Source organism: Colius striatus, chromosome 2 (genome assembly GCF_028858725.1).
Source record: "Colius striatus isolate bColStr4 chromosome 2, bColStr4.1.hap1, whole genome shotgun sequence".
NCBI classification, from domain to species: Eukaryota; Metazoa; Chordata; class Aves; order Coliiformes; family Coliidae; genus Colius; species Colius striatus.
In genome coordinates this window covers 113,807,154-114,095,511 of record NC_084760.1, presented here as the reverse complement: position 1 = coordinate 114,095,511, position 288,358 = coordinate 113,807,154, and the positions used below count along the sequence as shown (strand labels likewise).

The 288,358-nt window shown below is 41.2% G+C and overlaps 9 protein-coding genes across 16 annotated transcripts; 6 read left to right on the top strand and 3 right to left on the bottom strand.

Annotated features, from left to right (window-relative positions):
* Nucleotides 1-56,327: 56,327 nt before the first annotated feature.
* On the top strand, nucleotides 56,328-61,430 carry PROKR1 (prokineticin receptor 1). The gene is made up of 2 exons (XM_010202001.2): nucleotides 56,328-56,827; nucleotides 60,734-61,430. The coding sequence occupies exons 1-2, from the start codon at nucleotides 56,331-56,333 to the stop codon at nucleotides 61,428-61,430; spliced, it is 1,194 nt and encodes a 397-aa protein (XP_010200303.1). The 5' UTR covers nucleotides 56,328-56,330.
* An 18,364-nt stretch (nucleotides 61,431-79,794) lies between these two features.
* APLF (aprataxin and PNKP like factor) lies at nucleotides 79,795-93,697 on the bottom strand (the record flags this gene model as incomplete). Its single annotated transcript, XM_061989653.1, has 9 exons — nucleotides 79,795-80,272; nucleotides 81,475-81,513; nucleotides 82,628-82,674; nucleotides 84,688-84,813; nucleotides 87,655-88,043; nucleotides 89,821-89,993; nucleotides 91,127-91,253; nucleotides 92,580-92,728; nucleotides 93,616-93,697. Coding segments are annotated over 9 exons (1,338 nt in total), but the record flags the coding sequence as incomplete, so codon positions are not given.
* Nucleotides 93,698-93,761: 64 nt separating this feature from the next.
* Nucleotides 93,762-95,658, top strand: FBXO48 (F-box protein 48). The gene is made up of 2 exons (XM_010200571.2): nucleotides 93,762-94,155; nucleotides 95,227-95,658. Exons 1-2 carry the CDS (start codon nucleotides 93,895-93,897, stop codon nucleotides 95,386-95,388), a joined length of 423 nt encoding a protein of 140 aa, XP_010198873.2. The 5' UTR covers nucleotides 93,762-93,894; the 3' UTR covers nucleotides 95,389-95,658.
* A 7,758-nt stretch (nucleotides 95,659-103,416) lies between these two features.
* PLEK (pleckstrin) lies at nucleotides 103,417-156,055 on the bottom strand. 7 transcript variants are annotated; one of them, XM_061989211.1, is made up of 16 exons: nucleotides 155,920-156,055; nucleotides 154,818-155,167; nucleotides 151,486-151,555; nucleotides 151,100-151,227; nucleotides 123,510-123,666; nucleotides 121,483-121,617; nucleotides 120,068-120,290; nucleotides 117,241-117,409; nucleotides 113,585-113,740; nucleotides 111,640-111,821; nucleotides 110,360-110,451; nucleotides 109,452-109,636; nucleotides 108,307-108,411; nucleotides 106,598-106,681; nucleotides 105,362-105,431; nucleotides 103,417-104,523 (listed from the first exon to the last, which is right to left on the bottom strand). In XM_061989211.1, exons 8-16 carry the CDS (start codon nucleotides 117,286-117,288, stop codon nucleotides 104,384-104,386), a joined length of 1,062 nt encoding a protein of 353 aa, XP_061845195.1. In that variant the 5' UTR covers nucleotides 117,289-117,409; nucleotides 120,068-120,290; nucleotides 121,483-121,617; nucleotides 123,510-123,666; nucleotides 151,100-151,227; nucleotides 151,486-151,555; nucleotides 154,818-155,167; nucleotides 155,920-156,055; the 3' UTR covers nucleotides 103,417-104,383. The 7 variants fall into 7 exon arrangements, with proteins under 7 accessions (XP_061845195.1, XP_061845194.1, XP_061845196.1 ...); XM_061989210.1 differs by lacking the exon at nucleotides 155,920-156,055 and having other exon boundaries at nucleotides 154,818-155,183; XM_061989212.1 differs by lacking the exon at nucleotides 155,920-156,055 and having other exon boundaries at nucleotides 155,093-155,181.
* CNRIP1 (cannabinoid receptor interacting protein 1) lies at nucleotides 124,961-131,157 on the top strand. Its single transcript, XM_010204425.2, has 3 exons — nucleotides 124,961-125,147; nucleotides 125,823-125,967; nucleotides 130,577-131,157. Exons 1-3 carry the CDS (start codon nucleotides 124,969-124,971, stop codon nucleotides 130,739-130,741), a joined length of 489 nt encoding a protein of 162 aa, XP_010202727.1. The 5' UTR covers nucleotides 124,961-124,968; the 3' UTR covers nucleotides 130,742-131,157.
* A 535-nt stretch (nucleotides 156,056-156,590) lies between the features above and the next one.
* On the top strand, nucleotides 156,591-195,117 carry PPP3R1 (protein phosphatase 3 regulatory subunit B, alpha). Its single transcript, XM_061989209.1, has 6 exons — nucleotides 156,591-156,825; nucleotides 178,314-178,353; nucleotides 187,278-187,454; nucleotides 189,664-189,723; nucleotides 190,654-190,838; nucleotides 192,916-195,117. The coding sequence occupies exons 1-6, from the start codon at nucleotides 156,823-156,825 to the stop codon at nucleotides 192,961-192,963; spliced, it is 513 nt and encodes a 170-aa protein (XP_061845193.1). The 5' UTR covers nucleotides 156,591-156,822; the 3' UTR covers nucleotides 192,964-195,117.
* Nucleotides 194,911-201,492, bottom strand: PNO1 (partner of NOB1 homolog). Its single transcript, XM_061989207.1, has 7 exons — nucleotides 200,978-201,492; nucleotides 200,721-200,870; nucleotides 199,372-199,455; nucleotides 198,700-198,760; nucleotides 197,845-197,962; nucleotides 197,271-197,341; nucleotides 194,911-196,807 (listed from the first exon to the last, which is right to left on the bottom strand). Exons 1-7 carry the CDS (start codon nucleotides 201,221-201,223, stop codon nucleotides 196,740-196,742), a joined length of 798 nt encoding a protein of 265 aa, XP_061845191.1. The 5' UTR covers nucleotides 201,224-201,492; the 3' UTR covers nucleotides 194,911-196,739.
* On the top strand, nucleotides 201,366-208,786 carry DNAAF10 (dynein axonemal assembly factor 10). The gene is made up of 8 exons (XM_061989206.1): nucleotides 201,366-201,578; nucleotides 201,987-202,087; nucleotides 203,114-203,244; nucleotides 203,666-203,767; nucleotides 205,115-205,230; nucleotides 205,577-205,711; nucleotides 206,960-207,057; nucleotides 207,797-208,786. Exons 1-8 carry the CDS (start codon nucleotides 201,393-201,395, stop codon nucleotides 208,002-208,004), a joined length of 1,077 nt encoding a protein of 358 aa, XP_061845190.1. The 5' UTR covers nucleotides 201,366-201,392; the 3' UTR covers nucleotides 208,005-208,786.
* A 10,779-nt stretch (nucleotides 208,787-219,565) lies between these two features.
* C1D (C1D nuclear receptor corepressor) lies at nucleotides 219,566-232,407 on the top strand. Of its 2 annotated transcripts, none has more exons than XM_061990469.1 (5): nucleotides 219,566-219,636; nucleotides 227,047-227,193; nucleotides 228,522-228,588; nucleotides 229,028-229,083; nucleotides 231,861-232,407. In XM_061990469.1, the coding sequence occupies exons 2-5, from the start codon at nucleotides 227,047-227,049 to the stop codon at nucleotides 232,035-232,037; spliced, it is 447 nt and encodes a 148-aa protein (XP_061846453.1). In that variant the 5' UTR covers nucleotides 219,566-219,636; the 3' UTR covers nucleotides 232,038-232,407. The 2 variants fall into 2 exon arrangements, with proteins under 2 accessions (XP_061846453.1, XP_061846454.1); XM_061990470.1 differs by having other exon boundaries at nucleotides 219,579-219,636; nucleotides 227,028-227,193.
* The last annotated feature ends 55,951 nt before the right edge of the window (nucleotides 232,408-288,358 follow it).

The following is a 288,358-nucleotide window of genomic DNA, read 5'->3' as shown; positions in this document are numbered from 1 at the left end:
TAGATCCTTGGTTACTGACACTACTCACCACCAAATTATCCTTGTTCTCTGAGGATGGTAGCACAGACTTGTTTTTTTATGGTCACAGGCTAAAGCCATGACAATTAACCTTTCTGGTGTCTGATGCAAAAGAATCTTTTGTAGTTTTTGGTCATTAAGGGCAACCTTAATCCCCTTCAGTGCCTGATCAGACACATCATTGCTGATAACTACAGAGGAGGTAGCACCATCAACACCCTGGAGGGTGACAGGCAGCCTCCCAAAGCTGCAGGGTTTCCCAGAGCTGCACCTGCAATCATTCTGCTCCCTTAGGATGAATTTAATACAGACCTGAGGCTGAGAGATGGCCAGGGTTGGCATCAGGAGTTCTCAGTGCCCTCTGAGGCCTGCTGTGGCTGTTTCTGTGACACTCATTCCACAGAAAGACCTTTTCAGACACCAAAGTAAGCTGCAACAAAAGATCATTTTTTTTATACCTGGTATGGGAAGTGTACTGGAGAGTTTCCAGTTACTGAGAGGACAGTTTTGCAAGCCCCATTGCCTGTCTGCTGTATTTATCCTTTCCTTTGCTTACCTTCCCATACAAGCAGGTATTTTCGATTGGTGACAAGCACTAAGTCACTGCCCACGGGAGGGAAAAATATCACTTCATTTGTGACATGTAGAATCTGCCTGAGAACAGAACAGTAAAGTGTTAGAAAGATTCAGGAGATGACACAGAGATTAAATGCCAATGCAATTACCTTCTGAAAAATAAACTGAAGTATCATTTCCAGATACTGTCAAATTACCACCTATAAACAGATCACCCACAGAGAAGACCTTTTATTTAAAAAAAGAAGAAAAAGGTTTGCCTCCAGGGAGGACCAGCCAGCTGGTGTCTTGTATTTCCAGCACATTTGTCACTGATGTTTTCCTTTGAAGCTTTCACCTCTCTATTGTAGATAAAATTAACGTCACTGCTCAGTGCTTAGAACATACCTCACATAGATCCATCCTGCACAGACAAAACAGACTGTCATGCTTGAAAGTGCTGCCCTTGCAAAAGGGATCCCATAGGAAATTTTTATATGATTGGAAAGCAACACATCCAATAGTCAGGCTGCAGTGCAGTCACCCATAATGAGGGAAACTGCTAGTTCTTCCAAGTGCTTACATGAACCAGCCTTTTGTATTTTAATAAGCAGGTGGAAAAAGAAATAATTAAAACTTCCCATTTCACTGGGATACATTAAAATGTGCATGGTAGAGGACATGTGAAGCAGTCATACAGTTTGAAATTATAGCTTTGAGAAATTCACTTCCAAGGCAGCCGAAAAGGAGCTCCACATGCCTGGCTTCGGCTGCCTGAAAGTCTGTTATATGCCTTTTCTTCCCCATGCTTCCTAGAGATCTGTACCTGCTGGCCTTTTCCATATCCTGTAAACCTCTTGGAAGAAGGATTGTCCTCTTATTTGGTGTCACAGATGTTCTGTGTCTTCCACAGACAGAGAAATTAAGCATTTTGCTAATGTAAGTGCTAAAGACTGATGTTTCTTTGATGTAAAGTATGCCTGGGAATCTGGAAGACGGAGGATAACATAACACTCTTGCCTTCTCTTTCCTTGTGAATTGAACAAGTCTTAGTGAACAATGGATCAACTCTCAGCCACTTCAAATGAACAGGATCAGAATTTGTGGCCTGTTGTTTCTAGAAGACAGTAGCTGTTAGGAGAATCTTCACATCCACTCTTGGCTAAATGTGATAACTTATGCTGGAATGGCTTCTGCAAAGATGCCCAGCATGAACAGATTGCATTTGTTGTTTTAAAAAGACAACGCAAAAAACAGATGTCAGTTCATTTACTAGCTAATGAGAAATACATAGGAGTAATTTTCTCTTCTGTTTTGCTTTTAAAGAGAGCATAAAAGTACAGAGAGGAATTTGAGAGAAGACACCAAGACAGGCTTTGTTAGTGCCTTTTGAAACAAAACGCTGATTGATTTCAACAAAGATTTCATCGTGTTTAGAAAGAATTCTGTGCTAAATCAACATGTCTAAAGTGGTAACTACATTTCCAAAGCTGACAGATGCCTGGAGGTACATAAAACGGACTTGTATAATTGACAGCAACTTCTCATAGCTTTTAAAGTTGATCTCTAAGGCTGTGGAGGAGGATAAAGCAATAAATAAAGTGCAAAATCGCTGTCCTCACCCCATCATACATCATCTCCCATAAACTGTTTAGGAACCTCCTTACTGCAAAAAGGGAAAAAAAAACCCTCCTTATTACAGAACTGGACCTCAAATACTGACTACTTTTGAGCCTCAAAGATTAACTTGTCTTGTTTCAGTGTGTCAAAGCAACCTGCTCAAAGAAAGGGCCAAGAAAATGCAACTTCTCCTTTGCAACTTCCAATTTGGCCATCAGCAATTTTCCATCTCATAGGTCTCATTTTTGTGCTCTTAATTTTCACCAGAAGGCAAGGGACTATTCAGTAAATGTGTTAGCAACACAAGAACCAATTGTCACATCTCCTAGGTGACAAAATTCTTGGAAATTAGTAGAACATCAGTAGCTAATAATTGCTGAGAAGCACGTGGATCCATCTGAGGGACAACCACTTTTCTCAGGTAGCACAGCCTGCTCAAACCAGCTTTGATGGTAGGATTTAGCATAAAGGATCACTCCTTTTGTTTTCTCTCCCTTAAGAAACTTCTTACATAAAAGTCACTATGAACGGGACAGAAAGCAAGAATGGAACAAGTATTAGGTCTCCTGGAGTGTCTGCTCCTAAGAACTGAGCATGAAAGGTGAGAAACAGAGAAGTATGTCACCAGATCCTGTATTCCTCTGGGAAGCCTGGAATTTTTTTAGCATCTTCTGAAGCTCTTGGCAATGGATGCTGCAACTGTACAGCACAGATAAGACACATAGCAGCTGACTGCCTTCACACAAACAGAACTGGTGCACTGCTCTCTGCTCATCAAACCTTTGTGATATGACCTGAGTAGTCTTCTATAAAAGCATAACCTAGAATTAGTCACAGGGTTCTGTTTCTAGCTGTTCTTATTAAAAGTTTAGCACTCAGTCTGTCTTCAACACATTTCAGGTACGTCTAGTTACTCACACGGCTTTATAATGTCAAAATTCTATCAGTTGTGACTGGACAAGAGTTTGAAAGGCAGAGATGCTCTGACAAATCTTAACCAGACAAACAACTGTGTGAGAACTTCAAACTGAAGTAGCCATAGGTTGGAAGAGAATTAGGAGACAGTCTCATTTACATGAGTCTTTTACTTATTCTTTTCTATGTACCTGCTTAATGGCCACTGGTGGTGACAACGCTGACCTTGAACCACAGATTTGCACCAGCACAGCTGCTCTGAGGTTGTTTCAGAGGGAACCACATTTCAGAAGGTGTCTTACTCTGAAGCAGGGTGCCTCAGGTCCTGTAAAATCAGGATGATTATTATGATTATTTAATCCCCTCAAAAATATGCTCATCATAGTTGAGAGTGACCTTAAAACTTGTTGAGAGCTAATTAGATGTGAAGCAGCAATCATAAGGAAACAGCTGCTGTTTGACCACTCATTTTCATTTGTGTTTCAGCCCTGGCACATGTGAGAGCTTGTCTGCCATGTTCCAGAGTATTAAATACACTGTGAAATATTGGAGGAAAATAGAACTGTGCTGGAAAAAAAAGAAAAGCAACCTTATTTTGTCTCTTTGGACATAAATCTGAAGGTTTCAAAACCCCCTTACCTCCTCTCTTTCTCTCATCCTCACTTTCTCCTCAGCAGTATGCTTCTCCCTGAGTTTTTGTCTCAGCTGAGTTTTCCCAGTCTCTCCCTGAACTGAAGATCATTTCTATGCCCCTTCTTTGGTGTGTCAGCCCTCCTTTTCTCAGCAATCCTACGCATTCATTTCCTTTTCCGTAAACCGAACAGTCTCAGATCAGCCTGCTGGTGCCAGATGCACTGGGTGATGTTTCAGCTATAAATTCATAGCTGTGTTGGCTAAGCCATGATCAAAAGATGTGGCAAGAGGTACTAAAGGCAGACCAGCAGGCGCAGGAGTTTGCCTTGGTAGTGGTGCAGTTAAGCTCTCTAATGTATGCCAAGGGCTCTGGTTTTGGTAATTGCTTGGCAGTACTGTCTGAGCTTGTCTGATCTGCTGGAAGGTGTCATTTCAGTCACTGCAGCTGAGGTGAGAGTGAGCTGAGAGAGAGAGGAACACCAATTGAAATTCGTAATGAGGAAGGAAATGAACTTGCAATTTCTTATTTCCAAGTGAATTCCTAACCATGAATTGTGAGGCTGCAGGCTCAATGCCATTAGGACCTGGCAGACCAACTGGAGGTCACCTACACACCCTGTTGGAGAACAATCACTGAGCTGAGGGCAGCTGGGTCATCCAGTGGGACAGATCAGATTTGGGGGAATTTTCTCCCAATTTCACAAACCAACTAAGTTACTTATTTAACCATCAGTCTGTGTCCTGTGCTTTAAGGAACATGCTCCATATTTTGTTCTGCTCCTGTCCTCAGCTGCTGTCAACAGGCAAAACATTATTCATGTCCCTGACAGAGCCAGGCTGTGAGTGCTTTGGCCATGAGAGCAAACAAGGTTAAAAAAGGGCTCACTGGGCAATGAACTATTATTCTGTCTACCACAAAGACCAAGAGCTAGCAGAAAACAGTGAGAACAAGTATTTTGTGATACTTCCCCCATCCTCCAGTAAATTTTCATCTGAGTCACACCTCGATTGTATCATGTCACCTATTAAAGGTGTTGAAAATGTTAAAGCAATAATAAGCAATTCTTGAGGGCCTGCAGACTTTTCCAGGCAATTTGAATCGATATATTCAGACTTCTCTGGAAAGAGAAATATGGCCTCTCTTCTCCCTTGGAGGACAGCACTAACCATTCAGTTATTTAATTTTGAAGCAATGAACTTCCATGTTTTGTGGCTGAGCTTTTGGTTCTGGTTTATTTGTTTTCACACAGTAAAGCTGAAAAGTACAGGATGCCTTGTTTTCCTGAGAAACTCATAATGTGTTTGAGTGTTTTCTCTTATAGTCATCTTCATTACATATGTACATGTGTACTCACATACCTCTGTGGTTTTAAACTCAAGCTTCTGGAGAAATACATTCAGTTGCACATCCACCCTCAAAGCTCTCGATATTGTTAGATGCAGAAAGTTTTCCCTGGAAAAAGGGTTAAACACACTGCTGAGCTTAAAATGACCAAGCCTTCCTTCTCAGGGCTGCTTTTGCAACCCACTTCAGGACAAGTTCCTTTGACCCAGGAAAAGCACTTTGAGTATATCAAGATAACATGCAAATGTTGGCAATAGCCACTTTTCAAATAAATTTTGATCCTAATGTTGCAGGCAAAGATGAGCCAAAAGAGAATTGCCCTGCCAACAGCCCAGCTTTGAAAGCAGGGAGATCACCTTCCTGGGAGGCTATGTGACACGGACTTAGTTAGAAACAACTCACGTTCTCTCTACAGAATGAGAAGGGTGACTGCATGATGTGGGCTTATTTTAGGAGTGAGAGCTCTGGAGATGGGAGCTGGCATGGTCTATATGGTGGCAAGTCTTTTGCTTTTCACATGAAAAAAATCCAGTATTCTTTGGTCTAAAAAGCTCTTCCATCAGTGTCATTCATTTTCCTGTAGAATATCTGAATGCCTGCCAATCCTTAGAGAAAATGAGATTTTATCACTTATTGCTGAAAACACTCTTACCTTGCAGGAACATTGCTCCTTGCAAAGCTGAGGCAACAGAAATGGTTAGAGCTGACTTCTTTTCCCTTGCTTTCACAACAGTTGGAGATCATTTACAGGTAATTTCCTGCCTCCAAATTTTGGGAACAAAGCACGCCCTAAGGCTATCATTTGCATCTTAGAATCACAGAATCATAGAATGGTAGGGGTTGGAAGGGACCTTTAGAGATCACCTAGTCCAACCTCCCTGCAGGAGCAGGGTCACCTAGATCAGGTCGCACAGGAATGTGTCTAGTTGGGTCTTGAAGACCTCCAAGGAAGGAGACTCCACAACCCCTCTGGGCAGCCTGTGCCAGGGCTCCCTCACCCTCACTTTGAGAGACTAGTCCTTAAATTTATAAGAAGGTGTCAAATCTCCATTTGAAAGGCAAAGGAGGAAGTCTTAAGACCCAGGAGTTAATATCTGTCCGTGCTATTTTAGTGTAGACATAGGTACACGATCACACTGACTTCAGATTGTAATAGAAGTGGGGACTTGGCATAGCAAAGCTCCATAACACTCAGCCAAAGTGGAAAATAAACTGTTTTCTACCAGGCCAGCACTTGAATCAGCTCCAGTCCTCTCTTGTAATGTTTGTGATCACTCTAAATAGCAAAGTATCTTGTGTGTTATGTGTACCTGGCATCTTTAAACTGCACATTTGCATCTTGGCAAAATGACATATGGCTGTTGGTGGTTACAAGATAGCAAGACCTCAGGTGAATTGGACTGTTTGTTTCAATGCTGCACCTGAGCCAGAGCTCAAAAGATGCTGAACGCCTGCAGCTCTTACTGACCTTCCCTTTGCTAATGCAACTGTGCTGCTGATAGTGCAATGTTCCAGTGTTACCCACAGCCTCACTAAAAGCCCTTGTTGCAGCCTACCTGAAATCTGATCACGGGACACATCGGAACAAGAGTGTTCACTGTGTATTGCTGAGTCCGCCTCCTTCACTCATTAGTCCCCCAGGCATCCATTTCTCCAAAATGAAGCAGGAATGCCTTTGAATTACACATATGAGCCACTTCAGTGCACTCACAATGCTCCAGTGCACCATTTATTGAATGTGTCCCATTTCTTTCAGTTAATTCATACCCTACTCTAAATTTAACCAAATGAGTACTGATATAGAGATCAAGAGCATACATGGCCTTTAGGTGGCTACAAGAGAGATGTTCAGAAGCACTTACCCATGAATTGCTGTTGTTTGGAACAGATACTCTGTCTCCAGTACTACTTCTTTGATGAGACTCCCTTAATAAGGTGTGACCGATGCCAGCATCTGCTATGGTGACGTGCAGCAAGATTTTAACACTCCGAGGATGGGGTAGCTGGTGTCCCCCTCTGTGACTCCTCAGGCAGTCTGCAAATGAGAGTATGAACCATGACAAGCAATTAGGCACCAGCATGAGGCCGTTAACGATGCCTGTCTTACTGTGTCACTGACTGCTATGATTTCAGAGGATTTGCTCTGCAGGCAGGAGAGGAGAGGTTGTATGTGTGTTAATAGAAGCCAATACATTTTAACAACCAACCAAAAGAAAGAAAGATGATATTGTCCTGCTCTGCAAATATTTAATTCCATTCTGGAAAATGGACCAGCTTTAACATGAGAGTATGAGGTGGCCAAGCTCCCAGAGCAGCCTGTGGCCCTAGTGTGTTACAGCAATTTTCTGAATTCGCATGTCCTCCCCTAGAAGGGCAGCTGGCACTCACCAGCAGCTGAATTTGCTTTTTATTTCCTTCATAAGAAAAAGACTTTACTTTGTGCATGCTTCCCTCCTTTATACTTACTTTGTATGGCTCTCCCTTGCCATCCAATCAAAGGGATTGAAACCTTTGCCTTAAAGGTACCTGTTAGCTTTGCAACAGTTCTGCTTTACTACAGCACTCCTCATTTTTCTCTTAGAAGCTTGAACTTTTCACCCTTTATTTTCCCTCATTCTCTGTTTCACTACTTCAACTTCCTTTTCAAAATGTCACTCAGTCTTTTCCCTTATCCATCTGCCCTGCCAAATAAAAGACCTTTGATTTGCAGAGAAACTCTGCAGGTTTTATCTGGCAGTTCCATGGGAAGAGCTGCTTTCATAAACCTCTCACATTCACATTTTTCTGGTTTCCTCGTGTTTTTTCTTTGATGACCAGCATAAATTCAGCCAGGGTACAAGTGGAGTCAATCAGTACAGCAATCTTATCAGAAGTACAACAAAAAAATATTGATAGGTAGAAGCTGTTTTAAAGATGTTTTTGCCTTAGAAATTTTAGATTTTCAGCAAAAGCAGAACATATTTTTTAATGTTCTTGTCTTTGAGCTAGTGAATTCCAGCACTTCCAAACAGGTTTATAATGGAAAGCTCTAACTCCTCTGGTGCTGAAAACAGTTATCAGAATGGCTTGTGTGCATAAACTACCAGATGAAAGACTCAAGAGGCCTTCTAATTCTTCAAGTCACAATTTGAATCAAAAGAAGCTGCAGTAACACTTCCCAGAAACAGAATCCCAATCCTATGCTTTAACCATCAAACCACACTTTTCTGCTCCTCAACTGCTTATACCTAGTCTGTGTGCACGGATAGCCTTCATCTTTGTGGTTGGAGCCAATACATAATGAACACTTGACCAAGCAATCAATTGCTGAACAATCAATAAACACTTAATCGCAAAGAGAAGTCCTTTAAAACTAGGATGTTATTTTTCATCTCATGAAGAACAACTCTGTGGAACCCTAAACAGAGTACAGAGACAGGAAAAAGAATAAAAACATTACACATGGAATAATGAGTAATTTATATATAATAATGAGTAAATTATAAGCACCACTTATAATTTGAACTTCCCGTGGTATTCAGATTTGGGGTGTATATTTTAATTGTTGTTTTGCTTCATGTCAGAAACCCTGATAAATACTTTATGTAGTTTTTTAAAAGGCAAATGGGTTATCTTGCAGGTGTCAGAACACAATAGCTGATATTTCTTAAGTCATTTTGGCCCCATTATGTAGTCTGTACAAATCCTGCTGATGCAAAGTGGGCAGATCATGTAAACCTGGCACTGAGCTGCAAGTGAGCACATGAGCCAAATCATTCTCTTAAGTAATGGGCTTGAGCCATTACAAACAAATAATTACACTCAGGCCTTCTTGCATTTCTCTCCTCAGCACTTACTGCCAATTGGTTGTCCTGCAGAGATGGATTTAGGATGTGTTCAGTAATTACACTGAAAGTGAACATTAACAATTAATGCAATTTATTATCACACATCTTGAAAATGAAGGCAAATTGTTTTTTGAAAGCTAATCTGATTTAGAGTAACTGCTAAGGGCATCTTTCGTCTTTGTGGTGCTTAGCATTTACTGAAATAAAAATGTACTACTTGAAAATTGATGAGAATCGATTTCAGTGTTTTAATGAACTGTCAGAAAGTGCAAATGTTTTGGGAAAGCTCAATAGGCTGGGATACTGACACTCTAACTGATATTCAAGAGATGTTTTATTTCAAGATAGTTACTAAGGTCCAGCAAAGCCATTTCAAGTACCTGAACAGAAGTGTGTCATTCAATGTGAGTAAACATACAAAACCATTGGTATCATGCTGTATTTCGCAGTTCCTACTCCTCCTCAGCCTTGCTGTTCTCCTATGATGAGTCAAAAACACTCACCACTTCTGACAAGCGATTTACAACCTCGAATCAATTAGTGCATCATTACTGGTTAATGTAAGAGTTACAGGAAAGTAACAATAAGGAAAAATAAATGCAAGCAGGAAATACACAATTATTGAGAGACCTAAACTTGCTAATGGCCATTTCTAATTAAATATAAATGGATTAGAAATGTCTGGCTCTAATCCTCTTGTCAGATCACCACAGGGTAACAAAATGACAGATCATTTCACACCAGCAAGCAGTTCTTCACTTAAGAAACAAGGCAGATGATAATTAAATTATTTTGATTATGTTGCAGGAAAGGAATCAAAGTGAATTTGAGAGACAAACTCGAGAGATGTGAATCTAAACCCTGGTGACAGTTTATACCTTTACAGATCCAGCAGTGTTCTGTGGAACTATGTGAAGAGCCACGTCAGAAAATCATCATGCTACCATCCTGCTAAGAAGCTGAGCACTTTCTTTCCACCAAGTCATTAATATAATGGATTATTACTGGCTGCATCTAGACATTTTGCTAGTCAAGGATTGATGCACAAGGGTTCAGAAGTTTGCCATGTGTAGTCAGAACCTTTTTAACAGGATGTGTTTGGTCAGCAGGGACTGAGTTCTCCCCAGAACAGTGTGCAGCAAAAGACAGTTCAGTAATATTTATCAACTAAATATTACAAGGAGACTACAAATATTTCTCCACACTATGTTTCAAATTTGAAACTAAGAAAACTTGTGATCTCATGGGAACAAACTTTGGTTAAATGTCTTGTATTTCACTGTCTTTGATAACAAAAAGCAAAGCAACAATAGCAAAAAAAAGAATCAGAAGTTTGAAGGTTTGAAACCTTTGTAAAATCTAGTAAAAGACAGTCTTTTAAAATCTGGACAGTGATTCACATTAATTCTTACTCAGTACAAAACTTTGGCCACTTCTATTGTTTCTTCTCTATTTTTCACATATTTCTTTTGAGAAAAAAAATATTCTCATACATATTTTATATTTATGCCTTTCAGTCCAGCTTTACTGTTTTCTCATCTAGTCCCAGCTACCTTGCAGCTCCATGGTGATTTTGCCATCCAGCAGTAGGTGAATAAAGCAGTTTACATTGGTGATTACCATTTGAAAAGTAACCTTCACACTAGAAAAGAAAAATATCTTCTTCAGGTTTTGCTAAAATCCACAATACTGCCTTTCCAAGAAACTGCAAACACTGAGACCAAGCCAAATCAGATTTTCCCAGTAAAGGCTTATGCTTTCATAAAGCCCCTAGCTTCCAGCAGGATACTGCTGACCACCAACCTGCAATGGTTTCAAACCATCAGCTTGTGTAATGCCTCCCGTACCTGGCAACTCAACACACCAACACAGGATAATAAGTCATGCTTGGGGACCAGGACTGGAAAAAAACAGTGTTCCTAGCCAGCTTGACCGGACTCAGCACTTGTTCCAGCAGGAGTACCACATGCTCTGACTCCCCACCTTTCCCAAACGTCTTTTTAGAGCTCTGTAATGCTACAGGCACATCTGGACAGGCTAGCATGGGACTTAAGGCAGAGTAAGCCTTTCTATACAATCAGATCTTGGTGCAGATAAGAACCTCTTGAGCTGCAGTAAATGACAGTATGAGGGCTTATAACCCTCTTTGGGGCTAAGTAGTGATAAACACCACTATTCTGTCGTGGACTGCATTGAAATGGGCTACAACTGCTTAGGATGGTCAGGGACTTTGGACTAGACAATCTCTAAAAGTCCCTTCCAACCCCTACCAGTCTGTGATACTGTGGATGAAGGAGGTGCAATAACTGTGCAAGTCTGTACATCTGTCCCTCCAGCTATATAGTGTAAGCAGCTACTCTCACCTCCAAACTAGCTGCAGCACAGGTACTTTCAAGGCACATCTACAGTTGTACTCACAGTATTAGAAATTCTGTTGAGAAGACCCCCATACCCTCCAAACTCCACCTTTTGTGAAATGTCATCTTTTAGTTTCTTCACTTATATTTTAAGTCCATCTCCTTTCTCCCAGCTTTCTGTCATGCATTCCCAGAATAAGAAGAATATAAGTTTTCTTGCTTGAGCTATAACCTTTTGCAGACATTAAGTGGCCCACAAGCACAAGGTAAAAGCAAATGAGCATCTATAGCCTGCAAATGAGATGCAAATGCTGGACCTTTCTCAGTCACTAATCACTTCTCATGCTTTTGTCACTCACAGTTAGATAAATCTTGGATTTTTCTGATATGAGAAGAATAAAAAAGATTCTCTCCCATTCTTCAACTGTACCATGTTCCCAGCAGCTGTGTGACAGAGTACCTAACTGATATCCCACACGAATCTGAAAAACATTACAGTCATCTTTTAAGTGTTAGCACTTAAGCTAATTAGAGTCTCTTGAGCAGAAATCCACTTTCAATAGGTTTTAAATCAGTGGGACTAGAAGAAAAAAAAAAACTATAAGGTGATAGCATCAGGCTGCAGCTTTTGCCTTTAGAGAAGGAAGATATTTACAGTCACCACTCAGAATCCTGCCTTCTGCAGAATATCAGGGCTACATGGCTCCTTAGCAGCACCATGACGATGATATCTCTTGACTCTTGCTGGAAATCAAAGTGACTAAAGCACTTCCCAAGGAGCACTGAACTCTACAGAGGGTCACATTTCTACATGTGAAGTATTTCCCTGTCCCCCACAGGCTCCTTGCACAATTGCTGTATTACTTACCCACTTCTGTTTAAATAATAAATCTCTCGAGGCACGAGCTGCCTCTCACAGTGTATTAGCCTGGAACTTCACTGTTAATCTCAGCTAAGGCCTCTAGCTGCTATTGTAAGATAAATGATAACAGATAGCTACAATATAGATGCTTTGCAGTCTCAGACATGAGCACCTGTCCACAAGATTAGTGTTTCGGATGTCTCAGCTAAAGCTTTTTTGTCTCAGCTAAAGCTTATTTGTTTCTTGAGTTGAAAATACCTATTCCCAAAGAGAACCAATCAAGAATAAATAGTTTTCCTTCAGCGAAATAGATGTCCACAATCCCTGTTAACTCAAGCTTTTGTTGTTGTTGGCTACGGTTTGCTGAACCTTACAAAGAGGCTCAGTTTGTTTGTTCAAGTAACAGACAATTAAATATAGTACCAGGCAAAGCTGGGGAATTGTGAAAATTTATAGAGAAAGTCACCTTTCACTTGGTCTCTCCAAGCTCTCAGTGTACTCAATGAATACAGCGAGCAATTTAAAAGGTATCTGCTGCCTGCATTTGTAGGTACTGGCAGGTAGTATACTTGAAGCTATAAAGAGCAAAGGTGGTAAATTCAATGCAGCATCACAAAAAAGCATCCTTCATTTCTCTTTAATAATTTCTACTCAATAAGCCTCTTGCAAATTGCAGTTTAAAAGGTCCTTCTGTGAATTCAGGGCTCACAAACAGTATAGGATTGTCAGCCCTGAGACAGGAGATGCACAAAACACATACAGGAAAAGCAGAAACTTGAGAAAACCTTATGCTACCTATTTCCCAGCAGCTCCTCCTCCCCCATCACCTTCAGAAAACATTAACCTCAAGGCTAACTCAGCCTTTCATTTAGCAAACTGTAAGCAAAGGAGAAGCTCCAGACTTTAAGGAGAACCAACGAGCAGAATCTGAAATCAGCAGTGCTCCAAAACAAAGCCATCCTTGGGGATACTCCTTAGTTCTTAAGGTGCTCCTTTTCAAGGTTTGAATGATATAAAGCAAAACTAGACAATAATTTGCAAACCATGCATATTGTTTCTAAAACTTAAAACAGGTGCAATATTCATCTCCTATGTAGTGTCACTGGTAGAGGTTTTTGCCAGTCTTTTTGTGACTTATTGAAAGATTACTCAATTATGTTACTGAAAAATACAGGTAACAAAACTTACACTGAGTTTTCAGCACTTCACCATGAAGTAGTGTTGCAGAATGTGAATCCTTTATTTGCATTCAAGAAATACTATATATGCTGCTTCAGATATGCCAGTGAAAAGACTGTGTTATAACTAAGTATCTTATGATCAAAAGAAGTTACTAAATGCAGCCTCTTAAACCAAAAATATAAGGAATAAGGCATGTCCACACAGAAGAATCTCTTAAAAATAGCTGGGATGAAGGTCTGACTTTCACACATTCCCTTTCATAGAATCATGTCTCTTCCTGGATTTGAGCTGATCTCTGTTTTTTATGTTGCTAATGTATCATAGAATCATAGAATGGTAGGGGTTGGAAGGGACCTTTAGAGACCATCTAGTCCAACCCCCCTGCAGAAGCAGGGTCACCTAGATCAGGTCGCATAGGAACATGTCCAGGCGGGTCTTGAAGACCTCCAAGGAAGGAGACTCCACACCCCCTCTGGGCAGCCTGTGTCAGGGCTCCCTCATCTCAACAGTGAAAGAGTTTGTTCTTATATTTAAGTGGAACTTTTTGTGTTCCAGCTTCATCCCATTACCCCTTGTCCTGTTGCTGGCTACTATAGAAAAAAGGGATGTCCCAACCTCCTGATACCCACCCTTTAGATATTTGTAAATGTTAGTGAGATTCCCCTCAGTCTCCTCTTCTCCAGACTAAACAGCCCCAGTTCCCACAGCCTTTCATAGAAAATATTTTTATATGGCATTTGAGCCTCAGGAACAATCTTCCAGTTTATATACTCCACATGTAATTTCTGTTGGCTTTCATTTGTCTTGTCAATATTTGCATGGTCTCCCTTACTGAGTTACACAAATACACATCTAGATTAACTTCACTGAAGGTAAGAGGATGATTCCAATTAAGATCTAGTTATGGCAGTATGTTCCTCTTAATTCACCCAGAGCAGTCAGGAAGCATAAGTAAGAAACAAATCTGACCTTTCTAATTGAAATCCTACTCAGAGATTCCTGCTAGGAAACCGGCACCTCCAGCATTACACTGAGCTGCTTTGAGCAAAGAAGACAGCAGTTGCAGGAAAATCTCCTCTCCTGCAACAGCTGGTCAGCACAGATGTACAAACAGACATGGGCCTGCCAAAAGATATGTTGTTGGTGTCTTTCACCAAGAATATAGGGAAGGTCCCAGCAGCAGTTGTGACTGAGTCCCCATTTTGCTCCAGAGTACATGAAAGTTCACGCAGCTACATTAGTCTTTGTCAAGAAGCATCAATCAAGAAGTAACTAGGCATCAGGTATGCTTAAATTCAAATGATATCTGTTTGGCATCTGCCTTCTAGGAGCCAGATGCCTGCCTCCCTAGTGGCACCTTTGAAAATCTCCCCAAAGCAATTTCTCAGAAGTCTGCAGTTACTCAGCGCCAGTACCTCCCTTTACAACGTTAAGGCAGTGAAGTGCATTATTTATGGATTCAAATTGCACATTCTTCTTCCAAAATAATCATTGTATCATTGGGACAGTGCCCTTGACTGTGTGCTATGGTTTAAGTAACACTTGGGTAGTAAATAACTCTTGGCTTCCAACCATCTGATCGACAGTCAGAGCTGACCAAAGACTTCCCATCAAGGTATTCAAGAATTATTACACTTTTCAAACAAATGAAAAATTTCACAGTAATACTCATCTTCCTTAAAATGCAGCTTTTTAAGGTCAAACTTAACACTCTCTTTTCCCCCTTTTTTTAACTTTTGCCACAATGTACAAAGCAGTTATGAATTCTAGAGAATATGCTTTTCAATGTGAAACAGAGGAAACTGCATCAATTTAGCACCTATTATGCTAAGCTTAACTGTGGGATGTGCCCACAGTTCCATCATTGAAGTAAACACACTCAAGTTATCCTGGCACCCCTGTATATATGTAGCCACACTAATACGTTGCTGGGCATGACAATTAACTCTTGAATTAAATCACTCAGAGTTTAGAGAGCTTTTACAACAAATTTTGCAGGCAGTATTAAGCCCTGGTTTTGCAAAGCTGAAAGTCCTGAGAATCCTTCCTGTGAACTTCAAAGCCATTTCCTAGGCTGAAAGCATTTCTTCTCTTTACTTTCATGTCCTTCCACCCTGCACTGAAAAATTTCAAATCCAATCCTAAGAAGGAGTCACAGGAGCAGACTTAGGGGCAGGAATTGCTGTTTTGAAATAGTACATTTGTGAAACAACAGATCAATACTCACACTTCTGTAAAATCCAGTATGAAAGACTGAAGAAAATGTCTCAAGACACCCATGACTACATCCACATATCCCTTTCAGGCTTACCAGCTCTGGCACATGTGAATGTAATAAACCACTGCCTCTCAGTACAGAGTTTGTCACTGCTTAATAGTCAATTCTTTTCTCCTAGTAAACCCCTCACAGTTTCTCATTAGTGGAATTGTAAAGATCTTTTCTGCCATTTGAATTGTGAGTGCTGAGCCTCCCAACAAAAGCAGATACATGTCCTATGAAGTTTGCAATACCTCAATACATTTAACAGCTTCTGGTTCATTACTGCTGAGCACAGCCTGGTTGCATCTACTGCCATTTGCTTGCATGAACAGGTGCTTTATTTCCTCATTTACAAAATGTGATTAGAGCAGTTCCTTACATCACAAAGATGATACTTGGCTAGGTGGCTTCCTAAGAATGAGCAGCCTACAATTCAACAACACTGTAGGAGAGATGCCCTAGACAAAACCATGATTTAAGTACGAAAACATCCAAAGACCAAAAGAACTCCCAAAATATTGCTCCATATGTGACACTGGTGGGACCTGATGCTCCTTTTCTCTTCAACATCTGAAGATGTTAAATAATGAATAAATAACAAAGACTGAGAAGGGAGCAACTAGTGAAAGTGAAACAGAATTATAGAACAAAGATGGATGGTAATTTCCTGATGTTAGAAACCTACACTTAGAAATGGAAACAGTTTCTTGGGAACCAAAGCACAAACTAATTTGGTAAAGTAACTAGTAGCAGACATCTGTCCGAGTTAGGAACCTGGCTGTAGCATTACATATCAAGTGACAGCTATTTTTCATCTCAATTTTCTGATCAAATTAGGAAGCTCAAGGAAACAAGTCACAGTAAATACAACCATCTGTAGCAAAGTGTTTCGGTAGGTTTTTAATCTAGGAAGAAAGCAGAGACAAGGAGAAAAACTATTAATCAATGAAGTGTTGCCTTTAGCTTTATTGATTGACCAAGCAAAAAAAAGCTACCTCAAATATCAAAAATAATTATTTGTACATGTTGATAGAAATGATATTGAAAACTACCATAAATCTTCCTGGCTGATTAATGTGAACTTTTAAAATATCATGATAAATGTTAATTACATGCAAGCTACAACAGTACAGTTATTATGGCAGGACTGGGAGCTTGGTGATTAGCAAGTTACTTCTGGTTCCCTTGACCTCATGTAGTACACCTGAAAATATGCACACTGAATCCTTCTTGAGCTGGATAACAACAGTGAAAACAGTGTACATCCTTGTACTGCATGAGATTCAGTATAGAAAGCTGAAAGCCAGCTCATCAGAAGGCTATGCTGCAAGACATCACAACAAAAATGGACAGCAGCTCATCTTTCTTTTCCTCCACGTAATAAAGCTTCTTCTATCCTTCAAGCTTCCTCTGAAGCAATAGAATGAGCTCACCTAGTTTCAGATAAGCATAACCATGAGAGGTGTTTGCCCTTTCCTTTCCTCCTTCCTCCTGAAGGTAAATACAGAGCAATGGACAGCTCAGACTGCTGCAGCGCCTCTCTGAAATGCATTTGTTCAGTACTTCATTGCAGAGAGGTCAGGCATTCTATAGTGGTTTTTTTTGGAGCAATTTCGTATTTGTTCTGGTTTCCAGAATGCACCAAGGATACTTCTTTCAAAATACCACAAACCATACTGAGATTTGCTTTAAGCTACAGCAAAGTATAGTCTAGGTGCCAACTTTAATCCTGTTTTCAAGGCAGTTGGACTTCATAAAACTCCCGACACTGCTGTTGTCTAGAAATCTGAACACTTGTGAAGACAGCCATTAAATTCCAACTGTTTTAAATAGATACAGGATATCACCTTGGACTTCATGAGTACAAGGATATATAGGACTTACTGTAGCAAATACAGTCAATATCTAGATGGTAAACAGACGTTGGCATTGTTAGCAGAAGTCTCTCATTTGTCTTTGAGTGGTCAAAGCAGGGATGCTGGACACATACCCATGTGGTGAAAAAGCAATGTCAGAAAGCTGTATACTCCAAGTAAACATGTGGAACCAGACTGCTTATTACTTCCAAGGTCTTGTTTCACTGCCACAAAGTCTTTACTGTTTGCCTGTTCCTATGGCTAAGCCTCAAGTATCTATTAGAATAACTTATTGATAACAATGAGAAGCCAAACATGAAATCAATGTAGACTCACTTATACAAAAAAATACGCTTTTCCTCACTTCTGATAAACAGCCAGGCAGGCAAAGGTGAAGGATCTCCATGTCAAATTAACATCTGAGGCACAGAAAAGTACATTTTGGTAAATTTCAGCAGGTTCACCTACAATTACACTAAATACAGCTTCATTTTTCATTCCTATCAGGTAAGAAAGAAGTCTATATACAATGAAACCACCAGATGAAACTACCTCATGTATGTATGCAACTTAAGCTTATTAACTTGAATTTCTATCAGCTTGCTCAATTCAGATAAAACAGATTCATCACTGCACACTTCCTCCTTATTTAGAATAAAAGGGCTCATTTTTCTATTCATTTTTATTTCTTAATTTCTCATATTTTTCTTCTTAAAAGACCTCACCCTACTGATGTCATGGCAAACAGCTATCCCTTTTCCTCAGCACTGCCTAGGCAGCAAGATTAATAAAAGCAGACTACATGGTACTCTCCCACTCAGTTCACAACATTCAAAAACTTCTCCTACCACAAAGCACTCTCCAATTATTTTGTTTTTTTCACCCTTGCTGTTATGTTTTCCTCATTTCTTGACATCCTCTTTCATTGTCTAAACAGAACTCCCAGTTCAGCTCACATATGTTGATTTTTTTACTCTGACTTTATATGGTGGGGTCATTCTCCCCGTTTTATAGGTGAGGCCACTGCAGTAGGATATGGCATTTTATGTGAAGATGAGCAAAGGTGTAGGCAGCTGTGAGTCTCTTCCAGAGCACAGAAGGAAGAGGATGACAAATATTAACATACAACTGAAAACTAAGATTAAAAATAACAAATCTAAACTTGGTTTGGGTATTTGAGGAAACTAATGGTTTGGGAACCTTCAAGATTAAGTTGCATAACCACTATTAATAGCTTTTCTAACATTATTGTGTGTTATTCGTGTTCCTACTGTGGTTTTCTTCACTAGATGGTAACCACAGAAACCAGAAATCAAACAAAAAGAGCTCTCGGCAATCAAAGTACGGTGATATGGTGCAGAATGATACTCCATGGATATGTTATCTGTGACTGCCAGAAAGAAACAGAAAGGAGAAAAAAAGGTTGCTTTAAGATGTGTATTAACTCTCAGGATGTCAAAAAATCAGAAATACAGCATCTCTGACAAACTTCTGAGGAGGGGTGAGCAAGAGTTACCCGATGAAATAGCTTCAGAAGACGAAGCTGCGCTTTTAGTCATAAATATGGGTCCATGATTTGGTCTCTCTTTAAATGTTGAATATAAGCTGTCAGCAGAGATGGCTCTAGAGAACACTTAGCTCTCTGTGGTTAGTGCTCTGTAAGCTGCCCTCACCAGTCAGCATTCATTACTTGTGGCAGACTGTCTGGTGCATACGCTTTAACGGGAATGAGATTTATCCCCCTGTTACCCAAACAAACCAAGCCCTCCTGGTTCCACAGACAACTGCAACATATAGAACAGCCATCTATTTGGCCTGTTCTTGAACAAACTTCCACTTGCACAAACAAAAAGGGAAAAAGTGAAGTTTGTGAGCCTTTCATAGGTTTTTAAGAGACAATGCTCTGACAAATATACTAAAGATTTCTGCTGAAGTCATTTGCACTGGCAGCACAGCTCATTGCTTCTTGCTTTCTCTTCTCATTTCATACTCAGCCAAGATGCCCAAAGTATAAAACACTCAAGTTAATTTTCTGAAGCACACAGCATTGGCAAAACTTCAACAGAAGTAGTTTAGACAGACACTGAATGTTTTTGAGAAGTTCCATTTTTTCTGATGGAAGATGAAGTCTCACATCAAAGGGGGATGGCTGCAGCTCAACAGGCATAAGTCTTGCATCTGAAAGAGACAGCAGCACTATTAACTGTATCATGGCTCTTACCCCTTATCAGCTTTGCGATAGTAATAGATTTTATAGATAAAATCTATTATCAATAGATGAGTGATCTTTTCCATCCAGTTAAATTCAACACTGGCCTTTCCAGAATGAGGCACATGCTGCTATAAAGATAAGATACCATAGCTCACAAAAATTCCCACCTGTACAGCAGGGTTGAATAGCCTTGTAAAATCAAAAGGCAATGAACAGATCCTGTGTTTTGTATTTAGAGAGTGTCTCAGCTTTTCCTAAACATGGACAACTGCATCTGAAACATGCATAAGATGAATTCTCTCAGAAAACAAAGCAGAAAGTCTTATGGAGGCCACTTGGAAACCAAGGACCATGCACAGGTACAAGTTGCTGGTTAGAATCTTTTTAAGAGGTAGTTTTTACTAGAAGATGCTGACTTATTTGAAACAAAACTAGTCACAACCAAAGCCAGTTTTGAGAAATTTCTCATTTCAGCTTTAAGCTGTGAAGGTGCAGGAACAGTTTCTCTTCATATTTCTGATAAACTCTGTTTTCTTTCTGCTTTCAAATCACTTCTTTTTTAAAAGGAAAGTAAATGTTAGAAATGACAGAGCAGAATTAAAGCAATGTGTTCAAATCTAGTCAGATTTCGTAAAAGTTGTATTTTATGAAAATGCTCAACATCAACTTTTCACCCCAATTAAAACACCATAAAAAACAAGGAAAATGTTTCTGCCTACTCTATTAAAAATGTGCAAAAGTACTTTGTTGAATATGGATTCAAGAATATGTGGTCTCCAAGGAAACAGATATCTGTCTTTTGATTTCTGTAAAAAAAAAAGTGATTAAAGCATTTAATGAAAAACATCCATCTGAAATGGAGAAGAATGGACTTTTTAAAAAGACTGGCTAAAAACCCCAGACATCAGCTATGAAGTGACAGTTTTCAAATCACATATTATGTTAGCCAGAAATAATTCCTACTTTTCAAAAAGCTGGTTTTATAGAGATTAGCTCAGATACTCCTCTCTGTACCAGAGAGATGGTGTGCCACAGGCAGCTGCTCTATTAAGTCTGTGAGTGATTTATTACCTTTCAGTGAAACTTAGAGAAATACAATTTGCAAGTGTAATGCAGACTTCTTCCACTACTCTGGATGCAAAGGCTCCTCTCTTCCCCCTTCCCCACCCAGGTCAGGATGGGATAAAGACTCGTCACCTTCCTCACACAAGCACTCCCTGTACAGGAGCTGAATACAGAGAAATTCTCCTCTGCAGAGGGAAGCCCAGGCTCAGGAATAAATCCCAATGCTACTTGGTTCAAGACTTGTCTAAGGTGCCCTTGATCCTGGGAAACTTTGGTTCCTGACACAAGCCTGTCTGTTTTTCTGGGGCTGCAAGTCATGACTTAATACTGCACACATCAGTGCAAGAGGAGATCTCACTATCTGTGCACTTTATACAATGACTCTAAGGCAACTCAGGCCTAACCACAAGCCAGCAACAACCATTGTCCCTTGCCCACTTACTTAGCACAGTGCTGTGAACCAAAGCAGCTCAGCTAAAGAGAAAAGGGAAAAAAAAGTAAAACAACATTTAAAACTGGAGGGAAAAAAAAGTACAGCTGTTTAAAACTGAAATAACCTGGCTCTGGTTAACTCCTCTATGCAGCATCTCACACCGAGGACGTTCCCAGGCTGGTGTATCCATGCGGGCTCTGAGACTTGGCTACTTGTATATTGCATGGGTATGACCATGTAACCACACTGCAACATTGACATTCCCTCTGGTCTCAAAACACTGATGTCTGCTGAAGACAGTGCCAGCTCTAAGTGCTTGGGGCACAAAATTTTCAGTCAGTTCTGACAGATTCTTTGCAGACTGACTCCTTTAGTGGTTAATGATGGATTCATCTGGCGCTTCACACGACAGGGCATATACTGTTGAGCCAAGGGGGTCAAGGTACAACACTCCCTGATTTTTGTGGCTGGTTTAACACTGGGCTTACTTATGTTCTTGATTTTCCATTACAAACCTAGGCATGTTTCATATTGTGCAGAGCATGCTGTTCAGAGAGTCTCAATCCAGCTCCACCAGGATATTCAGGGCACCCCTTTCTGTGGGAATCTTTTTGGACATACCCTTGATAATTAAGGAGTTCAGATGTCCTTGTCAAAAGCAGCAGCACACCCCAAATCCCACTGATTGTCAGCATGTTCTGGGGCTTTTGAATGGCTTTGTTATTTCTTTAACTCAATGGCATTACATGTCTAATGTATCCACATGCTTTGGAAAAAAAACAAATAAATATGAAAGACTTTCATTACAGCCACACACAGATGCCCAGGCATTGGCAAAAGCATTTCACAGATGACTGGAAATGAAACCGAGCAACTCTGAAGGACTGTCTTGTAGTCTCTGTTGTTTCAATGCCCTAAGGGATGGACATGCAAGTGCATTTCCCTACTCCTTGTTTCGAAGCCTGCCTGTGACCATGCACCCCTGTTAACAGAAAGGAGGGCAGAGAGCTGCTTTGCTCTGGTCATGATTCTAAAACAGGTAGGCATGAGTAGCCCTGACTGGTGAGCTGTTAGACTGCAGTAACACTGTGCTGCTCTGAGACAAAACACATTTGTTCGGGCACATCACCATAACCACTCAATTATTTAGCTTCTGGACTAAATTGGTTCATATTGATGCAAAATCAGAGCCTAGAATGAGCAAATGTTTGACTGCCCACATGCTCCTGCTGAGGCACAGCCTGCTCATTACCTGCTCCCTGATGGGCATGATCAGGAAGGAAGAACTACTTAGTTCAATGGATACATTACCTTTTTTTTTTCCTTTGCCAGCACTCAGCCCCTAAAACACTGTCTAAATCCACACCATCACAAAGCAGGGTAGGGAAGCTAAGAGAAACATTCCTAGGCCACGTAGCTCTGATGTAGCTCCAGGAATTTGAAGTCTCTGTCTGTAATTCACAAAAAGTGTGAGGAGCTATAGGGCTATCAGGGGTTTGCAAAAAAAAGCTAAATGTAGGGATGCAACAGAAAACATCTCTCCTTCTGCAGAGCTTTGACACCTGACTCCAATACCTTGGTCCCCACAGGATGGAGAACCCTCAAACCCTGCCCTGAGGGAGACACAACACTGGAGCACAGCCCTGGCATCTTCCATTCTGACCAAGGGCTTCCCTTTCTCTTGGTGGGAAAAGAATATGTTTCACCTGGGCAGAGGCTGAAATTTAAAAGGTATTTTAGCAGTCATGAGTGCAAGACATTTTCTGACCTTTGCATTCCTGAGTACTTGTTTATTATAATGTGACACATTCTGTTCTCTGACTAATATCACGGTGCTCCTGCCTCCTGCAACATTAGGGCTTGATCCATCCACACAGTGTTTAATGCATAATCAGAGAATTAAAGGACATAAGTGGCTTCTTTTTAGAGTCCATTTACTATTGCATTCATGTAAGAAGAGTTGTGAACTGTTCATTGATGGAAACCAGGAGCACCACTCCCCCAGTTACTACCAGTACAAAGAACTACTCAACACCGATATCAACAGATAAATATGTCTCAAAAACATTTTCAGAAATCAAGGTCAGCTTGTGCTGAGCAGAGGATACTACATCTATTCAACAGGGAAATACTAAACTTATTCTTCTCCTGATCTTCTGCCACGAGGTAACAAGCAGGACTTTGTGTCTTCTGCTGGGGTGGAAAAGCAGGAAACAACAATTTTAAATACACCTAATATTTTGGAATGTACCATAAGGAAAACTATGAAAGGGCTTTATGCATTTGGTAGGTAAATGCCCATCCTGTGCTTATAACTCAGGAAAATATTTTTTAAATGACAGGATTTTACATGTATTTTTTCCAAATGTTAGGAATTTTCTAAAAGGAGATGAAATGCAAGACCACAGAATGCACTATATTATTTACACACTGACAAACAGACTGCTTCCCTTAGCAGTGCTCAAAGCTTTCTGTTTCATGAGAAGATCAGTGGAAAGAATTCAGCAATGGCATTTCTTTGGTGAAGAGAGATTTGAGGACATTATGAGGGAAACTGAGACACATGGTCCATATTTCAAGAGCTCTGTGCCAACATGCCCTCAGGCCTGTGTGATCTGCCAGACTAGACTGAAGTTAAATTGTATCCCATTAACACTTGCTGGCCCTGCCAGGCATCTGTCACAGAAACACAGAGATGTTCAGTCGTCTTTGCTGAAGCAAAGCAGTTCTCTTTGTTCTAGGCCATCTTAACAGGGTTGACAGAAGCACTGCAGAGTCCAAGGAAGCCCTTGAGTAACCAAGGAAGGCAGTAGTGAGCCTTTTGGCCTATTCAGGCTAAAATGCATTCAATATTCATTACCAATACTATAAATTCATTTGATATTATTTTCTTATGTTATTATTAGTCACACTTCTGTGGTTGTATTATAATTAATCTTTCTCTTTGATACTCAGCATAAGAAATTCCAGCAAACAATCCACACGTTCCAGTCTCAAAAATAATCTATTTTATCCTCCCTTTTATTCATTGGAATCCAGGTCCCAGACATCTATCTACAAACATTTCTACACTGAAATCCCTTTTGATCAAGTCTATTAGATCTAACATTTCCCTCTTTGCATTTTTGCAAAGCTGTAATACTACAAAGAGGGTTGACAGAGAAATAGCAAAGGAAACAAATATGAGGGTAGGTGTCCAGACAGACAGCATCACCTTTACCCAGGGTTTTTTACTACTTTAATACCCAGTGCATTCAGGCAGAAAACGCTCTCACTCCAGTCTAACACACCTGCAAGGACAAAATCCCGTAGCAGGACTGAGCCAGACCAGTAACCCTCATTATTTTGTACCATTCTGCAGTAAAATTGCTATATTTTCTTGCACAGGAAAGAAAATGTCAAGACTTGGAATTGGCACAGAGAAACTGGTGCAAGTTTCTGATTTACTAGAAACCAAAGTTAGAGAAGGTACACGTTGCCAGAAAGTCGTAGTTACTGACTTTGCATCCAGCATCAGCAGCAGTGGTTAGAAGCTTCCCTGGTCTATTGAGGAAGAGGCAGTAATTTAAAAATGCTACAGGTAAATGACAGAAGAGCCTGCAGGTATTAAACAGATCAAGACATTTTTAATGCATCATTTTTGACAGCCTGCATGTCACGTTATGCCCTCTGTATCTGACTGGCACCTAGGAGTTTCCAAATAACCTAATTCAGTCTTTACAGTTCACTAGAAAAAAGTATCACATCCTCCTTAGAAATGAATGGGATAAATACCATACACTTACTGGAGGGAAAAAAAATTACCTTGTGCTTGGTAAACACTAAATACTCCATTAAAGCCAACAGCAAACCCATTTCATACATACCTTTACTTTCAATCCTTAATCACTTAAAACAATAGAGATAAAAGAGCTGTCATTTACCATGGAGGCTTCTCAACATTTGCTGCTCAACTGCTCTGCAGCAGAAAGACAGCAGCTGAGAATGGACCTTTACATAGCAACCAACCTGTCTTCGTTAGGACCAACTCACTCTGGGTATCTGCAAAGGCTACTTTATTTTTATTGATGAGGACTACTACAGGATGAAATGAAGTTTTGGCATAAATGCCCAGCCTAGGACAGCCAGCTCAGGGTTGGGCATTAATAGATGTTCAAGTTTAAGGGAGACTATTTTGACTGATAACATACAAGTCACAGGAAAGAAAGGGAGAGGAGACTGGACCTGCCAGAAACAGGATGAGGTGTTTTGCTGGCAGAGCCTACAGGACATAACTAGATTATGAGCAGGACACTTGAGAGCACCTCACATGGGATGCAAGGGGGCACTCAGCACACATCAGTCCCAGAAAGCCAATGTTTGGGGAAAATTATCAAAAGAAAGTAAACTCAGTCTTTCTGGATTCATCATAAAACCCTTCCCAGAAGGACTAATGCTTTAATTGAATTGTTGATTTCAGTCACTCAGTCATCATTAAAGGATCAATCTCTTTTCTGGGTATATTGGTTCTTAACAACCCTAATATATCAAAGCAGCACACTTTATGTAATTAAACCAATCTTGCACGAATTTCACAGTCCCTGGGCAGCCCACACCTCACTTGCTACGGGCTCTTTGGTCAGACTGCACTGGTGACGGTGGGAGGAACCCTTTGTTCAGAGAAAAAAGAGAAAAAGTGAAATGCATCCTTACCTGACTGCCTGATCCCTCTTCCCTTTCAGCTACCCAGCCCCTCATCCAAAGGCAACATGCCAAATCTCATTCCCTCACTTGAGATGCCTGGGATTGATTTATTAAAAACCAGGCATGCCATTGTCATTCGTGCAAGTGAGGTGGGCTAGAGCTTCTATGACGCACTGCACCGTCAAAATAGATCAAAACAACTGCCTTGAAATTAGTTGGAAGTGTATCTGTGTACTCACTAACAAAGGATACAGTCTCTCTGATTTAAACAGATTCTAGTTTATTTCCCTTACTTTTCAAATTCAGAAAGAGGCTATTTAATAAATCAAACATTACATTTCAAATAATATCCCTTCTTGAAAATAAAGAAAATAAATCCCTAGTTGTTACTTACTTCCCAATTCCTTTGCAGGCACTGCAGTCCTCATTATTCAAGTGTAATCATAAGAGGAAAAACAAATATTCTTTTTGTAATTATATTTCAAATGCTTTACTTTCAGTTCATTAAATCTCTGGTACTTTCCTCCCACTTTTCACGCACCCTCTTATTTTGTTGCTTCTCAATGGCTGCTGCCTATGTAACAATCCTTTCCAGCTAGGGAGCGGCTAGTACTGCAAATACCATTACACTGATATTAATCCCCAGTAAGGTGCCCAAGTACATGAAGTTATCTCTTCAATTTATTGAGCATGAATTTGAAACGGCACTTGTACAGCTTGCTCATTTCTCCCAAGGAAGGCCATCACAATATTTTCCCTATAAAGTGTTGTCAGAGACTTCTTTTTTTTCTTCTCATTCCATTATTCTGCTGCTCTTTTTGTTTTTCCTTCCCCTGGTCATTCATTAGTGCATTTAACATCAACATGAAAAATCCATAGACAGAGGCAAAGTCAGATCACTGGTGAACGGGCAGTGAGAGCTCAGCAATCTGATCTCAGTATCTACCCTATCCCAAGGTACCACATAAAGTCAGGACAAGTCACCTGTAAGTCTTTAGTAAAAAAGTGAATAGTGTTCTGGACTCTTGAGTGTCTTTAGAAAGTTTACTACTAGATTATTAATTTTATTTTTAAAGACATTTTTTCAGAAGAAAACTCCCAAACATGAACATAGATAGAAAAATCAGGATAATTAAGATCCTGATCAAAATATCTATACTTCTGCTTCTGTAGATTAATTAAGGAGTCAGTGGTTTCCCTGATTGTTGATGAAACTCCAAAGTTGATAGGACAGCCAGCAGTTAAAGCACTGTGGCATGTTTGTGCGCGTGTGAAATCAAGGAGAATAGAAATGATGTCTCTGAAATCAGGAGGATTGTTTTGATTTTTGTTGAAGAATGATGATGCTGAGAAGCATTTGCTTAGCTCCCCAGAAGCAGCTCTGATGTGCTCATTTTCTGTCTGGAGTCAGCTCATTACATCTATAGCTGAGAGAATGTCACTAATTTTCTTTCTTCAAGATAAAGCATTGAGAAGTGTGAAAGAACTAAGCTGAAATACCCTTTGAAAGATGACAAAAAGCAATGCAAAGTCTATGGAAATCATTATTCTCTACTGTGTACATTCTAAAGCATTGTGGCCAGCTGTTGTTCTTACATATAAAGTGGTTATCACTGTTACGACCAAAATGACAATGAGGTCCCTGATGCCAGCACAAAGCTCAAAACACTGTCTTCTACAGCATACAAAAGAAAAAACAGTTGTTTCTCTATTGCTTTAAAAATGACCTTTTATTTGAACAGATTAAGAAAATTGTGAACTAGGCTGTATCTTATCCACACAAAGTGGTCCATCAGTCTTGAAAATGTAGAGGTTCAGGGATTTTAACACATAGAAAATATTCACAGAGGCATTTTGGTGTATCAGAAGTGGAAGTTATTTAATATCAGCATGAAAGACTGTTCAGAAAATAAAGAAAGAGATTTCAGAGATTAAATGCATAAAGTTCCTGGAAAAGTGAAGAACATGTATTGCCTGAGGTTGGTAGCCTGATATTACTTCACTATCTCTACTATATGGAGTGTCAAATGCTTACATCATTAAGTGCCAGACAAAAAGATGAATTCAACTCCTTCATAAGTACCTCAGTCAAATATGCATTGCACTCAGTGGTATTCTGAGAGTCAAACACTGGTCCTAGCCACAACCAACAGAGCATTAGATTGAGAAGAAATTCTACAACACACAAGACTACTCAAAGCCATCCAAGTGGCTATTCCCAAGAGACCCTTTCCTATGCTCTCCTGTGCAATGCAAGGCATATTCAGTTATGAACCTAGGCTCTTGGTGCCTAGAGAGCCAACAGATGGAACATGATCACTATAAGGAGCTTCTAAAACTTGACTCTACTATCTTCCTGCTCTCCCTGCTAGAAAATTGTTCTCCCTCAAGAAACGCAGAGGTCGAGCAAATAGTAGAGCACTCTAGGATCTAGACTCCTACAGTGAAGGCTGTGAGAATCTACTGTAGAAAAATGAAAAATAAATTAAAATTCCTTCTTAATGACTACAGGGATTTGAAGAACACAACTATCATGAATTTACAGTGACTTAATTCCCACCAAAATCACTATCAAACTGATCCTCCTTTACACTCAAGTCTTTTTATGGTAATCCATCAAAATGAGGTAGTAATATTTAAAGGCCCCTTACACTACCATAGCAGCAGAGTCCCTAGGGCATAAGAATCAGTTGTCGTATGCACACGAGCAAATAAAAGCAAAATCCCCTCAAGTGCCTCCATCTATTTTTCTCATCTATGTGTACAAAGATGATAACAGCTGCAGGGCTGAATAAAAATAAAACTCTGGTCAGCCTTTAGCAGTCTATCCTGCTTGGGTTGTTTGATCCAAAAGGCAGCTGAGATGCCTGAATGTTTTAAGAATTGGAGTATAATCTTGCTCTATGTCTAAGAACTGAGAGCAGAATTGGGCAAAATAGTTTTGGCAAAGCTACTAGAAAGGAGAGGTGTTCAGCAATGAAAAATGCAATATTTATAGACTTAAGGGTCACAGGCCTATCTTTAGACTCAAGTATCCTATAGCCCTCCAAGCTGCACTTTTTAAGAAATATGTCATAATTGAAGTAGTGTTTCTATAGAATCTCTTTAAGAAAATATGTTATATTCTTTCAAAGGATTAATCATAAAAATAATTTGTCTTCTCACTTGAGGAAAGGATTAAGTGGAACAGTCCCCTCCTGAGCTGTAACCAGTTTTCACAAGTTTCCCCACATCCAGTAAGCATTTTACCAAGGCCATACTACTGAAGAGAGCAAGCACGCTGCCAACACTTGGCAAGAGACCATCAGTAGGTTCAGAGAGAAATATCTAATGGTCATAACATATTCCAAAGGGAAAACACTGGGGCAGATAACCCAGCCATTACACCAGCAAAAATGTGCTAAGCCTACAGGGATCAGAGCTGCCCCTCTGGCAGAACAAGCAATTACGAAGCTGAGTTTACTCCCAAGAGATGCAAGCAGAGCAGCACACAGAATTAAAACAGAAAGCCCTTTAAACCAGTGACACTTTCTGCCTCACACTCATTTATGCCAGTTCAGCTTTGATGCTTTGCAGTACAAAGCTTAACTGAGAGGGAACTCAAGGTGTCTCTGGCTTTATTAGGTGTTCCTTCCTATCCATTGCTATAAAGTAACTTAGTCAGCTTTGTCTGCACAGTCCCTCACCTGCTTCAGTACTACATACAACACAACTCATTAAGAGATCAATACTTTTGTAATTGTCTTTCTTTTCTCTGGTGCCTGTTCTGTAATTATTTTTTTTCCTTTTATCAGAATTATATCCTCCTCTGATTTATGTTGTAGGTGGTGAGGTTTTAGTTTTGCTTGAGGGTATTTTTGGGTTCTGGTTGAGGCTTTTTTGGTGGGTTTGTTGATTTGTGTTGGGTTTGGGGTTTTTTTCCAATAGGAATACATGAGACTAAGAAGGAACATAAGGAACATGCTTCTATGAAGTGATACATTCTAATCAGAGTAACGAAAGGAAAGCCATAGCAAATAAATAATTTGGTGATTTCTCATTAAAGTCACAGGAAGTTTCTTAATGTAGCACGATACTGCCCGCCAGGAAACCCCACAGAGCACTAATTGATTCAGTGTCATTTCAGAGCTGTCATCCACGTGTCCTGTTATTGAGTCTAGCTGACGTTAAGGAGAGTGACTAAAACGGGGAGAAAGTAAGTGAAGAAGCACTGGCAACCCATATTTTGCCCATCTTTTGAGCAGTAATGATTTTTTGTTTATTTTCTAAGTTAAAGCCACAGCTCTTTCGTCCAGCAACTCTGATTTGTATTACAGTGACATGTAAAAGCTCCATCTGAGGCCAAGGCCCTTCTCTGGTATGTCATTAAAAGCAAAAGCAAAGAAGATTTGTTTATACTGTACATGTCAGTACAACATTGAGGTATGAGACTTGGTGCAGATGTCAGAAATAAACTAGCCACTGTAATGTGCAGCTTGTAAGAAACTGAGTAAAAGGGTCCACATGAGCTCATCCTGAGAGCAACATATAATTTGTCCTACACCAACCTATGATGACAGTCATAAGTATAATTGAGAATAAGCCCCCTCTACATTCCAACTGAACAAGGGACAAGACCAGAAATTACAGTGACATGTTCTGCTTATTTCCACACAGGACATGGATGGATCCGGGAACTAAAATGACAGAATTCTCTGTCACCCACTGCTGCAGTTGAAACACAATTAGCATTTGAGTATGTGTCACACAGGTTTGAAGACCACAGAAAAATGCTGTCTAGCTGGGTTACAAGATGTATTAGAAAAAGTGATGCTAAACCTAAACTTGGATATTTTTGTTACCGCACTCCAGCATGTGAACATGCAGCAAAGTCTGCCTCCAGGTTTTGTTTTCTGTTTGCAAAATGAGTGAAGTGAATCAAGGCCCACAAGTGAGCAGAGCACCATAGCTCAATCAGAAAAAAGCTTCTTGTATTACAGAAGCATCATTATTTTGTAGAATATCTGACTTAGAGAAGACCCAGGCATTTACTAGGTTAAAATACTTGAGCACCACACCGTGAACTTGCTTGCTTCCCTTTGTATCCTATCCCACTTTCTAAGAAATGCTGTCATAGTACAACTGCAAGATGGAGTGACACGGCAGCTAGAAAGGCCTAATGGGGTTGTTTTAGAGATGAAATTTCATGTAAGTACAAGAATAATAGGATAATTTAGACTGAAGGGGACATCAGACCACTCCCTCATTCAAATCATACTGCTTTTAACCTACAGGGGTCATCTTAGATAATGCTGTTAAGAGACACAGGAAGACCAACAGAAGCTGTTTTGTACCTTTTTCTCACCTTGGAGAAACACTTAAAATGTATCAACAACATTCATAACCATTCACTTCAACATGATCCATGTGCTTCTGTTGTTACTAGAAACACTCATAGAAGGAATGATTTTCTTCACAGATGTTCATAAAGTGTAATTAGTATTTCTATATATGCATTCTCCTCACAATTACATCCTCAAACCTTTTACTAAAACTATCATTTCACTCAAAAGTAGAAATAACTTCAATCAAGTCATCTGATAATTCACAATATAAAATAGCAAGTTTTAGAAAGTAAAAAGGTACAGCCTGTGACAGAAGCAAATTTAGAAGTCCTTGCATAAAACCTATTCACTCTGCCGCCAGCACACAAAAGAGGCATTTATTTACTCTTTTGATGTACAAATAAAGCCTGAGAACATGTTGTCTCTCATATTCACTTTTATACATCTGTATGTATTGCTTAATAGTGATTCATGGCTGAAATGAGGTTGGATCAAAAGTTTGGATGGTGCATCTTTGCTAAACACCTTACAGGTATGTTCCTTTCAATAGTCTCAGCCTTAAAATGTATGCCTGATGTTAAACAGATGAAGTAGCAAGTGTAACTATGAAGTAACCAGGGAAAATCCCACCTGTTTCAGCACATTTTAATATCCATTTTTTAAAGAAAACTCATACTTTCTGCAGTTAATGAGAAGTAGCAAGTGGTTTGCCCTGCAGAACTGGAAATGACAGGGGTTTTGTTAAGATTTGACTCTTTTTTTATAGAACTCTGTGAACACATCATTACTTACTAGACAACTTGTTTGCATTCTTCAAGAGAGATAAAGACAGCAAGACAATAGATTATTGACTTACAGCTAATGATAATTCTCCTGAGTTTTACCTCTTTTCAAAGAACATGCTAATAGGGATTCCTCCCTGAAAAGTATGTTGCCTCTGTGCTCCCCACAACTGTTTCTTGAGTGACTGCTTGGCATTTGATGTTTGCTACAGACCTGCCTCCACTTGCATTGCTCTTTCCAGTGTTTCTGCTATAAATTTCTGCTCACAGAGCAGTAACTCCCCAGTGCTGATTTTAAAATGACAGGTTGTCCTTTCCAGCAGTTTTTTTGTACAGACAAAACAGAAATATCAAATTGGTGAGTTGTACTGCTGTCACTTAGACAGGGAAGGTGTTCCTGTGAAACACTGCCAATAATTAACCTATACAGCAGAAAAAGGTATGTCAAACTGACTTGTAAAGGTCTGCTCTAGCATTACTAATTGGCATCTTGCTGTATGTAATTATAAGATCATGCAGCATACTTGAGCTATAACACAAAAATAGGTAATTTAGGGGAAAAAACCCACACAGTAACTGGGACTGTGCAATACATGTGTCCTGCACTGAAGTTTGCAATGTCTTATTCATAACTAGCTTAATATCCTTTTAATAAGCTCCTGAAACAATCATTATTTTAAATCAGCTCCTGCACTTCAAAAGCAGGACTGTAGAAGCAGCAATATTACTGGAGCAACTAGTACATCAAGAAAAGACAAGTCTTGCCTCTCCTCACCTTCTTCAACTAGTGTTCAACATGTGCTCAAAGTTATGAGAAAGCATATGGCCAGTATCATATGAGCTCATAAAGGCAGTCCATCAGGCTTGGGCACGCAGCTAGGCTGAAGGTATCTCTGAAAAGTGTGTCAGCACAGGTAGCAGTTAACCCTCACTTAAGAGACACTCAGTTTACAGAAACACAATTTAGTTCTTAAAGCTGATGAAAAATATACCACAAAAACCCACCCAACAAAACCAGAATACTCAAGCTTCCACTTGAGGCTCTGTATTTATAGAGCACAGACAACCCTGCCAAGATGGGGCATGAAACCTTCTACTGCATATGGTTACTGCCCCATCCCGAGGCTGTAACCCAGAAACCAGCCTTCCTACCTCTGCAGCAAAACAGCTCCTGCCTTGAAGAGCTTTTCCACATTGTAGCAGCTTTTCAAAGAAAAAAACCTCACAAAATAAAAACCTCAGACTGCCTCTGCAGAAAAAACACAACAAACCAACCAGGTTTGCCCTTCTTCAGCACAACCTTCTAAATGATCAAGACTGATCTCTCACAAAGTAGCTGTAATGGTGGTTGAAGAGTTCAAGAACAGGTCTTGCACATTATCTAGTCTGGTTTTTTCACATATGGATGGCACAGACTTTACCAAAAGAGTAGGACTACCTGCCTCCACTTTATAGCAATGGGTATGTTGAGTTATAACTCAGCCTTCTCCTGTATAAAGAATTCCAGGCTGTCAAAAACCCTACAGTGTTATTAATAAAAATATTTACTGAGAAACAAAACTAGTTTTAGCCTCTATTTTATTTCCTGAGTTTGAACTTTCTCTCTGCCTTCTAACCCTCCTCCTGCATCTATCATCCAGATGGAGTCTAAAAAAGTAATGACTGAGCAGAGGGCATAAGCTGTCTTTCCCTAAACACAGGAGGCAATTGTTCATGCAGTTCATATGTGTTTCACAGTCATAAATAGCAGAGAAGACAAAAACTTCAATAAAATAAGCTTAAATCTTCTCAGAATCATTCTGGGATATTCTGCCATGATGATAAAAAGGCATTGATAGCATGAAGAAACTGCATTATATGATTCATAATAAAATGACATCAAGATTGAAAATCTTGGAAACAGCATGACAGCTAAAATGAACCACATGTATCACTTTAACCTTAATCATGCCAAATGGCAAAAGCTTCAGATCAGGGTGTTTAAGCATGTTGCATACAAGCACCCTGCAAATCCACGTGAAAGCCTGGGATATACTCCTTCCAATCTATCCTCGGTAGTGACAGCATGAGGCAATGACTGAAGAGAAAAACAACAATGTGGAAATGAAAATGAATGCATGTAGCATTATTTGTTGCCTGTGGCATCACAAATACACATTTTTGGAATAAAAATTTTCTTAAGGAAAGTCAGTTATGTTATGCCACTGCATTTTCCTGGCAAGGGAAAGGCACTCCCAGAAAGAAGAGTTGCCTCAGGCTGAGAATTCTTTCTTTAAATACTCTCACCCTGCTTGAGGAAGAAAAAAAAATAATGTTTTTAAGATCCAACATACAGCATGGCAGCCTGTGCTGTTTGAAAAATCCTCATGTCTGTATTTCTGACAAGGAAGAGTTGCAATGTCTGTCAGACAAAGTTAGGGTTGACAGATGGTGTTATGTGCCTTGCTGAAGAAGTTCACTGCTGTATTTGACCTATGAGGCACAGTGAAATTCCTTCAACTTGGAGCAGGTGTATTTCTAGGATTTATTCAGGGAAAGCTATTGATATTATCCTTGTATCACTCATTGCAGAATCCTAAATACAAGTACGAAAGTTTAATATTTCAGTTGTTTAAATTAAAATAAGCAAGGATGGACAACAAAGGTTATATTCAAAAGGTTGACCTTTTTTCCCCTCCCCTCAAAATATCAATCCCACAGGAAACTTGGTCATTCCTGTCTCCATCACACAGCTAGCTCTTTCTCCAAATGCTTGCATGCAAAATATATTCAAATCTCACCACACAAATCCCATTAGCCTGGCACAGACATATCTTGAAGGCACTTTGCTCCTGAATATCTAATTATGTGAAATATCTGATTATGCTCCTCTGCCCTCAGAGCCAATCTTTTCCAAACGACAGAATGGACAGGTTATAGTTATTCATATCCATGCCCTTGGTGACAATCGCAAGTAATCAACAGCAATCAGGTCATTATGAAAAAGCAGGGTGGACAGATATGAAGTGTTGAAGTTCGGCCTCCCTGGGAAAGCAAAGTGACATTTATCATTATGCATAAGAAATGATCATATTTTTAGTAGGGATATTTCTAAATATTCTCTTCACAGTTTTATACCCTCTCTGCTCTAAGATCCCCTCCAGTTCTCAGCCTATGCATGTGGTATCAATCCTCCTGGCTCAGGTCCACAATAAACTGAAAATCCTAGAAATCCCACCTTGTTTCTCATTACTTTTTCAGCAATGAAGGATTGCATAAACCCATTCTTACCAGTGTTGCAATGACTGCCAAGAGCTAAGCACACTACTGGGGCTACTTCTGAGCATGTTTAGAAGGAGCTTGTCAGTCCTGATGAAACGTGCACCAGAGTGTGATCTGTTCAGGTCTGGCAGACAGTAAAAGCACTCTATATCATCTCCTGATTCATGTACACTCCAGATTAGCTCAAGTGAAGTACTGAGAAAGTTATCTTGCAGCTGCAGCAGGAGATAAGTAAAGCAGAGGAGTAGTAGTTAGGTGATAATCATGAAGAAATATCAGCCTCTGCTTTATTATGAACACGAATTACTGGCATGATCCATCCATTCTGGATCTTTTCTGTATGCAAACAGATCATCCACCATCAATATACAACATTGGCATGGATTAAAGTGGAGCAAACATTGGATACTAGCTTGTCTCTTCTACACAGATCTTTAGGAGACAAGAAGGATGACAAACAAGAATATCTATAAAAGAATATCTATTAAAGAATGCATATTTATATAGTTAAGTATATTCCATTCAGAAGCCTTCAGCTTTTAGATTATTGGGACAATTTTCAGAGTAATTACCTGAGAAGTCCATGGATACAGAGACACCAATTTGGATGTTGCAGCCAGCACGGATTTATTTTTTAAAAAATCTGGGCAGAGCAAAATGATTTCTGAAAGTTATCATTACTAACCTGTCATGGTTCTCACTGTTACACATCATCTTCCTCACTGATTCAAGTGCCACATTTCTACAGCCACAGGATCATTTCTTTTTCTAGAAAACTAACATCTGCACTATTTTTTTCACAAGTTTTGCAAAGCATACACTTGGCTAAAAATGCCAGAGGCCAATGCCTGAGAGCTTTGACAGAAAAGGGAAAGAACAGAGAAACCATCTGAGGCAGGCAATCCACTGCTCCCGCAGAACTAACACATCACAAATTACAATGCTGATGTGTCTGTGCCTCCTCCTACTCAAGGCACTGCTGCCCTCTCAAACAGCAGGTTTTCCCCTTTCTCCTAACATCTCGTAATCCCATGAGCAGTAAGCAAACCAGTGCATACACAGTCACAGAAGCAAAGCATGGGAAGTGCCATTTTAAGAAAGTTATTTACAGCTTGGATTTCCATCTCTTACAGCCACTGGTCTCACTGCACAGTCATACTCCCTAGAGCCAGGTAAATTCACAGAGCCTAATAGAAAACAGGGAATACTGGTGAACTCTGTGTTCTGCAACATGAACTAGTTAAACAACTAGAACTGTTTTTCATAAATTTATTACCCCCTTGATTTCAAAGCTAGATAATAATTTGTAAGGCTTCCCACACATAAAGCACAAGCAAACCAGTTCAGTCAGCTTCAAAGATCATCATGGTTATAAAGAAGCAGAACAAGTGAATGCTGAAAAGAAACGGTTACAACCAAATATATAGTAGGTAAGAACTAAGCAAGTTTTTCCTATTTTCATAAATGTTATCGCAAAACTAGCATTTTGGAGCATGAGATGTTTACGTGCTCTGGTCAGCAAAGTGGAAAAGGCTTAAGAGAGGCTCACAGATGCCCTTACAGCATCACCTCACAAGCACTCACATCTATCCTTGGTCAGGATATTGGGACTCTGATGTCTGCAAGTACAGTCACAGCCTGCAGGAGACACTATGGCTGCAGCTGTGCCCTGCCAGGGGCCAGTAGTAGTGTGCTGTGCCTACATCCAGCCATGAAGAGGTCCCATCTGTGCATCCCTTGAATTTTTACACAAGATGAGAAAAGCAGCTTTAAAGAAGAAAAAAGCTATTGAGGATGCTTTCATAAATAACCCTTCTATAGACAGTTTCCCTGCAGTTTTACTTCAACTGTAGCTGAAGCATCACCATAGTCACAGAACTGCTTTTCTGCCATTCTGGTGTACAATAAGAGTTATTGGCAATACTATTTGCAAGCACTATTAAAAAGTGATGTTCTGTAACCCACCTGCATTGCCAAGAGAACCAAAACCTTCTTAAACAACTGCAGAATAAGGAAGACTTATGCCCTTTGCCTCTGAAGATCCAGCTAAGCTCCAATATCTTCTTTTATATCACAGATAAATGTGTTTTCCAAAGAAGCAAAAAAGGCTCAGAGAACTCAGGACTGCACTCTTGCTCATGTGCAACTGCAATACCCAACGCTGTCACTTGATGTCTCTGTGCCGAATAAAATCCCTGTCAGGCATGATTCCTTGCCACAAGACTGCTAGGGAGCAATGTGCAAGCTAATCTGGCTTTCTGCACTGCATCTCTTCAGCACTCATCTCTCTAGGAGACAGACGTCTTTGTGCAGTATGATACAGATGGCGCCAACTGTGAGACACAGGGGAAGAAAAAAGTTGAGGATATATAAAAGTATAGAGACCTTACAATTAATAACCAGGAAGACAACGAAGAAACAGACACCAATCTGTTGGCAGTAAAGTATACGGCAGCTACTTAACAGGCAAAGTGAGGAAACTTGGACTAGAGAATAGAAGCGTTAAAGTATTCAAATATGAATACTGGCCAGTTATCCTTAGGAAGCTTTGCTGGAGAATGGATATGGAAAAATTAAGTACGTGCCTATTTCTGAGACAGATAGAGAGTAGGCCTGCTGTGTTTTCAGTACATTTCTACAGTGGTATACCAGAAACCCTTTGCCTTTCAGAATGATGTACCCCTGCTTAGAGAACTTTTGATTTAGAAGCAAGTATTACTGGGGCTCTTTAACAATTCTTTAAGGAATTGAGGGATGCACTTATCCTTAATGACCTTTCCTCAACCAGCTCACAAATACAAGTCTCTGACATGCTGATCCTTACAAGCATCTAGGAAAATTAAGGTCAACTTAGGCCAACCACAAAACCAATGTCTTCCAGGAACTTCTCAGCTATTGCTTCCTTGCTCCTCCCCGAATTTCAGCCCTACCAAATATGTCTGATTGTGAAAAGCCAAGTTAAAAACCTAATCAGCAACTTCAAATTTCTCTCATCATGTAACCTGTTGTTGGAATGTGAGCTTGTCTGAAATGCCACTAATACCTCAAATGAAATGATGGGCTTCAACGTTATTTTCAGGTAATAAGGAACAGTGTGGAAATCTAAACTCTAAACATGGTCCTTTAGATTTTAACAAGGCTATAGAGTCTATATCATAGCTTCAGAGTATAAGAACACAGCAATAAAATCATCTATCACCAGTTATTTATTTTAATATAGATTGCATAGCTAATTGTTTGCTACCATTATAAAGCAATTTCAGTTCACTGAACTTTAACAAATGAGATCTTTGAAAATACAGCTATTTAGGGAGATTAATAACACCTTATCACCTCTTATCCCAGAAGCCCAAGATATTTTCCCATTATTGCTATTCCTCTCAACATACTCCTCATGCAGAGTTAAAGAAAAAGGCATGAAAACGTGGAACCCATAAGCAGTTTTCAATTGTGAAGAGGTAGCAAGATGTGCTATGCTCTGAAGCAAAATGCTATTGCCTATTTAGCCCAGTGAAATTACTCTGGCTTTTAAAATGGCAAATCCACTTGAAACTAGAGGTCACTGAGCACGTAAGCTGTCATGCAACGGTAGTACAGTCAGATGTCTTCCAAACCTTGCAAAACTCAGTGTTAACAGATAGGCTGTCAGAGCACTAACATACTCTTTCGATGCTCTTTCATTAAGATTTGTTTGCTGCTAGCGAATCTACTAGGGAATATAATCCCTCTAACTTTCCTTTGTTTATGCTATCTACAATATTTTGGGACTTTGGGTAATCAGAATGCTAAAATTTCTGAAAAGTGAGATCTCTTCAGAGAAGTCAGAATGGTACTAACAATGCTCTGAACATATGTAACTGCCTTCTGAATCTATACAACTTTCATTTATTTGAGAAAATAAACAAGGAGCAGTTATCAAGTATCTGTATCAGACATTCCAATGTGAAACAAATGCTGAGACTTACACAGAGCCAACTATCTATTTTGGAAGTCACTAGATCTTTACTCTGAGAAATCCTGACAACTTTTCCATGAAGATTACCAAAGCTAATAAAATACATATATTAAGAAGAATGTTCAAAGCCAGTTGAATCTCTTTGGTAACATAACTACTAGTTATAAATCAAGGCAAAGTTGTCACTCCTTTCAGATCAAGGTTAATCTACTCATAACCATTACATTCACACACATGCATTACCAAGGACCTATTTTACAGCTTCTCACTCCAATAATCTGAAGCATTATCAACTGAATAGGGAGCAGTGTGACATTTCATCTCACAGACGTGGAAAAAAAAGAAAGCTGATCTTGTTGTCTTTGCTCTTCATGTTATGTTCTAAGCTGTGCAGGAATAACATTCGTAAAAACTGGTTAGTAATATATAGCAAGGAAAAACTATTAAAACCTGAGAGAACCATTGACTGGCATACTTTGGGGTTTTTTCCCCAGCAAATGATGGGTAATACTTCTTCACAGCAACAGGAGTGTTAATTTATGTCCTCATACCCTCACCTAAAAGGCGACCAAGCTACACCTCAGCATTCCCAACCACTGGCAATTAGTGGATGGCAAAGTCTAGTCTCTACGTTGTTTCCAGCAAGCTGAAATTTTAATGTTTAATTTAGTGGACTTTGCTGTACTAACTGCCAGATACCTAACTAAAAGAGATCAAGTTTTTCAGTGAATGATCCTAAACCACAGAGAAAAATCAGAACTCTATTCTACTGTTTGTACAGAAGATAAATGCCAACTTGAAAACTGTTTCCTCCATGCTCAAAGGCATATTAAATCTAGGCTAAGTGCATTTAGTGACCCACTAGCATTTGCCACTGAAGACAGATGGATTTGAAATGCTAAGCCTCATCTTTGATTAACTAGGTAGTCTACAAAGCTGAGATACACACGATAGATTTATCTTTAAAATGAAAAAAAGTTAAATGTTTCCTCTCATTAACTTTTTTCAAAAGTTAATTGGAGAGGCAGCAAACACACAGATCAGACTAACAGAGAGGTGAGTCACTGGCATTACTCTTTTTTGCAGCTGGAGTAAACAACGTAAATTTTAAACTAATTGTTCTACTGTTAATATTACCAGAGGGGTTAAACTAGGATTAAATGCCAAAATGAAAACAGGTTCATGGAGCTTCCCTTCTCACAGCATTTTTCTTGTAAACGATGAGAGCATCTACTCAAACTGGGCTCCCAAGCCAGAAAGGAACAGTGTCTAAATGGAAACTCTGGTAAAGACAAATATTTCTCTTGCCACTTGGCACAAGAGGCAGCCTGCTGGAACTATTCAGTATAAAGGCAGGCAACATACAAAGAAGCCTTGCTGGTTAGCATTAAGAACGGCATATTCTCTGCCAACATTTAACTTTAACTGGATCCAAGTGTAGCCCAAAGTAAACCAGTATAACTGTACCACATTGATGAAGTAGAGGCAGGAATGATAGCAGCAAGGTTTTCACCCAGAAAGGACATAGCTATACAGGCAGACACTGGTAACAACACCACAGTACTGATCATGACAAGGTCATCACAGACCAACCAGAGGTCTAAATAGTATAGAAGACACGTTATAAAAAGAAATGTGCTATCAAAAGAGCACAACTCAGATTTGCTTTTTTATCTCCATTTTCTTTAACCTGCACAAAGCTCTCTAAGCTGGCATTTATGCACACTCTAATCTCTTCTAGAAACTAAGGTAATTTTAGCCTTCCTTTCTGAAACAGGCAAAGGGAGGCAAGATTTTACAGCATACTGAATATGTTCTTTATTCCCATAGCCCTACACTAACTCTTTCAAATCAACTAAATGTATCTACAAGATTCCTAATCACTACTGCATGTTCAGGATCATGTGTTAATCCCAGCATTTGCAGTACTGAAGGCAATATAGGTAGAAGTAAAGTAATTAGAAAGATTAAAATACTCGTGAGGCTTTAAATACCCTTATCTATCAACCCTATCTTGGTTTTACAGGGTGCCTATGTAGGCACCATAAAAACCCCTTTGTCCTTGGGAAGGGCTGTGACTTGCTTTGTTTTACGTTGTGGCATCACAGATTTCCTTAACCTTTCCTCAGAGCGTTAGAATGATTCTATAAATTTCCCGACTTACTCTGCAAATTAATTCGGAGCTGCAAATATGGCTCTAGAGGCTGATTCTCCCTATGTCTGCACTCTATTTAATTATGCTCAAGGAAAAGCAGCAGCAGCTGAGGACAGAAGGCTGCCACTCTGCCAGAGTAGCGTTCACCACCATTGGGAAGAGAAGTAGATGCAGTGCAGATGCCAGGACACTGGGGATCTGTTTTAACACACCCCTGCAAACCCACTGCAGAGGGCACTGCAAGTGGAATGGCAGGTCCATATGCTCTAATGCTCTTGGTCTCTAGGTATTTCTAAGTCTTGGCAGAAATGGAGAAAAGGCAAATGCTGTTAGTTATTCCAAACGGTTCGTCTGACACTTTGGAGCTTGGGGAAAAAAGCACATGACTAAAAGCTACAATCAGCAGCTTGGAATTGTGCCATCCAGCCATAAGCATGATTGATAATACATTTGGTTCCACCAGACAATATCCCTATAATAGAGCTATTGGCACCTTAGGAGCAAAATGTCTTTTCTGATGCAATTTTCAAGGTCACCTTTGTAGCACACCAGAGGTTTTAATTGAAGAAAACTTCTGTTGCAGGTCATCTGCCTCAGTGGGGTTCTGAGTCTCCAGCTTGACCCATAGCCTCTCCCCATTTCTGTGCTACACAGAAGCTTCAATTGTCCACATTCATTTCTTATGTAGTTCATCTGCTAACAAGTTACCCTTTTATATTAGTGATGCTTAGACAATTTTCTTTCTCTCCCACCAAAAAGAGATGACTGATTTTCTCCCATGTTTTCAGGATTCTTGTTGCTTGGCTCTAATGAAGCCTGCCTCATGCAATCACCTATAATTTTGTTTGGTTTGCAGTCTTGAAGGCACAAATCTGACAGTAGTTCCCATTCTGCTTTTCTCTTAATTTTTTGATGACTGAATGACTGTCTGAAAATCTTTTAAGCTTAGGTTATTCTCAAGGTAAAAATTGGGCTCTATGAGCATAAAATGTAACATTAAGGTGCACAGCTTACCTTTCTATCCTCCTGCCCTGTAAAAAAATTCATTCCCTGTGAATATTCTTTCCCCAGTGGAAAACATAGCCCAACAGTGAATTATGGCCTGAAATGGGAAAGCACAGCAAAGTGTTTCGGAAAAGGCAGTTTCTGATGGTAAACAAAATAATATTAAGTGTAAAATTCAGAACAGACTCTATCACTCCAGCCACTAACTCATATTTGCTCAGCTTTTCCTGAGGCTGATTTTAGTTCTCCTTTTATTTCAGCCACATTCCTACAGCTCTTTTGCAGATAATCACAGAATTTCATTCCTATGACATTTTTTAAAACACCAGGTGAATACTATTTTTCCAAAGAGTAATGGGGAGGGCGGGGGGAGAGAAGATAGGCAGTGTTTGTGTGCATGAGAGGATGATTGTCTTCTATTATGTGTGGACAACACAACTGAATTATTATTCTGCTAGATCAGCCTGTTCTTCTGCCACATCTTCATCCCTGACTTTTAATTCATATATTTGTTGTCTTCGTCAATAGTTTGGATTGAGAAATATGTTGTCAAACCCTTGGCACTTGCATCAGAGCACTGCAGCATCTTGCCATACTACCAGAGGCTGAACAATGTTACATTTCTAAGTATCTTGTCATTGCTTCATAACGCATTTACACCAATTCCAGAAGACAGATATCACGTCCACAAAGAAATCTTTAAGCGTTATTTCAAAAGAAAAATATCATTTGAAGCACCACTTGCAAATTTCCTTCCAGAGTCTTAAAAAAGAAAAAGCATTTGCTTCTGCATACTGTGGGAAGTTAATTCAATCAAGAATTGAGCAATGCATGTTACTATCCCAGGTAAAATCATTTCAGAAGAACAAGTGCTGAGACATTTCTGGCTGCTATGGTGCCAAACTATTAGAAAAACAAACAAGCTAGCTCCTAGTACAAGCCAGCATTTGCTGAGCTAACAGTTTACAGAGATTCGTAGGTTAGTCAGTTGATCTGATTCAGCATACCATCACACAATCAATACCTCCCTTTGTGATAGTCCAGCAATTCAAAAATTGTACTGGAATGCTACGCACTTCTATGGGTAGCAATAAGGCCAAATACAACCCTATTTCATCTAAGTCACTGGTTTTTAGTCCACATTTTAGGGTTTTTGTTCTTTCCTGCAGGTAATGTAGGTCAATCAGTTGCGCCCACGCCAGACAAAACAATGTTCTGATTTCCCTTATTTTCCTCCACCAGCCACAAGCTTGTAATACAGTTATTTAAGGTTGTGTATATTGATGCAACTGCCACCTCCCCAAAGCAAACTGGTCAAGCTCAGCTACACACTAAGCCCTGAAGTTGCAAACAAAGAAGAACAAGTGTTCTTTCCTTAAAGAGAAATGTAAACATATTACATACAATAGGCTTACTAGGAATAAAACAGTACTGTACTAGAAATCTAACCCAATCGTGCTAGACCTTCTGTCCTCTTTGTACATACACAGGAATTACACATACATACACAGACACACACTTATAGAAAGTATATATGAGTATGTGTGCCCAGGGAAGCTGAGGATCTAACTACATAGTAAAGAAAGTACAGCTTAGGGCAGGTTAGAGAAACGTTTTACAGAAGACACTGGTTATTATCATTTCATTCTACAGTGACAAAGCAAGGAAGTGTGCAAGTTAACCCCTCAACTCAAAAACCTCAAAACTTCTTGCTTAAGTATCAGTCCCCAACTTTACATGAGAACATAAAGATTATTGGAAATAAGACTTTGAGAGAGTCTACATCAAATTCCTTAATCTTGAAATACTAACCATATAGGCATCCAAGCCTCTGTTCCTTGCCCTTGGCCACCTACTTGACTCATACACCAAGACATACAGTGGCATATTTTTGTAAACTTTCTCTCTTTGTTGTGCAGACTTTGGAATTGATTTGGGAGTAATTTTTGCCTTACAGCAACATTATATGTCAGATTACAATAACATCATCTAAGTATGCTTTACTTAGCTTCCTTTAAGATTCAGCATTCATTTTCTAATCTGTATCTCAAAGTTAGCTATTATTTTCCAAGCATCCCAATTCTTCTGTAAGAGTGTTTTGTTACCATCCTGTTCTAACACCCTTCCTAAGCCCAGCACATAAATGTAACTTCACATTTGTTTATATGTTATACACATCAGACCATAGACAATAAAAAACTGCCTTGAAATGAAGTAGCACCTGAATCCTTCTTGAGCCTGCAGATCACACATAAAATCCACATTTCCAAACCACACTTCTCAAAGCAAATGGTTCAGCAAGGCCGTTTTCCAGACAAGAACTCAAGGTCTATCCAGATCCTGAAGCAAGACTGCAACATAAATACAAGATCAACACAGGGATAGAGGCAAAATGTCAGAGATGCAGCTAGAGAGTGCCTGGTGCAAGGGCTGGGGGTGTGCTCAGGCCTGGGCTTAGTTGAAATTGGAGCTCCTGAGATTCTGGTTAGGGCTGTAGGCAGAGGCTCCAGGTGAAGCTTATCTGGGACATTAAGAGTTATTGGAGTCTACAGAGCCTTGATAATGAGTTTATGGAATCAATATTAGCAAGAATCAGGATTTTTCCTTGTGCCTTTTTTAGATGCTTAATTTAAAGATGTGTTTGTGTTTGGTTTGTTTTTTTTTTTCCAGAGAGAGCAGATTTATGCTTAGAGCAGTGAGGGGACCCTACAAAGTGCATCTCTTTGCCCCCTGGAAGTCCTCTGAGAAACCCTGGCCTAGTAGTTCACCCTAACAAAGAAAGGAATGAGAAATACAAAGTTTGTCCCATCATTCATCACTTCTACCCACCAAATGAATGAGCAAAATAAGATAACCTTTAGAAGTTATGCATATCTGAATACTGTATTTGATACTGTGGGAAATTCATACTTAATGTATGCTGAAGGGTGGAATTTTTCAGCCATTTGCATACAGTGCTGTAGGCTCTACTAACCCCGATTCCATCCCATCCATGGAAATGATCTGTCAGGAACTAAGAGGTATTGTCACCTTAAAAGTAAAATGAGACCTTTGAGAGACTGATAGAAATGTACAATCCAGTATTGCCAACTTGCAGAAACTAAGGGGAAATTCAAAGGTTTGGAGATGTTATACTCTTCATGTGTTAGGTCACAAATCTCATGGAGAACATTCAAGTCATTCTTGAAATCCATTTTGTGATATTTTTCTTTAATTTTTTTAAAGACAGATCTTGTCACTTCCTGTAGCACTGGAATGAAGCAGGCACTGACAAGCTGGTTTCAAATGTGAGGGCTTCATCGTGGTTTCAAAGACTAGAGCAGACTCACTATAGTGCCGAAGCATTCACAGAGCATTTATCATGGAAGAGTCCCTTTTCTACCTCCCTCTAGTCCCACCTAGCTTAGCAGTAAATTGCTTGTCTGCCTGTGTGACTTCTGGAGAGGTTTATCATTTCTGAGTAATCCCAGGCAATCCATTCAATGTGATTAATTTTTAATCTTTTCCGGATTAGATCTTTTTCAATAGTTCACCTTTATGAAGTAGAAAAGCATTTGTTTTTAAATGCCCATTGATTTGTGTTGCCTACCATTTTAATTACAGAACTTGAGACTCTTGCTTGTCAGCATCACGGCTCAAGGCTTAGATCACCCCATCCACTGTTTTTATTTTTCCAAAAAGACTGCAGAAGGGTTGCCTTGGGCAAGAGGACCTGTGTACCACAGCTCATGGGCGGTCTGGTATTTCTCTTCACATTTTTCAGTGCTGCAGCCATACAGACCAATGCAAAGAAAAGAAGGCACTCTTAAAGCACTACTGCAACAACACTTCAAATACTAAAAATCATCTTAAGGCAGATTTGTTCCTGATAACCCAACTTTAGGACCAGGCTTTAGGACCTGTTATAGGTATAACAGAGGGTTTCAATATTTTTTGTGTGCCTCCTGCTGTCTTGTCAGCCACATCAACAGACTTTCCTATGGCTGCTACAAATGCAGCTGAGCAGGAGCTGCCATTCATAGGAGCAGACTGGCACACTTCCATCTAACTGATGTTAAGACTTCCTGATAATCTCTTTAAGTCAGATATACTAGAATAGGGGTGAAGGATGCCAAGCCTCACTGTAAAAAAAAATGCATACCCTGAAGACAACAAACAGGCAGTTGAAGTGCTCTGAGGAGCACTGGCCCTTTGATTTTCAAAGTATGAAATTGCTCTTCCTTCACAGGGAACAGAAGTAGGCTCCCTGCATCCCAAAGATCTCCTTCACACACTAATTCACACCATCATGAATGGCTTTTCCAACTAAGTGGGCTGAAATAAGTTCATACATGATCTACTTTTCTGTGGACTTTAGCAAATGACCTCTTAACTCAGTCAACCAAACAGAAAAAACCACAAGCAAAACATGCTGCCCAGGACACCAATGCAGAAAGCTCTGGAAAATCCATTTGCCCTGGCAGAAAGAACATTGCTTAATGTCCCTGTGCAGCTGGGACGAGGCAACTTTTCATCATCTTTCCTTCATTGTATTTACCTTAGGCTAAAGGCTGTGTCAAGTTCAACGAGGAACTACAGCCCAGGAATATGCAGCTAGCTCTAACAACAGAATATAGTAAGGTAGAAGCCTCCCCCAGTAAGGCAGTTTCAGATATTGAATAGAAAAGAATCTGACAATGATATGGGAGAGGGTTAGTACGTCAGAATGGGAAATGAGCTTTTAAAACCTTCTGAATGGTACTCAAATATCCAATCTGTCATCCTTTTCTCTTCCAAATGAAATCCTTGCAGCAAAATTACATAAATTAGAGTACTGGGAAACTGGATTTTTTTCTAGTTAAAAGTGTCATTACAGGTGTGCTTCCTGGTAGCTAATGACAAAAAATTAGTTAATAAAAAATTCCATTTCAAAAGGTCAGCTGGGATTCGATTAAATATTTCTTCTGGGGAAACTTTGGGCCTAAAATTTCAAGCTCATTTAAATAAATATTTGCTTAGAATACTGCAGGGAATAGCAGGCTATCAGCAGGCCATCCTGCTACAACCCCCAGCCCAGGAGCTAATGTATCAGCCTGGAGAGTTTATTTCTCTTTCCTCACTCTAGTCACATGGAGACAAACTCCTCCAAAGGGGATCGCACAGCAGCTAAATTATGCTCTGATTCACAAACAGCATTAGATCCACTATGCTGGCCTTTCTGCATTATATGACATAGGATGACATTTTTCAGTGTGAGCTCCTAGCAATTTACTTTGGTATCAGTAGTCAACAGGCTCAAATGAAACTCTGAACACCTAAATTCTTCCTAAAAAACCTTCTAGAGATTGCATTCTATCTGATTAATCCAGGAAGGTGAGAGAGGCCAGTTTTGGCTGAACAGCCAACTCTTCCCAAGTTAGTTTTCTGGCATCATGATTGTGCCATAGCTCCTGTACAATAGGTCTGTTTACAATTAATGGGGTTTCATTTCAAAAGGGTAATATTATTACCTGCAAGTTTTGTCCTCTACCAAACATAAGCAATAGCAGCCTTAGAAAAGGTTGGGACTCAGTTTACATTTTATTCCTCAAGGAATTCAATTCCTGAACTGAGGGCTGTCCCTTTCCAGACAGCTGTAGCCATGACACACTCTCCCACTGGCTCTAATTTGTCCACATTGTTTCTAAATATTCCTTGAAAAGCACACCACAGCTCTTTTGAACCAGAAGGAGATAAGTTGTTGTGATCCCAGTAAGCAAGGCATTCAGACTTTGTGAATTACCATCTAAAATGCTATTCACTAGAGCTAGCACTACAAAGAGGACAATACAGATAACCTTACCTCTTTTCAGATGGTGGGACTTATGAGCTGTGTGGTGTTGAATGGGTCTCCAATTGTGCTGCAGAACACCATGCTGATGCCATCCATCGAAAGGTGGAGCTTGAACAGGAATTTCTGAACAGAAAACAATTCTGTTCATCGTTTCAACTATTAAACAAAAAGGATGTTTATAGGAGAACCTCTTTCTGCACTGTAAGTTAAAGACAAGTTCACACAGATCTTGTCAGTACTGAGGGCAAGCTGCCCTTGGTCTCCTTCATTCCAGTTAGCCAACTAAGATTATCTGGCAGTGGTGGATAGGCGCAGAACAACACAAGCACAAAAGCCAAGTTCAAAGGGCATAGAGCAGCACAGCACAGGTCTACACTTAAAAGAGCTTAACTGCTTGGTGGATTACTAAGTGTAATGGTCTTCCTCTCAGGGTCACAGTGACCACCAGCAGAGGACAGGTTTGACTCATCTCTACCTAGTTTGGGGAGCACAGACACACCTTTTGTCTCCTGTCAGAGCAGTCATTTCTACAGTGCTACTCTCAGACTTCAAAAATACAAGAAAACTGGCTTGGCCCTGCAGTTTCAATACTACATTGGAACAATCATAAAACTTTTTTTAAAGTCAGAAATAAGGTGTGCCAGCAGCTTTTCATGACTCACTCTGGAACTGAGATTGTAGCGTCAAATGAAACTATCGTTAGGCATTATTCTGTTGGGTTAAAATTCATTTCAAGTGTGCAGAAACAATCAGCATAGGCTACCTGCAATAAGGCTTTCATGGTATATTAATCCTTTTCTCAGATTGAACTCCAAGAGTCCTTTACAATTCAATTTGTGATAAAAAAAATGAGATACTGAATTTTAATGAAGAACCAAAAATTTACTCAAGTGGCAGAATGGGGCATGAGCTTTAAATACTAAATGATACAGGGAAAAGATGGGGTCCTGGAGTAGACAAGATCCTCTCTGCAAGTACTTGAGCAAACCAGACCTTGCAATTCACACCGCTTAATGTAGTGATGTTGCTCTGGCCTATACGTATGTGCTTATACCGAGATAGTAGAAATAAGGAAAAGACGGGTGTCTTTTAGATAGAAGTGGGAGTATAGAAACTGCAGAGGGAAATTGTTGGAATCATTCTGATGCTATGGAAATACAGGATGAAATGCCAAATTGTCAATGACAATGGCAAAACCACCACAATATTCAAAGGGAACCAAGCAGAATTCTGTCAGTGGGAAATGACGGAACATCATGTTCACTGAATAAAAGGAGCAGAAGATATAAGATGCTGATGAGGAGATGACAGAAATCAAAAGGCTTTGTCAACGGAGAATAGTAATGCCACAGGAAAGTGCTGACAATCTAACTTCAATTTGAGACTGTAGCTGTAATGGATGAAGGTTACATTTTGTTAAGAAATGCAGCATCCAACTTCTCTTACTTAGACCTCCAAAGAAGTCAGCAGGTTTTCAGAACGATGTATCTCCTACTGAGCCACTTGAAATAAAAAGCTGCTTCATTTCCAAAAGCATTCTGCAGCTCATAGCACACATTGAAAAAGAAGATGCACTGAGTGTATCTTTGAGTAAGATCCAAAATAAACAAGATTGCCTCTGAAAATCCAAGGGAGCAACAAAGTCTGACTTATTAAGGACATATTAAAATCCTTTTAGATGTTTCTAAATTCAAAGTCTTTTGAATGTGAGGTATGAGTAAATCAGTGCTTGAAGAAAAGGCCAAATACAGACTTCAGATCTGTATCAGAGATATTAAAGGAGGAATTTAAAACAGGACAATTAAAGTTCATTCTGTGTCAGCTAAGAAACATTTACTAGTTTCATACAGAACACAAGCGGTACATTACAAAATTTCTTCACCAGCAAGCCAGGAAAGCATTTGTCATAAATTATTTGGGTACATGTAATGCAGCCCAGGAACAGTGGTATAGATTAGATCATAAACCTGACATGTCTTTGCAAAATGTTGTTCTATATAAGCTATATATTATTTCAGCTTAATTCTCTTAGAACAATGTTCAGAATTTAAGAAAAAACATCTGCCTTCAGTGACTGTATATTGTGCCTAAGAAATATCTTTTTGTACAACAGGTATAAAAGCAGAAGCAGAGGAAAATTTCCAATTTCCAGGTAAAATCTCCAAGTTTTGAGTTTCAAAAGGCATTCCTAGAAATTCCAAGTAATTGCAGTAACATTTGTTTGAGACTGATAACAAAACAGAACATTTCAAGTGGCTAAACTGATGCTTTGTCCCCAAACAGCAAAAACTTTCCAAGCACCAATCTTTGCTATGCCACATATCTGGCATATGTGTCTTTTTGGGCATCTGTGGAAATGGATTTGACAGCCTGAGTCTAAAATTAAGCAGTCTCTAAGAGTTGACTGGGACTACTGTGACAGAGATGAGCCTTAGCAGAAAATGAAGCTGCTAAGTCAGTGGAGCGAAGATCTCAGCAATCTCCTGCCTTGCTGCCATACAGAGGATGTACATTGCTGCTGAGACTTCCCACAGCTGGCACATTAGCATCCACCAAGCTATGAGTGTGCCCAGGCAAGATCTGGGAGAAAACTACTTAATATTTGCCTTTCAGAGGCCTTTTGCTCAAGAGAATGGTTTGTGGTAACAGATATTTGCTCTAAGGAAGGGCAAGTTAAAAAAAAAAACACCACAAAGCCTAACAAAAGACATGCCAAAGGAAAAAAAAAGGTAATATTTAATAATTAAACAAAATGTTGAATGTTTAAAGACTGAAATGAGTTTTTTGTGATCATTCATATCACACCACCATGGCATCAAAACTTGTGCACAGTCCCTGGGCTGGTCTCTGCTTCCTGCACTGCCTGAAATACTGTCACTTAAGAGTGATAAGTGCCAGTTAGGAACATAAGCTTCTTACAGCTATTTCTACGTATTTCATAGACTGTTGAGGGCAGAGGTATGCTTCTCACAGAAGATTGCCACACTAAGCTGAGCTGAGCAACATAAACACAATTTTCTCACATAATCCCAAAATGATGAACAAAGACAAGAAAACAGGAAACACACTGGAAGATAATTAAAAAATGAAAAAAAGGGTCAAGTAAAAAGAAAGTAGCTTCTAGTAAGAGAAAAGCTGCTGATTTCCTTTGGGTTGCCTTACGGTGAGCCTTGTACCCTGTTAAACCTTGTGTAATTCATCTGTGTGATCTGCCTTGAATGCCATTGTCCACAGAAACTTAGGCAGCTCTAACAGGAAAAGACCTTTTGGATGAAAGAGCCACCTCTGCTGTTTCAACAGTGCTGAAAATCATCTTTGCAGAATATCACTATGGTTGTTGACAGCCTGCTCTGCTGCTCTTACAGATGCTTTGCCCCTTTTCCTAAACCAAGGGAAAGGGAGCAGAAAAAGGTGGTAAGAGGAAAGTAATGTGATGACATAATCCATTAATAAGTCAAACATCTCCCTGCTCTTTCCTTCCCAGGACATCACCAAAGAACATTGGAACAGCTGAGTAAGGGTGAATTACTCCAGTGTGAACACTTTTGCCAAATTCATCCAAAAGACACTTTTCCTTTAGTACAAGGCATGTTTTTGTGCATTAGAAAAATATACCTTAGTCTTTATCTAAGCAAGTCTACCATCCTCTTGAACACGTGGTCAGTTATACACTCTTGGATTTAGTAGGGCCCCTGAGTGGAATGTCTGGTTGGCAGACTGAGCAGAAATACACACGGATGTAACCCATGTGTGCTGCTATCTTTTGTTTGTTTTTCCAGAAAAAAACCCCCACAAGATCTTTGATGTTTTTTGTCACATTTCACCAACTGATCTGTATTAGTGAGCTTTATAGAACTCCAACTATGCTTTATGCAAAGCTTATATAAATCCCCTGGGATTAATTACCTTGCCCAGAGTCCAGTTTATTTAGCAATTAGTAAAAATTAGACAGTAGCTGCTGAGTTTGCTGTTTTAAAATGAAAGGCCAGAGTCCTTAGGTTTATTCCTAGGCTAAGTGATAGTTTTAGAAATTCATTATTTGAAGGCCTCTGAGCAAGTACTTCACACTGTAATCTTTTTTGCATCATTTAGCCTCCAAATAACTTCCCCATTCAAACTGTGAGCTCGCTAATGAAAAGAAATAACCAATAGGAATAAATTGTTTACATGAGACTTTTTCAGAACTTTTCTTTCTCAGACTGAGTTCATCAAACTGGTTACACTGGTCTCAGGAAAGGCACCATGACAGTATGTAAAATGATATGACACCATTAGAGAAGTCACTGGAACCACTAAGAAAAGCTATTAAGGAGAAACCTCACACCAGAATCATGTGGTCTCAAAAAAGTACTTGGGACTTTGTCTCTGAAAGCCTCCCAGAGCTTCTCCTAGGAAGAGGAGACCCATGGGCTGCAAAACCTCTGAACTTAGCAGTGCTGAGACATCAGAAGTCCCTGCTATGCACAGACATCTGTCTGTGCCATAGGGCAGCCTGGCTACCGCAGGGAGCTGCTCTTTCAGCACATTTACACCAGAAGTCACAAGAAACTATGTTTTTTGAAGGCAACCTTTAGGACTTCTTACACAGTATCTGCAGCTGGGACATCCTCCTGCATATATCTCATATCTTTAGAGTCTTCTCACTATCACCACAGCCCATTTGGCTCTAGACCCACCATTAACTTTCACGTTGCTCATTTGCCCAGGGCAGCTCTCAGGATCAGTGGTTTTGCTGTCGATTCAACTATTTCAATTCAACAACTACGACACACTGCCTTGCACAGCACATGCAAATGATATCATTTTGCAATATTACTAGTATTTTCTGAGGAACAGCTTGACACATAGAGCACAGTTACTTAGAGCACAGCGGATCAACAACTGCTGTACAGAAGCTACATACCGAGCATGAACTGCAGATCAGGAAGGAGCTGTAGTCACCAGGGCTCCAGTGCCAACTTGCCTTGAGTCAATGGGGATAGACTGTTCTGCAGCAGCTGAGGTTTTGGCCTAAAGGAATCTAAACATTTGGATATTGTGTTGCTTGATTAACTCACTAGATAACGTGAGAGGGATAAACAAAGTCTTAAAGAGATCATGTATGTTCTGAGAATAAAGCTTGCAAGGACTCCCTTTAGCATACTAGGTCTTCCTAAGGGACATTAAGGTTACTGTGATCCATTTAAAAGATCTTTTAGATGTGATTCTACCACACTTTCTCTCTCCCTATAATTACTAATATTTACATTTTTTCTGAGAGAATTCATCAAGTGGATTCTATCTGATTTCCTTCTTGTTAATCCAGTTCACCCTTTCAACATATTAAAAATCCCTTAATGGCTTTTCATGTATTGCAAAGTACTTGCTGTGAAATTTTTAAGGCAGTCTGTTGGCTCCAGATAGTGGGGACTCTCTTCCACAGGTGTTCTGGAAGAAATGTCACATTAGTGACTCTTTTACCCCAGACTGTTTCACATTAATGTATTTCTTTCCTTATCTCCTTCTTCCAGAGATAAGCGTCCACTAGCTCATGAAAGCTGAGTCTTTTGAGTGGCCATTGTAGGCCATGTATCTTCAGTTTTCTGCAAATCTTCTATGCTCTTCATGACCTTCCTCAGCTTTCTATGGTCTCTCACACTGAGGACCATGTAATGTGTTCCAACTGCACATGCTGGAAAATGTCAGCTAATGTAAATAAGACTGGAGGTGGAGGACAGGGGATCTGTTTGCTGTGTTTCCTTTCCTTCTGGAGAATTGGGAAGCAAGCTCCCTGGGGTGTGTTTCAGACCAATGAGGAAGCAGCATTAGCAAAGGACATCAAGTCCTTAAGGATTCACTGCCACTTCTCTGCTCTGAGTAATTCCCTGAGAGGGCAAGGAAAGCTGTCAGAGGTCCTCTGATTTACAGCTATTCAACGTTTGACCCTTCTTCTGCAGGAGCTGTCACAGCTGCAGTCCTAAAGACAATAGCTGGGGAGAGATCCATACAGAAAGGTCCCTGGGAAAGTACTTCACTCTCCCTCCTCCTCCTCTCCACTGGGAGGTTTGTGTTTGCTTCTGTATCACATCAGGTGTAGGTAGCTGATTCTCATCAAAAACAAAAGTCAAAGAACAAGTGCAGAGCAAGGTTTGACACCTGTGCATGGACTTGGTAACAAAGCTGCTCTGCCAATTCCATACATTTAGTAGGCTTAAAGTAGACAAAAAAAAAAAGGCTGTGCTCTATTGTCTCCATATTGCACTGCCTCTTTAAAATCAGAAATGCATGGACAGCTTCAAGGTGCCTCCCACTGAGAAAAGGCTTTAGATGCATGCACAGAGACAGCAGAGCCACCCTCCCCTGAGCAGCAGGGCAAACCTGCCTGGGAAGGAAACGATCGTTCAGCAAAGTCCTCTGGCTGCTTTCAGTGCTCCTTTCTCTGCTCCAGTGACAGCTGCACATTTGCAGGAGAAAAACCTGGAGTCTGTCCTCAGGCTGCCCGAAACCTCCAAGAAGATGAGAGCAACTGCAGGTACAGTGAATTTATAGTGTTCTGTCCGTTTAGGGGTGGTCGTGTTGTCTCTGTTTAAAGCTCTCTCTTGGTATTTTGCAGGGAAACCTGTCTGAAAGAGATACTGCACCTTGCTTTGACCAACATACAGATTTTGCACCCAAGTAGTTATTTAGTACTTCTTTTAAATTAATGTTCACAGTTCTAGGCAGCTAGGGAGAGGGCTTGCAAAGCAGTCAATTGTTCAAACAGTTATTCAGGTGCAGGCTTTGGCTTTCTGTTATTCTGTCCTGCAACTCTCAGTTGAAAAGCAACGTGGAGACTGAAGTTATACAAGAGTTTCTCTCAGAAATTTATTAAGTGTTGTTACATCGGGGGCTGAGGGTGGTTCCAGGGAAAGAAGGAAGCAATGGCTCCACTATACAGCTTGTCCTTTGTATCCATGATGGACACTGTTAGAGAGCATTTGACACCCTTAATATGTACAGCCTCCATGCAGAAAAAGCATTAATACCCTGATTCTCTTTTGGGATGAGGTGGGACTGTCCTGAAAGCTAGGAGTCTGGTGTGAGCATTTCCAGCTGTGGCATGGGAAGATGCAAGACCACAGCCCTTTCAGTATTTTGATATACAGAGGGGGCAAAATTAAGGGGTAGATGACATTTTTTTACTCAGTGTGGAAAAGAAATAGATTTTAAAAATTTTCACACTGAGTAAAAAAATATCATCTACATTTGGTACAAGCAGCAGTACAAAGAGAGGAGCCTGCTCCTCCCAGTCTTCAAGGCACTTCGTCTTGCTTAAGGAAGATTTTCCCTTTCATGTCAAGAGTGTATTTGTAGAAGCACTCTCCCTGTGAATGGCAAATTTGCCTTCACAGCAATGCCAAACAAACGAGCTGGTTCACGGGATAAAAATCTTGTCCATGCAAATTGGCAGAGCTCCACTGGTTTGAGAGAAGCAATAATGAATTATGCTGGATGAAAATTTCGTCCACTTATTCAATTAATCCCTTCCAAAAGGAAAGTGCTGGCTTGGCTGTATTCTTGGATCTTGGCAACTCTTGCTTAAGAAATGTGTTTAGAAGCCAGGGCATCAGTTCTCATTCTCACCTACTGCATCACTCTGAGACATCTAGAATAAAGAACTTTGTTTAAAAGGCACATCAGATACTTTTCAGCAACTTGAGGTGTCATCTCATTTTACTATTTTTTTTCACTATGCACAGAGATGACAGCACCATGGGCTGGAATGCTGGCAAAGCTTTAAACTTGATTATGCACTCCTTTAGTGTCATTTCACTGCATGCAGAAAACAAAAATATCATCATTGGTAGATAAAAGTGCTGCATGTACCAACCAGTGTATTATGCCACTCAAGGGCTTTTATGGTAACAGAAGCATCCTTTCACAGGGTTATTTCCTCCCATTGTGCACACACAGCATAAAGCTGTGGGGCAAGAAGATGGCAGTTGCTTCCCCTCAAGCACAATATTTTTGCTGTCATTTTCTCTCAGGAAATGTTTCCCTCTTTTTCTTCCCACAGAATGAGATAAATGAGGCTGCTGCTCAATAATATTATGGGGACAAAGACAAGGTGACTCAGTGCTCAGAAGGAAACTTCGGATGAGGTCTCCTGTCTGCCACCATCATATCCTGACACTCTGGGTACTTCTGACACAACAGCAAGGGCTACTCAAGCCACGTGTGAAAACAAGACAGACATGACCATGGAGCAAGCTGAACATAACCCAAATGCTACCATCAGTCTCAACTTGGCTGCAATCTACAGTCTCCATGATGGTGACTTAACCTCCTTGCAAAACTTCACCCTCCCTTTCAATTTCACTTACAGCGACTATGACCTACCACTGGACAGTGAAGATGACATGACCAAAACCCGCACCTTCTTTGCAGCCAAGATTGTGATTGGGGTGGCTCTGGTTGGCATCATGCTGGTCTGTGGCATCGGCAACTTCATCTTCATTGCTGCTCTCGCACGCTACAAGAAGCTGCGAAACCTCACCAACCTGCTGATTGCCAACCTGGCCATCTCAGACTTCATTGTGGCCATCGTGTGCTGCCCCTTTGAGATGGACTACTACGTGGTACGGCAGCTGTCCTGGGAACACGGCCACGTCCTCTGTGCCTCAGTCAACTACCTACGGACTGTCTCCCTCTATGTGTCTACCAATGCTCTCCTGGCTATAGCTGTTGACAGGTAAGTGAGCTGTTAGGACTGCACAAGGAGATGGCCAGACCTTCTGAGGTTGCCTGTCCAGATTTGTAGGTTTTTAATCTGCAGGATTTGCTGATTTCCAGGTAGGTACAATGTGGACCTGGATGATTCACAAAAATGTAATCATCTGAGGCTGTAATATTACCCCAGACAAAAATCGCTGGAAGTTTCTTGATTGAACTTTTAAGGACAAAATAATATTCATTTATTAAAACTATGATATTCATTTCTCATAAAAATATGCTTGACTGAAGTATTTATGAAATCAGAGAAAGAGGAGAAAGAGATATAAATCAGAAACACTCAAAGACAAGGGTGTTCACCAGCACTACATAATCGCGGTCCAAACCACACATCAATAAGGAATCTTTGCTACAGGCCTACACAGCTTTTCTGAGTTTAACATATCTATAAATAGTAAATAATCTTCATCAAGAGAAATATTTGATTGGTTATACAGAATTTGGCAGGTAAGTGTCTAACAGGGTTATTGCCTTACAGGATATTTCCTCCAATAATTTTTCCCAGGTTTTGTTTTGGTGTGAAAAGTAAAAGACTTGTGTCTAGCCTGCAGAATAGAGTACTTATTCTCTGTTGTGATGTACTGAGAAAACCTACCAATAATGACATGAATCATTTGATAGTACTGAGGTCTTAGCTGGATGCTCCAACCCAGAAGTAGATGGTCAGTGAGTGTGGCCAGCATTCTCCCCTCCATTACAATACATTCCTCTTTCTTTACACACCTCTCCGAGGATGGCACAGTGACAAGCCAGGAAAGACCCACAGGTCCTTTACAGTACCTGTTCAGAAAATGATAAAATGCAACACCAACTCATTTTAGCAGATTTTCCATCAGCCTTCATAATGGAATAAGCAGAACATAATGATCCCCAACTGCTATAATACCTGCTTTATGTTGCAGTCCCGAGATATTTCAATGCCTCGCTCTCACTCCAGGAATTTTAACAATATAATGTAATTGTATTCTTTCTTATGACTCCTGTTCTCTCAGCCTCGTACACCACAGACTCTGACAGACCTGGGCACTGAGGATCAGCTTCATGCTGACACGAATCTGACACAGCTGACTCGCAGAAAGCCAGAGACCTACAAAGTAAACTCTACAGAAAAGCAATCACAATAAATCATCTTTGTGTAGCAACAAAACGCACATCTTTCTACAGCCTCTGTGTATATTCACATATTCCCATCTTCCTCTTCACTTTCACCAATTTCTCTCATGTGCCATTTTATGCTCTAATCTAATGTTGCATAGTTTTTGGTACCTGATCCAAAAGACAGCTCAGTAGCAGTTAACCCTGCTTATGGTTGTATAGATACAGCTTGAGTACAGTTGATTCAGCTGTTACTGATGTCAACAGCAGTCTGGGGAAAGACTCTGGCTAAGTGTAGAGACATTTTACCTGGTTTGGAAGAAAGGACAATCAGTTCCTATGAAATAAAATCTTAACAGGTGTCTAAAAATAACCTTTGAACATCAGCTGAGGACTCTAAACACTATCATGTATATATTAGCATTTTCTAGTAATTATCTTCCCCAACTTTTAAAACATTTTCTTGGAAAGCTCTGTCAATACATGCCAGGTTGATGAAATAACATGGGTCACTGAGCCCTTAAGTCTGCTAAAGAATCAGATTATTTCTAGCATATCTCCTCACACATCTTTAAAAACAGTGCTGGCAGTGATTATTCACTGAAGCTTGTTTAAGAACACATTGTTTTGGTTTCACTGCCTTTTTTTTCCTGAGTGTCTGACTTGCTAAACAGAGAAAAACCTCATTCATTTAACAATCAACCATTCCATGTTGGTTATGTCATATAGGTTGTTAACTTTGTTTGCTAAAAAGAACAGGCTCCTCACAAAAGTCTTCCCATGTTTGGATCACTTAAATGGGCTCACTTGTGTAGAAATGGTAAGCCTGTCCCACAGGACTTCCCTCAGGTAGGGTTGTCATACATCTTCCTTGAAGTCTATTTACATGAAACCTAGGAAATTCACATTTTTAAGGCCACATCTACACTAAAAAAAATGCCATGCAAAAGAAAAGCACCTACAGAACACAAGTTTTTGCTAAGTGTCCAATGTCCATGCTGTAAAATATTTGCAGGGGAATTAGCTTTAGCTGGTCCCCTGGACTGAATGCCCATAGGCACTGGGTGTGGTTTATGTACACTTTTGGAGCACATCTCCCAGGTCAGCTTCACCTGAACTCAGTCCATGGGCTCCAGGATCACTTGCAGTGACAGTCCAAGCGTAGTATGCAAGGACAATCAGAAAATCCACCCCAAAACCTCCCTTCTGATTCCCTTACAGATATTAACCCCACCCAGCCCAACATTCTGCTGAACAGAATGGCATACTTACGAATGCAAACACATACATTATCCCATATCCCTTTCCACAGAATATGACCTAAAAATAGTCATTCATCAGCCCCACAATAAGGCTAATTCTGCTGTCCCTTGACATCCAGCCTGCACTATTAAGAGCGACAGACAATTCATCTGCTTCCAAGACTGGGCTGATGAAAAGCACCACTGACTTGCCATTTTATTTTAGAATGAATGTATCCTGTGGATGCTGTCTATGTACAGAACATATACAGAGAGAAAAGCCTCTGAATGAAAAAGAAATTCCACAGTTTGAAACAACCCTTTGTGTTAAATACAATTGTACTGGGAGCTCTGGAGTATCTCTGATGTTTATCAGTTTATCTTCTTTTGGCAAAAATATCCTCATCTTTCTGGGACAGTGTACTCTAATATAAGCCCTTATTACATCTATAGCTTCTTAGAAAATTCAAACCCCCTAAACTCCAACCAAACACAAAACCCCAGAGGGAATTATATGAATGATACTTCGTCCTAGCCCCTTTTAACTGAATTGAGGGCAACTGATGGATCTTGCAAGGAATGCACTTTCATTTCCCCACATCTCTTTGTGAAACAATGTGGTGCACCTTGCAGCTTTCCAGCAGTAAGGACTGCAAACACACAATCTAAACAAATTTTATGGTTTGGCACATTACTTGACATAGCATATTTAAGATTAATTAGGAAGTTGCCTCCAGCAGACAAAAATGGATGCACAGTCTCTTGTTGGTGGCTTGAAAACATGCTCACCTGTAACCATTCATTACCTCAGCTTCAGCTCTTCGCGCCCCATGGAATAACTAAGAAAATAATAGAAACTCTGTTGGGTATCTTTGACCTCTTGGTAGAAAAAAACACATTGAAATAGCTCCCTGTCTGAACACGTTTCTCTTCTTACATGCACTTGACTAGGTGTATGTACATTACTGCATGTTTCACACTCTCATCTGAACATGGGCTGTCCAGTGGAAAATTTCCAGATGCTGTATCATGGCTCATTCTACATATGACATGACCTGTATATTCTGCTAGGTCCTGCAAACCTATCTGTCAGTAATAGGAATATTCTCTCTTTCTGCTCTTCTCACCTTTCCCTAACCCTCAGACACATCATCTGAGTTAAAAAAGAAAAGTCTATGACACAAAATAACAACTTTTTTCAGTTTCATTTTCTTAAGAAGTGGGAATTGAAGACTGAGGACTTAAAACTACTTACTCTCAGATGCTACCCTAACCAGTGCTCAGATTTTCAGATTGCCAAGTACTCACTGTCCTAAGAAACCTTTCAGCTACTCACTCCAGTTACTCCCTAGATTTAAGAACTAGGTTGCTACTTCAGAATTTTTAACTCTCTTCACAAATTTATAAGGCTCTCTCCCTCTAAGAATGCCAGCAATTTTCTTCTTCCTAATTCCATCACTTGTATTTGGAAATGTGTTCTGACTACCAGTGTTTTCAGACTTCATTTTGAATGTATGTGTCTGTTCCAGGTATCTGGCCATTGTTCACCCACTGAAACCACGCATGAATTACCAAACAGCAACCTTCCTCATCGCCTTGGTCTGGATTGTCTCCTTACTCGTAGCTATCCCATCTGCATATTTTGCTACTGAAACAGTGTTGTTTATAGTGAAGAACCAGGAGAAAATTTTCTGTGGTCAGATTTGGCCAGTTGACCAGCAGATGTACTACAAATCATACTTCCTCTTCATCTTTGGCATTGAGTTTGTTGCACCTGTGATCACAATGACCTTATGTTACGCCAGGATCTCACGGGAGCTTTGGTTTAAAACTGTACCAGGATTTCAGACAGAACAGATCAGAAAGAGGCTTCGATGCAGAAGAAAAACTGTTATGGTACTGATGTGCATCCTGACTGCCTATGTTCTCTGCTGGGCACCCTTCTATGGCTTCACAATTGTCCGTGACTTTTTCCCCACCATCTTTGTGAAAGAGAAGCATTACCTCACTGCTTTCTACATAGTTGAATGCATTGCCATGAGTAACAGCATGATAAACACCATGTGTTTTGTAACTGTAAAAAATAACACCATGAAGTACTTCAAGAGGATCATGTTGCTCAGGTGGCGATCAACGTACAGTGGCAGCAAATCTAGCACAGATCTAGACCTGAGAACAAATTCAATGCCAGTCACAGAGGAGGTAGACTGCATAAAACTGAAATGAATTTTCTGCCGTTCTAATCTCATCTTGGAGAAAGGGTAAAGAGGAAAGAATGCCACCTCAGAAGCTTCTCCCCTATCTGTGGGAATATCCACCACTGGTGAAAGCCCTCACAAAGCAGCCTACTATGCATTTCCACCAGAACTCTTTCCACTGGACTGCTGTATAATCCTGTTCTCAGACAGATGCTGTGCTCCACCCATCTGCAAATCTGAGATGTAGATCTTTATTTTAGAATTGTTTAAAATTTCAGGTGAACAAGAGTCCATGAATGCATTAAAAATATTACAGTGATGGAATACATCATTGCTGACCCTAGCAATGATGTCTGTTGGTTTCTTCCTAAGAGAAACCTCTTAACTCTTTTGAGCTTTGGTGTCCTCTTCCTCCTTCTTTCACGAGGAAGGATGGCAAAACAGCTCATTTGGCTTCAGGTCACTCTTTATCCTCAGTTTACCTCTCCTGATGAAGCTCCTTGAAGTCTACAGACCATCAGCTTTCTAGTCTCCAATCTGCATCATGCTCCTATGAAAGGCATGTTTTCTACAAGGCTTTCAACTGCTTCACAGTCTATTTAAAAGTTCAAGTCTCGTCCTGTGACACTTTAAGAATATTTCATCAACACTCACTGTAGTTTTACATAGAACATGACTCTGTTGTGTATTTGGAAACAGTATAGCTACATCTTGGAGGGACCTCTTCCCTGCTCTCACCTCAAGGCATCCTATGCTTTAAAGCTTCTGCTGCCTTGAGTTGCTCAGCTCTTTAATGAACCATTCACAAAACTGTAGTGGTAGGGAACAACATCTCCAGACTGTCTAGTCCATCCCTCTGGCTCATGAAAGGTCAGCTAGAACAGGTTGCCCAGGAGTCAGTCCAGTTGGGCTCTCACTGACTCCAGGGATGGAGACTCCATAGACTCCCTAGGCCACCTGTGCCAGTGTCCAGCAGCCCTCGCTGTCACAAATAGTTTGCTTCTCTTCAGATGGAATTCCACGTGTTTCAACTTGTTCTTCAGTGGGACTCATATGAAAGAACAGTGTGTTAACAGGGAAAAATCCACCCTGCTGAGCCAGGCCCAGACATCTCATCAAGCCTGGGCACACCTTCAAAAAGGAGTAGGGCCAAAACAGCACAGAGAACTTGAGACTATCTATCCTTCTGCAAGCAGCGGAGACTCAGAGCTTCAGCAAGTCACTGCTTGAGCTCAATAGCTCAATGTCTGGTCAAATGTGAGGCAACATAGATCAATCCTGCATTGCCTCCCCTAGAATTGTTTTTCCTTCTCTGATTTTGTGCAGCTTCAAGATGAGCATTTCCTATCTGATAATCATGACAAAGCAGGGGATGGTAACAGTAAGACCTACTCATCTAAACTACACACAAGATACTATGGACTTTCGTGTAAGGAAATAAAGCCTTTTCTATTGTGAAGACAAATGCTTCCTGGTTTAAACTATGTGGTACTGCCTACTTTTGGAGTAACTGTCTTTTGTAAATAATTTGTTTGTTTGTGACTTTAAAGTAAGCAGTAAACTCTATTAATAAAACAGTAGTCATAGAGTCAATATCAGCATTGTGAATTGCTTCTTATAGTCCAAATACTTTTATATTTTTTTTATCTTTTATAGACTTTTAATTTATACTTTTTATAATTTTTAGTATTTTTATACACTTTTTGTATTTTTAATACTACTTTTATTTTGCCCTTAGCCATTCCTACACAAGCAACTAATGAGAATTATTCCATTAATAATAAATAACCTACTACCACACTGACCAATTAAATTTCACAGCAAACAGATATTCAAATCCATTCAAGTGCTCAAATCCTCTTGTCATTAGCTCCTCTTAAAACACAACACATTGAGAAGGATCTCAGAATTTGAGAAAAGAACTGCTTTAAAACCCTGTAAAACACCTGGAGAGACAGTTCTTTTGGTCTGGCCTGTCCAGCATTCTCACTGCATCCTTGTCCCTGCCAAGGGTAGTAAAGCAGCAGCTGTCACAGTCTACAAGGACTTCGGTTTTGAAGTCTGCAGCATGGCTGTATTTTTACATTTCCAGGTCTTCCCAGAGCAAAGTGCGCCTCAGCCTGAACAAGGTGGGATAGAGCAGGAAAAAGAGCTATGCTTTGCCCTCAACAGCATTTGCTGTGAGCAGCACCCCTAGAAAGGGGGAATTCCGCCTAAGGAAGGGTGGCAGTGCCCTGCTACCTGATCAGAGCAGCCAAGCACTCACCTTGCCCTTAACCCACGTATGCATCAATTCAAAATAGCTCAAAACTGGCCACAGCTTTCACTTTCAAGGACCAAGATCCAATCCTAAACTAGAGGTCCAGGGCAGCAAGGCCAAGGGTCTTGCATGGAGACAGAACCCCCTTGGAGCTATTTTGTCCTCACAGACTTCATTTCATCTAGGGAGTAGGAGAGTATGATCCCATACAGTGGCAAGCACCACTCTGCCTGCCACCTACAACTACACTTTAGAGAACTAAAAAGACTCTTAAAAACTGCTTCCAAAGTCCAAAAACGTGCAGCAGAAACAGGCCTCCTCAAGCAAGCGGCTTCTTCAAACAGTGGGGAGCAGGTAGGTCATGGTCCAAACAGAGCAGCAAAGGGTCCAAACAGAGCAGCCAGATCCCTACACTCTCTAATACACAGGAAAAAAAGGAACAAAAATGCTTTTTTTGTATCCACATCACTCAGGCTAGGGAGTGTGGGTGCCAATAGGTGCTCCAGAGACAGGTGTTCCCTCAGTTCTCTGCAAAAACACTTTCTGACCTACACTGGCAACATTTAGCAAGGGAATCAAATATGTACTGCACCTACCTGGAGCTATACTTGTGAGAGACGAGATTCACCAGAGAAAGAAAAGCACAAGCCAGCAGGAAGGCAGCACCTGTTATGAATGAGAAGCAGTATTTTCCTGCATAAGCTCTTACTCACTGGAACACCATAAAAGCTGAAGTAGGAGCTTCGTGGCTGCCAGCTGCCCACCCTGAGCTCTGGTGGCAGAGCAGTACAGGGACTTCACCGTGCAGGAACCATAAGATGTGTCAAGGATGAGCAGCAGATGGGTCTGAGGCATTCTCGTGAAAGCTGGTAAAAGGGTTTAGGTAAACAGGCAGTAAATAAACCAGATGCCACGATATCTCCGTTGTGGCTTGCTCCATTTTTTATTGCTAAAAGCAAAAATTTGGTGCTATCATGGCAGACTTCTGCTCAGCTGCTGTACTGTGGCACAGCTCTCAAAACCATAGGCTTGCTTCCTTCTGCATCAGCTCCTCCAGCAATAACCAAAGGTAAAATGCAGTTCCTGCTCCTTCACACCATCTCCCTGAAAAACAAAGAAAGCAGATATAACTGCAAACTACAAAGGCCACCTCAAACAGCTGAGACAATTAAGAGACGAAAAAGCAGTTATTTTCAGCAATGGGCACTGCAAAAACAAAGGATATATTTCACAAAGCACAGAGTAGCAAGGGCCACAACAGCCAGAACAAATTTCCACCAGGGCTGACTCCTCCTCAGATCAGACTTAACTATGCTCCTTTTTCTTTGAGCCTTGTAGCCTTTCCTGTAGCAACAGCACCCTCCAGCTGCTGCCTCTACAGCTGAGCCTGTATGCCACAGTGCAGATCTGAAGGCCACAACAGCCTTGTGGGTGACAGGCTAAGCTCCGGATTTCCCAGAAACCAACAACTACCAACACTTCAGTTTCCCTCACTTGGGGACCCAGGCACTTATAATGCTCCTGGTGTCTGTCTCTTCTCTCACTGTGTCAGCAGCACTGTGACCCCTCCAACTGGGGGATTGGGCTGGCTGTCCCAATCACTAAACATCATCTCTGCTGAAAAAAACCAAAACAACAGAACACTGTAGAGGAGAGAGAAAAATTAAGACCAGCAAACACTTCTACCAAAGACTACCATTACATACTGCTATACCTTAAAACTCTTAGCTCTTCCATCCCCCTCTCATGAACACATGCTGACACAAAATACATAACCATATGCTGTGTCAAAAGGATCCATGCTTATCTTGTGAAGGGCTCCTCTAGAGCGTCACGTTACTGGTGGACACTCCACAGCAGGATAGAGTACATCAGCTCCCATCTGTTACAAAAAAATGGCTGAAGGAGCTTAACATGCTAGCTCCCCAGGGCTACTGTGGCAAAGCAAGGCTACAGGTGACAAATGTAATACAGAACCATGGCTCCAGGGGAGAGACTAGAAACATGTCTGCTAGGAAAAAAAGGAGACAAAAAGGTGGCCAGAGGTGGTGCAAAGAAGAGCTTCAAATATTACAAAAATGGAAGCATTCTAGAGACACCTACGTGAATTGTCGAGTAAAGGACTGCTCTTTCGTGGCAATGCAGGGATGAAGAAGGGCTGCACTGTTGTGGCTATGTGGAAAGGAAGGACTGCTCTGCTGTGGTGAGGCGGCGAGGAAGAAGGGCTGCTCTGTCAGGTGAGACAGCAAGGAAGAAGGCTGCTCCATTGTGGCGAGGTAGTGAGGAGGGATAAGGACCGCTCCTTCGCGGCCAGGAACGTGGGCTGCTCTGTCATGGCGAGGCGGTGAAGAGGAAGACAGACAGCTCTGTCGATCGGAGCCAAAAAGGAGGAAGAAGGGCTGCTCCTTTGTAGCATGGGAGTGAGGAAAAAGGGCTGTTCCATCGCACCAAGGCGGCAAGGAGAAAGAAGCAGAGCTGCTCCAACATGTCAAGGAGGAAGAACCACTGTTAAATCACTGAAAAGCAGATGAGGAGGAAGAAATAGTGCTCAGCCACGGCAAGATGGTGAGAAGGAACAATGGCTGCTCCGTTGTGGCGAGGAAAAAGAGCTGTTCTGTTGTGGTGAAGGGGAAGAAGGCCTGCTCAGTCACAGCGAGGAAAGAGGGTTGCTCCGCCGCAGTGAGAAACAAAGGCTGTTCCATCGCGGTGAGAAAGAAGGACTGCTCTGTTGTGCCGAGAAAGAAGAAGGGCTGATCCGTTCTGATAAGACCGCAAACAGAAACGGACATTCTGCATTGATGAGGAAAAAGAACAGTTGCTTCGCTGCTGTGAGGACGAAAAAAGGATGCTGCATCATAATCAGAAGGAAGAAAGGCTGCTCCTTCGTAGCAAAGTGACGGGGAGGAAAAAGGGCTGCTCCATAAAAGCAAGGCGATGACGAAGAAGGGCTCCAAATATTAAAAACCAAAAAGCATTCCAGAAAGAGAAACGATCAGCAACACTTACAAACATGAAATTAGAAAATAACAAAAAAACACTATACAGTGAAGATTACAGAAAAAGTAAATAATGAAAATCTCCATGTGATTGCTGAGGAAAAGAAGGATTCCTACTTCATACAGATGAGGAAAGACTGTTCTGTAGCAGCATGGTGACCAAGAAAACCTCAAAGTCTTTGAAGAAGGGAAACATTATGGAAAAAAGAAATGCTCTGCACAACGTAGAAACACGTAATAAATTGCAAAAAATAACAAAAACAATTAAAAAAAAAGCAACAACCAGCACGCAAACATGCAAAATCTGCAAATGAGGAACACCACCAAATGTGCAAAATAGCATTTAAGAAAAAACATGGAAACTGTACAATAAAAAACATCTGCAAATTGGAATATAAACACTAAAACACAAAACCTGCAAAACAGTAATTAAGACAAAACCTGGGTATTAGGTATCAATTACACACCTGAAAAAGTGGAAGATAAACACTAAAACACCGCACAGTGAAGCCTCCAGAAGATGTGTGTAATGAACACCTCCTTAGCACTGCTGTGAAAAAGGAGAGCTGCTCCGTTGTGGCATGGTGGCCAAGAGGCACAAGGCATGCCGTGTCGTGGCGAGCATGAAGAAGGGCTACCATGTCGCTGCAAGGACGAAGAAATGCTGCAAGGACGAAGAAATGCTGCTCCTTCACGGCCAGGAAGAAGGGCGGCTCCGTCAGGGCGAAAGGGTGGGGAAGAAGAGCTGCTCCGTTGTGGCGAGGAAGAAGAAGGGCTGCTCCGTTGTGGTGAAACCGCAAGGAGAAAGGGCTGCTCTGCATTGGTGAGGAGAACAAAGGGCTGCTCCGTCGTGCCAAGGACAAAGAAGAGCTGCTCCGTCTCGGCTTGACTGCAAGGAGGAAAGGCTGCTCTGCATTGGTGAGGAGGAAGAACGGCTGCTCCGTCACGGCAAAGACAAAGGGCTGCTCCATCGTGGCAAGGAAGAAGGGTTGCTCCGTTGTGGAGAAACTGCAAGGAGGAAGGGCTGCTCTGCATTGGTGAGGAGGAAGAAGGGCTGCTCCGTTGTGGCGAGGAGCAAGAAGGGCTGTTCTGCAGTGGTGAACAGGAAGAAGGGACCTTCTGCAGAGGCGAGGAAGAAAGGCTGCTCTGTCGCGGCAACGCGGCGAGGAAGAAGGGCTCCAAATATTGAAACACAAGGAGCATTCCAGAAAGAGGAATGCTCTGCAACACTTAGAAACATGAAATTGGGAAACACCACCAAAACGATGCGCGGCGAAGACTCCAGAAGAACGATGCAACAAACTTCTCCTTGGGATTGCAGAGGAAAGGAGGGGCTACTCCATCACGGCAAGCCAAAGACAAAGGGCTCCAAATATTAAAAGGAAGGAAGCATTCCAGATAAAAGCAATGCTCTGCACCATTTAGAAACATGCACGTTGTAAAATAAACACAACAATGCTGCGCAGTGTAGGCTCCAGAAAAACGATGCAATGAACATCTCCTTGGGATCGCCGAGGCAAAGAGGGGCTGCTCCTCCATGGAAACGAGGAAAGGCTGCTCTGCGGCAGCGTGGAGACCAACGAGAGCTCCAATTATTTGCAGAAGGGAAGCATTCTGGAAAAAAGGAATGCTCTGCACCGCTTAGAAACATGTGATAAATTGCACAAAATAGTAACACCACCACCACCACCACTGCAAAACAACTGCAACAAAAATACAGACATGCAAAACCTTGTGAAATGGGAAACAATACAAAACCTGCAAAATAGCATTTAAGATAAAACCTGGATATTGTGTAATAACAAAACATCTGCAAATTGGAATATAAACACTAAAACACAAAACCTGCAAAACAGTAATTAAGACAAAACCTGGGTATTAGGTATCAATTACACACCTGAAAAAGTGGAAGATAAACACTAAAACACCGCACAGTGAAGACTCCAGAAGATGTGTGTAATGAACACCTCCTTAGCACTGCTGTGAAAAAGGAGAGCTGCTCCGTTGTGGCATGGTGGCCAAGAGGCACAAGGCATGCCGTGTCGTGGTGAGCATGAAGAAGGGCTACCATGTCGCTGCAAGGACGAAGAAATGCTGCAAGGACGAAGAAATGCTGCTCCTTCACGGCCAGGAAGAAGGGCGGCTCCGTCAGGGCGAAAGGGTGGGGAAGAAGAGCTGCTCCGTTGTGGCGAGGAAGAAGAAGGGCTGCTCCGTTGTGGTGAAACCGCAAGGAGAAAGGGCTGCTCTGCATTGGTGAGGAGAACAAAGGGCTGCTCCGTCGTGCCAAGGACAAAGAAGAGCTGCTCCGTCTCGGCTTGACTGCAAGGAGGAAAGGCTGCTCTGCATTGGTGAGGAGGAAGAACGGCTGCTCCGTCACGGCAAAGACAAAGGGCTGCTCCATCGTGGCAAGGAAGAAGGGTTGCTCCGTTGTGGAGAAACTGCAAGGAGGAAGGGCTGCTCTGCATTGGTGAGGAGGAAGAAGGGCTGCTCCGTTGTGGCGAGGAGCAAGAAGGGCTGTTCTGCAGTGGTGAACAGGAAGAAGGGACCTTCTGCAGAGGCGAGGAAGAAAGGCTGCTCTGTCGCGGCAACGCGGCGAGGAAGAAGGGCTCCAAATATTGAAACACAAGGAGCATTCCAGAAAGAGGAATGCTCTGCAACACTTAGAAACATGAAATTGGGAAACACCACCAAAACGATGCGCGGCGAAGACTCCAGAAGAACGATGCAACAAACTTCTCCTTGGGATTGCAGAGGAAAGGAGGGGCTACTCCATCACGGCAAGCCAAAGACAAAGGGCTCCAAATATTAAAAGGAAGGAAGCATTCCAGATAAAAGCAATGCTCTGCACCATTTAGAAACATGCACGTTGCAAAATAAACACAACAATGCTGCGCAGTGTAGGCTCCAGAAAAACGATGCAATGAACATCTCCTTGGGATCGCCGAGGCAAAGAGGGGCTGCTCCTCCATGGAAACGAGGAAAGGCTGCTCTGCGGCAGCGTGGAGACCAACGAGAGCTCCAATTATTTGCAGAAGGGAAGCATTCTGGAAAAAAGGAATGCTCTGCACCGCTTAGAAACATGTGATAAATTGCACAAAATAGTAACACCACCACCACCACCACTGCAAAACAACTGCAACAAAAATACAGACATGCAAAACCTTGTGAAATGGGAAACAATACAAAACCTGCAAAATAGCATTTAAGATAAAACCTGGATATTGTGTAATAACAAAACATCTGCAAATTGGAATATAAACACTAAAACACAAAACCTGCAAAACAGTAATTAAGACAAAACCTGGGTATTAGGTATCAATTACACACCTGAAAAAGTGGAAGATAAACACTAAAACACCGCACAGTGAAGACTCCAGAAGATGTGTGTAATGAACACCTCCTTAGCACTGCTGTGAAAAAGGAGAGCTGCTCCGTTGTGGCATGGTGGCCAAGAGGCACAAGGCATGTCGTGTCGTGGCGAGCATGAAGAAGGGCTACCATGTCGCTGCAAGGACGAAGAAATGCTGCAAGGACGAAGAAATGCTGCAAGGACGAAGAAATGCTGCAAGGACGAAGAAATGCTGCAAGGACGAAGAAATGCTGCAAGGACGAAGAAATGCTGCAAGGACGAAGAAATGCTGCTCCTTCACAGCCAGGAAGAAGGGCGGCTCCGTCAGGGCGAGAGGGTGGGGAAGATAAACTGGATGCTAGAATAATTTTTTATGATGTCAAATATGTATTCCATAAAGTATAGCTATGGATGGTCACGGTTTTATGTTGTAGCAATCAAAATTGGAGGATTAGAGCCCAACAGAAGTGAAGGATGTGGTTATACCGCTAGTCTCAGCACTGATATCCCAGGAAGACCAAAAGTTGCAGAACTATTGAAGGTAAAATTAAAGCCTAATACCAGACTGCTAAGACAAAAACAATACTCCATATAATTAGACATTAAAAGAGGATTAGGAAGTTTTATTCATAAATATATGCATTATAAATTAGTAAGGCAATATCAATGGATAATATCTTTGTATTTCTAATAAACTCCATTATGAGGAATATTGATTAGTACAAGATCTAACAGCCATTAAACAGATAGTACAGGATATACATGTGTTAGTTGCTAATCCTTATACCCTTGTATCCACGATTAAAGCAAAGGATAAGTGGTTTACAGTACCAGACTTCAAGGATGCTTCCTTTTGCATACCTCTAGAATCACAAAGTTAGATGCTATTTGCATTTGAGTAGTTAAGTCCCAGTATTTATGTATTATGTAAAGTCCTCTTCTGAGGAGCACACACAGGCAGCCTGAGGTCTATAACTCCAGAGCTCAGCCTCTCAAATTCTGGTACCGCCACCTGCTCCCCACAGGAAGGTGGCTTTCTCCATTCGTTCATACCTGAGGACCAAGCGTCGGCTCCCTGAAGACACGCTGCTCCTCCCCTCAGCACAGCGCGTTTCCACCACTGCTCTAGGCGTCCGCGCTCGCCTCGCGCCGGCCGTTACTCACCTCAATGTGCGAGCTCGCCTCGCGCCGGCCGTTACTCCCCTCAGCGCCCGCGCTCGCCTCGCGCCGGCCGTTACTCCCCTCAGCGCTCGCGCTCGCCTCGCGCCGGCCGTTACTCCCCTCAGCGCCCGCGCTCGCCTCGCGCCGGCCGTTACTCCCCAGATTGCCCCAAGCATTGTGACGCCGCGTGTGCTCCCGTTGCCAGGCGACAGGCCCCGCAGCCCCAGACAGGCCCGGACCTCCTGCCCGGCTCAGCCTTTCGGCGCTCCCGGCTTCGTGCGGGAGTGGTGAGGCAGAGTCACTGCCTGGATTTGTTCCTCCCCCCCGAGCAATCCAGTCACAAGATGGGAACACGAGCCCGTCACAAAAACACAGGCTGGGAGTTGAAGACGACACCACCTCCAAAAAGTCCTCATCAGCATTGACCACCAGTCACAAAGAGCACTGCAGCAACTTCATTCCTGCTGCAGAGACGAGGGGCAGTCGGCCAAGCCCTCTAACGGCCTTCTCCATCACTAGTAACATCATCCATATTAACTCCCTTGAGCAAAACCATCAAGGAACAAAAAGCGAATTAATTTGATAAAAATCCAGTTTTTCAACATCTACAATTTCTGACAGAAGCTTCTGACACACAATTTACAAATTCATAGCCCCTTGCAGCCCAATGCCATTTGCTGGCAACGGCCACCTCATTGTAAGCAGAAAATATTTTGCCACACAATTGGAAACCTTGACTCAGTGCAACTAGGAGCTACGGCACGGAGGGCTTCTAGAACGAAATCTCCTCCTTCCCCTGCAAGTAGCTCAAGAGCAACAGGCACCCACACCGCCAGCACAGACACTAAAACAACTCCAGTAGACTCCAAATATCAAGGATGAGGAGCGGGGGCAGTGCATGCAGTCATGTAACGCCCTCTTCTGAGAAGTACACACGCACCGCCTCACGTCCTTGGTTTTGGTCCCCAGAGCTCAGCCTCTCAACTGCTGGCACCGCCTCCTGTTCCCCCGGGAAAGTGGCTTTCTCCGCTCGCCCATACCTGAGGACCAAGCGTCCGCTCCCCAAACACACTCTCATCCTCCTTCCCTCAGGACAGTGCCGTTTCCATCACTCCCCTCAGCGGCAGCTCCGCGCACAGGACGCCCGTTACTCCCCTCAGCGCCCGCGCTCGCCTCGCGCCGGCCGTTATTTCTCTCAGCGCTCGCGCCTGCCGTTACTCCCCTCAGCGCTCGCCCTCGCCTCGCGCCGGCCTGTGACACCGCGTGTGCTCCCGTTGCCAGGCGACAGGCCCCGCAGCGCCAGCAGGGCCCGGCCTCCTGCCCGGCTCGGCCTTTCGGCACTCCCGGGTGGACCACCCCGAGCCACCCGCCACTGCCCAGCCCGAACGCGAAACGAAGGAAGCAGGAGGGCTTGGGGCCACCGGGAAGGCTGAGGCTGCACACAGCTTCGTGCGGGAGTGGTGAGGCGGAGTCACTGCCTGGATTTGTTCCTCTCCTCCGAGGAATCCAGTCACAACAAATGGGAACACGAGCCCGTCAAAAAACACAGGCTGGGAGTTGAAGAGGACATAACCTCCATAAAGTCCTCATCAACTTTGACCACCAGTCACAAAGAGCACTGCAGCAACTTCATCCTGCTGTAGAGACAAAGGCCAGCCAGCCAATCCCTCAGTCTTCTCCATCACTAATAACATCACCCACATACTCCCTTGAACAAAGCCAATCAAGAATAAAAAGGGAATAAACTTGGTAAAATTGCACAGTTTTTCAACATCTACAATTTCTGACAGAAGCTTCTGACACACAATTTACAAATTGGTAGCCCCGTGCAGCCCAATGCCATTTGCTGGCAACGGCCACCTCATTGTAAGCAGAATATTTTGGCACCAAATAAAAAAGCTTTAACCAGTGCAACCGGGAGCCACGGCACGGAGGGCTTCTAGAAGCAAAACGCTTCCTCACCCTGCAAGCAGCTCAAGAGCAACAGGCACCCACAGCGCCAGCAAAGACACAAACAACTCCAGTAGATTCTAAATACCAAAGATGAGGAACGGGGGCGATGCGTCCAGTCATGTAACGCCCTCTTCTGAGGAGCACGCACGCACCGCCTCACGTCCTCGGTCTTGGTCCCCAGGGCTCAGCCTCTCAACTGCTGGCACCGCCTCCTGTTCCCCCAGGAAAGTGGCCTTCTCCGCTCGCCCATACCTGAGGACCAAGCGTCCGCTCCCCGAATACACTCTCATCCTCCTCACCTCAGGACAGTGCCGTTTCCATCACTCCCCTCAGCGGCAGCTCCGCGCACAGGACGCCCGTTACTCCCCTCAGCGCTCGCCCTCGCCTCGCGCCGGCCTGTGACGCCGCGTGTGCTCCCGTTGCCAGGCGACAGGCCCCGCAGCGCCAGCAGGGCCCCGCCTCCTGCCCGGCTCGGCCTTTCGGCACTCCCGGGTGGACCACCCCGAGCCACCCGCCACTGCCCAGCCCGAACGCGAAACGAAGGAAGCAGGAGGGCTTGGGGCCACCGGGAGGGCTGAGGCTGCACACAGCTTCGTGCGGGAGTGGTGAGGCGGAGTCACTGCCTGGATTTGTTCCTCCCCCCCGAGCAATCCAGTCACAACAAGATGGGAACACGAGCCCGTCAAAAAACACAGGCTGGGCGTTGAAAAGGACACAACCTCCACAAAGTCCTCACCAACACTGACCACCAGTCACAAAGAGCACTGCAGCAACTTCATTCCTGCTGCAGAGACGAGGGGCAGTCGGCCAAGCCCTCTAACGGCCTTCTCCATCACTAGTAACATCATCCATATTAACTCCCTTGAGCAAAACCAAGAATAAAAAGCGAATTAATTTGATAAAAATCCAGTTTTTCAACATCTACAATTTCTGACAGAAGCTTCTGACACACAATTTACAAATTCATAGCCCCTTGCAGCCCAATGCCATTTGCTGGCAACGGCCACCTCATTGTAAGCAGAAAATATTTTGCCACACAATTGGAAACCTTGACTCAGTGCAACTAGGAGCTACGGCACGGAGGGCTTCTAGAACGAAATCTCCTCCCTCCCCTGCAAGCAGCTCAAGAGCAACAGGCACCCACACCGCCAGCAAAGACACTAAAACAACTCCAGTAGATTCTAAATACCAAAGATGAGGAACGGGGGCGATGCGTACAGTCATGTAACGCCCTCTTCTGAGGAGCACACACGCACCGCCTCACGTCCTCGGTCTTGGTCCCCAGGACTCAGCCTCTCAACTGCTGGCACCGCCTCCTGTTCCCCCAGGAAAGTGGCCTTCTCCGCTCGCCCATACCTGAGGACCAAGCGTCCGCTCCCCGAATACACTCTCCTCATCCTCCTCCCCTCAGGACAGTGCCGTTTCCATCACTCCCCTCAGCGGCAGCTCCGCGCACAGAGCGCCCGCGCTCGCCTCGCGCCTGCCGTTACTCCCCAGATTGCCCCAAACCTTGTGACACCGCGTGTGCTCCCGTTGCCAGGCGACAGGCCCCACAGCGCCAGCAGGGCCCGGCCTCCTGCCCGGCTCGGCCTTTCGGCACTCCCGGGTGGACCACCCCGAGCCACCCGCCACTGCCCAGCCCAAGCCTGAAACGAAGGAAGCAGGAGGGCTTGGGGCCACCGGGAGGGCTGAGGCTGCACACAGCTTCGTGCGGGAGTGGTGAGGCGGAGTCACTGCCTGGATTTGTTCCTCCCCCCCGAGTAATCCAGTCACAACAAGATGGGAACACGAGCCCGTCAAAAAACACAGGCTGGGCGTTGAAGAGGACACAACCTCCACAAAGTCCTCATCAACTTTGACCACCAGTCACAAAGAGCACTGCAGCAACTTCATCCTGCTGTAGAGACAAAGGTCAGCCAGCCAATCCCTCAGTCTTCTCCATCACTAATAACATCACCCACATACTCCCTTGAACAAAGCCAATCAAGAATAAAAAGGGAATAAACTTGGTAAAATTGCACAGTTTTTCAACATCTACAATTTCTGACAGAAGCTTCTGACACACAATTTACAAATTCATAGCCCCTTGCAGCCCAGTGCCATTTGCTGGCAACGGCCACCTCATTGTAAGCAGAATATTTTGGCACCAAATAAAAAAGCTTTAACCAGTGCAACCGGGAGCCACGGCACCGAGGGCTTCTAGAAGCAAAACGCTTCCTCACCCTGCAAGCAGCTCAAGAGCAACAGGCACCCACAGCGCCAGCAAAGACACAAACAACTCCAGTAGATTCTAAATACCAAAGATGAGGAACGGGGGCGATGCGTCCAGTCATGTAACGCCCTCTTCTGAGGAGCACACACGCACCGCCTCACGTCCTCGGTCTTGGTCCCCAGGGCTCAGCCTCTCAACTGCTGGCACCGCCTCCTGTTCCCCCAGGAAAGTGGCCTTCTCCGCTCGCCCATACCTGAGGACCAAGCGTCCGCTCCCCGAATACACTCTCATCCTCCTCACCTCAGGACAGTGCCGTTTCCATCACTCCCCTCAGCGGCAGCTCCGCGCACAGGACGCCCGTTACTCCCCTCAGCGCTCGCCCTCGCCTCGCGCCGGCCTGTGACGCCGCGTGTGCTCCCGTTGCCAGGCGACAGGCCCCGCAGCGCCAGCAGGGCCCCGCCTCCTGCCCGGCTCGGCCTTTCGGCACTCCCGGGTGGACCACTCCGAGCCACCCGCCACTGCCCAGCCCAAGCCTGAAACGAAGGAAGCAGGAGGGCTTGGGGCCACCGGGAGGGCTGAGGCTGCACACAGCTTCGTGCGGGAGTGGTGAGGCGGAGTCACTGCCTGGATTTGTTCCTCCCCCCCGAGCAATCCAGTCACAACAAGATGGGAACACGAGCCCGTCAAAAAACACAGGCTGGGCGTTGAAAAGGACATAACCTCCACAAAGTCCTCACCAACACTGACCACCAGTCACAAAGAGCACTGCAGCAACTTCATTCCTGCTGCAGAGACGAGGGGCAGTCGGCCAAGCCCTCTAACGGCCTTCTCCATCACTAGTAACATCATCCATATTAACTCCCTTGAGCAAAACCAAGAATAAAAAGCGAATTAATTTGATAAAAATCCAGTTTTTCAACATCTACAATTTCTGACAGAAGCTTCTGACACACAATTTACAAATTCATAGCCCCTTGCAGCCCAATGCCATTTGCTGGCAATGGCCACCTCATTGTAAGCAGAAAATATTTTGCCACACAATTGGAAACCTTGATTCAGTGCAACTAGGAGCTACGGCACGGAGGGCTTCTAGAACGAAATCTCCTCCCTCCCCTGCAAGCAGCTCAAGAGCAACAGGCACCCACACCGCCAGCAAAGACACTAAAACAACTCCAGTAGATTCTAAATACCAAAGATGAGGAACGGGGGCAGTGCATGCAGTCATGTAACGCCCTCTTCTGAGGAGCACACACGCACCGCCTCACGTCCTCGGTCTTGGTCCCCAGGACTCAGCCTCTCAACTGCTGGCACCGCCTCCTGTTCCCCCAGGAAAGTGGCCTTCTCCGCTCGCCCATACCTGAGGACCAAGCGTCCGCTCCCCGAATACACTCTCCTCATCCTCCTCACCTCAGGACAGTGCCGTTTCCATCACTCCCCTCAGCGGCAGCTCCGCGCACAGAGCGCCCGCGCTCGCCTCGCGCCTGCCGTTACTCCCCAGATTGCCCCAAACCTTGTGACACCGCGTGTGCTCCCGTTGCCAGGCGACAGGCCCCACAGCGCCAGCAGGGCCCGGCCTCCTGCCCGGCTCGGCCTTTCGGCACTCCCGGGTGGACCACCCCGAGCCACCCGCCACTGCCCAGCCCAAGCCTGAAACGAAGGAAGCAGGAGGGCTTGGGGCCACCGGGAGGGCTGAGGCTGCACACAGCTTCGTGCGGGAGTGGTGAGGCGGAGTCACTGCCTGGATTTGTTCCTCCCCCCCGAGTAATCCAGTCACAACAAGATGGGAACACGAGCCCGTCAAAAAACACAGGCTGGGCGTTGAAGAGGACACAACCTCCACAAAGTCCTCATCAACTTTGACCACCAGTCACAAAGAGCACTGCAGCAACTTCATCCTGCTGTAGAGACAAAGGTCAGCCAGCCAATCCCTCAGTCTTCTCCATCACTAATAACATCACCCACATACTCCCTTGAACAAAGCCAATCAAGAATAAAAAGGGAATAAACTTGGTAAAATTGCACAGTTTTTCAACATCTACAATTTCTGACAGAAGCTTCTGACACACAATTTACAAATTCATAGCCCCTTGCAGCCCAGTGCCATTTGCTGGCAACGGCCACCTCATTGTAAGCAGAATATTTTGGTACCAAATAAAAAGGCTTTAACCAGTGCAACCGGGAGCCACGGCACGGAGGGCTTCTAGAAGCAAAACGCTTCCTCACCCTGCAAGCAGCTCAAGAGCAACAGGCACCCACAGCGCCAGCAAAGACACAAACAACTCCTGTAGATTCTAAATACCAAAGATGAGGAACGGGGGCGATGCGTACAGTCATGTAACGCCCTCTTCTGAGGAGCACGCACGCACCGCCTCACGTCCTCGGTTTTGGTCCCCAGGGCTCAGCCTCTCAACTGCTGGCACCGCCTCCTGTTCCCCCAGGAAAGTGGCTTTCTCCGCTCGCCCATACCTGAGGACCAAGCGTCCGCTCCCCGAATACACTCTCATCCTCCTCACCTCAGGACAGTGCCGTTTCCATCACTCCCCTCAGCGGCAGCTCCGCGCACAGGACGCCCGTTACTCCCCTCAGCGCTCGCCCTCGCCTCGCGCCGGCCGTTACTCCCCTCAGCGCTCGCGCCGGCCGTTACTCCCCTCAGTGCTCGCGCCGGCCGTTACTCCCCTCAGTGCTCGCCCTCGCCTCGCGCCTGCCGTTACTCCCCTCAGCGCTCGCCCTCGCCTCGCGCCGGCCTGTGACGCCGCGTGTGCTCCCGTTGCCAGGCGACAGGCCCCGCAGCGCCAGCAGGGCCCGGCCTCCTGCCCGGCTCGGCCTTTCGGCACTCCCGGGTGGACCACCCCGAGCCACCCGCCACTGCCCAGCCCAAGCCTGAAACGAAGGAAGCAGGAGGGCTTGGGGCCACCGGGAGGGCTGAGGCTGCACACAGCTTCGTGCGGGAGTGGTGAGGCGGAGTCACTGCCTGGATTTGTTCCTCCCCCCCGAGCAATCCAGTCACAACAAATGGGAACACGAGCCCGTCAAAAAACACAGGCTGGGCGTTGAAGAGGACATAACCTCCACAAAGTCCCACCACCTAAGATCCTTGATCTCTAATCTCAACCTCAACCTCCCAACTGCTGGCACTTCAGGCTCTGAACATGCCGTGGACTCCCGTGTGTCCCATCCCACGGCACATTCGGTGCCCGCCAAAGCACCGGCACCTCACGGCAGGGCCGGACTCTTGGCTCTGCAACTCTTGGCTGCTGCCCACCCCCCGTTCCCAACAAGGACGTGGCCTTCTCCCCTCACCAATTCCTGCGGACAAGGCGTTTGCTTCCCCACCGTCCTCCCGGCGCGCATCCTCCCTTTGCTCCTGCTCCCCTCGGGACGGAGCCTCTGGGTCTGCCGCTGCCGCCAGGGGCCTCGCGCCAACCGCCCCTGCCCGCGGCCTCGCGCCGCCGCGCGTGCCCAGCGGCGCGCTGAGGGCGGGGCGCGAGCGGGCTGTGCCTGTGCCCGAGGCGCCGGCCGCGCGGCCCAGCTTCCCGCCGCACGGCGCCCCCGCCGCTCTGCCGCCTGCGGCCCCGGACACAGCCCGCGCCGCCGACCGGCCCCAGCTGCCCCCAGGGAGCCTCTGCCTTCCCCCTCAGGGCAGGGCAGGCTCACGCACCCCTGGTGACTGCCCTGAAAACAAAGCAGCACCCGCAGCAGCCTCAATGCCCCAAATCCTCCTGCAGCCTCGTGCCACTTGCTGGCAACGGCCACTTCACTGTAAGCAGAGAACATCTGGCCACCCACCTGAAAAGCTTGAGTTTATGTGGACGTCTATTTTCAACCATGTCCCAGGGGAGCCAGAGCCACACAATGTTTCCGCTGTGAAAATGAAGGATTGTTTCTAAAAACGTAATTCACGAGCTTCAAGAGGGGTGAACATACCAAAACTCAACGTACTGTCTTGCAAACTCAAGGAAGTTGTGAACATATTGAAGGCATGATCTGCAAGCAACATCTTTAAAAATGAGACACAATTACACGTTCCCCATAGTCTGTGACAAGTTTAATTGTGCAAAAATAAGAGCCATCAAGACTTCAACTTTGCTGTGAACTGAACACCATTCCAGAGATGTACAGACACGGAAAGAGCTACCACCATCATTAAAGCAAATACACCAGAAGTGTAGAAACAACCAAGTGGTTCTGAGATACTGTTGTCTGTATCTCAGAAGCAGACAGAAGACTGCACTAACTGAAAAGAACATTAAAAAATGGTTTCAACATACTCCCCAGCGATGATCAAGCATTAATCTGCAATATTGCAGGTGTGAGGGGAAACTCCTCTCCGTTTAGCACAGTATATATTATGTTTCAGCAAGACAAAACGCTTTCTGGAGGCCAGTATTTCTCTCAACCTCAGGAAGATGAAGTATTAACAACCTTTACAAGTGTAGTTCAAACTATAAGACACCAATGGTGGTATAAAAGAAATAAAAGAGAGAAAATAAAATAAAAAACAAACAAATTTTCAGAGCTCTGTTTTCTGGCTCCACCACTTAGCAAAACCAAAAACCCCACCGAAAAATACATATGGAAAAGCAGGACATTGCTGAATCCCCTCATTCCCACAAAAGCCTTCCTCTAGTGCCTACATCACTGAGGAAATGAACAGTTTTCAAAGCAATTCTTCTCTTTGCACATCCATGTTTTAACACAACCAGTTTGGTCATTTGTAATGTTGTTCCATGCAGCTACTTTTTGGTCTTAACAAATCTACGCGCTTCTTGCAAAAGTGTGTCAACATCTTCATTATCCTTTTCTTCTGAACTTGGTTCCCAGTCAGAGTCTTCATCAGTAGGTTCGCACTCCTCTTCCTCATCATCTATAAAGCTGTCATTAAGGTCACATCCATTCGATTCATCATCACTGACATTGTCTTTGTCCACAGCCCTTTTTCCTGTAGAGACAAAAACATCAAATACAAAACTAAAGAGACCTTCCCAAGATGGTCTCAAGAGGAGACTCAACTAAAGCCTCTACTCAATTTTTGCATCCTTATCTAGAGATAACCTGACAATGATCTCCTACAGGTAATTTATCTGTTAGGCAGCTCTTATCTTTCCTATTTAACTACAAATGTTTGGATTTTTTTTTTCCCAGCTACAGACCTCAGTCAAAATCACCAACATTGATACTAACTACAAGCATTTCTTAGCAGCCTCTTGAAACCTCAGGTCAGAGCTCCAGACACTCACACTATGAATCTGGTGAACAAAGAACAGCAGCACTTGATGCACACCAATCATATAATGTATCAGTTGCATTTTTCTGCTCATAGGACCATTACCATTCCAGAATCAACTTATGGTCTGATTAACATTTTATACTCTACGAAACTCTCACCCAAGGTTTTCAAAAGCATTTACAGCATTAGTTAATCTTCTCCAAGGTACACAATTTTATGTGTGAATTGTGCTAAAGCGGCATTCAAGGGCCAACACAGAACTGAGAAATAGCCAAGGGCTGGCAATCTCTAATCTTGGAAGGACCAACTGTGCTCCAGCAAAATGAGCTCAGTACAGCCCTAGTAAATCGAGGAGATATTCACACACAGTATTACAATTTACCTTACCAAGAGAGATACTACAGCTTGCCAGGGCCACCACATAATCTTCACTGGAACTAAACTAAGAAGGATACATGTGTAGTTTACACGAAAAGCTACCTCCAACTCAAAAGCTTTAACCTTCTACTTCAGTCCTAACAAGCCAGTATCTGACCTGAAACACTGACATCTTGCTGAAAGTATAAGTAAGAAAAGCTCACTAGCACATGGCACAGCCCTCCTTTGAATGGGCAGAAGGAATATCTCAGTGTTTCAAAAAGCAACCAATTGTAGGGTCAATCTTAACTAGTTGTAGATGAAATACTGCATTCCTTTCATCCCATTATGACCACCGTGTTAGGAAGGAAGGCAGGATCTATTTAATCACACTGGTCTGTTTTTCCTGTCTGCTTCCAGGGAAGTGCAGTTATGCTCAGCAAGGAAGCCTGGAGCAAATTCAACTGCAAACACAATGACTGTGCTATTCAGTGCCCACAACACAAAGCAGATGGGTTGTGTCCCATGCTGAGCCCACCCAGAACATAAGAACTTACCATTCTTTGCAGTTCGTTGTCGGGTTCCTCTTTCAGTTACTAAAGAAAGGAGAATTATCAGTCAGGACAGAGTGCACCCCTGCTTAAGGGATATTCAAAGATGCAGCTACAATAAGGGACAGGCCCATTCAAATAAATGCTACAACATCTGTGCTGCCTTTACAGGCATCACATTGACTCTCACTCTCTCGCCCTCACTCAAAAAACTTTTGAGGTATTGAAAAATTCCTGAGAGATTACCCAGATGTGTTCTTACAGTTATGAACCATTCCCTCTGTAGACCATTGTCATCAATACTGTTTGTTGCTTAGTTTGATTTTTTTTAAACCAGAAAACTGGAATATTCCAGAGTATTTAAAGATTTTACATCATTGTGTCCATTAATGAAAATTCTCCTTAGCAATGTCATAATCCTGATTCTTTGAAGTTAAATACCTTGATTACATTTCCATAACTGTTCTGCACTGAAGTATTGCTTTTTACATTAGCATTTCAAGTGGAAGAAATCTCCAAGTCCAATAATCAAGAAAAAGCATCAAGAAAATGTAAAGCCTTTATTGGAATTCTTTAAGAACAGTCAACATGTAAACAGTATGTTCCCCTGTTTTTTTCCACAGGTCCAGCTCCTGGAACATAAAACACTAGACCACTTTGGAACAGAAACTCTGATTCCATTTTAGTGATATTCCCTCCAAGCCTCAAATAGAACATACAGACAAAAATGTGTTCTCCCAGTAAGAAAAATCACTGTTCCAAACAGAAAAATTAAAATTCAATTAAAAAAAAGATGACAGAAGCTTGCAATGATTCCTTTAGAGCATGGTAATACTTCAACATTGGATGCTACCTAAGGATTTCCTATCAAAAGAAAAATAAGAATAAAAAGTAAGTAGGAAATCTTGAGATATAAATCTATACAGTTGAAAGATATGGGGAGGAGAGAAAAGCTACAGAAATAATTTACTGCAGTATTCTTTTGAGATTTTGGGAAACATTTCAGTAACACCTAATTATATTCCAGTAATCTCCCACTAGATCATGTTTTATTTTCAATAAAACCTATGAGACACATTGTAGTCCAAGTTTTTAGTCCATTACTGGGGCTGGGAGATCTCATCCACCACTTTGAGCTATGTTGAACAATACGGCTTACCTGGAGGTGCACTGTGCTTGTATTCTAGCTTGTGCTGGGGATTCTTCCTGCAAAGAAGAAAACAGTAAAAGTTGGATTCACCACTTGGTTCCACACTTAACAAGCTCTGAACCTCTTGGTCTTCTTAGAAGAAAATTCTGTGACCAGTGCCTTATTGCAGTGTCTCAGCTTAGAGAATGTAGAGTAGAAAAAAAAACTGGCTAAATAAGAGTTGCTCTTGTTTCACCATTAGGAAAAAAAAAAAAAAGATCAAAACCTAGATGAGATAGTTTCTAAAGTTGTATGATAGGATGCATCTGCTCAGCACTACAAGAAGTGATCCAATTATTTAACTAAAAGTGAAACCAGAACATAACATTGCATTAAGTGCACCAGAATGCAATCCACGCACAGTGTATCACAGGTCAACAAACTTTCGGATCTTCAATTCCTCTTTCTCTCAATAATGAAGCACAGATTAAGAAATGATCAACTAAGGCCACGCAGAGGTTGTCCCATCTAGAAGAGTGACATCCCTTGCACTCCTGAGAAGTGTGCTCGCAATTTCCTTACTGCTATAAACCCAGATTTCTCATCCTGAGATGAGAGATTCATGGATGTTTTTCAGAAGAGAAACATTAGATGCATTACTTGAAAGTAACACTGCTTTTTCTTAAAAGCTACCATCAATTTGTTATATTTTATGGAGAACAGCTCTTTAGGATCCCCTCACATTCCAGGATAATGAGGAGAAAATGTTTCTGCTCAGGCCCAATCTAACAACAGTTGGCAGTTTCAATGTGCCCCCACAGAAGACCTCAAAATATATACTTATGCTCACTGTGTGAATTACACAGGAATCACCAAAGTGCTAAATAAAAGTCTAAAACCTAGACACTAAGAAACAAAATGGAATAAAATAATCCTCTAAAGAAAACCATGTGTACCAGTCAGCCACAAACTGGATATTCTTGATGCTACTTAAATGAGGCTAAGAAGTAATATACCAGTTAAAACAGAAGTTTTGTATGAAATCTCAACAAACACTTTTTCAATATTTGAACTAAGACTTACATATCAAGAGTAACATATAACACAAATTATTAATAATTATCACACAGGATGGTTTCTATCAAAGGATTTTCTATGTGTTGACAAGTGAAAAATGGTTGATCTCTAGGCCACTAAATAGGTTCCTAAAATCAAGTTTTCATGTTTGACAGCTGAAACTGTTACAAATGTAAAAAAATTAAGTGATTTTATTGAAGTTATTTTTGAGTAAATTTAAGTAAGTTGGCATAGGTAAACAAAACTAGGCCTCCTTGGTGAAGCCACTCCCAAAGAGAAGAATATGCATGAGAAATCATGCGCAATGGCAATAAGAGTGATAACAAGGGGGATTATTTAGATCCATGCACCTGCAAGCCATAAAACATCCAAGAACAATGGTGGGACTGACTGCTTCAGAGGAAGAAAAGAGTTTGTTATATTAACCGTTAGGCTGTGTGCTGTCCTGAACCCCCTTAACTTTCTGGTCCAGAACACCAAATAATAAATAGCTTGAACCAGTTAGTTGGCCAAGGGATTTTGAAATATATATGAATATTTATAAAGTGTGTAATAAGGCACAACCAATAAGAGTGATGTAATGTGTAAAAGTAACAAATAACCAATGAAGCTAAAGGGCAAATTTAATGAACAATTATAAGTGGGCTTTATATACATACTAAAAAAGAAGAATATTGGGTGTAAGTATCTGTTGATTTTGATGCTTCCTTGGACGTTCTTTGGGATTGATCCCATGGCCCTGGTGCTCATTGTCAGATAAAGGACCTCTCTGCTTATCTAACTTTGTGTACCTAAGTTTTCTTCTTTGTTGCAGATTTGCAACAAAATGATTAACAAATATTTAGCACAGACTTTGGTGCTTTAAAGGTAGCAGTCTGTCCACAGAGAATTTCAGAAGGCTACAGTCAAGATTTAACAGTAAGAATTCCTCATTATTCTATTGCCATTTTGCAACTCCAGGGGAGGGCATTTGTAACCTGTAAAACAAGGAAAGCATTTTGCACGGCCTTTACCTGTAACAAGCTGTTCCATAGGGGCATTCGGGCCGGTTATCATCCTTATCCCCAGTTACCATCTCTGTTTCATGATAGTCATCATCATTAGGGTGACTGAACTGTTCAAAGTGAACAGGGTTTTTCCTGTAAAACATTAATACATATTGACACCAGACTATTCCATTTCGAAGAAGTGGACATAACAAATGTGTTGCTAGATCAGTGACAACTTATTTTTCTGTGGTTATATAAAGAGAGGCTTTTAATGTTTAACTTTCTGCAGAATGTAAGCATCCAAAACTTTTTGCTCTACACAGCTGAATCCAGGGTGAGCAGGCAGTGAACACAAACAAATGCATCGTTGAAAGAACTTGTCTACATTTGCAACACACCACACAAGACAAGGCAGCTCTAAACAACGATACTTAGAGTTTCCTTTTTAAAACCTCTCTAAGTGATGTTAAAACCAACACAGAAAAACATGTTACAACTTCAGGAGAAATTCACTTGATAGACCAAAACATACTACAAGAAATGATGTCAAAGTGAACATAATGGTAACAAAAGCAAATCTAGTTTTTCCTTATCATTTCTTTTAGAGATACTTTTTCTTTTCGAGCATAATATTTAAAAGCAAGAAATGTGAGGTGTTTTAATAAATGACTTTCCAAGAGACACCTGTAGAATATTTGGCTGATTTATCACACTAATCCCCAGAACATCTTTATGAAAATGTGAGGAGTAAACTGCTCACCTCAAGCAAGATGAATGACAACCTACAGAGCAATTACCGCTGCAATTTACACTTGTTAACACCTCCATTTAGAAACACAAAGACAGAAACCCATACATGGCAAGCTACACCCAGAAGAGCTTTCCCATTGATTACAGGCATTCCTTCCTTTCTTTAAATTCACAACTATCTCATGGGAACTTTATAAGGAATAGTAATTTTTTTATTTCAGCATTTCAACTACCACCTAAGAAAAGCTTTTGTTAGAGCTTTTTCAAAATGATTACTTAAGAGCCAAGAGCTCTACTAATTATCCAAGCCTCCTTTGAGGCACCAAGAAAAAGATTAGATATTTAGTATTAACAGTTTAAATTTCCATTTGACTGTTCTCTTTCATTCAGAATCTCAGCAAGCAAGATACAGAATAACTCTTCAATGATCTCAATGATCCAGCGTTCCTTGGATTTATTTACACAGGTGACAGACTTTTTGCCCTGGTCTTTTCATTTCTGCTGATTGCAGGGTAAGGAAATACCGTTTCACTGGAAACCATTGCAAGGTTGCATTTACCAGTCTTGTATTTTACAGCAAGCTCTCACTTCTTATGCCTAATTCATCCTGCCTGACTGCAGTTTTTCCCATTTAACAATAAATAAGATAAACCCATGTCATTTTAGAGACTACCTGTTTTAAATGAACACAGCTAGCTTACTAGCAATACTTGTAAAAGACTTTCATCCATTCAAAACAACATTCATCTTCTCAAAGGGACTCAGAGGCAACACGTGTTCTGTGAAATCCTTTTAATATTTATTCAACAATAGTCCTCAAAGTAAGACGGCCTGATAGCTGTCGATTAGCCAACTTCCTGCATTTCAGGAGATCAATTTCCCTTCAAAAATTCATTTTGAAACCTACATGGACAATACTGAACAGCTCTTATTGGAGGAGAGGGGGAAAAAAAGACCAAGAAAGTAGCAGAGAAGGAAAGGAAATAAAGTGAAAGGGTCTTGCACTAAGCAAGCATGTTCCCTTCTGGCAAAAATCTAAAGGTTTGTCTTTTTACAAAAGATTTGGTTTGAAGGGATTTTTATTTAGACACAAGAGAATTATTTTAAGATGGCAACACACTGTCAGTTGCACTCCACAGTTCCGTTTGTTTCACATCAAAACCTCATTGCACAGGACTATGTTCTTTGATCACAACAAAATTGTTAAGCTTTACTTGCAAAAAACCCTCCACTCCAATTAAAAGCCTATTTTAGGAATGAAGTTTTATGAGAAGGTTGCCTTCTTGTAAACACACTCACAGTTACTGCAACTTGGCTTTTCCAGAAGCTCTCAATTTCTCCACTCACTTGTCATGATGCAGAAAATTGGGCAAATAAAAGCTATACATTTCTTCATAATCAATGCAAACAGCTCAATCAGAAGCTGAGTATTGCTCAGTGAAGTATTTAGGAGCTTTTCATCCGTTCAGCTATTAAAACTAAATTAAAAGCTCTTTCTAAAGAAAGTTTCAGTTGAAACCCTGTCACTTCATAATCACATGCAGAAGGCTCCTGCTGGCTCATGGGCTTATTTTCTCAGATGCTAAAGAAACTGCTAGGGAAAGTGAATGAATTACCAGCACTAGTTATAAAATCACAGAATTCAAGCCTGAAGTTATGCCACAACTGCATGTAAGATGTTTGTAAGTCCTGAATTGTAAGTCTTATTAGAAGACAGGACTCAAAAGAAGGCAGATATAGAAAAAGAAGCTGCCATATGTACAAGAATAAGGTAAAAGAAAAAAAAACTTTTTTTTCTTTAAAAAAAAGTACTGAGGAATGCATATGCAAATCCAGAGGCTGGTTAAGTGTGCCCTGCTTTGACAGTTATGGGAGAGGTTCACACACAGTCAGCACACAGTTAGAAGACATCTTTCATACAGGTAAAGCACTGGACTGTACAGACAGGCTTTCTTTCTTTTTACAAAGGGCCTTTGTTTCTTATTTCCTACCACACTTCATCTTTTAATTTGCTCAAGTTTTTCATCCCTTGTATGGGTTATATTAGTCAGGAAGACATCCTGGCTCTTCCTCTTTATACCTTTAAAATTCTTATTATGCCCCTTGTTTCTCACACTCTTGTCTAGCAAAAGATTTTTTTTCAAATCAAAGCTTATTATGACTTCACTATTTTCTCATCTTTAGCTAATACATTACTTCTTAATAACAAGCTAGCTTAAGCTAGTTGTAATGTTGCTTTACCTGTAACAGCCTGCTCCATACATGCAAGGTGTCCTCTTACGCTTGATCTGTTTGGAGCTTTCTGAAGCATCTGCACTCCTGGTTGAATCAGAAATCTCAGTCTCGTAATCCAGAATTGCATCAGGCTCAAGAATCCCTTTCTGGGCACCAAAATATTGGGAAGTCCTGCCCCAGTGAGCTTGTTGGCTTGTAGAACCAGTAATCTGCTCTTTGTTTTCTGTTTCCTCAATTCTATTTTCTTTACTAGAGGTCTGACCTACTCTTTTGGACCATTTACTATGCAGCTGCCTATCATTTTTTTCCAGAGAACTTCCACCGTTTTTTGTTCCAGTCTTGCCATCTCCTTCCACGTTTCTCATGGTACTCTCAAGAGGAAATCCAGATGTATTCTGTGGAACAAGGTTACATTTTGAAGGACCTGAAAATTTACACTCTTCAGAATTAAAAGCTTTAAGGTCAAATCCTGCCTCATCATTCCTGTTTTCAACATCAGAGAATCACAGGACAGCCCAGGTTGGAGGGGATGTTTTGAAAGTTCATCTGGTCCAGACTTTTAAATCTTGTACTCCACTTTCCAAACTTAAGTTACCTGCCAATTACAGCTGCTAAATGAAAAGCTTAGGTTAAGAACACACACACACACACTTTAAACAAAAAATTTATCCTAGAGCTTCTGTTCTCTCACAACACAGGCAGGCTCCTCTCACACCACCTCAGTTTGTGAACAGTCCTTTTGATTCAAAATATTGCTCCTGAAAAATGATTGGGGATTACACATGGGAAGACATAGCACTCTAGAAGAATGTACACTATTATACAGGAATCAATTTTAACTCCTTAAATATCAAGATATATTCTATATATACATCTACCATGCAGTAGATTTTCTCTATCACCTTAAACTTCACAGCAGGAGCATGATTTTGGTTTTGATATCAACATTCCAATCTTTTAGAGCCCTCCACGATTATTACTTTTGTTTGCACTGACCCATTCTTTTTTTCTGCAAAGTTCTGAAGACAATTTCTCACACTGTGCTTGAGATAAAAGTGGTTTATGAAATTATTTGGCGAAGATAAGACTTCATAGTTACAAGCTGCAAAATGAAATAATTTATGTAGTCACCAAGTTGGAATTTGACAGAGAAAACAGCACTGTATCTGGTACTAATGTACTTATTCAACAAAGCTCACCACTCTGAACACTTTTCCAGATTAAAAGATACCACTATGTTGTACCAAAGCTATCCTGAAGAGTATGGTCTCCATGAGCAGATCATGTCAATTAACTTTAAGATTTAACAAAAAACCCCCAAACTCATTGATTTTTCAGCATCAAAACCTATGAAGCATACCAAGTTATTTAGAATTTTAAGTATTACACCAGATCCTAGAGCAGATTCAGGTAATTCCAATACTAGAGATTAGAAACACCTCCCCAGGTTGCTCGCTTAAAGTCAAGACACTGAAAGCCTCAGCTTGCTCTCACCAGAACATGCTTTGCTTGTCTTTGATAATGATCTTTCTCTTTTCATTACTAGCAGGGTGCTATCAGTAAGCACTTAATGGCACATTGAGGACATTGACTAGCTGGCCTGTTCACTCTGTTCACTCTTTGCCACAGATTGGTTTGGATTTCAGATTCCTTTTTTTTCCAACTCAGGTTGAGACAGTAGCATAAGCCCACTCCATGCTACTTTTCTTCAAAACACAGTAGATGCTAAGCCACATATTTTTCTGACTACAAAACTTTACCATCTAGAACGGCATTAGTTTGGCCCAAGTCCAGCATTACATCTGTGTCATACTGTCACCCATTTCTAAAGGGTTCCTGGAAAAAGAAGCCACATATCAAGCCCCTCCTAGGATCAGTCCTTTGGCCAATGTCTTCCAGATTCTTGCTGCAAAACTAGAAGACTAGAATTTCTGTGGAACATTTGAAGCCTAAGTCTCAGATCTCAAGAAGAAAGAGCAAAAAGCTAAGTCTCTGAAAACTTCCATGATCCTTCCTATAGAGCTGTCCAACAGACTGACATTCCAAAACAACTCTTAAACATTAGATCACAAGCAGAACACATAGCTACATTGTAGAACTAACCTTCAACATGACATTGTAGAACTACATTCTCCTTTTTACCCATGATTCTGCGCTGAGCCAAAAAATTACCTGAGATGAAGGGACAGGGATGGAAAGACAGCTCCTTTTCCCTTGGTCCTGCTCTTCACCTTCAAAATCCTCTAGAGTTTCTTCAGAAGGTAATCTTTTTTTCCGCTGCACATTTACTTCTGATGATTCCATGTTACTTTCTCCCTCTCCTTGGCCTTTTTTCATTCTACTACCTTAAAACGAAAAGTACTTTTGGAATGCACATCTTTTACAGTGAAATCCTGACCATCTTAGAAATCTAAAACTACATTGAGTCAGAGCAGTGAGCAAAAAGCAGAGCTGTGTGTGTGCTGTTTCAACAGCACATTTTTCACTTCCCACTTACAGGAGTAAAAAGTATGTTTTGAAATGAAACAGATGCTTGAGGGGGAAAATTGGAGGAAAACAATAAAGATGTAGCAAAGGATACTCAGCATTTAGCACCTAAACCACCTCACCACAGAAGGGCAAGCAGGGTGGGGCATGCTCTTTCCAGCACAAAGACATGGGGGAGGGTTATTAATGTAAATAGTAATTTTCCTTCTCTTTTCGTTAGTCTTCCAGTTTCACCAATAAAAATCCTCAGAGAAATAAATGCTCTTTGGTAAGTTTGTCAGAGAATGTCTAGTGGAAGTTTCAGAAGTCTTTACAAGCTCCCAGGACTTAAGCCAGACGTGACAGAAAATTTTCTTGGGATTGTGCCATGCACCCTTGTGTCTCCTGTTGACAGTGACTAAACACAGTATGTTTTGCTGCTAACACTGACACATAGCAGTAGAAATTTACTGTGCATTCAACAATTTCTTCTTGCAATATTATTTTAGCCTCATACTGGTGAGAAATTACAATACGGTGATGAACTGCTCCTCCTAGGAAGTAACTTTGGATTAAACAATCAAATTAGACTCAGTCACAGTTAAAAACGTAAAGCATAGCACTACTCAAAAAATCCATCCCTTTAAAACTTGTGAAATTAGGGCAATCCGAATTTAGAAGGGCAATATATCAGTGACTTAAATGTAGAGAAGGCTTGGAATTAAAGGTACACAAATGGCCTAGAATTTACATACTAAACAAATGAGATGAGTTTATAGGAAAAGGTTCTAGAAAATCAGATATTCAGCTGTCCAAAAAGAGCTCTGTCGTGCCCATAGAACTAATGACAAAGCGGATAACAAAAGTCAGTCTCTGTAAGCTGTCAGGCACAGAACATGGAAAGACAAGTAACAAATTAATACTTTCTACCACTACAATTATAATTTAAGAAAATTATATCAAAGCACATAAATACAAATTGGTATGCAAATGTACTACACTGCAAACCTACCTCCTCTCATGACAGGTTCAGAAATCCTCTGAACCAGGAGATCTCTTTCCAGCATCCAGGATGGAAGCATTCTCTTTCTTTGTATAGATTTTGACTGTTCACTTTCATTATCATCAGAAAGAGGAACCTGAAACAGTATTTATTATTTAATACCTTTATCCAGTTACAAAAAAGGGGAGAAAAGGTAGCACAGAAGTTTGTCCATAGTTACATCCTTCAAACGCAGCCTGGATAATGACCTGCTTTATGGATGGTGCCCATTGCTTGAATTTTTGGGGGTTTTTTTTGCTTGGTTGGGGATTTTTGTTTTGTTTACAATTCATATTCACTCAGAAAATCTGCATCTACAGAAACTTTCATGCAGTAAAAAAGCCTCCTTAGACCTTTAGAACAAATATATAAAAGGCTACAATCTGAAAGTTTCACAGAACATCTTTTCCAGCATCTCACTATAGAATTTCTACCCTTAGAGATTAAGAGAAAGTTTAACAAACAAATGCCTCTTTGTCAGAAAAAGACCAGAAAAGTCTTGCTGGTATTGTTTCAATTCCTTTCTCCAGCAAGGACCTACACTCTAAATCTTGTCTGTAAAAACAATGTAAATTTACCCAAGTCAAGTTCAGTCTGAAAATAATTCTATTGTTTTGAATCTCTACTTGCTAAAAAGTTAAGCATCCATCCCAGGAATTTCATCCCCAGTAAAGTAATTTGTTGCATCTAGTTATAATTGACTGAACAATGCTGTTGACCATTGTGTTCCTTTTAGGGGGAGATACACAATGGAAGACACCCTGTCCATGCACCTTTTACCAGACTGTCCAAAAGCCATTTGACTTGGCCACATTAAAGAACAAAAAAAGAAAAGAAAAAGACACTTGTTTCGAACACTGTTTTGCTGGACAAGCATGCTGCATGCCAGGGAAAAACTGGAGGATTATTTAATCTGTGTGTTTGTGTGGATCTTGACAACACAACTCTATCACAGCTCTAGAATTCAAATAGGCTGCTAGAACACTATGAACAGATATTTATAGTTGACACAAAACAATTATCTTCCAACTACAGGCTCTCCAGATACAAATTTCAGAGGATTTTAGGCTCCTTGGAAGAACAGTTGTCCATTCCACTAGATCTTCACAGGTATTTACGGGGCATATACTGATACAGACCAGAACTACAGTACTAAACTCAGCTACAATACTGTTAGTTCAAACCACTCCTATAGCAATAGCAATTTTCACATCTTTGAGAGAACAAATTATTGCAGCATAGTTATCACAAACATAACTACACAATAGAAATATACACTTGCAGAGCATACAATCTCAATCAATAAAAACCTAGCTATCCTGAGTATCCTGTCGTGACTTACTTCTCAGTAAAAAAAGTTTATAAAAAAAAGCACCTTATTGACTTTCAACACAAATATTAAATTAAAAAATGAAGCACCCACCAAAAGTCTGGAAGTACCATCGTTTTCCCTCATATTTGTGCCTCCCTTTATGTCAGGGTTGGAACACGCTGGCTCTATTAGCGACGGGCTACAGGACATCTCAACAGGAACTGTTGGCGCTTCTTCTGCATCAACCTTCTGATTTTTCTCTGACAAAGCAAAATGATTTTCAGGTAGTCAAACTCATCACAAATACAAAACATATACTCTTTGCTCAAATGGAGAAACTAGTCTGAATGTTTGCCAGTAATACACTTCCAGAGCAAAGGTAAAATACTCTCACATCAACTTAACAAGGAAATGAACACGCATTCAATTCTTGAAAGCGTTTTGAATGCGAGACTTTCCCATCACTGCTGACCACTACTGTCATGTATATTAATCACTGCCACAGTAAAACCCCAGAGAAGAATCACAGAATAGTAGTGGTTGGAAGGGACCTTTAGAGATCACCTAGTCTGATCCGCTGCAGAAACAGGTCCACTTAGATCAGGTCACTGCTGAAAGCTGAAATTGCAGCTTAGATTTTGCTTCTGATTTGTGCAACTTCCCTAAACTTGATTCTATATTCGAAGTTGGATAACAACATAAAGATACAGTTTTCAGGATCAGATGCCTGATGAATCCATCTCTTCTTGGCTAGTTCTCACCAAAGGCTAAAAGTCTGCAGCTCTTGAGGTGACACCATGCACTGAGTTCAGAACTACCACGTCTGAAACTGTTCCGTGGTGACAGTGCACCACAATTGCAACTGTTTTTCCTTCAAACTTTGCCCATTCCCTAGCACACAGAATGGGGGGTGGGGGGGAAGTCAAATTACCACCCTATTCGCTGTACAGCACCACTCGGGAGTCACTGTCGCCCCTCGCAGAGCTTGGTGCATTACAGGGAAGGTACCAGGCCCCTCCAGGTGCCGCTCGGAAGGTGTCGGTTCTGCAGGGCCCCCCCGCGATGGAGCCGGCGGTGCAGCCGGGCCCCTCGCTGCCGTTAACTCGGCGCCCGCGGCTCCGCTCCGCAGGGACGGGACCGGCCTCACCTCGGGGGTGCGGCCGCCGCGCCGGGGACGGGGCAGAGCCCGGCAGGAGCGGCCGCCGAGGCTCGCCGTGGGACGCGGCGCTGCGCGGGCGCCGTGTGATGACGCGCGGGCGCCGCGTCAGCCGACGCCGCCGCCGCCCCCAAACCCGAACACATTCGGTTTAAAAACCGCGGCGTGACGCAGCGGGCAGCGGGGCATGGCGCCGTGCGCCGCGCCGGGCCTGGGCGCCGCCCGCCGGGGCCGCGGGCAGCCGCGGCGGTGACACAGCGGCCGCCGGGGATGGACGGGGAGCGCTCCGCCGGCCGGGAGAGGGGCGCGGGGAGCCCGGCGGACTTCGTGGCTCTCCTCCCCCCGGAGGTCAGCTCGCGCATTTTCGGTGACCTGGACGTCGAGAGCTTGTGCCAGGCGGCCGTGACGTGCAAGGGCTGGCATCGCGTCATCGAGGGCAACGACCGCTTGTGGAGACACCACTGCTTGAGCGTGAGGGCGGTCTGCCAGCGGGAGATCGACTGCGATCGAGGGAACGGCTATTCCTGGAAGGTAAATGAGTGTCGCCAGCGTCGAGGCTTCTGGGATGGGTAACGAATATGCAAAGAAATGACACGGCGTCGCATCTGTCCCGGGGCGAGAAGCGCTGTGCTGACAGCGTGGCTCAGCCGTGCACCCCAGCGGCTGGACGGCTGGTGGCAGTGCCTGGAGCAGCGTGCAGCCAGGAGGAAAAAACGCGGTAGAGAAAAGCAAAACAAGCAGGAGCTTTCACGAGCTGGTTTGAAACTCTTCTCACACACACTCCCGGTTTCAGCGGCTCTGGGGAGTTAAGGGCTGAACACGCAGGAAGATGTGTCACTGCGGAGTACAGCCTGCAAGCTCAGGTAGATCTGCAAAAGAGGGGTTTGACAGGTACTACTCCGGACCAGCCAGAGGGTGATTTGCCACCTCATTTTAGCTGGTGTGTTTGAGAGCAGAGGGGCAGCGGAGTGGTGAAAAGAGAAGCAGCAGAAAGAAACCTAACAACCCCCTCTTACGTTTCAGACGTACATTCAGACTCTTACATTTCAGTCAAGTTGTTTCTCTATGAGGCAAAGCCATGAGCAGGTAGCAGCTGCCCCTTGAATGTACAGATCTTACTACCCTTGCACAGGAATTTCCAGAACTCCCTGCAATGATTCTCTGTTTTATCTGAAGGGGAGTTAAAGTAGAAGCAAACAAACACACCAAGTCAGCATTTCATGCATTAAAATGCTGTCTAAAGAGAATAGTTCAGCCAGCCTACGAGTCCAAACTCTTGAAGGTCAAAATAAAACACAAGCTGGTAAAGGTCATAGATAATATAAATAACAAGAGAGAAAGTGAAAGGCACCTCTTTTAAGGAGTAAAAGGAATTCCTAGTTTAGGGTTCTCATCTTGACCTCTCAGCTTAGAAAAGTTGGAAGCAGACCAAGGTCTGCTTCTTGGCAGCAGTGCACCTTCCCGGGCTTGGCATCTAGATACCCAAAGTCATATTCAAAATCGTTTTTCCAGCATTACTCCTCCAATGCAAAACTTCATTGTATTGAATGCAACTTAAATCAGTTCAATTCCAAGATTTGAGCTGTCTTGTTTTTCCATCAGATCACATTGCTGAGAAACTACTGGAAAAGCAAAGTGAAGCAAGAATGGCTGAGTGGGAAATACAGCAACATTCTTGCACAACACAGCTTGCCAGAGAAAAGCATGTATCCAATGGATGTTGAGACATGGGGAGAAATCCTGGAAGCAGAACTGGAGAGATGAGAAACCAAGAACCTTCTATCAACAACTCACAGACTGCCCAACTTGTCAATATTTTACCATTGAAGAATGAGTTTGTTTGCAAACGTAAGCTGAAGGCTTCTCAGAAAGTGATGTCCTTTTCTTTATTTGCACTTTATCTTTTGCTGTACAATTCTAAATATGACTAAATTTTAAGTTGTAATTTAATATTTTTTAATGTAATGTTCTGCTGTACTGTCAAATGATTGTACTTTCAGTTTGCACTTTTCATTTTGGAAGAGAAGACTTTCTTAAAAAACAAAACAGTGTGTTTGAGTTGCGGTGTATCATGCAGCACAACATGAGAGCCAGCAAAGTAAGGGTGGGGAAGGGACAAGTCCAGACATGGGAAATGAGAGGACGAGGGGGCCTTATGTGAGATAAGACAACGTCATATCTTTTTGTAGTCAGGCTAAAACACGTTCAGACACTTAGGGGGTTTAGCTACATCATCATCTCCCATCCCCACAGATCCTGCTTTACCAGCACTGATTTTTTGGCACTGACTTTAAGAGCTGCTGCTAGTCAAGGAGGGAACATCTGTCACATTACTCAGCACAGAAGTGACCACAAAGCCAATTTATTTCAATTCCATTTGACCATCACCCTACCTGCTTTGCACCACAGAGCAAACTAAGTGAAAAAATGCTGCAAAGATCCCGGTTGCTTAAGATATTGCTACAAAATTCATTCACCAGTCTGGGACTGATACTCTTTAAGAAGACTTCTGCCATGGTAATGACTCTTAGTTAATATGAAGTAGATAATAATTACCACAGACTTTGGTAGAAGACCTTCTGGCACCATCAAAACAGAAGTGTCCTGTCATGACTGTAAGCAATGGCATGAGATCAGGCCCCTATTAGATACAGAGTTAACTCAAATTAGGTCCCTTACCTTTACGGGGGCCCATGAACACTAGATGGAGCAGTAGTGCAGCTTTGCTCTGGAAATACACACCATGGTCCTCTTGAGCTAAGATCCACTAATGGCTTTTGATCCATGGTGCTGGTGGTTAAACAGACCATTAGTTTAAACGTGCTTCCAACTTCACATTTTCATTTTGTCTCAATTATTTAACCATTGCAGAACATCTGGTGAAAATAACTTGTATTTCTCACTCCCCTTTATGGCAAGCGTCGGGGCTCATGGGCCATTTGCTGTAGGTGCCTGTTATCTAGAGGCCAAGGAAGAAACACAACAGCCAGGTGAAACTGGTAGTTCTAAAATGTTTCCAAGAACACTATGTTACCTGATCCCTTTTCTAGTTTGGAACATGCAACGGATTTTATCAAAACTGATACACTTCCCTCAGCCTCCTACATTTTTCCCACTAGGACAGGTTTTCAGTCCATAAGCACCATTTCCTTTTCTAAGTCATGAGCAGCATATCTAATTCAGACAGCTTCTCATCAGCAACGTGTGACATGATGCAATGGCTGGATAATGTTTGTTATACAATTTATTCCTATGTGTTAGTCCCAGGATCAGGACTCTGTTGCACTAGGTTTTTTAAAGATGCCCAATGTCTACTTTCACTGCCAAAAGAGTTGATGGTGCTCTTGCAGGACAACTGCTACATTAGCCAAAGTGAATGCAGTACCCTAAATTAGCTGAAGCTGCCGTTATCACCCTGCTGCCAGACACAGCTGAAGTGTAACTGGGGCTGAAGAGCATTGCTAAGTATGGTGGGTGTAGTACAAAGCTCAATCAGTTGCAAACACTGTTTCCTTTATTATTAGCTATTCTGCTCTAAGATTATATCTAGTTAAATTAAAAAACAAACAAACCCCACACCACACCCAAGCAAAACAACTTTTCCACTCAAAAAGTGCTGCCCCACTCCCTCTTCACAGTATTTTTTACTCTGACTTCAAGAGAGCTGGAAGTGCATATACAATAATAGAGAAGAAAATACTATAGTACATTCTCATCACCCCAGGAATGCCCAATTTATTCATCATAAGACAGGAAACAAGCACAATAATGGATCTAGTTCCTCACCTTTCTTCTCACCCAGCCTCTTGTTACCTCCAGTCTCTGTAATTCCCCAACATTTATCCCCTCTTTCTGCTCCTTTCCTGCCCCTCATCTCACATACCTGTCTCAGGATACAATTTCTAAATAGAATAACTTCTGACATACATCCCAATATACACTTGTTTCACTTTGCACTTAGCTGTAGCTTTTCCCCATTCTTGCACGAGCATAGGAATCGCCAGTATCTGTCCCACCTTTGCCTGGATCAGGTTGCTGTGCCTCTTCAAACACACATCGAATTAAACACTCAGCTATGCAATTAGACAAGGCCTGAATCTTTAAACCTGAAGCAGCAGTGGTTTAAGTTTCTCCTGAAAATCTATTACTGAAAGAGAAAAAACACACGTATTTAAGTTTTCATGAAAACAAAGCTTGTTCTCCCTCTCCACTCTGAAACCCTCCCTTAGGGTTTTTTTTTCCTCCTGGAGATTTCATGACATCAAGCCTGGTCTTCTGTTCTGGCCCTCTCTATCCCTGCACTACCCACTCAGCCCCTCAGCCTCACTGCATGCTGGATGTACTCTGTTCCCTTTAAAGACACCCCATTGGCATCCATTGCTCCAGACAGTGGCAACTTCCTACAGCAGCTGGTTTGGGCTCACCTCTTTCCCCTCCCACCCCTGAACAAAACCCACTGAAATGGCAGCAACAAGCAAATTATATTGGTGTCTAAATTAGTGCTAATGCATAAGTACCCTTCCCCAGTGAATCTTCAGCAGCTAAGGCCACATGTAAAGCTCACACACCACCCCAGACACGTGCCAGCTATCCTCACACCTAGGTGGCTGGTGAAACCCTTCTTCCGCTCCAGTGCCCAACTCTCTTACCCTTAAGTTTTTGAGGAAGTGGAAAGTTCAATTTAGCAAAGGCCACTGACCTTCACACTGCATTCACACACTGCTCCTACCCTCCTACTCGGGAGGTGTCAGCTGCAGAGAGGTGCCTGAGGCACCCACTGCCCAGGCCACCCGTTAGCCACACAGCCTTCCTGCCCACACTGCTTTTCTAAGACAGAAAGGCCTTTTGAAAGAGAACATGAAGCTTGTGTGGTGCAGAGCAAATAGGATGTCCTCCACCCCAACTGTGTAATATGAGCTTAAACCAGGCAGGCTTCTGGGATGACAAAAAGTTTCCCTGGTGCACAAAATAGCCTGAGCTGCTGCACAGAGCTGGACATCAAAATGCCAACACTGGAGCTCAGCCTGAGGTCCTCAACATCAGCATCTTATTTCTGCATTTCCAAAACCGCCTGTGGTGTTAGAACTTTCTTTCTGACTACTCAGTATTGCGGTGCTCCATTTTTGAAGGGAGGAGCTGACAGTGTGGCTTTATTGCATCATGATGCAGGATGTGGCTTTGGGCCATCGCCATTAAGAGTCAGACTAAATGAAAAAGAAAGCATGAGAAGTTTAATCACCACAGACTTTTCTTCATTAGACTGTTCAAATTTCAAAGCTAATTTTGTCAAGAGATATGTTTCTGCTGACAGGCTGACCCCCTAACACTTTGTGTCCATCTCTGGACGGTACCAGGTAACATAGTTATCCCCACTGAAGACGGAATAGATGAGTTCAGGACTAGGCTCAGCTGCTTCAGCCCACCAGAGCTGACAAAGTTAACCAAGGCATACAGATGGGAGGATTTGGGTGGTAATGGTGTTATTTTTAGTTTTCTCTCCAAATGAACTTGGGTAGAAGTGTATCAGATTCCCAAGAGCATCCTGGTGCTCTGGAGTTGTTTTTCAGCATGTTGCTTGTTCAGAAAAGCCTGTCCCCAAAACCACGGAAGAAATCACCTGCTGCATTTAATACTGTGGGTCACTAGCAGCTTCTGATCAGCACAATTCAAAGAACCGAGAGTCAGTGGTGAGTGTTCTCTTCTGGCCTCAGAGCTAAGGGCTAGACTCACTTCTACTATTCTGGTAAACCAGAAAAACCCAAGCTACTACAACTGTGGGTAGAAGGAGAAGGAGAGAGATGACTGACAGCAAAGTCAGAGGCGCCAGGAGACCCATCAAGATGAAACCCAAGAGGACAATTCCATGTACCAGCAGCCTCTCTAACTCCGCAGAATCATACTGTCCAACACTACCACCTATTTACAAAGCTGGGAGGAATAAAAACCAGCCTGCTGGAGCATGCAAATTAGGTACAACCTTAGCTTTTTTTTGAGCCACATTTAAAAATACTGTTGTAACAGCAGGTGCTGGTTTTAATGCACAGTCCTTAAAAATCTTAACAGGCAAAGAAGCTGCTGCTTGCCAATAGGGGAGAGTCAACAGCATGGGCTGTTTTATTGCCGTGATGCCAGACACTCGAAGCTCAATGACTTCTCCAGATGCCACAGGACAACGTTGCCCATGAGATAATATATTAGCCATAGGACTAAATATTGCTTCTGAACATCTCTATGATCTCAGAACAACAAATATAAAAGGCCACAAGATGCTACCAGCTACCTATTAGAGGATTCAACTTGAGAGTGAACTGGAGGTGTAGGTTGAGCAAGTTGGGAACAGAGGGAAAACTTCAGGCAAACAAAACAGCCATCTTAAGCCTTGACTCCTAACCAGGGAAAAACAGAAGAGTTGAGAAAGACAAAGTATTTTTTGCAGCAGCAGTTTCTTACAGGTTATAAATGAAGTATGACAATACATCATAAACACTTTACTCATCTGTTCAATTGAGGAAATATTTCCACTATTTTTTTCCATCACAATGCTAAGCAACAAGAATACTGAGCAAATTTAGAGATCCTAACACCTAGGTGCTGCAAGACACAGTATACAGCCATTTAACAGCATAGGCAGTTACAGAAATGTGCCTCAAGTTTCCTCTAGTGTGCCTGACCAAACTCATCACCTTTTCCAATACACTTTTAATTTTGAACATCACTGGTCTATAGACAACTTTACCACTAAATTATGTTGCTCTTTATAGTCATTCTAACATGCATCTCTAATCAACACATGTACTTAAGAGAAAATTATGCTAGAAGCTCCTCAGATCATAGAATGGTAGGGGTTGGAAGGGACCTTTAGAAATCATCCAGTCCAACCCCCCTGCAGAAGCAGGTTCACCTAGATCAGGTCGCATAGGAACACGTCCAGGCAGGTCTTGAAGACCTCCAAGGAAGGAGCCTCCACATGGTACTCAATACCCATAGAGTAATCAAGCATCTTTACACAGGGACGTAGGTATGAAGAGATGAGAGCAAGGTTTTGTTCTAGAGGGGTGACTACAGACCACATGGTATTTTGTAGCACACCTAAAATACCACTAGGCATTTATGTTTCTAAGTTCCACTTTATGATGCCTAAAAGCAGAGACACAAGCTCTCTTTTTACAGTAGGCAGTTTAGGTCAAAATAGCTTTAAGAAGGCGGAGTGGGGGGAAGACAAGGGAAATTGAAGATGTAACTTGGGGAAAAAAAAGGCCTTCCTTTAAGTACAAAATATCAAGTGTTCAGAAAACCCCACAACCTTATTTTGCTACTTATGTCCCAGAAGGATAAAACATTTCCCTTTCTTAGTCAGAAAACTGCATAGGAGTGTTAAAAGTCTGATATGAACAACTCTTCCTATTGTGCAAAAACATCTCAGGCGTGCGTGTTGATTCTGTTGCTGTACTTTCACCATCACATACTAGGCAAACACAGCAGCTTAAGCCTTCAAAAGCAGGACATCTACATATGCACAAAGCAGAAGCAATAAAGGATAAAAGAGTTAGTTTCTTAGTTTTCCTTCTATATACTTTGGTGGTTAAGAGGATTTTCAGACTTTTCCTTATCATGTGGAAGCTGGTCCATGAGAAGACCAATTAGGTGTTGATTTATATAACAGATACTCTATCAGTCTGCAAGAGATCATTCTAGAATGTTTGATAAAGAGAATAATGGCAATACTCTAAGAAAAAAGTTCTCAATGTCTTTTAAATATCTGGGTTTGAGGACATGGGAAGATGGAAGTGTCTAAGTGTTGGATTTTTGCCTTTTAAAGCTGTAAATGAAACACTGATTCCCAGTTCCTCCTCCTCTCCCTTGATCACTCTAGTTTATTAATAGTCAAGATTTTGGTGAAAGACATACAAAAGGAAAATGTTTAAAAATTATTAACATAATTTCCTTTCCTTTCAAATGTTATAAGCAAAAATCCATTAGTTTCATGAGCATTGATTTTTGCAGTCATTTTTTAATGAGATGGAGAAAGAGAGGGAACCATGTTGCCATCTTAAAAAAAGGCAGAGTCTATGCATGAAAGGTGAAGAGTTTTATTATACATTATACTCACAGTGAAGTCCAATGAAGTACAAAAAGTAGCACGTTCCTCAGCTTTCACATATAGTTTTTACTCTCCCTTTAATCATGTTGAAAGGCAAAAAGAAATTAAGCAATCTACAAGAAAGAGAAACAAAGTGTGGAAAGCCACAGTTTGGGTTCTAAATGCAAAGTAGGAAGTCCTATGTTCTAACCCAGAAAAAACCCCTACTCTTATTTTGAGAAGCACTATTTCAAGAAGTTTCACAAGTAATAACAAAAGAAGAAACTTGTTTTCACTCAGAGAGTTTTCAAGGGTGTTCCTAAAATACCTTCAGAAGGTGACAAAGTACCCACATTCAAATTACTCTTCATGCATCAGATTCAGACTTCAATTCTATCATCACCCCACATGACAAAAACAACTCAGATACAGATGGTGGCTCCATTCCACATTCCACTGCTGATGGCATTCAGGTGCCTACTTTGATTTTCAAAAGCATTGCCATGAGTTAGAACACCAAATGTCTTTGAAAACAGTAACCCTGCCCCCCAATTTGTCCCTTGTGAAGAGCTTATCAGAGAAAAATGTCTGTGAAATGCTATTTTTTTTCTGATCAGGCCTTATCTGAAAATGGACTGGAGCACTTTCACCCTGGAGAGCTAATTATTGATGTCAAGAAAAGAGTGAAAACATGACTAAAAAGATGAACAGTTTGGAGTCACTCCCAATTCCAGCCTCAGGCAAGCAAAAGCATGTACAGACACATAGGTAGGGTGGCATCAGTCATACACTTCCAGTCTTCCTGTTTCTGCCAAGAGGCAGGCATCTACAAATCCTCCTGATCCATCTTGAAAAGAACTACCTATGACATCAGAAACCATATTGATATAGTCTGGTACAAACATCAGAGATCTTCCACAAATACACTGACCAGCATCATCTATCAGAGAAAATATTGTTCATGGGTGGGCAGCTATGTCTGGGTGCAAGGAAAAATGACAAGGTCAAAGACTGGTAAAGCTTTTTAGGTTTATTACAAACAGGCAGTTGGTAAGTCTGCCTTTGGTAAGCTGGGAAAGTTTCTCTTTGGTTGTATGGGGTTTTCTTTTGGTTTTCTGTGCCATAGGGTATTTTTGAGTTAGTAAGCTCTGAACCAAAAATAAGCAGCAACCACAAAGCAATTATCAAGAAAACCGGCTGAGCAACCAGGGTATCTTTTTGTCATGAGTCTTCCTTCCTCAAAATGACAAACCAGGCCTCAATGATCCTGTCAGCCTGTGTGAGACAGAGGATGTCAGCTTGTGTGAGATGCCTGCCAGAAGCACATTTCCTCTGGATGTCTCAAATGGACATGATCATGCAGTGTCTGCCATCCTGCTGCCCCTGCAAGGCTATGTTTTCTTTGTAATAGGCAACACTAAGGCAAAGGACCTTCAGGCTCATTAGCTCCGACAAATTCTGCTTAATTACACCTCTAAGAGAAGCTTTAGCTACAGATTTACTTTTAGGCTGAAAAGATCGGAATGAGAGTTCTCAAGATACCTTATTAGATCCATGAACAGACTTTAAAAGTTTTAAATGTTTACATGCACTCAGAACCCTCAGTCAGCATGCAGAATCTGACATTAACTTGGCTTTCAACACCTGCTTAAAGTTTAAGACTTAGATGTTTGATATATACAGTCAAAAATATAAGGATTGGTGAGGTAAACTGACCTTGACAAATAATATAGTTTATTTCCATTACAGCAAGCATAAGGTTTCTCTTATATTGCTAAGGCACAGAACTAGAGTATGTTGCTGAAGGTTAAAAAAGAAAAACCAAACAAAACCACTTCAATCAGTAGTTCAAGTAATCAACCCATGGATTCCTTCCCTTCTCCTGGAAGATTCTTAATTCAAATATAGGTCAAATCAACAGTACAAGAAACTCTAGCAAGTGCTTTGAAGACCTAAATGAAGAGAAACAATGGTCCTCGAGCAGATTCTTGTGCACAAATTTACCAAAGGACAAAATCAGGTGATAAAGAAGTTCAACTCAGATTGCTTCATGTTTCAAATACCGTGGGAAGAGACATTTCCTCACACCGCTGTCACTGTGTTCTGCATGGTGTTTCCATAGTTGTCTGTATTCTTCCCTTCATTTAACACTAAAGGATTATTAAGGAGTGGATCAGGTTTCCAAGGCAGTTGAATTCTTCCCTTAAATCTATGGCATTACTTGTACAGGTGAACAAGCAGCAAGAAGAAGAAAGTTTGTCTTGGGAAGACTTTGAAATACCTCACCAGGCTAAATGGCACATGACTAGCTGAGTTCCTCACTCACAGTCAGGGACATGACTGTCTCCTGTTGATAGTGAAATTCTTGCCATCAGCTGTGGCAGCAGGGAAAGGTATAAGGTACAACCTTCCCAAGGTAGAATGATTACTCTAAGCAGCACACACTAATATGGCATGTTCTACATTATAATTTAGTAAAAGACTACCATAACACAAGTGGAAAAATGTTAGTTTGTTAGTGCCCACTATAGAATTGAAATTGACTGCCTGCCCTCACCCCCAACCCACAAGCCTTAGGACACCTTTCCAGATGACATTGCTTCCTCTTGGTGAAATGCTAACATTCCTGTTTTGAGTTAACTACTTTCAGTTGTCTGTCTTCTCAGTGGCAGATCATCTTTATTTTCCAGTCCTAGCAACTGCCTGAATCGCTTTGATCCACTCTGTACGCTCTGCAGATGAGGCTGCTTGCAAGTAGTAATGGACTTCATTTGCTGTGATGATTTCAAAGAGGATGTTGTCAACGTCATACTTCTTGGCTACAGGGAAGAAATGAGGAAGTCAGATATGAGATAATAAAAGCCTTGTATTTACAATGCTTCTTCCTTTACACACTGTTAGGGGATTTCCTTCCTTTCTACAGCTGTGCCTGCTCAAGTCCTCACAGGCAGACTGCAAGATGGGGTCGATGACACAGGCTGTTTCTCTTGGAGAAACAACCCATGAAATCTGCACATTTCACCCTCAGGAGCCTTTGGTTAATTGCTCTCCAGTAATTGAAGGACTGGCAATCCTGCAGATTTCTCAAATCCTCCCATGACAGAACCAAGACATTTAAGCTCAGTTCATATCCAGAATCTCAGAGTCTCTTCTTATCTGCAAGCACAGCCCACGCAGGTGCTTAGATGTCTACACACATTCTTGCTGGATATGATAGTCTGCCTCTCCCAAGGAGAGCAGAATGCATGAAATCAGTAGGTTTTGTTCCTTGCAGCAACACTCAACCATTGTTGTTCCCTCCAATTCTAGTTTTGCAAGGGAACAGAATATAAACAGTAGTAATTTGTTGGCATAACCATTTCTAATTCATCAATGAGAAAGAGCAACTTTCTCTGAGGCCAGTTATCTTAACATAGGGATGGTGTCACTCCTTTGATAAGCCTTCTCTAAACAACCAACAAACACAAGATTCCTTGCTGCTGCCTTTAACCACAGTCTCCTTCTCCAGTAGCAAAAACAGTAACAGATTAGTTACCAGAAAAATTACTGATCACTGCACAAAGATTGCTTTTGAGTAAAAACCACTTATGATTTCAGCAAGACTGAAAATAATGCACCAAAAACTTATGACATAGCTCATACAGTATAGTTCCTTACAGTCTGGCATGTCTTCCACTGCTGTCACTATGCAGCCTCTCAAGTGAATTGCTCCTAGTGGTTCTTCTCCCTAGTGAGGACATCAAACCAAAATTAAATACACTTTTGAAACTGTTCACATGTTAGTATCTGGCTACAACTCCAGAATGGAAATAAAAGACATTTGCTGGCTTAGTATGTCACCTGGGAAACCAGGGGATCCCCAGTCTTTGTAGGACATGGAGAGTTGCGAGTGTGGTAGGAGAAAGACTTCCAAATAAATAGGAAATCTCTTTTGGGGTTTAGGATCTGTAGAGTATTTAGCATGTCCTGACCAAAGGTACAAGAAGAATATAAGCTTTGTGCCAAGTCTTACTTTTCTTTTGATGTCACAGTGAACAGAAAATGTTAGTTAGAAAAGAGTAGATCTTAGGAGTATCCTTACCAAGCAGTAGGAGCAGCTAGACATTTATTTACAGTTTGGCCTCTTGTGCACTTCAGGACTGTCACAGTCAAAGAAGAAGTGAAGATGTATTTGGGTTGGCATAGTTTCAAAGAAGTTGTCCCTATAAGCTGACAAACTTCAGCCCTTTGGGAGGGGATGCTGCTAGTGGGAAAGGCAAGCTGGGATCAGGGAGGTCAGAAACTCCCCACTGTTGATTCTCCAGTGCGTCTGGGCTGCCTCTGCCAAGGTGGACGGGCACAGCATAAAGCACCTGTAGCCCACAACAACGCTGCTTCTGCATCAGTGCAGGATAAAATAAAACCCGTGGGCTGAATCAATCTGAATGCCAGCTGTTGAGGGGCAGGTTTTGCCCATGGCAATGATCCTTCCTTTCTTAGAGCAGGGTTTGGCCCTTTAGATGAGAAATGGAACACCATGTCCCAGCCTGACAAAAGAAATACCTCTGCATACTACAAACTGCAAAATGTATTGTGATAATTTGCATGATCTAGTTCATTTTAATCAAGTGAGAGCATACATTAATTCTAACTAATCACTGGTAAGAGATGAGAGCAGAGTTCAGTGTTAGCTATTGCCAGGTCTGGGTGGCACTTGACACCCTGACTTGGCAGCCCCAGAAACCATCCTTCACTCTGCTTTTCCAGAGGACAGCTAGGCCACATGAGCACAAACAGCCCCACTGTCCTGCTTGGACCTCCCTATCACACATTCCCATTCAAACAATCCATTCAGATATTTCTATAAGGCATTGGCTTTAAACCAAATAGGGAAGCAAACAAAATGTTTCTTACTCCAGCAGGATCATAGTAGTGAAGATATGCAGGGTCTTCTCTTAAAACAAACTTTCTCACTTTCCAGTTCTTCCTCCGATGACCCTAGGAAAAGTCAAACCCAGGAATGCTGTGAACTGCTCTGCCTGCAAGCACCTACAGTCAGCTTACCCACACATGACAGAATAGGCAAATACAAAAGGCAGAAAGTCACTGGAGCAGGACTTGGATCTGAGCTTTCTGCATCCCACTGTACTGCACAAGAACTGAGCTATCACACTGCTTTCTCATTTTTTGTACAAGGCAGAACAGCTTCAACACAGGAGATGCCCCTAAACATATCTCTTAGTCTGTTAGCCATGACATTCACATGTGGTCTACGAGAATCAGGCTTAAATGTTTGCCAGAAAACACAGCTGCAAAATGTCTTGCGGAAGGATACGTTGAACTATTGGCAGGAGTGAGCTGAAAGTCCTCTCCCTGCAAAAACAACAACAAAAGGCTTATCTGGCTGAAGCATCCTGGAGAGGGTTTGTGGCTGAGAAGCTCAAGCAAAAATAACACCACCTTCCAACCTGGATGTAATGCCTCATTGCTTTTGGCAGGTCTAGATTCTCCCCACCCATCATTTCAGTCTTGGAAACAAGCATTCTCAGCAGCAGTGACATTTCCAAGCAGTGATCCACAGCTCACTGAGGGTGACCAAATCCAGACTGACACTGATGGAAGACTGTCACGAATCACTTCCTCTCAGCATTTCAAAATATTACAGTTTCTCAATTAACTTTACTGTTTGCAAGTAAGCTCATACTAACTAGGCAGATGTGAATGTGGCAGGGTAAAAGTCAGCAGAAAGATATGTATCTGATTTCTTCCGTTGCTTTTGAGTCATCTGATTGAGCAAGAGAGAGACAAGTGAGCACCAACAAAGAGTTCTTAGGGTCTCAAGGAATATTTTAACAGTAGAGGTTCAGGCTTGATATTAGGAAACATTTCTTCACAGAGATGGTGATAAAACACCAGAAGAGGCTTCCCAGATTGGTGGTTGATGCCCCACGTCTGTCAGTGTTTAAGAAGCACTCAGACAATGCCCCTAACAACATGCTTTAACCTTTGGTCAGCTCTGAAGATGTCAGGCAGTTGGACAATTGGTAATTGTAGGTTCCTTCCAAATGACGTATTCTATTTATTGAAGAATGCTGGCTTTGCCTTCAGTTCATTAATACCTGTTTACAGTGGCATCAAAGTAAGGATCTTACCAAGACATTCACTGTATTGCTTAGAGCTTTGTTGGAAAGGAAGGTATACAGTTATCTTCCTTCTTACAGGTGGGACAGGACCAAATGTTAGTGACTAAAAGGACTCCTTTGCTTAGGTGTGGTGTGAAAAAAGGCAACTGGAGTTGTATGTCCAGAAGGACACTGACTGGCAGTTTGTTTACCTGAGTTCATTTCTGCATTGTACTAATGACCTGTCACATCTCCTGGTTTGGCACTCTTTCCTAACTAAAACTAGAAACTGTCTTATTTTGAAACAAGTAATAAACCTTGCTGCCATGATACAGCAAGTATTCTTTGTGTAAAGGGAAGAGGGACAGAGATGAGACCTGTCAAGTGCAGAGATGGCATAGGGTAATTTCTCTCTTCTCTAAAGCTTTGAAATGTAAAAGAATAATCTTGTGTCCAGGCAACATCATCCCAGTGACAGGATGGGTCACGTGCAATACTGACCTGTTTCAACAAACATCCTTGTTTGACGACTATGCCTCTGAATTCTTCCTTCAGGACCACATCATCATCACTAGAATTTCCCTCGCAGAAAAACCCGCTGTCTGGCTGCATGACCACAGGAAAAAAATCAGAAGTTACATAGCTGATGTGTGTTTATGTACATGTACAAACCTGGCTTCTTTTTGACTTCCCTCCACTCTGTTTTTGCCACTCCCCCTAAAAAAAAATCTATCATTTCAGCGGAAAAGTCTCCCAGTGAAGTTGGGGATCAATCCAAGTCATTATGGAAAGACTTGAGTGTAAGGCAAGACTACACCAATGGGTCTCAGGGCATGTGAAGAGAACTGGAGCAACTGTGTCTATGCCAGTGCTTCCATTTCCCATCATTCTTGGTGTCCTATTTCCTCTATGACAAACAGGCTGTCTCAATGCCATGGTGTCACAGGTTTTTAAACTTACAGAGACAGATTCACACAGAGCCAATCCACCTGAGGCTGGTCATCCCTGCACCCAACACACCCTTCCTCTTCCTCCACCCATCACAGCCATCTAGAATTTGGGAACTGTGATGGCCATAAGGCTGCCTTCACCAGCAGTGTCTCTGCTTCCATTGACACCCATATACTCATTCTAGGAACACAAATGAAGTAACGGGAGATTGATTTTGCTGAAGTTAAGTGATCATGTATGGTAAATGAAAAGAGAATTTTAAAACTTAAGCATTTTACTTGACAGAAGGCATACTTCTTTGTTAGCCTAAGTTCATAAGCTCTGCACAAAAACAGGTTTGTAGCTTCTGCCACTCTCAGAAACCCCATGATAATGAATTACTCTCTTCCCTTCCACTGAATCATCAGGGGAACTGACAGCTAAATTCTGGTCACTGGTGAAATTACCAGGAACACAGTCTAAATGGAACAGAACACAATTTGATCTCAGCACTCAGTTCATACTTTGAGGAAAAGTATGTCCTGCAACCAATTATTTCTCAGTACCATGTAGAGAAAGACAATTAAACTTGAATCTCTTTATTTCTGTACAATCTTTCCTCCAGGACTTCAGAAACCCAACAAGAAGTTGGGTTGTGAGAAAAACACAGCACCAGCAAGTCCAGAACAACAATAAAATCCAAAAATAACACTCACGAAGTAATAGTAGGCATCACTGAGATCTAAGAATGGGGTGTCTGACAGTCCCTCAGCAGCAGCCTTGGAGGTATCCCCAGCAGGCTGGAGGTAGCCCTCACTCAGGAGGGATGAGGCAAGCAGGAGACCTTCTCTGCGATTTCGGATGGAGTTGTTTGACAACAGCCAGTCAATCACAGAGGTACCTGGTTACAAAGGAGCAAACAATATCAGCCACAAACCAAGAGAGACACAAACAGCCTAAAAATGCACAAGAAACAAGCCTACTCCATCTATTTATCAGTCTCCTGCAAGACGTTTAGTGACAATGCAGAAAGCTAATCTGTAAAGGTGCCTGGGTCATCCAGTGAGGTACAGTCCATCCAAGTGATGGCAGATGCCAGTACAACTCTTGAACACTGCACCTGAGGGAGAACAGGGAGCGGATGCAGTGCTGAAGCCTCAGGGATTGGGGAAGTACAAAGGACAGTTGAGGCTGGAGAAGGCAGTCTTCTACACTGCTACATTACTGACACAGTGCTGTTGAAACATGGGGACTTGTTACACTAACATCCACAGATTTGATTTGGAACACAACGGGAATGACAATGTGACACAGTTTGTTGATGAAAAATTCAGAAAGAAAGAATTCTTTTTGAGTTGTTTTGTGCAACTTTCTACAAAGATCTACTTCCATCTTTCTGGCACTGATTAGATTTCTTCCCTCTCTTACTTACCATGGCCATCACTGAACATTTCTTTAAGCTTCATTCTTTCAGCACCTCCTGTGTTACTCAAGACAACATCTGTGAAGTTTTCTTCTCAAACCTCTCTGTGCCCTACATAGCTTAAAAGTGTTTTATCTATCCTTAGCCTCGTGGCCCTGTGCTCCCTTCATTCTACAGAAAAGAGAAACAAGAGTTCCTTACCTGTAAAGCAGTAATTGTACACCTTTTTATCTTTTTCCAGCTTCAACTCCTTTATTCCCTTTTCAGGATCTTTCATTGAGAGGTACAACGCACTGTGCATAAAAAGAATCACAGAAACTGTTGGCAAAAACTTCAGCTAGTTTGTACAATAATACCATTGTCATTCATGAGGTCTTTGTGTTTTGCTCTCTGGCATGGCTTAGTTAAATCTCCTAAAAATTTAGACTGCAAAGCCTGGAGGCTTCACTACATTGCTGTCACAGCTGCAGGAGCAGAGGAGGGAGTGCACAAATGTCCCACCACATCCCCCATATTTTGAGAATGGAACAACTTGTGGTGACTATAGTGTGAACAGAGAAACACACATTGCTGAGGCACCTTCACAGGGCCACACAGCCTTAGTGCTGATCAGAGAGCTCACTGCTTTGCATTATTTTCCCCCAAAGGTTCTTGGCTGAGCAGAAAACTTGTCACTGTGACATCTCCAAAGCCTCTGTACTCTTGGAAGCCCTAAGTAACCTCAGTGAACCCTGATATGACTTCCACCTGCCTTTCACTTGCTCAGAACTCATTCCTTGGAGCTCTGGAATGACAAGAAGAATGAATATTAAAAGTCACAGGCTGTCCTCTGTCCTGTTGGTCACAGTAATCCTCTGCTGCAGCCTGTGAAGCCAGTTGGATCTTGCCCTTGTGCAGTCTTGCTGTCTTACAAGTAGCACTGCAGGCTCACTTATATCTTGGTATTTATTGCTTAGAGGCAAGAAATAAGTTGTCATTTTTTTTTAAGTTCTGGCAAACAGATTTCTTTCTCTGTGTGTCCTTTATTTCTTCTTCTGCCTTTGCCAGTTCCAAGTTCTCTGGCAGGCACCACTCTCCCCTCACCATCCAAAAACTAGGCTAACATCAGCATTTCCCTGGACAGCATACAAAAGGCCTGTAAAATTTTTTCAATTCATTATATATTGTATAAAAATGCCTCTCCTGGAAGAATCACACTTTAGCTGGGGTCTCAGTGTGCTCAGAAATCTCCTCAACAGCAAAATCCTTTGATAAATAAGCATGCTTTGGTAAGAGGTGATGTAGCAAAACTTATCTTCCCAGTTCTGATCACCACCTCATTTCTGCCACATCGTATGCTCTGGAGCCGTTAGTCCTGCAGAAAGGACTCCAAGCAACACCAGAGGTAGCACAGACAGACATGCTCATACCCCTTCCAGACCATGGTCTGCACACTGCCAGTGAATGGAAGTAAATGGAGGTGCAGAGCTATGAGAACAAACCTCAGGTTTATTGTTTCAGGCAGTCTGATAGACTTCCTTGTGGATTTTCTGGCAAATCTTTGACCTCCATCTATGCAATGAATTGCTTTCTTGATATCCCGTACCCAGGCATCTCTCTCTTCCAGGTAGGCAGCTTGAAAAAAGTGGTCCTGCTGCTTGGCTGCAGTGAGCTTGAAGACAAACTGGAATGATAAATGATGGTTTTTCAACAGTTACTTTAGTTAGTGCAGCCTCCCTGTGCCTACGGGCCTATGGGAAGGGACTTAGAGCCACAGTTAAATTCAAAAAACTCTAACAAGCAGTGCAGGTAACTGACTCCTTTCCTGTTTCCCACTGGGTGATCCTGATGGTGTCAGTACAGCCAAGGTGAGAGGCACTAATGCAGCTGCTGATCTTAGCTCTTCTTGGGAAATTCAACACAGCTGAAAGGCTGAAGTGCTCAGCCTCTGCGGGCTTATAGTGGGTATAAATTTATCTTAACATTTGTAGAGATGACTGAAGGAGGAAAAAAACCCACATCATGTTGCTCAGCTACTGATTCACAAAGGGAGAAAAGGTCACAGTCACATTGGAGAGTAGCTGAACACATTTGCAGCCTATAAAAACCTTTAAGGGCGTGGTAAGGACATGACACATCCAACCCTTGGCCACACATCATGATCACTACCCATCTAAATACATTGGCAACAACGGGAAGGCTGTATTTTCCCCTAAAGTGAGAAAAGCTCCTTTAAAGGCAGTTCTAAGCAGAAAAAAAATAACACCAACCTGAAAAAAATCCAAAAAAACCAAACCCACAAAGTTCACACTGTTTGATCTTGCTTTCATCCAGTGATCTTTTGGATGGAAAATCTGGATCTAATTACTCAGGCAAGAGGGTTTCCACTTCCTCTACAATACAGTTCTCCATAAGTGGAACTGTAATTTTCTCCACAGTTGCATGTGAATAAATACAACAGGTATTCAGTGGGCATCTAAAAAAATACAGGCTAATCAGCAAGCAATCAGTATGTATGAGGGCAAGTAAAGCAGAGACTATAGTCAAAGAGCAGAAAGCAGTGAATCTACATCACTAAACTCAAACCACTTAGCAAGTCAACTAAAGTCCATGTTTGTAAATGACACGTTTCTGAACACACCCAGTATGCATCCAGATTGTTGCTGATGGGAAAGATTCTGAGATGTTGAAATCATGTAGAAGTCCTGCTGACTTTCATGGAAGACAGATTTCAAACTTAAAAAACAGTGAGACCTCAAAAACCCATTTCAGACAGAAAAGTAACCACTTTGTTATCTGACACTTCACATTTCCAGCAACACACCTTTTCTATTATGCAGGAAAGGGCTACATCCTGAAAATCTATGTACAGTGCATGTGAAAAGCCAACATATCTCTCTAAATCCCAGTATCCAAAAGTCATGCTAGCACACCAGATTAACAGAAATACCAAAACATTAAAGGAAAAATCAGCATTCTCTAAGCCAAAGTGCTCAGAAGCAACATACAGAAAATGCTATAAAATTACTTTCATTTCCAGTACATAGAGGAGACAGGCAAAGGTCTTCCTCTTTTTAGTAAGCTCAGCCACAAAACTAGACATCCAGGCCTCCTCTGAAATTGGTGATGAGGTTGAGTCTCCAATCCCATAAGTGCATCTGATAATGCGTATCTCTGCCTTTGAGAAAATCAGACCATCAGACTGAACTAAACACCAACATTTTCGATAGCTTAAGTTAGGACAAATGAATCCAACCATGAGCAACAACTATTTTTCAGGAACCCTATAACAAAATATGTAGCTTGTATATTTATCTTCCTGTATCTTATTTTCTGTCAAATAAACCTATAAATTTGTGATTTCTGTGTTTCACTGAGAAATGGGTCTCAGCCTCTGCACTTGCTACCCTCAACCTTAATGATCTCAAATGCGCAGGCAACACTTACCATTCTTTTGCCAAAGTCTTGGCATGGGCTGTTAAGAGAGCTTCCTTTTAGTGGGATCATCCCTTTGGGGCTGTTGTCAGCCTTTCGCTTGTAGAATTCAATTCCATCTTCTAAGAGCACGACCCACATCGGCTTCCAGGTATTAAACATGCTGCCCTGCATTATTGAATCACTGTGTAAATTATGTTCAACAAATCATTCTTCACATGACATTCGCTGAAGATGTGACCCTCCAGAGAGCATCTGACTGATACTAATAATTAGTGTCTCAAGGGGAACGTACCACATCCACATCCATCCTACTATGCAGTTAAAATACAACCACCAATTTCCCCTTCTAGTCACCCACCAATGAGTTTTTCCAAAACTCACACTGCATGCCCCTGCAGGTGTTTCTTCTCAGTATCAGTTAATCTCAACCACTGTTTTCAAGATGACATAGTGACAATATTATGAATAATCTTCAAATTTTGTGGATGTGAACTGGCACATTAGGATTGCCTCATTAACTTGGGTATCCCTCGCTGTATTTAGGGCTTGATGCTACAGTACAGTCAGTCGCTGAAGCTTGGCTGTTCCATAGGAAAGTACATGTCTCGGACATTTCTAGGCAGGCAATAAACTGTAAGAGTAATGAACAGTTTATGGCCCTGAGACTGCAGATCTCCAACAGCTGTGGTGAGGGACTGAGGTCCCTCATTTTTATCTTTTGAAGCTTTTACTTCCTACTCCTGAAACACAGCTGTCAGATGTAAGAAATACAGAAACAAAGGCAGGGGTCAATCCTACATTTAGTCACAGCAACACTCAGGGACTCAGAGAGGAACGATCTGTTTCTCTGTGGAGCATGATTAACCATTAGAATTACTAAGACTGACACTCTCTAGATAGATGACCTCTCTGGTCCTGCCTGCAACCAGTGGTCACAAACCCAGAAACTCAAGTGACTTATTGCTCAGCCAAATGAACATTCTGATATACTGAATATCAGCAGTTCCTCTGAAGAGTTTCCAAAGCACTACCAACATTTATGGGCTTCAAATCAGAAGCCATCCTTGAAAAACATTAATTTCTCTTGCTCTTTCTGATACAAAGACAGACTAAATTTATCCTCCCTCTCCTACAACTCCATCCACAGCATCTGTGTTCTCCTGGAACCATGGTGGCTGAGTAGTGCTCAAACTACAGACAGAAAGAAGCAAGACAGCCACTGTTGTGCTGTGTAAATGGCTTGTTTTAAACCTGAGACCTGGGCAGAATCAGTTCCATCTGCATTCTGTATTTCTGCAAAGGTGAATGGGACAGAAACATGCTGAGGTTTTTTCGTTCTCCAAATGAACCTTTTGCCTGTCACACTTTTTTTTTTTGCACTCTGAATCAGACCTTGTGTTCAATTACAGAGTGGGGAGGGGAAACTACCAACTGAGATCTTAAGAGCAGGATCTGCTTCCAGACTATGGAATTCTCACTGGAAGCAGAAGGTGCCCCACAAATGAATGCTACCTTTCAAAGGAAGGTCATTGCCTTGAAGGTTCTCTGGAAATCCAGTGAAACAGGGAACTACAGAAGAGTCTCATGTGGGTACCACATCTGGGTTGGGCACTGTTTTCTTTCATTTCTCTTTTTTTTTTCTTTTTTTGAGAGCCCCAACTGACCCACTGGTTGATTTTCTTCTAAGATATCAATTAAGGTGATGAGCCAAGACAAGAATTGTTGCAATTTCCCTTTCTTTGTGGGTTTACCACAGGCTACAATACTTCTGCTCATAAACAGACAAATCCAATTCCTCCTGAAGACCAGACTGGCAGGCCTTGCCAATGGAAGCCAGCACAGAGCACTGTTAGACTGGGCCTCAGATCCACACGATCAGCAAACCCAAACACATCGTTCTCACCTAAAAATAACTCATAAAAGACAAGCAAGCAGGATGCTGGATTTGATTTTCCTGGACTAAAAATCAAAGTGTCACACTCTGTGTCTACTCCAGAAACTGCAGAGACAGATGAGTGTTCCTTGAATTGCCCTCTGGAATCACTAGCCACTTTAAAAACACACACACACCTTCCCTTTGGTAGAACAACTCCTATTTGTAACATCTGCAACACTACAAGATTAGAAAGTTAGCAGTTTCTTACAGTCAGAAGGTGACACAAGGTCATACAAACAGAGGTTTAAGTTGACCTGAATCAACACTGAAATCTGAACTCACATTTAGTGGAGGTCATGTTGTCCTGGCTAAAGTACTGATGCACAAGCACAGCACTGTTACTCAGCTTGATATAAATATCAGGAGAAGAAAATCAGTGACAATTGGCCTTCCCTTTCTGCAAAGAGAGCTGTGGCTGCATGGATAACTCCTTTATGCTTTACAGGCATAAAGGAGAGGGGGAGAGTACGTAATTAGCAGGTAAGGTTAATGAGGAGCATGTTGGTCCTAGCTGGAAGCTCTGGTTGTGGAATTCACAGCAGCCTCACTGATGTATCAAACAGCTGGTAATCATCTGATCTGTATCTTCTGCTCCTTTTGCACTCTAGCCCTTTATCACACTTGAGGACACAGGACAGAGTCACCTACAAGGTTGTTCTAGGTAACTAAGACAATTTCTTCTTCCCTGTTGCCATTGCCACAGCACCCAGCAGCAATTTTAGTAGTAACTGCACAGAGAGACTCTTTGGGGACCCACCACCCACAGGAACATGAGACTGACACTGGCATATCTGTATTCATCTTTTCCTCAGCATACGCAGCTAGACACACAGTTTGGGATTGTCTCAGTGTTTAAGTTTCCAGCCACTTCCCTGTCATGAACGGATACAGATTGTGAGCCACTGGCTCTATATCAGGCCATCTGAAGTAGAGAGCTATAACCTGCACAGCACAAATTTGTCTCTCTCCTTCATCACGACAGCATCACTGCAGCTTTGTGATTATTTTATGAACTTACTTCCTTTTAGTGTCAGTAGAAACAAGATGAAGTGTCCTCAGTCCCAGATCAGAGATCCTTCCAGCTAGCTGTTCTAATGTGTGAAATTCTCATTTTGATAAGTAGAAACACCACAAGAGAGAGCTCCTCTCTTGCTCCAGAACTGACAGTGTTTAATTAGGCTGCCTTAAACCAGACTGATCTCATCAAGGCTTTAAATGAAAGTCAAGACCTTATCTTATGGGCTCTACCATATAAGACCCCAGAGCAGAGGCTGCTGTGGCACAGTGATTGCTTTCCCAAAGAAGGGAATTGCCCATGGCCCTACACACCGTCAAGGTAATCTGACCTCTTCAATCTCACTACGCTTCCTTGACATTAACTCAGTGATTAAGTGCAATCAAGTACACTATGGCACTTTGAAGCTGTTACCTGTTCTGCCCAATTTCTACTAAGGGCACTATTAAAAACACAAATCTTTTGATCCAAGGTACATCTGACGTGAGCAAAATGCTTTATGTAGTATCTGAAAAGACAAAACTCTAGCAAGTACCTCTATGATCACTAGTACCATGTTGTTCTACTGCTCAAGGAATTCTGTTCATCTGCCTTCTCATTTGGAAAAAAAACACCCTTATTTTAATAAATGAAACTGAAGTACACTTCTTTATATCTTTCTAAACTGTTTAGAGTCAGTTTTCTTCTCCACTCAGTCCAAAACTGCCTGCTTACCTTCTTAACCAGGTAGCCCTCCCGTATGCGCATGGGTTCTCGCTCCATGTCTCAGGCAGTCCTCCTCTCGGGTCTAACAGAGCTGGCAGTTAAGTTCCTCTGGCAGCAAATTCCGTGGGCTGGCGTTTTTACAGTACAGCTGTGTCACTTTCACAAGTTCCTCTGCCTGCTAATCACATGAAAACAAGCCCATTTCCTCTTACAGAGTGCGAGATAGGGAAACGCAGAAGCACATGTGTATTTATAGTTTGCCTCTGACAGAACAGGCAACACCCTGACAAAATGCTCAGCTGTATCAAATACAGCCAGCCTCCATGACAGAGTCCTGGGAAATTAAATAAGCATTTTAATGCTCAATCCCAAGAAAATAAGCCCACTCTGCAAATACATGAACTCCAGCTAAACAAGAAGTCAGATGGCGTGCTGTGTTGCTGCTTGATGCACGCCAAAACGATCTCACAGATCGGTTTCCAACCCAGCGGTTCAGTCACTGCATCACTTCATCCCATCTTTGAAGCCTGAGTGGCAGTGGGTGAGCCAGTGGTCTGGCATCAAGCTGGAGGACCTCACTCAGTTGATGACGTTGCGCCCTCTGCTGATAGAAAAAGTTTGTTTATCAGACATGATTGGAGTTTGGAGTTGGATGCTGAGGCCTCCCAAACAGGTTAGCTGGCAAACAGGCACAAATACCAGCGTGTTACATAAAGTACCACAGAATGTCACTTTGTATGAGCATCTTTTACTTGCTGCAAAGCTCATTTGGCTGTATTTGATAAAAGATAAGGTAAAACCATGATTTCCTGTACGTTGATACACATTAGTCACAATTTCTCTTCCCTATACAGAAGGAAGGGTGGTGGTATACAGCAGGCGATAAAGAGGCTGCTGCATCGCCAAGGGTAAAGTGTTCTCCCATGCACAAGACTCTCAATCACTTTTAGAGCTGAGCCCATTCAGATAAAGGCTAAGCAAAGGGTTACTCCACTTGTCACCTCTGCCACTTGTTCCAAAACAGGGACTTTTTCTGCAGACAGAAATTCCTGATCTCTATCTGGTTCTCTGTCTCAAGCCTTTACTCAGAAGTACACAGAAGCCTGACAAGGTCTGTGACAGAGGATCAGAAGGGTACTCACAGCCTTTCTCTGATGACTCTATGCTGATGTCTTTAGTGGTTCTCCCACAGATGAGACAACACTCCTTCCTTGGTTATCTGTATTAGTGCTTCACCATCCCAACTGCTGAATGTTTCTTCTCACTGTCTGAATTGAGACTTTCCTTTTCAGACCTTTCTCAACTAGATGGTGCTTAAACAATCCCTCTAGTCTCATCTTCAAGCAAAGCACCTGTACCATCAGTGTCAGGCCAGACACTTTGCAGTGCCTTCTACCCAAAGCATACCTTTATGCATTATTAGGTTGTTTGGGTTTTGTTTCTAGATCCTACAGAATCTCCATACATTGTTAATTTCCTCATGTAAATCATGCTATCATGAGGAGATCATTGTATTAACAGCCTTAGTTGTTGACCAAGCCAATCATCCATTAGGCAGTTTACATATCAAAGATTCAATATTTGTTTTCCAGTTCTCTGCCTGGCAAGTGTACTTGACACCAGTCAACAGATTCTAAGATTATTAGAAACTGCTAATAAAAGCTTCATGCTCTTTGGAAATTGAGCTAAATGTAAAAAGGAGCACTAAAAAGTGATCAAGAGGCTTTGTGTTACATCTACTGTAAAGAATCTGTCTGCAGTCCCATGACCTGGAATAAAGTGAAGAGTCCAGAGTTGAAATAATCTAACTGAATTTCAGTGTCACATTCCTGTGAAGCCTCCATTTCCCATAAACCTTAAAATGATGCTTGATGGATTCAGGAGCTTGTAGACTCCTCCTGTATAAAGCTTTAGGTTTGTTTGGGGACTTTTTAGCAATAATTCCTTTTGCTTTAAAAAGGTCAATTACTTCTTTCTCTTCCCTTTCATTCCAGTGATTCCATCTTTCAGAAAAGGTACAGTGGGTTTTCTCTTTTTTCTCTGATTGGATAACCCAAAAAATGTGAGTCATAAGACAAGAACAACTCAAAATAAATACCTTCTGCTGTATGGTTAGAAGCTAAACTATAGCATTGTGGAAAATTATAATGGTACAGTGTCTGGTTCAAGCATTAGAAGCCAAGAACTGGCTCGCAGTTCTTCTGACTCTACCTTGCTGCCCCCTCAGACATGAGGAAAGGAAATCGCTTTCCTAGCTGGAAGGGCTTATAGGGAAAAAAAGGACAAAAGAATCTGCCAGCATTTTTCTCCCTGCAGGCAGCCTTTCCACAGATTTTCCTGCTCACCTTCTCCTGCTGATTCAGTGCTCATGCTGAGTCAGGATGACGGGGCCCTGCATGATAAATTGACGATATGAAATGTCCAGATTCTCCTAGAATAAAACAGCTTCACCTCAATAAAACTTCTATATGACCTTATACTAAAAAGTGGTTCCATATGAACAACAGAGGATGCCAACTCCACAATTTCACAAAAGCTCAGTTTCTCATTCACACCTTGGTGGTGTGAAATGCAATTCCAGACACAGTTGCATCAAGTCGGTGGCTCCAGAATTTACCTTTAGATACTTAAGCATAAAATTACCTCCATCCAATATGAGCTGGAAGCAACTACTTTTATAACACTTCTTTTCACAATGTTTCTATTTCATCTTCAGAGCTCAGCTACTCCTTTTGCCCTTCTGCTTCAGGCATTGGGAACAATCTATTTCTTTTAACACTGCGGCTTGGTTTCATTTATCACACATCACCACAGGGGAATAAGCACTTCATCTTACCCCAGGCAAAAATGTGCTGATCAGCTAAATAAGTCACGTGAAGCAAAATGGTTGTTAACCACACAGTGGCCGTGGCAGGTGTGAGGGACAGCCTGGACTGCTGATCCATGTCTTCTTTGTGAAGTCATTCCTGAAGAGCAGTGTTCAGCAGTGTTCAGAGAGTAAGAGTTGTATTTCTTCCCATTCTCCACAGAGAGGAGAACTTAGCCTCTTCTCCCCATTTCTGTCCAAAGTAGGTAAAGACACATGATGCTGGATTAGCAACATTTGTCACAATAGCACAATCTACAAGAGATAAATATCTTAGCTCAGTATACTGGTGAGTGACGTGTTCTTGTATGGGAGATCTTGCTGTATTTCCTCTGAAAACTCTGCAGTTTTTCTAATGCTTTAGGATCCATTCCTGGAAGCGTTAAAAAAAAAACCAAACCACAAGAGTGATCAACCACATTTATCTGAGCAAGAGATCTAGCTGAGAGACTGATGGGCATTTATACCAAAAGTTGGAACCAAATCTTTGCAAATAAACGTGTCAGCTGCAAGGAAGAGAGGCAGTTTCTCAGCTTGTTACATCAGATGCAGTCTCTACTAGCCCTTGCATAGCTGTTCTTCAGACATGTCTGCTGCATTGTAAATGGAGCAGCACTCAATCTGTAACACAGCATGTGAGCATGCATCTCTCCAGCAAATCAAAATGCATTTCCAGAGAAGATTAAATCAAATGCTGTATACTCAAAATTATAGTCTACGTGGGAAAAATAATATACACAAGTGTTTTGCAAAGCTGACAAAGACTCAGTCCATCTTATAGCTCAGTAAAACCCTTTCTCACTTCTGTGCAGAGGCAGAGGTCTCAAAAAAAACCCCCATGCTAAACTGAGAGCTGGTAGATGCAAGTTTCAGCACTATTCACTCCATACAGAATCACACATACGGCTATTTTTAGCAAATGAGAGTCTGTGGTTTTGCATCCACTTCTCAAAAAGAAACCCCAAACCAGAGCATTTCCAAATTTAACACTGTGTTAAGAAAGGAATTAAAGAGGGACAAGCATGAAAAGACTACCACAGGTATTGTCCATGTCGTCTTGGAATCTAAATGCTCTGAGTTGGATGTCATAAATGAACTGTCTTGTTCTGATCTCAAGGCACATTTTGTATATTAAGTTATTGTGAAGGATCTGCAGCAGGATGAGTGCATTTAACTCTAAGTGGGAAGATCTGCATAAACAGTAACACTGAAAAGCTTATGCAACATACTATCATGCATAGAGACCCCACACTGAGGGGTTGCAGGCAAGAGATGAAATGGATTTCTCCGGGACATCTTCTAGACAGACTGAACCAGCACAAAGCACAGGTCATGGCTTATCTGCATATTGGTTCTAACTTCTCATTAGATGCATCCAATCTCACCTGGGACACTTCTCTCTTCTACAGTAGTTTCCCGTCAGTGATAGATGCAGGTAATGCAGCCACAGGAGGGAAGGATCAGGCAAAGAAGAGAGGTTTTGGAGAATGAAGGTACAATCTGAGAACAGTTTCCTAAACCTGTGACCACAAAAAAAAAAAAAAAAGACAAGACAACAGCTGAGCATGCTGGCTGCAGCTCACTTGAGGATGCTCACACTCCCTTCAGAAGCACTACTGCGTTCTCCAGGGCACAAGGGAGTGCTGCAAAGTTTCCAAGGCACCTTGCTGACTCCAGACAACAGGCTGAGAAGCCTCAGGTGCCAGGAGAACAAAAAGTAGATTTAAAGGACTAGGAAAAAACCCAACCAAACAAACCAACCAAAAAATGCAGTCTTGCACTTTACAAAGACATTAAAAATTCCCACCCCCTTCAAATGTAGGTACAGAGAATGGACACAAATTTATCTCTTTGTTCCTAGAAGTAAATTACTGCTGTATCTTAGGGTGGATCTTGGGACTTGTCCTAAGTCACTAGACATGATTTATTTAGCTTTGAATCTTGTAAAAGTCAGCATATTTGCTCTGCGCTCCTGGAAAAACCACACCGTCTCCTTCCTGTGGGTATTTTGCTTCCTACAGAATATCAAGCAATTAATATCAGGTTAATATCACAGCAGAATAGGGACTGAGAACCACAGAAAATCCCCATGGGGACTGCAAGGGCATGGGTTTCTCTAGCCAGAGCCCTCCCACTATTGTCAGTGAAGGAGCAGCCCACAGCATCAGGCACCTCCATGGGGATGGGCCAAGGTCAAATCAGGTAGTTAGCCTGCAGGTCAAGATCAACAGCCTTCATGGCTGGATAGGTCCGTGGCAGAGCTAGAGACCAGCACTACTAAGTTTAGGTAAGAAAGGGAGAGAAGGGTCAGGGATGAGTTGAAATAGGGTACATGGGCAGAAGTGTGGATGGAGGCCCCAGGTGAGGCTGATCAGGGACAATAATGTGGGCAGCAACTAACCTCCCAGAAAGACTTCGAAAAGGCAACTCTTCCTTTTGACCTACACTGATAAAGAGTATCTGCCAGGATCAGATAAGTAAATGCACTATGAGAAGTTATTGGACTGATAAAAAGGAAGACAATGACTATATTTAAAATTCCTTCCTCATAAATGTTCTACTTTCACCATGTTTCACTTTTACATGGTAAAACAATTATTCAGCCTATGTATATACATATTCCATAATATGATGCCTTCTTAGTTCTCCCTCATGTTTGTCACTTTTTTGCCATATAGGTCTGGATCAGTCTGAGCTGTGTCCAGAGAAAGATGATCATTCAGGCAGAAACAATAAGGGGAAAAAACCCTCATTATAGATCTGACCTCTCATGTACTTGGGAAACTAATTGCAATCAATGTCTTCAGCTACACACAATTTACTACAACATGATATGTCTGGCCCATGAGGCAAGTAAAAGTGATCCCTGGCAATGGCTATTACTCTTCACACACCACCTTAAGTGACACTATCAGATTCCCCCCATCTAAGGCCTCTGTGATTTCCTACTGAATTACGTTTAAACTTACAAAAATGAGAATTGCTGCAAGCAAAACTTTCAACAAGCCACAAAGAACAGCAGTTTCAAGACAATATTACAAGAGAATTCTCTTTTTTTGTTGTTATGAGCAAAAATGATTGGAAGAAATGCACTCGTGGTCTTCTTTTGAGAAGTCATATTGTTATATGTGTCTACATATAGCAGCTGCTTCCTTGTCTGAAAACCTGTGTTTACCACTTCATTGTCTGATAACTTCCACAGTATTTTCAAAATCATTCACTGTCAACCTCAACAACGGTCTGAGAGGTTTATTTTACCTAACTTTTGGTGGACTGCTTTTGAGGGCTTTCAAAATCAGCAAAGATCTTTGCAACAAATCGATGGAGTTGAGTCTATGATTTGTGATCAAATGTTGTCTCCCACTGTGGGATGAATTGCTTACTTACTGAATTAGTGAACTGAATTACTTACTACTTGATTAGATGCAACTACCCTTTGATTAGGTGCCCTTTGACAATAGAAGAGTTGTAGGTGACTCATCAAGTCATATTCTTCTGATACAATAATGTTGATAACGGTGCTTTGTGGAAACTTGTCTGGCTGGAGACATCACAAAGCCTCTTCTTAGCTAGATCAAAGCAAATACAGGAGGATTATTTTTCTTTCCCAGAGATTAAGTTTTCAGCAGAATGTAATGTTTTTCTTAATGTTCACAACAAAATTAATTCAAGCATTAACTTGCACGCACAAAGAAATGCACATGGAACATGCTGTATCTTCCACTTGGCTTAGCAATACTGCATTTTTCAGCCATATGTACATTCCAGCTTTACAAAAACAAAGAAAAAGTCAGGTTCAGTGCAACATTTCACTGTGAAATTCTCCTAACAAAACCATTAATCTCTACCATAATGGCCAATCAAACCAAGTCCTGTGTAGCATCAGAATGCTACAGTTTTAACAACAAACATGAACAAGTGCAAAAGAATGGAAAGGATGCACAAACCTGCCTCTGAGTTAAAAGCACTCTGTGACAGGAATGAGACTTGCACACAGCTGAATTATGGTACAACTTCCAGTTTCAAAGATCTTTCTCCTTAAAAAAATAATAGCAGCCATTTGATCCGATACTGCAATTATAGTTGTATGTTTGAGGTTTTTTTTCCTATTGAAATGAGGCTGTGACAAGGTGTTTAAAAAAATAAATCCCAGCAGAAAATCTGAACTAAATATTGATGACTTCAGGGTGCAAGAAACTGACCATCTGTCTAGGCACGGTATCTTACAAAAACCTTTTGCCTACAAGGAGAAAGAAGAGCTACAAAACCACGTCTTTGCGCTTCACCCTCTTCTCCCTCCCAGCCGGATCTGGCCCCTGCGTGCCGCTACGCAGCTGCTTCAGCCCAACCCAGCCGCCTCGATCAGGCGACAGTGAGGAACCCCGCGGGGTGATTTGAGGGGTCCCCCCCGTGCGCTGCCCGCCGGCGGAGGAGCCCCAAGGGGCGCTGCCGCCCCGCGCCGCTGTCCGCGCCCGTGGTGCTGAACGGCGGCGGCGCCTGGCCGGGCCGGCCCAGTGCTCCCTCCGGGATGAAGCCGGCGGGATTAAGGCTGCACTAATCGGGGCCGGATTAACTGCTTGGAAACCGCCTGCAATCCGAGCAGCTGCAGATGTCCCCCAATCCGGCAGATGGGGCGGGGGCATCCAGCTCCCAGATGCTGCGCCGCAATTAAGGGGAGGGAAAAACCCAAATATATCATCCGCTGCTTTTGGGAAGGGCTGGGCGTGTTGGGACACGGCAGCCCCTCCTCTTCCTCCTCCCTCCTCCTCTTCCTCTCTCTCGCAGCCTCGCTCTCCCCTCCCTGCCTGCAGCCTTCTACGGAGGGGGCGAGACGAGCGCAGAGCCCGTAGCCCTCACTGCGGCGACAAGCGATGGACGACATCCCCGGTCTCGTAAAAATCAGCGTCTCCCTCAAAATCCAGCCTAACGACGGAGCCGTGTATTTCAAGGTGGATGGGCAGCGCTTCGGCCAGAACCGCACCATCAAGCTGCTAACTGGGGCCAAGTACAAGATCGAGGTGGCCGTCCGGCCCGGCACCGTCCAGGCCACGTAAGTACAGCCTCCCTGCTCGGCGCGGCCGCCCGGCCCTTCCTTTCAGCCCTGCTTTATTTTTAGAGGTTTAATATTTTTTCCTGGCAGGCTGACAGCACAGGGTTTCCGTGATTTCTTCCCTCCCCGCCCTTTTTTGCTTTGGTGCTCTAGTATCTAGGTCCCTAGCCAGCTGTTCCCCCTGCTTCGCCTGGCTGGCTTGGGAGAGAGGCCGCGTTTGGGAGCCACTTCCTTCCCTTCTCCCTCCCCATCTTCTCCCGCAGCTCTGACAAACTCAGCTCTTTTTCTCCTTCCTCCATGGTTTGCCCTAGAAGCAGAGGGAAGAGGCTGCTCTACCCTGTATGTCAGGAATGTCCCCTGCAGCATGGCAAAGCAGAGACTGGGTCCAAGAAGGATTCAGAGAGGGAGCTGGATCTGGAAAAGATTCAGCTGACCCATACCCAGCTACAGACAAGAACACCCCCATCCCACCCCTTTTCTTTTGACACCTTTCTGGTTACTACCAAGCCCTGACATTTTTCAGGAGCCCCAGTGAGTCAGCAGCATCTGCACAACTGCTAAAATCCCTGAAGCATCCCCCCAGCACAGAGGCTGCCAGGCTGCAAACCCACATGCTGTCTCCAAGCTGCCAGGGAAGGTGGCATGCTGCAAGGCTGAATCCCCATCTCTCTGCAGAACAATGGGCATCGGAGGTGTCAATGTCCCACTGGAAGAGAAATCAAGGGATGCACAGGTGGCCTCTTACACAGGGATCTACGACACAGAAGGGGTGCCTCATACCAAGAGCGGTGAGAGACAGCCCATCCAGGTCAACATGCAGGTATGTGACTCTCCAAGTACAGCATAGGAAGATGGGGGTTGACTCCCAGAGAGAGGTGTGAAGGAGAAATAGTCCAGAGCAAAGTGCAACCACAACTGCTGCCCTTTGCTTTGCCTCAGTAAGACTACTGGTCAGAGCGTAGCTGGAAAATACAGGCCTTGCTTCCCAAGGGGAAGCCAAGAGAGCAACAAGGGCCAGAAAGTAGTAGAGGGATTTCTAGAAATCTACAAAGCCCTTTGGGATGCTGCAGCAGAAAAACATGAGCTGAAGCTCTTTCCTCCTCTGCAGGACATATTACAGACTTCAGACAACTCCCTCCAAGGTCCCCATCTCCAAATCCAATCCCCCTTTTGCCTGCCAGCACTGTCAGGCTTATTGGAGCGCAGTGCATGCTCGAAGGCTAAGAGGTGACTACTTTCCCCTTCCACGTGGCATGTACAGGATGCGCAAGGGCCTGCCAGAAGCTGAAAGTACTCCTGAGAACACCCACCACCACACGCTGTCTTCTCCCTTTCTTTCACCATATGCTTCCATTACCACTCCATCTCTGCATCCACAAACCTAAGTTCTCACTCACAAGTGGCTCCTCACTCCCAACCTTAGAGAGAAGCTCCAAGGGCCATAATTGGTATATGCCACAGCCCTAAAGCGAGATGGCAAAAGCTCCAGCCCATAAGGCAGTAGAGCTAACAGAAGACAGGAAGAGCAGCAGTATTTTAGAAATGGGGCAGTCAGGGTGCAAGAAGATTTGTTTTGTTCTGTCTTTGCTTTGGTTGTTTGGATTTCTTTTCCCCTCTCCTCACTGCAGTTGTGACAGATTCCTGCTGTTTATTCTAGACCTCCCACAGCAAAAAGGGGAAACCAGGCAGTAAGCCATCTTCATCTGAAGCTCTGGAGGGTCTGTTCCAACTTGCACAAGTTTAGGACCTTGCCAAGACCTCCAGACTTTAGCTTTTTCCTCACATTTGCTCACTGCATGCAAGATCTTCATCTTCATCCTCACTATTTTTTCTGGAATAATCATTTAATGTGGCAATCCCCCTCTGAATAGGAACTGTAACATCTCCACTTGGTGTTTCTAATAATTACAGCATGCCTACCTTAATTTTGAAGACTCACATCCCATTTACAGTTACCACTTCATAGTCTTAGGTTAATAAGACTACTCTGAAGTATTTGTCCATATTAATCACTCTCCCCTATAGTGACCTTTTAAAGACTTAGTAAAAACAAACACACAGTGTGACTTCTTAACCAGAAGAACAGGGCTGCTGGATGACACTGTTAAGGACCTTATGAAAGGTAACAATGCTCATCACAGGAGGTGAAAGGGTAGCGCTCCCAAATCCCACCTGCTTTCACTAAGGCATCCCTATTTTGATAGCCACTTTCACCCTTCAGTGAAAGAAGCCTGAGCTCTCAAAATCTGGAAGTTTTACTTTTCTTATAGAGAAAAGCAATTCATACCATAAATGAAATAATTCTCAGAAATGCAGAAGGGTCTGATACAAGCTCTGAGATGGCTTGTGGCAGCAACAGAATAAGTAGCCACAATATTTGTACAAACAGTTGCTTTTACAAATCAAATCCTGGGATATTAACCACAAAGATAATAGAATTCTCAAGCATTAAGCAAGGCCTCAGCCCCTTTTAGGATTTGATCTTGATAGATAGCTGCTTCAGTACAGACTTAGATGTCCACAACTGATACTTTTAAGTATTACATATAGGCAACTCAATAGGGATTTACACATTTAACTCAAATGATATCATTTAGCTCCTTAGAAAGACAGAACCACAACAGATTTAGGGAACCAACCTCAGAGACCTCAGTCTGAAAACTGCTTTTAACACCTACTTCCTGAATGTTCAAAAGTGGGCTTACTGCATACAGCTTAAAATTTTCCCATTTCCTTCAACTAGGAGGAACTTCTGCCTCCACTTCCTTTTCTAGAACAGGCAGGATTTTGATGCATCCTAGGAAGATATAGACATGACTTTAAGGCATAAAATCTGATCTCACATTAGAAACTGATTGTGAAGATAGTTCTGTAGTTAAAAACCAGTCTGATATTGCCAATGTGATGCACGAAAGACAGAAGGTCCATAAAAATGTCTTTCCTGTTTTAGAACTTGAAACAAATAGTTCTTTGTACTCCTACTTTAACTGGCTCATAGACATCTGACCTATTACAGGCAGAGTTTATACATGTAAAACAACCATGTTTTTGAAATCCAGAATCTAAGGATGCATTTCTGTTAACTGAATGTTCAGTTATGGTCACTATCCAGAAACTGCTAAACTGTCTAGCAAATGGTGTAAACTAAGATAGAAACCTCTCTTTGAGTCATTTTATTCTTGGTCAGACTAAACTAAGATGGGTCAGACTAAACTAAGATGGAATAAAACAGCTAGATCTCTATTCCCAGTAATCAATAGCCATCAAATCGTCCCTAGCAGGCAAATTCAGAGGGAATGATTGAATAACTATTCATGCCTAGTGTACTGAATGACAGAAGAGCAAACACGGAAATAGGCATCTAAGCCTGTCCTACAAAGAGTAGGGCCACCTCCTCTCCCTGAAGAAGCCTGTATATATGCCCAGCAGAAGAGACAGGATTCAGATGCAGGAGTCACAGTAATTCAGAGGAGCTCTGAGGATGCAAAATGCTCATTATACCAGATTGCTGCTGCATCTGCCAAGTACTGGTCTGAGGAGGAAGCACATGGTAGTAGAAAAGTTCTGCAATTAACTCTTTCCTTCTCCTGGAAATTCACCCAAGTCAAACTACTCAGGGCAGCTCAGAAAACTGGGTCATTGGAAGAAGACAGAATTTGTTTTCTTCCCCTATCTTGCTGAAATTCTGATCCTCCATAGATAATGAAGTTAAATACCACTCTTGTCTTGTATCACCTTATTGTAGCATAGGAACATGCCATATGCTTAACCTTTACTATTTGGCATTGAGAGTGTTATCAGGATTACTATAAAAGATAAATAGAAAAGAAGATCCTTAATTAAGCTTTTATTTGCTGGGAGAGATGAAATAGCTCATACATCTGATTCTCTCTCTGCCAAAATAAGTCGCAGAAATATTTCAGCTACTCCTTTAAGGTAACACTTGAAACTGGAGCCAAATAAAAACCTTCCATTAACAGCACACAGCAATTCTTGCTGTTGTCAAGGCTAAATTTAATTTACCACAGTGGGCTGGAGAAAGGTTTAAACCTTCTTCTATTACTGTGTAATGTCCCTTATGCAGCAGCAGCAGCTTACAAACTGCACCTTTAAAAAAACCTGCAAGCCAAACCATAACCTTCTGCAAATGCTGAGGAGAGAAAGCTCTGCTTGCAGTTCTATATGAGTTCACTGTATACAGGGGCTTTCATAGTGACTTTGCAAGTGTGACTGTAATAGGCAGATGATCAAAGGCCAGCTCCCAGGCACATGATGGAAATGGAAAACAGTCAAGTGAAGAAACTGTCATTCAAATGAGCGATGGAAATATTTCAACGGAAAAAATGCTGAAGAACAGTGTCATTCAGCACTGCTGAACTGACTCTCTAGTATCTTCTAATAGCATAACACAATCAGCAAGTCATCCTACTAGGACCAACAGCAATACAGATAGGCTTCACATTCACACTACCAAGTCTCTGCAAGGTCTCAGGGCACAGGAACTCCATTTTAAATCGTAATTTATTCTTGAAAGCCTTACTCATAAGGTTTTTCTGATGTTGTAAAGGCATCCAGCAGAAACTTAAAACAGAAGGAAAAAAATTGTTTTACAGAACTTAGTCATAGTCTCATTCACTGCAAAGTTGCAAGCATAGATAACTTACAGTCCATGTCTCGCTACTCTTTTACTGTATTAGCCACTTAGCTGCTAATCACACAAGTTATCTTTCCTGGCTTCCGTTACTCAGATTATCTGAGTTTGAAAATCTGCATGACATACAGCCAGCAATTACAGAACTGCACAAAGAAGTTATTTTTCTTAAGCTTCACATAAAACGCAGAACAGAATCTCTGGGGAGTAAGTAGTCTAATTGCAGTGTATCTCAGTCAAGACACTGCAAACAGAAGGCTATGAAATAGAAGAATGTTGAAGATCTCAGGTTGAGCAAAGGAATGAATCTTCCCAGTCCTAACTGCAGCCTCTAGGTATGGTATAAAGGTGAAGTGACAGCCTATATCACTACAGATCACTCTGACATGATTTATGGCATATAAAAGCCACTTAAGAGACCATCAGACTAACTACTGCCATGTCATCTCAAGAATTATAGCTTTGATTAATGCTGTTAGTAACATTTATCCATACAGGAACTTCAATATTTTTAGTCCCTTGCCTTTCCCAGATAAGTACAAGATGACAGTATGTGGAGAATCTGATCCTTCACATTTTCTGTATGTCTAAGCAAAAAAGACTTTATGACTGCTAAAGCAGGCTTTATAGATCTCTGAGTTATTGTTTTTGATTAACAGCAACTCTTCTATCAGCTGGTTTGCATTCCACAGTTTCATAACACTGTGGTTTCTCATTAGGAGAGAGACACCAACAAAATCATCAACTCACTAACCCCAATATTCCCTCTTCCTTGCAGTTTAATGACATTGGTGTTTTTGAAACCGTCTGGCAAGTCAAATTCTACAACTACCACAAACGGGATCATTGCCAATGGGGAAACAGTTTTGGCAGTATTGAGTATGAATGCAAACCAAATGAAACACGCAGTCTTATGTGGATCAATAAAGAGACCTTCCACTGAAGAAACATGAAAGCAATACTGCTGGACAATCTCCCTAAAGAAAAATCTAACTTTTTAAACCAGCAAGAAGCCTTAACAAAGGCATACTGTAACATTGCTTTGCTCCATAATGTTCCAACAACTACAGTGTATATACAGGTGGTGCCGCTGAAATATTTGCCTATTACTGTATTTTAAGTTTACCATGGCATCTGCCATTCTTTATCTGTTACCCTGATAATACTGAAAAGTTTAAAGTAAAGAATATTTGATAGCTAGGTAGAAAGTCACACCATCATACTACTGTCATAAGTATTTGGATTATTACCACTAAATATTTCCACTAGATGTAAAAAATTTTGAAGTGTTTTGCTTCATTGCTTAGAATTTGGATACAGCATCACACAGTGATTTCTGTGTTCATATTTGTGTTTGCTCCTAAGTCAGTGTACTCCAAGTATTTAGTCTTATGTGTCATCCCAGTGGACTGCAAAAACTGAAAGTTATGGATGTTGGCAGGTTTAGCTAAATGGCAGCTACTGTGCTGTTGATACGCTTTCGTACCCAGGGAATTTGGAAACCCATTCTCCTTTTTGTTGAAGTGCTGCAAGATATTCTGCGAAGTTTGCTAATTTACCAAATCTCCCAGAATAGGATTATTTGTTGTTAAATTCCCCAGTCTCTGAAATAGCTTTAAGAAATGGTATAAAACGTGCTACCCTGAATGAAGGAAAAGCAATAAATCAGTTGTGGTATCCTTTAACAACATAGCTGATACTTGTGTTAAGATCATACAGTATTCTTGAAAGATATAGGAGGCATACTTAATTTACCTCTTCGAACAAGAGTTCTGATAGTAAGCTCCATTTTTGCTTTAATGACACATTGCTCAAATCAGTGAAATCCTAAAAATTAACTTTTCGAAGCCTGGCCATTGCACTGTATCAAAATCAACATGATCTCTGACCAACACTCATCAGTGTGTGTGTGTATACACACATTGCACTCTTTCAAATAAAGATAAGCATGTAAGCATTTGCATGGTTATGACTAAAGGTGCTACATAAACACTAGATCAGTGTTTAATACACAGACAAAAACTTAATTTTTCTTGCAGTAAATAAAGCAGGGAAACTACACTGTCCCATCCCCACTTGGGCTGAAGTAAGCTGTCAGTTCTTGTGTATCTGTTATTCCCTTTGTGAATAATTTGTAAATTGTGTATGTAAATGGTAACCATGACTTTTGATCTTTGTAATAAAGGACTTAAACACTTTCTTCTCCTATATGACCATCTAAATGCATTGAAAACATTGTATCAAAAGTGGTGGTGGTTTTAGAAGTCGGACAGCAGGGGGTACTGGGGCAGAGCTTTCAGAAAATCCAATCCAAAGAACATCATGTTCTTTACCAGAAACTACCATTTGTAGGAGATGCAGATCCAACCTGCTAGACTGCAGACAGTCCATGAGATAGCACTCAATTGATCTTATTGATAAAATTCAACCACAGTTTATTGCACTAACATAGTGTGGAAAGTAGAGATATAAGACAGCAATGAAGTGCTAAAGAATATTTTTCCATTGAATCCATTAATCAAAAAGCTTGACTGTTTGCAGATTTCTATAGACAAAAGCACCTGACAGCAGCACTGATGTAACACACCACTAGAAGAGCAAAGTAGGCAGCCCCATCTCTACTCAGAGGCAGTATTACACAAGCAAACACACTGTAACACACCAAATCTTTAATATAGATGAAAAAGTTACTCTGAAAGTAGCAGTTAGCTGAGTAAAAGGACTCAAGAGCAATTTATTAGTCACGATTATTACAGTTGCTATCCTGCATGTGGCTTGCATTAGATCACTAGTTTGCCTAAGACTTTGTGTTTTTAGTGCAGCTACTATAGGCTTTGGGATCTCCTACCTTTTGACTATATTTGGAAAAGAAATAATACTGCTGAAGTCTCTGTGGTCTAACTAACACAAGTTAGGGAGGTTTCACCGGCTTGAGCTGAGGCTCTGTTGATTGTTCTGCAGATGCTGAGTGGTCCCTAGTAACTCCAAACCAGCAGAGTATCAGGAAACCTCACTTATTACACTATTCCTATAAAAGATGTAAATGAAACTTCTGTACAATGAAGCTGTAAGTTCTGTAATACAAGGCTTTTAAGTGCTATGTAAAGTTGTGAAGCATGTGCTGTGTTGAACAGTTCCATTTTTCTAGTCTCCATGTAAAGCTTTGATTCAATAAGGATGTGGCACATTGTAAATGCTAACCTCTTTTTGAGGTGTGCAACAAGTGTTGTGGCTTCAAAGCATTGAGCACTGCCTTAATAGCTATGCTAACCCAGAAACACAAAGCAGTAGTACAATGAGCCTTACAACATCTGTGTTTTCTCTCAGTTCTACAAAGCTCACAAGCAATGACTGGAAAATACCCTTAGTGCAGCTAATCCAGGTCTTTGTCCAGGACAGACAGGCACTCCTGCTCAAGGGCCTTCCCTACTGCACACTTGGCAGCTTTTGCCAGTATTCCTTGGACTGCTTCCTTTTCTTCTCTCCCTGTGAGCCCTGGCCTTGGGAAGACAAGGCTGCATCAATTCAGGATGAGACAAACCAGTCTTCTCTACATTGTCTTCTCTGTCTCTACCTTTAAATTGTTGATCATTTCTCTTATTAGTTGACAAAGGTTAGAGTTCTGTGCACTCAAACAACTATCCCATGCCTGAACTTACACATTACCTGTAACCTTCTCTGCCTCTTCCTGCAGAAGAAATTCACAGAGATTCCTATGGCATCTCACCTGTATAACCAACTACCAAAAAAGTAAAGAAGTTGGACCACAGAAAGCACTGCAGATGGTCAATAGTAGAAGTCCTGAAGCCATTACAGTGCTGCAGACAACCACTTAGATAGTTTCATGGTCCTCTACCACTCACTGAATTTTTTTGTATAATAAGATATATGCAAGTGAAGAACCATAAGCTTTTGTGAGTTCTCCCATTGCAATCATTAGAATTCCTCACCTGTGGTGAGTTGTGCTGCTCAGGTATGAGCACATAGATACAAACTGATCTCCATCAGAGACAAGGCTTAAGAGCAACGACAGCTTTTCCATCAACATTGATACCAAAAATCTTAAATGAAGGAGATAATCCATAACAGCACATCTGCACTGACCAAGTGTAAAGCTTTGATATTCTGGTTTCCTTCATTTGAACAAACTTGAGTTTCATTGCTGCTGCATACAAGTGCTTCCTGTGCTCCCTGTAATTATCTTTGTTTCTCTCCACCAGACAACAGACATTCCTACTCCTTTTATCTTAAATAACAAGGAATAGCCTGGTAGCCCATCCAGTTACTTCTGCAGGCTTTAAAATTCTGAAAGAAACAACAATAAACTATCAGTCGATGATGGTGAAGGCAAGAACCATATGACTGTGTTGGAGGCAAGATGGACCCTCTGGCTTCCACATAGTTAGCTCCAGGATTGAGATATGATCCAAATAGTACAGGAAAGGGAGATTATTAGCTACCTGTCAGTCCTACTATAGTTTTTATTCTTGGAGAACCATGACTAGGACGGGTAAGTGCACTTATTTTCATGCACTCCACTCAAATCCACCAGTGATCATGTCTAATGTGAGACACAGCTCTGTCATGATATCTGAAGGGAAAGAAATGGAGGGGCATGAACTTGGGAGTCACATACTATAGCAACAGTGAGAGAAACAGGAGAATCTCAAAGTGTACTCAAAAATACTGAGCTTTTGACCCACAAGCAGTGGGGGAAACAAAAATCAGGAGTCTTCATATGACAACATAACAATAGTAGAAAACCCACAAAAAGTTCTTTTGGTAGTCTCAGTCACCTCTAATATTCCTTCCAAGTTCTGCTAGAAAGACTGCTCCTAACCTCCTAAAGACTTTCCAGGGATTTTACTGGTAAGTAGTTTTAAGCTTCTGGCTCACTAAACTCAGTGTTAGTAACATTCCACAGATTTCATATGATTTCAAAACTTTTCAGACCTCACTAAAGCATTTTCCAGGCAGTCAATGGTTGCTAGTGAAAACTATATAGCTTACCTACCATCCCCTATGCCCCATCCTATCTCATCTTTCATCCATTATGAAGAGACAGAAAAGGCCTTCTCTTCTCTTCTCTTCTCTTCTCTTCTCTTCTCTTCTCTTCTCTTCTCTTCTCTTCTCTTCTCTTCTCTTCTCTTCTCTTCTCTTCTCTTCTCTTCTCTTCTCTTCTCTTCTCTTCTCTTCTCTTCTCTTCTCTTCTCTCACCATTTGCTCAATCTATTACTCATTTGCCTTGAAGGCTCTGCAGCAAGTAGCTATTGACAAAATTTGTGAGGTTCCCAGTCATTCAATATAATAACCCAAGGAGGTGCAGGATGCAGCACTATACTCCATATGCTGGGATGGGCAAGGAAGCCCTTCTACCTCTTACATGAAAGAACATACCAACTGAGTATATCATAGTCTATGGAGCAACACTTCTCAGAGATACTAGGAAGTAGGCAAAAGCAGAAGCTGGCACAGCTCAGACAGGCCGGGTTCACTGCTCTCATTTTATACCACTTCCTACTCTGGTTCCAGTAACGCCACTGCACACTTTGATCTTTGTTCTTGCAAGGCACAGCTGCAACAAAAAAGGAACAAGGGGCTAAGGGAATCAGAGAGCACTTCTGAGTCCCCAGGTCAGAGTAAATGCCCTGTCTGAACCCAAATTCAATATCAGGAGAAGACGTGGACATGTAGCAGCCTCCTTCCTCTGACTGCTGCATCCTATTTTCCCACAGAAACAAAACCTTTGTGAACAGTACAGGTGTAAATACTGAGGGACTTGCTATAGTTCTTACATGGATGCCTGCATAGAATGCAGTGTTCAGCTGTATCACACCATGGTCAGGCTAGCCTCTCAGCAACAGTCTCACCTTCATCCTAATGCAAATATCAAAATCCTGACATTAATCATGCTAGGATCACAGCCTTCTTAACTGCTCTGCCACCACTGATTTTCCTAAAGAACAGGCTATAAAGAGGACAAATTTATACTGGGAGAAGAAGCACAGATTCTCCCCAGTTAGCACACACACTATCTGTTTTCACTTCTGTCTCCAAAGACAAGACCAACCTAAACTGTTTAGCAATCCACATTCTGACAAGTACTTCATGTAACTTACACTTGGCTGTGAAAATAAATACCAAGAAACTGGAATCCTAAAATCCAAACTGACTGTTCTGCAGAAGGCATCATTTTTACATTGGTCTCATTACAGAAAGAAAGTGTTTTCTCAGTCACAACAGTGTAAGGTAGATCAGGAAAAGTCAGAAATTTCACTGTCACCGTTCCCATTTGCCCATTCTAAAGACTGTATTAATTTTCCTTCTGTTTTCCAGATGCTCTGTTTTTGCATGCTACAAATCTTCTTGTGCTCTCCATACAAGTTTTAATTTTTTAATAACGGAGACTACAATTGCCAGAGGGGAAAAAGGCAACAATGAAAAATGCTCCAGGCAATCACTAGATGGTGCTATGAAAAGGAAATAGGTACCAAGATCTTAAAAAAACAAAACAGCAGCCACGTGAAAAACACTCCTCATCCTATTTGCAACTGTGTAAGCCACTTTCCTTCCCATACAAATACACCATTATCTTGCAGAACCTACTGCAAATACTTACATACACAAATTTTAATCCAAATTGCCCCCTGAACAATAGCGGTCACTGAGTGCTCTGTGGTTAAGGAGACCAGAGACAGACAGAGGTCCCGAGAGCTCACACACTATTGAACCTTGCTAACAGGTTCCCTCACAGAATCCCTCATCACTTCGACTTTCAGCCTTCACTTCATGCAGCCTCATAACAGGTTTCTGCCTCCCCACAAGTTCAGGAGCTTGCATTTCTTAACATACACAACCAGAAGGACTATTAATCCAAGCTATAGCACCTTCACAGTTCTGGCAAATAAAGATACTACTTTCTTAACAAAGCAAGTATTCCTCACTTCAAAGATAACTCCAAACTCTATGAAAATAAGCAGATACTCTTTATATTTCTGAAAACAGAACTGAATTTCATTTCATCATTACAAATCACAATGTGCCAAATCACGTGCTTCTGTAATCAAAGTTATGTCCATATTACTGTGTCACAGAGCTTGGGTATCTCTGAACAAGATCATAATGGAGCTTTTTGCCAGTGAACAGGATCCCAATAACCAAATCTTAACACAGCATTTTTCTGCAGTGGGTCAGCCCACTATGTGGTAATAAATTTGAGTTGGTAAATTTAAATCTCCACTGAATGCTAAATGATCTGACACTCCCCACCCCCTCCAGAGTGCTTCATTCTCAAGGGAATAACATCAGTATTTATGGAAGTAAAAGCCTCAGGGTTTTGCTAATGTGATAGAACCTTCCACCTTCAGATCACAAGCATTAATCCTATTCAGCTCAAAGGTAAAAATACTGCTTCTAGCAGAAATTTGGTATGAAGATGAGTTCTAGTTCCAGCTCCTCCATCACAAATGCATCTTGATGTTTTCTCTGCAGCTGTCAGATGGGGATTTAAGTTCATCAGAGCATTCTACCAAGGACCCCCAACTGCAGCAAGATCCAAAATAATTTTGATACATTATTTTTAAATCTCTTTACTCTGTATATCCTGAAGATATCTAAGTGCTATCAACTGGATTTCACAGAAGTATCCAAAATACTGAGCTTTTTCAGCAAAAAGCTATAGAAAGCAAAATCTGTATAAACATCAGCTGCTTCAGATCTCTTTAACAATAAAGATTCCACCATGGCCACATTATATTATTTCAACTATCCAGTTTTGCTTACAGACAGCAAGTAGATCTAACTGATACATATTTAAAAGAAAGAAGTCATAAAAAAATCTGAAAATCCTTGAAATAATAGGTTTTTCAATTCCAAAATCTGCAAATCCCTACAGGACTTGTGCCCCTCTTTCTCTCATTTAAAATGACAATATTATGCCCTAACGTTGCTCTTAGTCACTGCAGAGATTCCTCTCTTCCACAGGAGGGAGCTTTTATCTTGCAAAGATGACTGAATCGTTCCCAGTCCTCATTTTGGAAACGTGTAGGAGATCCAAACAGTTCTGAAGGGCCCCACGCCTAACAGTTTCCACACAGGATTAGCAAAGAAGATTCATAAAGTCAAAGAAGGAAAACCAGAAAACCAAAGATGAATCATTTCCAAGCTAACCCGTTGTCAGAGCTTTGTTATCACACTATTACTCCTCCCCACCCTAATACAATTACTGCAGCAGAAAAACCTAAGAATATCAAGTCCAACACCATTTATGTCCATACATATCTGACATATATAAATTTCACTTATGTGACTGAAGGTATCTGATATCTAGACACTACTAGAAGAACAATAAATCACAGTAACCCAAAGAATTATAACATCTTGAGAAGAAATCTGGCCTGATGGTTGAAAGAAATAACTGAATACAAATTTGACAATATATTTTAAAGGACACAAATTAAAACAATCTTCTCTCTGGACAATCATTTATTAATCCAGGAAATGATAGACAGCTTTTACTGGGGTCTTCTGGATGGTTGCTTTTTTTGCAGAAAAACAGCTCACTTCCATCATTCAAAACTGTGCCATAGCTCTGTGCTGCAACTTCTATCAAGGTAGCACTGTGTTATCACATTTCACAGCTGCTAATTCTGCTACTGTTTCCTTAGCAAAAAAAACAAACAACCCCAAAAAGCCATAAAATGCAGAGGTGACAAGTCAAGTGGGAGCAATGCTTAAGCTTTGCTGTTCTCACCATCTAACAGCTAGAGAATTTCATATTCCCTGCTGTCAAAGTTCTAGTCCAATGGGTATATATTCTAATGTGTACAGCTAATTCTCATCATCAACAGTGGGAATAACATGTGCACACATAGGGGACAGTGAGCCCTGTTGTAGTAATAGTATCAAAATATCAGGGTAAACATATTTTGCATGTGATAAGTAATACGCCTGGGCACTAGTTTCTGTGTTTAAGAATGCACTATAGGTTTGCATATCCAGAGCACTAGAAATACTCTATTGGTGCAGTTTCTATTTGCAACAGTTTCAAGAAATGATGCTGCCATGAATAACTGCTATACACAGATCTACACATACAGATCGAACCACAGATCAAAGTTCTGTGGAGAAAAATAGGTTAGAAAGGATTAGGCAAGATACGTATTCTGCTCTAAAGGTCTAACAACCTTGATTTATGATTAGTCACTTAAAAATTCGCACATGCTGCTCAGAACTCTTCCCTCCCAATAAAGTCATAACTTCAAAAAATAAAAAAAGTAATACAAGTCTCCTCTGTCTTCACTACTTACTATTACTTCAAAGCCAACTATGGTACAAGCCTGTGGGCTGTGTTTTGGCTTACACAAAATCAACACTAGTAAAGATTGATCCAACTGCAGGCCACGGTCAGCTAAACAGAAGGCTAAACATTAAGTCAGAAAAGTCAGCTCTGGTGCAAAAACCTAGTGATGTCAAATTTTCTTTCATCAAAGTCTTACCTAACGTCTTACAAGAAAACATACATCCAAACAATCTGTAGACCATGTCTGATCACGCTCTGCTCGTGGTAATCTTTCAGAACAAAATGTTTCCTGTTCACAGTTAATTAATCCTGCAAAATTATCATGTTCTGTGGTAAACGTAAATTGCTAACAAAATATTAACAATGAAACAAAACAGATCTAATAGCATAGTTTGAGAAAAGACCACAAGTCCCAACACAAGCAAAGGGAACCAGAGAGTCTTGTTTGTGTAACATCTAATAAGTCCCAGAGGGAAAAGGGAGCTGTGCAAAGCTGCCTGAGATGTGTTGCACTCCAATCCTCCCCTTGCCTTTTTTGTCATCATAATTACTTCTTATACTGAACATTCTGTGTGAATACTGATAAAGCTCTAATACAGCAGGTAAAGCCTCCGCAGCAATACATTTTGGAAGCTGGCCAAGATCATCTTGGAAGGTTAAATCTCTTTATGTACAAATTATTACTGAGGAACACGCATTCTGAACACTCATTTAATTTTGGGTATAAGGACTTAAAGTGAAGTCGACATGAAGTTTCCTAGTAGGACCTATAGCTTACAAAAACAATATGTCAGTATTTACAATTCTTCCGTTACTCTTATAGGAGTAAATATTCTTTTCTCTTTTCCTACAATTAAAAAGAAATTATGGACTTGTTAAACATCCTGAAAACAATCACACTCTTACAACTTCAAACTGCAACTGAGAAACACAAACCCCTGAAGTACATTTTACTCTAAGATAGAAAGACAAAAGTCAGAGTACAGGGTAGGTACTGTTCCAATAATTACTCATATAAACTGATGTAGAATGTTTTAATCAAAGCTAGATGCTTACCTACATAGGCTGAATTTCAGGATTGCTAAGCACTTACCTGCTTTACTTGACTTGAAAGGAAATGGGACATTAAAAGCTGTAACAATCAGAAAAACCTCAGATAATTCTGAAAGAGGAATAATTGTCCCTTGTTACTTCAAGCCTTTCATAATACTAAGGATCCTTGAAAAACAAGTTAATTTTCATAGAAAGTTTAGAAAAACATCTGCCAACAAAAATCTTGCCAAAACCTTTTCATTCTCAAGCATATTTAGCAGAAATTACATATTTACACACAAAGTTCACCGGAAGTTTAGGATGATTCCACAATTAATTTGTTTGATCTAGCAGCCAGAAATTTTCTAACAGAAAATTTTCTACAAAAACATTGCTGTTATGAAAGGAGCTCTTTCTTTTTAAGTATTAGTTATATACAATATTAGTATGAAAGCAGTGATATTACAGACTATCTACCTCCATATCATGCCTGTAAAATTACTATGGCACCCAGATATAAGACTGATAAAGTGTAACTTTTTTTTCCCCCTTTTAAATATTTCTGTCTAACAAGATGAAGAGTTAAACTAATCATTTTGTCTCCAACAACAACAACAGAACAGGTATCAGGAATTTTATGCTTCAATTAGACTGCTGTTGAGAGTGAAACTTGAACTTGAGCAACTGCAGTGCCTCCAGCGTAGCAGTAAAGTCAGTACACTGATTTCAAAGCTTACTTTCATGGAACACGAAACACTTGCATGACGTTTGGACATCATTATATGTATGAAGCTTTACAGAAAGTATCAAATCCTTAAAGGTTTATGTTCCAGAGCCGTTTTATTTAAGGTATTTGATGAAGAGGAGACTGAGGGGTGACCTCATTAATGCTTACAAATATGTAAAGGGCATGTGTCAGGAGGATGGAGCCAGGCTGTTCTCAATGATAGGATAAGGGCCAACAGGTACAAAGTGGAATATAAGAGGTTCTAAAGAAACTGAAGGAAAAATTTCTTCACTGGGAAGGTGACAGAGTATTGGAATGGGCTGCCCAGATCAGTTGTGCAGTCTCCTTCTCCAGAGACATTCAAACCCCACCTGGACAAGTTCCTGTGTGACCTACTCTAGGAGGTCCTCTTCTAGGAGGTGGGTTGGACTAGATGATATGTTGAGGTCTCTTCCAATCCTTAAGATTCTGTGACCAGCCTGGCAAAAGCATTTAAAACATTCTATGTGACATACTGCCATTTCTCAATCATTTACATCTGTGAAATATCAATGAAGACAAAAGTGTTCCTATTTCCCTACTGTGAATACGACAAATAAGAGCAGACGCCTGCAGAAGTGTCTGAATGGAAGCAACTGAAAACTCTCCACAAAAATACCTGATCTTTAAGAAAAATGAATCAGAAAACATATGGTTGTTTTCACTGAGATTTGAAACATATTGATCATATTGAAGTAGAAGAGCCAAAATGGATCCCTTTTTGGTAGTTCAGTTCCACTCTGATACACAAGTGTTGAAATTGTTCCAAATTTCTTTTAACCGTGTCTGTAATGGGAAATAATTCTAAACAAAAAACAGATCAGCAAAAGTAAATTACAGAAGAACAGAAAGAACTGAGTCCAGGCATAATCAACCGTTTCAGACCTCATCAGGTTCACTGGGATCTGAGAATACACGAACCATACTGAGTCAGGCCATAACTCCAATGTATCTCCAATTTTAATACTGTTATGTGAATTTCTGTACCTGTATTGGCGACACATCAGAAAGCTAACACTATCATCTCCCCAAATACTAGTTGTTTTGATTTTTTAGGAACTAAAAACTGGGAAAGAATAAAATCTATCCACAATATCAGACAGAAAGAAGATTGCCTGTGCACTGATGTTCCATAATTGGTTGATTGTACTTTAAAAAGCTGTGACCACTTTTGAAGCTTCTTATACAAGTGGGACAAGAAGGTGTCAGTCCTCTCTAGATTTGACAATAAAATAGGTTTACATGTCTTCCCTTCCATAAGGATAACACAAAAACATTTCTGCTCTGTTCTGTGGCCTGTTTTCACACAGAAAACTTGGTATTTTTGAGAAATTTGCCTGTCAAATGCAATTGATCACTGCATACACCTTGTTCCTTAAAACTAACTAAAAAGGCTTCTCAAAATATCAGTGACAGTAATGCTCCTTCCCTTGGTCGTGTTTAGGGTTTTATTAAAAAAACCCCCTCAAATAGTTACTGGCATTGACACCAGCAAAAACGAATCTATCTACAAGACATTAAAACAAAAAAGAGTGTGTGGGTGTCTAAACCAGAACACTTACAGCCATAATGTTAGCTCTACTGTAGCACACTGCTAGCATACCTTAACCCTCATCTGTGAGGACCACATTTAGCCTTTGTATCCATTCCCTAGAAGAGTAATGGGAACTCAAATGTTCCAGCAACAGCATTCTCCTCATTGACAGTGCCAGAAATTTAATATGCATAGTACTTTTAAAAGGCTACCAGATCAGACTGGCTTATAGTGAAAACCTTGCACAGTCCTAACACCACATATGGAGAGCTGCAGATTCCAGTTTTCTTACATCTATGTCCTTTTTAAAAGGGTACTCAGAACACGCACAAGATGTTTTTATTAGAGCTGCAGTCAAGAACACATCAGCTGTAATGAAACAGTAAAGTTTAACTGGTGCCAACAACATTCTGCTTTGGTCTACAGTCAGTTTGAGCTTCTGCCCAACATCTACTTGCTAACAGGTTCCCATAGAGTGACACTAAGCTGCTTCGTCAAGAGTCTTGAAGTGTATTTTGCTTTTACTGCAACTCTTCATATGCAGCTGCACAGTAGTAAACATGACCTTAATATGGAGTGGAAGTTTGGCAACAACTTGATTGCAAATGTAATGTACAACATCCACAGAAGCTAACCAAGCCAAAAGCAGAGTTGCAGTTCTTCAAAACTCAGACTGTAGAGGCTGAAAAATGAAGGTCTGGTTAACGTAGCAGATAAAAAGTAAAAAACACCAAGTTTTTTTAGGATAAATGGTTTAAAAGCCGAGTCTGTAAAGTCTGGTGGTTGCATAACACTTTCTATTACAATGTTTTATAAGACAGAGAGAGGAGCTGAAAAAGAAATATGCCTGAGATCTATTTACAAATAGGCTACAGAAATGGCTAGCTACTACTCTTGCTGCTGTTAGAAGCCGAAATAACGAGGCTTTTCTGAAAGCAATTGTCTAGGTACAGATCAAAGGAAGATAAAACCGAAAATAAAAAGAAATAAAGTTGATTATCAGAACATGAACTTCAGGAACTGTTACAAACTATCGTGGCCACTTTTCAAAGGTCAGCATATGAGAAAAGACACAAATTTCCATCCTCCTAGCATTTTCCTTTCCCAGAACAGCACTTCAGTATAGGATGCAGATACACTTGGCTCAAGAATATGCCACTACAGTTGCAAAACCACTTCAAAATTAACTGGGGAGGAAATGATCAATCCCATATTACACATAACTGGTTTAATTCTAACGCAATACCTGTTTTTGAGTGATTTCACCTACAGCATAGACAGGCCCTAAACCAAGTACCTTCAGCTGCAGCTTTGTAATCAGCCACTGTAGCTCACTGTTTCCACCACACTTGCAGACCCAGGAATAATAACAGCGGCACAAGGGAGAGGTCAAGAAGGTGTAAGCAAGGACTAGCTGTGCCTCAACCTGATGCTGAACTGCACTTTTATGCAGAAGTTCAGGCCTCACCTCACTACAGTATCTGCAGCCCTGCTCAGCAAAGCACAGACTTGAGGCCTCAGTTACTATGGTAACGAGCACAGAATAAATGTTTATATATAATTAGATAATATCTCCCTTCAAGAAACCAGTTGTCCTTCTCACAGGCAGCTACTCATATTTTTAACTAAACAGATGTTAAAAAAGTTAACATTTTAAATCTTAAATCTTGCTAATTCATTAGCAAGTTGATGATAATTTAAACCTATGGCAAGAGGTTTTCAAAAGTACGTGGAAAACTAGTCAAGAAGAATCCCATTTCTTCTGAAGATTGAACTGCTCAACTCCCTAGAGATTACCATAATGCTTGTGTTACATGTTTTGGGGTTTCACTTAAGAAACACAGGAACAATAAATAAAACTCTCTCATTGTTTAACAAAGCTTAAGAAATATTTATTCAATAAAAAATGTGCAAGTCCTTTTTTTCTATACAATCAATAAATCAAATCACCCTACTTGTACAATGTAAGCAGTACTTCCTAAAACTAAGCTTCCTGTAAAAGCAGTAAGCTGATACAAACAAGTTAATTTAGCTTAAATGCTTAGTTCATAAATTCATGAATAGCATCCTTTTTAAAAATATTATGAGTCGGTAATTACAGTAGAACCATCTGCCACAAATATGAATCTTCTGCTTAGGGTTTTGGGGAAACCTTTGCTACAACATTTAGGTATAACTTGAATGGTTTTTTGATTAAGAAAATCCAGTCTTAAAATGTGAACACTAGTTGTGTTCCTTAGCATCTAAAGTGGCTTTAAATTTTAGGAGTACTATGTAGACATGAGGATTTCCTAGGATCAAGGACCATAAAAAACTGACAAAAACTTAACCAAACAGCAAATTCCTCCCTGAAGGAAAACAAATAATTGGCAAAAACGCAGCAGAAGCACTGCCAGCTGATGAGCTGCCTCATTCTTTCCACTATAATACCATCTGTTGACAGCTCTTCCCTGTCCACACTCACTACCTTCAACTTTCAGCTTGACCTAGATCCAGCCCTGATCTCAAGTCTCATAATGAACTCCACCTTCACACACCAATAGGTGCCAATAACTGTATCCGTGCCTGGAGGTGGTGCTTTGCAGACAGCAGGCAGGTAAAGAGGTTTCTACTCCCAGCCACCTATTACAGCTCTTCTCTTCCACTGAACTTTTTCTCTTGTCTCCCCAGACTGTCAACATAACACCATGTGTGTTCGCTCCCCAGCTCAGCTATTAAAGTAGTGAACGCTATATGAATTGTTTAAACCAAGAAGGATAACATTTTAAGAAATGAGTTAGGAAGCAGCCACATGCAGGGTCATACAAGTAACATGGGAGAAACTTCCACCAAGAAGGGAAAAACCAAGAATGTACACTCTTCCTGCAGAATGGCAGAAGCCAATGTACACATTTGGCATTTATCCCCACACTATAACCTAGTGGTAAAGAACAGTGAGATCTTAATCCTAATAAAAACTATTTAATAACATTTAGTTATCCTTAACCTCTAGGCTGCAAGCTCCTCCAAGGCTAAGACTTTTTTCTGTGCTTTGCAGACACAGTTGATACACAAATGATAATAGGAAGCTGTAGAGCTGGTCATGAAGAAGCAGGATGTAATTTTGACTTGCCCTAACAACAGGCCAAACACTTTCTTCCAGTTTGCCTGCAAATTTATTACCAAAGGCAATGCAGGTATTTGAGAGAAGAAACTCAGCTTAAAGTATGAATCTCTTCAGACACTGTCCAAATCAAAAACACACCTTCTCCAACAGCAAAGTTCACAGCCTCTGCATCTTCTATCAAAGGATTATTAAGTGACAAACGTTTACATGTTTATAGGAGTGATCTTTGTTTCAACTGAGTATTTTCCTATAGCTGCAGGAAGCATCATGTTATTCCAAAGGCAATAACTACATAATTAAGCAAAACAAAATATCCTTTTATCCTTAAAAACCATGTGTTACTATTAATTCACAAAACATTCATTTACAAGATAATCCATAGCAAGGGACCAGACATCTCCAAATGCTAACAGGAGAGCTATCAGTCATGCTGAGAGCCAGGCAAGTTGCTTATTGTACAGCTACGCAACCTCGGAGTGGGCTTTCTTACTAACACCTTCAACATTCTGAGATGTTTTCAAAGTTTTATGGTACACAATCTTAGAGACCCTGGTTTCACTTCAACACAAAACAGTCAAAAGCTTAGTATTTTTTTCCTATCTTTTCATTACAGATTGGATTCACCATGAATTTAAATGGTAGTTCTGAAACAATGTAGACATCCAGCTTTTAAGATTTCCTGCTCCATTATTTTTTTTTTTTTTTACACAATCACAAAATCAGGGTTTGTACCTGAAATTTTAGTAGTGAAGTACTGTTTCTCTTTTATGCAGTTTTGCAGATAATTAAAAAAACCTCACCTAACAGTGCTGATATTTCATTTAGACATTTTTGTAAGCCCAGAAGAACCCTTAATTTCATATTATTTTTTCATTTTTCCTTTACAAAAAAAGTATTTAGACTATGTCAAGCAATGTTGTATTTAACATATTTTAAAATAATGTAGTTTTTTGTAAGTAATTGTAGATTATACTGTGTAAATATCAATGCACATATATATTATGTACTTGTGTAAGAATTTCTGAATCCTCCACCAAGTAGTACCATGGCCTTTCAAAGAGGACATTTTTTCAAGAGACCTTAAAGTTGACATGTCCACATGAGATACAGAGTGTGTAAGGCATATGGCAAACAACCAACCAATTTGGTGGTAAAAACTCTCTATTTAAACTCAGTGTTACAAACAGAGTATTAGTGGAGGTGTCCCTAAAGTGACATCAAGAAAAGCTGGTATGCTAGGAATTGTGTCTTAGACTTTATGGTTAACACTTACCCACCTCACAGATGTTCAAGTGATTTATTTGTTAATAGTTGCAGCAAACCTGACCAAGGTTTGGCATCCTCAACTCTACAGGAAACTCAACACTGAAGTATTTAAAAATACCATAAAATTGAAGAGAAATTAAGTGTAAACTGAACCTTATCCAGGTAAGAACAGGTATGTTTGGACCTGTTCTGTGGTCTTCATCACTACAGCAACAGTCAGCAGCACATTAGGAAATATTTAACAAGGTGTGGACCCTGAACAGCACCACAAACCACAGGGGGACATTAAGGATACTGGAAACCTTATAGGCAATCTGTAAGGGAGTGAGCAACAGGGCCTGCCCACAGCAAAAGCCTTTCATTGGTCTGCTCAGGGATTCAGCATACTTCCAGCTCAATCTCATAGCTCAGTGGAACCAGACAATCCATGAGACAATATTTTTACCTCAAATCAAGATTAGCTGCAAAGTTACCCCCAACCCAAACACGCTAAAAATATAATTATCCCAGAACTGTCATGAAATACACAGAAGACTCAAACCTAGCTACTCATGAACGGAGATCTTGAGAAAATGCTTATAACTGGCTACTACGATGCCAAGAATTGAGTATTTTAAGCTTCCATTATGTTTTATAGCATATATCTACAGATGTACGCACTCAGTCGGAACGAACACCCACATAGTCAAACCAAGATAAATGTACATGTTCACCAACAAATTAACCATTTGAGAAGCAAAACGTGCTCTGAACATTACTACAAGACCAGTAAACAGAAGGAATGATCACCAGAGAGGTAAGTTGTTTAACAATTACACAAACCAGAGACTTAATTGAACACCATACGAACAAGATACATTTCCCAAGCTAGAGTTAGAGTACTGCAAGTTCTTTTTCTTTTTCATTAAAAAAAAATGTTATACATCTTTCACTCCACATTCACATGAGTTAAAATACATCATAGTCCCTGGTTAAATTGTATTTTAGCTCATTAAAAGAACTCCCAAGAATCTAGTGTTTTATCCACAGATCCCAAGCACTTTACAAGATTTCAACTCTGATTGCTTCAACAACTGATGTTTTTCATCTTTGTACCACTGGCTTTAGACATTCTCTGTTCTTTTTTAATACCCTTGGGCAGCAGCATTTCCTCTTTAAAATGTCAGTTTGCAGGGTCACTCAGACTTGACAGGAACTGGGAGGCTCTGGAAGCAACATAGCTCAGATCTGGGGAAGTTTTTTGTTTCATTTTATTTTTAAAACACTGCTTACTCCACACAAATTTCAAAGGCTCTGAATTTCCAAGGTCTGCAACAGTTTTAGGTCTTATCCAAAGGCTTGACTGTTGACAACCAGATTATACTGAAAATTATTTCCCTGGAGAATTCATCTAAAATATGCTCTATTTATTGCACTCAGAACAGCAGTGCTTAAGAAAAACCGAACAGCCCACACAAGAAGGGTTGTAGGTTGTTTAACACGAAAGGCAGATCTCCATTTATGTGTTTGAGAAAAAGAGGAAGCCTCTATACATACTGAGTAGATTCTCTCACTGCACCAGATGTGGGTACATCTGGCATGCTACCATCAAGACTATCCTGGTCAGCTGAGAGAGAAAGGGACTCCCTCGAAGTTAATTACATGCATTTCCCCTAAGTGCACTCTTCCTCTCCTCCTTAACCCTAAGCTAAATCCGGTAGTAACTGCACAGTATTTTATCAGCAGAAGACTGGGTATATATTCTCTGGTGCTAAGGCATTAATTAGTCTCTTTCATCCCAGGGTATGATTACAGGATGCAGGCACAGAGAATTAACACTTTCAGTTGCTTGCTACTGACGTCTTGCTCAAAGTATTGCTAAAGCTGGAAACTTCATATACAGCAAGGCAAGATAGAATTGACCTATATTTGTTCTTTGCTACATACACCAAAATCAACAAATAACATACTGCCTCACTATGTCATGAGGAGTGTTTCTCAGAATGGTTTCTATTTGCAAGAGGACTAGAACATAAACACTTCCCAGACACATACTACACTTTTAGCTCTGCTGGTCAGCAACAAGAAGGTAGCAAAATACTTAGGTGAGCACAACTCAGCTGGAAAACTGCAAATTACATTGACCAAAAAGCCACTACAGTACTGTTTATTCTAATCCAAAATTGGTGCGAGCTATAACAGGAAAAGGACACTGACTGCAACTACACTAAGGCTGGTTAGAATGGCAGTAGTCTCATCCACAGGCTGTTGTTACCTTGTGAGTAGTGGGTCCAGCAGAATTGTACACACCTCCATAAGTCTTCGCCATAGTCAAAGCACGTTACTTTTGAGTAGTGCTAATTATAACACTAAAGTTCCTGTTTTATAAATACCAAGATGTACATACATTACAGAGCTCTCATGGCATTATGACATACAGTTGTGTACTTCACCTACTTGTGCATTAACTCTCCATTGCAATTTTACCAGCTATTTCTAAGTCTGCAGAAAGAGCCATGTCATGACTTCAGCTGAATGGGAAAAGCTCTTCACGTGACAGTATGATTTTTTTTTCCCCCAATACAAATAGTCTCATCTCATTACTTTTAATCTGCATAATGGATAACTTGCACTATTTTTTGTGTGATATTGTTCACTTTAAACCTCCACTTGGTTCATTATGCATAAGCACACACACTCAAGCCAGAATATGTTCTGTTGTGTTCCCCACCAGCTGTAAAGCATTAGAATCACTATTGGATTTATTCTTCCTGCTACTTACAGAAGTATGTTTTTTGAAACTAGATTTCACATTGAGGACAGCACAGAGTAACTCTTGTTGTATTTATGCTGCTTCAACTAAGAACAGCCCACTTATGATTTACATCTTGTGGTAAAAATGGGCTGACATATAAATTCCAACGGTGGTGTTTTATAGTACAAAATCAGAAGTTGTTTTCTGTGTGTAAAGCGGGCTGCAAACTAAAACACAACGTCCAGAGAGCAGAATTCTTCCCTATTGACACAGGGAAGAAAAATAGTACTGTATAACTAAGTCACCCAAAGTTTCAGGTTATTTACTTAGGAACTTTGCTTGCATTATGCATACCTTCTGTCTGCAGGGAGGCAAATGTAGTTGAGGGAATTCTGATATGAAAACACGAGCAAATACCTTTACTCTAACTTTTGAAATTTCTAGAAACTCTGCATGTCCTTCCAGAAAAGGACAATTTCAATTCTTTCTTGTGGGAGAGTTCAACGATAGCATGACTGTTCAGAAACTGTTAAATCCAGTAATTACAAATCTATTCCACAATAGAAAGTGGATGGTACTTTGCCAAGAAGGTAGGAGGCAGAAGCATCATGACTTAGAGCGTACCACAGTAACAAGCTGCACCCCATCTCTACCAAGTGCCTCTTAATTAGGCAGTCTATTATAACACAAAGGCCCAAAAACTTAAATCACATGAGATCTTCAGATTAACACAGAAGAACAGCAACTCTAGACAAGCTGTAATTCCTGTAAGAGATTCTTTAATGTCAGTGCAAAGCAAGAGCTGTAATTGCATAAAAAAAGATGCAGTATTTTAACCACCCTTTCTGTAAAAAAAGAAAAGAACCCCAGGAAGTTAAATCCTTCTGATTCCTTAAGTGATCATACTGTGTTAGAAGTGCAAAGACCAAGCCTTCAGTGGCAGAAATCATCCCTTATGGCATCGAGGTAAAAGGATAAAACCTAGGATTGTCTAAACACTTTGGATCCAGGACCTGAACCCGCTTTATAGGTCTGAAACACAGAATCTCCATATAGCAGCATGACAGTAACTTCACTTTTCTACTCAAAGCAGCAGAGCAGCAATCTTCATCCATTATCTAAAAAATTAAGGCAACTTTCTAGTCCCATGCTGCAGATGCAAAGTATCTGAAGGCTACTATTGCTAGGAAAAAGTTGTATCCAGTGATGACCAAAACACTCAGACAGGCACATTGGTAAGACTATGTCCTTCGCACCTCGAGAAAAAGAGTATCACCAAACCCAGTTTGACCACGTCTGAAGTAGCTGTGAAAATACAGTTAGTATTCTATATTAGCATTGAATGAGTTCCTTGGGAATTCTTAGATGTACTTCTGAATTTCCATGGTAGAAAAAGAAATCACATCCTGTGGCAAACAGACCTAGTTGGCATATGGGGGTACACTCCCTCTTTTTTCTCAAATTGCAATGACAAAGCAGACAATCCTCAATATAAACTCCCAAGAAAGTCTCTGCATGGAATACAGGCGCAGGATGAAGAACCACACACGCACAGCACTTACCTCAGTGTGGTCTCATCTCCTCCGCTGAGGGGGCCTTGAACATTTACATGAATACATGCGATCATGATGCATCATGTTTTCCTTGAAAGCTCTAACAAGCTACTTAATTTTTCATACAGATGGCAGCACTGTAAATGAAAACAGATTACATGAGTACGGAGATCATGGCGATCAAAGCTATGGAAAGATGCACAGCTAAGATGGATGCAGTTTATCCTATTACACCACAGACAGCATTTGTTAATGCAATTTTTTCTCTCCCATGATAACAAGAAGGGTTTATAGACACAGAAGTTTCCACTGCATTCATTAAACTCCCCACAAAACATACTGAAAGGTACTTCACAGTCTATTTTGATTAGTTTTTAAAAAGTCAGGTTACTTACCAGTATCCAGAGTTTGTCTCCAACTCAAAATGTTAGGGGATCAACAATCAAGCAATTAACAGTTTTCTCTCTGTCACAAGAAAAAGAAAAAACAAATTAAGGCTTCTTTGCCTTGTTTGAGTCCAGACTCTGTTGCTTCACTATTACATTATTGGTCTACTTCGCTGCACAAGTCCTTATCCTTAGAATTTGTACTGGTCCAATCCTGAACCAGTTAACCAACATATGCCCGGTGATAAAACAGGTAACACCTTAAAACAATTCAAGTGATTGTTTCCAGAAGATCAAAGTTACATACATTATTAGCTCATTAATATCTTGTGCCAAGCCACCTCCACCATCTAATCAATTACTGCAGGAAGATAACTTTACAAGTCAGATCAATACATGTATCTCTAGTGGAAGTCTTTACAATGAAGGTACACAAGCACATCAGTGAAAAAAAAACCCAAACAAACAATGTACTAATGCTTGCATCACTTACATCCAGTTACTGCAAGCTCTTTGAACAGTCAGCCCACAGCTCTTATCAGAGTTCCCCAGAACAAAAGCCTTCAGAAAAAAAGCAGGCCATTACACCAACCCTGGCTACACCAAATGCCATCAAGAAATCTTATCAGCTGCTAGGCAAATAAGACCACTACCTGAAACCATTATGCAGAGTCTGAAAAAAAATGTAACCTTTTAGTCTCAGTCTTCACTGCAAATTGTTTCCATGTACTGGTTCTGCAGAGAGCTATCTGATCCAGCAATACGATTATAGGCACAGGGTTAAAGATACACAACGCATTTTTATCCCTAGTTTATCCTAGCCAGAATTGGCAGCAAGTCTAGGAAATCAGAAAGCCACTCTTCATAATCATGTTAAAAAACAGAAAGTTTCATGCAGTGATTTTCGATATGTGGTTTCGAGTCCTTGGAGGCTGAAAATGGTACCCAAATAAATAATCATACTATCAGGACATTTAATTTACACCATCTCAGGCAGCAAGAAACACAGATCAGATGCATTTACCACCATTTCAGTAAAAGCACAGATCATATAGACAACCATACATCTGTACCTCCTCCAGCAATGTGAAATCCAGCATCTGGCAGCGATGCAAAATAAACCAATGGGTAACCAAAAAAAATTAAATCACTCTAAAGCTTTACAAGGCTTCTGTGTTCCTTGCCTTTCTTAAGGTCTTAAGAACAGCCCTACTCTTCATTTTCTAGGTAAAGAGAGCAGCATTCCCCCGTGTTCCTGACCCTTTTGTCTGACCAAGGGTTTTTTTCCCAGGTGCTTTACTGGATCTGAGAAGTATCATCCCCCTCTCCTCCAAAATCTTGGCCACACTCTCACAAATATGCAAGAAAATAAGGGCAGACTCTCTTTGATTTCTTTCAGCTGTAAAGACAGATGTAGGTGGAAGATTGATACCATAAGAGGCATTTTATCTTTCCAACTATTTGTCAGTTCTAGTCAGAATTGTCTCTTTAGATTTGCTTTTTATTCTACCTGTTATTAGAAATGAAGCAAGATGAATAAATACGGTGCATTGATTTTGCAGATGTTTAGAGTTCAGGATCTGCACTAATAAGGCAATGCAAACATGCTGAGAAAGGACAGTTTTAATTTCTATGTAAGAGCACTTCTGCTTTGCTGATAAAACACAGCTTCCCCCTCCACTGTAGCTGAAAGCACTTTTCCCTCAAAGCCAGTTCATCAAAGGTGGCTTTCCTTCTAGAGTATTAAAGAATAAGAGTTCATTTCTATAAAGCAGTACTGGAGACAAGAAGAAGATGCATATGCTTAAAAAATCATCTATTTTCCATCTTTACCGTGCTGCCTCAACCAAGAGTTCACCTGCTTTGCTGGGAAAAGCTGCTTATAGCCTGTTAAGGGTCAGGGCAGAAGATTATTTAATTAGGTAGCAGCCCTCACCCTGGGTTAACAGACAGGGGAATGCTCCATACAAATTACATCCAGATAGACACATTTGCAAGTAAGGGATGTTTACATGAAGACCAGCACATAGGAAGACAAAGAAGGATATGCTCAGGGGATCAAAGATGCATGCTATATTAAAAAAAACCCTTACAGACAGATGAGGCATCACAAATAGCACATTAAGACAAGTATGTTATAAAAAGAACTGCAACTAGAGTCCAGACACATAAGCAGAAGCATAGTCTTCCAGACATTAGGCCAAAAATTGTGCATCATTGTTAATAACACTGAAAAAGTGAAAAGGTACAGAGTTTCTAGGTCTTTATTAATTTTTAATTGGAAGCTAAATCAGCCTCCAACTACTTGGAGGTATTTATTTATTCTATTTTGAACAGTTGTAATCACACTGCAGATGAGCTTTACTGAAACCACAAACTGAAAAAAAACACAGCATTGTCTGCAGCTTACTCTAAAAACTGTTCAAATATTTCTATTGGCCAAAAAAAGTCAGAAATGCAGATAATATAATGCAAAGCATTAAATATCCCTCAGTTTCCTACAGACTCTAATCTACACACTAACAACTGCCATCTTGCATTTTAACTTCTAAAAGAGGTCCAATAGGAAAGAAAAACTACTTTGACACATTTGCACAACAGAAAAAAGCATTTAAAACTCTTTAGCTCATCTTTGTAGTAGATCTAAAGGTTCAAAACTACTAGTAGCAACAGGCCTGTATTAACAGATAAAAAAATACATTTCCCTTAGTTCTTGCCTGTCTCTACTTGGAACTTAAAAAGGTAACAAGGTACTGTATTCCTCATTTCTGTTTATTTTAGTCCCACTACACTCTGCAAAAGAAATTCAAGCCATATTCAATTTCATTTGGCTGATTTTACTCCAGATTTGCATCTGTTAGATAAGGCTGCAGTGACAGAGATGTAAGCAGCAAGACTGTTTATCAGAATTTGTCTTTTGGAGATCTTAAGTTTTTGGGGTTTTTTTTGCTAGATTCCAGTCAGTTTTAATATTAGTTGTCAGTGCAATCTAGGAATGTTTTATTCCTAAATATCCTAGCAACTGGAATTCCCTCCCTGCTCCCCTCCCAAGAAGAGCTGTCATAGCCACCTGTATCTGTTAATAAGAAATGTCCAGAAACTCCTTCCCTTGGTCAGACCATTTTAGCACATCTAATCTCTCACTGTGGCTAGGTCCAGTTTTTTTACCAGCAAGGCCTTTTTTACTGATTTGCTATTAACTCAAAGCTTACAGTTATGTATTGATGTTAGTGCAAATTATCTTTCATTCACCACCACTTGGTTTCACATTCACTTATCTCTGCTAGATTTTTCTGTGCAGTCTTCATCATCCACCCTTCACTCTTCCCAGTCAAGCTCACCCCTTTCTGCAGATATGAAGGCGTGCTGAACGTCAGCTTCTGAACAGAACCTTCGTCAGTCATTACCAATTTCCAAGAACAGCACGTTTATTGTCATTTTCTGCTCCAATCTTTTAGATGAGAACTTCTGTTCCTGAACTTTATTTTTCTATCACCTGTTATTTTTCTACTTCTCTGAGCAGCTTCTGTACAGGAGGTGTCCTGTTATTCTTAGGATTTGCACATCAGCATTTGATTACAAGACTCTGGGTTTTTCCAGAAACTCTTAAGGTCACCTTTCCTAGCCTTACTGCAGCTCAAACTCCTGCAAACGGGCCAACAGCAATGAGGCAGTTCCTTTCCAGAAGCAGCTGAAAGGAGAGGAAATTACCATTTTAGACTGCAATGCTCATGCTTGGCTATGGTCCTAAAACATTAACCTGGTTTTAAAGTAATAATCCAGTCTTCCCTTCCCCCACAAATTAGGTTGCCATTCACCTTGTACTTGGCAGGACTGATTTGCATTTCCCTGGCAAAATGTCTAGCTATTATGAGCCAAACAGCAAATGCCTGAAAAACAACATCAACGTAGTACTGCATCTTCTCTTTGCCAGTATTAACTCAACAATACTTTACAGGTAATTATTATTTTCAAATCACCACTTCATTTGTTACACTGCTATGTGCAGTGTCATGGTGCCCCAAAATAAACACATTCATTAGAGTGAGCATAGAAAAAAGGGCAAAACCAGCAGAGGGAACGTGAAAACAACCCATCTTTACTCCCTCCTTTACCCTTCACAGAGGTTTTTAAAGGTGTTATCTGACCTACTAAAAACTTCACAATAAATAGATATAATCCCCCAGGGTTAGCCTTACTTTAGCAAGTGGTTGCATTGCCCTAAATCTTGCCTCAAGTGGGTTATTGAAACTACATCTTTCATCTTGGTTTGCACTCAAGCATCAGTCATTTTCATTTGTAAACTATTTTGTAGACTATTCAGAATCTAAAGCATTAACTGCCAGCATGAAACCACGTACACCTAAATGCTTTTAAGAATTATCTCAGCACAATTCCCTTAATTTTATATAATTTACTCTTAAGGCTACTGGACTACAATACCTCGAAATCCCTGACTCTGAGCACCTTCCAGTTTCAATTCCCCTTGCAATACAACATAAACACCTGAAGAAAATTATGGCCAAAACACTAGGAGAGCCGGAACTACTTAGAGCCACTCTTCCAAAGGCCCATCTGTGCTGAACCTCCTTCCAGTCTCAAGTTATCTCTTTGTTCTGTAGAGAACAGAAATAACACAAGGAATAATGAAACTAAGCTCAATCACCATGGGCTCCCACACGAAATAGCTACAGGAGACCAACCAAAGCAGAGATTGTGGGGGAGAACAAGCACAATCACTACTTCTGACTGTATCCACAACATCTGGGAGAAGACTTCCCTAGACAGAGGCCTATAAGAGTAGGCAAAGGCTGCCTTATGGTAACACTCGACATACAAGACCTTACAAAAGGCATCTCCCAGCAGCAGAACAGTTCTTCAGCTGAAACTATCCCGTTTCAACTTTCATAAAGCCTTTCCTCCTACTCTCAAGGAAAGCCACCAAAGCAGCTACAGTCGCTCCCACCTCCCTACGCCCTCACGGCCCTTCCCGCCTTTCCCCCGCCGCCATTTTGTACTCCCCTCCTCGCCCTTCGTCCCCCTGTCTCGCTGGTGACGTCACAGCCGCGCCCCGCCCCCCGCGAGGGCGGCGCTGCGCGCGGCGAGGGCCCGGATGTGCGAGGCTCCGCCCGCGCTGCCGAGCGTTAGCGCCGCTCGCGCCCCCTCCCTCCCTCAGTCCCTGCGCGCCGTTGCGGGTCAGCGCGAGCGACTGCCGCAGTGAGGGGAGCCGGCGGCAGCGGCGGGCCCGGGGCGCGACGGCGGCGGCGGCGACGCCGAACACATACAGCGAGGCCGGCGCTCAGTGAATTCCTCTGTAGGTGACACGCCTGACGCCCACCCGCCGCCATGGTGAGGACCCTCCCTCGTTTTCCCTCCCTCGTTTTTTTTTCTCCCTGCTCCCGCCTCGTCGGAATATTCCAGACCGGGCCTGGCCGCGGGGGTGGGGGGCTACGCAGTGGTCCCGCGGCCCGGCCCGGCCCGACCGCCGCTCCGCCTCACTGTTGCTGCTGCTGCCCTGCCTCTGACCCGTCTCCTCCGCCTCCCGCCCCTGAGCCGTCCACGTCCTCCCGCGGGCGAGCGCCTCGCTGGGCTTTCTCCTCCCTCCCGCCGGGCCGCTGCTGTGGCCACTCCGCGCCTCTCCCCGGGGACGGGCACGTTCCCCTGCTTCCCCTCCGCCGCCCACGGCCGCCTTCTCGCCCCCGTGCGCCCCGCTGCCTCTCCGCCTCCTCCGTCGCCGCCTCCCCCTCAGCCTCGGCAGCGCTCATCGGACTCGGCCCTTCCCTTTCTCTTTCCTCCGCCTCGCTCTCCGGCACCCCCTCACCTCACCCGCCCCCAGACACGCTCCCTCGCCCCCTCGCTTTTCCTCAGATCGGGGGTTCGCGCCGCCCGGCCTGCGCTTCATCTGTTTCCCAGATGTATCCCAGCGCCCTAAGCAAACCCGGCATTTTGGTAGCGATGTCTTGGCGGGGGGGTGGTGGTTGTTTTGCAATCTCAATAGGGATCCCCCCCTCCCGCTCTTGGTGCAGCAGCGTTTTTCTGTTCATGGGCAGAGCGGAAAGCTATGCACGTAGCCCATGGCAGGGAGACGGACTAAATAATGTATACTTTAATTGGTCCGGTTTTAGAAAGCTGACACTTCAAATATGATAGGTATGTAAGTTTTGAGACTGCAGAAAGAAGGTATACGGTATGTCCAGGTGTGTACATTGGAGTTGCTCTGCTTTTTAAATCGTGACGATTTAAATTCCCCTTTTACTGCTGTAAAATTAACCCGGAGATACAGTATGGAGTCCTGTAGTATTTTACGTCGACACTAGGGGTGTCTCCTGCTTTTCACCGCTGCCAAGAAATCAACGCCCTTTTTTAATAAACATTTATTTTATCCTAAATTATCCAGTACCCTGGCTGCAGGAGGAGTCTGGCAATAATTTGGTTTTACAGCTGGAGAAATAGAAGTGGTTTAAACTTTTTAATTCTTAACCCTTTAAGAATAAGACCAGCTGTTTATCACATTTCAAGTCAGACCTTATAGGGCCCGGGAGCCAAAAATGGGTTTCCATTTGTTTTTAAGGAAGGGAATGCAGCCTTTCCTTCAAAAAAATAAAGTTGTAGCAGAAACTGATGTGCTATGTTCAGACTGTCTTTGTGTGTACTCTTTAATATCTTCTAGATGTTCATTTGGAGAAGTATTTTGAAATGTATATAAAGGTTTGGTTTCAATTGAGGACTAAACTGATGTGTTTACTGAATGCCTTCATGTAATCTTGGAGTACAGTAATACTGAGAGAAAAGATTTGTATTTTGGGAACAAGGTATTACTGATGTCAAGACTTGAAAAGCAAAAAGTTATTAACTGAAACTATGCCATGATTGTAATGTTGCTAATTACTATTTATTACTATTTATAATAGTGAACATCTTCCACACAACAGTGGTGCTCATACTACCATTGCTTGGATTTTCTGTGAAATTTACATTCTTGCTTGATGAGATATGCTGATATGCAAAAAAGGAAAGAAAGTGTTGTTTAATCATAATGCTTGTGTGTGTTAGTGACCCACAGTCAAACTTTCATGTACAATTAATTTCCCTTTTTTTTCCTCCATTCTGTTGGAACTAAAGCTGTCCTAGCATCTTTTGATGGTATAATTGTGTTCATCATGACTGTGTGACTTCTTGAACAGTATTTGTGTGTGATCACTTGCAATATGTAAATACAGATGCTGGCAAAGAAGATGTGCTGGATGTTATCTCTGCCAGTAAAACTGTTTGCTCATGTAAGCAGTAACAACAACAGGAGAGTTTTCACTATAGCTGTACCAGCATACTGGTTCTGTCAACACCTGATCTTAGGTGCCCTGTGTTCTGTAAACCAAGCTAAAACTAAACAGCTGCTAAGCACTGGGGGGAAAAAATCATTTAAATTGTCGTTTTTTTTTACTGTCGCTACTCTGGGGAAGTTTTCAGTTAAAGCATTTACCTTTCATGAAGAAGTAGAGTAGATTTTGTTTCAACCTTTGTTGGAATAGAGCAGTTCTTTGGTACAGTGTGAAGTAACATTTATCTTGTGTTCTTGCAGGACCAGAGAGCTGACAGGTGTAGTGAAGGAAGAGGTGAACATACTGTTGTGTTCATAGTGGGTAGCTTAAGAAGAAACATAAACATCTAGTGAGTCAAAGAATGTAGTTCTGGATGTTTTGGTATAAGCAGTTCTAAAATAATCTATCAGGCAGAGCATAAGATGATGAGTCTGTTACATAATGCTAGAAGTAATGTTGATATGCTATTTCTGTCAGAGTTGACTTAGCAAGTTTTTCCCATGAGTAGTATTTTCTAGGAAAAGGTAAATAACACAGATAGATACTATTAAATGATCTCAATTTTGGATAAATTCTGTTTTCTTGGCATGATTTATATTCCAGTTCATATGCAGCTTTATAGTTGTAGGACAGAAGATACGCAACAGGAGTCACCCAAATCGTGTTACGTAGTGCACCCATCTTCTTGGCTAGGTTGTTCGGTTATTTTGACTCACTTTACTTGAGCAGTGGTGCTTCTGGTGCTTTTTCTCCAGCTGAAGCTGACAGAAGCCAGGAACTACCAAGACTTTTTTTTTTTTCAATTTAAAACAACAACCCCAGAAGACCATCTTGAATAAGATTTAGCTGAAGAAAAACTACTTATTTCATTACCAAACTGTGATTTCACTGCTGTCATTACAAACATCTGAATAGCCAGTTCAGTTTTCTAACAAGTGTCAGGCAGGAACTGAGAGACTCCTAAATGGTTGTCTTATGTCTTAAAGCATCCTGGTGGTCTTCTGCCACGGGTGGAATAACTGACGTAGGATTCAAACTGTGAAGGTCTTAAGAAGTATTTGATAGGCTTATTTAAGCCAGTTTGTTTAAAAAGTGATTTTATTTTGGCAGTTATTTTCAAAGGCCTGGTTTGTAGGCCAGTTTGAATATGCAGGTTCACTTAACTGCTATCTTCTTGATGGAGGCAGGAAAAGACTTTTAGAAAAATTACATCTGCTTGCTTTGGTAGAAGTACAATTCTGTCTTTATAAGGTTAAATTATTAATTTAACAATAGGGAGGAATGAAAGCTGAGTAGTTTTAAGGGGAAATGGTTTGTGGTGGGCATGCCTCAGGAAGTTAAGAGTATTCAGCTTGTAAGACATCTTGGTACCAAAATCGGAGCTATAAGGGAGGGAGATTAATAACATCTGACTGCGGGGGTTATTAGTATCTTAAAAGGAGATAGGACTATCTTCTATTGGTCAGTGCCAGAAAAGGAGACTTCAGTAATTCTGGTATTTTTGGGGAAACAAACAAGGCAGAAATGCACATTTTGGTGACAAGCCACTTCTTGGTCTGCTTCTTCCGCCTCGTATCTCTGTCTTTTTTTCATGTCAGACATAAAAAAAAGGTGGTTAAGGTGTATCTAGGCTACTTTGAGAAAATAATTTATCAGGTTTTGATTAACATGATACATACTTCGGAGAATAAATCAATCTAGCAAAGAATATCTTGCAGCTTTCTTGTAGCTGTCTGTTGAATCAGCACTTACCTGGCAGTATTGCAGAAAGAATAGCTTTTTTCAATTGTAGGTATGCCTACTTTTGATTTCTTTGCTTTTCCTCTTTGCTTCCAAGTCTGTTCTCCCTTCTTCAGAGAGTATCATTTTGAAACTTCTAATCTGGATCAAAATTACACTGCACCGTTCGTTGTTGATTAGCAGCCATTTCACCATTTCCCGATTTTCCATCCTTTTCTTCTTGCCAATGTGTTTTTCCCTTTTCCAAAGCTTGTTTATTCCTGTGTGCTCCCTACAGAAAGGCCACAGGGGCAAAAGGGATTGGCTGTTCCCATGCTTCCTACATGCTAGTTGTTTGCCAGAATCATCAGCAGAAATAGAGAAGGTGCTACTGTGTGATGTCCTTGTCACAATCAAACTCCTCTGCTTCTGGAGGAGCAGCATTGCAAGGATGGGGGTGTAAAGATTGAAGTGATGGGGAAGGAATGATGGATCTACATCAAAAGAGAGCAATGAAAAGTATCTTATTTTACTTGCATGCCCCTCTTAATGAAAAGAGAGAACAAGTTGGAACTCTTAGGAATTTTATTGGCTGATGTGAGTCTATAAATTACTTTAACATGTTCTTTCTTTTCCAAAGACCATCGGAGCTTATCTTGCTGTGTTCTCGTGAAGCTGGTAAATATTGCCCTTGTTGTACAAATGAAAAAGGTTGAGGTCATGGCGGCGTAATAACTTACCAAGGCCCTTTCTGTTGTTCAGAAGTTAATGTTAATATGGAATGTCAGAAATGGATAACGTGTTTGTAGCTCTGAAAAGAAATAAGTCTAAATCTAACATTACGTATTTTGAGGTTTAGGGGCTGATGAACTTTTGGAGTCAGAATGCAGCCACTAGAATATGTGCTGTGCACTGTCCATTTGGCTTAAGGCATGTGAAGGCATGCAGTGATTGAAAGCTTTGTCATACGCTACCTTCTTTCAGCAGCTTTGTATTGTTGTGTTAGCAACAGTGATTTCTTTTAGAGAACAGATCTAGAAATGGATCTTTTATAGCCCATAAAAGCTATTCAGTTTCTAACATATCAGTGGCCTAACTAAACACCAGGAGTTTAGGAATGATCTGCTGCAGAAATTGCCTGTATGTGCTGAATGAATGAGACAGACCTTGATGTGGGCTGATGTGCTTTAATCTGGATTATGGAGGTTTTCTTTCAGTATACCAGTTAAAGTATTTTCACTACTGTTCCCATGGATCAGTGATTGGGGAGCTGATGTGACTTGAAATTCACTATTTCAGAGATCTTTAAATTCAGGATTAGAAGCAATATTTTCTGTATGTGATGTATGATGTAGCTAGATTATTTTAGTCACCTTATGAAATACTATATTTCCTTAGTAAGGTTGACTACTGAGTTAAGTTTAACCATGGTTAAACTTAAACTGTGGTTTGTCTTCCTATTCAAGTCTGTTCTAATAGTTTGAATGCCAAAAGTCTGAGGAGTTGGGTTTGGTGTTTGGTTTTTTTTTTTTTAGTTTCAAGTATGCCTAGGAATAAACCTCACATTTTTCAACTAATTTTTCTGAAGTAGTTTTTGTAGTGGTAATTCCTTTAAATAGGAAAAAAATAATCTTGATATTTTATGTTGATTTCTAAATGTGTAACTTGGAAATTTATTTTGGTAACTATACTTTATAAGCCTTTTCCACAAACTGAAAGACCATGAAAATGTGTTATATATTGCTTTTAGACTTGTACCTAGGGCAGCCACAAGCACATAGTTGCTTTAACAGCTTGGGAAAACTATGTTGATGGTGTGAAACAGGCTGGAGACTATATCTGACTTGCTTGAGACTTGAGAGTCAGTTGGCCCTGCTATTGATACTCTGTTCCACAATTGAGGAAGAATCCCTAGTGGTATAAATAATAATCCTTAACTGCGTTAAAGAAGTCTCGGCAACCCTTTAAATGCTTTGGATTAAAGGACAGCATTGCTCATGAACTGTCAATGAAAATCTTGGCTTCCAAGCTGTAAACTACTTGTGCCAGTTAATACATTCAGGTGAATATTTGTGAAGTCTTGTGTTGATGGACATTTTTAAGCAGACTGTTGAGGCAAAGAACCGGAACTCCTCCCGTAAGCTGATATGATGCCTATTTTAAAAACCTTATGCAGTCAGCATGAAGTTCACAAACACGATGTCATTGTCTAAGTTAGGTAAAGTAGGAATTAAAAAATGTGCTAAGACATTTGGTAAAGAACTTCAGTCAGAATTTGGGAGCGGCAGGAGAGGAACGGATGGAGTAACAGATAGGAAGCCCGGAAATGAAGGCCAGGATTAATATGTTTCTGGGAAGAAACCGAGCTACTGGAGAAGTGGATTTGTCTGTGATTCTCACAAGAATAAAATCTTAGGATCATCTCTAAATACTGTTGATCTTGTTTTCTTCCTCTGGTATATTTGTGACAAATATAGAGGCTTTTTATGGTTTATTTTAAGCAGCCCAAAACTTTAGGAAGTAACACCTCAGATGCGGAACTCCTTTCTCTTTCTGCCTCTGCTCTGTTATCACCATGTGAATAGCTCGGCTGCTTATACTTATCAGGTGCTTGTTTGTTTTTTTTGTAATAGGTAGTAAAAGCCAAAACAACTGTTGTTATCACTGCTGACTGTAGGTTCTGAACAGCATTATTGAAGTTGAAAGAAATCCCTTTAACTCCTTTTGTTTAGTGATACCATAGCTAGTGAAGAAGACCTTAAACGGATGGTTTTTTAGAAATGAACTCCATTGATAACGACTTTTAGCCTGAGTTATGAAGAAGTACTTCCCTTGTACTTGGTAGGCATGATGACTAAACAGCTTTTCCAGTGTTGTATACGTAATGATGTTCCCTTAGGGAAGTTTAATTTAGTATTGAGCCACTGCTTAACAGGCTTAGCACCTTGGTATCTGAGCAGTGGCAGGTCAATTTTGTTGATATTGCTGAAGGAACAGCTTCGCAGAATTTTTCAGATAAAATCTTGATTGCATGTAGATGTAACCAGTAGATACATGTAGATGCATGTAGATACTAGCAAGTTGAGGGGAAAAAAGATAAATAAGAGAAATTGAGTACAGCAAGAAGAAAAAATGTAAGTAAATAGACTTGATGCTTGTATTTGATGTAAGACTGTCTTAGATCACTGTTCTTTATAGGATATTTAGTAAAATATAGCGTATTTAGTAAAATATCTGTTCCCTACTAATCCTTAAACTTTTTTAAGGAATCTTATTAAAAATGGTGTTAGTTTTCCTGAAATATTGTATTCAAAACACTAAGTTTGGTTAACTTGGGTACCCCTGGTGTTAGTTTTTTATCTCAGTGCATTGAAAAATCAGATTAGCAATTAATATAATTTAGAAAATATGAAAGATTAGTAAGTTTGAATCTTGTGTGGTCTGAAATGATAAGTGCAGTTCTAAAGTATTGGTGCAGCTGAGATTGCCAGAGTTCAATTCTGAAGTTCTCTTTTGAGAGACCTTGAAAAAAAATACAGTGAGCTGGAAGGTGGCCAGATTATTTTTCTTGGTGAGAACACAAAAAGTCACATAAGTAAAAGGGACTAAAACTGAGGGGAGGTGCAAGATGGTGGCTTAGGACTTAAGCATTGTATGTGATGATGCAGTAGTACTGTAATGTCTTATAGAAGGAGACAGAGCAGCTAAAAGTTCCAGAAAAGCTAGGAAAACTTTCTTTGAGTGAAAGCATGGGTCATTTTCAGCAGTAGTTTTGTCTTGGCTACTTTCTCAGAGGTATTGTTTAGCATCTGTGCAGCACCATAAATGTTTTGTGAAGTCAATCCGTGTTACTCAGCATCTCACAAAGAGCAGTTAAAACACTTATTTTAAAATTACAAGTGTTTTTTTGATTTGCAGTATGTTTTAGACTGGTTTAAGGTTTGCAAGCAGTAAATGTTTGAAAGTATAGCCTGCAGAGAGATAGGATGGGAAGTAGCAGAAATACGGTAGCCTGCTGTTTTGTGGGCAGATTGTGTGTACATGTACCGTTCTGTCAGTCTTTGGGGGATGGATGCAGTTGTTTGTACTTTGCCTTGGAATAGGATGATGAGTTTCTTGGTGTTGAGCCTCCTGAGCAACTGGTAATTATTACTGGAAGTCACTAGGGGTCTGCAGGAGTACACCTGTCTTATTTTGAGACCTGTGGACTGTAGAAATACCAGTAATTTTTCTAATGCTGCTTTGTATGTACTTTTGTAATTGCTTTTATATATTGACAACTGAGGAAAATGTACTTAACTTTAGGATGGCTGTTTTTAGTTGTGTTGCTTGAATTAAGAAGCTTTGTTTCTGATGAAGTAATATTTTCTTTAACAAGTGCTATGAAGCCTTACAAAAGCTAATCCTAATGTCTATATTTAAATGATTTTTTTGGTAATTATTTAATCATTTGACATATTGTTTATGAGCTACTTAAACTGGATTGGAGTTCTAATTTAATCTTTTGAGTAACCTTTTATCTAACTTGTAGCAAGGATATTCTGTTAAATATTTGCATCTCTGTACAGGAATACAAAAAACAAGCCAGATTCTGAAGAACTTATCCTAAAATATTCTTATCTTTTTAATTGCATTTGAATGTTACTTCATATTACCAATTCCTGAATGGACATCACCTCAGTGTTATAATTAAAAAAGTCGGTGTTTTCTTCATGACACAGGTCACATAAAACTTTCAAGCTTTTGGAATATTCCATAGCAGTCAAAACCTCAATCGAAAGCAGTGTGGTGTTTTTCCATGTTTTACTGTGTGCTATTTTCATTTCCTTTGGTTGGGAGGTCTATGATAATGGTAACGGGAAGGCTTTGGAAATTTACATTGCATCTTTTTCAGAAAATAAGTTCCTAGTTTGCTGGAAGTTGTAGAGGGCTGGAAATTTAAGTATTTACATGGAATGGAAGCTGGTAATGCCCAGAAGATCTGTTGAATGGTAGAGTTCTTAATCTTTCTTTATATTTTTAAAATATTATGTGTTCTTTATATTTTAATGACAAGGATTTTCATGCCTCTGTATTGGATCGTAGTGTTGGCAAGGCCTGTTTTCAAACCGTATGACTCATCTTTGTTCTTTACTGAATTCTTCATGAGTCCTTGAGTGGCATAAACTAAACCAAAGCTTGTTAAAGTATCTCAGTAGCTGACAGCTGTAAATTTTGAGCAAGTTGTTTTCCTTTAAAAAAGAAAAAAGAGCACCGAGTATTAAGATTAGTGTTAACTATTAGAGATGGTTACGGATACTGGAAAACAAACCTCTGATTTTGCACATTCTATATCTAGGCAACAATTGCCCTTCAGCATAGTCTGTTTCTTCCTTTGGTGTGCACATCTTGTCCAGTTTTGCATTTTTGCCTCTTTGATTGTTTTCTTTTCTTGCCAGTTTGTGAAATCAAATCCTGGGTTTGAACTGTCCTTTCTACTTTAAGATACACAATTCTTTGTGATATTCTTTAGCTTCTTTTGTGATAGATTCTGAATGACATTTCATTCTCTGCTCTCCTTTATGATCTTTCTTATTGTACTGTTGGCAGTATCTCTCTTCTTGTTGAGCAGCCGTAAGATGCTTATTTCCTTTCTTTAAAATTCAGATTTTCCTTTTTTGCAGTAAGTAATATAAGTTTCTTAAATGGGAAGAAAGGCTGGTGACAGCATTTATTTATGCAACGTGTTTCTGTGCTCTTAGGTCAAGTATGGTACACTGACCTGTGTGACTTCCCTGAGTCTGTTTTAAATCCCTGTCGTATAGCCTACATGAATTAGCACTTCAGCTTCCTTGCTAAAGGATGTTTGACTCTTAACTTGTTGTTTAGACTCTTCTAGACTATTGTATGCAGTAGAGCTTTTTTTTTCCTTCAGGGCTTCTGAGAGGTATTTAAAAATATCTGTGCAACTGCTATCAAAGCCTTAACCTTTGCAGTTAACTTGTTACTGAATACACTGTTAAAATCTAAAAACTTAGGATAATCAATTAGTAGAAGGATGGTCACATTGTTCTGGAGTATTTCCAACCTTTTTCTGTGAATAGGGGGTTATTTGCAACTTGGTACAGCACTTTATGCTAAGTAGTGTGGTATTGTTATATGTTGTAGTATAATCTGTTATCTTAATTTCTTTGTTTCTGGAAAGTATATATCTTTACTATTTTCTTTCCCCTCTAAAAATACTGCTTGCAGCAATATAGTGAATCTACCATGTCTAATCCTACCGAAGAAACCTACTTTATAACTAATAGTGATTTCCCTCAGGCACAAATTGGTGAACGATTTGTGGCAAGGGACCTTTGCCAGATAAAGTGGGAACAAATACATTAACTGGTACGTTTGGTTGCTGTTGGAGGATAACACTTGTCATTTCTAGCTAGATTCTCATCTTTTATATTTGCCTCAGCCAGATACGTGTGTGAGAGAGATACGATCAGCCACAAGCAGGCCTGTAGCCATTTCTTGCAGAAGTAAGGAAGGAGATTTTTCTCTCCTGGGCGTTTTGTGACTACTGTAGTCACATAGTCCTTTTCTGCTTTTGGAAATTCCCTGCAAAGGGAAGTATTTTTGCTCTTTTCTAATGCTGTTAGCACTGTGCAGTAGTAGTACTGTGAAACTGATCTAATGATTATCAGTTTTCTTCCTGCCTGTAGAGTTAGAGCTTTGTGTATTACATCTAATCTTGGTACAAACAATATCAGGAAGTTTAGAAATTTCAGAAGAGTCGGCCACCCTTAGTTTTCAGGTAGGTTTTTTGTGTTTAGAGTGTCACAATATTTTCAAGAGGTGGGGTTTTTACTTCAATGGGTGGCAATGACACCTTTAGCTTTTCAAAATTACTCTAAAATAGGTTTAAATTTGCAAGCATAGTAGCAAGTACTGTATCTTTTAGTGACAGTAATCCCCACAAAATACTGAAGCATGTTTAAAAAACAGTGCAGAGAAAAGAAAGGCTACTTTTCACACTGTCATCAATCCAGTAGCAAGAGTGCTTGACTGGAAGTATTACAGCCAATATAACTATTTTTTTGACTGCTGCTGTTAATTTTGGAGAGAGGTACTGAACTACAAGTTAATTTGGCAGTTTTTACTGGGATTGTTCTAGAGAGGTATTTGGTGAAGCTCTCTAGGTCTTTTTGATTTTATAGTACCTGGAAGTGCTGAGAACTAAATTGGCATAATTGAAAGCAGCCTCATGAGACTATATCTATATGTAGCAAATTATGTTTCAATATGACTTTAGGTCAAGTTAAATCTTGTAAAGTAACTTCTTGTAAAGTCACTGTTCCTGTTTCTATGTAGGTCAGCGAGTGATTAATTCTCAGTTTTTCTGGACCACTGTTTTATTGCTTTTTGTTGGAGTGGAAGTTTTAAACATTGGCTGTCTGTTTTCTGGAAAGGCATTTTGCACAAATACTGTTTTACCTTCAGATTGTTGCAGAGAAAGAGAGAAGCTGGAAGTGCTTTAACTGCCTACTAAGTATTTGACCTATAAAATGGATGTTTCAGCTTTTTGTGTAGGCTTGCCTGTCTTCATGGGACAGGCTGCAGAATGCTAAATAGTAGCTTAAATATAATCTGTTTTAATTACTGGTGACATTGTAGTCCCTCCAGGTTCTCAGTGATGATTGCATACTTTGACTTAATGTTTTGAATGAAGTTTTGTTTTCTCCTATATGTTACTTTACTTTTCCAAATCTGAAGTTGTTCTTTCACACAAACACGACACTATCTGTAGTTGTTTTGATTTTCTATGTTCATATTCAGCAATGAAGGGGAAAAAAATTCCTTCTTATTCATGAGATGATTAAATCAGAGAAGATCATAAGTAACTGATAGCCAGTTTGTATCCATTGGTGTCCTGAAGAACAAGACAAATGTGATATGCTTCGGATTGTGTTTCTCTTTAGTGTACCATTAAGTGGAAGCTGGTGCAATTTCTTTGTTATTAAGATGTGACCTTGAACTGTGAGAGTTCCATGACACCTTGTTACAATCGTCAGTCAAGTTTTATGCTTGCTTCCTTACTATTTATTAAAAGCTTTTATGTTAATATATTTACAAAATGGCCTTCTTTGAAATGCTCTGTAAAATTCTTCAACCCTACTTTTCTTATGCATAGAGATTTTAGTATTTATATTAAAAAAATTGATTGGTATGTGTTGCCTTGCAGTCTTCTCTATCTTCTAAATTGTTTTATACTTGGATTACAATTTTTCAGGTTGGACAGCATGGTCTGGTTTTCACTTTCACTCGCGTGGTCTTTGTCAGTGTAACAGCACGGTCATGGGGTGGAGTGGTTGGGAAACTATTGTAGTTGTCTTCAAAATTGAGAAAGGAGGCTGGCTTGTTTTCTTCAGCTGAGGGAATTGAATAAACCTCAGTGAAGAGGCTTGTGTAGTAAACTTAGTAAGAGGTTTTGTAGATCAAACTAATATGTCAACAAGTGGAACAAATAAATTGGTGTCTTGCAAATTTTTGTTTTTGCTTCTCCTGAAGCAGTGGAGGGCCAATTCATCTTACCTTAAAGACTTACTTTGATCTAGTGATGACAGCACTTTATTGTTCCCCTACTAATGACTGAGTTGCTTTAGAATCTTTCTGGGAAACTCCTTTCCTTGGCTTTTGCAGAGTTCATTATTCATTTATGCACTTAAAATTACAGAGTTCTGAGAATTTTCAAGAGTGATGCAAGTGTTAGAAATGCCAGCTGTCATGGTGATTGCATAAGTACACTGGACTGGGGACTGCCAAAAGTGAAGTTGTCTAATACCATGCAGGGAATTGTACCTTAGCTCATCAAGTTAACACTTTTGTTCTTGTAATTGTGTTTCTCTTAAGTTTTCTCTACAGATTGCAGTGCTTATGCAAGCTTTTGCAGGGAGATGTTATTTTGTATTAGGGCTTATGGTATCTCATATGTATGAGGTTTTGCTTTTTTCCTTTAACAGGATTTAATTGTTAGTTTTCTAAGTATGGCACCATATTTTCTCTGCCTCACCTTGTTTAAAAAAATACACTGTTTGTTTCTAGCACTGTTAATTATCTATCTACCTAACATGGCAAACTGTCAAGGACATCATAAAATAGAAAACTTGAATATTCACATGGAGTACAGATGCAACAATCCAATTACATTAAGGAACACCGAATTGATTTAAACTTTAGGTTTTCATGACGTCTACATCAAACTTGTGTAAGATGTTCTGTGGGGATGGACATATACCTAGTGAAGGGTATCACCAATGTATGTTTTGTGACTTGGTGGCTCTTTTTCTCCAAATTCAGAAGGAGGACTTCACAGTAAAACCGTGTTCTATTTTTGATTATACTTTCTTCTGAAGTGAAGCGGTTTTAGAAACTGCACTTTTCAATTCTTCTACTGAGTCCTATGTCTTATTCTGTCTTGGGTGAAGATTTTTCTTCTCAAAGACACCTTTAGTTTCTCTGCAGATGAATAAATAGTGTTGTGTGTATGTATGTATAGATACATGATTAAACCAAGTACTTAATTGTACCTTCAAGATCATGCAAGCTTAGATTTTTGCTGAAAGTCCTTCAGTTGTAACAAGTTGAGATAGGAAAAGCTGTATGTGACTGTAAATCTAGTAATCCCTGCTGTAACTGGACAGACTTTGCAGATTGCTTTTCAGTCCTGTAGGCTTCAAATGCAAAACTCTAAAAAATTTTAAATGAATGGTTTATTCTAGTTGAATAGATGCACTTTTAATGTCAGTGTTTCCTTTAATGTTAATAAAGCCAAAGAGTGTATCAAAATTAAAGACTGAATCCTCTTACATTCTTGATTCCTTTAGTTTTCTTGTCTGATGGAGACTTTGGCAACAGTAACTATCTCTAATTTTGGGTTTGCTTCCTTGCTTCATTGGTGTAGGGCTTCCCTGTGATATCTTAGAATAGCTATTCGACTGTGATGGCCTTAAGCCATTAATATCTCATTGTGGAGGAGACCTGTGGACAGTGGAGGATTTAAATAAAGCATAGCAGAAGTGACTGGCCAGTTGCCAGCCAGAGGACAAGTGGCTTCCCTTAAAATGACTGATGGAGCTTGAAGCAGGGCCATGGCTGGATTAGATGGTGACTAAGGAGTAAACTGCAGGCTTTTTCTAAGACTTGTATGGTCTTTCCTGCTTCCTGAATGCTGAGGGGGGATGTGGTACTAGCTGACGTACACCCAAGAGGGCAGAATCGTCTGAAGGATCATCACTTCTTTTGTCATGAACAAAGTTAATAAATCCATCCAAAATAAGGTTTTTGTAGTAAGACATGTGGAAAAGGGAATTTTAACAATTTATTCTTTGTGCTTGGGAGGAACAACAATGAGAGAATGCTGTAACAGCTTTAACCTGACTTGATCTCTACTGTAATCCCAAATCCGTCAATCTCCTTTGCCTTGGTTCGTTATCTCTGATGTCTGCAATTTAAATGCCATGTTGAAGTATTAGGTATTAATCTTTTTTTGAGTTCCTTCAGTACTGAAGGTCACAAGAGTGTTTTCTTTAGAGGCAGGATTAACAAATTGAGGCTACTTTGGGGATAACACATTTAAAACTTGAAATCTTCTTCAAAAGGTAAGTTAAAGCAAGCTATGTGGGATGTTTTGTTGGTGTGGTTTTTTTTCTTCCAGCAATGCCCTTTTTGACCACAAAATGCTCGTAGCCTTCCTTGATGTTTTCTGTTTTGATTAGCACTTAGGTGAGATACTGAGTTGGAATATTAACAATACCTGTAAGACTTGTCCCTTGTACCTTTGATCTTGCCTCAAAAGGTGAAACTACATACATAAATGTAAGCACTGATACAAGTTCAATGGTTAATAATAATTCTAGTAAGCCGTCAAAGAAGTGTAACTGGAAGTGCTGGACAGAAAGTTACTGTCAGTTTAAGGGATGATAATTACACTCTTTGGCAAGTGTTGGGGAGAGCACAATTTACGCTGTAGTCTCAGAATGGGGACTGTAACCCAAGATAAAGGTGGAATGGAAGAGTGTGTTGTCAGGCTTAGGTCAGTGGTCTTAAACAGCGTTAAATATGTGGTAAGACACTTTCACAGCTTTTATTACAAAAATGAATGGGGCATAAGCAGAGCTGAAATGTAGTGGTGAAGGTTCAAGAAATTGTCAGTTGGATTCAACTTTTGAAGGTCTTGCATTGTAAACTGCTGTCATACTGTCTTCAAGATTAGAGGGGCAAGGAATTAAGCTGCCCCTTAGAAGAGTGAATGGATTTGTTGATCTGGAAAAACAATGTGAGATTGAAGTGTAATACAGCATACCGCTAGAAGATCCTTAGTTTTGGAACTTAACTGAATGTGAAGTGTGTGTCAGGCATTTTTATGTATTTCTTTTAATTCCTTATGTGGGTCATCATCTTAGAAACTAGGTTGAGTGTTTGGATTCGACAGTGAATCTGTCCCTGCTCATAAATTGCTCAAACTTTTACATACATTCTAATTTAATGCCCTCTAATTTCTTGTCTTATCTTTGCTTAATTCTTTTGCATCACAATATCTGAACCAATATTAGTATGATCAGAAGGCAGATTAATTCTTGTGGTGTTAAAGTCTTGTGCTAGAGAGCTGCTAATCCAAGGAAGCTGGTGTTCGGGGAAGTTGCACTCTGTATCTAGAATACTTCTGTGCAAAGCAAATACATAGTAGTTACTTTGCATAAAACAATGTGTAAGACACCAACGTGTTTTAAATATTAATTTCTAAATTTTGGCAGTTAGTGTGCACTGTGATCAGCTCTTAAGTCCACTTTTGGTTAATGGTGTGGTGATACCTCGACTTTGAAGTAGATTTCTTTTAGTAGTTGCAACGAGAAGCCTATAAGATGACAATCACAGAGTGGAACACAAATGCCATACTCCCTAGAAATTTTATCTATGACATCTCCTTTACAAGCTTCCTTTTGTGGTGTACAAATTAGATGCTCTCATTAAATATGCTAGAGATAATCAGTGAAGGGTTTATCTTGATTCATAAGCTTCTCTCAGGCTAAGACAGACCTTCTCTGTATTGAATAGTTTGTTTGAAGGTTTTTCTGTTTTTTTCTTTAATTGGATTTATTCACATTGTTTCTGAATGGGTAGATGAAGGTGGCTTTCTCACTGCTTTTTTTCTACTTATCTTATTCCTTTTTGTCTTGTCTTAAGCCATATTTCTGGTGTGTACAGAAACTTTGGGCATGTCTTTTACCTGTGCTCTGGTAAACTCCTAGGCTTTAATTGCTCCAAGTCAGACATGAAATGTACAAATTACAGTAGGTGAGCTCTTGCATATTTCTGTGTCCAACATTTAATTAAAAATTCAAATATTCAAGTGTGTTAAAGTCTACTGAGCTTTCTCTGAAACTCATTTCAACAAATATTTGTACCATTGTGGATGTTTCTGTGGTGTGTTTTAATCATGCAAAAGTTTTTAGAGCCTTGATAATAACTACCATCTTTTTCTAGTTTACCTACTTGCCTGTTTTTTGTTGATGGAGAAAACAGCACCAACCTCTGACAACCAAAGCTCTAGTAACTGCTTAAACAATGGTCATTGGAAAAAAAACCAAAATAAGGCCAAACTTGACATTTCTTCATCAAGCCTTGTGAAAATGGCAGTACCTGAAAAATGAGCTTGAAGGAGGAGGAAGAATTCTCTGCAACAGGTAATTACCATGAATCATAAATCGTGGTGGTATGGAAAAGAATAAGAAAAGTGAGTGTGTTGGTGGAAGGGGAAGGAAGAGTCTCTTAAGCAGGATCTTTTAAGAGTGCTGATTGTCAGCTCCTGCCATATTTCTTCTTAACTGCCACCATTCTTTTCAAGCTGTAGTAGTGGATGATGGTAACAGCTTTTTGTGTAGCTTGAGAATTGAAGTTGATTATCACGATAATCTCTGGTTCTGACCTCCAACTGACATGATTTAACTGTTTCACTTGCAACTTGTGCACTCTAGTTTCTTTCTTTTGATAATTAGTAATGTAGAAGGCAGAGGAGCAAATGTAGGAAGCACAACATTTTGTGTGTTGGCAACACCCCATGAAATGCCCACGCATCAAAAACATGAATGCAGAAACATGAGTAACTTTCTGTTTCTGTGGGAAGCTTTGGTGCATAGGTATAACAGCCAACTGCAGCATCAAGGCAGTTTCATAGAATCATAGAATGGTAGGGGTTGGTAGGGACCTTTAGAGGTCATCTAGTCCAACCCCCCTGCAGAAGCAGGTTCACCTACATCAGGTCGCATAAGAACATGTCCAGACGGGTCTTGAAGACCTCCAAGGAAGAAGACTCCACAACCGTTCTGGGCAGCCTTTTTTGGTATGTTGGTGCTGGAATTGTAGTAAATATTGGACAAGTACTCCAGTAACACGTACTAAATAAATCTTAGGAGACCTCTCTTGCCACATGTTGAATTAATTAATTGTCTGGCTGTGGAAACAAATCAAAAGCTTTGAAACATTCTAACCTTTAAACTCTTCCAGAAGATCATTTATGTTTAGTCCCTCACACAACACCTTTTGAGGACTAAATTTGAGAAGAGTCCTAAGCTGACATTGTGGCTTGTTGGTATTTAAACACATTTGCTGTCTTTATAGAAACAGAAAACTAGTCGAAGGCTAACACTAGTTTAAATCTAATTTAAATTTGAAATGTAAAGTTGAAAAGTGCAGCAAAGTAGCAAAATCAAACAGGTCTAAAACGTCTGTTCAACTACTGCATGCTGAAGAACTGTTTTGCAGTCTGCTCTCTTAATGTGTGTAAGCTGTTTTCAGTTAAGAATTTAAACCTTGTTGCTAATTTTGCTAATTGCAAGTTACCTTTTTTATTTACCATCCACAGCTCTCATGTCTTTCAGAAGAGGAGCCTTGTCAAAATAATTGCCATCAGCTATCCTGCCTTTGGAGCAGCGTATGCAAAACTCATCGTGAAGAAAAGTGTGATCGGTATTTGAAGTAACTGCCGGAGAAACAAATCAAGCAGCGTGTTTATAAGAAAATCTATGGAAGAAATAAAGACTAAAGTCCATTAGTAGGTTATCTGTAATCAGTCAGAAGGCACAGCTGCTGAAAGAAGAAAAGAAAAATAATTAGTAGAGAATAAAATTGTGAAAAACAGACGTTTTCTCTTAAAGGAACAAACTAAATGTCGTTTAAATTTCTGAAACACTTGAATGATGTGTTTTGAGTTCTCTCTGGTGAACTGTTGTTTCTGCAGTACTCAGAATTTGGTTAGCCTTCTGCTACTGGACTCTGGACGATACCCGATCTGTAATTATTGCTGTTCATAAGTCTTGATTTTACTGATGCTTCACCAGGAATTAACTTGTGGGAATCTAACAACATTGAAAAGAATTTTAAGACTGTTCTAAAAGGATATGACTATTCCAAATATCTGTAGTATTCCAGCCGCTTGTTCTAATTGTGTAACTTGAGAGGAAAGAGTTGAACTCCAGCAGTATGGTGGTAATACTCAGATGCAGCTGAGGAGAGCATGTTTTATGCTAGGCGTAGGTGCCAAGTAAATCTGTTGTGGAGTGTTGATGCTGTGCGAGGTACATTTCTTCAACAAACCATGTGTCGCTCGTTTCTAAAAGTGCTAATATGGTGTATATGAGAGGACACTCTACTTCATGTGAGGTATGCTAAATATATATCTGACTGGAAACACTAATGTTATAATGATGGGTTTTTTCAAGTTGGCAATCTTTAAGAATGTGTCAGAACCTTGTTACTCTACACGTTTATTTGTATAAATGAGCTTCTCCCGTCAGAGATGAAATAGCAGATGCTGTTTGGAGATTTTACAGTGACTTTTGTCTTCACAAATGAGTCTCTTTTAAAAAAAACTTAATAAAATAAGAAGGTCGATGCAGTGTTCTTTTGCTCAGTACAGTTCATAAACTGTGATACAAAGCTTCCTGTTAGTACATCCAATCACAAAGTTATGTATTCCAGCATTCTTTGGAATGCTGCTTAGCCCTGGTGTTAAATTTTAGCAATTCTTTGCATGTAATCTGTTCAGATGACAATGTGTACCTAATTCTTTTTCTCTTCTTAAAAAGCCCATTTGATACTTTATCAGGTCTCATACTGTGCTTTCCTCCCTCCTTTTTTTCATAACACATTACTGTGGATGTAGTTAGACTCACTACCCACTTAAACAGCAAGAAAACGTTCAGCCTCTTCAGCACTTGCGTTTCTGGGTTTATATTGCATCTCATACAGATACTGATTGTATCTGGGATCAAATAAGTGACCTTTTTGTACTGCTGTTCAAAATATCATAAAAAATACCTGCCTCCAAGATGAAATCATTTTTGCGGATCAGGTCTTTGGTACAGAGAAACACCTTTGTGTGTGTCCAGAACTCAGCTGTGCAAACAGGAATCTTGGCATGAGTAACTTGAACATTTATTTGTACTACAAAAAAAGAATTAAGACATTAGAGACTTTTGGATTCTCCTGTGAAGATGAACACTCGGCATGTCAATAGCAGGTAACTACTTTTAAAGATACTCTATTTAAATACCATGTAGCAAATATTGACTTGTGTCATATTTACATGGTCACTTACTAGACTTTTCTATTTCTTTGTAGATATCCAAGTTCCAGTCCTGGTTAGGTAAGTATTGTGTTCTTAATGATCCTTTTAAGTAACCATTTTATAGACAAAAAACTAAGCTAAAGTTTATTAACCTTTCTTCTCTGATTGCCAAATATTTTTTAGGCCAGTTGCTGTAGATAACTTGAGTATGTGCATTTAGATGCCTAGTGAGACTCCTTACAAATCATATATGTCGTTCACAAACTGAAAAATAAAGTTATTCCTGTGTTTAATTTTCCCTGCTAAGTTTTCAGAAGCATATTATGCTTGTTTAGGTAGATTTTAGTAACCTGTGCTAGAAATGAATTTTCTCCCAACACCTGAAGAAGATTGTAAATGCCCTGAACAGTTCTCTAACCTAGTTATTATTGTATATTGTGTGTGTGTGCATAAGTGCACTGGTTTTAATTCAACTTTCTCCTTTAATTTGCAGCTTTCCAGTCTGGTGTTTTTCTTGCCTCTTCATGGCCTCGTGTCTTGAACAGTCTAAGCTGGATCCCTTGGTTCCTGTTTCTTCTTGTTCCAAAGTTCTGCTTTCCCCCATTTTAAATCCGTACTCTTTTATATTCATATACATACACTGACTACCTGTTTTGGACTTGCCTGTTTTTTCTAAGACTTTGATTGGGTTCCATCCAAGATTTTCAATGTAGCAGTGTTCTTCTGGCTTCCCTGCCACAGTGGAATAGGTTTCTCTTGTAGGCTCAGACATGCTTTTGAAGTTTTAGGGCCCCGATGGTCCTCTGTGTTTCTATTCTGCTGCTTTGTCTTGCTGTAAATAGACATTGGAGAAGAAGTTAAGGCTGTATCCTTCGCTGCTCTACTCAGAAAGCAAACGTAGTAACTTTTTAAAAGAAGCAAGAGAGCTTGTGGATGGTGGAGGGGAGAAAGTGAATGTGTTGTGGAGGTAAAAAAAGCAAACACCCCCCACAAAAACACGTCTCCTCTCAGACATGTTTGATTCATGAGATGTTTGTTCTGCCCCTTTCTGTCCTTATTAGGAAATGCAGTCGCATGCTTCCAGGCTAAATGTAATTCTGTGGGGTTTTTTTTCTGTCAAGTAATCTCTCTGTTTCTGTTCCAATGTGTATGATTTTGAGAGGTCTTTCTGTGCCAGTGCTTGGCTATGGAATTCCTTACACTCCATGCTGGGAGAGAATCACTGCTGAATAGAATATGTGTTAGACTCATCTCATATATGCTTTGGGTTCTTGTCTAAAACACTCTCTTTAAAAATAACTTGAAAATGTGTGGTTATGAATCTCGTTGGTTCTCTGACTACTCAGTTGCCGACTGTTCCAAAAAACCTATTCAATATGTGTGTATTGCGATCTTCTCTGACTCAATGAGGCATTTGGGGAAAAAAATACCAACTTTTTATTGTAGTGCCTTTTGGCATTCATGTTGCAGTAGTTGCAGATTGCTGTATGTGCAAGTTCAAAGTGACTTGCACCCTCAGTTTTTCTTGCTTTGTCTTGTGTTGCGCGGTCCGGATTTAAAAGTCTTTAATTTAACTTTCCATTCAACTACAAAATGGGAACATACAAACATAGTATGTTAGTAAAATGTTTAAATGTAAAGCTGTTGTTTCTGAACTTTGGTTATGCAAACCACTTCTTTGCATCATCCTTTCTGCGTGAATCCTTTTGTGGGGAATGGGCAGGTGGCTCTGGGGAGAAAATACGCTGCAGTTTTCTTCTGCTGATGAAGTAAGACTTGTCACTAATTCATAAAGTCATGTCTGTTTCTGTGGATAAAATAAAAAGATAAAGCAAATTTTGTGGTCTTGAAATTTAATATCATTTTAACTTGAAGTATCATTTGCACAGGTTTTAAGTAGTGGGTTTGGTTTTTTGGCATTTACAATATGGGATTGAAGTTCTTGTCATTGATATGTGGACTGCTGATGCTTTCGTGGGAGTTCTTATCACAGGAGACCTCTTAATGGTTTTGTATTTCTTTGTATGTTTTGGTAACGTAGACCTGTCCAAATAAAACACTGCCCTTCCTTGCTGGGTTTGAAAAAAAATATTTTAAATAACTATGTAACTTGTATTGCCTGAGATCTGAGTGCTGAAAGTTAAAGTGGTTCCTCTAAGCTAACTTGGGAATAATTACAACTTTGTTCTTTTTTTGTGTTTCAGGGAAATGAGGCAAGCTACCCTTTGGAAATGTGCTCGCACTGTAAGTTGAATTGTTCCATTATATTGTTGTAGAGGTTAATCTTAATTGGAGACCAATACAAACTTATTTTACTGCTTGAAAAGTTAGGCAGTTTATACACCAAGCAAAAAAGTAAAAGGTGAAAGATTACTCTTGGAAAAATTAGAGCTCTTGTAGTTAGATTGTAAAATCAAAAAGCAGTCCATCTTTCAACAAATACATTGCTTACAAAGATTTTCATTTAAATTTTTACATTGGAAGGTGAAACAAAGGATAGTTTTGATGTCCGTACAGTGAAGGGTTGTAACTGGTAGTTAACTGTGATGAGGCTTTTCCATTGGCCCCAGTTCCTCAGAGATGTGGAACAGCTTGTGGTGCAGTGTGTGCTGTGTTCGAGTGAAGCACATTGCCTAAGCTGTCTTTGCACTCTCAGAGGAAAGAGGTTGAGGCTAAAAGAGTAGGTGTTTTTCCCTCTGTAGGCTTGCAACCAGGCATTTAGGGGAGAAGCCACTTGGTGTTACTCACTTTTGGCCACATGAGCATAAAATTCTGCTCCGTCTCATGGGATTAGTCTACCCTGTAAAAATTGCAAAGTGTTTCTTGCCTAAAGCTGACCAAAAAAAGGGTTGTCTTGTGCAGTGTCCCCGTGGTGTTATGCCAAGCTTACTTCTTTTTAACTGCTTTTTTTCTGAGTGTTTTCCTTCAGCACTAGATGAAACCTAGACCTCTGTGTGTGTGTGTGTATCTGTATGTATGCATAGACTGCTTGATAAAATTCCTTGTCTTTGGTGAATCATCTTGTTTTTACGTAGAATAAAATCTTCAGGATAGGGACTGTCTGCTTTGACAGCGCTAGTTGTAACTGAACTCCAGCTCTCCTAAGTCAATGGTAGTATAAAATAGATAGTTGTGGAGCAGTCTTTCTCTAAATGTGGTTTTCAGAGAAATGAGGCTTTAGTTAGTAATTTGCAACTCCTATATGCCTAATACACGGGTCCATGTGAATTATAATTTGTCACCCAGTTGTAAACACTTGAGAATTTTGTCCACAGCACTGCATTGCTGTGTTAGGCTCTCCCTGTGTGTTTCATTAGATATGGATATGTGGGTGTAAGTTTCCTATTTTAAGAAGACTTCGGGAGTCTTTTCCTGAATCCTGTGTATCAGTCTTAGGTTATTGCTCTGTTGGTTGTTCTTATGAGCAAATTGACTTCTGAAGGGCTGTTTTTTAAACAGAGTATTGCTGTCCTGAACTCTTCTTTCTAGGACAAGCTATATTCATTGATACCAACTGCCAACTTAAAATGTTTCTTACTGAGCTTGTTTGTCCCCATGTTGAGGAGATTGTCATGTAAATCTGAGGTTTTGCATGATTGAAGCTTTTCCTGCTTTCATGGCCCTTGTCACAGTAGAAAGTCAGCTGCCTCTCTGGCCACCCAACTGCTTATGCTAGGGAAGACTTTATCTCAGGTGGCTCTTTGCTTGATTATGTCTGGTCACTGCAATGATTTCACTGTTCTTAAACATTCTATGTGCCTGAATGTCCCAAGTGAGCAGGGAGACTTTTGGGGCACAGATGTGTGCAGTAGCACATGTGGGAGTAAGTCAACTAAGTAGGTATTCACCCTGTTCTTCAAATGTTAAATGTTCCTACTGCTTCCTAGTAGTTGTCACAGATAGGACAAAAGCTTTTCAGGGCAAGACCAGGCAATGTTTTTCAAGATGATTTGATAAGGATTTTGAATGATTACACTTCTTGGAGACTGTCAGTGAACAATACTGTATTTATGCTGTCTACATGGTGGCATTGGCTCATAACCTCTGTCGGCACTGTAGTTGTTTTGGTGTCTCATTTTATAAGAACAACTTTGCTTTAAAATTGGCAGAGGATGTGAATTCAGGATGCTATGCAGTGGGTGCACACCATTAGATAGTCAATGTTCTCTTTATCCTTCATTTAAGAACGTTAGTTCTTGGATGAATCAGTGGTGTTGACTCCCTTGAAACAGTACGGTTTTGTTTCTCGGCTATGCCACGTCTGAGAAATTACTGAGAATCTCATGCTGTTTGATGGGGCGAAAATTTGATGTCAGCTAAGCTATGTCACATTATCCATCAGAAAAGCTCACCAGCAAAGAAGCTGTGAAGAAAACTTTTTCAATAAACATTAATTCCTAGCATAGTGTTTCAGAGTAGAAAATCGGTTATAGTATTTTACAATATAAACAGCATTTCAGAGTATGTTTTGGCTTTAGGATAAGGAGGCTAGTATCTCTTTTCTGACTTGGGAAATTGGAATTGACACATCTGAAGTCATGAAAAGGATTAGGCCAGCTGCATGTAAGCATATACAAGACAAGTGGTTGAGTGTGTTCTCAAGGGCGTCATCTTTTTGAAATGTGATCTCCAAGACTGAAATGGCTGTCTTGGTTGCTACTCTGAAACTTTATATTCGTGAATCAGACAAGACTGTAGATAGAGGTGAGAGCTTTTGCTGAAGGTCTGTTATATTTTGAGATCTCTTCAACTTGGAAATGTTCAAAATAAATTTTAGTAGCTGTTTTATTTACAAAAATATTGTTTTTACAAAAATGTTTTCTAATACCTTCACAACAGTCCTTTTTATAGTCATTTCCTATTTGAAAAGTATGGAAGCTAAGGTCTCTGTGACCACACTCTCTTTGGTTTTTGTTAGTTAGAACTTTGAGCCAATATTTTAAGGGTGTCTGAAAAGGCAACCTTTTAAACACAGTTTTAAGCATTGAAGTAAACAGATTTGAGAAGTGCTGAGCACCTCTTAGAGATGTCCAGCTTTCCTAAGGTTTGTACTTTTCACAGATGCCGGCGGTGTGTGTTCTCTGCAGCAATGGATGTGCAATGCTTCTGAGGATATAAAGTGGTTCTCCTGTTATTCTGCTGCATACAGTGATGGGTTTTAGACACCTGTGGTTTTAAGGCATTCTTTTTTTTGACTGCCACACTGACAGCAATCTATCCATGGGCCTCCCTGTTGGCTAGAAAAAATAGCATAAAAACCAGTATTTTTTTTCCTTCAATTTAGAGCACATTGCACTCCTGAGATTTGCTGTTAATGAATCTCTTTGTGTTGCCACTTGAATGCTGTTAACAATACTATCTGAGTATCAGTTATGTGAGTAACAGCTTGAAATAAATGTTTTAGAATTTCATGGGTCATCCTCTCGTGTTGTTTTGGGGGAAAGAAGTGGGGTATTCAGTAGTATGTATGAACAGATTAGTGATGGCCAACTGACAGATGAAGCTGCTGTACTAAAATGTGAGTTAGAGTATTTGTGTGTCATTTCTTGGAAGCATGGAGTTCTTGCATTTTACCCTGATTCATCAGATTTTTGGATGTATGCAAATGAAGGCAAGATGCAAAGCAGGTGGTGTTGGCCCTAGAATTTTAATACTTGGATGGAAGAGGAATCTGGAACTGCTTAAAAAACGCCCCACTTTTGTGTTAGCTACAAGATGAATGAAAGTAAAGAGAGATGATGAAAGAAATAATTCGGTATGTTTTTAAATACCAAATAATTGGATATTTCCCCAGGGCTACCAGCAAAGCCTTTTGAAGGGAAAAAAAATGCAGATATTTCCGGCCAGTTAGTAAGATGGTGAGCTCAGGCATCAGTGCCAAGCTGGTGGGGTACTTACAGATTCTGCTGAAAAGCAGAAGCACAGAGCCTCGTGTAAGCTGGTGAGCAAAGCACAAAAGAGGCTAACTTGAGTTTGAGGTTAGAAGGACTCTCATTGTGACCAGAGCTCGAGGAAGCTCAGACCACTGTGATGAGTCACAGGCAGACTCTGTTTCAAATGATGTAAACAAAGCTTGATCCTCCTTATTTTGCTCAGTGATGTTACTGCCCTGTTTACACTGTTGAGGACTGGGACCTCTGAGGATTTCCTAATGTTTTCATCTCTAGTCTGGTCTCCTGAGCTTGAGTCTTGTAAAATTCTGTCTGCTACTGCCACCATCAGTCCTTCCAGCTCAGAAACCATCACTTGTACTTTGTGCTTCCAGTATAGCTTCAGGATATTTTTGTGGGCATTGCGAGGCTTGTAAGAAGCCATCAGAGAAGAAGGAAAAGCATTTTACTCAGGCTCTGAAAATTGGATGCAGTATGCTGTTCTTCAGTGATAGGCATGTAAAATCTTAAGGCAGCCAGTCTCATTGATAAGCAGTGAGGAGAAAGCAGCCTTGTGGAAAAGGGGCACATCCATCATGGATGAGGGTTGCTGTATAAACACATTCAGGGAGGAAATCTGAGCAACATGTGAATGGGATATTACTGAAATGTGCTGTTATACATAAATGCACACTGTTTTTAACAACTTCAAAGCAAAGCAAACTAAAACCCAGAAGTTAACTGTTCTTTCAATAAGTTAGGCCCGGGCACAGAGAGTCAACAGTGTTAGTGTTTGTGAATTGAAGGAAGAAAGACTAGACGAATACCAGGCAAATGTAATGCTCATAAAGCATTCATTTTTACATTCTTTTACATTCATACAACTTTATATTCTTTCTGTATTATTTTTTAAAGCTGTTTTATGAAGGCAAATATGTTACTGAAGTGTGAGGTTACGTGTTTTGAACTGTATAAGCTTTTTAAAATTCGGTGTGTGGAAAAGATCTTCAAGTTTGGTGAGGTGCTTGTAATCTATTTAAGGAAAGAAGTAACGAAATTGTTCATACAGTCAGTTATGAAACACTGATTTACAGGTGGTGTTTTTACCCATGTATGTTCATTATGTAGAGACTTTTGTCCTCATGAACTATTAAAGGAAATCTTCCTGTTCTTTTATTGTCACCTCATCTGTGGTGTGTCCATTGCCAGAAACAAAACACTGGGTGAGACTGATATTTGGTCAGCTTTTGACAGAGATACTAATTACTTCAGTACTGTTCTTTGGGGGAGGAAAAAAAACTCACCCAAGAGTAGAACCCTACACAGATCTCCAGTGCAGTCAAACCCTTTGCTGAATGTTTCAAGGGTTGGATTGAGAAATTTGTAATCTGATTTGTAGTAGAAACTCCTACTGCACCTGGACTGGGGTGCAGTGGAGGGGAAATTGACTGTACGAGCTATAAAATGGGATGTGTGTATACGTGGAGTAAGTAATTAATGTTTTTTTAAGTGTGAAGACTCTAATTTCATATCTTAGGCAGTTGTTGCTTTGCTACAGCTCAACAAAACACAAAAAACATTCTTGAGAAATATTCTTACCTTCTTCAGCCTCTTCCTCTTGCCGTCATCTCATTCTTGTCTTTATCTTTCATAATCTTGCCTCCAATCTTAAAAAGAAAAAATAACAAAGACCCCGATTGGTCTTTTATGTTCTTTAGAGCATTGTTAGTTTGTAAGTTTAAGATTCTGGCTAATTGCAGATGTAAGACTGACTAACTGAACAGCGGGTCTTAGGCCCAGCAGGTGATGGCAGAACACTAGCATTGCTTGTTCACGTTTGGAGTGGTGGGTTGTTTTCTGAATGTCCCAGTAGAATGTTCTTTTTGGATTCATATTGGTAGATTCTGCTAAAGGAGATGAATTAGCTTGAGATAATATACCTTTCTGGCAAATGTTTGCTTTTTTAGCATATCTTGTGTGAAGGCTCTTCTCTTTCTACTAGAGCAGGCCAGTGTGAGGGCAGAGATGATTCTGACAGTCTGGTGTGGCACCTGTGATGTTTAAAGCTACGTAGCAGAGTTTGATTGACTTGTGTATGTGCTAATTAACTCCACTTTGGAGGAGATCATTGACTGGGTCTCACTTTCAGTCTTTGCTCGTATACTGGTGAGGAAGAACACCGTGGACTTCAACTCCTAAACCAGGAAATGGACTGGAGTACTGAAATAAGGCACTGCTTAATGCTGCTTTAGGGTTCTGAGGAAGTGATGCTATCTAGCAACTGCTGCTCTGCAGTCCTGGCTCAGACTGCTGTTTGTTCACATCCTCATTTGTCACAGTGTCATCTCTTGTGTTCTGATACACTTAAGTGTAAGTTAGAAATGTTTCAAAACTTGCAGTTCATTAACTCCTTAGTTTGTGTGGTGAGGTAGAAGAGATCCAGCTCTGAATGCTGCTTTCATTATTCTTCATTGTCTTTTTGTGGGATTTGTAGAACTATGAAATATTTCAGGATGCTTAGGAGGCTTCACTCTTTCAGTTTTAGTCAGAACTAGTCTTTCTATTAATGCTGGAAGTTGAATGTCACTGATCTGGTAAGAGAACGAAGGTACATTATGTATGTTATGGATAATCCTTCCAATTTGCTGCTTAGTTGTTTTCAAGTGAAGGGTTTTTCTTTTTTTAAGAACAAATAGTGCATGAACCTTTCATTGTTACTGTTTTATTCCAGTAGGAAGTAGTTCTAACAGTAACCCTCACATAATTTTGCTCAAGGTTTCCCAGCATGAATTCTACATGCAGTTACAAACTTCTGTTCTCAAAAAATAGATCATTTGTGAGGGATTTGTCTTAAATAAGGGCCAGTTACATGAAAGATGTTGAGATTCTAAGTCCAGGTAAGAAACTAGGAGAGTTGTGCTTGGACCAGGGTGCCACTCTAAACGTGACAAATTAGAGACTGATGTCATGGCTGGAAAAGTCCTTATATACATTATTTTAATATAAATTATGTTTATTCATACATTCTTTTTACATCAGAAAATGTGTCCATGTATGTAGTGTGATGTGCCATGCTTAATGTCTTTGTGCTTATTCAAATGCTTTCCTGCAGAAGATTTCTGGGGGCATTAACTCTTTCTGTGTGAGTTGCAAAGCTCGAGTAGAGCTTGCAGTAAAATTGAGGTTCCCGTGTTACCAGGTTGATGAAGTGTTGGCTTTCCATTGAACTGTAGTGAGTAACTTTCTGGCTGCAGGGCAGGGAGTGAGGGTGGGTCATGCCTACCATTTCAAAGGCTGACTGACTCCATTTAGAGTTTTAAGATTTTGAGGGAAATGGAAACCAAGGAGTTTCTGTGGACAGAGCGAGAGCTGGCAAATACCTTCAGTGTATTGGCGAGAAGCAGCATTTTGTGCTGGCAGAACTCATAAGCAGCTATTTGGAATAATTGCCAACAGAGCTCTGTTTTGCCATTCTCTTGTAATACTGTCGTCTTATAGTCTCATGTTCCCAATGTAGTGTACCATAGGGTGATGTGGCTCCTTTTGCCTGATCAGAGGGGTTTCTGTGTAGCCATGCCAACTGGTTAATTGAAATGCCAAGTTATGTATTGGAAACGGAGGAAACTACTTCAAGGCTCTGCAAATGCCATTCAGCTTTATTTTTATAGCCTTAGAGGCAGCATCAGATCTGTTGCTTGCTGGCACGGCAAAGGTAAGATTGTTCTGGGTGCGTCAACCCTTCTTTGCCCTTTGCCTCTGTAGTTACCAGCAGTTACCAAGACTGGCTAGCTGCAGAATGTCAGAATTCACTGTACAGGCAAAAGAAGCCTTGACAGAAAATCATTTTGTGTTTCTGGTTTGCTCCCTCTCTTTCACTCTGAAATAACACAGTTGTGGATATCTCCGGATTTGTGTCTGGTTGGTTTTGGGACAAGGATATCAAGAAACATAACTGCAAGGTTATTACTGCTTTTTGGTAGAAGATCAGGTCTCTGGATGGGCCACAGTTCCCAAACAAAGCTCTGCATGTTGGCTGACCTTATCTGTTGGAAAGGCTTAAGTGCTGCTCATGCTGCACTTCTGGAAAAGCCTGGGGAGATTGTAACGTGAAGTGGATGAGGTGGTAGGGATGTGCCTTGCAGAATCTCAGAAGCAAATTATTTTACTGTTGGAGCAACCACACTAAATGGAGCTCAGAAATGCTGAGGACACTGTTCATGTTAGGAAAGAAATTGGTATGGGAAGCTTGAAAGTTTCAGGTTCTTTCTGTAAGAGATATTTGCTGTGTGCTGGCCTTTTTCGAGGACTTCAGAAGAACCTGTGTTCCCCTCCATGCCCAAACATGGTGAGCAGTTTGGCAGCTTGGATCTCATAAATCAAACTGTGGTAGGAAATTTTCAGGTTGTTAGGGGAATAACTTTTTCAAGCTTTTCAGCAGCACCAGAATAGAAGATTTCTTTTAGTCTTTTCTATGGATTCACAGATTTATTCTGTTCTGGCCAAAATCAGAGGTAAAGTAAGGTACTAAATATATGCTTTAATTGAGACTCTTCCTAAATTTGAGAAGGACAGATGAAAATCTACTGCAGAACTTGAATCTGCTTTAATTCCTGGGACAAAAAAAAAAACCCAGATGCATGCAGATCACAGCTACAAGTATGTCCATTTCCTGTTTGAGATGGAGAAGAAAAAAGTATCTTGGATCTGTCTGGGAGATGTTTTGAGTAGGTGAGTCAACCTACTCAAAGGAGGAAACTGGTCAACAGTGAGACTATGTTACCCTGCTGAACTTGGCATGGATCCCAGGAGATCTTGTGGGTTTGATCTAGTGCTGAGGAAGCACTAGTTTTGCTAATGTGTTTATTAATATAATTGTCTTTGTAACTTGTTATATGAGCTAGTGTGAACCCAACGTTAGCTCCTTCAAACAAAACCCAGTCTCTAATTTCCTCATACCTGGTATTCATAAGAGCTGTCTGACTAAACTAGCTAAGCATCCTCAATCCTTGAAAACGTTGTGTCAGCATGTGGTGTTCAGTGAGTCACGGGGCTTAACTGTATTATGGCTGGTGCAGGGAGGAAAAAAGGTAAGGCTTATTTAAAATAAAATGAAAAGGCTTGTGTTTGTCCTCAGAATTTGACATTACCTTTATAATCTCCCATGAGAGTGTTTCATAGTTGTAAGAAAGTAGGAAAAACTCTGGTAGGAAAGCAATGAAGAGCTGTGCAGTGTGTTTAGCTGGCAAAGGGTTTACCGAAGCATTTCTGAGAAGAGATATCTTCTTTTTTGCCTTTCAGTTGATGCTGATGAGATAAAACGACTAGGAAAGAGATTTAAGAAGCTTGATTTGGACAACTCTGGTTCTTTGAGTGTGGAAGAATTCATGTCTTTACCTGAATTGCAACAGAATCCACTAGTACAGCGAGTAATAGATATATTTGACACGGATGGAAATGGAGAAGTGGACTTCAAAGGTAAGGCACTTTACCCAATTCTCAAAAACCTCTGGAGACTTGGAATTAAAATTTTGCTTCAGCTGAGGAAGGAAAGGTAAAGAAAAAAATTCAAAAAAGGTTGGAATTTCCACTGAAACTGAGTACCAGCTCAACTAGTTTCTCTGGCACATTAGGGCAACACGCTCCTGAAAGAAGTGCTTAAATGAGCAGAAGGTTTAGGAATAGCTTTTCAGGTCATACTTCTAAGGCTACTCATTAAGGGTCTCTTGAAGTACACTAATTCAGACTTCTGATTGTGGTGCCATCTGAAATATATTCTGAGGGTGAAGAGACTCAGTAAAGCAGGGTAGGCTGTGTCTGTGCATAAGCTGTATTTATCCAAACGATACAAGATCTGTCTTCTGGAATATTTTAGAGAACTTTCCTAATTGTGGGAGTGGTCCACATTTTTCTGTGGATACCTTCTTTACAGGATTCTTTTCCTGATTTTTAGGTAGGCACTTCAATCAAGGTTTTGATTTAATACATTCCTCCAGAATTGTAGACTAATTGTGTATATCCATGATTACAAAGGCCATCAGGTTAAAAATGCCATAATTAGTTAAAACAGTCTCTAACCCTTACGAGTGATGATGTCTTTAACTGCAAGGTAATATTTAGCATTTCTTACTACTCAGACTCGAAAAGGTTACTCAATTTTTCTTGAGGCTTTGCTTTTTAATTTGGAGAAAGTTCTGAAATCTCACTTGTATCAATGAGCTGATATGTTAAATGTTAACTCGCAAAAGCTGCTGACCTCTGCAAAACCACTTCAGTGTCCGTAGGGAGAACAACAGCATAGCTGGAATGTTGAGGTTTTGAGACTTTTCTTTGTATCAGTTTCCAAAGCACTAAATGTTGTATGCAGCTGTCCAGAATTCCCTCATAAAAAAACCCAGCAGTGGTGAAAGATGATGGGATATTGTATGTGACATTGAGCTGTGATTAATTACCATAAGCTGTTCCTCTTGGGTGGGAACAGGAAGTTGTCAGAATCAATTTTGTAAAGTGAAATGATGCTGATGCAGTGGCAGTGAATTGTGTTGTCATCACCTGGCTGTTGGTTCATTTAATATCTGTATTTCTGTCTCAGAGGGAAGCTCAGAGGAGAGGTTTTAAAACAAAGAGGGTAGATTTAGGTTGGATTTAAAGAAGACATTTATGTATGAGGGTGATGAGGCTCTGGCTCAGGTTGCCCAGACAGGCTGCGGCTGCCCCATCCCTGGCAGTGTGCAAGGCCAGGCTGGATGGGGCGTGCAGCAGCCTGGGCTAGTGGAAGGTGTCCCTGCCCATGGCAGGTTGGACTAGATGATCTTTAAGGTCCTTCCCACCTAAACTACTCTGTGATGCTATGCAAAGGAAAATCACTAGTGTGAGGAAACTTGAATTCTATTGTTGACAGGCCTAAATATTTTACTTAGATTAATCTTTAAGCGTAATGGTAAAAACAAAAAGTATCAGTCAAGGGTTTTCTTGACAAATCATATAGGAATTGTTGGTTTAATTGCATAAAACTTGCTGAAACTGTGGTAGGCCTTTAAACCTAATGCTGTATTGCTGCACCTCTGCATTTTGCTGTACCATAGTTTAGCTTGCAGTTTTGCACTGTTGCCATTTTTGCTACCCAGAACTCTTCAAAAGTCCGTGTAGTTACAGGCTCTCATCTGGACACATCCCAAGGTTTTATTTTGTTGGCAAAATAATCCAGAGTTTGTTCCTGGGATGATGCTTACATGGTTATAAAACAGTGTAAACTTGCTGTTTACTCAGGTTCTTAGAGAAAGAGACTTTTTAAAAGAATTTGGTTTGGAGTGGTTTTCAGTTTGAATATCCTTATTTTAAGTTGAGGAACCAGCCTTGAGAGGAGCTGTACAGCTGGAAATTCCCCCTGAAGGAGCTTTAGTCAAGGTCTCGATGGAGTTTATCAGATGCTTGTGGAAGTCTAGCAACAAAATTACCTAACAGACTTCTTGACACCACTGTTTCAGTTAGCACAGCATTGGATTTGGAGTACCTCCCATTAAAGAACATTGAAGTCTCAAAGTATGTGGACACTTGGTAGGCAATATCTTAGGGTTTCAGGGTAATTTTATCTTATTTTTACAATTTCTAAAGATTTCTGACGCTTGATTTCCTGCATTCATTAAATAGACACTTTTTTGGTAAACGTTTCTCTTGTATTCTTTAGAATTTATAGAAGGAGTCTCCCAGTTCAGTGTCAAAGGAGATAAGGAGCAGAAGTTGAGGTGTAAGTATATTGATTTTTTTTTTCCTTAACAAAAAAGTTTTAATCCTCAAAAATAAGCTTCTGTTAGTGTGGAGAGAGAAATGGGCAAATGCAGATTCTTCTGAAGTGTGAACTCGTGAAGGGAGATTTCTAAGCTTTTGTGCATTGTCACTTGTGTGAAGAATTGGCCAGCACTGTCTTCTGCAGGGAAACTTTGAGGATTTTACCTTCTGAATATCTTCTGTTGCTTCCTGGTACATGAATATTGGTGGGTTGTTTTAAGGAATACTTGGTTACAAAACTGTGTGGGAAACGTGCTTTGCTTTATGGGAACAGCACAATAATCTTCGTTTGTTTTTCCACCGCTGTAGAACAGCACTAAACTATTATTTGAGAATTGCATCTCAGGAACACAGCATGGACCCAAGTGTTTGGAGTGGGGAAGGGATAGGTTCAGTCACAGATGCAGCTCTCAATAACTAAGACTGGAACGTTTAATAAGTGAATTCAATTGCAACGCCAAATTGTTGGCAGCTGAGTAACCAGGTGGGATTTTGGTTCCTCTGCTCCCTGGAAAGCTGCAATCTCTTCTGCTTGCAAATGGGCTGTTACCTGGGTGCTTTTCTTGTGCTGCTGAAGCGGTTCCAGTTCAGTGTTCATAGAGGTTTTGTTGGGTTTTTTTTACTGCTGGGGCTAAAACAATTCTGAAGTGAAGGATTTTTGTCTGAAATTCCATAGTAGGACCATTCATTGTATTGTTTCTGATGTTTTGTGTGTCTTGGAGTGAAATGGAAAAGCTGTTAGATATCTCACTGAAAAGGCAATATTTGATTCAGTTGGTGCAGGATGGTGTCATCACTCACTGTTAATGCACATGTGGTGCTCTTTCCTGACCGCTTTTGTTGCTGGCAGCCCTTACACCTGTGTGTGTTTGGTTTTTTACTCCCGCAGTTGCTTTCCGCATTTATGATATGGACAAAGATGGTTATATCTCAAACGGAGAGCTCTTCCAGGTGCTGAAGATGATGGTTGGGAACAATCTCAAAGACACTCAGTTACAGCAAATTGTAGATAAAACCATAATTAATGCAGATAAGGACGGTGATGGAAGAATATCCTTTGAAGAATTCTGTGCTGTAAGTAACCTCAAAAGGACACTTCCATTTGAAATGCTTAAAAAAGGAGGAGAAATGGTAAACAGTATAAAGATGGGGGTTAAAAGCAGAGTATTTTTTCTGGTGTGGCAGCAACCACCCTGTGGCACAGCTTGGTGATAGCTAGTGTCGTTGTCTTGGGACTTCTAACACAGGAACATGTCCCGTGGCACACAAGCAAGTCGGGACTCACTTCCCTCAGAGTGCAGACTTTCCTGTTGAATCTAACATGCCAGAAGAGGAGGATGTGTCACACAAAGCACAGCAACGCATAAAGTAGTTCCTATGTCATTTTATGGCATACTAAGCACAAGACTAGTCCTAATGAATTTGTATATAGACAGCAAGACATACTGGATTCCAGCGTCTCTGCTGGTAGAAAGTAGCATGTTTAAAGGGAAGTTGTGACTGCCTTGCCCTAGGAGGTAAGGTTCTTCTTGTTTTCAGCTGTTTGATGAAAAAGGAAACAGCACTTCAGTTGTTTCAAATGTCTCCATCTGCTTAATGGGATACACTGGGTGAAAAAAGCAAATCCACTTCAAACTGCCTGAAAGCTGTAAAACCAGAGGGTGGCGTGGCAGGTCTCTCTCTCAAAAAGCGTTACTCTCACAGGTGCTGTGGGAAGCAGAGAGGTGGTTTCATGGAGGTGAGCTTTAGGTTCATCTCCCAGTCTCTAAAGTAGGCGTCTGCTCCAGATCACCCTTTGGAAAAGTTTGGCTTTGCAGGGTGTGGAGAGAGAGCCTGGGCAGACTGTCACTGTCTGCAGCCCACAGGGCTTTTACAGAGGCTGAAGTGGTGGGATGAGGCTAACACCACAAGTGCTGTGCTTGAAAATGGGCAGGAGTTGAAAGGCACGTTTGTAAAACTTGGGGTTTATGATGCAGAATGCTTGAGTGTAGCACTTGAGGCTTGAGATGGTTGATTCTCAGCCGTGCTGTGTAGTTGTTTCATTAGTTGGCAGCTTTTTTTAAAAAGAACTGACACTTGGGAGCTTCAGCATTCAAAAATCACAATTGATGTGTACTCTCTAATTTGAAATGGCATATTAATGAACACAGCTGGGCAGCACACTTTGAGTCGACAGGTACTCAAGCATTGCTTTTGTTTCCTACTCGCTGAACTTACAGCTTCAGTTCAAACATAAGTCAGGTATACTCAATCATCAATGCAAGTTGAAAAAAAAACTCTCTCCCAAAGTGTTAAAGCAAAAAACAGTGTTGTCTGCATTGTTTTATTGTAGACTTCAGTTACTTTCATGGCCTGATGTGAAATGGTCATCTGCAAAGAGCTCCAAATGAGCTGTGGCCCACAAATCAGTGAAATGTCTGTTACTACACTGGGCTTTTGTCTTGTAGCCATCCATTGAATAAGATGTTGCCTTTTCTTTTGCCCCCAGTCTTTTGGCCACACTTTCCTGTCTTGTACTACTGTTGCTTTTTCTTTTATTGTTGACCTCCTGATGTGACAAGTTCCATTCCTACAATCTCTCCCCCTCTTGTTCTTGCATTTTACCTTTTTGGAATTTTGTGCCACTTCTCTACAAAAGTATCTTTGTTGATGACATTTGGCCATACTGTTTGGCCTTGGCATTTTATTTCTGCACTATACAAAGTTGTTCTTGCACTACGCCTTTCCTTTTCCTTTCTCTGTGCACACACCATACACCTCTGAACACTGGTAGTGTTTTTTGGGGTGCCCTTTGTATCTCAGATGAAGGTTCGGAGTTTTACGAGGTGCTCGGGAAGTCAAGTCAGCATTTCACTTAACACAATGAGACGTAAAACAAGGTTGGGAGATGAGATGGAGGAGGAAAGCCCAAATGGTGTAACTTACACTGTTTTTCAGGCCCTTGAGTGTGCAAATTGTACTAACGTAACTACCTCAGGTAATAGATAATTCATGGACATATCATGGAGTGAAACGTAGGTGAGTTTGGTGAGGGCAGTAATCAGGTGCTGGGATTCCAGCTGGTCTGACAGCATCTTGTGAGTAACACGTGTTTTTTGTGTCTTGTAACTGTCCATTTCCCCCAGTTTCTGAACACTTGTTTCTCCCACAGGTTGTAGGAGGCCTAGATATCCACAAAAAGATGGTCGTAGACGTGTGACTCTGTAGGGCACCACCCAACACTTTTGCTTTCTTCTCCATCTCTGAAGATCTGCTCAAGACGTCCAGCAATGCTCTCTGTGTATTTAAATGGAAGTATTTTTCTCTGTGAAGCCACATTTTCCAACATGAGCCTCATGAAGCCAACTAAGTGTTATTGAACTTTTATTCTCTCAATAACTCAGTGTAGCACTTTAAAGTCTGAAGGACAGCAAAGATGGAAAGAGCATATCAGTGTGGTGGAGAAAGGGAAGGGGTTGGCTTTTTAATTTATTTTTCTTCATCTTTTATAACAAGGAAATATCTATCTATATATATATATGTGTGTGTGTATTTATATATAGATATATATGTAGCTTTCTATATGTAGTAGCTAGGTGGGCTTTAATTTAATATACTTGATTCAGAAACAAAACTAGAGTACAAAGTGCCAAGCAGAATATTAACAGTTCAATATATGGATATACATCCTTACTTTTATTTCACACAGTTTTATATATATAGTAGAAGAATGTAAAATTTTAACTGGGTGTTAGGTCAACTCTTTTCCTTTTCCTGTGACTGTTCAGATGTTTCTATATATTGACTGGCTGACAAAGCATCGCTTCTTATTCATTCACCTTAATGACATTTTTTTGTAACACAGGAGACGAAGTTTATTTATACCTGTTAATATATTTACCAGGGACTGTGTCTCTTTGCTAAATAACTTAGTACAGTTCTACCTAATAGGAGAATATAGTTGAATGCTACTGCCAAGAACTAGCCCTCGTGTGCATACAGGCACTGCCGATGCTTTGCTGGCCTCTAGGTTCTGTCCCGGAGGAAGCGGGAGCCGTTAGGGCTGTCCTGACGCTCAGGCAGAGCTGCTGCTGCGGGGTTGCTCCAGGTGCAGCTGCTCAAGGCCTCAGGCACGGTCCTGATTGTCTCTCATGCTTGGCTTCATGAAACTGGCATCAGCTAACTGTGCAGGATTCCCATCCGCTTGTTTTATACAGGACGTAGCTGATCAAACATTCTTGCCATTTGAAATTCTGTTGTTTCAACCACGATAGTTTCCCCTCTGCATTAAGGAATACTACAGGTAGCATAACTAACTGGTCATATTTTATATATATATGTATATAGGATTCATACAGGGGGAAAATCTTGTTAACCTATGCCATAGAGGAGGGAGACTTCACGCTATCTAAATTTATACCTCTTGTGGTTCTCCAGGCCTTTGCCTGGAGGATTTTTTTTCTTTTCTAGATTTGTCCATATCATCATTTGTAACGGATGGTAACTTGATATATTTGTGTGACATAAAAGTAGCGAGCCATGTTTTACAACTTTATATCATCCCTTCCCTTTTCTGCAATGGTACTATTGGCTGGAAGAAAAACATTTGCTAGGTTTTTTTTTAGGACAGTACATCTTTCCTGTATAGTAGCTTTTCTATTAAAACAACAAAACCAATTGTTTTGTAATCAGCAGTGGAAAGTGCAGGTTGTCTGAACCTCCTTCAGTCGAGCACCCGTCTGCCATAGCTGTTCCTTCGACTGAGTGCTGCACATCATGGGCTCTGTCTGTGAGAGAGAAATCCAGGTGCTTGGTGTCCTTGCATGACATGAAGTTTTGCATGTAGATCGATTTGAAATGTTCCTCTTGTTTACATAATTTGCATAATTTAAACGATAATGTTGCCAAACTTTGGTAAATGTTAATGTTCAAAAGGAAAAAAAACCCTCCACTACATGTAACTTTTTTCTTCCTCTGGATCAGTACGTGGCTTAGGATCCCAGCCAGTGCTTGTATCTGTTCCAGTGTCAACTGCCATGTGCTCTGCTTCAAGGGGGAACTAGTCTTTTGTGAATTTTTTGTACATAAGTATTTGTTACAAACATTTTAGCAAATGCTTTTGATTTCTCTTGCTTGTGCATATCTTGGCTGGCATTATAGAGATTAGTGCTAATGTTATTTCCTCCGGGGGTCGGAAGGGGAGGGATGAGGTGGTTGGTTTGCTTTTGGTTTTGTTTTTTTTTTTTTAGTTTGTGTGGGGAAAAATGATTTATGTTGAATGTTTAGTTTTTCCTCTGCATGCTATATCATATGTTGTGGGAACTATAAGAACCTTCATACTATATGAATACAAAATAAAAATATTTGAACCTTGGCTGGGGCACTTCAGTACTTAGCGAGAGCTTTCCTGCTGGGTTCCAAGCAGCTCTGCACCCTGCTGCTCCTTGCTGCTGGCCCTTCTTGGGTAATAAACAGTTACTGAAAAACTGGCCAGGGTGCAGACGGTCCCCTGAACGCTTCCAGGCTTCATTGCTGTGTTTCATGGTCACTTCTGTATGTTTTCTTCAAAGCACAGCTGGTTCTCTTTGCTAAATGTCCTATTTAAAATAAGGTATTTTACCCACTAAATTCAGAGTTACAGGTGTGAGTGGAAAGCTGGTTAAAAAACAACTCCCTCATCTTCCTGTAGGTGGGGAATGAAAGGCAGCTTCCTTCTCAAGGAGAGTTCCCAGGCTGCTGCTGGTGAAAACCACTGCCCCTGTTGCAGGTCTGTCCTTCAGAGACCTGTGCTGTTGGTTGGGGTTGCAGTTGGGAACTCTGCTGTGCTGCCCTTTCTGTGGCTTGGGGGTCTCCATTGGTGTGCACCTGCTTGAGGATAAAGATCCTCTTGCTTTCCTGAGTCCTTGCCTTTCTCCCCATATCTCTTGAGCTAAGTGAGATAAATGCCATAAGCAGCCAATAAATGGAATACTTGATAACGTGAGAGGTGCACACCTTGAGCTGCTACAATGGACACGCTCTCCCCTCTAGCTCCCTCTGCAGAGAGCTGTGCATCTGGGCAACCCAGCACAGGGCTTCAATCTCCCCCATGGAAGGCATGAATGAATTTGATAATTATCCCATATGCCCAAGTGTTGCACTGGAAACTGACACTGAGAGAAATGTTTAATTCAGCAGTGTTTTTATAGTCTCAGTTACATTTTTGTTTACAAACCTAAACTATTTTGCAAGAGACTTGGTGACATGTTGAAGGGTAGGAGCAAAGGCCCACACTGGGACTGTAGCTGGGCTCTGTCATCCCTCCCCCTTGTGTAAGAATGGGAGGCAACGCTTCACACGTGCTTGTACTCTGGTACACAGGGGAGTATTTCAGCTGGAGCCTTTTGGCTTCATGAGGCTGCCCTGATGGAGCACTAAGAGATAATAAAATCTATAGAAGTGGAGGTTCCAGGACTAAGTTAAAAATACACTATTTACCTCTGTTTCTTACATTTGTGTCATCTGTTGTTCCAGCAGTAGCAGCAGAAACTGCTTGGGCAGCCTGACCTTGAACTTTGCAGTGTCATTGCTCTTCCTTTTTGCAGGCAGATAGTGAACTGTTGTGTGTGGTTATGAACACCTAACTATGCCGACTCCTCTGGGCTCAAACACAAATGCTTTCTCAAGTCCCTGCAGCAGTCTCTCATACTTTAATGGTGAGAAAGTCAGTCATGAAGCCATGGGTTTTGTTTGAGGATAAGTTTAAGTAAAATCAGATACCCCCTACTTCTGATACAGACATAACCAGTGTGAAGTAGCTTGTAATGACTACTCAGAAATAGGAAGTGTGTCCACGGCAGTGATGCTGTCCCATTTCAGACTTGACTGCACCAACAGTCCAGGTGTTGTTCTGGGCTTCCAAATCAAGCAGCAGACCACGTGCTCCGGTAGCTCCAGGCCCATCCTGTGTACTGCAAGTCCAGCCCCCAGGGCTGGGGGGTGCAGCCACGCTGCAGCTCAGAATCTTTCGGCTGCTCTGCTGGCCACTGCCCGAATATTGCCATAAACTTTGGATGGGGGACTTCCTGCAGAAGAAAGCACCAAGTCAGCCAGCAAACAAGACAACATGTGTCACGCCTACCGAAGGTTTGCTGTTAGATCTGTGTTAAGAGTGAAGAAATAAGCCCATAGGATGGTCAAGGTTAGCCACTGTGGCTATTGCTTCTGCTGGTGATGGGGGTTGGCCCTCTTTGGCTTTGCAGATGGAGCGCTCACCAGCCCTGCAGGGAATGCTGCAGCTACATATAACAGCAGCAAATCTTCCCTCTGCACCGTGGTGAGGGTTTTGGAGCTGGAAATCAAGCCCTGGGCCCCCTGCTTCTTCCCCAAACCCTTCTCTTGAGGACAGCAAGACAACTCCCAGCAAGCTGCTTGCTCCACACGCAGATGTGGACACACCAGGGAAGAAGGCAAGACGCCCAGAAAGCTGTTCCTCACACTGCAATTTTTACATGCATGTAGTAAAGCAGATGAGATAATGGGACTTACCTAAAATTAGATTGCAAATTGCTGTTCGTGCCATTTTAATGTTCTGAAAAGACCCCAAAATATGAATTTTCCTGTAAAAAGCAGTCAAAGGAGCATTAGTTAATGGAAAAAGCCTCTGTAGTTGTGCAGTTAATGGACTTGGAGGTTAGAAGGAACCTGGATTTTCAGCTCAGTGTACTAGTTCATCCTCTAGAACTGTAAATAGAAATCACAACCTCAAAACCAGAAAATCTCTTCTAAATCCCTTTAAAAATGAGTTTTACAATTTGCAAGTTGAACTGTGGAGCAGCAGTAGGAGGAAAAGACTCCTGCAGGGTTGGCGAGTTCAACTTCATGGGCAAGAAGGAACTCCTGTGCTGCGGGGAAGTGCTGAATTCCAGGCGTGCTGGTGACAGTGCTGTCATCCTCCTACCAGAAGCTCACATAAAATCCCAAATAGTGCTCATAAAAACAGCACTCAGAGCAGTTGTCTTACTCCTGCTCTACAAGCGTTTCAGACAGCTGGAATCTTGGATGAGGACATGGCTTAGCTGAGGGCCTGCACTCTAGGGAGGAGGAAAGAGTCGCTACTTACGCATCAGCAAGAACGATTCGCGTCCTGGTGACGTTTTCTATCGTGAACTTTGTTTTTCCACCTTTCCCTGCTATTCTCCCGATTGCTCTTGACAGGTGATCACCCTTCAGAGGTTTGACTGCAAAGAGAACGAGGTGCTCAGTGCAACAGCAGTGGTTAACGCTCCCCTTGCTCAAGGTACTGGAAAGTGTATTGCAAGTAATGCCAAAGCAGCTGTACTGTGGTCAATATATCCACGCATCAGTATTTCACCTTATGTGACTGGAAGGGAAGATCCCATCCAGTGCTCTGTGACCGTGAGAGCTCTGGCAGCAGAGAGCAATTCTCATGCAGAGCTGCCAGAGAAGGCACTCCCTTTGTTACCAAGCAGTGAAGAGTGAGGACAGAAACAGAGGTAGAGTGCACACAGTTAACGGTGGTACAAATGAAATAGATGCTGCTCTAGGAGTCCGAGTGACACATGAAATAAGAGGTGTTTCTGCTATCTAGTTGCCATCCCTCCCTGTTGGGGAGAGAACAAAGCCCATTCTGGATGAGAAACCCAATGGCTGGGCTCTCCACAACACCCTGTGTCACCTTTGAGTTTAAAACAACGTCTAGACTATGGCAAGAAAAGTGAAGTCCCTGTGACAAAGTGACACCTTTTTTTAAAGATGAAGGTTTGGAGGGTTTTGCTGGGACATCTTAGAAAAAGGACAACCCTAACCAGCTGCCTGCACCTAGCCAAGCTGCTGTGTGAGGGCCTCACGGTCCAGGGGTGTAAGTGACACCAGTGGAGCAGGGGGAGAGAAGCAAAACCACGTCCTTGTGAGTGGAACACGCAGCCACTGGATCATTGTGGCCAAAAGGACTTACCATCTGTAACTTCAAATGACTCCAGAAATAAATCATCAAGTCTGATGAGAGCAAGAGCATCCTAAAAGACCAAGAGATGCGGTATCAGCAGGAGTGTTGCAGTACCATGGCAGAGCTGAAAGCCATTTGTTTTCATTCTACACATTAAACAGACAACATGAGGTGTGTTTCTGTACTTCACACATCAAACAAGAGTCAGCTAACGTTAGATGGACAGGTTTGTCAGCAGCAGTACACATTTTTGTTTCCATGTAGAGAACCCTGCACATGCTGCCATGTCCCCACACCACCCAGACAGGTCTGCAGCAGCGAGCAGCCCCTGTGGCATGGTACAGAGTTCTGTTTTCTACGAGTTTGAAGCAGATTGAAAGTTATTGGCTTGGACAAAAGCAAAATAAACAGTCTCTGCACTGGCAGAGCACCTCAAAGCCTGTTTCTTGCTTCCTGCTCCTCTCACAGCTAATTGTGTCCTCCATTTCCCAGTTTTAATTACATGCTGTTTGAAGGTTGTCCTGCATTAGCTTAACACGACAGACTCACACCCCACTCCCCATTTCAAACAAATGAAGTTTCCAGAAAACCACCTGAGGGGTTTTACTTTTCTCCCTGTAGCATGGAGAGAGGCCAAAGCCACTGTCCCTGCAACCTCACAGTCACTGCTGGGAGACTCACCTCTACTTGGAACCCCAGTATAAAGGCTTTCACAAAATCAGCAGCTTTTGTTAGAGCCCCGAGATCCTTTGTCTCTTGACAAGTCTGCAAGACAAGATGTTTGGTTTACAGATTATGACCGCACAAGTAAGACCAGGACTTGAAAAAGCCAAGTGCTATGGTCTAACCCTAAAGAAGCCCCATTCAGGTAATGCTCCTGTAGTGTGTTTACCCCAGTCATACATTTATGTGAATGCTTTATAATATCAGCCCTCAACAAGGAGGATGCAGCTGCCACCACATGTGGCTGGTGTTTGGAGGGAGGAGAAGGGAGAAGCTGCTGCAAATCCCAACCACCATGGCCTGAGAAGAGCCCTTTGCATGGAAAAAAATAAACCATACAAACTAAAGCACAGCCCAGAACAACAGGAAAAAAGAGGATGGCAGGAGCCAGTTTGAGGAGGGGAAGTTATGACAATATCCTGAAGATGCCATAGCTGGTCAGTAAAACCCAGACAGGTTCAAGAAAACACGGGACAAGATAAAGAAGATAGCTGGGACAGGAACAAATCTTTGTCAGGACCTGACCAAGAAGCAGAAGTGTTGGAACATTTTTAAGTTTTACACTTTTTGCCCTGCTGTGTCAGCAGAGGCCACAGCATTTGCTGCCAGGGGCACTTCTTCAGTTCAAGTCCTAAACCCAGGGCAAAACAGTCCTCTGCTACCAGAGGAAACGTTTGTCTGCGCTTACACATCCCATCAGGGAGAGCTTGGGAAAGTACAGCCTCTGGAGCGGTAAGAAAAGCAAAGCAGGGAATGACAACCATTACGTTAAGATCCTGAATGGAAATCCTGAGATGTCCCTTTGCACTTTCCACAACGCCTCCAAACACGGCAGAAACTCCCTGCAAGGTTTCCAGTCGTTTTGTACTCACCATGGTATAGATGAAATGAAATGGGCTTAGTCAAGAACAAAAGTGTCGTGCTTCTCAACCTGTCATTTCCCTGCCAGGGACAAGGGCACTTTCTGCTAGGCTGGAGCTGCTCAAAGCCTCATCCAGCCTGGCCTTGAATTTCGGTGCAATCCACGACAAAAGAAACCCCAAACTGTTAAACTGGGGGCCTTTATCTCCTGTCACAAACAAAAGCTATCACACACTGCAGTGCCCCTTCAGAAGACGCTCAAAACTGCCCCATGAGTATGGAGTAGCCTGGAATACTTGCAAAACGCTGCAGTCCAAAACTCACTCGCACGGCACGGACGGCAGCCGTTGCTCCACTCTCAAGCGCGCGGCTTCTCCCTGTAAGGGCTGGGGCACGCAGCCCCTCGGCCCGTCCCACATGAGGCTCGTACAAGCAGCTCTCCTTACCTTGATCTCGACGTTCCTCGTTTTCAAGTTGAACCTGATCTGCAGCTGCAGGTGCTCCACGACGGGCGTGAATATCTTCATCCAGTTCTCCTTCAGCGGCGTGTACCTGTTGGCCGGCACGGGCACCTTCCGCATCTCCCCTTTGGCAACCTGGCGGCGGAGAGCAGCGCGCTGAGGCCCGGCCCGGCCCACAGCCGGGCACCGCTCGGGCCGCCGGAGGGACGTCCCCCCGCCGCCTCCCCCCGCGCCCCGCGTACCCCCAGCGCCTCGGCGGCCACGGGCGGGAAGGCCGGCCTCTTGCTGGGCCGCGGCTCCGCCGTGTCCGTGGCGGGCTCCGCCGTGTCCATGGCGGGCTCCGCCGGCGCCTCGTCCCCGCCCGCGGCCGCCCGCCGCTTCCTCCGGCTGCGCCGGGACGAGACGGTGCTGAAGCCGCCCCCGGCCTCGCCCCCAGCCCCAGCCCCGGCCCCGGCTCCGGCCGCCGCCGCTTCGGCCGCGCGCTCCATGTCCCCGGCCCCAGCGCGCACACACGTGCCCTCCCGCCGCCGGAAGGGGGCCTGCGCTCCTCCCCTGCCGCTTCCGGCGGCGGCGGTGGTGCTGGCGCGGCGGTAGTGCCGGCGCGGCGGTTGGCGGCGGCTGTGGCGGAGGGGCCGGGGCCGGGGCCGGGGCCGCGGGATGTCGTCGGCGCTGGAGCGGCCGCAGGTGGTGGCGCACGCGCAGCAGCCGCTGCAGTACACCCTGTTCGACTGCAAGTGGGTGCCGCGCAGCGCGCGCCTGCTGTGCCTGGGCAGCGCCGCGCGCGGCACCGGCCTCCTGCAGCTGTACGAGCTGCGCGCCGGCCGCCTCGCGCTGCTCCGCCAGGTGAGCCGCCGCCACGCACCCGCCACGCACCCGCCACGCGCACGGCACGCACACGGCACGCACACGGGGGCACGGAGCAGGGCGGGCGCGGGGGGACGGAGGTGGGGGCCCCTCTGCATCGGGTTCGCTGGTCAGTACAGACAGCAGCTTCTAGTGAGTGCATCGCCTTGGCAACCCGAGGTGAAGCGTTGAAACGCCGTTAAACCAAAGCCTCCGCTTTCTGTGCACAAATAAGCACCGAGTGCAACCTGCCTTTGGTAGAATTTCGATGGTGTTTTCCACTAACAGTCCCGTGTGCGTTCTGCTGAAAACTGCTGCCCACGGGCTCTGCAGAAGCTGCTGCCACAGCCTGTGCTGGTGTTGCTCATTTTCCCACCTGCTGACACTGAATATATCCTTTTTCCAAAGATTGAAAAGGCTAAACCTATAAAATGTGGAACTTTCGGTGCCAGCTCTCTGCAGCAAAGGTACTTGGCCACGGGAGACTTTGGTGGAAGCCTTAACATATGGTAAGCACGGATATTCTTCCAAAGCTTTTTCATTCGGTGTCGTGACGTGTTCGTGGGACGGATGGTTCTGTGACTGGCTTTTGTAGACAGTGCTCTGTGCATTGTATACAATGTCCTGTGGTGAGGATCCCGTCTTCAGCTTCGCTGGCTAACGCACTGGAGTACACCTGTCCTGTAAAAACAACACGAATCCTGCACAGAGGTTTAGTTTCAGCACCCTTTCACTTGCGTCATCTGTCTCCTGCTCCAAAAACCTGGTACAGTTTTGCCAGGAAAAGAGGCTTTTGAGTGGATGCATGAGTACAAATAAGGTTGGGTTTGACTTGCTTTTGATGTCTAGATTAAATACGTGGGTTTAATCTTGAGGTTTCACATGGTTTTTTTCAGGTCCCTGAATGATTTGTAGAATTAATTTGGGTAGGTAAATTGACTATCAAATACAGTTATAGGGACAAAAGGGCTGTGCAGTTATTATGATTGTATTTCCCTTGCCAAGGAAGTATTGGGTGTATTTTATTGGAATAACAAGAACGACATGGGTTGGTCACTAGTTGGAAGTTAAAATTCTGAAGGCTCTTCAAGGGATGGGAATCGCTGGGAAAGAATCACGAAACCCACAGTTGGTTGTGATTGTCACTTGAAGAGCAGCAGTCAGAGGTAGCTGGGGATCAGCGAAGAAGGAAATTGCTGAAATACTTACTGAAAGTAAAGCTAATCAGAGTATTTTCATCTGTGGTGGGATTCGCTTTCAGTCCAACATAAAGACTGGTTTGTAAAGGTTGCTGTGGTGAATCCCACCTTTACAAACTGCTAAGTCCAGAACTCAGCAAAACCTTCCAAACCGGTCTAAGGCGGGAGCAAAAGAAGGAACTGAACAGAGTCGTGGTTCTTGATGGTGACCCCCACATTTTGTTCCCACTGTTGATCTGAATTGACATAGTTTATGCTCAAGTTGCATCTTGTTTTTATACAAACCCGTGTTGAGGAAAGTGCCGTATTATCTGTTCTTTTTCTCTTCTTGCCTAGGAATTTAGAAGCTCCTGAAATACCAGTCTATTCTGTGAAAGGTCATAAGGAAATCATAAACAGTATAGATGGTGTAGGTGGCTTAGGAATTGGGGAAGGTGCACCAGAAATTGTGACTGGCAGTCGAGATGGTGAGTTAGTGAACTCTGAAAGCCTTTTCAATTACCCTGCGGGCTCTGATGGCACACGCTGCCATCTGAACTAGCTGCACATCTCTTGCAACTTGTTCCCAATATGCTCTTTTTTCAATCTTGCCTGGGACAAGTTTTCTCTTACTTCTTTTAGAAGCTTACACATAAGCAAAAGATACTGTTGTCACTGAGCGTGGGACAAAGCAGAATAAAACATCAGCTAGTGAAAATATATCCTTAACAAACACTTTTGCTTTATTTCTCGTTTGATTTATTGTTTGAGGGCTTTTTTTAACCCACTAAATGCAGTCTGTTTGTCTGGAATCAAAGGAGATGCTCCTGTATTTGGAATGATCAGGCAAAGGTGAATGCCACGTGACTGTGTGTCTGTGATACCAAATCTGTTGTCCTTCTTGCACAGGAACCGTGAAGGTGTGGGACCCGAGGCAGAAGGAAACGCCTGTAGCCAACATGGAACCTGTGCAGGGGGAGAGCAAAAGAGACTGCTGGACAGTGGCATTTGGTGAGCCACCAGCTTACAACCAGTCCTCCCTCTAAGATGACTGTGCTTTGACTACAATTGCAGCATGTAGTGGAATGGTTTGTTTTGTGTGGATGTATAAGTAGCAGGGTTTGCTTTGCAATGTTGTCAGTTTTATGCAGTTTTAGTGTTTCTTTCAAAAGCAGCAAATGTTGGGTATATTCGGTTTTGGACTCATTCTCGTATCACCTTTGGTCATCACTTGTGGTTGGACTCGATGGTCTTAAAGGTCTTTTCCAACCTAAATGACTCGATGATTTCACAGAAAAGCTGTGCAAGCTTTATTTCTCTGCCTAGGAATGTGCAAACAGTACATCCAGCTGCCTCGTCCTCTGTGTGTGTTGCAGTGCACAGAGAACCAATCGCTGTTGGGGTGTAGTTCCAGTTACCAAGTGCTGAGGCAGTGGTTTAAGATCCTTGAGGCTAAGAGCTAATGAAAGGCAGCAGCGATGCCTGGTGCGTGCTCATTGTTTTTCCTTTGGGAGAGAACAAGTGTTCTACACAAGCTGGTACTCCTGGATTAGCTCCATTTTCGCCTCCAGAGTCAGGGAGTAAGTTTTACAAACTGCTAATGAGGGCGTGGATTATGAGGACAAAATGGATAGTACAGAGGTGATGTTTCCTGGTGAAAAAGTGCAACTAGAATGCTCCTTGCTGTTGATGTCTTTGTCTTCTGCTTTAACAAATGGATTAGTAAGTGGCCTCATAGTTTCATCCATTTTCTTTTGAGTAACTGAAGCTTGAGCCGAGGCCAGGATCATCTTCAACTACATGCTGTTCGCTGACTTCTTTCAGACACTGATGTGCCTCCTTGATCCTCTCAGCTGAGAGCTTTTGGAGGCAGGCATCTGTGTCTGTCTGGTGATGGTCCATGGTGACACCCAGGGCCTCCCTATGAGTCTGGGTCCTGCAGAGAAGTCTTCTTGTCCTACCATGCTTGAGAGGCTGGTGCAGGAGCTGCTGAAGCTGGCTCTGCTCCCGTGCCGTGGTGCTGTCTGAGGAGTGTGGTTTGTAGCAGATGAAGATTGAAGAGAGGAACGTATTTGTGTAGGTTTGCAAGACCAGCATGCAGTGCTTTGCCTGGTGTCAGCAGTACTTGGCAGGGGGAGTGAGAATTTTGTTCATATTTTTAAAGGAGACAGCCTGCCAGCTTTGAAGCTGATTTTTTTCTATACCCTTCAGGTCTGAAAACCATCCAGTTCATTTAATCTTAATATCTCAATAGTAATCTGGCGTTTAATGTAAGTTGAAATTGCAGGCTTAGGAGGTCTGAAATGTACAGACTAAAGAGCATTCCCTAATTCTGATGAGTTCCTTCTCTGTCTCCAGGCAATGCTTACAATCAAGAGGAACGTGTTGTATGTGCTGGATATGACAATGGGGACATTAAACTGTTTGACTTAAAAACCATGTCACTGCGATGGGAGACCAACATTAAGAATGGAGTAAGGAAACCATAAAAAGTATTTTTCATTCCAGCTCCTGTGCAGGATGGAAAAAACGAAAAGGACTCTGTCTAGCTTTAATTTATCCACATGACATTTCTGCTGAGATTGTACCAAGGACCCATTTTCTCTAAGTTCAGCAGACTGGATCCCTCAAGTTCTTGGTCTGGCTAGGATGGGGTGTTTTACACTGGATAATCATCTTTTCAGATGATTTTATTTCCAAATTGGTGGTGATGTCATTGTGAAAATAACCAACAATTAATATCTATTTACAAATCAAAACCCTCACCATTTTCTTAGTAGTGGCTGAATCTGGAGGCTGTGTCTTTGCTTGTATTTGCAGGTTTGCAGCGTGGAGTTTGACAGGAAAGATGTCAATATGAACAAGCTGGTGGCCACGTCGCTTGATGGGAAATTCCATGTTTTCGATATGAGAACTCAACATCCAACCAAAGGTTTTGCTTCTGTGTCTGAGAAGGTAGGGGGAGCCAAACTTTCTGACTGTATGCTGTCAAAGGATGACAGCTCTAAAATTATTGATAGATGCTCGGGTTACAGAGGCACAAGCTGGGCTGTAGCATGGCTGCAATAGACCCAAGTACAGACAGTGAAAGGGCTCCTGGGCATCCAGGGGCCAGCACTCACACAGGTTTCCTCCTTTTTATAACCTGCTATTTGGGCTTCTCTGGTTTTTGGGTTCTGTTGCAGCTCTGGACACCCAGCTGTGCCCCTAGGCTGGGAGTCCTGTTTATCAGAGGCTCTATTAAATTGTGATGAGCATCCATATTTGAATCTTAAATAAATCCCAAACCAAAGTGAGCCCTCTGCAGACAGTCTTCATCCTGCTGACACCAGGCCTTAACTGAGACACAGAAATCATTCTTCAGAACCAAACGTTTCTGGTTTGAGATATTGACAGTGAGTGAAAGGATATACAGGAGACTTTGTGGCCTCGTGACATTAAATATGGAGAACTGTTAGAACCCTTCTTCTTCCACCTGTGACCACTGTATAGAATAGTTTAAGGTGTTTATAAAACATTTTTTAATGAATAAAAGCTGATGGTAATTAGAGAAAAGGAACTTTTGTGGTGGAGTCCTCTAGGGTTGCCCAGATGAGAAAAGCTCAGTTTCAACTTAATATCTTCTGAATGAATGTTTTCCATACCACCATTCGAAGCAGATGCTGGAATTACTTTGATTAGGTAACACAAAAGTATTTACTGAATTAGCGGTTGTAACAATCAAAACTGGTAATGAAGTTTCTCACCTTTCATTCGCTGGGTTTCAGCCTTTCCTTTTGGATGTTTGCAGACAGATATGCATTAAGTCAGAGGACACCTGTAGAGGTTTTTCCCTAAGTGATTTCCCGTTGCTATGTGATCTTGCTGTGCCCAGGCTGAGATTCACATTTGAATTGTAGATTGTTTGTTGTATTTGCATAGTGCCTGTAGCTTGTTCCTTTCCAGCAATGATTTTAAGGGATGTCAGACAGTGAAATTCAGCTTGTGGTGACTGTGTGACCTGAGCCTGGGCATCTTGTAGTTCTTGAGCAGGTCCAAAAGACACGCTTAGGTGGCCGTTTGACCTTTCTTTAAGCTTGCTCACATGGCCAGTCCCAAAGACGCTGAAGTACTGGTGAGTGGTGGCCTTGGTAGGGCTGCTTGTGAAGCTCATCCGTATCTGACTTCTTCACAGGGCTGATTTTTAATATTTATTATTATTAGGCACAGAAATCTACCATATGGCAGGTTCGGCACCTGCCACAGAACAGAGACATATTTATGACGAGCGGAGGAGCTGGGAGCCTTCACCTCTGGAAATAGTAAGTGATCGCTCTCCAGCCTGCAACGGGGGGAATAAGGAACCAATGTTTTACAAAATTGTCTTCCTGAAAATGATGAGTGGGGTCTTCCTGCCAAAGTCAGAATGATGCAGCTAAAGTTACTGCTTACAAATGCAGCGGAAAGGGTGATTTCGGTGTCAGTACTTGGTCTGGAATCCTGAATTAATCTCTAAAAGAAATGTGGCAACAGCACAGGGGAATTTTGCCCATGACAGCTTTCCTAATATAATCAAGATCTAATTATATCCTTGGTTAACGTGATAAATGGGAAAAAAATGGATTACTTAAAATTCTCATACGGTAGCAGTTACATCTGGGAAGAATATTGAAAGCCAGGACAACTAACATAACATGGCAAAATAACTTAGTTTTCCTAAACGCAGTGAAGTAGCTGCATCACGTTTCAGAGGGAACAGAGATGAAATTTTCTTGCCTGTGGTAAAACCCAAACAGCTTGGGAAAAAAAGTAAAAAGGAAGGGCTGCAGGAGGCAGGTGCTGGGATTCAACACTTCCTGCCGTGTTTCTTTCTTTCATGAAATACTTGCTCAGTGCTCTTGTGTGGATATTTGCTGGGTGTGGTGATTCATTCATTTATTCATTCATTTATTTGCCTTACCTGTAGAAGAGAGGAAACTCTGATTTTGGAAAGAAGGTGAGGATGTGTTTGTAGTGATAAATTCTAAGCATGTGATTCTGTTTTACTTTCCCTGTTGCCAGCGAGTACCCAGCTCAGCGCTCGAAGAAGGACTCGGAAGGAGCTGAGATGGGGGTGGCAGGTTCTGTCAGTCTCTTGCAGAACGTGACCCTGTCAACGCAGCCGATCTCTAGCCTAGACTGGAGCCCTGACAAAAAGGGCCTGTGTGTTTGTGGTGCCTTTGACCAGACTGTCAGGGTGCTGATAGTTACGAAGCTTAACAAAGTCTGACAGGAAACCTCAAATTCCTGATGAGAAAGCAGGATCTTTGGCAGTCTGTAAATACAGGAGGGGGAGCCCTCCCATTTCTAATTTAATTTCTTTCTTGTTAAAACTGGATTAAAGAAATAGAAACCAGATCTTTCTATAGAAAGTTCAGATAGGTGCAGTTATTAGGCTGATTGTGCCGCGGTGGCTTGAAGTTGCCCCGGCACAAAACTTTTGACCTTCTAGAAATGTGAATTTCCATTTAGAAGAAGATGTGCCTTTGTGTTAGTGCAACCTGTAATTTCAGAAATCACTTGAAATTGTTTGTGACCAGTTTAATCTCAGTGCAAATCCGTTCACACGTGTTCAATGGCTTGGCTTTTTTGTGTGTAGCGTTGTCTGTTGGCATTCATGCAATGGAAACTACTACATACTCCCTCACAAAAACTCTTTGTGTTATTGGATATATTAATGAGGACGTTTGTTAAAATGACTTAGGATTCTTTAATATACTATAGAAACTGTAATGAGTGCTGAAATATTCAGGTTTAATGGAGTAAGCTTCAATTGAAGATCACACCGAAGAGAAACTGTCGAGCGAAATGCACTGGTTTAATACTTTAGTTTGGTTTCCTAACAAGTTTTCATGTTCTGTTGGTTTTATATCTGTTTGCAAAGAAATAAAATTATATGGAGTGTCACCTGAATAGAAACAAAGTATGTTATTCAAACAGCCAGAGATTTAGGTAAGGAGTGTACCTGTAGGTTTACAAGACCAGTGTGCAATACTTAGCTAAAACTTAACTCATTTTGCAGCAACTCACTAAAACTTACATCCATTGTGAAAACCTGTACAGTTGCCAAAGTACTCTCTTTTTCTTTTAAACAGATTCAATATTTCTCCCAGACCCAGTGTGACAGTAGCTTTGTTACTGTAATTTCACCCAAACTTCTCTTTGTAATTCCCCACCTCTCCAATGTGTTTCTTCTCTGATTTTACCATTGTGTGCTGCTGCTGGTTCTTTTTAGCAGGCACATCCAGTTACTGTCCTCTGTTTGTGGATGTATGGTGGGGGCTTCCTTAGCTTCAGTAAGCTCTTGATTCATTTGTCACTTCTTTGTCTGGTATTAGTTTTCTGCTGACTTGTGTGTGCACGTGTAAGTTTCAGGTCAAGCTACTATTTCTCAAATGCGATCATGATGGGAAAATGGTGATTTTGTCCAAGTTAACAACAAAAAAAGCTGTGGCCACTTGCAAAGAAAATCTGTTTTTTAGACTTAATAATGAGAAATTGGTGTCTGATAGGTTCTGGTGAGTCACCTGTGTTGCATCGAGCCAAACCTTCCCGGGACTGCTCCTGAAAGTTAGGCTGTGCTGCAGAGAGAGGTGCTGGGGCCTTATGTCTGAACTTGTCCTGCCACCAGCTGGCGTCCAAGCAAGATGCAGGAGGAAGAGCAAACTGCCAAATGCTGAAAATGGCAAATCGGGGAAGCAGTGTGGAAGCCAGACTACTGATGGTAGAAGGGGCAACTGGGTTGAAAAGAGAGATGAGGAGCTGTAGCAGAAGGGTGACACTAAAGCTGGGATGAGACAGTAAGAGATGGCAGACGTGCAGACCTGGAGCTGTGCGTTGTCCTCGGGCTGCTGACGAACAGCTCTGAAACCTTTACCAAAGCTGTCAGCCTCTTCAGTCTGCAGGAGACTGGTGAGTTCTCTACTACAGCAAGTCACATGTTAAAGGGTGAGGCAGATCTAAAAGGTCTGCATGTGGGGATGGGTCCAAACTGGACTTTGCTATGCTTTTGTGCTACTCCTGTGTCACAGTTATTTATCGTAAGAAATTACAGTGTCTCACCAGCTTCCCAAAATCTAGAAACACTGCCCCTCCAAATAACTGCTTCTATCAGGAAAATGATATTGGGATAGTGAAATCACTAATTTTAAAGGGAAGTTGGCTGCAAATTTGCCTGTGTATTGTCAGTCACCTCTGTTTTGGACAGCACGAGGTGACAAGCTTTGTACTGAGAGACTTCAGACTTTTTCTCTCATCTTAAGTTTGCAGCTAAATACAGGTGAGATAAAACTGTCCTTCTTAACTCCTGGGTATTGTAACCAGCTGAGGAAAAAGACAGCAGGCATCTGTGGGTAGAAAAGGCTCTCAGGCTATTAAACCTTATGGAATAGAGAAATCATCAATGCTGGTATAGCAGAGGGGAGGCTGCAGGAACATGCAATAGACCATAACTCTGATGTGTTTGGAAGCGCATAGGTAGGTCACTGGTACTTGGCCTTCACCTGCCTTGAAATTTGGTTATCTCAGGTTTAGCAAGGCCATCAGGGCTGAAGGCACAGTAACTGATAGTAATAAACTGGGAGGTACCTGAAACTGTAACCAAAGCTTTCTTCCAGAAAAGTAGCCCTTAGGTTTGACTGGCAGGAATCTGTCCCCTGGTGAAGGAGGCATCTTGTTCCCACAGCTTGGCACTGGGAAGGTGCCCTGGCATGGCCAGAACCCCGGGGATGCCCTGGTGGGGTAGGTTCCCAGCGCTCTGGGCTGGCACCAAAGCTGCTAAGGCTAAGCCCAAAATTTCAAGATCCATGGGGAAGGGCTAATGAGGTCTGTCCATCTGTCAGAATCGTGCTGTGCTAACCTCTGGGGCTTTGGCTTGGCAAACAACTGGCAGGTTGTGTAGCATATTACATGTACGTAGGTCCACAACTGCTTTTTCAAGAGATGTAGGCTAAATATTCAGTGGAAGGCAGAGATTTATGAGATCCAGCTGTCTTCCCTAAGACTTGATGGTTTGCTTTCAAGTGTGATACTTAGTATAGGATTATATTTGTTTTGACACAAGTAATCCCACCTGCTTATGTTCCTGGCCCTCAGGGTGCATCCCAGCAGGAGGGAATTGCGAGGAACCTCTGCTCTGCCGTCTTGGACACAGCTTGCTTTCAAAAGCTGGGGATGTGGAGTTCAAAGAATCGATTCAAGTGCTTTGAATCTAACATGCAGTGTTCAGAGATGGCCTCCATTAGCTTTGTGCTGTAAATAAAATATGCTCACCACAAGGGATGCCAGGCAGTGGAGATTTGTGGAAATATGGTTTCTCTCTCTAATAGTAAATCTGAGTCAAGCACAGAGTAAGGGAAGAAAAAGCTCTGGGTATAGGTACCTGTCAGGGAAAATGAAGAACTCTGAGTGCAGGACTGGGCTTTTGGCAGGCTCTTTATTATGTGCTTTACCTGAAGCAAAAATGCCCTTTCCTTATACAGACAAGTCCAGGGACAGCTCCCAGTTGAAGCTACACGATGGCAATAAAAATTAGAGCAAGAACTAATAACACTTCCTAAAGCTCCATGGGCCTCAAAAAGATGAAATCTCATACCTCTGGGTATTTAATTTGGGGATTCATTTTATTTGTTGTTTTGAAAATGAAGGAATGCATCTCCCTCATGAGTAGCTGGTTTCATGAAAGCACATGACAGTTTGCATGGCAAGAGTTTGCAGAAAGTGAAGAGCTGGAGGGAGGCACAGATGAAGGGTGCTGGTGTCCTTTTTCAGGAAAGGTAAGTGGCTGGATCTGGGTGTGTAGGAAACGAAAGATGGTTACTGGCTGGAGAGGAGAGCTGTTAGTAGTGCATGTGTCTTCTCAGCAGATTGGATTTCTGCTTCTCTCAGGCTAAACAAGAAACTTAAGCAGACCAAAGCTGCCTGTGGCAGCCTAACTTGCTCTATTTATAGTCCTTCCCCGTCTTGCTGGAGGCTGGCACCTTGCCTCTGCTGCCTGGAGGCTGAAGAACTAAAGCATGCTCTAAATCAAATCACCGTGCAACAGATGAAATGCACAGGGCCAAATCCTCTCGTGACGCAGCACAGAGGAGCACTCTGGGAAATCCCTGCCTTGTCCAGGGCCAGGGGCTGGAATGTGCTGCCCAGTTTGATGGTTCTACCACAGGTGACCACATTCAACAAGAATATCTGCTGGGCAGATATCACTTGTGTACTCTGCAATCCATGCCCGTGTGCTCATGGAAGAGGAAAAGCTGTTAATGGGCATGACTGCAGACAGAATCTAGGTATGTGTTACACAGTTGCTTTGGGGTTTTTTTTTTTACCAGGTGTTGCCCAAATCCTCAGCTATTACACATCAGGGGCTTTGTCTTTCACATCAATACTGTTACTTTGGCTTGCACCATTTGTACAGGTCCTTGGAGATTACAGCCCTCCAAGGTTTCTGTGCAGGTAGTCTGTATTTGGCCTACAGTATATAGCTTTTATCACAAAAATTAAGTTGTTTACAGCTTAGCCATGACTTGAATTTTAGGCAAAGTAAGGCAAGTTACCACTCTGTATGGGAAGCTACAATACAGTGCACTGTCAAGGTGGGTGAAACATCAGCTGTTGTCTCTGACTGTCCAAAGTTCAGCTGTGATGTAGAAGGTATTTAAAACCAGAATCAGCAACAAAGGAGCCGTGACAGAAAAGGTTAAGTAGTGTGCCAGCTTTTGAGAATACACCCAATGCAGTTACAATGGCTCATCTGTGAACTGTGGGAGTTCAGAATTACTCAGGGCTTGCAGCATCCCAGATAGTGACTGTAACCCTGAGAAGCAGAGCTGAAGCAGGGAATAAATGGCAAACCTCTGAGGGGCACAGCGTGTACTAACACTGGGAAGTGCATGTGCCCTCGCTTCCTCACAACTGCCAATGTCCCTAATGGCATCATGGAACTGGTGCACAGGAGGAGGACAGGGAATTGTGTGGAGAGAAGACAGCTGTCCTGCAGTGATAACCTCAGACACAGCAGAGTGTAGCTCTGGCCTTGCTCCTTCTCAGCCACCAATAAGGCAATTGCTGATGAAGAGACAAAGGGGATCATGGCAGAATATCTCTGCCCTACAAATACTCTTCAATGTTATACTCCTATTTAATTCATCTGGGCTCACTAGCAGCTGGCCCAAAAATTTGCTGATGTGATTCAGGACTAATGGGCAGCCTGTGTGTGGCAGCCCTGCTTTGGAGACCAGCTCAATTTAATAGCATAGTCACAAGTAATTGCGGTTGATCTCTGAGCCAGAGAACAAGTCCATCACAGTTTAGCTATTACAGCCTCTAGGACAGATGTGTCTGTCTCCTGAGAGATCTCCTTCCCTCCTGCCTGTACTGCCTGCCCTCCACAATGTTAGTCGGTCTTCTCCATGTCTGGGGTCACACAGAGAGAGCTGAACCACAGAACCGTATGGAGGCACCCGTGAGCTCCTGCTCTACCCAGCTTGGCAGTAAAGACAACCTGTGCAGAATGCAGATTGGCATTCCCTTCCTGGACCAGTGGCTTCTGCCTCTCTTGCCAATAAGCAAGAGGCCACCCAAGGTTGCCAGCCACTGAGTATTTCCTGAGAAGAACATTACGCTCTGACCTTAAGCATGGCAGTGAAGCTGGATGTTTATCATCACTATGAAAAGACCATCGGCAACATAAATAAAACAAGCAGAGGCAAGCTCTGCCAGGTTGCTTGGGGTTTTAAGGTTATGAAGCCATTTAAGGCATTCTGTGAAGCCAGAGGACGTGTGAGTTGCAGAGTGGCAGTAGGGCCCACAGAACCCCGTAGCAGTCGAGGCCTGATGGGACCTTTTTGTGTGGCAGTCAGAAGTAGCTCAGCCTGTTTACCAGAGTGCACTGCATTGGTTGCCCACTGTTTGACTGTTACAGTCTTGCAGTTGAAAATGCATTGTGTTTTGAGTAATGTACTGGTTAATTCTCCAAATCCCATCTGCTTCCAGTTCCTTCTCTCACAGGCAGAGGCTGCTTACAGTAAAACCCACTGCTGGCAATATTTGCATTTCAGAAAATATCGAGGACCTGATTTTCTGTGTGTGTGAACACACCCATCAGTGCAGAACCACTACTTCATCTTCCCTTTGCAGAGGTGTGAATGACTACATGTGGTGCAAACCCTTCGGTTCTTATTTGTGGATTTGCTAGGAGAGTGAAGGGAGCTGCAGCCTCTTGCCCCCTTCTGCAGCCTCTTGCCCCCGTCACAGATCACAACAGAACTGTGCTGCAGTTGGAGCTGTTTCTGCCTCTTAGTATACTTAACTGGGATGTGCTTCAGCCTGTCCTGCATCTGTCCACCGGAAATAGTCCAGCACTAGCCATGTCCTCTGTGTATTAAAGGCTTTTTTGTCCTGCTTTCTGCATCTTTTGTCTTTGCTTATCGTGTAAGATTTCTGAGACAATGTTCTTAAGAGTATTTCCCACCTGGAGTGCTGTGAGGCTCAGATTTCTAGGCAGTGCTGCAGCAACGATGAAAAGTAACAATAAAAAGTAGATGCAGCTAATGACATCAGTTCAGTTGCATCTCAACTCAACCTTTCATTTTCTGAGTCATCAATCTCCCTGCAGCGCTGACAGAATCTCTGCTTTGTGTTTCTTTCTGGCATAGCTCGACCAGGCAGGACTTTGCACGCTGCTCAGCAGATGTGGGAGACAGACCCTTCCTGCTGCCTCACAGGAGTGTGCAGTTGCACGGGCCTGTGGCATCTTCATACCCAGCAGTAGTTTCATTTTCTGACATTCACGTTCCCTTTCTCCCACATTCTGCTGTTGGAGAGTGGAGGAGAAACGTAAGAGCAGCCACACTGGGTGAGACCAAAATGCCTTCCAGTCTTGTATCCTGCCTCTTCAGGGGCCATGTGCAGATAAATAAATATTTAAAAACCCCTTTAAAATAACAACTGCAATTTGGGTCCTAAGTTTAATTTGCTCTTAAAGTTGTCCTAGGCTTCCTGCTAAAATTAAGTTGGACGATGAAATACATGGTTCTGTTGCACAGAAGAAGTGAGAATGGTGGACTGGTAATGCATTTAGAAATAAACCTCAATTTCTAATGCAATTTACTGCCACAATCTTAGTGAGAGAGCCGGCTATAAAAAAATTACAGCTTTACATACTAATTGGGAGAAATGCAATCTTAGAGCAGTATCAAAACAAATAGTCTACACATGGCCGATTGTTTTCATTTCATTTCTACAGTTTCCATCTATAAGTGCATATAACCTAATAGATAAATCTACATTCAGCAAATAAAGCTTTGTATGGAAAGTAACCAGATATGGTGCCCAGCACTTCACCACATCCTGTCATTTAATCTAGTTGGCATGAGCGCAAGCTCTTTTGATCTGTACTAACTACCTTTATCTCAGTGTAGATCTCATCCTCCCTATCTGTTATGTTGAAAAAGCTTTAATCAGAGGGTATAAACTAGTCTTATTGAATTATATTCTTTTTCCTCCTTAAAACAAAGCTACACGGAGCTCAGTTTCCTTCTTTCCACATACTTTTACATCTGTATTTTGATTAGAAATGTTATCTTTTCAAGAGGGAAAAAGGTCTGTGTGTAGTAGGTTTAAAGTAATTTTAATTTAATTTGAGTGTAGGAAAAAGGCATTTCCAGAGCATTTTTACTGAAAGGTGAGTCTAAGTTCACCTGGGCTTAGGCTGCCACATAACGCCGTCGCCAAGTCCAGCAAACTGTATCACCACACAGAAAATGGTAGAGATTACGCTTCTTTTCCGCTGTCCCAGGGAACACTGATACAATATATTTAGTTCTTGAAGATGTAAGGCATTCCTGTGAGTTAGCCTGAAGACTCTATTCCCCTTCTTACCTTATCTAGTGGAGAGGCACAAACCTGGCAGACAGGTATCTTGGGCTCTCTTCCTGGACTCACCATCTGCTTTGTAATCAAGGCTGCAAAGTTCCTATTCCTGCCCTGCCTCCCCACTCCCTGCATACATCTGGTGTCTGTAGAACACAGAGATGTGTTCTGTCCTTTTGCAAGTATTTGCTTTCTGATATGCCAGAGGAAACATCAGGTACCCACCTCTCACTGAGTGGCAGGTGCACAAAGTCAGTCAGGTCCTGCAAGCAGATGCATGTTCGTGCTTCAGCTTACTCCTCCTGCTGCACCCTCTTCTGGTAACTCGCTGGTCTGCCCATAAATCCGATTGCAAATCTGTTACATTATATTGCAAAGAAACAGGCCTCACAATCACAAAAGGCATATCCCAGAAATGCCTAATGTGTCTGAGGCCCTTCAGACCCAAGTGTGCCACACACATACTAACATCTCCTAAACTGATCTGCTTGCTGCTGCCTGGGATTTGAAAAGGCACCTTCTCGCACCCTGCTTTTTAATGATTTTGGCCATAACTTGACTTTAAACATGCTAGATCAGGTGCTGTCATGAAATGGTCTGCAGCTCCAGTTACCCAGGTGCAGACTAACTCACTCTTGAAATAATTTCAAATGTGATGTTATACAAATTTAGACAAACACACTTAAAACCCAGGTTACAGACTGACCAGGGGTAATGCTAAGTTAATCACTTTAGTTTTAACACAGCACAGCTGTATTCTCTCTGTATTTTCAGCATGGTTGCCCAATCTCTAGGGGTTTAAAGCAAAGACTGACAGAATAAATGGGTATGTTCTCTATGTTTGTACTGGCTTTCCAGTAATTGATAGTAAAGGCTTGTGGTGGGCACCTGCTAAAAGCATCTGCTTAGAAAAGCTGAATTATTTAATGAAGTATCTCTGTGGCTGTTCTTAAGACTCACATTAAAAAGCCAAAAAGAGCATTTAGTGTTAGAAGCAGCTGGAGTTGCAGTTCTACAGCAATTCTATTACTTTATTTTCTCCCTTAGGATGACTGTGGATACCTATTACAACCACCTTTTGCTTTGGCCTGATTTTAACATCTGTATTTATATCTTGCCATTGATTCATTAACCCTTTTGTTACAGGTAGCTTCTAGCATCTTTCTTTGTATCCACACCAGATTCAGAACAGAAGGCTCTAGGCTAGTTTTTATTTTATCCTGTGTTCTGTATAAGCATCTCCAAAAGCTTTTCAGTGACCCTGTTTTTGGGAGCTGGAGTTGCCACAGCTGATCTGTACGTCAGGCTGTGGTGCTTTGCATGACCCAAGCTGTAAGCTTGTCAGTGAGGTCAAGACAACAGGATGTAGCCTCCATGTCTGCACTGCAAAGAATGTTGACTCTGCAGGAGTCAATACATAGGAAAGTACAATGAATGAGATACATCATAATAAAGGAGTAATTGTATTAAAAGATGTCTGTCACTTTGACTGCTTTGGAGAAAATATTCAGGATTGTTTTCTGTTGGTTTGGGAATGCTAGAGAAAAATCAATAATCATTCATAGGCCTCTCAAGTGAAATGGCCTCCATTAAGTACTGGATGGCAGCATAGCTTTTCTTGGATAGATTTTTGTACAGATATCCATATATAAAATCATAATATACTTTCAGAGTGGCACTAACATAAAACAATGGCATTATGAGCTGTATCTCAATCAGATTTTGGCTGCAATCAATGAAAAGTCTTGACTCCTCACTCTCTGCTCTTGAAAACCAAACAAGCAACCCAGCCATTTTAAGCAGAAAATGAGTGCTCACATACCTAATAATCAACTGCCTCAAGAAACTGCAAGACCTATAGCACTCAGTTAACTGAACAAAAATATCAATCTGTAGTAGTTTGGAGCCATCAGCCAATCTATAACAAATGTAAACCACTAGAAGGAGACAAAGGGCCACACTGTATGACAATGAAATCCCCTGACTCCAACCTGTGCTGTGTTAATGCTATACGTGGTCACAATCCTCTACAAACAGATTTGGCTGGATCTGAACATTGATCATCACGGGTTGCATTTTGCTTTGATCTTGTAATTGAAACAAAATATTTGGTTTAGGAAATAAGACTCTGGGCAGAAACTTCTACCTAATGTTTGGCAAATCAGTTAGTCTAACAGTCAACTTCCCTCTCTGTATTTCCCAACCTGTGACATGTGAATGCTGAGGTAAGAATGAACTAAACATATATCAAGTGTTTTAAGGTCCTTGTAGACACTCCGCACAGTGGAAGTGCAAAGTATTATTTTATTTATGAGTTTGAGTCTTCTTGTTTCTCTGCTGCCCTTCAGATTGTTGCATTTCTAAAGTTTACATGAAAAAAAAGCCCTCACAATGTTTAATTCTGTGGTTTTACTAGTAAAAACAAACAAGGTAAAATGATTAGGAATCTGTTTCGGTTCTTCTAAAATAAATAGTTATGAAAATTGAGTGAAACATTACGTTATTATACTAATATATTATGAGACAGTAGAGATAGCATTCTCTACTCCAGTGGTTCTACTACTCATATGTGTACCCCACATAGAGCTGAAAGGCTCTTCAAGAACCCTTATGTTTGCTGCTTTCATAAATACTCTGATAAAAACAATTTCATTGCTTTTTCAGCCATTTTCAGTTGAAACCGAAAACCTAAACCTCTAAATCTCTCTGAGGAAAAAGGGATGACAAGATGTAAACAAGTACCTACTCCATCTGAAGATCTTTAGATATGCTCCCAACCAGGAGTAAGGAGAAAGAGTCTTGTTTGCAGTTCATACTGATTTAATTACAATAGACATAGCATAGCAGTTAGATGTAAATCAGCTTATTAGAAGGAAGCTCACTTTTGCAGTGTTTTGAAGGCACAGAGAAATGTACTGAAACTAGGTAAGACCTCAAACTTCTTGTCCTGTTCCCCCAACAAATATACTTTCCCCAGCCTTGTATTCCTTGCTTGGGAAACCCTGATGCTGAGTAAGCCAGCTCAGCACATTCCCTTCAGGCAATGAGCCACAATTTAATCAGCCACATACACTCCTTCATAACCTATAGTTGAGAACAGACCCTCTTCAACCACACTGAAGGTTTCCAGTGATCCTATCTTAACCTGCCTTGGAAGGGACAGGCTGCAGACTTTGGTTACAATAAGCTTCAGATGAGATAGTAAACAGAAAGTAGGGGACCTGTCTCTGGCTAGTAACACCAATACCTTTGATGCGGATACTGACTTGTTTCACTGTTTTATCAGAATGTGAATCTGTACAATGCGGCTCTTTGGTAGCCCCAGATGCATTTGTGCAGCCTTCCAGCCCGCAAACTCTCGCAGTGGAGAAATATTAACCCACTGCATTTTGAACCTAGATTTCTTCGCTGAAATCTTGAGGAGAAACACAGTGAAATGACAACCGGCGATGCTATTAGAAAGCAGCCGCCGCTGAGGACAGGGTGAAGATGTGCCATCTCAGTCATGAAGTGACACATATCCTCACCCTGGGACGCCTCCATGTAAACATGGGACGTCTGGCACTAACGGACCATCACAACCACACTGTGCCTTTTTTTTCCCGGGAAGCAGCTGGGCTTGGGAACAGCCGGAAACACGCCAGCTGTTCACCTGCTCCACCTAAGCGAGCCGCCTACCGAAAAGCGTCTTTTCTGCCCTAAAAAGCGCGGCCCCATTCATTTTCTTCGGGACAGAAGTCGCTGCCGTCGCTGTAACTGTCGCGTCACCAGCGATCCCCGCCGAACCAGACGCGGTTACCCGCCGGGCAGCGGCAGACACCAGACCCAACAGTCCCCACTTCGGTCACCCGCGGCGGCCCCACGGCGGACACGCGTGAAACCTCCCACCCCGGGCGCAGCGGCTCAGCCCGTGACGCCAGCACCGCGCGCCGGAAACGGGCCCCGCCCCGCCGGTGTCCTTCCGCCCCGCGCGCGGAGCCCGCCGCGTCCCGCAGGTGAGACCCGCGCCCTGCGCCGCCCCGTCCCCCGCCCCGAGGTGGCACGGCCCGTTCTCCCCCTGCCCCGCCGCGGCCTGGAGCGATGGCGGGCCTGGGTTAGGCTGTGGGTGGGGTGAGAGGTCCTACCCAGGCCGTCACATCGTTCGGGGGCCGTGCCTGACGTGCGGGTCGTTACCCGCGCAGTCTGAACGTTTGGTGTGGTTTTAGGGTGTTTTTCCGAGGCGTTTGAAAAGAGGGGAGCGCGTTGTCGGGAGCCAGGGCCGCTGATAGGTGTTCACGAGGAGGTTATCTCGACCCCATAGGTTTTCGGCCTTGAGGCGAGCTGGGAGGGTTTGTGGGCCTGCAAGGGTATGGCCAGCTCTTTAGGAAACCTCGTGCCCAAATGCACTCAGGAAGTTGGGTCAGATGTTAAGTCCTATTTTGCCGTGTCTCTAAAGGATGGCCAAGATGTTTCATCTTCCACAAAGAGGTGTTGGAGTGGGAGATTTTGGTTTTGAACCGTTGGAAAGGCCCCAGTTTGCATGCATATCTCCTTCACCTGGTATGCAGTGTTGTGGGGGAACTCCTGTGTGGCCTAAGACAGAAACTTTGGCTTCTAGGGGGCTGTAAGTCAACACTGAACAGTCCAAGTTGTTCTGTTGTCACTGTCTCTAAAGTGTGGATGCTGCTCTGTAACTTCGCAGAACTGAGGGTCAAGTTGTGTGCACTACCGATTTTGTTAGTGAGCATAAACACAGTTTCATGCATGGCTCATTTAGTTACCTGTGGAGAAGAAGCTATGGCCAATAGGCTTTCCAGATGGAGTCCTACCTAAAGGATGGTTGTGCCTGGGGAGGCTGTACTGTACACAGTAAACACAGCTAAATTCCGATTAGAAGTCAATAACATAACGTTGCAACTTGAGGAGCCCTGAGAACTTGGTAACTGTTGTAAGAGTGTGTTTTAAAAAGAGAAGGTAAAGTTTGCCTGTACAGGCCATGGTTAAATCAGCACTCTTTTTCCCTTAGCAGAAGGCAGGTCATACTAAAAATTATGAAGCTCAAGTACTTTGTAATAAAGTAGTTCTCATTACACTTGTCTCTGTTGCTGCAAAGGTGAAGATGTCCCTTTCTTACACTTGTTCCAGCTTTCTGACCTCAAGCTTAGTTGCTGCTAGCAACTTAGAAGGGACTTGGACTTGCAAATTAAACTTTAGATTATGTTAATGAAAATGTCTTGATCTCACTAAAATGACTTGACTGTAAAATGAATCAATATTGAAAGATAACTGCCACATTTCTTGGTTTAAAAAGCATAATAGAATACTTCCAATCTAGAATACCTGGATATTGCTAATCCTGTGGCAGGATGACTCTTGCTAAAGAAATCAGAGATCACTAAACATAAAGCAGTACCTCAGAATGTGAGAAACTTGAAATTGTTAGGACTTTTAGGCTTACTGTCAGAAATACGGTGCAGAAGTCACATGAACCTTTGCTAGGTTCAGCACAACCAAAAGTATGTGCTTCAAAGACCAGTTTAGATGTACAAATCACTTCAAAGCTCCTGTCTTGAACTAAGCTGTAGTAGCATAGTCTGAGTGTGAGAGCTTTGATGAATACGTCTCACTACGAAGTGCTCTGGACATGCCTAAGGAAAGCTGGTTTTATCATTGTACTTGCAGATGGGTGTACTGACAGGTTGGAGCTGAAGGAGAGCCACTGTAGATTAGATTCGTTTAGAGGAGGAAATGTCATCAAAGATGTGGAATCTAGGGCAGCTCATTAAAGAGAAAAAAAAAAGTTTTATGGATCGTGCAGGCCGAGTTGAAGGTTTACATTAAAGTTGGTTTGTGTGGCTGTAGATGGGGCTGTAGTGAACATGAGTTTAAGCTCAAGTTTAGTGACATGTTTAAGCCAAGCTGAGATACCTCTTCTTTCATGTGATAGCCACCGTGGGCTGAAGTGTAAGTGAGCCTCAAAAATATTATTCCCTCCCTTTAAATTGTAATCTTCTTTTAAGAAATAAACTTTTTTAAGCTTAAACTTTGCAAATCCTTTGAAGGTCAAGAGACTTTATCTCTGTGGCATTGAGAGCCTGATGGCTGTGAGCTGGTTTGTAGGGTTCTTTAGTGCACGTTGGGATGCTGACTGGAGCTTAGTTTTGGAGAGAGGGTTACAAATGGTTGCTCGGCTGTTGCTCATTTGTAATACAGTGCAAGCTGTGAATTGGGTAGCTACCATAGCTTGAGCAGGGATATTTTTAAGGGGATCAAGATAAGCCCGTTGGTGCATGCTTGGTATTTCATGGTAGGCTTAATTACTTTTGCAACGGAAATCTTTCTTGCAAACAAGACTGTGAGTTGACGTTACAAGAATGCTCTGACTAATCACACTGGATGTGCTCCCCAGCTGCCCCAAGCTGGCTTGAAAGCATTAGTAGCAAACCAGATCTGTGGACACTGTGATGACTAGTGGGCAACTAATTATTTATTACGCAGCAATAATGCTGAGAAGCGTCTGTCATAGTTTAGAGCCTGTCGTACTTGGAGCTTTGCAGGAAAGCGGATTTCTCTGCCCAAAAGAGGTTTGTCATCCAAAGAACTTGGTCATGACCTCTGGTAGCTTTAAATTTAAGATGCTCATTCCTTGTTCTTCTGTTGTCCTATAGCCACAGCAGTGAACTACAGTCTTAAAGCAAAAGAGACATGTCTGCTGTGCTTGCGTATCAGCTAGCAGGTTGTGAGTCAGAACTCAGGAGAGGGAGAACAGTGTCAGTTTTGTGGAGCTGACAGAGATGTTTTGTCATATTCATGGTGCTAATGCATTTGTTTTGGATTGCTTTATATATGGCCTGACCAAGAGGTTTAGGGTTTGCATTGGTTTTGTCTATGTAATATGTAAATATCTATGAAAAGAAGGAAAGTAATCTGATTTTTGTTAGATGAATAAGCTGAAGAAATAAAGGTCAGTTTGAAGGCAAGGCCTTCTAGTGCTCAAGAAAAAAAGGTGAGAATTAACACAAAGTGTGAAGTGAGCTGCGATATTAAGCAGAATGAAGGATGCTAAATTACCTCTTTTGTTTGTGTGTGATAGAAAATATTTCCAATAGACCATTTTTATCCTGATCTTGCAGTTTTAATTCCAGTTGAAAACCGTGTGCGTGACACTAACAACTGAGCATTTTTTCATTCTGCCTTTTGGGGTTTCCTATTGCCAGGTTGATGTATGCCTGTAGCTTCCATTATTTTGCCCATTCATCTTCAGCAAAATCTCTCATAGAATTACCCAGGGCCTAATTAGAGTTTATATCTTTCAGTATGACACATGCAGTTTTGCTGTGGGGGTGGGCTGGAAGGGAGGTTTGCTTTTGCTTTTTAAACCATCTTGGCAATTACTTGTAAGGCCTGTGTTAAAGCACTAGATATATTAAAAAGATTATTCTGAAAAGCCACCTGCAAGTTGTCTGCAGTTTCCCTCTTTCCTTTTCTTACCTCTAGATGCCAGTCATAGATGGGCGCATCTTAAAGCCGGTCTGCAAAGTTCCTCCCTTCCTTCTCCTGAAAGATAAATGTGAAGATGGAGGGTTTTGATAGTTGTACTGTGAACAACTGTCTGTATTTCAGCTTTATTTCAAGTTCCTTCATGCAGCATTTAACTCGGTTGGCTCTTAGATCAATAGCCACATTAGCAATACGGCAAACTGCTTCTGATTGGCCACCCGTTTAGCCTCTTTAATACAATCTGCAGAAAATGATGTATTTGCTCTTGCTTTCTCATTTTCTTATTTGTGTCTTCTCTGTGGTTTGTGTCTGATATTCCCTCCCCCCGCTTTTTGCAAGTAGAGTGTATTGCTTGCTCTGGTTTATACTATGTTGACTGGAGAAAACAAGGAACACCTTCTGTTCTAGGCAGAAGTTTACATCATTGCAGTCATGTTTCAGAATAAATGAGAGTTTATTCAGAATTTTTCAGAAATGTCAGAATATTTATGAATTTTCCACTTGTAGAAACTCATTGTATAAGACAAATTTTGATCAGACTTAAGTGCAAAGAATAAGTTTTCTCATGAAAGCAGTTTACTTTTGTGATTTTAAAGTCCTTTTCTTCCACAAATAGATATATATGTATATATTTAATGCTGTTTTCCGAGCTCAGGGTTAAAAGGGAAAGTTTTTTCTGGTAGACTGATGTTATGAAATCATACCACATTTTTTCATTGCTATTAGTTTGCCTTAGTGTCCTTAAGTAGGCCTTTTCTGTTTTATGCTTACAGGTTGTGAACTTTCCCTTGCATTCTCAATAGTAAAGATCTTATATTGTCATCATGCACACAACTACAGGTTATGTGTTCAGCATCATAAATGTTACTACTTGGTAATGAGAATGTTGTCTTATCCTTATTTCCTGTAGACTTCCCCATTATTCACATGCTTACCCAACAAGTATTTTTGGAACTCCTCTTATCTAAATATTTATACTGTCCTTAATTATTTGTAAGTGGGATCTCTTTGCCAAATAAAATTTGACCAGAAAATCAGCAAATTCAACAGAGAAAAACTATGCAGTAAACATTGACTTCAGGAACTGAATGACATTTCTACGTGTTCAAAATATTGAAACACTTGTAAAACTTTTGAGGAAGAAGTTTGCTTCTGGTTTAACAACTGAAACATAACTATCAAAGTCAGTACTGTGATCCATCCTTGGCTTTGTCATTCGGCAGGTGTGACTGTGTACTCTGTGTGTTGATTTTGGCAGAAACACTTTTGTGAAGTTTCCAGCGTACGTGTTCTCTGATGTAGCGGAAGTTTGCTCTTGTTGATTTAATGTTATCAGAACTATTTTAGGCTGTTGACTGCTGCCTTATTGTTGGCATGTGCCAACACTGTAACACATCCTGCTTGGAGATTAATAATGCTGAAACAATAATCCAATGAAAAGAGAGAGGTTCTCTATGCAGCAGGAATAGGAACCTGTGAGTTCCTGTTGAAAGGAAAACACAAGTTCAACAAATTCTTCCCCCTCCCTGGGCAGAAGGAGTGGACTTATCATGAAGGGTACTGTACACAGGCTAATGTGCAGCCTTCATCAACTGATGCATGTTTTTCTCTTGCAATTGACAGTAACAAGTAAATACTTTGTGATATGAGGGCAAACTTAATTATTTCTGGTTCATAACACAGCAATCAAAGAAAAAGATAATCTGGACTATATCTTTTGTCTTTCCTTCCGTCTTCCTGTTCTTCTGTTTCATTCTTTAGGTCTAGCTTGGGATATTGGAAAGACTATCACGTGTACTCTAGGGATTGTTTATTTTTGCAAGTGCTGTAAAATAGCTCAAGTTAGTTTTGATTGATAACACATTGCTACTACAGGTTTTTCTTGGTCATTTTTTTTATTCCCGCCGTTGCTGGTGCTGGATGTTTTGACAAAGGGAGAGAGAAAAGTTGGAATTTATCACTATATTCATGCCTGTTCATCAAATTAAGACCAGAGTACGTTAGGGATTGTAGTGATGGTAGACTCTGTAGATGATTGTTGGATTGTATTCTAACCTCTCTCCCTGTATGTAAAAGTATAGTAAATGTGTATTCACAGACACTTTCTGACCAAGCCTAAGTGTATTACCAAGTGGGAAAATCTAGATTGTTCTGTGGCTTTGGGTATTTTTTGTTTTGTATTATATGACTAAAAGTTAACAACAAATATTGTTTCTGGACTCCCTTAAACTAAGAAGGGTGATTACAATGCAAGTGGCCAGGACAGAAGGAAACTCAAACAATATTATTGTAAATGGCAGAAATAATTGTATTGGTATTTTGCTTTTCTGTGGGCAGCATCTTGTAGGTCCAGGTCAGCTTTCTTGATGAACTTTTCTTTCAGTCTGCTGCAGCTGACTGAAACAATATTTACAGGTGTGAGTTACATGCTGGGGTAGGGAGGGGATTGTCAATAAGTCATAGTTAGCACTGTAATTCTGTACTCACTTAGAAAAACAGCTCTGACCAAGGATGAAAAGCCATGCAGCTGAGTAGGATTATAATTCTAAACTATGCAATTAACAGCAGTGAGACCAGGCTTGTTAACTGGCTGGTCATATTTTTGAATCACACTAGTGTGGTTAAAACTGGAGTTGCACACCAGCTTGAGTACCTCCACAATGGTTTGCCTCCCAGTCTTCCTCCTGCTTGACCTCCAAGAGACAATATAAATAAAAAGGAAACCTCTCTTACACATACCACGCTTTTTCCAGGAAAAGAGAAAGATCAAATCATTATCTCAACCAAACTCTGGTGATGTGACAGCTGTTTGTAGTTTCCTGGCTGTTTGCACTGGTTTAGTGTTCGTAGATGAAGTGCAGTTTTCCCAGTTTATGTTCTTGCCCTCTGTACTCAGTGGCTAGGTAGTGGGATTATAACACTGATCCTACATAGGGAGGACTGCAGCGATCCAGGTCCTCCTCCTGTTCTTGATACAGCTTACCAAATGGGCCAGCAAAAGTACATCTTTCTTCTCCTCTTTCCCCACAGTGCTCCAAAAGTTGTTGCTTAATCAGTAGAAGTTGTAGAAAATAACATAGCTTTAAGTAACATTAACTTCCCAAGATAATACCTGATATATGATTTCATAGAAATTAAAGATAACGGTTGTAAACCATCAGCCAGAGGGCTTGGCAGTACCCATGCCATGTTACCATGGATGCAGAGATAAAAAACAGGAGTGCTTTGAGATTTTTTGGATCTTTGCATTTCTCACAGTTGCTGTGCATAGAGATATGTCTACAAGATTTCCAGAGTATTCTGAAATCTGCAAATCAACTCAGTTACTGGTAGATTTGTATCATAGATTATAGTACCCCCTAGAGAATTCATAAAACTGGATACACAGGGATTCACATGAATCTTTTTGGACTAACTCCTAAATTTAGCATTGGAAGATGTAACTGACTCTGACATAACCAGTGCTGCATAACAGCTTTCAAGCTGAAGTAATGTCTGTTCTTAAGACAGACTGAAGCCATGTCCCAGGTTTTGGAGGGTTTTTTTAGTATCCTGCCTGCTGCTTGGTGTAGCTCTTTATATACTGCTATTTGTAGAGCACTTGTTTTAAAAAAGCAAATAATTTCTTCCTATCACAGACCATAAAAGCTAAATACTGGTTTGGGACTGTTACAAGAATAGGTACTACAGTCATGTCATTTGTAATGCTCCTTCATGCCATTCTGCACAGCAGTTATGAGATATCTCTGAAATTATAGCGCCTTCACCTACCTCGCTACTGACATTATCTGCTAAGAACTCTTCAGAAGTAGGCATTCTTATAATGTTTAATGAATGAATGCTAAAGCCTTGTATTGTAAAATACAGCCTTTTGACTCTGTAGGGACTTAATGAAAAGGATTATTAGTTTTGTTCCTTCTTTCCAGATGGAAATGTCAGAAGATGATCCTAACACGGAAGAATACCCCACTGAAATTCATGATTATCTTGCAGCATTTGAAAAATCTCTTGGTTCTGTAGATGAGATGCTGAAGATAATGATGTCTGTTTCCAGGACTGAGCTTCTCCAAAAGGTAAATAGTCTTCCATTTGACAATCTTTCTGTTGTGAATACAAGAATACCTGGGAACCCGAACTGAAATAAAAAGGTCTGTTGGGCTAGCTACCGCACAGAAAAATACCAAATATGGCACTTCCGACCTTTGATACCTATTATTTGTAATTCTTACACTTCAAAGATATCCAGACAGTCTTACAAACTAAGCAATGAAATATATGCTCTTCCAAGCTGAAAAGTGATGATTTTACCAGGGAGTCATTTAGAGAGAGGAGATTCTAGCTTGTTTCTGACCTTCTTTAAAGTGCATGCTGAGTGCTCTTCCATAATGGAGAGGTCATTCACATTTTTGACTGAGACCTTTTTACAACAAATATAATGGAACTTGGTATACCCAGAAGGATGTAAGGGTGAACTGGCAGCAGTGAGAATTGATCTGATTCTAGAAGTCTGGACTTGCAGAACCTGGGTGCCTGAAAAACTCAGTTGTCTCATCTAGCTATATTATAAGCCTAAGTCTGTAAAATGTGGTTTTTGGTTTTTTTTTTTTTTCCTCAGGGCATAAAGACAGAGCAAGCCTCACAATCTTTGAACAATGAAAGCCTAACATCTAATTTCTTTCTGTAGGGCAAGAAAAAGCCAGCACATGAGGGAACTTCTTTATCCTCTGAGGATTTCTAACACAAATAAATTAGGAAGAAAACAGTCTTGACAACAGTGATCTTTTGACAGTATCCATGTTTGAACTAGTGAGCTGTACAATGATGTTATCAGAGTTTCTGGAAATCCTACAGGACTAAAATAATAAATTGACTTTGACAGTCAAGGAAAAAAAAAAACCCCTCATTACCTTTATTCTTCCTTTGCTTTACAGCCCTAAGTATTCCAGCATGCGTTGAACACACAGGCTACCATGTGTAGTGTTAATATTCATTGATTGTCTGTAGCGTGCTATATTCACATTAGAGCTCCTGCAAATGTTAACTTTTTAATTTTTCTCCTATTCCATTGATAGCAACAACTATATTGAATTAAGTTTCTGTGGAAAAAAAAGGACTAAGAGCTACATGCCAAGAGATTTTTGTGCTTTTGGCTGTATGAGACAGTGGCATTTCATATCAGACTGGGAGAATGACATGAATACTTGCAGAGGAGAGAATGGTTCTGTGTTGGCACAGAAAAAGGCATAGACATGGTCTCAGTGAACTTGTGCAAAAATGTGCTCATTCATTGTGTCTTTTTTTAAATGAATGCATTCACAATTTTAAAATGTGAATATTACTAAAATCTGTGCATGTCTTTCTTCAAAAGGTGCAAATATGCTGTGTTTTTTTTTCATTCTAGTTAGACCCCCTCGAGCAAGCAAAGCTGGACTTGGTTTCTGTGTACACGTTAAATTCAATGTTCTGGGGTAAGTACGCGGTAGGAGGAAAAAGTGTAGCATTTATGATTGCCATTTGAACACCTTCTAGACAGCTGCAAATATTAAATAGCCATACTTCACAGCCAAATCATTAGACATTTGTAACTACCCTGAGGGCCCAAATTATTGCCATCCATAGGGTCCCAAATAAAAAATGGGTATTTACAAAAGCTAACTTTGTACATGCATGAGCATATTTCTTTCTGTTTTTTGTGTCAACCTTTTCTGTCCTTTTAAGGACAGAAAGTTTTTTTTTTAATGGTGCAGTATTTGATGATAATAGTTTGTCAGATTCCTAACAACCCAGTTAACTGTTTCTTATTAATAGTTTTATGTGGAAACTAGAGTTTACCTATGTGACTGATTATTTGGGTCCTCAGTCATGACAGCCTTCGGTTTTAAAACAGTCACGTGTTTTTTCTTGTAGTGTACTTGGCTACTCAGGGAATCAATCCAAAGGAACATCCAGTAAAACAAGAACTGGTAAGATTCTTATACTGCATGCACTGCAGTATCTTATTTGCCTAGCACAGTTAACTCGTATAGAAGTAAAATAAAGTTTATATGTTTAAAATTGATACGTTGCCGTAACAGCCTGCATATGCTACACCGTGTCATACGACTGTTCATATGCCCTGCTGGGCTCCCTAAATTAAGAAAGTAATATTTTTAGTTCCAAACAGTATTGTTTAAAGCAAAGTTGTAGACTCTGCTGAAATCAGAAAAGAAGATGAATGGTGTCATCTTTTCTCCACCTTTCTTTGAGAATTGGATTCTGAACAGAGCAGCTTTTCACTTGTATCTGTTAAATCGGAAAATGTTACATGTCTGATAATAATTTATAACTTCCAGTATGACATTTTTTTTTCTTATAAATACTTGGAATCATGTTAATCTCTGAGGCTGCCTTTTCTTACTTTTGTACGACTCTAAAAGTATAGTGTGGTTGATTTACTAGCGAAGACGGGAAAGAGCCCCCCTCCCCCTTCCAAGTCCTCCATTAATTCATTTTCTCAGCAGTAAAGAATCCAGTTCAGCAACAAAGCTAAAAGCTTTTTTGGCACCAGTTGTATGTGTATTGTCCAGTAATTCTGCATTAGTGACATATTTACAACCTATAATAAATCTTTTAGGTTTGTCTTTATATTCCATTTAGATGCATGACTACAGTATAGAAGGCTGGCTATCTTGAAAATTCTGCTGACTTAAAAAATCAAATCATTTAGCCTGAAGAAAAAATAGAAATCAAAACTTACAGCCACCCATTTTAATTCCTGTATAAATGAAAATATTAAATCTGGGCAATCATAAAATACTTAGCTTGAATGTAATCCTTACATAACCAGCAGAACGGAAGACAGGACTGCAAAATGTGGAAAGCTAGCCTGAATAACAAGAATACTTCTATTTTTAATTTTGTGAGGTTTTCAGTAGTCTAGACTGTATCATATTAAAAAATGGATCTGTTAATATTTCATGAGCTTTCAGTCCGTTTCTTGTTCCTCCTATATTATATAGTGCCTGAATATTGTGTTAATTTAGCGATACTAAAACCTAAATTTTATCTCTTCTGCTGTGGATATTTTATGCTGGTATTTTACTTTACAATTGCCAGTCGTTTTAACTCTGAAGAATGAGTGAATTATCATAGCCTAGATTCGCCAGTTCCCTTTCCTTTTCCAAGTATCAAGGTGAATGAATGCACATTCCTTCCTTCCTGGAGCATTGTGATGTTCTTCGTGTGGAAAGGGAATAAAAAGACTGTTCTGTCATGATTGTTTTGTTTTTAGAATTGCTCTGCTTGTGTACGTACAGGGAATACATGGGGATTCAAACTGTATTAATAAAACTCACATCCAAGCTATCAGAATTCATTTCTTCTGTCACGTTGACATTTGTCAGCCCCTTTTTCCCGTGTTGATACATGTAGGTTTGCCATCTGTTCTCATTAGCCATCTCAGTCACCAAAGAAATATTGCAGTCTATCATGATTTCAGACCCTGTAAAGCTCTCCTCATTAAAGCTATGTATTTGATACAGAAAGAGTGGCCAACTTTTTGACAAATCAGTTGCTTATAAAGGTCACTGAAGAACTGAAAATCAGTACAGTAACGTAACTTGTGTTCCAGATTCGAAGAGCTGTTGATGGCTGTGTGAGAAATGTGTGGGTTACATAATATCAACGTTTATTTAGTTAGCAGTATCTGTAAATGTTCTGTTAATCCAGATTTATAATTGAGGTGTCAAGTAGAACGCTATATATCTGTGTACATATGGTAATGTTGTTTGTATTACAGTAACACCTAACGGCCCTAGAGTCAAAGCCCATATTAGGCAAAATCAATATCTATCAACCAAACTTTTATGTATTTTACAGAATTACTTGTAAGTGTCCTCTCTAGTCAGTGAAGAGAAGCAGGCACTTAACAGAGGGTGATTCTCATCATAGAGGGGTTTACTTACCCTCTCAAAGGAATTTTCTTTATTGATTGCAGAAGTAGATGAAGAGGAGTAGGCACATAAATAAGATTAAGCTGTGGGGGTTACACTTAGGTAGGACTGAATCTAAGCCATGCTCTGTTCATAAAAAAACCTTAGACACCAAATGTGTAAGCTAAGATAGTAAGCTAAGATGGCAAGAAAGTAGCTCCATTGCCTTATGGAACGTGGCAGTGGAAACAAGCGTTCGTTGTTATTTATGGTAATAAAAGGAACTTTGGGTACAGCTGGAAAGTCATCAGGCTGCCTTAAATAGGTTCATTGATAAGCCCCCTTGACCGCTTCAGCATCTTAACCACAAGACTTCTGTGTAGTTGCATATGTAATACTTGTAATATCTTTGATTTATTGTAAGAGATGCTTTTTGGCTTTGCTTGGACATGCTGAATAGTAGTCAGGCAGTATAAGTCATCTATAAATATGTCAAATATCTAAATGTTTTTCTTGCCATATTTTTGTAGGCCATACTCAAACTGAGTTCAGTATTTTGTTTTCTAGCTTTGTTTATAAGAACAATTCTTGCCTCACTGTAATTAGATGCAGAGTCTTCATCTCTCTAGGACTTCATGTCCTTACTACAGTGGTTATCCTGCAGAGATTAGTACAGTAGGTACCTGTGATGGGAAAGCTGATAAAGAGGCAGCCTCAAGTTTGTAAAGAGCCTGATATTATAGTATCATTGACTTTATTTTAGCAGCAATCTTGGGAGAATGGTGTGATATATACTTTTATACTTTTCCTTTTTTTCTTTCCTCCCCTAGGAAAGAATAAGAACATACATGAACAAGGTCAAAGAAATAGCAGACAAGAAAAAGGCATCCAAACTCGATAAAGGAGCTGCTTCTAGATTTGTAAGAAATGCGCTCTGGGAACCAAACGCTGAAAATGAACATACCTCCAAAACTCCTGCTAAAGGAAAAAAGAGAAAGATGGACTAAATTTTTGTTTCACTTTGTATCAATTAGAGACACTTGGAACTTATTTCAAAACGTGTTTTGCATAGTGCATGCATCTTGCAGGGGTTCTGTACAGAAACATCTTAAGTTATACTTAAGAGTTTTACAGGATTGTATTATGTCCGTGACACTTGTCACTGAGGTGATCACATGTGTCTGAGAGTGCTGTTTGGTGAAAGAGAAGTAATGTTTCATTATTCAAATGATAATGAGCAGAGATATGCTTGCTGGTAATAGATACTGGTGAAATTTTGCTCAGAATGCCCAAGAATTCCCTTTTTTTTTTACTGCTGAATGATTGACACTTTTTATATGTCCTTAATCTGATGAATATTAAAACGTCTCAAACAATGCTATGCAGTCTGTGGTGTTTATGAAAGAGCCATGTTTACTTTCTCATCACCTCATTGTGTGAAATGCTTTATTCATAGAGTTTTGTAAGGTTTATTCACTGTGCTAAACTGTTTCCTTTTCAGCTTCTGAAATTGAACATGTGCCATATTCCCTTACTTCTATTGCCTCTGAGAAAACTGAGCTTCAAGGGCCACAAGTAAACAGCCTGGATTCCACTCTAAGCCACTGTCTAGTCAATGGAAAAAATAGATACCCCCAAAGGGCAATTCGTAGGGCCCAAAAAAGGGAGCAGGATGGGGACAGTGATGAGGAAACAGAACATGCAGTGTTTATCCCTTACTGCTGTGACACCATGTGTGAGAGGAATCTGTGCTGAGGTGGTAGGAGTATGGTCATCCACTGATACTTCTCAGATCTTCATCAGGGAAAGCATTCTCTGGTGCAGTAAAAACTACTGCTCTATCTTGCAAATTTTCCATTTAGTTTTGTTCAAAATGTTAAGCTTAGTCCTTTAGGAGAGATGTGTTTAGTTTCTTCAGAAGAACCTCACTAGTTCATTTTTCAATACATTGCAAAGTAGAATTCCGTTATCTGCCCAAAAGATATTCAACAATTAGCAATAACCAAACTGCTTATGAAGGAAAAATAACCAATTTAGTTCACCAAATTGGGGTAGCAGTCTATGAAACTGGTTGGAAAATAGTGTGAAAGACTGATAAGAACAAATGAATCCCAGTGCACCTATAGTACTGCAAGCTGAATAATGGACAGAGGATGGTTACTGTCCTGGGAGTGTATGCAATCATGCAATGCAGATTATGGACTAAAGTGATTTAGGTGCCAAAATGAAGGTTCTTTTGTCACTGACAATCTAAAAATGTATATTGAAGTTAAAAGTTCAGTACATTGACATGTTTATTAAACTCAAATAGCTGTTGCACATTTCTAGAAACTTTTTAAGTGACTGGTATGAAATGACACGTTTTTGTTTATGATAAACTCTTTGAATAGATAACAATTGCTCCAATCCAACTAACAAGAGAACTTGCTTGTATACATGTTCATGTAGGTACCTAACTTTGTTGCCTCTGATCTGCAGGACTGCTCATGTGAGTATGCGTGTCAAAGGCTCAACCATAAATACTGGCTAGCTGAAAACTAAAATAAGAATGCTTTATTTCTACAGGTCATTGTCATGGTTATGCAAAATGAAAGAGCTTTTGACTCAGGAGTCTGTTTATTTTGTGTAACTATAGTTAAACATGCAAAAGACCCAAAGTGTATCACGGGCCAAAGATAGCAGTATTTGTGTGCTCAGTAGGTTTGGACAGAGTTTATTTGGAAGTCTGTGTGTCACACCTTGTGCTCTTTTCAACCTGATAGTACAAATGACAAGTGTAGACTATCATAAACAGACTTTGGGACTTTGTGTGGATGTACAGGTCTGCATGTTCAAAACATCAAGTTCAAAACATTAATTAATCAAAAAAAAATCAACTTAAAAGAAGGCCAGATGTCCTGTAACTGGGAAGACAATAGGACAGAAGTGGTCTGAAGTGGTAACAAGCCAGAGCACTTAAAATACAGAGATTTTCTGGGAGATAATGTCCTATACCTTGAGAGGCATTGTGTTGAGGAAATGAGCAGCTCAGCTTGTATTTACACATAGTGCTGTTAATTAAAAGGGATTGAAGGACATTTCCATTAAATGATTTTCCTCTTAAGCTTCAATTATACCTTTTGTTTTAAAAGGATAGTTTCTGAAAAGGATCATAATTCAGTGTCCAGTAAAGTACACAGTTTTCATTGGTAAATGTTTACAAAAGAATAATACAGGGCTCTTAGCTAAGACTTACTGAGGTAAAAGTCCAGCTGGTATAATTAATTATACGCAGGTATGTGGCGTTTGTGATAGGACAGTTTAAATAGGTGTAACAAATGCACCTTTGGAAACTTTATTTTAAGGCTCCTATCATTTAGCGTGGCTGTTCACAGTCTGGATTTGTGGCTTTTCTAACACAAAGAAAACAGCCCAGACAAATGCTCCACAAACTAAAAAGCTTCATCATGTGCCTGTTATTCACTAACAGCCATATTAGAAATAGGCTTGAAGTACGAGATCGTGAATGCCAAGTATTTTGTGTATCACTGAAGTGTTCTTGGAACATCTAGACTTCAGGATAGATATTTAACTTTCCTAAGGTCTCGAAATGACCAGACATTTGTGAAAGTTCCTCCCTGGAAAAGCTACAGGACTATTGGAATAAAAGTGTAACAGCTTTCCTGCCTCAAAATAGAAGATTGTCAAGAAGAACATTTATCGCAGCAGCTGTTTGCAGAAATCTGTATGAGCTATAGTTTGTGGAATTGGTTCTACAGGGCCTGAAAAGGAAGGAAAACATCTGGGAGACTTCTAGTCCCATTGCTGTGTGTACAGAAATATCAATTCTGCATTAATTAATGCCAATGTAATGCAAAGAGCTGCTGTTATAATAGTAAGTTTTTAGTACCAGTGACTTAAAGTATTCATGAACTTAAGATATTTACAGAGAACATTAAAGTCTGTTTGACATCTCCCTGCTTTGTCTTGATTTCACTATAAATATATAATGGTTTAATTAATATTAGTTAAGACATACCAGCTAAGGGAAAACCTAATCACAAGTGTGTTTCTGAGAATATTTTGTCATTGGTTTAATTAAAAACAATGTAAAACTCCTGAGCTATGGTAGAAATATATACATAGTTGGACTGAATAGAGCTAATTGATATCAAAATTAAAAGGTTTTGTGTTCAGAGTTTTTAAGTCACAGGTGAAAATAATCTTTATTTTGTTTAAATGCACATATCAAAACACCATCATAATGTGTTACCCTGGAACTTTTCTTGGTTTCTGGTCTTTGCACCAGGAAAGTGATGAGGTTGGCAAAAGCATATCGAGTTAGCAGCTATGACTAGAGTTTAGAATGAGGTTGCACAGGGAATTTTCCAAGTTTACCAAAAGAACCCCCATACTAGAGAAAAGAAATAAAAAAGCAACTCCAGATTTTAAGGCTGACTGGTGGCAGTGTTGAAAAACTACATCAAAGTAGCAAACCAGCATTTGGGGGCAAAATTTGGAGCTTATTAGAGAGCAGGGACTTGACTCATTGACTTTAATGTCAATTGGAGACTTTCCCCTTTGTCCTCAAGGACTTTAGTCCTTTAATTAGAGTGGCTTCATTGAACTGCTACAGTTGGACAGGAAAAGTAAATTACTCAGTTATCAAATCAGTGGCTCAGGGCTGCGTAGTAGATGTCTGGCCACTACTCAGTGTTTTTTTTTTTTCAGTTGGTGAATTATCTTTTTCTTAGATGCATCTTTAAATGTCTAATGAAATATTTTGCTTCTCAAAAAAGAAAACCTCATGTCATTAACTTTCCTAGCCGTGAGACAAGATTTTTACCATAACAAAATGTCTGTCTTTGACCTGAGAAAATAGGTGTTATCCCAACTGTGTAAAGTTTCTGCTGACTTACTCCCAGAAAACCTCGCTGTCTGTCAGAATTTACAGTGTCTGCAAGCAAAGGAGGAATCTTAGTAGAAATCAGATTTATTATTGGTGAAGCGCATCCTCAAGAGTGGATGTTTTATTGAGTCATCCTATATTTTCCTGACTTTAAAAATCAATACTAGCATGAAGCTTTGTCAAAAAAATATTCATGTTGCAGTTTCACTGGCAATCTCAAAACAGACTTATTAGGAACTATAAAAGTGGAAACTTAATTCTCTCAAAATTAAGAACTTTCTTGGATTTAAGAGGGTAGACTGAAATTCACTTTAGAACCGGGAGTCTGACACCATTATAAATGTCAAGTGAAATCCTGGTTCCATAGTAAATAACATACTTCGCCCAGAGACTGATAAATACCTCATTCTGCAGCACCAAAAGAAGTGACATTGGTTATCTGGATTAAGCCTTTTATCAGCTGTTGGCCACAGGAAGCTTTTTGGGAGTTGTGAACAGCAAGCTGCAATCTGTGACTGGAAACATATGTGGAGGGGGTGTAAGTGGCATTCTGTGGCATAGGGTTCCTTCTGTGGCAAGATCTCACTGAACTTTTGACATGATTAATCTGGATTCTCCTCTACTGCAAGCAACTGCAAAACCCCCATTTACCAAGAAAAACCCACTTCCCTCTGGGGTATGTGCCAAGTTATCCATAAAGAAACCCACCAAACGATTGGAATGTCTTTTCTCTCTTCCATCAGACATGTCTGGCTAGCTACTTTTGAGACCTGAAGTGTAAGGACACGATGGCAAACTATTTTGATGCAAATCAGAGGTTGAAAAAATATTAAGCTAAACAGTGACATGCAAATCAGAACATAATTGGAGCAGTGATCATGAGACTTTGCAGAAATGTTCTGCATCTCCAAAAAAGTAAGTCTTGACAAACTTCAAGCCAAAGAAACTTTCCAGCTTAGAGGGCCAAAATGAAACTGGTTGCATCCCAAATATAGGCAAGTTATTCCTTTGTTATATACTGAGATGTAAAGATGCCAAAGTATGGCATTAGTTAAAAAGACTATACATGTTTCTTAGTGAAAAGTTTACTTGCCAGTGATTAAAAAAAATTGTTAGGCTACAGCAGTTCAGAGGAAATAACGCAAGAAGTAAATAATGCAGTTTGTCAATTTGAAATCATATGTGACATCTTAGGGGAAAAAAGCATTGAAGTTCTACAGCATGACACTGTAATTTTTCTTTTTCCTATCCTTCTTTGAGTGATATTCCTTGCAGAGAATTCCAGAAAGTCCACATGAATGCTTTTGTTTTGAAGATCGCTCTTAGCATCAGTGGTAGTTTGTTGATGTTTTTGTCTTCAATTTCTGCTTTCCAATGTGATGCACTTGTTCTAATATTTTATTGATAGAACTAACACTTTGCCTTTCTGCTGACTTTTAACCTTCCCCATAGGAGAAGATTACAGATCTATGGGATACTTAGTGCTGGTGATCTAAGAAGTAGACCTTGAATTGCTCAGTTTTCATCAGCTATACCAAAGGGAAAAGAGCAAAAGCTTGTTTTTACTACTAAGCTGAGTGAATATGGCGTGGAAATCTTGTAATGGCAAGGTATCAATTTTGTAAAGTGATATATTTCAGAGGGGATACTAAATTTGACTGTGAATAAAAAGCTTTATAAATGGAACATTTAAGAGGCTATCTTTTACTTTTCAGAGTAGGGTTGCCTTGACATGCATCATTTCAATTTGGCAGCCCCAGCAAATGGATGGAAGCAATTCAGTATGATAATTCAGTATTGCCAAGAGGCTTCTTCTCAGTCTAGTATGGACATATTCCATGGACGAATTTAAAGCTTATATTAAGTGATATAAAATGAGTCTAATTCAGCACTATGTTGTTCCAGTTTTACATCAAGACAATCATGATATCAAAGGTACCTAGACAATATATCCAAAAGTACATGAACAACAAAATTATTTTCAAGCAAAAGATCACCTCAAATTCATGGTGGTATATCTTGCATAGACTAGGCAGAAAAGAACCAAAACTCAGCTGTGCTTGCAAACAAAGGCTTTTTTAAAGTAATAATTCTAGGGACAAATTCTTAACTGCTATTTACCAGCAGAGTCTGTTGAAATAAATGAGCAGCTGCAGAGTTATGCAAGTGAAAAAGCTGTCTGAAAAAGCAGTAGTCTTTGACATTCATTCTATACATATGTTCATTTTCATGAATATTTTGTAGTCCTTGTTTCCTAGAATGTTTATTTTTTTCTTTGTCATTTGAGTGTTTCTGGGCCTCATGGGAACAAATTAGTTGTTGTTTAAAGCCACAAAGTTACTGTCCCTGTTATTAAAAGGTGAGGAGGAGAAATGCCTAGTTACAAACACTGTCAAGTTGGATAGCATAAACAGTCTTTTTAATTTGTTGCCCTGGGCTGACAAACCTACTCCCTAGCTCACACACAAAACAAAACATGTTTTCTCCTGCAAAGTTTCCATGGAGAGAGCATTTCCTCCAGGCAGTTAATCTCATGTAGTGCTGTCTGTACATGTACACTTTACAGATCCACCTGCATGTTATGTATCTCCTGAATGGCAGTAAGTTCTTCTTTCAGTGGGTAACAGAATACAAAGTGTGTATTAGTGAAACGCTATTGTTGGAGACTGTGTATAACATCACAAGCTTAATTCATTATTCCTTTAAGTCAATTTAACTTTTCATTTTGTTAGGGCCACAGTAGCAAAAATCCAGCACAAAACAACTGAGAATTTGGCCTTGTGTAGGTATAAATGTCTTTATATAACAAAAACAGCAATAAAAAATCAAGCTGATTCTAAGTCACTGACTTCCAGTAAAATTTACTTGTCCATTAGTTAAAGTCCACTTCTTCCTTACTTTGACAGTGTTTGTTAAGCTTTGTTTATCTTTTATTATATACAGGGCTTACCACTGATACTTTCACACAGTGCTTCAGCTTCTTACAGTAACACTCTGTTCCCAGATGTTTATAAATTTGCCAGCTTTTAACTACTTATATTGGAGTTTTTCATGTTTGGTCTGTCATGGCTGATTTTTTAATTCCCCCCCACCTTAAAAGCTGAGCAGTTAATTCTTACCATTGTTCAAGAGTTTGTAAAACACAGGCCACAATGGCAATGTTAGCTAAAGCTTCTGACCCTGTTTTTCTAAAGATTGTAACTGTCCTTCACTAAGTTAAAAAATTGAAATGTGTTGTGAGGAGATTGAAAAGTTATCCCAGTGAAAATCTATCCAGATTAGGGCTCTAGAGAAACCACAGAGAACTGCATGGTCATCAGCAACACTGAGCTCCCAGCACAGTTTTGAAGCCACAACCAGCTTCAGTAAGAATATGGGCTCTGCAATTAAAGTCCAATTTATCTCAGATGACGACAGGGCTCTGTAACATACTATGTTTGCAGAATTGCAGATCTAGCACAACTTTGCAACTTTTAACAGCATTGTTTTAATGCAGCTTTATATGGATTTCAGATTTTTTAAAAAGTTAATCTAGACAAAGGATGTTCTCATATGTATCAAATTAATTAATGTTAACATCACAATGGACTTCAACTTCGAGTTGAATACCAGTTTAACTCAAATGGAATTAATTCATGAGGATGATACATAAGAGGCAACTGCCATGTGAATGTACCTCTTTTCACTGTCTATGCTGAATGTATTAGAAATATGAAACATTTTTTATCTCAAACCATAATGAAGAGTTACAGTTATACTGGGTTTTTTTGGTCTTTTTTTGAGCTGTACGTGTTTTTTAAGCTGTGGAGCTGCTCTAGGATCGAGCTGGTAAAATGAAATCTGGACCATTTAATGTATTATTTTGAATAGGTGTTCTTGAGATGTGGAGAATGAAGTATCCTATTTTCAGAAGGACAATTAGATGGTTAAAGGCTAAGAGTTCAACCTCATCCCTTGTATATAGAATTACACAGAATCATTTTGGTAGATAAATGAGTAATTTCTGGGTATAAATTATTATTTCTAGATGTACCTTATAGTGCTTCTTTTTTTCTTTTTCTTTTTCTTTTTTTGAAAGAAAGGCAAACTGCCCAGATTGAAACATGGCCCACTTATGAACAAAATAAGCTTGGAAATGCCTTATTTTTAAAATTTTTTTCTGCCAGCTAGGTGAGGTTGTATGATCAGGAAAAGTAAAGGCCAGATTTTGCCCTTGGATTTACTTGCACAGGTTTTCAGAAGGCAAAGAGGCCAGATTCTGACATCTGAATCAGTGACTTCAGACTTGCAAGAGTTTCCTGACCCCATGGCACTTAAAATTCCCATAGCAAAATGCCAAAATAGAATTGACCCAAGCCTTCAGTTAATACATAGTGGCAAACTTATCTCTGTCCAAAAAGAATGTTATGTTCTAAGTCATTTAAGATAAAGCCTGTATTGGGTAGCCTGCTGGCCTCAGGAACCTCAGTGGCCGTTACCTCAGCTGGCAAAGATTAGTAACTATTTATACAAGCATCTGAGCCAAAGTCCCACCAACAGCAGGAAAAAAACTCAAAACCTGATTCTCAGCTGTTGTTGAGTGACTTTGCTGGCAGTGTGTGTGTTAATATATCCGCAGCCCCAATGTTGTTAAGGTATCCAAATATTTCTTTGACGTAACTAAAGAACATATCTTTAAGTTTTGAAAAGCTTCTAGAAAATGAACCAGTCAACCATAAGCTTAAAATTTTGCCATTTTTCCCTATTTAGTCTGATAATTCCTGATTTTAGTAGATTATCTTACTTGTATAGCTTTGAGAGGCAAGTATTTTTCAGTTTGACTGCAGCACAACAGAGAAGACATGTAAATTCTCATGTTTAATTACCTTTGTGCTCCTTCATATCTTTTTTCAATCTTTCAGATGCTTTTACTGTGCCCACCTTCAACATAATTCATCCAGGTAGCTCTCCTTTTGCCCCTGAAATTAGATTGCATGAAAGAAATACTGCCAGAAATTCTTCAGGGCTTCTCACAAATTTGTGCTTCTTGGGCACGTCTGTGTGATTTTACCCTAATGACAATAATTGCTACAAAACCAAGATCTATTAAAACAAGGAGAACATCTTATAAGAGGTTAAATTAGTTTAAATTAAAAGGGAAGGTGAACAGCATATATATATATATCCTTTGAAACCAAGGGGCAATATTTAAACAGAAGTGTCTCTCGGCACTCTCCACAGAACCCTCTGCACCTCCCCAGTATGGGCAGCCTCCCTGCCCCCAAACCATCCATAACACAATAAAGCATATGTTTGTTTTTGTAACCACTTAATACATCTCAGCAAGAAGTGTTTGACTCAAAACTGTATACTATAGTTAGATTTTATCCTGCATGGAATATAATCACTGATGGTGTCTGCTTTGGCAGGAGCTCCCTTGTTTAATACAGAAGATATATTATGCATGGTTAAATGGTTCACCAAAAGACTTACTTGCCGTATTTCCCCCCTCTTTTTTTTTTCTCTTTTTATTGGAATGTAACAAAACTCATGCCCTGATGGGGCTGCCACTTGCCTCAACCACCATCGCACTTAAAGACTCAGGAGCTTCAGGGCGGCCATTTTCCCGCACTTCCCAAACTCCCTCAGAGACCACCCCCTAACCTCTGCCCCTTCCTCCCCTAGCAGAGCCCTTACGAAAAACAGACACATCCCTTACACATCCTAAACGTTTAGAAAGCTCACCCTGAATTTAATGGGTTGGATGTGTGACTTTTTTCCCCTCTCCAGTCACCAGAGACTGTCCCTTACCTCTCTACTCTGCCTAGGGTGGTACCACCCGCAGTGCGCCATTTTGGGGTTAGTCACCGCCCAAGGCCCAGGGCTAAAATGGCGCCGCCTCGTGGGGGGCTTCACCTCATGTGAGCAGGGCTCTGAGCTATTATACTTGCTTCATAGCGTACTGGGCTCTGTTTTATGGTTCCCCTACAAGAAAAAGGTAAGATTTATTCTTTTTCATACTTCTTCTATCTATAACTGTGTAATTTAGTGGCGGAGTATGTGCTCTATAAGGAGGTCAGTGAGGGTATGTTACTGAGGAAAAAAACACACAATACTTCAGATGCCTCTTCCTTACAGCATGTGTTAGAGGTGTTTTGATGTGATATTGCGTGTTCTTTATCTCCCCCCCCGCCTTTTTTTTAATGTTATCCCCAGTGTGTGCCATGGAGAGGAGAGCAGGGGCAGGCTTTTCAGGGTGCTATTGCTAGGGATCATCCTGTGGTAAAAATGGTGGGAGCAGTCACCTCCAGCTCCCTGCCCACAGCCGCGGAAGAGGCAGAGGCTGAGGAAAAAAACGGCGAGGAAAGCAAATTTAGACGAAGCCTGTGACACTTGGGGTCAGCTACAATCTCTTTCGGCGAATTTTAGACTTTCTTTTCCACTTGGTGGCAGCAAAGGAGCATCAAACAGCATAGAGGTAGCGGCGTGAAGTGCTTTTTTTTTTTTTTTTTTAAAGCTTTAAAAATCTGCTTCCGAGGTTCAGGGGCAAAAAATCCCGAACGGTTTAAAAATCTGTAGAAATACGGAAATATTGTATTTCTAAGACAAATGAAACTGCTACTCCACCCACCAGGTAGTCATAAATGCTGGTTTTCTTACTATACTTCTTTTTAACAAGACTGTGTAGTAGACAGCATCACATCTTTGGCAGATTTTAGGAGCTTTTTATAAGCAACCAGTTAAACTTCCAAATGCTCAGCTTAGTTTCTGTCTAATTTCCTGGAGAGGCTTAAAAAATGGTGTGTGTGTGTATACATAATGTAATCTCTGTGTGAATGAGAAGTAACGTATTGACTTCTAAATTCAGCTGAGTTTATAGACCTGTTTCTACTGTCACTTACACCTGTTTTATGGTCATGGAAGGCTGTTAATGCTGATGGGTTTGTTTCTAATTTACAATGATGTAAGCAAGAAGCAGCTCTGGTCCTTTATTCTTCTGCTCAGGATCCTGATAGTTTGCAAATATTGAGTGGAAAAGGGCAGCATTTCTCAACTGCAGACAGGAGCACAGGACCTCAGGAAGGAGCCATACTCGGTGGGCTCTTAAAGACTTTGCACTTCTTTGGGAATGATGCAGTGCAGATTTACCAGAAAGGCTAAGCAGGTGTTGACTTGTCTTCCCTGGTTACTGGCTATCAGTCCTAGTTGGCATGATGTGTCATGCCGGGCATGTTGCTTGAGGTGAGCACATCTGTGCAGTGCCCTGTTTAGATTAAGAGTTGTGCCTTTCCTAGTGGGAGGGAAGAGGTGGTCAAGGGCTGCAGCCTTGGCCAGCAGAGGTGATTGCTCTTCTATTAATAGAACGATGCTAGTTTTCACTAAACAGGATGTTAGACTCACTACTTACTTTATTTTAATACCTTTATCTGGGAAAATTTTTGAGGCAAGGTCTACTTTTACGTGCTTATTCTCACTGATGTTTTAATGCCTTTGCTTAAACTAGCAAATGAGCACATCACAGGTCCAAAAACCTTCAATGTTAAGTCTTGAATCTTGCTTTCATTTATTATAAAACTTGGATAGCCTGACTGATTCCTGTGGATTTACACTATTAAAATAATAAGGCATTGGTAAAGATTGAATTTTAAGGGTTTCCTTAGACCTGAGGTTTGATTCTGCTTTGAAGTAAATCAGGGCTGGCTCTAAAGATATAACCAGTATTAGGTAGTTGTGAAATGCCAGTGGGGGCAATAGACCCCATGTTCTGTTTTAGATTCTTTGAGCCGAGCTTCTGGCCCCAGTTTCCCCACTGAATTTAAGAGGAATGCAAAGTCAAGTCCTTTAGCTTCAGTCACAGCCCATTGACATATGTAGTTACTTGCACATCAGTCATTCCTTTTTTTTCTGTCCAGAATTTCAGCAGTATGAATCTCTTTGAAGATTTTGCTCCTGAATCAACCCACTGGTATAACATTACACTGAGTCCCAAGATTAATTCCCTGATTGTCCCTCAGAGTCTGAATGCAAAATACTCAGCTCCCAGAAGAAACTCAGTGCAGAATGAATAGTAGCTGCTAGTGCCTTTAGCTCTTTTTTAAGTTTTTGTTTCTGTTTTAGAGGGAAAACAGATTAATTTACATATCCATTGAGAAAAAGGGATTTTTGCTCTTCCTTCTCTTTTCTTCATGAACAATGTGTCTGTACCTGTGCTGATTCCTACAAGGCTCTGGAGTAACACAGGGAGGGCATCAGTGTAACAATTAAAATGGATTATAGCACAGGGGCATCAAGTCTTCCACTAGACAACAGTGTTGCCTAGTCATGTTGAAAAATCCTGTCAACATCCTTGAGTAGGCAGGTTTGTTGGTCCCAAGAAAGTTGATCCAGAATTGTATTTCTGTATTTAAGTTATTGGTTTAAAAATGTCTTTCTTATTTGAAGTAAAAAATATGCCCATGAGCAACTTAAGAGCCATTTATTTTTGTGTTAAGGTACCAACTTAAATAGAAACCCCAGATTTTCTCTCACTGCAGTCAGTTTTCTCTGGTTTTGATTGATTGCCATCTCTGTTCATCTTGGGTTTGCTTTGTGGTTAAAGGACCAGGACTAAAACTGGTAGAAACTGACCTGTAGGTGCTGAAGAGACTATACTAACACTCCTTTGATCTCAAGACCCAAGCAAAATTCTCAGTGATTTTGGCTTACACTTTGCCTTCATAAGTTCTAAAATCCCTCAACCTCCTGGTTCTGGCAGTGATTCTCAGTCTGGAGTGCAGAACTTAACTTATCTTTCTATTTTGTAGTGAATGCTGTTTTCATCTACTGGAAATGTCGTTGGGGTTTTCAAGTTCAGTAGAAAGGCCCAAAACTTCAGTAAACACTGGATTGGGCCTGTCATAGTGAGTGATTGGAAGAAAGGGGAAATTAAAGAACAAAACTTTTGAATGAGGCAAATAGCCAAAGGGAAATAGCAGTTTGCCATCTCATGCATGTTACAAAGTGAGACTTTGCAATGTTATCTACAGGTGCAGAGACCGAACCCTCCTAACTCCTCAAACCATCCTGAAATGACAGCAAACAACGCTCCTGGGCTTGGATTTCAGCCAGTGGTGGAGAAAATAGAATTGGGAAAAGATTAACTCTTTTAACTCCAATTTTTCAGAAAGGGCAGTTAAGCTCAATTCTGCACTGTGAAGGTAAGTCCTTCCAGCCCTGGGGTGCCCCAGCAACATCAGGTATTCAGAGCACTTTGTCATTGTGGAATAGGTTAGGGTTTTTCCATAGCCCCTATGAGGCCATTGGTACTATTGTTGTCTACTATAGTAGACAACACACAGAAACTTTAAAAAAATTATTAAATTAAATCCATTAAGGAAAGGTTGGCAGCAATGGTTGAAGTGATATCATTTTGATTATAAGTTTATTATGCCTTGTCGATGGATGAGTCAAGGAAATGCATTTTTCATGACATCACCAGGTTAACTTGCTCGTTGTAGCTAAATATTCCAGCTGTCTTCGGTGTTTATGGCAGTAAGGCTTTTCTGCTCATACCACTGCTGGCTGAAGGAGCATTATATTGAATGATGCCAGTTGCCCATGTGGGCCTTTGTGTGTGGGGCCATGTTGCAGATGGAACAATCATGATTGGTAAAGTGATATTTTTCAGCAGCATTTTAGCCAAGTTTTAGCTGAAAAGCTAAAGCACTTTCAACTTAGTGCCTGAAAAAGCCTGAACTTCTTGTCCTAAAGGAACAAGAAGTTCAGGTTTTTATCTGTCCATATGTTAGGGTGCCCATGAAGTTGACTGAGGGGAGAATGAGAGGGAATGTGTTTAGATGATACCCTATGTGAGGGGACAGGGAAGTACAGTTCATGTCAGAGGTGTGGGATTTTTCGTGTTTTGCTGTGGCAGCCCTGCTGATACTATGAATTTAGGGGAACTCCTTTTAAATTTTGTTTATAGTGACATCAAGAGAGGTAGTCCAGGCTTTAGCCTTGTCCTTATTAGTGTAGCCAGGACAAGGCTTTTATTTGTGATACATCTTATTCACTTGTAGTACTTGTGATTGTAGTTCTTAATGTCTGTGTAGTCAGTGTATGTTACAGACTTCTCTCCGTTTGTGTACAAACTTGAAGCACTTTCTTTTTGAGGGAATGAGAGCTGTTTGGCCTTGCTTCAGCTTTGTTCAACGACTGTCAAAATATCAGAAAAAGATGAGAGAAGGTAATGCTTACATGCTGCTTAACTATGCAGAGTTGCCCTCAAGATGCTATTGCTTCTCCTTGTGCTGTGCTGCATGCCAAGCCTGGCCTCTTGTACTGTCTATGGATATTGTTTCGTTGTCTGATGGTACATCCCCTCACCAGCAGTCACCAGACCATCTGAGTCCTTCTGTAATACTGAAAGTTGTAAAGAAATCTCTTATGTCAGTCCTGGCTCAGACATTTTGTTTCCACTCTTCAGATGGACTCTTGGTAGTGATTTTAAAAAAGCAACAGTAACGCTTTTCTGTTTGCTTTGGATGATGTGTGTGCATGGAGAACACTTTGCTCCCATACTGATCACTTTAAGGTTTTTCAGGATTTTTTCCATGTATTTTTGAGTGTGAAACTTTGTACCCAACTTGTAAATAACTGATCACCTGAATAGCTCCTCCTTCATTTACTTTGAGGAGGTTTCTTTCACGGTGATGCAGGTGGAGAAACAGGATATTGTGTTGCCCTAGATTTGAAGGCGAGTTAGGCTTATTTTCTGTGCAAATAATGGAATAGCTGTCTTATGTTTTAATTTAATAGGCTACGAGAAGTGAGCCATAAAGCTTCTTACTGTCGTTCACAGAAGGGATAGGATTGCTGGGTCAGGTAATTCCAATCCGCATGTAATTTTGTCAATATGTTGTAAGAGAAACTCCACACTTGTAGTTGGACTGGAAGATTTATCTCTTGCAGTATGTATTATTCCTCTATTCTCTTTTCTTTCCCATTGTTCTTATGAACAAATAAAACCACATGATCCTAAGAAGAAAAGGTTAACCTGGTTGTTTTCTAGGGATGGAGATAAAGAGCAGCAATCCTGTTCTTAAGCCACTAGACATGAGGTGGAGAAGTTTATCCAGAGCTCCTCAGTGACTCTCTGTCAAGGCAGGACCCTACTGCAGAGCAAGTAGTTACAGTTTCACTGATGCTGTATGTCAGACAGTCACTGGGCTTCTCCAGATACTTCTCTAAATTTAACAAATTGCTCTTTTGCTGTAAAGACTGACCATATTCCAAGGATTCCCTTTCAGAGATTCTTTCCTAAAGACCACAAAAAGATGTTGTAAAGCTAATAACATTAAAAAGTAGTAAAGAATTAGGCAATAAATACAAAAGAATGGAATGCATAGCCACTCCTTATTTACCCTGGAGCATTCCCATCAGAGATCATTCTATAATGTCAGCTCTGTTTACTCCTTGAGTAAATGTCTGGTGTCACTTTAATAAATCAGATGAACTCTGCTCAGAGAGATATGAAGCCTGTCATTTGATCATTAAGATTATTTACTATAGGGTCTGTAGTTGAAATACAATAATAATACAGACACACACACAAACTTGAACTCCTAAACAGGAAAAATTAATGGATGAAGCCTGCCATAGTATGTTTTGAAGGTAAAAGGATGTTGACATAAATCAATATCTAGTTTAGGTCACTGTACTGATGTGTTATTCAGAACCTTCAGAGTTGATCCAAAATGTTGTAGGCAGCTCACAGAGCAGCATAGGCAGTATGAGCCTAGAGTGTAGGTGTGCTTACAGTAGCAAAGATGTGTTTTTTCCCATGGAGTTTGCTTTCCTTAGGGAATAACAACTTGATGTTGCCACATTGTCACCTGATTTTTTTTTGTTTCTCATCATGGATGCTTTACTTTTTTTGTCAATTTCATTTACATTTTCACAATTTAAGTGCTCGTAATAGAGATATGTCCCCAGTTGTCTCTAGAGGTTGTAGTTAGGGAATATTGAGATTTTGTTTATGTGCTTCTTGCTTTCAAGCTGCTAATAGTTTTTCAATACACTTTTAAACGTTGCCAGCATGATTCGTTGAGAAGGCAACGAACACTGACAGAGATCTGGCAGCTCTAGGACTTCACAGTTCATGCGGCTTAATCCTGATTGAACTCCTCTGTGGCTGAGCAAGGCTTGGAGCAAGAGGAAGGCTCTGATATCTAAATGTGTAATGAGGTGGCATAGAGGGCCAGTGCTCATTTGGTGGGAGGATCTCCAGGTGTTGTCTGATGATGATCTGTGTAAGCTGTTGATATTGTTTAGAGGGGGCAGTTTAACTGTGAAGGATCATGATGTTCAAGATAACTTCTTCAGAATGAGCTTGAGTGGACATTCACGGACTAGTGTGTGCACATTAAAGGCTGTTCTCTGGACTCTTGCTCTAAACAGCCTGTGCCTGTTGCCAGGCAGAAGGGATGTTCATTCAAGTGTTTCCCCACACCAGGAGTACCATAGGATTTTGACCTTGTGATTCTCAGGACTTCTGAAACAGCCTGAAGAAGTAACCATAGAGCTGCAGTGAATGCTCTTTTGCTCCCTAGATTTTTGTGAGGCCACTGCGGTGCAGCTAATGCCCTTAGGAGCTGAATTCTGCCATGGATCTGCCTGCAGAACTTTGCACACTTGTGGGATCTAGTTGCAGGCCTCAGTCTGAGCTGTATTAAGTTTCACAAGGGAGCCTTGCTATTCAAAGTCTTGAGCCCTGCTGTAGCAAAGATGTTAAAAATGTGCTTAGCTTTATACATGTGAGTAATCCCCACCCATTCTTCCATGAGAGCAGAGAGAAGTGCTATTACTTGGGGCAACAGAGGTCACAATGAGTAAAACATTGGCACTTGTTGCTCAGAATGCTGTTGTGTAGGGCCTTCTCTGAGCAGCACAGACTAGTGTCCAAATACTTTTGTAACATGTATGATTTAAATAGGGTTTTGTTGTTGGAACTAAGGTAAAGCAGATTGAGGGGAAAGGAGTCCTTCTAGTTGGAAAGAAAGCAGCTGAGGAGTTAGATGTTATGTACTCTTGTTTGTCTTTCATGTTTGTAAAACCTCGCAGTTTGATTTGTTGATCCCATGAGATCATCAAGGAAATGAAATAAAATACCTGGAAAGACTGTTTGACATGTAAGCAGATTGTGTGAAATGTACTGGACCACTCTGCTAGTCACTTGGAATGGTAAAAAAAAAAAAAAATAAGAGAGAGAAGGGGTGATGGGGAAGTGACATAAGGAGCAATGGGAAATACCATTCTAAATTTGTGTGGCCTAGGATCTCTAATGATAGGCTTTTATCCCATTATATCTAATTGACATAGAACTTTATCATTAACAAATTGAGAACTATTTACTCCCTGAAATATTTGGGACATTATAGTGACTTTCTTTTCATGATAGGCTGTTGAAAGGACTATTACAGCCTGGCTCACATGTAACCTGGGAAAATGATCTAGCAGTCTTCCAAGTTAATGAAATGTCATTTGTCATAGGCTTTGCAGGTGTGACTCTGTTGCTACATTATAATACATGATGGAAATAAGTGGCTGGATTGCAAGCCTGTTGCCAAGTGTAATGCACATTCTGCAAGTGTCACTGGTGCAGCATTGCATAAATCTTACTAATAGCAAGAAGTCTTGAAATGCATGATCTTTCTCTAAGGTCAAGCAAGACTACTCCACAACTTAATTTTAGCCTTGGTATTTCTGCAGTCAAAATGGTAACATTCAGCATTTGCTTTTCAGCATCTTTTTGAAGGGTTAATTTTGAAGGACTTGGTTTTTTTAACTTGGTTAATTTTTGAAGGACTTGGTTTTCTTTCTCCCTACCCCCAGTCCCCCAAGTGTGGAGTGAACAGACTCTGGAAAAGGATTTCTTGAGTAAGAAATTTTTTGTTTCTCTCCCAGGCCAAGCACCATGTCAGAGCAGAAGAGGTGGCATTTATTCCACCTGCATGACTGGGGAAGGGAAAAATTTCCAGATGGCCAACAGTAGCTGTACCAGGACTTTTGCTGGGATACTGCAAAGGGTGAGATGCAAAAGCTGCTGAAGTAACTTGCATACAGCATTTTACTCTGTCAGAGCTCTAATTGCAACAAGTAGTGGTATATTCCTTTCAGGGGCCAGATGTTTAGTTGGTGTAAATCACTTACCATAAACATCAGAGTTGTAAAAGATGAAAAACAAATCCAACCTTCTTCAGTTCAGCTGTCTTAGGAAAGACCTAGTCTGTTATTTCTTGAAAGTGGTGTTTTCACATGGTTTCTGTTTGGATTTGTTATCTGCTTTTGGTCTCTCTGACGGAGCAAGAAAGCAAAACAATGGCAAAAGGTAGGCTTGATTCTTTGCTGATACGCAGGGTTGACACCCCTGTGTGCCATTTTCTGAATTGTTTAGTTAATTATACCCAAGTATTAAAACCTTCCAAGCTTGAAGTGCTTAACATTCTTGTTTAAACATCCAATCTGAGGTACCTGGCACAAACCAGTTAATGGAGAAAGCTGGAAATGCTCCCTACTCCTTTGCTTATTGCTGGTACTGTCCATTTATTTCTGCCTGTATGCTGTCGTCTCACAAATGTGGCAGAAACAGTTTACCACTTTACTTTAGTAACCTCTTCTGAAGTATAGGTCTCCCTGCACATCTCTTTTTTTGAGTATTGTTTATTGCAGTATTAGGGAGTGAAGCCTATCTGAACTTCTGTAGACTCTCATATAGCTGCAAATGCACTTAAATTTAATTTTACTGAAGGCCTAAGCACTAAGCTTCCCCCCGAGGGAGTACAACAGTGCCCTGTTGCACATACTTTTACCTTCTAAGTAATCTTTCTAAGACAATACTACTTCTACAGGACATTTGGTGATTTTTTTGTTTGTTTTGGAGGTGTGTTTAGCAGGATCAGGTCTTGTTGAAATATAGCTATTACTATCAATTATGATATTGGTCATACTAAAAAATATGTATTTTTATGATATTTCTTTGAATATGTTCACAAATAAATATATGTTTTAAAGATCCTTTTCTAGTTCAAGAAGGCCATGGATTCTGTTGTCCTGAATTTTATTTTCCCTCTGAGGGCTTGAAAGGATCCTCTAAGGCTAGGGGTGCCTTACTTTGAAAGAGTGATGGAGATACACCTCACTACGTAACCTTATTCTGACTTGTTTGCTTCATGAGCATAAGTCCCGATTTTTAAAAGTTTAATGTTACAGTCAGCTCTTAAGTAATATGGTGTGTACCTTACAGGGAGAAAAGTGAACAAAAATACTGCTTTTTTTTTTTTTCTTTCTAGTCCTCTTTGCCTCATCTTTAAGAATCTTAGTCTGGAAAGAAAATTAAAAAGTTACAAAATATGTCCCCGGTGGCCCCTCACCTTCCTCCCTCATTGGTGCTGAGATCAAATTTCAAAAGAATTCTAGAAGGATATTGAATTTCAGGTTTTGTTTTCCCATAGCAGTGATTCTGGCCAAAAAGCTTTTTAATCAAAAGGACCAACTGTAACCTTGTTAATAACTAAGAAAACAATGGCCAAAGGGAAAAGACCTGCCAAAAGCTACAAGTCATTTCTGTTGGCAGAATAATTGGTAGATCGTTATTTTGGTTGAAAACAATGTGATTTGTATTTCTAATTTTGTAAAATTACTTAATTAATAACACATGGTCAGTAATGTTGATTGCAGAGTGGCTCTTGACAGAGGACACTTTTAAAGCAATGTTACGGGGGCAGAGGTAAGATCATGCAATAGTTTGGCAAATAAAGGCATGACTGCTGCTCAACAGATGATTCTGCTTGTCTTTGGGAAGACATAAATCATTATGGTATCCTTGATATTGAAACACAAGTCATTGTTAAAAGGACAGTGGGGTATATCTATGACCATTGAATCATTGATGGATAGAAACGCAGTTAATTCTTGTTGTGATGACAAGTTGGTTCTTAGACAAGAATGCTACTGCATGGTTGTGCATGAGAACTTTTGGGTGTTGAGGAAGTACTTGGAGGGGAACTGTATATTGAAAGAAAAGAAATCTAGAGAATGAGGCTGGTTCTGTAGAAGCTGTGATAGTGCTTGTGTTGTAAATATTTAGGCTTGTGCTGTAAATATTCAGTATTTGTGTTTGTGGGTGGAGAATGTGGGAGCATTAGGGGAGAGGGGAAGTAACAGCACTTGCCTACGTATGGAGCACACGATTCGCAAGACAAAAGATCCACGTCTTGTGTTACAGTCCAAAAATGGCAATCCTAAAAACTGTCCATCTTACTTCTCAGTGGATACCTTTCTTGTATTGGTTACTGGCTGCCATGGGACCAAACTTTCCTCTTGCTTGTTGGGTTTTTTTTTTTGTGCAGTCTGCCTCAGTTCCTTCCCTTGAGGAAACGAGCTCACAGTGAGGAGGGGAAGGGTGGGAGAGAAGGAGGCAGGATACTGGAGTCTTATTTGTGCTGAAACCATACAGCCACCAAGAAATTTGCCACAATTATCCAGAACATTGTGGCTCTTGGGATGCCTGTGAGTGCTTGTCCATTATGTTATATACAGTGCTTGATTAACTATTGTTTCACACTGATGAAGGAGGTTGTTCTCTCCATGATTCAGATCCTCTTCACAAGCACTTTTCTGTAAACCTCTTCTTTTTTCATTATATGACCATAATTATTTCTTCTTTGTAGAGTACATAGCCTAACACCTATGTACATTGAGTGTCAGGGCTTGAAACAGTAATAAGTTGAATCCTCACCTTAAAAGCCATTATTCCAGTCATTACAACATAGTTTATTCCTCTAGAGGACATTAACATTTGAAAATGTGTCAACTAGAGTATGAAATTTATCATGATTATGAACTACCTGCCAACTAATTAGAAGATAACATTCTAATTTCTTGTACTGTAGTACTAATCTAGTGCTTTGCAGTCTTTTATATTTTTAAGTTGTTTTAGTTTCTTGCAAACTGCTTTTGAAGGCAAAAGTATGTTCTGATGCGGGTGAGATCAAGTAAGGAGAAGGTGAGAGCCAAATTTGTGGTCAAAGTGATGCTTGAAAAGGCTAAATCAGCAACAATAAGCAATGGCAAAACCACTGAGACTGGGGTAAAAAGGAGAGGGAGAGGTCTTAAACTTCTTTATGTAGTTATATTCTCTCTCTTCAGCTAAAAATATATCAGAAGATGAACTCTTCTGCAAGGTTACAGCTGGAAAGAGTTTCAAAGTATCACCTTGCTACAAGCCTGAAAGTTCCCAATAAATTTTCCTGTAAGGGAGGGCTCACACCTTGAGCTGACATGTAATATTGTAGTCTGTGGTTCTGCCTGGTCTTTTAGGGCGTTTCAGTTGATTTAAAAATGCAGTGTAATGTTGCAAGACAGAGAGAAAATGTTCTCTAGTTTAAAGTTGGAATTTACATCTCAACTGAACTCTCTTTCCCTCACCTTGCAATGATCAAGCTTATTTTGCGATATGATTTACCATACTTCTCAATTTGCCAAAGGCCTTAATATGAGAGAAACATTTGCTGAGAGGTCTGTTGAGTCCTGAGTGGTTAATTATAACATCACAGAATCGTTTCGGCTGGAAGAGACCTTTGAGATCATCGAGTCCAGCCTTTGTCCCACCCTTATCAACCACTAGACTGTTTCCCTAAGTAAAACATCCAGCCGTCTCTTAAACCCTTCCAGGGACAGTGACACCACCATGTCCCTGGACAGGCTGTTCTAATGCCTGACGGCCCTTTCAGCAAAGAAATTCTTCCTATTAGTCAGCCTTAACCTTCCCTGGTGCAACTTGAGGCTGTTTCCTCTTGTTCTGTTCCTTGTTACTATGGAGAACAGATGCTTTGCTTTTTTTGTCTCTTTAATTTCTAGTAAACCAAAACACATATGCAGCACTGGGATGGAAATGGGTGTTAGGGCTTGCCATCAGTAGGTCTCCTGTAAGGAGTTAAAAGCAGTCTGAGGCAGACAACTTCTGATACTTAAAGGAGCTGAATAATCCCAGACTAGTGCTTTTCTGTTGATTTCTGTTAAAACCCATGGTTTTCTCTAGACCACTTTTTTAGTTCTTCAGGAAGAGGAAGAGATTGAGAGAGTAATTAATGCAAACTGACTGAGCTGTACAGAAGAGTTAATGGAAAGACAGTTTCAGGAAGAAGGGGAAGAGGGAAAGTAATTCCTTTCGTTGCTGCATGAAAATGCAAGACTTTAAAACATATTCCTAGATAAAAGGATCGTGCTCCAGAATAGCTTCATAAACAAGACTTTGTAATAAAAGTTTAATTTATAGAGGATGACTAGATGTTATGTGTGTGTTGCAGATGTGAGTACATGGTTACAAGCACTCTGGTCAAAGAGGTAGCACTGCATTGCCTCAGAGCCACTGGAGACAAACAACCTGCCTCAACTGCTGGGAGTGGTCCGTGTGGTCCAACTGGCAGCCTGCAGGCCAGCTCCAGTCTTCTGCACCGATCCATCCGGCCCACTGGCTTCTTCTCTGGAGGAGATGGGGAGCAGCTGTTTTGAGCTACATCTGCACCCTCCAGCAGCTGAGCTTGTCCTCCAACACAAAGCCAAAATGCTGCTGCTGTTGACAGGAGGTGTGTGCATTTTCGGGGGGAGAAGGGGAGTCAGTTGCTACTGAGGGGCAAACATCCAGAGATTTTTTACCTAGCATTGTGGGTTCTGTCATGTAGCAGTGCTCTGTTGCTGGCATCGTGTACGTGTTCTTGAGCTTGTGCTTGGCAGTTACTGCTGTAGTGGGGAAGGGAGAGGCAGGATGCAACCCATGGGGAGGAAGGCGGGAGAGAGAACTGTAAACCCAAGTCCATCCCTCACAGCTGTTGAGGTTAGACCACCCTGGACCATCTACAATAGCAGGGTTTGCTTAGGAGTACATGTGTGCCTAGCAGGCACGCCATTCTCTGAGAAAGGGTGAGTCTGGCTGAGAGGAGCACGATATTGTCCTCAGAACTGTCCTGGCTGCCCCTTACAAGAGAGAGGCATATGCTGTCCTACTGGTTCTGCAGCCCTGAGTCTTGCCTTTGGAGAACTTGTGTCCCATTGAGTTTCAGCAAAAAGGCATTTGGAGAGTCTTGAGTGGGAAACCTGTAGACATGAGTGAATCCTGCAGAGAGGAGAGGAAACTCCTCCCTCATCCTTACTGAACCTAATCCAGCCTTGTGAAGGGTGTATGAGGAAGAGCAATGGTAGCAGACATTATGTTGCCATGAGGGTAAACCAGAGCCAGAACTCACAACAGACTGAAGTAAAAAGTGAAAGATATATTTTTTTTTTTTTTCCTTTCTATGTCCATATCTGGACATATGGAGAACAGAACAGAAACCCTATTTCCTTGAGCCCCACTTGGGAATAGGCACCTATTAGTTCAGGCAATTTGTTCTTTGTCCAGGGATGTTACTGGCTGTTGGTTTCTTCTTCTCTCAGGGGTCAGCACAAGGCCAATTGAATGATGAAGCTGCAAGTGTAAACTAAACATGACTTTTATATCAGCTTCAAGACACGTTTATATCATTACGTATTTATTTTTTGTTAATACATATGAACCTGTTCTCTGCTCACCACCACCAAAGCTACTGAATTTTGCGTTCTGCCATCTATCAGTTTTACAGCAGATAAGACAACTGCTGGAGCCAAGCCTCCTTGCAAGCACATTGAGGTCTCCATCTACCTCAGTAATAGTGAAAGGAAGAGATAGCAATGCTTAATCCTACTCTCAACTGTGTTGCTGCAAGCTAGTGCTAATCCCTTAGTCAAGTTAACTTGCGGTATAAGCTGAGTGTGGGCTATGATGATCAGATCTCCCTATCCTATAGGGAGACAGTTTGTGAAGGGGTTTCTGGTTTCTCTGCTTGGGAAGGGAGAAGGAATCCTGCTGTTAACGACTACTGTCTGAGCCCTGCTAAAATAAAGCTGCTTATCTAAGGACAGCAGGAAGATTTCTTTCTTGGCTAGTGCAATGACTGGAAATCAATGGTCTAAGTTGCATATGCTTATTTGTGGGATCACTTACCTTCTGTTGGATACAAGACCTTTTTTTCCCCAATATTGCTGTAAAACAAAGGTTCTGATTTTTCTTCTTGCATATGCTGTAGGTGGGCTGCTAGCAAGGGGAAGTGAAGCAGGATGCTAGGTGTACTTGTCACAAGTGCACAACAGTGTAGTGGAGGGGCTGAAGTCATGGAGAAAGCAACTTGCTCAGTTTGTTGAGGCTCTTTTTTCAATGACTTGTCCAATTCTGTGAAAGCTTGGGGTATGCAATCATAGCAGGTAATACCTGAACATCACAGCATGTCAGGTAGTATTAGTGCTGGTATTTCTTGTATGATTTTATGGAGAGTGCATTGCTCTGTAGCTACCAGATCCCATTCGAAGGGGTTAATGTAAGGCACTTCATGTACCCCATAAAAACCTCATAAACAGGTTTACAGACAAGCCCTGTAAACAAGGAGTTGGCAGAGGTCTGTGGTGATATCACTCACCACTCTGCAGCTCCATCAGTGAAGTCTTCTGGCACCATCCCAGTTGAGCAAACTCAGTCAAACAGAAGAATCCCACAAAAATATCTGGAAGGGACTTCTGACATTATTCTTTCACTGCTGCTAAGTCTGTTTGGGGTGTGTGGAAAATTTCTTCAGCTCAGAAGAATGGCATCATGTAATGTGATAACAAGCTCTGTGAAGGTTATCAGTGATATAATCAAATCTATCTGTGGGACAAAGACCCTTGCTGTACAGCTAATTAAAACTTGTTCCTTTTCTGCCTGTTCCTGTTTGGGAGCCATTATTTAGAATTGAGCTGCAACTGCAGAGCACTGGAGCGGAAAGTTAGATCTTGGTATTTTAAAACTAGCTGTGTCCAAAACCTTGGACTAGAAAGACCTGCCTGCTCTTTTTTTTTTTTTTTGTAGCCTGCATGAATGACAGACCATGGAGCCATTTGCAGGTAATTTCTCTCTGTCCATAACATCAGTTATAAGACAGATATTTAAAAAAAGCAACCAAACAAAAACCCTACCAAAACCTGTCCTTTTTAATTTTTTTCAAGCTGATCAGACTACTGTAAGAGAAGTATTTAAACTTTGCCTTGTCCCATAATAAAGTGTGGAGGTGGACATGAAAATCTCCAGCATTGTTTCCTTGCTTATTACAGTAATATTTTTTTCCTCTTATCCCCTTAGTGTCCATACTGCTACTTCAAAAAAGGCCAGGTACAGGTCTGGAAATTGATCGGTTTTGAGGCCCATCTCTGAATAAAAATGCTTCTGGTTTTGATGGCATCGTGGAACATTGTATGGGGTGTAATGTTCCACATTTGGTACACAGAAGAGATCAACACCTGTCACCAGCATCTGACTGGTCCTTCCTGGTACAGCAGTGCTGTGACTTTTGTTCCCAAAAGTAGAGCTTGTGTAGCCCGGTGAAGTGACAGCCAGCCACATGGTGATTGCTGGAGTAGGATTGGTCTGTGAATGGTATTAGTAATAGCATTTCTACTGTGGAAATGCCAAAGACCTCTTGCCCTGCTATGCTAGGCACTGCATGTATGTAGAGCAAGTGTCACATGATGCTTCCCAAGGCGTGCAAAGGCTGACAGAGTCCTGGAGAAAGTGAAGGTCAGTTTAAGGTCATGTAGCAGGTCAGTGATTGATCTGAAAGTAGAATTTTTAGGGAAGCTGTGCTGCTATAGTAGTTAACCCTATTGAATTTCTTGAAACCATGATTTTTCCTATAGACCTAGAGATTGTTTTGCTTACTAAACTTCTTTAGCAAGACAACTTTGGCTGGGGACCTATGGGAGCGCATTCCTGTTCCCTGCATAAGGTAGATGTGAATCAGTCTCCATGTGTACGGATTACATCTGCTAATTCCTGGTTTGTACCCCAGTGATGAATTCCCAGGACCTGTGTCGCTTCTTAAAGGTGATGGTATTGTTGACCCTCTTCTTCACAGTGCCAGTTCAGGGAATGGCTCAAGGAATTCTTCCCTCCCCAGCTGAGAAGAGAATGTGGGGTGTATGTGTTTTATTTTGTCAGCTGCTGTCAGTATTAGAAACATCAAGTTGTATTGGTGTGATGTTTTTCACAGATAGATCCCTGCATTCTTTGTGATTCCCTGCTTCCTCTTCTGCTGTGTAGTTTCATACCAGCAGCTGGTGCTGGCACCTCTCTGTTGTCTAGCTTCTGATGTGTTTTCAGTGCTTGCATGATCTCTGAGGAAGTTGTTGAGATAAAAGGTTGGAATTTGAGAGCTTGCTCTTGACTCGGTTAAGAGTTTGACACTGAATGTGACCACAGACTCTGCAATATGAGTAGTGATTCTTGTATGAGACCTGCAACTTCTGTGATACAGCATCTCTGCCTTTTTAGGCAGACACCCAGCTCTATTTCAGTGCCTCCAGGAGTTGGAGAAGTTGCTGTGTTCCTGTGTACCAGTGTCACAACTCTAATGACCTACTTTCCCTTTTTTAGAAATAGTCACCCTTCATGTTTCTGAATTTGCCTGGTTTTGGCTCCTGGCCATTAGATCTTGTCAAGGCTTTTCCATGAGATTAATGAGACCTGTAGTACCAGAAATATTCCCTTTGTAAGCAATGATCATATCCTATGATATGTTTAATAGAGTCCAGTTCCATTTTCTTGCCACAGTTCAGACCCCTTGGCTTAACTCATTGTGACTTCCAGCAGTCTCTATCTCCATCCCTGCTTTTCAGGATGGGGATAATGATGCTCAGGGTCTTGCCTCCCCTCTTTCCATTGTGTTTATTTTGAAAGCTTTTTAATGCAAAAGACCTTTTCCTCGTGGCTTTATGGAGTTCCTGGCCCATGAGATCTTGACCTGGGTTGGGACTTTGATGGGATTACTGGGATATAGTCAAAATAAATACGTTTTAACTTGGAGCTTGCTAGATTCCCCTCAAGTCTTCATTTTCATTCAGTTAAGAAAATAGCACATTCCCACAGTGCTACTCAACTCATATTAAAAAATCATAATGTAAATCATATTTGTATGAATAATTTAATTTCTAGGAAATGCATTAGGGAAACCCTTTCAGATAAGGTTCCAAATTTGCAATAGTAATGATCTGAGTGGAAGATTTTGTTTGCCATGACGTAAATCATGCATTAGAAGAGCCTTTTAATATTCTTATTTAACACCTAATATTGATATATTCCTTGATCTACAGAAGGTGCAGCACTGTAATATGAAAATCAATTAAAACTGTAATTAAAATGTTATGTACAATTCCCAGAATTTGTGATAATATATGTCTGTATAATATATGTTATAGTCGTTGATTTCCTTGTCTCTACTCTGTGGTGAGTGATGCTATTTTAAGAACAAAAGAAACTTCATTGGGTATAGAGGTTACAGTAAACAGTCATTTGGCTGTTAGCCTGCATGAGCATAAACTAAGTATTTAGATACTTTATGTGTGTATTCACAGAGAGATACACTTTTAAAAAATGTGCATATAAACATTAATTCAAAAATAAAGGTTTCCAGTGAAATGTCAGTAAGACCCAATGAAGTTTCTTTTAAAGTAGGATTATGTTTTTGACCTGTGTGTGGGTAGCAAATATGAAGAATGGTGTACTTGCTGGAGGTGGTTGCAGCTGAACAAGGTTTAAGTGGTTTGCAGTCATTAAAGCACTTTAAGTAATAGAGTCCCAGGTCCATAGGAGAAGCAAGCGATGTGCAGCTCAGTGGCTGGTGGATGAATAAATGCTAATCAATGCTTGTGTGGTCTCATTGGTCTAGTTGTCTTGTAGGGGCCTGTGTGTGTGTGTACAGTAAATGCATTCTACATTTTCCAGATCTCTTGGTCAATGTTAATATCACTGTAGCAATGAGCCCACCCTGGGTGACTTTGAGGTTCTGATGTTTGTTGCCAAATTTACCCACAGCTTTTCTTGCCATTCCTTGCTCCAGCATTTAGGAGAGCTTCTGTAGGTGTCTGTCTCCAGCATCATGTAACTATTGACAAACCCTCAGCTATTAGCTGCCAATTCAATTTTTTTTTTTTTCTATTGTTCTGTTGCAGATAGGGGGAAAAGCTGTTAGCCTCCTGTTGTGGGCAGGAGTGATTTGTTGTAGGTGAAATGTGTTTTAATGTAGTGTGGAGGAGAGAATAGGAAAGCAAACTTTTGCTGCCTTCTTATGTTTTGAACTGGAAGATGAGAGCACTAATCCTAGGATCCTCTATACCTGGTTCCTCTCACAGCTGCCCCAGCATTTCCCAGGGACCCGTGGCAAACTGTGCCTGGATTGTGCTCTGTAATGATTCATGGCAAAAGTTCAAGATATCTGTGCTTTCGGTTCTTTGTTGAAGTACAGGATTTATTACTGAGTTTGCTTGTAAAAAGAGCTATGCCTTTAAAGGTTATTTTGGGCACTTTTTTTTTTTTTCTAAGAAGAGATATTACAAGTGTTTGTTGGAGAGTTTCGGGGCTCTCTTTCAAACTGGTTTGATTGTAAAGCAAACAATAAATGAGTTTGGATCCAAGTGATACGTTTCAGTTTGTGAATTGAGACCAATGAACTGCCTCAGTGAAAATAGATGCAGATCCCTTTCTTGACCTGACTTCTGTTAGAAAGGAATCTGATTTAAAACAAGGAAAGTAAAATTAGAAAGAAAAGGATGCCTTTGTCACAATGTGTGCGCAGAGTTCAGGTCCACTTGGACTTTTACCTCTAAGATAGAATATTTGCTTACAAGTAGATAGTTTAGGTGGAATTTCCTTTCATTTGTCATTTTGTGTTAGTCATTCATGCTGTTCAGAGGTTCTACAGGGTATTGTATCATCCCTAGAGTCCTATTTTGTGAGTTCACTAAAATTAAGCTTGGAGTTTTCCATCCAAAAACTAGAGTTGAAAACCAGAATCCCTTTAAGGAATGTGATAAACAGGGAAGGATAACCTTTCACCTGCCGATGCAATTTCTGGTCCATGTGATGTAATTCTTTTATCTCTCTAATTTCCCTCCTCCTTCCCCCTCACACACCCTCATGAGCCTTGGTTTGAAGTCATCCATAAGAACTGAAAACTGCCCTTTCAGATGCACCACAACTGTGCTTAAGATTTTGAGGTGGGAGGGAGGTGAGGGAAGACAGAGGAAAACAAAACAAAAAACAGCAGTGCTGGAAAGCATGTTTCTTGCTTAGCGCCTTTGCAATTGCTTAATATGCCCTCAGTAAACAAGGCAAGGGAAGGCTCTTTGTGTTTAAGATACGTTGGGAGCTCCATGCTAAATGCTGAAAGCAAATAGTGAAATAGCAAATGTTCATGGAAACAGAAATGAATTCATCTTAGCTAGCTGCCCTTGTGCCTGGAAAACAGAACGTGGGAGTTGCACTATTAGCAAGCACAACTGTTTCTGGCAGGAATATTTAAGCCAGAGACACCTAGAACTGAGAGCATGAAAAGCTTCTGGTTAAGGTAAATGCTTGTCAGCAGAAGTGGCAACAACTGTCATCTCCTAGTTTTGAACTCTTTATCTGATGAATAGATACTGAGAAGCAGAGTAAATGACCGTCCCAAGAACAGTAAGTAGTACTTGTAACTGCTTGTGTAGTTCTGAACAGATATCAGTTTACCTTTTTTTAATCAGTTAGTGAAACAGAGAAAGATGATTCATGTAGTGACTGAGATGTGAAGTAGGAGAAGTGATTGAGATCATTAAAGTTGTTGGGGAAAGGGAAAGACAGCTACCTTGCTTGATTGGTTGGCTGTATGAGGCATAATGGGAAATCTAGAGACATAAGAATGTCTTTTGAATCTTTAGCAACAACCATGTTGGGAAGTGTTAGTTTTCAGACTGATACTTTGAAGGTCATTATAGACTGAGGAGCAGAGCTAAAGGACTAACAGTGGATGGCTACAGTCTGTAAGGCCAACGATACTGTTGGCTAGCTGGTTTTGTTTTCTGATTCACGGGGATTTCATCCTCATAGGCTGCTTGTTTGCTTTTGCCTGCATATCTGCCTTTTTCAACAAAAATACAATCTCTTTTGTGCAGAGAATGTTATTCCAAAAATACTTTTTAATGGAAAACATTCTTCTAGCTTTTAGTAGGAGGACTGATTAATACATGAAGATGGAGTTTTGTATAGGGTAGTGAGGTGAATCATCACATGGGAGAGAGATTAAAGTATCAAGGGATTTTGGAGCATGATTTCTAATGAAAGTTTTTCTGTATTTCATTCTTACAAGAATTTGTAACTAGTAATTTGACTCTTCTGTCCCAGAGGACTCTAGGCTGTGGAGAGAAGTTTTTTTCAGAAGCAGAAGTTGATGGTAGAAGAGATGAGTACTTTCATCAGTCTTTAGTGGTTTGTGTGAGCTGTTAGCTGACTAGCTTTTGCCTTGGACATGATAATGTGCCCTCATTGAATTGTTTGATGGCTAGTCACTCTGTGTACTGAAAAGGGGATGATAGTGGAAGCACAGGGGTGCAAAATGAGGGTCTGGAGACAGAGACTCCTTCCTTAGCACAACTGTGCTAAGAAACAGATTGTTTGTGACTTTAGAGCACCACAGGACAATGCTGACAGGTGTAGCTACTGCAATTTCTTCTGCCCTACAGCACTGGAAACCTGTTATATAATGAGAGAGAAAGACCAATTAATTTCAAAGAGAATGGAGAAAACCACTAGTACAGGAAGGAAAATCCTTCAGAGGAGTACTAGTACAACAAATAGGATAGATTTAATTTGAAGTTATATTTGTTTAGATTGTGTTTTAAGAACAAAACAAAATTTTCCTCTGTATTCTGAGTATTGGTTTGGTTTTTTTTTCAATACAATATTTTTGGACTCTTCTCTGTTTTGCTGCTTGGATGTTTCTTTTCAGAATTTTACTATCTTGTGATATCTTCCCAGGAGATGGTAAGCTAATGTGTGGCAATGACAATGGAAATGCACTTTACTCCTCAAATTGATTTCAGTATTGCTGGGGCAGCAGTGTTTTCATGTGCAGAAAGGGAGGCTGACTTTAACATGGCTCAAGAAGTGAAAATTAAAGGCATCTTGTACTATTGTCAAAATCTGAGGGGAAAATGAACATTCTCCCAGAAGTCTTACATGCTTATGGGCAGTTTTGTTTGAGCTTTTGGGTTTTTTTTGAGTGATAGAGACCTTCCTTTCCTCATCTAGCCTTATATTATCACTGTTCTTTATCATTAATGCAGTATGAGCAGACTTTTTGCCCATCTGATTAATTTTCACAATGACTTTGCAAGGCTGTACAAGCATAATTATAAGCTTTTAAAAACTCCTTTCCAGGGTAGAGTCTGGAACATTGTCAGCCCTGACATTCACACTGTGAGAAGGAGGTCTGGATTGGAAACTGTCTCAGGAACGCCTACGCTTCAGGCTGATGGGAGTCAGACTTGTTATTCCGGTGCCAATATTGGTCACCTGGGGCACAATCTGCACTAGCTTAAAATAATAAATTACTTTTAGTGCTATACTGCAGTGACTATCTTAGAATGAGAAAACATAGTGGATCACAAAGTGATAATCCAGACTGTTAGAACAAAATCACCCAAAAGAAAATTACAAAGTTTGGGAGGTAGATCTAAATTCTTCTCGTGATATGACTTATGAGCACAGCTAAACCACCCATTAAGTTAAGTTTACTGCAGTATTCCTAGATCCATAAGTTTTAGGACTAGTATCATATACTCTTAAGTAAAGTACACTGCTGTTCAGGATTCTGGGTCAGTATGGTCTCTCTTTATTAGAGTGAAGTATTTTCTCCTGGATCTCTCTGCTTCTAAACAGCTTGGATCTCATAACTCTTATTTTTCTAAGGAATCCTGCATCTGGGAACAAACAACCTCATGCACCAGTACAGGCTGGGGGTAGAACTGCTGAAGAGCAGCTTTGCAGAGAGAGACCTGGGTGTCCTGATTGATAATAAGCTGAACATGAGCCAGCAATGTGCCCTCATGGCCAATGGCATCCTGAGATGCATCAAGAAGAGTGTGGCCAGCAGGTCGAGGGAGGTTCTTCTCCCCCTCTACTCTGCCCTGGCGAGGCCTCATCTGGAGTCCTGTGTCCAGTTCTGGGTTCCCCAGCTCAAGAGGGACAGAGAACTTTAATGATTTTTTGCAGATTAGACCTTAAGTTGTACCATGCAAGAAATACTATATTACTACTACAGGAAAACATAGATTATTAGGCTGCAGAAGTCTGAATTACTTCAAAAGCAGAGATATGTTGTCCTATATATTTAAGTCTGTTACAGCTGTTTGCTTTTCTCTTAAAAAAAATCCAGTGCAGGAGGGTAAATAATGGAAAATGCTGATGATATATAAATAAACTACTCTGCTTGGGGAGCTTTGACTTAGTACTCCATAACAAAGTTAAGATCTTTCAAATACTAAAAAGGCTAGGAAAGTAGCTCTGCAGTGATTTAAACTGGCTTTTTTCTTTTTTTTACCATTTTCTAGTACTGTTCTTTGAGCACTCCTATGCATTTTACAGGTAGTTAGAATATATTTTTTGCCTAAGTAAATGGTATTTCCTGCAAAGAGGAAAAAGGGGAAAAATGTCCTGTCAAGTCACAATTTGTCCATAAAGGACAAACAAATGTGTTTGTAAGTATCGAGAAGAGAGTGTCATTCTTCAATTGAAATATAATGGCAAGAAGAAAATCCAATCCAAATAGGCAATATCCAAGCTTAGCACTGGGGAGAATTAAGACAGAGCAAATGGATGAGTAGCAAAATACACTGAAGTGAGCTTTCATTGCACTCACATGCACATGTGTGTGTTGTATTTGTGTATTAACTTGAGAATGAAAGCACAAAGGCTGCTAGCTAGAAGGAATTGTTTTAATCCAACATCATGAGATGCAGTGAATGCACCTAAATATTTTAGTACCTGGTTAATACCTTAGTCTCTGGGAAAGTCTGTTACAGCAAGCCCACACCTCTAAGGAGATGATGTGTTTTCAGAACTCTGAGTAGGGAAGTGAGAAGACCTGCTTTCAGTTCCTTGTTCTGTCACTGAACTGGTTGGTGAGCTAGGAACAGTTTACTTTCCTTGTGCTGCTGAGAGTTTTAAGGAAAAATTTTGTGTGTTAGAGACTTGTAATTCCTTTTTAATATTTGTGCATGTAAATCTGTCCAGGGTTGCCATCTGCTTGTTTCTGCAGTACCTAAATAGTAAGGTAACTGGGATCAGGTATGAGTTTGTGTAAGCAAAGTCTTTGCAGGGAACTTGAACTGCAGCTGCTTTTATGAAATGAGTGCTGTCACAGCTATTTGATAGCATGTACAGAAAAGTTTTGGGGCAAACAGTTAAGAATGTAGTAATCTGAAATGAGTGGGATTTAAACTTGTAGCTCAGAAGCTTGTGTTCTAGATTTGGCTTTGATGCCAGCAATCAGGCAACTGTCTTGAAAGTGCAAGTGGATCCCAGGGATCCCTGTGAGGCAGGAATTTAGTTTGACATCTCTTTGTCAAAGACAGTGGTGGTGTATCCCCTACCATTCTTTTGATGTGGCTGATCAGAAGAGAGCACCATGTACAGAACAAATGACCTTTTTTTCCCCTTCATGCCTGTTTTCTCAGCTGACACTTGACCAGACCTGAACCTATGTTGCTTTTGAGCTTTGGAGGGATAAAAAGACAAATAATGCTGTAGGGAGAGGAACTAATTCAGATTTTTTTTTTTTTTTTTAACTCTAACATTGCTGTTACTTTACTTGTTTTGAAATCTTAACCTATGGAAGAAGAGTAAATCATTGCAGAACTGAGGCAAAGGAAGGGATTTACAACCCAGGGTAAATCAAATGCAAACCACAAGGAACTTCAGTGCAAAGTCTGCTAAACAGATCTACAGTCTGTTTCCAAGGCATGGGGCTTTTATTTTTTTTACTATGCAGTCCTATGCCCATTTGACCTGATGGGAAATCAAAAGAAAATCACCTGTACTAGTAACAATATAAGAGGTGTCTCACTAACAAAGACAATACCAGGGAAAATGAATGCTTTCACAAGATTGATACATCTTCTCCATCTTCTGCTTCCCAACTATACACATGCATTAATCTGCTTAGAGGGTCAAAAACAAAAGAAGACAGACAATTGCAGCTCTTGCCAAACCCAGGGTAGGGGGGCAAAAAAATCCCAAGGCAGAATGAGTGACAAACCAAGCAAAAAGCTAACACTCTTGCCTCTGGCAATCAGGCAGGTTTTGTGAGCTTTTCCCCTTCCCTTGGCTTTAAACTAAATAAATAAATAAGCTCATCAACGAGCCTTATTAACGAGGTCTAGAAAGCTGGTGCTTGTACTAATATCCACCCCTTCACCTAGAGCAGAGGCTCTGTTCTATTTCCTTCTGTGTATATGGCAAAGGTCAGCTATTGAGAGTGACTTGTCATTGCTGCTGTGAGTGTCTGTGTCTCTATTACTGGCTACTACTGTTTCAATCCCAAGTGTGTTGTGGGATTTGTTTGTGTTTGGGTTTTGGTGTTTCAGGGTTTTTTTTAAAAAGCTTCAGCATACCAAGCTTATTGGGAGAGGAAACGCATCAAAAAAGCAACCCAGAAACAAGGTTAAAAGCGCAAATAAAGATGGAGAGAGAAATGGAAAGAGGAGGAGAAAAAAGGATGGGGGACTAGTCCAATTTTCTTTGGAGACGTATTGCATTGTTGGGGCTATCTGGCGGTGTTCCAGTGCTTCAATTGAAAGTGAATTTCTTTTATTGAATTCCATCCAGAGATATCATAACCTCAAAAGGCTACTATTACCCAGAGGGTTTTAGATGAAACCATCTGAGCGTGACTTTTGAAATGCAAGAAGTCACAATTGTCATTTGACAACGTGGGACCTGTCAAGACCCCTCTTTCCAGATAGACAAGTTGTTTACATAATCCTTCCACCCACCATATTGAGGTGAAAACCCTTCCATTGCTGATCTTTTTTTTTTCTCTGCAGGTGCAGAGTCAAAACAATAATGATAAATCCCTGGTGAACTCCACAAAACCATCCCTTGGCTTGATAGGCAATATTTAAACGTCAGATTTTGGATGTGTGTTACAGGGAAATGGAGTGGGCAAATAAAAGACCTCTAGGTTTCAATCACCAGATTGTTTCCTATAACAGTAATAATCATCATAACCCAAAAATGGAATAGCAAGTCAAAGATCAAGGTGTTGGAAAAAGACATTAAATAAAATGCAGCCACGAACATTGGCAAAACCAGAGGGCAAAACATGAAGTGTTGTGGTCCTCTGTGCTCTGTGTTGTGATTGGGCACCCTCAGCTTCCTGTGGCTAAAACACAACTGAAATAACAGAAGAGTGAAACACAAGTGGCTGCTGTTGGCAGGAGTCACTGTCACATACCCTTGCCTTTCACTGGCTGAAGGTGTCATGTCTGTGAAAGTTTGAGAATGGGTAGCATCCTTCCATTTAACTCCTTGAGGGCAACATGTTGTTGGGATTCTTGTTGGAAACATATGAAGTTAATTGCTAGTTTGGCAATTTTGACTGGTCTCCACAGATGTTAAGATTGCTTGCGTGTATGCATGCACATTTTCAACAGATTTTTGGCTGTGGATAGACTCTCTATCCATAGAGACCAAGGTGGAATTGTAATGATATTACCACACATACTAGAAGGTTTTGATGTGAGAGGAATCAATTCAGGGGATGTATAGTGCATGTCTTTTACTGAAAGTAAAACCAACTAGCAGAAAACCACTGGTCATGTTTTAATACAAGCTGCACTCACAGACTATCTGTCAAGAGGGCAAAGTCTGCAGTGAAAAAGGAAGTCATAAAGCATGCACTAGGCAGGCTACATAAAACAGTTGGGAGAGGCAAATGGAGATACATTTGACTAAGATCTGGTAAGAAGAAAACTACATAAAAGTGACGTGTGGAAGAAACTTATTGAAAACTCAAATAGAGCACAGCGTTCTCCTTGTGTATGGTCACAACATGGCACACTTGAAGGTGTGGGGGTGAGCTCAGGGTGACAGTTCTGCAGCAGTGGAAAAGCTGGTACAGAAATCTTTTGGCAGCAGTTTGACCAAAAAGACAAGCTGCACTTTGGTTGCACTATGTGGATGGGAACGTAAATGTCACTTATGATTCACTGCTTGACAAAATCCCTGGTGGATATGAAAATACCTTTGAAAAATGCCTTCAGTATCATGCCTTTCTAGGAAAAAAAAAAAAAAGGATAAATGAAACATTTATCTTCAAGCAGGAGAAACAAGATGTAGAAGCGATAGTGATCAGTTTGAATTCCACAATAGACCCACAAGTACTTAGGTATAATTTTTGTGCAACAACGTGTGAGATAGAGACAAGAAGTTTAGTTGATGATCACTTCATAGAGCAAAGTGTTTCAGATCACATGTAGGACAGATTGGTGGATGTCAGGTGAGTATACATTTGTGGTGGAATAATGAATATTGAGAGGAAAACAGTATACAGTCTTAGAGCATGGTAATATCTTCAAGTCCCAAATAACCTAATCATTTATTCTTTTACATGCAAAACAGAAAATAAACTGAAGAGTAACTGTACTAGGCAAGGGCTATCTGAAGGAGAGGAATACGAAGAAGAGTGTGAGAACCTCTACCTGTCTGCAGAATGGCTTCTATTGTAGAACTATTGCATCTTGAAAGGTGGATATAAAACTTTCAAGTACACTTCTGGAAATTCTTGTGTGAAAGAAATAATGTTTGCTGAAGAAAGTGGAAGTTAAAAAGCAAGAACTGCTCTGCTCATTTGCACCACATTAAAAGGAGGTATGTAGAAAAGAACATGTAAAGTTTGGGAAATCTAATGGAACTTTCCTCTAAGGTCAGAAAAAAAATTGAAGAGAATCGTAAAAATGATGTATTTTGAGGTTCTGTTGGTGAACCTATCCCCAGCATTGTAGACTCTGTCTAGACACTGATGATTTATCAGAGGCTACTTAGAGCTGGCCATCTACTCCAGGTCATTTAGAGGCATAAAAAGAATGCACAGAAGAATGCTATGCAGAAAAAATAGGCCCTTAAGCAGTAACAGGTTATTGATGGTAAAATGCCTCCATATCTTAGGGGTCCATTAAGAAGCTTTGGAACAATGACGACTTCAAGACTTGCAAAAAAGAATTGATGTCTACGCTCTTGAACTAAAGGAATCTAAAGGCAGACAGGAGTAACAGCATATAGAACTGTAGTGGTGGGAGGCTTCTTGGAGAGAAAAAAGCTGTAAGCTTGTATTTCATAATGCTGAGTGGATTTTTGAATGATGAGGGGGAGAACATATTGATGAGCCCTCTAACAGCACTGTAGTAAACCCTGCAAAATCTAGTATTATTGGAAATTAGTCAGTAAACAAGATACAATAGCATATGGAACAGATGCTGGAGTTCTGCTGCTAGAGGAATATTAATTCTGGATATGTGCCTGATCCAGATGTCATTTCATTAAAAAAAAAAAGAAAAAAAGATTTGCAGCTATGGTCTTAGAAGCAGAGTAAATGCATAACTATAATAACACACAGCAATAACAGAAAATATCTTAGCGGCAAATTGGCAAGGCGTTGTCACTCTTTTAGCCCACCTTTAACAGAATGTGATTCTATTGATCTTTCTTTTCTTCATTTAGGAGAGGAGATCAGGACGACAGCATTGCTAATCTTTTCTAGTTTACGGAAACAGTTGTATCTCAATTGCAGTGCGCTGTATGAGCTGCGTATTGAAAGCATTTTTACAAATTTGAGAGGGTGAATTTGTGCAAAAGAGAGTTATTGACTAACTCTACCTGTCTCATAAGGAAAAAAAATACTAGTTTTGGATCTCTGGTGGTTTAGAATATGTAGATCCATAATTTTATCTCTATAAAGTGTCTCCTCATCAACAATACATCCTCATCAACAAAAAGATATCGTGGCAGAAAGTTATTGTAGTGGCTGGTGCAAGTTTGCTGCTATGGACTGGGAGCCTGCAGGTGTTAGGCATGAAAATCCCACCGAGGTTCTTTCTCCTGTCTTCATTCAGTAAAAATTGTTGGAGTTTAAAAATACGTTATTTATTTGTGGTCTGCTTTTATTTGTCTTTATGTTATGTAAGGCTATTGCAATTAAACATGATCTGTGAGCATATTTTTGAACAAAAGTATTTCTGGCAAAAGAAAAATGGTGTTTTGGTGATCTGTTAATTATTGTTAGTGTACTTACTAATATATTTTCTACACTAATGTATGTTACCATTGTATGTGTAGTCTGTCAGTGATGTAGTAGTTGAAAACTGCAATATCATGAGGCACTACAATAAGTCAGGTGAACTCAAATATGAAACTGGAAGCTCTGAAACTGGATATTCTAAAAGAAGTAAATGGGAACTTCTTGAATGAAAAGTTTATTTTTACAGAAACCACTTGTTTCGCGTGAAGCTCTTGTTAGGAAATTCCCAGCCCCGTGAGTTATTAAAGCTAATAGTATTTGCTGTGATTTTTATTTGCTGTCATGCTGCAAAATAATGTATAGCATTTCACTGGGTGCTCCCTGTGGTTCTAGCTCAGCTAAATTCTAATTCAGGTGCTCTCTGCAGGAAGTGCTTGCAAAAAAAGAAGGAAAAAAACCAAGGAAAAGTATGAGGTAGGTCACTAATTCTGTCAGTGCACTTGCAGGGATTTATACAATTGTGTCTGAGGTGCTGGTGCTCATCCAGAGATTGGCAACAAAGCTGGTGAAGGGCCTGGAGAACAAGTGTGATGAGGAGTGGCTGAGGGAAGTGGGGATGTTTAATCTGGAGAAGAGGAGTCTGAGGGGAGACATGAACACTTTACATCTACGTGAAAGGAGCTTGTAGTGAATTGGAGGTCTCTCTCTTTTCCCGAGTAATGACTGACAGGACAAGAGGAAATGGGCTCATATTGCACAAGGGGAGGTTTAGATTGGAGATTAGGAAGAACTTTTTAACTGAGAGGGTTGTTAGACATTGGCACAGGCTGCCCAGGTTGCTGGTGGAGTCACCGTCCCTGGAGATACTGAAAAGCTGTGTAGATGAGGTGCTGAGGGAAGTAGATTAGCAATGAGGTTGACAGGGTTAGGTTGGTGATTGGACTTGATCAATCTTAAAGCTCTTTTCAAACCAAAAAGATTCTGTGAAAATGGTGTCCCTTGGCCAAGTAGTGCTGGATGTAGAGAAAATGCTCTCCTTTCTCCTGCATTCTTAAACTGCTGTAGAACTTCTTCAGTGCAAGGAGGAGGAGATGGTAAAGTAAGAGTGAGGACCCTTACAGCTGGAGTTGTGCAGAGCATTCCTTCTCTGTGTGTGTTTGAATGAGCATGGCTCTTCATTAGTGAAGGAAACACATCTTTCAAGGCCTTGGAAAGCCACCCTGTACACTGTGCGTGCTGGAAATAGGCTCAGTCACAAAGCAATGTGCTTAGTGCATATGTCCCAAGGTATGCAGGAGATCAGACTGCTTTGTTGTTTGCCTCCTCCAACAGCTCATCTTTAAACAGGGTTTCATGCAAGTGTGAAGCCTGATTTTATCTCTCTGCTGCTCTTGGGAGGGAACCTGGCTGATAATTTCTTGTCTGACAGTGCTGGCATGGAAATGTCTACAGAGCTGCTTGATTGATCAGTCATGGCTAAATGAGTGTAACTGTTCTCAGTGACAGCAATGGATTTTGTATGATGCATTTCTTCCTAGAGGTGAGAATAAAACTGTTAATTTTGAGACTTGTAAAACTAAGAACACATAACAGTGGTTTGTGGCAATCATTACAAATCTCTCATTGGTACCTCTGTGTTTCTTGGTACCTTTCCATGCGATACGTTTGGGGTAAATTATGCACAAAAGTATTGTTCTGTATTGCAGAAGAAAGTGTTTCTGAATTGAGAACAGCAGGTTTTTTTCCGCTGTGTTGATTCTGTGCATCTCCTGTTTAGTAAAGTGTCTCTCAGGACAAAAGTAAAAACATGGGAGAGTCCCATGTTTGACAGTGATACTAGCTGGATACTTTACTTTCTAAGCAAAGAGTTTAGAGACCCGATGGAGGAAATACAATTTGGAACTGATGGTTCTGCTTTATACAAGAATCTCTCATTTGCTGGAATACAGGGATTTACTCACCCTTGGGACTTAGCACAGCAGGCATCAGCCTTTAAAAGTGAGAGCAGGAGGAGGATGCTTTGAAATACTGGCATTTATTTTTTTTTTCTGTTGTAATTAGATTGAGTTGATGTATCTTGATCTATGGCAGAGCCTCTTTGCTAAAAATAGTTGGGTTGCAGGAATGGCAGCAAAAAGTAAAGAAGGGAGGTAAATCTTGTGGTTGTTATTGTGCAGCGTACTCTTTCTGTAGTCTAAGAGGTAGCCTGGTCTTGTTTTTAACAAAATGACAAACTGATCTCATTTATTCCTTTTCAACACTATTGATCTTTCAAACAACATGTAAATGTAGAGTTGTTGTTTTTTTTGTCTAAAAGCCAAGTGTGACACATCTGTATAGCTACTATGTCTAAAGAAGTGTGTGAAAATGCAGTAGCAAAAATGTCTGAAAATGTTGTGTTAATCCTTCTCGTGTGGTGCAAATATATACTGAGGCAGTCTTTGGGTAAACAATTGCCTAGGAAAGGTGGTCCTCAAGTTGAGAAGGGGACTCTGAAGCCCTGATCTGAATGAGCCTTTAGATAGAACCAGGAGACATGGCTTCGCACTGAGTAACACATGTTGAGATCTGATAAAACAGGACTCACATGGAGTTTCATGGCAGCAGGTTACTCAGCTCATTTGCTCATAATTCAAGCCATTTGTGTAACTAATGATGCTCTCAGATGTTTGGCAGAATAAACTAATCAGCCATTTAATAGCAGCACAGCTTCACTGTGGCACAACATGGATCCAAGGAATTCTGCTGCAGTCAAGGATTCAGCTCCTATCTCAGGCTGTGCCTTTTAGTTAGCCGTGTGGTTCAATAACCTTTCAGCAGACCTATCTATGTAACAAACAGTTCATCAGGAAGAAAGCATGCTTGGGAAAAGGCATTCTCTTGGTCAGTTGCTGCACATCTGGTTTAGTGTCTTTATGGTGAGGCAGTGTATCAAGTCAGCATGTGTTCTACTAATTCTGAAACGGTGTGAATCAAATAGGCTTACGGATGAATGACCCGTTACGTGGTTTGCAGGTTTTGCAAGTCTCTCATGCTAATCCAAGGCCACTTCAGGTTAAACAATCACACATAAATTGCCTGAAAGATGAACCTGATGATATAGTCATATAGTAGCTGTTTTTCAGCTTTTATATTTCAATCCTTTCTTTTTTTCCCCCCCCTTCCATTGAGGGAGCACTGGTGAGACCTACTGGCCCTTAATAGCATGGTATTATAGCCTGGATCCTTTGCTGTTATTAATAGGTGCAGCTCTATGTATGTCAGTGCAGCTGCACTAGTTCACATTAGTAAGGAATATGGTTGCATGATGCACTTACAAACCAGATTTCTTCCTATATTTAGAGAAGAGCTAAGCCTGAGAAACTCTTACCGTATCTCTGAAGGTGAAAACCCGCCCACTGTTGTAAAGGGCACGGTCCTGTCAATAAACCACTGAGCAGGTTAAGGGAGGCTCAGGACCATTATAGAGAAGTTGGTGTTTTGTTTTTAATGTCCACATTGTAGGTGTCTGAAAATAGTATTTACAGTAAAGGTGCTGGGTTTGTACCTAGCTCCACAACTGCAAAACCATCATATTAATGCTGTGCAAGCATGCATATTGTAACAATCCGTTACTTTGTCCCTGGAACAAAAAAGACAGGTACAGTTAATGACAACTTTTGATGAGTACAAGACTGTTTTAAAGAGAAGGAATTAGATAGATGAACAGGATGAGTAATTCACCAAGGAAGCACATTTGTCATTTTATGGGATAATGAATTTCTGTAGTTTTGAGTTTTAAAAGCTTCATTTAAGTTTCAATGCAATATAGTTGATAGAAAAAGAGGACTGTGTTTCCAGTAGAAATAAAATCCTTAAAGTTTTCTTTTTGCCTGCTGCTTCTGCTGTACACAGAGGCTAGAATAATTTATTTGTCCTTTTGTTTGGTCTCTGATATACTTATTGAGGAATAGCTGCCTGCAGAACCCAGGTACAGTTTGCATACTAATCATTTTTGTAATTGATCTTTTCAGCTTTCTTCGTTTGCTGTACAAGGTTGTCAGCTACTTCTTTGAAGTTAACTAATGATCATGCAAGCAAAGAACCTGCAATGGGAGCCAGAACATCCCTGGTGCTGCAGCAGCACAGCTTCCACATGCTGGCGAGCTCCTGTTACCTTTCGTGGTGTTATTCAGGTGAGCTTGGAGGTAGAAAGCTTTCATTGCATACGTGTCCTGTGGGGCAGACCAGTGCCAAGATATTTCCCAAAATGGAGGAAAAAATCCAAAGGCCAGTTTACTGCTTTTTTTCTCCTTTGTACCAAAAGCTGACATAGTTGCCATGCAGAAGGCAGCTCTCTAGTATTCCTCTATGTAACTTGCACTTGAAGCTGTAAAGTCTGAAATTGGGCATAGCCTTCTCTTTCTCACTTGAATATTCACTGCAATGTTTATGTTAACTGAAAACTACATAGAGGAGAGACTGGACAGGCATCTGTGGGAATCTTTCTGCTGACCTGGTTGAAGTTTTGGGTTAGCTATTTGAATCTATGGTCATATACTCATGGTGTAGGATGAACCTTTTTTTTTTTTCCCCCTGTGTTTCCTTTTCCCTCAATCCAACAGTATGTGTCTCTAGTAAAGCCCTCGTGCCAACCTTGGATAGATAATCCTGTCTTACTTAATTTCTTCTTTATTCTTCCTTTTTACTTTCTGTTGTCTGTAAGTACTACAGCAGAGTTCTTTTTTCTGCTCTAGTCATCCGTAACCCATAAAATAAACTACTTTTAAAAGGGTGGGGAAGAAACATTAATAGATGGTGTAATAAAAGATAGTGTCTTTCCCTACAAGCCTTCTTTCACTTCAAAATAATACATCAGTGTGATAAACTGAACTGCTGTTGCCATATGTTTGCTGAAGAATCCCTCCCTCTTTCCCAAGAGGTGACATAGTCATGGTAGTGTTGAATTTGGTATAACTAAAGACTGACCTTTAGAGGTTTTATTTTGGAAAATGACCCTTCTGGGATGTTTCCGTAAGTATTCGTTACTGACAGTCGAGATCATTTCAGTGAGAAAGGAGTGAAAATAAAGAGATATGGTTATTTACTTACATCATCAACAGAACACTGTTGTGAACTTGCTTTACTGGGTCCTTTATTCATCTGGAATAGATCTTGTTGAGGCAGAAACAGGCTGTGGGAGGACATTTGAGAGAAGGGGTCGTGTGGTTTCTCCATCACTCTTGCTGTTAAACTCAAGTCGTGTCTGCATCTGGTCCTTACTTCATGTGCCGCTACCGCCGTGTGAATGTAGCACCTTTATGTCAGCCATTTTGGATTCTAGAGCGAGCTTGGCTAGGAGAACAGTGTTTTGTTTTGTTTTTTGTTTTTTAGTTATGTATTCATAATGGATAAGAAAACTGTTTATCAATCACAGCACGAACAGGGCTTGCAATTTAATATTTGTTAGCAGCTAAGGTAAACTCTCCACATTTGTCGGTTGGTGTTTATCTAAAGTTGCTAACTAGTATTGAATTCCTGTTTTCTAGGGTTTTATTGTGTTACAGTTTTGACATACTAAATAATACTTGATTAAAAGAGTGTTTTCAGAGGAAAGTCTTTCTAAATCTATAAGCTACCTAGAAACATTGGTTATTTTATGATTCTATGATCCTTATATGTATTTGGCTATCACTGAAGATTGGCAAAAACACCAGGCAGCTCTCTAGGTTATAACCTTCTACTCTAGAGTATAACACAGTGCTGATCTACTAATGTGACTAGCAGTGGTGTCTTCTGTGAGTCTAGCACTAGCACCTAAGCTTTATACTGCCTTCTAATACTGTAACATAGCTGTCACTGTGCTGAAGCAAAACCAAGACATTTGTTGTACCAGGTACCTCTGTACTTACTCCCAGTGCTGAGCTGCTGGGAAATTTGAACCTGTCAGCTCGGCATCCTGTGTTCTCTCTTCTCAGCACTGGTAAGGGAAATGTGCTGACAGGGAATATGGGAAACTAGAACCTTGTATATGGAAGGATACCAGTAGAGAAATGGTTACATTTCATAGTACTGTAGAGCCTTGGGTGTTAAAAAAGATCCTGTAATGCCAGAGGAAGGATTTAAATTGTGAAAGAAAACGGTACTCTTATTTCTAAGAGTCATTTCCATATTGGTATTTGCTTTTCATGGATTCTTATTTTTGTTAGTGGAATTTGGAGCTGGGGAGCATCATCTGTGAGAAAAGAGCTGTCAAGTAATGCCTTGAGAAAACTGTTACATGTCTAAACTTGAAATACTTTTCTGCTTTTCTTTGTTCTGCAGATTTGAAAGAAAGGTAATTTCTTTTTTCCTTAGGAAACAGGCTATTTCAGGGCAACATTTTATCTATTCCTCAACTGCTGCAGGAAGCCTACTAATTGCCTGCCTTGCCTAGTTGTACTGCCTTAACTCTGATGATAGATTTGAAGCTGTTACAAGACTCTGGCATCATTGCAGTCAGTTCCTAAAAAGTCATATTGTATGAGGGTCACTATTCTCAAAAGGGAATGAAAACTGAATGAAAGCTGTTCTCATGTAAGAAGGCAAACAAACAAAACTTACAGCTTTGCTGATCTGACTGCATCTGCCTTTGAAGGTGTTAGAAATTTACTAAATAGTCTATCACAGATAGTCTGAAGCATTTTTGTAGTGCACCCTTCAAACCTTACTGTCAAATGTAGAATAAATGATAGAAGGTAGATGAGAAAAAACCCAAGCAACTGGTTTTGGGACAGGCACAGACCACCAAGAATATGGTAATTTGGGGCATTCTTCTTCTTATCGTGGTCCAGTTTGTTAGTTCTACTTCTTCTTTCCCCTCCTTACATTTTTTCCCATCTGCATGGGGGTTTTCTTCCTCTCTGCTTTGTGATGATGCTGCTGACACTGACCCCGTGGTGATTTTGGGTACTACTCACTGACATAAAAAGCGACAGCCCTGGAGCCCCCTTGAGTGCTCCAGAGCTTTCAGCCTGTAGCACAGAGCAGTATATCAAACACCAGCAGGCCAACCCCTTTTTGTTGCATTAGCCAGTCAAGCATTTTGTACTGCTGAATGTCATCTTACTTAACATTTTGTTAAACAACTTCTAAAGGTCTTAACAATATGACAGATGGGCCATTGAATGGATTCTTTAATGGCTGAGCATTAGTTTGCTTTGGTTTGATAGTGTTTATTGTTAGTTAAGTACTGTTTAAATAAATCAATCTTTCTTTTACAATGCAGACACATTCAGGAGAGGATTTTATTCTTCTTGTGGTGGATATGTGTTTCAGTCTGTCATGTAGACATGATATATGTTAGTCTCATTTCCAGTCAATCTCTGCCTCATAGCATGTGACTCCAAGGTCTGGATCAAGTCTGTAAAGGTTAAGGTATGTCTTCAGGATTCTACTGAGTGAATACTAAAGCTAGTAAGAAGATAACCTATGACAAAATATAATTTGGAATTGCTTTTTTTGTAGCCTTCTTTCAAGTTACAACCTTCATTGCCATCTGTCCTGTCTCTGAATGTATTTTCCTGAACCACTTAAGCCTGTCTACTGTTACAGTTGAGTCTATGTGAAGGTGACAGACTGAGGGAACTATATTGCTTCCAAAGGTGAGAAAACCAAATAAAGCATAGGCATCCAGGCTGTCCCTTTGGTACACACAGAAAAGTTTGCTTCCTGCAAACACCGCTTTTGAGGTGTCTCAAATCCATGTGTGCCATGGTGAGTACCGACATATCAGTACAGAGCCTACCTGTGAGGCAGGTGTGTGCAAAGACAGTGGCAAGTGGCAGGCAGAGCATGCTGTATCTGTAGCTAATCTAGAGACTTCTTTCAGATATAATTGCTGATTTCTGTTACCAAGGTATTAAAGGTGCCTCTTGCTTTTGGTAAGCCCTGAAATGCATGGTGTTAGAAGTTATTATGTATATTATATTTCAGGAATTTGTTGTGGATGTTCTCTTACATGCTGTGGGCAAGGCAGGAGCAGGATTTCTTTGTAGTGTGATGATTGTGCTTTATTGAGACTGAAGGACTAATTCTGGAATAGGGTTAATCTGGGAATAAATTTGGAAAGTCATAGAGAAACCACCTCCTCCCCCACTGCAGATGGGAGGCTGGGAAGCAGAGAAGTAGCATTTCTTCCTAGAAACAACTGCCATCACCATGATGTCTCTCGCAATGTGGAATCCAGCATGGCACTCTGAGTTCTGGCATGGTCATGCTTGGCTGTATATTTTGCAGCTTGCAGAAGTCTGATGTCCTAGTCAAAGTTGCTGATTTTGCCTTTGCAAAGAGCCTGTCAGGAGGTGTTTTCAAGCCTTTGAGAGGAGTCACTGAGGTAGGAAATGTAAGCAGTGGGCCTACTCATCTTTTTCTGACAACACACAGTAATGTCAAGTACCTGTCAGGATTAGTCCTTGACTTGAGTACAGGTATCAACAGTCTATTTCCAGAATCTAGACAAAAGATACAAGATCTGAGTCTTAGAGTCATAGATCTACCGTGGCTATTGATATTTAGCTTGTTTTGGACTGCTGGGGAATATTAGGCTGACTGTAGCATGGAAAAATTTCATTTTTTCCAGAGACAGCTGTGAATTTATGTCTTTGATCAAATTTTTGGGTTACGAGTTCACTTTTAACAGTAGCAGGTAGCACTTCTCATGTCTTAACCTAATTCTAGTGCTGGTAAACACAGCTCCCCAGTCTCTTATTCCCTTTCCTGTCTCCAGTGGCACAGTTATTCTTTGTTTCCCTTCACAGTGGATTATTATTGGTGCACAGGTAGTCAGATGTGTTTAATCCTGATGATGTATTCAGAGTAAAATGTCAAGATATGGCTAAACACTGTTCAGACTGTAAGATCCTTAGAGGCTGAGGCTGCTCTTGTTCAATTTCTTCAAGCCTCAGTTTGGTAAACTGAAAGCATTGACATAAGCTGCAGTAATTGCAGTGTATAGTATTTTTCTCTAAAGACCTAGAACTTATTAAGATAAAAATCTCTCTTGTGATGCTCACTGATGGGTATGGGCTCCATCCATGTTTAAAGTATCTTCCAGAAGTGTTTGGTAGAAAGTGCTGTAGGCACTCCTCTGAATCAAGGATGCAAGAAAAAAATTGGTGAAAGCTGGACTTCAAATTAGGGAAATTACAATTACTATTTTGTTGCACAGTATACATATGTACTAATAATATTTAGTATTTTAGATGGTACATATACAACTGGGGAAGGGAATACAGTTCTGTTTCTGAGGCAGTGGTTTTAGATGATGCCATTTGCCCAGAATTTTTGAGCAAGCAGAAGCAATCATTGGGCAAGCAGGAGCCAATTTACTTATTTAGTCTGTGAGGCAAGGTCTCTGCCTTATTAAGCCTCTGTATCATTTGTAACTTAATGGTGTCTTGGTCACACTTTAACCATCCAGGCATTTTTGAGAGCCAAATAGCAGTAATACATTTGTCCTGATTAATTTGCAGACTGGCTTTTTTTTTTTTTTTTTAATAACTCCATCCCCCAAACTTTCAAAACACTGATCTGAAATAACAAAGTGTTACAGATGAGGTCTTCTGATTATTGCCCTTTAAAGCTTTTTTTCACATGGCCAGGCTTCACAAAAACCTATTTTACTCAAAGAAATTAGGTTTCTGGTTAGCAGGAGCCCTAAATAGACATGAATTACAGGAACGTCCTTTGAAACCCCACACAGTACTTGTTTCATTAAATCCCATGAAGCGACCTTAATTTAGTGGAACACTGGATGGGTTGTTCTTTTAACCTATTAGCACTTTGGCCAGTCCCATAAACCATATTCATGGATGATTCCATCAAGAAGGACAACAGTGGGATTAATATTATTTCAGGATACAGTAAATGCCACAATGATGAAGCTGTTTAAGATCTGGTGCTCACTGTGTCACACTGAATGCATTGACATTTACTCTGCTATCACTTCATTTCCAATATTCCTTCCAAATCAGCCGATGCTAATGTTTCAGCGTGTGTGCAGAATACAATTCCATCAGGGCTAGGGAGAAGTGAGTTTAAAGCAAGTACCTTCTCCCCCATTCCCTCAGACCCCTCCTACCCCACTCCTACCCCACTCCCACCCCAGCATGGCAAATAGCTGATCTATTGCAATTTTGTACATAGCTAGGAAAGAGCAAACACCCAGGTAGAAGTGTGACAGAATTGGGACTTTGCGTTGGGTGAAGACTCTGAGCATGAGTCAGACCATTTGGTATGGGTGCTAGTTCAATTACTGTACAGGGGCTGAGCCCATTTGCTCACAATATGGCAAACAAGGAGCCTGACAAAGAACGAGCTGTTTTCACAGAACAAAGATGCCACCCACTTAGTCATTTTGCCTGGTACACAAGTTGCTGTCTTCTGTAAGGGCAACAAATGGTTCTGTGATTCTGTGAATGCAACATATATACAGACCGTTCACCACTGTACTTGAACACTAGAAAGCTTTAACATCTTTTCTCCCTGGCAGCTCTGGAGACTCTACATGATGCGTTATCCCCTTTCACAGGTTGAGGACTCTATAGAGAGAAACATGCTGTTCTAGAGAGATTCAAGCAGGAGCTGAACTGCTCTGACTCAGCCTATGTAGGTTGTCAAAAAAAAATAATGCCAAATTGCCTTACTGATGTTCACACAGGAAATCAGCTACAGAACAGGGGTTTGAATGCAAGTTCCCCTGCTCTCAGTTTATCCAAGCGGCATTTCTTTCCTGTGGCTGAGAGGGGGTGAGAGGAGCTAAGAGGGAGCATGACTAGGATGGTGCATGACTGATGTTGCTGTGCTGCTGTCAGCCATGCTGTGTGGCATCAGTCTCCTTGAGTTCATCTGTCATATTCAGTTGCAATGCAGGGGAGAAGCTTACCCAGCTGGGTTCATTAATCACTACCACTCCAGCAAATGCTGGGAAGCAGGAAAGATCTGGGACCTTGGTAAACCAAAATTTCTGGAGACTGTGAGGATGCAGTAGAGAACTATTCATGCATTGGCCTCAGTTTTATATTCTTCAGTAAGCTTTCTTTGTTGGCCACTACTGAAGATGGTGAGAGGTGGTTATTTGCTCTGACTTGCTATGCATTCATTTGGAATGACCAAATAAACTGCTCCTCCAGTGAGGAAAATAAGCATTATGAGTAAAAAATAAGGAGCAGAGGAGAATTAGGTAGCCATTGGAGACTTTGGACTCATTGGAAATGTAGGAGGATGGTTAAGCAGGTCTACCTGGATTTGGGTATAGATGATTGTGAATTGGGTAGCAGTGAGGGACAAAGATTACTTGCAGGCTTTCTCAAGTAGTATCCCCTTTTTATTTAATAAAGTTATTCAGCTGACCTCATAATGTGAGTAGATTTTGGAGTCTGTGAAAATGGAAAACTAAGAATTTGGACTTTGTTTTACCTGAAGTGTTTGGATCCCTATCAACTCTCTATCTGTTAGAGGTGAGTCGTGCTTTTAGTAGTACAGGTCTTCAAGGGTTGTATTACAGCTATTTTGGAAGGGAGGCTAGTAATTAATTTGCAGAAGGATTTTGATGGCGGAGTGGTGAAGAAAGGGCATGTCAGGTTTAGTCCTGGAGAGAAGCCAGAAGATAGGTGAGATGACCTCTCTTTACCCTGTTGTCTGTGATACTGTGATTGTGCTAGGTTTTGAACTTTCTTACAGAGTACCAACACTTGTAAGCTATTGTTAAGCTGAAAGTTGAAACACAATTGTTTTGCCAAAGTTGTGATTCTGTCCCATTCTGCAGGAGTCTGGGAGCTGAAAGATGACACACATGCGTAATTTATCTGATTTCAAAGTTGAAAAATTATGTTAGACTGCATCAACACCATTTCCCTGTGATAGTTTGAGCCTTTCCTACTGCAAGTGTGTATGTGAATGCTTCAGAACAAAAATATACTTTGAAAGGTTTACATCATCAGTATTTCTTGTTAGGAATTCTAGGGAATATCCCAGCTGTAGGTGCTGACAGATATAATCCTCCTTGTTATACAGCAACAGGCAAAATCGTTGTAGTCCTAACACACAACAGAGACCCCAGAATATAACTGTAAGTCAGGTGCCTGCAAGGGACATTTGATAGACTTGGTCCTTGGCAGTGAAGTTTGCCTGTGGCTTTGGGCCCTTTACTTAATCCCTCTGACTCAGTTTCCTCATCTGCAAGGCAAACCTCAGAATACCCTCAAGTTGGACACCATTAACAAAGTCAACAGTTAGCCACAGGTCTTTCCTTGTTTGAATAAAGGAAGACAGTCAGACTTCAGAACCACCACCACCATGTGGTTCCTTCTTCTGGGTGTTTTTCAACTTTCAGCTGAAGAACAGAGACAATCATAGAATCAGAGGTTGGAAGGGACCTTTAGAAATCATCTAGTCCAACCCCTTCACCCCCCAACAGTATCTCACACATTTATTTAAATTGGTACTTTGAATCTTTCTGATTTTTAAGCTGAATTCAGCTTTGATAATTGTTTCTGATAAAAGCATTTGGACCATCTGAAATGGATCCACTGCGTTACAGCTTTGCTCATAGATTTCCTTTCTTGTTCTAGTTGCAGAGACTGCCCATACGACTGTGGCTGAAATTTTCAAAAAGCCATAAAGGGGTGGTAAAAGTACTGAATTCCTGTGGAACTTACCAGTACTCTTCAGACTGCCCTGAAAATCTTAACCTAAGGGCCTAGCTTAGGAAGAAAAAAAAAGCCTCAGTTCCACTCTGTGGCAGATCAATGCGGGGGTATTATCTCTGCTGGGGATCTCAAGTCAGATTTCCTGCCTTGTACATGCTTCACTACAGTTGTGGGCAGATAATCTGTGATCTCTACAGAGACAGAAGTCTACAGTGAGTGAGGGTTCACTGTCAACTGATTCCTCAGACCTCTTACCCCCTTCCTAACACGTTTAGCTTTGAAAACTGTATTATGTCCTCTGCTGTGTAAGGTTTTCACCTTTACCATCACTGTTGCAGTGGTTCTGATTTACTGCCACATCAAAAGATCCAGCTTACTTCAATCATCTCCCATATTTTCTGCATTATCAGCTCAACTTGGAGTTGTTTAATATGAACAGTTTGCTGGATGCTTGATGATAACATGTTATGGAAACCTTGTGGAATTTGATGGGAACAGGATCATGCTCATAAAGGTACCTGACACTTGTCAGTAAAGCAAAAGGAGTGAATTTGCTGGATGCCAGACAGTCCATGGTTACAGTTAGTGTCAGCAGCCAGCAGTTTGGGACTTTGATTGCATGTGTTTGGTGTGCAAATTTTCAATACTTGATTTTAGTAGAACTTCCAAAGTAGAAGGGTAATGAGAGGAAAGAATTTGTTTCATCCTGAAGGCACAAGCCTTGGAGAAAATTAAAAAAAGTGACATTACACTGGTTTAATGGAATCTTGCAAGTTTCACCACTTTATGAACACGTATCGTAAATAGCTTATTGGCTTCTTTTAGTTCCATATTGTGAAGTGATATTTGCATTGCTATAGATTCCTTGGTGACCTATTAATTCAAAATTGAGGTTAAGACAGCCTTTTTAGAAAATAAACAATAACTTGGAATGTGGACAGTGTCAGAAAAATTCAGTGAGGTTAAAGAGAAGTAATTTTTTGAAGTCCAGAAGTCCCCATGTGGGTGTCAGCATCCAACATTAGTTCCTTCCTTTAAGTGCTTGAGTCACAGAGCCCTGTCAAATGACTCCGTAGGCACTTTCACAAGGGCACTCCAACATGGAGGTGCTGAAAAATAGTTTGAAATCAAAACAAAAGTCTTTGGTGTCTTTTCAAGAGCTTGAAAGGCAGCCAGGGACTTTTCAGCAAAGCAGCTTGTTACTATATTAACACCAGACAAATAACTGGGTTGATTGTGACAGGGAAGTCTGTACAGGGCATGCTCCAGAGATTGGCTCTTTCCAGTGTGGTTTAGACACCTCAGAAAGTTAATGTACTTTCTTTTATGGGAATATAATAATTTCTATCATTTTTTCTGATTTCTATGGGATAAATTGACCTTTCTTCATTCTCTGTTGTTAACATAAACTTTACTTTGCATGAAGTTGTGTTAACTGCTCACAAAACTCCACTGAATATTTGCTGGTATCTGTGTTCCTGTCTGCTTCCTTACCTTGACAGAGCAATATTGGAAAGGAGATCTGCAAAAGGGGATTGGAGAAGATAGGTGATCAAATTACAACTTGGCACCACTGTAAAATGCAACACATTTCTTGTGTTCCTTGCAAAGGGTGAGATAGATCTGCATTGCCTGTGTCTTGAGGCAAGAGAGAAGAAAAGCTGCATCTGGCAGAAATTTCCTTTTGCGTAGAGGGTCTCCAGGTGCTAGCTCTTATTCTGGAATTAGTCCTCATGCTTGTTGAGAGCAGTTGAGAGCTTCCTGCTGATTTTGGGGTGCTTATGTTCAAAGTAGTTACAGTTGTCCACAATGAGAAAAAGCTGAGCCTTCTGCATGTACCTAACTGGTGTTTTCCAATTATTTTGTTACTGGTGCGTAGATGCTGCTTAGGCCTCGGAAATTTTTATCTTCTTAAACTTTTCTTTATTTGTCATGGATTGAATTGCTGATACAGTGTGATTCTTAGCCCAAGCAGGAACAGCTTCAAGGATCTCTTGGGTTTGACTCCCTCACATTGCTAAACCAAGTTTCTGGTTTTCAAGAGGCCAGATGACCCTAATGTCTTTTTCCTGCTAGGCAGCAGCCCAGCTGACTGTCTTGTTTCTTGTTTGGTACTCTGTCAGACCATACCATTGATTACATCAAATTTAGCTGCAGAGGTGCACAATGATGCTCTTTCCCTTAAAGTGGGAATGCTTTATTATATGAAGAAGAAATAGGATGATTTCCTTTGTGAGACACCGTTGAGGATCAATGGGTCTGTCAAGATCTGTAATTGGTGAGTTAGCAGAGCTGACATGTGAGGGGACCGCAGTGGTATGTGAACCACCTTCAGGCTTGAAACTATTTCTGTGGTTCAGTCCCTGAGAGCTGAATGAATGTGAGCTCAGAATTCAATTGCTTCCTCATCATCCCCAGTAGAGAACCATCGTCACGGCAGGAGAGACTATGCAGACTAAGAATATAATGCAGCCCTCGTGAGGACCTCATAGCAGGACACACTTCTGTCCTCCAAAGCCTGCACATTTGGTTGGAAAATTTCAGATGTTTCAGTCTACCTCATGATGAGCTTGTAGTTCTCAACAGTATATCACACAGTATTTTTTGAAAACTCTTTCTATACTTTCTAGAGACTGGGGAGAGATCCCAGTCCCATGTTAACTAATGGAAGAAACTTCACTAGAATAGAAGCATGCCCTAGGGAATTTTCAGGGTGAAAGGACAAAGTGTAAAGCAGGATAGATTTATTTCTGAGCTATTTATTTTTCAGAAAGCAGTTCTAGCCTCTTGTGGGTCAAATCTTAACTCAGTCAAGATTTCCTATTTACCTGTCCTTGGACGGACAAGAAAAAACCCCACAACCCGGCCCAAATTAAAAGTGATCTATAGATAGCTAATAGACCTTCCTGCAGCTTCCATGTGTCTTTTCAGTTTACAAGTTGGAGGAAAAACTGCCTTTAGTACAGTAAGCTAAAGCAAAAGCCTTTCGGTGAAAAGGAGTCTTCTGCATATTTTGAGTGTTTAATGGTCTTTCATTTAAACAAACTCCTTCCTCTGTTTCATTTGCTTGATGCATTCTCTTTTGTGTACCCTTTCTTGGTTCCTTTGTCTGGATGATGTCCCAGTCTGCTCATCTTTGGTGGGAGACTTACCACCAAAGGCCAGTTGTTTGTGAAGTTAAACTCCCATCTGGGTATATTTTTCCCAGAGGTGCTTAGAAGCTGAAGGGCACTGGCATAATGAAACAGTCCAAGATGTGATTTTTAGCCAGTCTACCCCAAAGGTTCACATCCCATTTGGCTGCAGGTAGCTCCTGTGGCTTTCAGTAAGAGTCACCTGTGGCATCCAACAGGGCCTCACAAAGTTATTGTTAATCATTTACCCACAAACTTTCAAATGAAACCACAGTCCAGCTGTAAAGGTTTCCCATTTCCTGAGATGGGCTAGTGAATCTGAAAGGTGCTGCCTTGGATCTGTTTTCCTTTTGGCTCTCCATTCACCCTGAATTTTATTTGTATTTCCCCCTGTGGTGCTGACAGGATAATAATATTGTAACATTGTCACATCTGGTTAGGGAAAGGGGCAGGAGGAGGAGGAAATGAGGAACTCTCTTCTGAACTAACCTCAACTCTGCTCTATAAACAAATGAACACAGGAAACTCTGCAGTGAGTGGGCCACAGCCTCCCTTCCTTTACAGAGGAATGTGTCTTGCATTTTTGTGCACCCAGTGCTCTCATTAGCGTCAGTGAACTCCAGAGACCCTGGCACATAAAGGTTCAGAAAGTCAATGCCAATGCAACTCTCCATCCACTGTCTTTTTTCCCCTCTGAAGTCAGTGGGAGACTTGATGCTCAAGAATGTCTGTTCACATCTGAACATTCGGATATTTCCCTTTTGCAGTCTGTCAGGTTGCTCATTTGTACCCCAGCAGGACCAGACTCCCAGGAGGTCACTAGACAACCTGTGGGGCCAGGGCTCTCAGCATAAAATAAGCAAGATGAGACAACAGTAATTTTTTTTTATTTATTTTTTTTTTTTTTTAAAGAGAAAAAACAGCTCTGTGAGCAGTGGTAAAAATGTCAAGAATGATCACTAATTATTTTCCAAGCACTGATATCAACTTTAAGACAGAAGTTTTCAAACTGTCAAAATGAAGCCTCAATTTTTGCAATGAGTGCACAGCCATTGTAAGTGAGGTATTCTTTGCTTTCCAAGCTGCAAAAAGACATCAGAGTGGAAAAGCTCTTTCTTACTGATTCCAAAAAAGATGAGGGAAAAAAATGTATCAGAACCCCTTTTTCCACTTTCCCATTCTTGGTACTCAATAAAACCTACTATTACCTGCTTGTATGACCTTTTTTCTCTGTGCAGTTGGGTAAAGCCTTCTGTGAAACGCAACATGATTCCAAGCCTATTTTTGGTCCTCCTAATCTTGAAAACGTGGCTTCATGACATGCAGCCTGAGCTGGCTCACCAGATTCATGCTTCTGCTGGCAGCTCGAGTTCAGTCCCTCTGAGCTCTGCTGCCAGGCTCCCATTTAGTCAGGTAGGAGTTCAGGCTGTGCAGTGTTAGCGAGCAAGTTTCTCTATCTGAGCAGCTCTTCATCTTCTTGATGGATATTTTTGGGTGTGTGTGCTCATATTGAACATGAGTGGAGCAGATCAGGTTGTTTGGTTTTTTTTTTTAAACTCTTTTCCATCTCCCAGTTCTCCTTCTGCTGTGGTTGGGAACTCCTTTATGGCAGCTTCTTTGTCTTTGCAGATGTAGAATGGCTGTGCAGTAAGATGAAATGCCTCTGCTGTCAGGGAGCCAGCCCAGCTGGATGGGATCAGGTTACTGATGGCATGAAAATGCTCTACTTATATCATCCTCGGGCTGAAGAATTGCATTCAGGTGTTACACACCAGTTTTAAATAAATATGGGGGCATATTAGGAAAGATCTGTAAAGCAGCTGGTATCCCCGACTCTCCTGTGTTTCCTTGGGGTTTTTTGTTGGGTTTATTTCTGTTAAGAGGCTAAATTGGATGCTCTGAGCATGACAGGACACAGAGCTCCTTACAGATCTCTGTTGAATCTTCTCTTGGGTAGACCAAGTACTTGGCCTGGGTCTCTGTTGAGTCCTGAGAGTGAAGCCATCCTGGGCTGTGTTGGTGGGTATCTTTCAGTACTCACCAACAGACCGTGAGAAGGAGTGGTGTGGAGGCACAGGAGTGTATGCTTACTGAAGATTAATGCAGATCTGGCGAATCAGAAAGAAGGAAACTTTGCTTCTCAGTACAGAAACTTGCAGAGGGAAATCTTAGAGACTTGTCCCTGCATTTAATTCTTTTTAGTTTTTAACATGTTCAATAAACTTCCCTCCCCACACGGATTCTTTTGTGCCAGGATGTGTATCACAAATAGTGTAGTTTAAAGCAGCAACCAAACCAATACATCAATTCAGGAGATAAGATTCTTCACACATAGTGGTCTTTGAAACATATCCAGTTAAGCTTCCAACACGGAAGAGAGCCTTCCATCAGAGAGGCTGACACTCACCTGTACTCTTAGACATGCTTCCTGCAGATATGATACTTCTAGGAAAAAGGCAGTGAGGCCAGGGGTAT

Bases quoted from the DNA above. Each gene is read 5' to 3' on its own strand.
- PLEK (XM_061989211.1), bottom strand. From the start codon at position 117,288: ATGGAGCGAGAACCCATGCGCATACGGGAGGGCTACCTGGTTAAGAAG. The intron at 113,741-117,240 runs GTAAGCAGGCAG...TCAATAATGCAG, and splicing joins AGGGCTACCTGGTTAAGAAG to GGCAGCATGTTTAATACCTG. The intron at 109,637-110,359 runs GTAAGGAACTCT...CTTTGTAACCAG, and splicing joins GTACAATTACTGCTTTACAG to GTACCTCTGTGATTGACTGG.
- PPP3R1 (XM_061989209.1), top strand. The intron at 187,455-189,663 runs GTAAGGCACTTT...TGTATTCTTTAG, and splicing joins TGGAGAAGTGGACTTCAAAG to AATTTATAGAAGGAGTCTCC. The intron at 189,724-190,653 runs GTAAGTATATTG...TTACTCCCGCAG, and splicing joins TAAGGAGCAGAAGTTGAGGT to TTGCTTTCCGCATTTATGAT.
- C1D (XM_061990469.1), top strand. From the start codon at position 227,047: ATGGAAATGTCAGAAGATGATCCTAACACGGAAGAATACCCCACTGAA. The intron at 227,194-228,521 runs GTAAATAGTCTT...TTTTCATTCTAG, and splicing joins GGACTGAGCTTCTCCAAAAG to TTAGACCCCCTCGAGCAAGC. The intron at 228,589-229,027 runs GTAAGTACGCGG...TTTTTCTTGTAG, and splicing joins GTTAAATTCAATGTTCTGGG to TGTACTTGGCTACTCAGGGA.
- FBXO48 (XM_010200571.2), top strand. From the start codon at position 93,895: ATGGACGGGGAGCGCTCCGCCGGCCGGGAGAGGGGCGCGGGGAGCCCG. The intron at 94,156-95,226 runs GTAAATGAGTGT...TTTTTCCATCAG, and splicing joins GGAACGGCTATTCCTGGAAG to ATCACATTGCTGAGAAACTA.
- DNAAF10 (XM_061989206.1), top strand. From the start codon at position 201,393: ATGTCGTCGGCGCTGGAGCGGCCGCAGGTGGTGGCGCACGCGCAGCAG. The intron at 203,245-203,665 runs GTGAGTTAGTGA...CTTCTTGCACAG, and splicing joins TGTGACTGGCAGTCGAGATG to GAACCGTGAAGGTGTGGGAC. The intron at 203,768-205,114 runs GTGAGCCACCAG...CTCTGTCTCCAG, and splicing joins CTGCTGGACAGTGGCATTTG to GCAATGCTTACAATCAAGAG.
- PNO1 (XM_061989207.1), bottom strand. From the start codon at position 201,223: ATGGAGCGCGCGGCCGAAGCGGCGGCGGCCGGAGCCGGGGCCGGGGCT. The intron at 199,456-200,720 runs GTAAGGAGAGCT...CTTGTCTTGCAG, and splicing joins CGAGGAACGTCGAGATCAAG to ACTTGTCAAGAGACAAAGGA. The intron at 196,808-197,270 runs GTAAGTCCCATT...TTTCTTCTGCAG, and splicing joins AATTTGCAATCTAATTTTAG to GAAGTCCCCCATCCAAAGTT.
- CNRIP1 (XM_010204425.2), top strand. From the start codon at position 124,969: ATGGACGACATCCCCGGTCTCGTAAAAATCAGCGTCTCCCTCAAAATC. The intron at 125,148-125,822 runs GTAAGTACAGCC...ATCTCTCTGCAG, and splicing joins CCCGGCACCGTCCAGGCCAC to AACAATGGGCATCGGAGGTG. The intron at 125,968-130,576 runs GTATGTGACTCT...TCTTCCTTGCAG, and splicing joins CCATCCAGGTCAACATGCAG to TTTAATGACATTGGTGTTTT.
- PROKR1 (XM_010202001.2), top strand. From the start codon at position 56,331: ATGACCATGGAGCAAGCTGAACATAACCCAAATGCTACCATCAGTCTC. The intron at 56,828-60,733 runs GTAAGTGAGCTG...TGTCTGTTCCAG, and splicing joins CTGGCTATAGCTGTTGACAG to GTATCTGGCCATTGTTCACC.